This window comes from Dermacentor andersoni, chromosome 9, assembly GCF_023375885.2.
Source record: "Dermacentor andersoni chromosome 9, qqDerAnde1_hic_scaffold, whole genome shotgun sequence".
NCBI lineage: Eukaryota > Metazoa > Arthropoda > Arachnida > Ixodida > Ixodidae > Dermacentor > Dermacentor andersoni.
In genome coordinates, this window is record NC_092822.1 from 107,092,052 (window position 1) to 107,380,409 (window position 288,358).

General features: G+C 47.2%; 3 protein-coding genes, 1 long non-coding RNA gene and 1 other non-coding gene across 10 annotated transcripts; all 5 read left to right on the forward strand.

Annotated features, from left to right (window-relative positions):
* Positions 1 to 37,412: 37,412 nt before the first annotated feature.
* LOC129383941 (uncharacterized) lies at positions 37,413 to 55,211 on the forward strand. Its single transcript, XM_055068979.2, has 3 exons — positions 37,413 to 37,837; positions 45,285 to 45,677; positions 55,128 to 55,211. The coding sequence occupies exons 1-3, from the start codon at positions 37,532 to 37,534 to the stop codon at positions 55,209 to 55,211; spliced, it is 783 nt and encodes a 260-aa protein (XP_054924954.2). The 5' UTR covers positions 37,413 to 37,531.
* Positions 55,212 to 69,872: 14,661 nt separating this feature from the next.
* LOC129384505 (uncharacterized) lies at positions 69,873 to 190,452 on the forward strand. 2 transcript variants are annotated; one of them, XM_072284388.1, is made up of 4 exons: positions 69,873 to 70,211; positions 72,492 to 72,899; positions 77,966 to 78,191; positions 190,056 to 190,452. In XM_072284388.1, exons 1-4 carry the CDS (start codon positions 69,903 to 69,905, stop codon positions 190,277 to 190,279), a joined length of 1,167 nt encoding a protein of 388 aa, XP_072140489.1. In that variant the 5' UTR covers positions 69,873 to 69,902; the 3' UTR covers positions 190,280 to 190,452. The 2 variants fall into 2 exon arrangements, with proteins under 2 accessions (XP_072140489.1, XP_054926013.2); XM_055070038.2 differs by lacking the exon at positions 190,056 to 190,452 and adding an exon at positions 100,135 to 100,579.
* LOC126529812 (U4 spliceosomal RNA) lies at positions 141,426 to 141,567 on the forward strand. Its single transcript, XR_007599316.1, has one exon. It is a non-coding gene; the product is annotated as a U4 spliceosomal RNA (small nuclear RNA).
* Positions 190,453 to 210,517: 20,065 nt separating the features above from the next.
* LOC129384423 (uncharacterized) lies at positions 210,518 to 253,659 on the forward strand. 5 transcript variants are annotated; one of them, XR_011890198.1, is made up of 3 exons: positions 210,518 to 210,712; positions 214,926 to 215,026; positions 253,440 to 253,659. It is a non-coding gene; the product is annotated as an uncharacterized lncRNA (long non-coding RNA). The 5 variants fall into 5 exon arrangements; XR_011890200.1 differs by lacking the exon at positions 253,440 to 253,659 and adding an exon at positions 250,673 to 250,952; XR_011890199.1 differs by lacking the exon at positions 253,440 to 253,659 and adding an exon at positions 241,778 to 242,212.
* Positions 246,972 to 250,409, forward strand: LOC129383942 (uncharacterized). Its single transcript, XM_055068981.2, has 2 exons — positions 246,972 to 247,650; positions 249,936 to 250,409. Exons 1-2 carry the CDS (start codon positions 247,342 to 247,344, stop codon positions 250,407 to 250,409), a joined length of 783 nt encoding a protein of 260 aa, XP_054924956.2. The 5' UTR covers positions 246,972 to 247,341.
* Positions 253,660 to 288,358: the final 34,699 nt, after the last annotated feature.

The following is a 288,358-nucleotide window of genomic DNA, read 5'->3' on the forward strand; positions in this document are numbered from 1 at the left end:
TCAGCCAGCGCGCGGAACAATGTCATAAATGAATTTCGCTAGAATAGCAGCTTGGGCTTGTTCATTATCAATCCTGGTGTTAACAGCGCAAAAGCTAGACTAGACACGAGACGAGAGGGCGACACCACAAGCGCTGCCTTTCAACAACGCTTATTTGAAAGAAACACGGCTTCTTATACCATTGCCCACACGTGTCACAGACACGTGATCATACACCATGTGAAACACGCACTTTTTCTTTTTTTTTTCCTTTTTTGCACTCAAGATAGTGATTGTCCGTGCAAAAGCTCAAGTTCTTTTTTTGTCAGTAGCAAGGACGGCGTGCTAACGCATTGATCACAAAGTCTGGTAATCTCGGCTGCCTCAATTATCTCCCGGTCCAGCTGGTCGTGTTTCTTTAGCGCTTCACAGCGTCTGAATTCGGCGGTGCAAGCATTAGAGGGGCAATCCCTGACATGAATACCTCGATTCCTGCTAGCGTGCTCGACGCTATGTTTATGTTCCTTTAGTCTTTCGTTTGTGCATCTTGAAGTTTGCCCTATGTACTTTTTTCCACATTTCAAAGGTATTGAATACACCACGGCTCCTGTACACTCCACAAAACGATTCTGGTGATTTATCACCAGAATCACCAGAATCGTCTTGTGGAGTAAGATATGATGTTTTGACCAAGTTAGGTTGGAAATAGAGCATATCGTTTGAGTTGCAGTATCCAACTAGAGATCAATGCGGACGCAGAAACCCTGCCCAAGGCAATGAGATTTAGGGATAAGAAAAGAGCCTAATATTTGTGGCGAAAAATTAGGTATTATAAAAAGAAACGAAAATTCAGGCCAGCACATTTTTTCAGCGTTAAGAATTTCTCAATACAAAGGTATTCTAGTAAAGGGAGGATATGCAGATAAGAAAGGCAAACGGGACTAGCTTCATGAAATTCGGGAACGCACACAATTATTTCTCAGTGTTCATCCGATGTTTCATCTTGTGAACATACAGAAAGGCCAAACAATGTGGACGCGGGTACAGCTGTCACCGTGGCTAGCCGAACATTCAAAGCACGCCTAATGCTCATGGTATCACTTTACTTCATATCGTCATGAAGCTTCATTTTGTTCCACTTTCATTTTCTTAACTTATGATTTTTACGTTTAACTTAAAACGACAAATGATCTCTCTTATCCTTGCCTAGGCTTCGTTATCTTGTGGCTTTATGTATTTGTGATTACTCGATGTCAACACGATGCAGGGAATCGGAAGGCAGCCCATCTGCGGAAGTAAACATTTTCAGCTGCTGTCCCGGCGTACGACGATCTTGAATGCGCCTGGAAACAAACCACATCGGAACAGGTTGTGGCCGTTGTCACTGTAGCACTTAGTTTCACAAAGTGTTTACCTCATGGTTGCGACGCGTCATGATAGTTAAGCATTCCACCACCATTGTTACGTGCCCTTGCACTTCCTTTTTTTTTCAGCTCCTGTCTCCTCATTGCCCATGCAAATTTTAGAGAAAAATGTGCAGTAGAGCACAGATGAAGTGGTTCGTGTCGTGAGAGTCTTTCGCTCATACGTTAATTGGTCTTCGAAGTTGAACAAATAACAATACAAGTGCGGCGACATTTCAGGCAGCCGTCCTTTCTGTCCCGTTCTCCTTCAGGGACTTTTGGAGATACCTTAAAGAAAGCGAGAGCAACGATTGTGTGCATGCCCGATTGCACTTGACGCAACCAAACAGGTTACTAGCACGTGCTGCCTTTCTGAATTGATGCGTCGTGACCTAGAAGCGATAATCTGCATATTCGGCTTTGCCGTGGTAATCTTATTTTTATTTACAAATACTACTGAGTTCTTCAGCACTACAGCGGAGAGAGCATGCAGGGTACAGAAGACTGCAAGAAAAGCAAAAAAGAAACGCAGAATCGAAAGTGGCCACAGAAGAAAAAAAAGCAAAATAAAAAGAGTAACTCAGTGTTCGAACATTTCCCATTGAGCGCATTTAGAAAAAATAAATAAACAGCTCAAAAGAAAATAAAAATACAGCAACGGATGTACTTTCAAGTGGGGGGTATATTTGACCACAATGTTGTCATCAGCTACAGAAAGCAAGAATGACAAATATACTTTGTACCTACGTAGGTTAATGTGGTAAGAAGAAATAAGAAGATTCGCACAGATACAGAAGCGCGTCTACATGCCCGATGCATCGCCGTTGCTTTTTTTATGCACCAAAGCCTACATAATTAGTAGCCTATATAGCACGCCAACAACACAAAATGCTATTCCTGAAGTGGCAAAAATGAATGAATCGATTCGGCACTGTCTCCATGATTGGAAGAGAAGAAACGAATACGCAGATGTATTTAAGCCTTGCAGGGATGAAGGAATAAGTTTCCATATGTGCAACGAAATCAACGGTATGGATGCTTTACGGATTCGTCATTACTTATTTTTATCATAAGCGTAGGCTGTTGGGCCACTTGGTGCATCATGTAGTGTTGTTGAGCGGAAATACGGGTGAGAAGAAACGGAGTGGACAGGACAGACTCTCAACTCTAAAAAATTGTCCACATTGAATTACGAGGCGTTTTGAAAGGGCACTACCCCACGCCAATCAATTGCATCACGGATTGCTAAAAACAATTCATCGTGCGGCACAGAGTAGAAAAGTTTCTCAACATCGATACGCCGCAGTTTGCTCGAGGTAATCCTTCCACTAGGTCCTGCACGAGCAATTTCGGCTTCTTTAACTTTAAGGGGTCTACAGGTGTCAACATATGGAGGTGGCGTTGCAAGAAAGAACTGACATTGTGCTGCCAGCAGCGTTCTTTCGTGACGATGGTGCGGAAGGCACACCAATCTTTGCATGTTTTTGCGGTGAATACCTCAAAGGCATCACCTTTGCAGGATTTCACAGCTTTTCTGAGGCCTTGCAATTCCATGTCAGCGAGGAGGGCTAGTGCCCTGGACTTCACCTTAGAAGGGGCGGTGTCCTCCAACCTGAAGTTCTTCACTATGGCTGAACCTGCACTTTATTTGAACAATGACGTTGGAAGTACAGCAAAACCACCTTCTTTGTTACACTGAACTAGTTCGAGGGCTTAATTTTTTAAAGTGGTTCACTACCTTGCGAAGAACACTATGGCTATGAAGCGCGCGCGGCGATGCACGGCCTAGCACATCCACACAATCCAAAAGTCCCTTTCCTAGCTTGGCGCTTTGTCTGCCATGTTGTGGGCTGCAACCAAGAGCACATGTTTGGGGAGTGCAACTTGAAGACTAGACTTGGGACCTCTTTCTAAGACTTTTTTCTACTGCCGGCGGCACCTATACGCCCCATCCAGGAGCATAGGCGGCAAATTTCCTGAAAATATTTTGTCACGTTTCAGTAGCGCTGGCCCACAAAAACTCTGATCGCTGCAGTAGATTCCCGCAGTTCCTTAGCTGACGCTATGCCACCATCTCTGATGCCTTTCCATTCGAAACACGCAAATCTTAGCCAGTCCTCAAGAATGCAGATGTGTTTCCAAGATACTGCTTTCAATATTCTGCAAATTCTTTTCCAACGGAAGAGTGTCTGTCCTGTCCACTCCGTTTCTTCCCACCCGTATTTCCGCTCAACGACACTATATATTTTTATCATGTTCTGATAAACAAAATTATCTTATAGAGGATAACTGCGAGTCGGCCTAGTTGGAAAAGATTCATCTTAAAACTTTTTGTGCGCAAGCAAACAGGGACGAAGAACAGGGGCAACGCAAGGACGAGCGCTCGTCCTTGTGTTGCCCCTATTCTTCGTCCCTGTTTGTTTGCGCACAAAAAGTTTTAAGATGAATCTTATGGAGGTTTTCTTTTGCCGGCTGGTCAGTTGCATACGGTGTGATGTAATGCTCTTCTTTGTAGCATACTTAGAATAAAGAAAAGTAAGAGCCTTATTTTAGATATTTATTTTTAATACATCGGTCCTCTACTCCGAGTATGGATTCCAAGCTACTGCTGCGTTCTCTAAGATGAGCCGAATGAGTGGTTTCTACGAGATTAGTTTCACTTGGCGGGAAGCACTAACAAGTTATATTCTTAAGACAACTAGTTTCTTGAATGTTCGCATACAAGTTTGATCAAGGTACACATCATAGACTGCGTTAATGCGAGCCTTAAATGTTTTATTTCATTACGCGGTTCATGTGAGTACTAAATTGTCTTCAAATGAAGTGATGTCTTTCGGTGAGTTATCGTAATACTTAGCGTCTTACGAGTATCACTTTGCATTCCATAATTATTACACCAACTAAATATATACTCTAGGGATTTTCTATGCTTTGATTGATCTTCTGCCTTACTAATCGGGAGTGAAACTACACAGTCGTCTACATAGAGAGAGAGATAATAAAGGAAAAACAGGGAGTTCTACCTGGCGGAACCGTGTAGGCTACCCTGCACAGAGAAAGGGGAGGTGAAACTAAATTATCCGGAGAAAGAGGTAAGTCCACACTTTGCAATATTTACGCGCAATCAGTTAAGCGTTCGTCGTAGAATCTATCACAAATGCTCATAAATGTTAGTGCATTTCAAGAATCGCTGTGGAGCTTTGGCGGCTTTATAGATCGCTAAGATATTCTCTTCTGCAAAAGGCCGGTAATCTAACTGCCCTGGAGACGTCCAAGGCGTAGAACTTTTGTAGCGCCCACCGACGCTACTACGCGCGGACGCTGACGATCGGCGTCGGTCGGCACTGCAAGATGACGAAAGTAAAGGTGGTCGGCGCCTGCTCGCTGCTCAAGCAGGGCACCCGCTATTCTGTTCTAAAGCCTGCTACGTTAGTCCACTGGGCGGAAAGCCATGGAGAAAGCGTGAGAACTCTTTTTTTGCTATGGTTGAACGCGACTAAACCGAGTTTGTCGATCGTCAGCGCAGTTTTGCTTGCTTTGGGAAAGGACACAAACGCCGCTCGGCGCCGTCAGCAACTACTGCCTCAGCAACTGCACCGCAAGACAACGCACAAAGGCAGGTGGACGCGGCAGCAGCAGCGAACTAATTGACCATGGATGGATGGATGTTATGAGCGTCTACTTTGGAAGGGGGCGGTGGGTTGTGCCACCAAGCTCTTGCTATTATACTGCCTAATGTCCTACCTAAGTTAAACAATAAAAAAATAAAAAAGTATAAACCCTAGGAACTCCCACACCCAAATTTTCTGATTTCCTATTGCTAACTGTGCTTTTGTACATCTCCGTTTTTTGTCGTTTCCCTACTTTTCGTCCACCAATCCTCCAATCGCCTCTTACTAATGCCTACTGCGCACATGATTACTTTTGCATTGCTCTCGCTGAACCATAGGGCTTCAAGGAGGCCAGTGGTGCCTAAATTGACCGCTGGGTAGACGTCTGCACATTCTAAAAAACATGCTCCATAGTTTCCCTAGCTTTACCGCAGCAAGCACATGCTTCCTGTTCCTTCTTATATCTCGCGTTTTAGGTGCGTGTTCTAAGGCATCCCGATGCGTCCGGTGCCTGGATGGATGGAAGGTAGGAGCGTCCTCTTTGAAACGGGGTGATGGCAGTTGCCACCATGCTCAGATTTTTAATTTGCCGTTTATTTTTATTTGTGTTGTTTGTTATGGAAATTCTCGATTTTCTTTAAATACGTCTTTCTACCCTTTTAACCTTATGTCACCTCTGCTTTTGAGCCACCAATCCTCAAATCGCCTTTTGCTAATCTCCACCGCATATTTATTTACATGACCATTATTATCTCTGAACCCTAGCGCCTCAGGAAGCGTGACTGTGGCAGCATCGACATCGGGATTGATACCATCACATTTTAGTATGAGGTGTTCCATTGTTTCTACATATTTACCACACACAGTACATGTGTCTTCTTCGTTAAATTTCTTTGTATAGCTCCACGTTCTAAGACATCCTGATCTAGCTTCAAAGCGTATGGCACTGCTTCTTGAGTTATCATATAACGCTTCCTTCCTGATCTGCTGTTTCCAGTATCGATATAGTTCCACACTATGCTTCTTTTCTATTGAGTTTATCCAATTTTTACCTTCCGCGTTTTTAACCTGTCGTTTAATGCTCTGTCATTCTTCGTCCTCGTGTCTGGCATACTTACTGGTTAGCTTCCTAGTTCTTTTCTGCCATTGTGAGTCAACGCTCTTTCTGTATACGTATTTAAATACCTTAGCTGTCCACCTGTTATCGTCTAATTTCCTCAGACGTTTTTCGTATAGGATTTTACTCTGAGCTTCCCGTGCTTCGAACGATACCCAGCCCACATCTCCCTGTACTGCTTCGTTTGTGGTTTTCCCGTGAGCACCTAGTGCAAACCTTCCCACAGCTCTCTGATTTACTTCTAGTCTCGACTGAACCTCTGCCCTTGAACACAGGACCACATTCCCGAAAGTAAGCCCCGGCACCATTACTCCCTTCCAAATACCTCTCAGTACCTCATATCTGTTGTACCCCCACAATGCCCTATGTTTCATTATCCCGGCATCTCTTCGCCCTTTTGCTATGAGAGACTGTTCGTGCTCTTCCGTGTACATCTGCCCTTTGTTTATCCATACCCCGAGATATTTGTATTCGGCCGCTCGGGGTATTTCATGGCCTTGTATTGTAAGCTCCTGATCAGTTGTATCGTTGAAAAACATCCCACCGGACTTAGCTGCACTAACACTGAAACCTAAACTGTCTCCTTCGTCTCCACAGTAATTAACCAGAGTTTGCAAATCTTCCTGGCTATCTGCTAACAGTACAATATCGTCCGCATACATTAAACCCGGTATTCGTTGCTCAACAACCTTTACGCCTAAACTGTACGACAGATTATACCCTAGATTGCTTCGTTGTAACCTTCTTTCCATGCTTATCATATAAAGCATGAACAGCAGCGGTGATAGAGGACAACCTTACCTTAATCCTTTGTGTACCTCGACAGTTGTCGTACTCTTAATTTCTTCCCATGTTATTTCAACATTATTTTTTCGATATATTTCCTGTAGAAAATCAATTACCTCATGATCGATACCTTCATCTTTTTAATATATTCCACAGGAGTTCCCTGTTCACGTTGTCGTATGCACCGCTTATGTCCAGGAAGGCTAAATACAGAGGTCTATTTTCCGCCTTAGCTATTTCTATGCACTGGGTAAGCACGAACAGGCTATCATCTAAGCGCCTACCACTTCTGAACCCGTTCTGAAGTTCTCCAATTATTCTATTACTTTCTACCCATGACTGCATTTTTAATTTCACCGCCTGCATCACCAGCCTATATATAACTGATGTTATTGTAATATTTTTATTATTATTGCGATAAAGACTTGCCCTTAAGGCATAATTCTTGGTGCGTATATGTGTATTATATGTATGCTGTGAGGCCTGCGTTGTGTATGAATTGAAGCAATGTTTTGTGGAATCTGTTGTCATGTATCCAGCGGTCATAGCTGGTTGTCACACTGTAGCGGAGGCCGGCTTGCAGTAGAAGACGCGAGCGTTCCGATTTTAAACCACTACATGTGCATATTAGGTGGTATGCATCTGCTTCCATCACAGGAACGAAGCAGTATGGACACGTAGCACCCAGTGGTAAATGCGACCAGTTCCACCTGGAGATAACAGCCGGTCTAAGGGCCACCCCGGCCCGAAGCCTCCTAAGCACAACTTCCTCCGCCCTACTAAGGTGAATGGGGAGGGAGCAGACACACGGTGGGATAAGAGCGCGTGTGTCCTGCCGGAGAAAATTTTTACGGGCTCGGAGCGAGTTAAGGGGTTGAGGTGGGAGGGGAATAGGCGGAAGATCAAGATTAGGAGGTCAGTGCGCCTGCTGGTCAGCAGCAATGTTGCGAGGGTTCGCTGAATGGCCTTAAATCCAGTGTACCTTGACGCAAGTAGCTATTTTACTATTCATAGTGTGTATTGTCTCGCAGATTTCCATCGCCTTATCAACCTTCTTGAGTTCCTGAATAGCCGCTAAAGAATCAGTCAGGATATCTAGTTCCTTGATGGTAGGCAGCTTAGATGTCGCATCCTGCTCAGCGTCGTGGATGGCTTGAAGTTGCATTACTAGAGCGTTGGCTTCCGTAGATAAATAGCGCTGGTGGCCGCTGATGAAATTATGCGTAGAACTCAGGAATAATGTCCTTCCGCCGTCTGGGAGAATGGCAGCACCCGTATAGACTTTGCAGGTGTTAGCGCATGATGCATCGACGATATTGTGTTCGTCAATAATACCTGTTGTATCGCTGCGTCGTAACTTCGTTGTCTTATTAGTTGTGATGCTAGTGAATTCCCAGGGAGGCATTGGATAGGGCTGATTGTCAATCCGAGAGCCGCGTTGAAAATGAGCACGCAACGCGCCGACAGCCGGAATAAGTTGCTTTTTTTATTTCACGTGCTTTTTCACGTTGCAAAATTAGCTCAGTAATTGTGTTGAGCTGGGCATGTTCCTGTAAGGTTGGTATCGGAGTGATGCGGGGCAGTGCTGTGATTGTGCGCATAGCATCGCGATTAATCGTCTCCAACTGTGCCAGCTGTGCCAAAGTCAGTCGTTGAAATTGTGCCTGATATAAAAGTTGTGGCTGCAAGACTGCACGCACCAACCGTCGAGTTACGTCAGTACGAGCTCCAGCTGCTTTTGCTGCAATGCGACAAATAAGGTGAAGTGTTTTTGTCGAACTTTGTCTGGTTTTACGGAGCCAGTGTGCACCACAGCCAGAGTGGTGAATATCGAGATCCAGTATGCGGACCTCAGAAGCCTCAGGGATTGTCACTGCGCCGAGCCTAAATGTAAAGGGGTGCTGCGTGATTAGTGTGCGTCCTTTCTAGTTGGTCACCACAACATAGCTTGATTTTTGGGCGGAAATGTCCAGCCCTGCTTTCCGAGCGTAGAGAGAGAGAGAGAGAGAGGGGAAAGGCAGGGAGGTTAACCAGAGAAAAAGATCCGGTTGGCTACCCTACGCTGGGGAGAGAGGGGAGGGGGAGGTAAAGTGGTAAAAAAGTAGAGATAAGGAAAGGAAGGAGAATAGACACACAATCACAGTCGGTCACTGTCACTGAATACTGTCATCGCACAGCACAGTGACACTTGAAGCACTGTCAACACCTGCTCAGGCTACAGCCGCCTGTCCAATTCTGTCGCCCTCAAGAACCGCAACAGTGCACTCGTCGCCCTCTGCTGCGAAGGCTTATGATGGCGGTATTTTAAAATAAGTTCCTCTGTGAGAGGTCTTTGGTCAAAGCGCGCTATCGCGGTTGCGAGTGATTGTCTCTGTAAATTATATCGAGGACAGTCACAAAGAAGGTGTTGAAAAGTCTCCTCGTCACCACAGTCCTCACACGAGGCGTCGTCGGCCCATCCAATTCTGTAAGCGAAAGACTTGGTGAAAGCCACCCCTAGCCATAGTCGACAAAGCAGGGTAGCTTCGCGACGGCAGAGTCCAGATGGAATACAAAGGCGTAGAGAGGAGTCAAGATTGTGGAGTCGGTAGTCGTGAAAACTTCCAGCGTTCCACAAGGAGAACGTGATGTCACGGCTGATCAATCGAAGTTTTCGAGCGGCATCTGTCCTTGATAACGGTATCGGCTCCTCTTCGTCCCCTGGAAGAGCCGACCGAGCAGCGTTATCAGCGTGTTCGTTCCCTATGACTCCGCAGTGACTTGGAAGCCACTGAAATGTCACGTGGTGTCCTTTCCGAGCGTAGTTGTTCAGAACATCAAGGGCTTCTTGAAGCTGTTGAGTTTGTCTAGATATATCTTCATGCACGGTACACAAAGTGACGTCATCCGCATAAAGAACCTCACGTCTGGAATCCGATGTAGTTGCCAGGCTAGAGGTATTAGAGAAACTCTTATCACTCTTATTACTTATTATTACTCCTTATCGTAATTGGTTGGAAGGATTTTATGTTCTTCTTATCACTTTTCCCTTTATAAATCAAATTAATTTTACTCTGTTTCCAGCTCTGCGGAATCTGCTTATTTGTTATGACTGCCTCTAATGCGTTTATCAGCGTTTCCTTGCTTCTTGGGCCAAATTCATTAATTAACTTGATTGGAATTTCGTCTATCCCGGCGGACGTGCATTTTGGAACATTTGCTTCCGCCTTTTTCCAGTTAAGATTGGTCAGTTCTAAGCTGTTTTCTATTATGCTATCCTGTGTTGCTCCCTCATTTGGGGCGATTACCCTATCGTCTTTCCTAAATGACTCTGCTATAACTGAACCAATGTAGTTCACAGCGTCATCTCCCTCTAAACAATTTCCTTCGGCATCGTAAATCTGTTCCTGATTTCTGTGATTCGCTTTACCCAGCCAGCTTTTACGGTCCCAGAATTTTCTTGACACCCCCTTTAGTTGCATCGCGAACTTCAGCCAGCCAGCGATCAGAGGACTGCTTTATTTTAGCCTGGACGATGATCTGCACTTGTTTCTTTTGTCGATAATAATCCCATTTTTGGCATATTTCCTCTTTAGATAACTGCGCCCTCTTTGCTTGTCTGTGTTCCCGAGATGCCCACCGTCGTTGTTCGATGGCCTCCCTAATTTCCTTATTCCACCAAGTCCGTGGCTCCCTCTTTCCTCTCCAGCGGTTTACTCCTTTTCCTTCTTTTATTTCTGTACTAATGAGTAGTTCTAACTGATTATAATCCCACCTTTACATGGGATGTTTCTCTATTGCTTCCTCTAGGGCGGCCTCTATTTGCGCTATTTGTTCGTCATTTAATTTTGCGTACTCTTTTTGACTGCCCTGCATTTCTCTTCTGAGCAGGGCTCCCAACTGTAGACTAATACGCTTATGATATCTTCCGAGGCTGTACTTCCCCTCTTCGTCTATTTTCATTATTGCGAGCTTGCTATACAACAACTGCGACATCAAGCAGTAGTCAATGGTCGTTTGTCTGTTACGGGACTCGCACGTGATTTGTCCCTCACACTTAGTTTCTCTATTTACTATAACTAGGTTGTGTCACTCACAGAAGTCTAGCATCGACTTCCCATTAAAATCTGTGTATCCATCCAGATCCTCGATGTGGCCATTCACGTCACCCAGCAGACAAATATCGGCACCATCTCCAAACTGCTTAATATCGTCATCGAGACACTTCACTAGATCCTTCTTCTCTTGCCTGCATTTGTCCCCTGTCCCTAAATAAACTACTCCTAGCCATGTCTTTTTACCGGCAATTGTGCCTGATACCCAGACATGTTCTTTGCAAGTTAACTTTACTCTTTGCCAATTTGTTCCTTGATGTATCCGCATACCTACTCCTCCTTCCTTCCTCTCCTTTGTTGTTCTATTGCTCGCTTCCCAGACGAAGCCTTCAATAAACGGTGGGTCTTCTAGATCCCTGAGATGTGTTTGGCACAGCGCGTATACACCTACTTCTTCGTCCTTTAACTGCTGTTCTATTTCTAACCACTTCGTTCTCTTTCTATCGCCTTGCATGTTTATGTACCTGATCCTGGTGTTAAATTTTCGTTTTTGTAGTTTTCTTCCTGGACCTCCTAGTGGCCATTTTATTGGTGTCAGCCTCTCTTGTTGCACTTTCTACATTGTTTCTACCTACCCTTACGCCCTGAGCCGCAGTGGACCACCTAAAAAGCTACTGCCTGGCCTGCCATGCGCCAGCCGATTGCGGCTCCTAGCCTTCCATTAAAGTGGATGCCATTTCGTGTAAAGCCTCCGCCAAAGCCTGCTCTATGCACTTCTTTGTTTATGCCTGCCACTTCAAATCCTTTCTCCTGGCTTAGCTTTCTTATCTCACAATTAACAGCCACAACGTCCTTCTCAATGTCTCCGTTCCGTCCTTGCACCTCCGGCACTGTGCATACCACGATCTGGACTTGCTGTGCTATCGCCCTTAAATCGTCAACTGCCCCTTCGCTAATCTTTCTACTACTTTTGCGGCTTCACCATTCAAGACATCGTTTAGCCCCGCCGCTACCACTACCAAATCGCGCTCTGCAACATTCTCAGAAAGCTCGCTTTTTGTTTCTATCAGTATTGCGTCCATTGTCCTGCTTGGAAACGTCCCGACTGCTACCCGCTTATCACCCTTTGCACGCTCCATTATAGCTCTTTTGCACCTCCTCATATTTGAATCACCACCGATAAGTACTAGGGCATTCCCTCCCTCCCTCCTTACTTCCAGGTTATGCTGCCTCTTATCATTGGCTATGAGCTCATCCCTTGAAGTTAGCTTGTTCCCCTCCTCTCTTCGCGCTCGCTGGCGCCCCTGTGGCGGCAGCGTCGCCTCTTCTCGGGGCGTGTTGCGCTGCTTCACTATAACTATGCCGATTCACCGGCGGCGAGCCGACGACCTCTTGCTCTGGCTCCCTGCCTCCCACTTCGCCTGCAGGGTCTACCCTACATTCTGTGCTTTTACCACCGGCTTGCTGTCCCAACCCATCCTTCTCCCCTACCCGAGTCTCAAGCGCATCGAGCCGCATATCCAGTTCTGCTCTCCTTTCCCTCTCTGCTCCAAGCTCGGCCACAGGCCTTACTAATTGCGCGGCCTGGACCGCTTCCACCTTGACCAACTCTGCGACTTTCGCCTGCAGTGCTACCCGCTCCTCCCTCAGGTCTGCTTTCAGCCCTTCGAACTTGGCTGCTCAATTTCTTTCCAGTTTTTGGACTGCTTCCCAAGCCCCTTCGCACAGCCTGCACGTAAAGCTATACGCCTCCGCGTCTGCTAAGCTCTGGAAACTGGTCTCGTCGAGGGAACACCAGCGCAGGTGCTCGTCGCACTGCACTGGCTCCGCGACCCCCGCGGCCTTCCCTTTCTTTGGTTTCATCGCTAGGCCTACGGCCTTAGGCTCAACGAGCAAGTCCGCCAAATCACTTCGAAGGGCTAGCTGAGATAGTTAAATAAGCCTATTAAATAGGTCCCGCCTAGCACCTAGGCCTAACTGGGGGAAACCGCCAGACCTAGACAAAGCTGGTACGTTTACTACTCTTACCACGAATTCAAAATTTGCGTTCCTGCTCCATGCAAAATAAAACACCACCTAACAAAAAGAAAAGAGTACTTAGCTACGAACGAAGTCGCTGAAGCCTCGGGCACAGGAGCGTCCGCAGCATCCACCTAGCCAGAAAGTAAGATTTGTGTAAAAAGCCACTGTTTCAAAAACAATGCCGCGGAGATCGAGGGTATGACACGCTCTCGCACGCGCTCAACCACGCGGCCACGCTCTCACTTTCCTACCAAAACACGCACAGGAAAACCTCTAATAGCTATTTATCTTGCCACTTCAAAGCTACCATTTAAAGACTACGAACACTCAACGTCCCACACGGCTGCACGTGTTGGAGAACGTGACCCAAAGGACGCTCTAACCATCCTGCAAAAAAAAATGTATACGAAGCATACCCGCGCACCCCAAATATGAGACAAAAGAAAGGAAAGAAAAAGGAAACCACCGAATAACTATTTAAAGGCAAAAAATCTGCAAATAAAAAACAGAAGCAAGCTCAAAGCATGCACAAAAGCTTATGATTTCGTCTCCGCCACGGAGCCCCGAAAAGCACGTCCATTAGCCCCAAAATCCAGACAAGAACATCCAGAAGTCGGAGCGCCACCTAGCGCAAAAAGCGGGAAGGTTCTGCCTCGCCGCTTGGTTGGAAAACATCCGGGCTCCAGCCATGCTTTGGTATCGTGGCATCTAGTAGCGACGTTGTGTTTACGGAGCTTCTGTCACGTTTTGTGAAAGCGTCGACGCTCTTTGGTAGTTGCGTATGACCTGCCTTAAATAAGATTGAAGAGGACTGCATTCCCTTGCCTTTTTTTGCAAATTGGATGGACGACTGACTTTTCGTGGTGCAGCATTACGAATGGCAATGCGTGGCGTTATCTGCACGCCAACACTTCGTCCGTTCGTCAGGCACACTTCGAATGGGCCTTAAAAGAAGAAGCTTACGTTACCAACATGAAACGTAACGTGAACACCGCGGACCCTGCACTTGGCCTCATACGAGCTACGTGCACGCCATCCATGAAGTCGGGCATCTACGTGGTTACGGCGTGGTTCACTAAAGCCACTGGCGACATTGCCGGAGCGCACTGTTAATGTGTGGCCGGGTGAGTACTTTCTGCCTCTCGCATTCCCCGCACTCTCAGTTATTGCATGAAACAGCAGATGCACTCGTGCTAGCCTGCGAATTTGGTATTCGTCTCGTGCTTTTTCGCCAAACTACTGTGTTGCATGCCTCTGGTGTACGAAACTGTATCCCAAATTTCTTATGCGCTACATGTACGCGGCAGGTTATTCAGGGTGTTTTTGTGAGCGCTAAGGCCTCAAAGCATACGCCAACCTATTTTATATGTTATATTAGCTCAAATATGGGCAGCGCGAGCGTCCGCGGGCCAGTGCACTCCCACTCACTAGAGCATACTGATATCAAGGCAGATAGTTGGGCGAGTTGGTTCGAAGTCATGGTGGAAGACAGCGCAACATAACTGACACGTACAGAAGAAAGAAAGCAGTGCGCAGACTCACAAATGAAAATATATTGGAAAGGAATGATCAAATGCCCATAAAAGTATATAGACTGGCTGGCCGTCTGTTTGCGTCGTTTTTCACATTGCATTCAATCGTAGTCGCTTATGCTCAGATTGACCCAGTGACGAGTGCCTAAATCTTGTTCAGAAATGAGAGCGCATCGACGAGCGCGAAGAAAAACTGCATTCTTTATATTTTGCAGCCTCAGCGAGACCTCCCAGAACGTCGCCGGCCTTCTGCTCAGCGTTGCTGAACTGGCAGGAGATAAGGGAATGGAAGTAACCTGCACGGACCAACCATGCAAGTGGATTGTTCCCCCAGAAGGTGTGGTACAGGTGTACTGATATTGGCACCTTTTAAAATCGCTCGTTTACGGTAGCATTTTGGGGTCCCAAACATGCACTTTTTAAGATGTGCTCCATATTCACATGTACTGGATATTGACAAAACAGTTCACATGTGTAGGAAGAAGAAAGCAAGAAGTGAAAGGCAGAGCAAGGTCAACCAGGCTAAGTGTCCGGTTGGCTATTCTACAGTTCATGTGTAAGCTGTGTTTAAGTGAACGCATGGACAAGGCAAGGCTTGGGTACGGGCTAGTTGGTATTCCATTGTTTCAAACACCACTTACTGCTCATAAAGGCACAAGGGACGATGAAGACAAGCGCCGACTTCCAAATGAGTTTTATTTTGAGTAGCACATTTTGAACATATATATATTTTGACTATATAGAAACATTCTGAGTGTATATATATATATATATATATATATATATATATATATATATATATATATATATATATATATATATATATATATATATATATATATATATATATATATATATATATATATATATATTATATATATATAAACTGCTATCTTAGTCTGGCATTCTAATGAACGCACCAGAATTATTATTGAAGCAGCAGCAATTGCCGAAGGTGACTCAGTTAGTCAGCCGTCAATTGCATTAACAGATAACGAGCTCGTTTTTCTGAGGTCGCACATGCGCTCTCGTTTATCTTAGGCGGTGGTCATGGTTCATTTCCATTTTGAGTGCATACTCATGTGGGTTTGATGCTTTGGGGGGGGGGGGGGCGCTTTTGTCTTGGTGTCTCGGTGTATATGCTTGCTACTCAAAATAAAAATCAGTTGGAAGTCAGCGCTTGTCTTCGTCGTTCTTTTGGTCCCTTGTCCCTGTATGCGTTGCAAGTGATGTTTGAATCAAGAACAAGACATACTTTCACTGCACACACAATAACTTTACTCAAATGCTCAGTGTACATACAGTTTTATAGGTTGACCCCGCCAAAAGTAATTCCAATCCAGCACCGACAACTGTCACTGGAAATAAGCATGGGAAGTGTTCCCTAAAAGCTCTAAAGAAGCCACATCAAGACATGGCGGTGAGTATGGTGCTGATAGAGCGGCAACAAATAATTTTATTACGCACACACTAATGAACTTGGAGCAGAACATTGCCATCCTTTTTGTTCGGCCTTCTCTGTATGGAGAATCACGAGGTACACAATAACTTTATATCAGTAGTCATGCCGATACATTCCTTCGTATTTTCATAGAGTTAAAATTTCAGCGTTGGATACCATTCATGACCTGTTTTCTTTCAGTTTATGCAGTGCAGGCCACATATTACACCTGACCTCAATTCGAATCCATTTTTCAGAGATGTTATGCAACCTTATTGAATTTAGCATTATTTCCTATAATGGATGCCTCACTGGTGATTACATATTTCATTATTAGGATTTTGGAGGTAGTAAGACTGTCGGTCAGTAAGTTTGAAGGTGTAACAGCGCCGCTACTTCCCACCTAGAGAAAGGTCGGAGGAAAGTAGTTGAATTATGCCAAGAATGCCAACTGTATCACTATATTGACTGCTCAGCTAGGTTCGGCGTAACTACAACAGAATGTCATGTGGGCCTTCCCATGTTGCGGGTATTAGGCTAGAAAAAGTTCAAAATGTCTCACTACTAAGCCACGATTTTTTACTGTATTGCAGCCAAGAAGCCTGCGCCAAGGCTGCCTTTGGTGGAAATGTCCTTCCGGAAGTACAGAGTAAACAAACCACTGCATCAAAAAAGAAAGCGGCAATACAATCCATGTGGTCACCCGTCACCCCCTACCGAAAATAAAGTGCAGCGTTTCGAGAAAAGCCTCTCGGAATGCTACCCCAGCCTCCAAGCGGTACGCTACATGGGACAACCGGCACAACAGCATGTACCTCAGCCATCTGCACAGTTAATTGGGGATGAAGAAGACGTGTGGAGCGACAGAGTTCAAGAGCTAGTCAGTCCACACGTCATCTTTAAAGCCCATAGACAAGGATGAGCGTGAAAGAATACGTGCAAGTACGATCGGCAATCAGACAACAGAAACTGACAGGTTGCCAGAGTTGGCCGGCTCACAGCGTCCCTTTTAAGGCGGGTGTGCCGTTGCGCAAAGCTGGAAAGTTTGCTGAAGACCCTGCTCGATCCAAGCGATAGGGCAGCGTCTGCTGAAGCAATGGTATATAGAAGAGTACATGAGAAGTATGCCGTTGAGGCATATGCGCTCCTACTCAGGAGCCTAGACAGGCAGGTCACACTGGAGGAAACAGGCCTGCATGCTCACAGTGACCATCCACTGCTGGCTGCATCACCAGACAGAGTTGTGACAGCGGATAGAGTGGAAGGCATCCTGGAAGTGAAGTGCCCATTTTCTAAACAGGGACAGACTATGAAGGAAGCCTGCAAAGACAGGAAATTCTGCTTTAGGCTAGAAGATGGTGAGGCTGTGTTGAAGACAGACCATGAATAGTAATATCAAATCAAGGACAGCTGGCTATCACAGGTTACAATTGGTGTGACCTTGTTGTCTGGTTTTGGCTCAACAAGGTCCACCTTGGGCACATACACTACAACAAAGTGTTCTGGGACACCGAAATGTTTCCCAGCCAACTTCACTTTGAGGCATGCCCTGATACCAGAGATCCTCACAAGGCGCGTGAAGCGGCTCAACAGGCTCTATACAAAGGGACAGTATTTATCTTACAAAAAGCTACTGAACGGGCTTTTTGTGTGTTACCACCACGATAGCCTGGTGAAGACTATCAAGAGGATGGTGGACAAGAAAGTCATACTGGATGCACGTGCCATGTTGTGACGCCTGAACAGCCTAATCTGTATATTGTGTTCATAGCAGTGACAATGAGGCAATAAAGGAAGAATTTGGAGAAATGAAACAAACGATTTGTTATTGCACACAGGAAAACTTCCAAGAGAAAAAATGGACAATGAATGATTTGTACACAAAAACAGCTTAGTTAATTTGTACAACCAGTGGTGTGCTGTATTTGTATCAACAGAAATTCACTGCTATCACACCATGCACCTTGTGTCATGTCTCAAGATAGCAACACACATTTATTGAGTGTTTCTCCTAAGGCCCCGCTTCATCGACGTCCGCCTACCTGGCGACGCTGCCCGACCCCAGCTACAACGTTATGACAAAGAAGCTCACTTAGAAGCGACCACAACTGCCACCCTTAGTGGAAGTGGGGACCAGCGTGAAGGCCATTCTCCCGACGCTGGCAAGATGAACGTCGCGGAGAGAAAAGAACCAAATCGACGACTTTAATGGAAGGAGTATGAGCAAAGTTTCCAGACTGCCTCGTCGTCACTTAGAAGGTTGGATATCAGAGGCGGAGTTCTGTGAACAATACGACCCCTCTGATTAGCTGTACCAAGATCATCAGATTCCCTAGTCTGGTCACCTAGGGAAGAATACTGCTTTATAAGCGGGCACATTTGGGACAAAGCGTGTGTCCCGACGTGTTCCAATTTATGCCGAGACATGCCGTGGAAGCCCACTCCTAAACGGAGTGGGATTCCATAGCCATTGTAGGTATTTCAGAATAAACCCTTTTTCGCTCTCCCACTCCCGGACTTACTCATCCCTGTGGCTGGAAGGATCCTAGGCTTCAATGCTATCTTGAGCCGCAACACTTCACACCATTTACAGTGAAGGATGCATATGGCAATTTATTTTACCCTCCAGGATCCTGGTTGCGGTATAACATAAGCTGGAACGATGATCTAAGAAAAAAACTATCTGACTAATTTATACAATAACAACAATGCGTAACAAGAATTGCAAAGTAGCACTACAAAGGGTTAAAATCTGTATCAAGAAATATTTCATTAATTAAGCAAACAGGAATGGCGATAACAATAGCTTCAATTATGAAAACAAATAGAAGTACAGCGGTTCATGCGACAAACAGCAAAGAAAAATCATACTTGTAAACAAAAAGATCTACTGGAAACACTCCATTCCCAAAGTGTGTAGTGAAACTCCCGAACTATTGAAGGATTACATTCAGTGACAATTGATCCTGGTAGTATATTCTATTTTCCTATAGTACTTGACAAAAATTACGTAGTCAAGTCATTTCACTAGCCTGGAGACCATGCTACATGATAATGGAAGGTGTGCTAACAAAGCACTAATAAAGAGTAGAGAGCTACCTTAAGTAATATGGAGAAATTATGCTATGAAAAGCCACGAACACAGGCAGTAACACAAATAAAATGACCACTGCTCAGAGTGAGCTAGTAAAGCTTTGTTGCATTCTCAAGAAATATTGCTTTTCTTAAAGGCTCCAATAAACAGCACTCCGAGCAAGCAATGTTCACCATCGACAACCTTGTATGTGCACGTTTGTGGAAAACGCAGAACAGCCTTCCCAATTGCTGGCGTCAACACAACCATAACCGCAACCATCAATACAGCTGTCGCGAAATATTGACGCGTGTACTTATCTTTATCGGGCGACCACGTTTCGCCGCCTAACAAATGTAATCGCACAGCGCTGGATGCGCCTGCATGTATCCGAATTTTCTGGAAAGTTATCGATGCTTCCATCCGGCTGTCTGTTGTCGCCGAACGTTGTGTTATCTGATTTCATCGTGTGACGCGAATGGTGTAGAACTTTGTGGAAGGTACGCGGGTCCGAACGATTAGTCTGGAACATTCGACGACTGCTGTATAAAAGCCGACGCGCTTGACTCGCTGATCAGATTTCCGACGATCGCCGACCTTGTTCGCCGTTATCGTTGTGCTATAAGTGTAGCCTGTTCTTGTGGGCACAGGTTCGCCCAATAAAAGTTAATTTTTTTTGTTTTTCACGGTATCGCTACTGTGTTCTTAACGTCACCACCACGTGACATCTGGTGGAGGTGCTTTTCTTTCATGTACCGGACGCCCCCGACAAACCGTGACCCAAGCCCGGAGCGCAAAGACAGCACCAACGTAGTCCCGGACCATCGAGCAAGCCGCCGTCTTCAACAACTGCCCCCGGAGCACGGACTTTTGCCTGAAACCAGGAAGATCACCACCAAGTCCACCCCAATGGCAGCCCCAGCATCTCCCATCGTGCTGCAGCAGCCCAGGGAGCCTCCGACGTTCCGCGGTTCAACGTTCGAGGACCCGGAAAGCTGGCTTGAGACATACGAGAGGGTCGCTGCTTTTAACAAGTGGAACAGCGACGACAAACTGCGACATGTCTTCTTCGCATTGGAAGACGCTGCCAGGACGTGGTTCGAGAACCGAGAAGCCACCTTGACGACCTGGGAGCTATTCCGAAGCGGCTTCCTGCAGACATTCGCAAGCGTTGTACGCCGAGAACGAGCCCAAGCGCTATTAGAAACCCGGGTGCAACTACCAAATGAGACCACCGCGATTTTTACAGAAGAAATGAGCCGCCTATTCCGCCACGCCGACCCGGAAATGTCCGAGGAAAAGAAAGTCCGCCTACTCATGCGTGGTGTAAAGGAGGAACTTTTTGCTGGGATGGTACGAAGCCCACCGAAGACTGTCGACGAGTTTCTTCGCGAGGCCACCAGCATCGAGAAGACACTCGAGATGCGAAACCGGCAATTCGACCGCCGCACGAACTCGTCAAACTACGCCGGAGTTCAGTCACTGGCCACCGACGACCTACGCGAGACTATCCGAGCTGTCGTGAGGGAGGAGCTACAAAAGCTGTTCCCATCATCACAGCCTCAAGTGGCTACGATTGCCGACGCCGTGCGTGAGGAACTCCAACAACAACTTGGAGTAGCCCCTGAAACACCGCAGCCTGAGCCGCAAGCGATGACCTACGCCGCCGTCACACGCCGTCAAGGTCCCCCTCCGCGACCGCGCCAGGGCCCTGTCACGCCGCAATTCCGTCGTCCGCCGCCGCCGCCACCAGCACGACCACCCGTCACCCAGCGCACCTACGCGAGGAAGACGGACATTTGGCGCGCCCCTGACCACCGCCCGCTCTGCTACCACTGTGGCGAAGCCGGCCATGTGTACCGCCGATGCCCATACCGCGACCTGGGATTGCGAGGCTTCGCCGTCAACGCACAGCGCCCGAGGGAAGGTGAACGCCCTCGTGACATCGCCGACTACCTCGCCGCTACTCAGTGGAGCCCTCGACGACCGTCCCGTTCGCCGTCACCAGGCCGCTACCTGTCACCGCAGCGCCGACCATACACCGGCCCAGCCCGGGGCCGCTCTGCGAGCCCATATCCGGAAAACTAAAAGCAGCAACCGATGGAGGTGCGGTTGCTGTTCGTCGAACTGACGAAGATCCTCCGCCGCCGACGAAGACGACAAAGAAACCACCTCGACGACCTAATGACGACACGCCGCCGTCCCGACGAAGTCAGGAAGCCAAGACTACACCGACGAAAGATGGCTTGACGACGCGACGTTCCAGCTTCAGTTCACCACGACGTAGCCGTGATCCGACGCCAAGACCCAATTGCAACGCCAGACGAAGAACCACCGACCTCGACGTACTTCTCGACGGCCACGCAGTCACTGCCTTAGTCGACACAGGGGCCGATTACTCCGTAATGAGTGGACACATCGCCGCCCAGTTGAGGAAGGTTAAGACTGCATGGGAGGGCCCCCAAATTCGGACCGCTGGAGGACACCTCATTACGCCGACTGGAGTCTGCACGGCAAGAATTACCATTCATGACCGGACTTACCCTGCCACCTTCGTTATCCTGCAACAGTGTTCACGAGACGTCATCCTCGGCATGGACTTCCTGAACCAACACGGCGCAATCATCGACCTGAAGTCGCAGTCAGTAACGCTGTCGGAAGATCAAGCGATACCGTCGGAGAGCCCTCGTAGTCACCACGCCTTGAGTGTGCTCGAAGATCAAGTGAGCATCCCGCCTCGCTGCAGCATCGTTATTTCGGTCGGCACCGAAACACCCGCTGACGTAGAAGTCGTCATCGAAGGCGACCAACGTCTACTACTCGACCGTGAAATTTGCGTCGCAAGAGGGATCGCTCGACTGCACGGAGGAAACACGAAAGTGCTGCTGACAAACTTCAGCCAGGAGTTCAAGCACATCAACAAGGGCACGACGATCGCATTCATCGAGGAAATAGAGGAAACCAGCGATGCGTTTGTCCTCTCGGATTCTGTCGTATCTACCCCGACGACCGTAGTTCCCCAGCCAGACTTCGACATAAATCCAAGTCTCCCCGTGATTAAGCAGCAACAGCTCAGAAGTCTGCTTCGACGATATAAAGACTGCTTTTCGACGTCATCGAGGATTCGACAAACACCAGTCGCAAAGCATCGCATAATAACCGAAGAGTGCGCTCGACCACTCCGCCAGAGCCCTTACCGAGTTTCGACACGAGAACGCGAAGCTATAAGACAACAAGTCGAGGAAATGCTGCGCGACGACATCATCCAGCCATCGAAAAGCCCGTGGGCGTCTCCAGTTGTTTTAGTGAAGAAAAAGGACGGAACCCTACGTTTCTGCGTCGATTATCGTCGACTGAACAAAATCACGAAGAAAGACGTATACCCCCTCCCACGGATAGACGACGCATTGGATCGGCTCTGCAATGCTAAATACTTCTCATCGATGGACCTCAAGTCTGGCTACTGGCAAATAGAAGTCGACGAAAGGGATCGCGAAAAGACCGCCTTCATCACGCCAGACGGCCTCTATGAGTTCAAGGTTATGCCATTTGGACTGTGCTCGGCGCCTGCAACGTTCCAGCGAGTGATGGACACGGTTTTAGCAGGATTGAAGTGGCAGACGTGTCTTGTTTACTTGGATGACGTCGTTGTCTTCGCCGCAAATTTCGACGATCACCTTAGGCGGCTTGCGACAGTATTAGAAGCCATCAATTCATCAGGGCTCACTCTGAAGCCGGAAAAGTGCCGCTTCGCTTACGATGAGCTTTTGTTCCTAGGCCACGTCATCAGCAAATCAGGAGTACGCCCCGACCCACAGAAGACAGCTGCCATCGCAAAGTTCCCGCAGCCAACCGACAAGAAGGCAGTGCGCAGATTCCTTGGCATGTGTGCCTACTATAGGCGCTTTGTCAAGGACTTTTCACGCATCGCGGAGCCGCTAACACATCTAACCAAATGTGATGTCGCGTTCAAGTGGGAAACGCCGCAGGCCAAGGCATTTCAAGAACTCAAACGACGCATGCAGTCGCCGCCGGTACTTGCACACTTCGACGAGGACGCCGATACCGAAATACACACTGACGCCAGTAGCCTAGGCCTCGGTGCCGTCCTTGTCCAGAGGAAAAACGGAGTCGAACAGGTGATAGCTTATGCTAGCCGGTCGCTGTCAAAAGCGGAAAGCAATTATTCTACGACTGAAAAGGAATGCCTCGCCATCATTTGGGCTACAGCTAAATTCCGCCCTTACCTCTATGGCAGGCCATTCAAAGTCGTCAGCGACCATCACGCGTTGTGTTGGCTAGCTAACTTAAAGGACCCTTCCGGACGGCTGGCGCGGTGGAGCCTCAGACTGCAAGAATATGACGTCACGGTAGTATACAAGTCCGGAAGAAAACACTTCGACGCCGACTGCTTATCACGCGCCCCAATCGATCCCCCGCCGCAAGACGACGAGGACAACGACGCCTTCCTTGGGATAATAAGCGCGGAAGACTTCACTAAACAGCAACGAGCAGACCCGGAGATAAAAGGCCTCGTCGAATATTTGCAAGGGAACACCGACGTTGTCCCTAGGGCATTTAAGCGCGGGTTGTCTTCGTTCACACTACAAAAGAACCTGCTCGTGAAGAAGAACTTCTCACCAGTCCGCGCCAGCTACCTTCTTGTTGTGCCATCAGCGCTGCGTCCAGAAATACTGCACGCCCTACACGACGATCCAACCGCTGGGCACCTCGGATTCTCCCGGACGCTATCGAGAATACAGGAAAGGTATTACTGGCCGCGTCTGACCGCCGACGTCGCCCGTTACGTCAAGACATGCCGAGACTGTCAACGACGCAAGACACCACCGACAAGGCCAGCAGGATTACTACAGCCGATCGAACCTCCTCGTCGACCATTCCAGCAGATTGGGACGGATTTGTTGGGGCCGTTTCCGATGTCAACATCCGGGAATAAGTGGATCGTCGTGGCGACGGACTATCTCACCCGCTTTGCTGAAACCAAAGCTCTACCGAAAGGCAGCGCAGCCGAAGTGGCGAAATTTTTCGTCGAGAACATCCTGCTGCGACATGGTGCCCCAGATGTCCTCATCACCGACAGAGGAACGGCTTTTACAGCAGAGCTCACCCAAGCCATTCTGCAGTACAGCCAGACAAGCCACAGGAGGACAACTGCCTACCATCCGCAGACGAATGGTCTCACGGAGCGCCTGAACAAGACCCTCGCCGACATGCTAGCAATGTACGTCGACGTCGAGCACAAGACGTGGGACGCGGTCCTGCCGTATGTAACCTTCGCTTACAACACGGCGGTGCAAGAAACAACACAGATCACGCCGTTTAAGCTGGTTTACGGCAGGAACCCGACGACGACGCTCGACGCCATGCTGCCGCACGTCACGGACGAAGAGAATCTTGACGTCGCGACCTTTCTCCAGCGCGCCGAAGAAGCTCGACAACTCGCCCGCCTACGGATCAAGAACCAGCAGCGTACCGACAGCCGACATTACAACCTCCGACGACGCTTCGTCGAGTACCAGCCCGGTGACCGTGTTTGGGTTTGGACCCCTATACGCCGACGAGGACTGAGCGAGAAGCTTTTGCGTCGCTATTTTGGACCGTACAAGATCATCCGACGTGTTGGGGCACTGGACTATGAGGTCGTGCCAGACGGCATTTCGCTATCACAGCGGCGCCGCTCACGACCTGAAATAGTCCCCGTTGTGCGACTCAAGCCGTACTACCAGCGATAATGAACTTTGGCACTTCGTGTAACTGACCTTTGGACTTACTTTCTTTTCGTTGTTTTGTTACTTATGTTTAATAAGTGTCCTTTTTGCTCTCTTATATTTATAGCATCGGGACGATGCTTCTTTAAGAGGGGGGTATTGACGCGTGTACTTATCTTTATCGGGCGACCACGTTTCGCCGCCTAACAAATGTAATCGCACAGCGCTGGATGCGCCTGCATGTATCCGAATTTTCTGGAAAGTTATCGATGCTTCCATCCGGCTGTCTGTTGTCGCCGAACGTTGTGTTATCTGATTTCATCGTGTGACGCGAATGGTGTAGAACTTTGTGGAAGGTACGCGGGTCCGAACAATTAGTCTGGAACATTCGACGACTGCTGTATAAAAGCCGACGCGCTTGACTCGCTGATCAGATTTCCGACGATCGCCGACCTTGTTCGCCGCTATCATTGTGCTATAAGTGTAGCCTGTTCTTGTGGGCACAGGTTCGCCCAATAAAAGCTAATTTTTTTTTGTTTTTCACGGTATCGCTACTGTGTTCTTAACGTCACCACCACGTGACAATATGGCAATCATCTCGATTACTAGAACTTCAGACCGGCATACATGACCTTCAAGGTACATATTACGGGACCTCGTATATTATACACAATCTGCTACTCTAGCACGAACTAGCACTTCCTAAAGTGACCATCATGTCAGAACTCATGCACACTATCAAGAAGCTCGCAAGCAAGACCACAGCTTTCTGGGACCGCTCCACCATCGAAATACGAGGTCAAATGAGAAAGTTTTCACGGCTTTTTGAGAACGCACAACACCACCACCTCACACTTTCACTCGAAGCGAGACACCTTTCCTCATACGTGGGCTGCATTTCCCGGTGGATTTCGATGGGCATTCGTCTCTTGCCCTATAGAAAATGAGCCGCACTTCGTTGCTTGTACGCCATGGACGTAAGAAGCACAACTACAATCTTCAACAAATGACAGCAGCTCCATGCCAGTCCAAGGAAGGTTCACAGCTGAGAATAGATATGTTGACTTCGCATTTACAGCCATAATTCGGCTAAAACATTATGGCCGAAATTTTCGGATTCGTACTTCGAAATCATTACTTCTTCCAGATAATAATGGACCTCTACAAGTTCTTAGAAGCTGTCACTCGTCGTCTTTTATCAGCAGTGGTTTGGAATTGCAGAGGAGACAACACACTCTGCAATATCAGTCATGCTGATCGGAAACGGGTAACATAATATTTGGAATGTTTTGATGTGTCCTATCGCGCGTTTAACATGAACTCTTGCACATGCGATACGACGTGTCCGCTCAACAGCTTCAGGCTTCATCTGGGACTCGTGTTGCTCGCGAATGGGGATCGGAAAACCGTGATTTTTGGTGGTAAGTAAGGAAATGTGAACCACTTGTCTACCATTATTGCGTCTCCCTCATCCATACGATCCAAAAGCCCACTGCACTCATGAATAGTCTTATCAGACCCCGATCCTCCGCAAAGACGCGACACATACGCAATATACCCATGCGGTGTACACCCCAAAAGCACCTTATAAATATTGTAGGGCTCATAAGTCGAGAATGGTTCGCGCTGTGCACTAAGTGATGAGGGCCACTGTATACGAACTTCCGTTGGATCTAGCACCAACCTAGTGTTTTCGAACCCTCGAAAATATCGTGGCAGGTATGGCGCTATCACTTCTTTCGTCGGCGTGTGCAATCTCGCTTCCAACTCAAGCTCAAGCAAATTAATCCAGGCAACAAAATGCGGCTGACATGGCTTGCGGACATTAAAAAGTTCTTCTCCGGGCATGCCAGTTTTTAACCGCACGAGCACCATGAAAAACTCTACTTGGAGTTCACGTTCCCTTAGCCGGCCAGGGACTTTGTTTTTAACCTTTCTTTCTGCCCCCCAGTATGACATCTTGCTGGCTTGGGGCTCAACGTATTCGAAGAGGCTTCGAAACACACCATAATTAGGCAGCCCCGTATAGAAGGCGCCCTTGTTAACCGAGAGCTTAATGATATTTAAAGTGAGTATCCTTGAGTTCGCTTCATCAAGCTTCATTTCAAGCCAAATATGCCTTGCTTCTGAAGAAGCAATTTTTTTGGTGCAGCAACGCCGTTTCTCTCTGTGCGTCCCTGCTCGTCAAAGTACTTGGGTAGCTGGTGCTCGCCTGGGAACCTATGATAACGGTATATAAAGACATAATAAAACTTCTTGAGTGATGTAAGCAATCAGTTGAAAAAAGCCAGCTTTGCTAGTAAATTCGCACAGGGGGACAACAGCCAGGTTACTTTAACTTTTTATCAGTTGGACTGCTTGTGAAGTCCAATGAATGATACTGAAGCAGGGTTTGGGTATAGCCTTATGATTAAATTACTGAAGTCACTTACCAATCACTGATGTTTGTTGCGGCACAGGAGCTGTGTCTTCTTCAGCAAGATTCGTTTGCACGTCACCTTAGAAGAAATAACCTAGTTTAGGTCATTCATATCGTTGTCTTGATATTCAAATTTTATATAAAATACCAAAAACCAAATACCTCAGCGCTGTCCTTGAATTTGCATTACATACTTTGACTGCTGCCCGTGTACCATGCATTAGCTGCACTTTATAGAACACCAGGTGGTCAAAATAATTCCGAGTCCCATACTACGGCGTGCCTCAATCATATTGTGGTTTTAACGTAGAACACCAGAATTTTTTTGGCATGACTGCTCAACAAAGCACTTCCATTGGTTGCGGTTAGTTTCAGTTGCATTAAAAGATAAAACCGTGCTTGACAGCCATGTATTTCTGTTTCCCTCGTGTTTCCCAATATTTGCCTGTGTATTTTTATAAGAACTGCTTGCTGAGTGGTGGAAGGGTAAATGACTTACAGCACCATTATATTTTCCTATTAGTTGCAAGCTGGACCAAAAACACTCACACTCGACTCAGCCATGAATAAAACAACTTTAATACCAATCAGATGAGAAGAAATTCAGCTGTGCATTCAGCTGGCAGCTTTATTTCTAAAAGGCACCCCATTACCCTCACCCTATATGCTTTGGAGTGATTTCCCTGATTTACCAATCAGATGAGAAGAAATTCAGCTGTGCATTCAGATGACAGCTTTATTTCTAAAAGGCACCCCATTAGCCTCACCCTATATGCTTTGGAGTGATTTCCCTGATTTAGAATAGCCAGGCTTAATACTTGCAGTCTCTTACTTTTCTGCAAATAGCAAAATGCTTTGTTTTACAGATTTTCATACGAGTAAGCACCCTATAAATACCACGTGAAGCAAGGTGTGCTACAAGCCGGCAGCCTTCACCACTTCCTAGTGGTTTCGGTTCAGGCGTGTTGTCCGCGGGCGCGGCTGCACTACCTGAGGGTTGAATGGCCACCTCAGCTTCTGCAAATAAATGCGGAAGTCTCAGTAAAATGAAGGAACAGAAACTGCTGAATGCATGCACAGCCAAACCATACCAGTGATCACTCCTTTATTAACTATTTCTATCAGCGTGGCGCAACTTCCACCCAATTTAACATTCTGTACCGTTAAGTTAGCCATGACATGTACACATTGTACCTTAATGATACACAGCACTACACCTTTATCCCACAAAAACTGACATATCAAATATATAAACGACGTCTCTACGTATCCACATACAGTGAATATACACTTATTAGTGCACTCGAGCTTCATATTTCATAGAAAGTTCCCATTTTTATGTATTAAATATAGTCAATGAAGCATGCTCACGCTGAATGACTACAGCAGGCTGGGCGTTCCCTGGTAGAGTGCCGGGGTACACTCTGCTGCTTTCAGAAGCTATAGTAGCAGCCCCTACAGATGTCAAGCATAGACCTATCAGTGCAAAGCTTAACATATTGCAGGAGCAAGTTGAAATAAAATTTGTTATGTCAGATTAATCAATAAACGTCATTCAAAAAGCTAAGCAATAATGCGACTACTTCAGAGGAAGGATAATGTAATTGCCTGGTGTGTGTACAAATCTGCGTGTGCACCTGAGACACCGAGTTTTACTTCAGGGAGTACACGCGCAACATTCGCATGCAGTCCGGCGTTGCGTAAGCAGATCACGGCAAAATAAATCCTCCCGAACACCAACCTGCGGCCAGCTGGAGCGGTCGTTGAAGAACGCAGCTCTCCGTAGCGCAGCTTTAGTGTAGCGGCGATGAATAACCTGCTCGAATGCCCTATTTTCTAAGTGGCGTTCGGCGTCATTTCCTCCTGTTAGTCATCATTTCCTCCTTACTTTCGAATCACATTTACGCATGCACACACACGACAGCGATGCGAGGTGTGGCGAAAGCAAATGAGGAAACTTACCTTTGCTGTCCCGCCTTTGTGCAACAAGGTTGTGCCACAGAACATCGGCGTCGCTGCCAGCTTTCCTGTACGCAGACAGGCTAGGCACGTATTCCGGGTGCATAGTGGATTTCGACGGCCTGCCCGCATATATAGATGCAATAAGTACAGCCGGCCGCACGTCTGTCTAGAGCGCTCGAAAAGGCCGCTTTTTCTGCACGCGCGACGCCTACCGATAACACCCGGTTCGAGATAGCCTGCATCTGAGCATGCGCCCACACTGATTACACAGCCTGCCGCTTTATCGCCATGCCGGTTCACAGCCCCGATCGCCAACGATCACCAGTGAAGGTGCTGCTGGCCGCAATAGCAAGGTCGAGATAACACGGCAGGGAAAAATTTTTTCATCCTGGAACTTTGATGCGCAGCAGTTTCGTTCCATATTTGTCATTGTTGTTTGCGAGTTCACTTTCAGAACAGAAGTTGGCAATTCGTCGTTGTCGCAAGTGGGTGGATATTATGGATGTCACAGACTGTGCTGTTGAGCATGATCATTAAATAACCCGAAGAGCTATTGGAATTAGACACTGTGATCACTCCGATTGACTTTCACGCTCAGAGATACCATCGCACAGAACGTGCAGATATTCAGATCGCTTTATTAAAGCTATACACATGCGTGAACATGCACGAAAAACAAGAAACGAATACACAATCGCGCAAGACGCTTTCCAAAGCAAGTAACAGGTAGCATTTGTTACCCTGGAGGAAAAAGTGCGTGGCTCCTAGTAGCCGATTGCGGCTCCTCCAGACTGCTTCACACTTAAAATCCTCTTTGGGAGAGAGACATAAAATGGTTCTACTACCGTCGGATCTCTCTGAAGACGTTCCCGCTCTCCTTGAATAGCCTCCCAAAGCAGCTCAGAGTTCACTGTAGTGAGGCCGGAATCGTCCCCAAAGCCTTTTTTTCATTAACCCTCATACGTTTTCTATAATGTTTAAATCTGGACTCTTTGCCGGCCAATCCAAAGGATAAATGCCGACGCTATGGAAGCAATCTTTAAAAACATTTGCAGTGTGGACGGAAGCTCCATACTGCTGGAAATGGAAGAATCCATCCGGGAACGGCCCATCCAGCACATAGGGGACAAGGACCGTCTGTATGATGTCCACGTAGGAAGCAGCTGTCATTCTTCCTTTGATTCTATGCAGGGGCCCAAGTCCTTTGTAGCTTATTGCTCCCCAGGCGTTGACTGACGTGCGGCCGCTGGACCGCACATTCAACACATAGTCCTCACCGTACCTGCAACATAGTGGATTAAAGCGTTAATTAAAGAACCCCTAACGTTAAGAAGCAGTGCTAGAGTGGAAAAGTGCACTGGTTTTTTACAGCCTATGAAAATCCTACCGACTTATTGCGTTTACCCTTCTTAATAACTGTGGTCATTAGGGACTAAGTCTAGCTACAATAAAAAAATGTCTTACGAATATATGTCTTACCGGCATTTCACAAGGCGCCACACCCGTTGCTGCTGGTCCCAGCGGGTGCAGAAAGTAGCTTCGTCACTAAAAACTACGGACCTCCAGTTTTCGGACGTCCATTCTTCCACAACTGACGCAAACTGGAGCCGCTGTTGCTTATGCGATCCTTGAAGGCGTGTCTTCTGTGCAGCGACTCTGTTCTTTATGCCTGCTTCGTGAAGCCTGCGTCGGATGGTGTCCCTGGAAACATGCCCCGGCTGAAGTTCATCCCGAATTTTTTGGGCACTGAGAAAGGGGTCCGCAACTGCGGCTGCCACTATCCATCGGTCTTCTTCATCCGCGGTCCTCCTTGGATGTGGATTTCAGATGGCATCAGCAGGACGACCGTCTCTGTAATAGGCCTGCAGGACTCTATTCACTGTCGCCATCGGACAGTGAATAGACTCATATGGCTCTTTGAGACATCGTTCGTCCCATCAGGCAGATGGCTTTTCTTTCCTGCAGCGTCAAGCGCGAAGCCATCGTTGAAACCCATGTGCAGCATTTTCGAAACCGCACATGGCTTTTAAATGCATTGCTATATTTACCGATGCCGTCCATTACTGCAAGTGCGCAGTAATGCGTTTGCGCATCGAAAGCGCGCATGTATAGACAAATAAAATGATGTGCGTCAAAGTTCGAGCATGAAAAAATTTTCCTAGACGTGTTATCTCGACCGCGCTACTTCGGCTTGCAGCGCCTTCACCGGTGATCGTTAGCAATCGCGGTTGTGAACCGAAGCGGCGATAAAGCAGCAGGCAGTGTAACCAGTGAAACGGCGCATGCTCAGAGGCAGATATCTCGAACCGAGTGTTATCGGTAGGCGTCGCGCGGGCAGAAAAAGCAGCCCTTTCCAGCGCTCTAGACAGACATGCTAAAGACTGTGCGCAAAAGTTACACAATAAAGGCTTTATCACACTTACCTGTGATGAAATGCGCGCCATAGATCCTAGAACGCGACGTTTGCTGCCACGGCGTGCCGTCCGGGTTCAAGCGCTTTACCGCTGCCGTCCACAAACTTATATCCACATTAACCTTCGCGGATGGAAATCTAAAGAAATTACTGTTTCCCTTTCCATAGTAATAGCTCGTGCAGCTGAAAGCGACGCAGTTCGCCGGCATCTCGCGCTCGCGGCCTCGTGGGACACGTAACACTGACTGCTGACACTACCGAGGGCTGCCCGAGCTGTGCCGTTTGCTTTCCAACAACGGAGATGGCGCTCATGACGAGCCGCTCCGTCCGGTTATGGCGCATGCGCAGCCGTACTTCTGTAAGTGGTCAATTGACCTTCACGCTGCGTCTCGCTTCAACGTGAACTGAGATTCACAAACACAGTGCATACGAAGCTAGCAGCACTCACCACATTTTGTACAGATCGCAGATCGCTCGCAATATATGGGTGCCCATGTGGCGCATGTAGCAGCCGCCGGCACTGGCAGGCTAAGTCCCAGTTTGATCTTGGCTGAGCTTGAAGGCCAAAATATAAGTGTTTTCTGGGTAGCAGAGTCATTTCTATAAAAAACGTGCTTTCGCCTTCGCAGCATGTTCCGCTCTTTCCCTGTTGCGACGCTGCGACATGTGATCTGCTGCAGCGGAGGAAAATGCCCCCTCCTCGCTTCTTGTCAGGACGAGCTGTCCCTCTCACTATTGTTGTTTTGTTGCTTCACGTGGTGGCCTGCTCCCCGCTGATGCTTTTAAAAATGACTTGGTCGAACCTTTCTCTATCTAATATGGTCATTGCTGCTGATGGTGGCAATTAGGCCAAAAATGAATGAATGAATGAATGAATGAATGAATGAATGACTTTTATTTTTACCGAAAAGGGGCTGTCTGGGCGCGGCCCCGGCACGCAGGCCGAGGGGGGTCAGGGACTGCCCCGCAGACTAAGGACTAGGGAATTTGCTTCTTCACGGCCTCAGCCGCCAGGCGGAGAGCTTGCTGCCGGGCGTTAGTAGACAGGCCTGGGAAAAGCGATGACCCCGAGAACGAACTACAGGGGGGCTGCGAGTACGGCTCACGTGACGTAGGGCACGGACTCGCGCATGTCGACTGCTGCAGTTCGGGCGGTGTCCGGGCGCCTTCTGCAGTGCTTTCGTTTGTTTGCTCGCGTTCCCTCTTCTTGTATTCTTATGGCGGTCATCTCAAATATCTTTTTGCGACGTCATCGTTCGCAAAAATTCATTCAAAAAGCTTATTCCTTAGACGACAATACAGTTCTCAAAGGCAACGCTACAGTGCCAGCTGAAGGAGCGCAGACCAGCGCATTGCAGGTTTCTCATGCGCGGATCGACAACAGCAATAACATATCACATAGGAACCCAGTTATGATACCACACCTGTCGCGGTGCAACAGGTATGTCACAAACGCTGGCTACGTATGATTTCTACAATAGTTACTTTGACTTTATTCGCCTGAAACAGCTTTGCTCACGACGAGTAATTCGTAGAAAAATATCAGATGTTTGCATTTCCTAACAGAAACGCACGGCAGTAACACGAAGACTTAACACTGCAGTTTAGGTTACGCCAGAACCATTTGCTCCTTTAACTGCTTCTCAAAATTAGGTGGTTCTTCCGGTGTTTATTGCTTACTCCCGTGCTTATGCATGACTCTGCACTGTCATGCATACATTTCAGAAGTTGCTGGCTTAACACGCTAGTAACAGGGCATGAATGTAACTCATTGAGAACTAACACTTTTTAGGCGATCATGGCCCAGTGCTGGGTCAGGAAGGATTTAGTCATGACCACTCGGTTAGTGTGCTTCTACAAAATGCTTTCGTTTTACGTAGATTAGTGTTGCAGCTTTAGCAATGACAGTTGCAATGATATCGTTATATGGGTGTCAAAAAAATGAAATTCTGGGATTTTAGGTGCCAAAACCACTGTTCTGTGGCAGCGTCAAAAGCAGAAATTATGAATGCAAGTGCTACGGTTAGTACTGAAACATGTGTCCATCAAACAGAAAAAGGGGGCAAGGAAACCATACGGCAGCGAGAATGGAACGCATACACATACTGCGGTCGATGAATAATACCATAAATTGCTCAGCAGGCCACTGTTTGTATTGTCGCACGTTACAAATATGCAAGGGCCGCAACATTTTCACAATAACCAGCACTCTCGTCGATCAAACGGGCAATTAAGTATGACCGGATTGATGAAATATAACAGTACTCGCGTAGTGCCAACTCAATGCAGTCTGTAGGAAAGGCCTGTCTGAAAAACTGTCAAACATCTGAGTGCCACTCGTGAGCATACCTGCGTAAACCAACGATACTGTTCTCGCTTTTCTCAAACCTACGGTGCTACGTGTACACTGGGCCGATGCCGTCTACGAGGCCGATGGCTTGGCTCAACATGGTGATCGCTGCAGTTGCTAACAGATATGTTACACAAGAGTTTTGCTTCAGAAACGGTTCCTTGCCCAGTAATAAGTAATATCTAATGGATACTGCATAAAAAGAATGCGGTGGCTCCTTGTCAGGACGCGATTTCCGTAACACAGGTGGGCGCATGGACGACGACCAGCGATACGAAGTTCGAACATAAAGATAGCTTTTAAACGGCCTGTACCTTGTGCGACATCCTATTACATCCTATTACTAAGCGGAATCAAGAGTGGCGTCTAACTAATCGAGCAGTCGCGCAATGTGTCTACAACATAGTTAATGCTTGTCGAAGTGCACAATAAAACGGCGCACACGCTGTTACTATTGTCTAGCGTTTCTTCAACTGGTCATTTCCTGCTGAAGTTCGAGAAATACAGGGAAACTTTAGCAACAGCGTAACAGGCACCGTACCGGCAGCGTCCGGTGCGCCGATGAAGGTTGTTAGTAATCGTAGTAATTACGCCAACCAATCTGCTTACATCTACTCTCGATTATGGCTGAGCCACCATTTTCTTTAGCACCAGTTCTCTGGTTTTAACTCTTCAGTTATTCGCCGCATCGGGAACGTGCTCATTAAAAAGGGAACGTTGACACGTATACTTGTTCATCATTTCTTTTTCGGGTACCGCGTGACATCCGCTCACAACCTCAAGTGATAACTCGGTGCAGTACGCGGCTGCATGAATTGAAACTTGATCTTTGATGCTATCTGTTTTCCATGCTCTCACAGAGCTTTTTGTAATCAAATTTTATGCGCGAGGCGAATATTGTCGCACTTTCTGGAAGCCATGAGAGCGCCACCTACTATAGTGTAGCCTTCGACGAACTAGGTCTAGCGGCAGACGCGCTAGAACTGCACATCATATTTCGACGATCGACGGGTGCGCTTACTGCTGTCATGGGCAGCAGGTTCGCCCAATAAACATTTATTTTCGGGATTTGCGCTGTGCCACTGTCGGTGCCCACCGTCACTACAACGGGACAATATTATCAGGAATGTGGCCCATGAATCTGGCAGGACTCATGCTGCGAGTAAATGTGAGGCTACGGAACATGAGACTGCGCATAGCACCCAAGCTATGAGAACCCTCTGGATAAAATAAATTGCGAAGCCGTGAATTCACATCCGTGGTACGCCACTCTCGTAGGAAACTTCCAAATATTTGAACCAGCCAAGGCTCGAATAAAATAAAAATATCTATGAGCCGCTACTTCTCTCACTTCCACAAGATTTGCAACCCTTTTCACTCATGTGAGACATAAAGCAGCTAAATCGCAACCGCCGTAGCTCCATGAAATTAGGAAACCTGCGTAAAACCAAGCGGTGATAGTTACGTTGCCGCATCACGAATCAGCGTTGAATTTGCTCACAGAGCTTGCATTTATAATGTGCTAGCGCTGTCCCCCCGCCTGTTGCGTACTCCAGGGTAGCGTATCGTACTGCTGTCGAGTAGCAGCGGCGCCTGCCTATCGAAGCTCGACCGACGTTACTTAGTGGGTAGCGTGGAGTTGTTGGCGGGCTGCAGGCATCCGGTAGACCATGGCGACCAAGCAAGGGTGAGACGATTTTCTAGTGCGAAACTTGCACAGTTTATTCAAAGGTAGATGAAAGAAAATGAGAAGAGCATGAAGTTATCAAAAGTACATTTCGGAGCCCCTTAAATAGGCTATCTACAATCGTGGGCGGGATCTTGCTTCCATAGATGTACGTCACGTGACCGGCATAGAAAGAGGGCCCCTCCTCCTCTGGTTATACGGAGCCTGCTGAAGGAAGAAGTCGTCCCGCCTCCCGAAATTGTAGGCGCCTGTCCGCCTCTTCTGCACTTTGCGGTGGTGGAAGTTCTCTTCTAGGTCCCGTTCGATGAAAGGGCCTCTCTAAACTCGCACGCACGCACGCACGCAGACACACACACACACACACACACACACACACACACACACACACACACACACACACACACACACACACACACACACACACACACACACACACACACACAAAATAGAGGCTGTAGACTGCGGGGCTTCCGGTAGACAGGCACACCGAAACGGTCATAACGAATTAGAAAGTCACGCTTCATTTCGAGGAGGCCTGGTAAAAGGCCCGGTGGGAGAAAGTTCTTTGTGCGCGAGGTGCGGGACGTTAACCATCGCAGGAGAAGTCACGCCTCAATTCGACGAAGATGGCCGGTGAAATTCCCTTTGCCACGTGGTGTCAGACGCCAACCCTAACACGCCGTAGTCGTTATATGCCTTTGTTGTTCCATCGACATAGTTCCTTCTTCCGTACATCGTCATTGCGCCGGCGTCATACTACAGTTCTCGTGATACCTCCATGCTCATGTGCGAGTTCAGGAGAAATGTAATCTATTTTATTTATCTCCTGTACAATATGAATATGAAGGGCGAGCAGGATGCAGTTGACGCTGAATTGTCAAATGGAGAATAAAAATGCTGCACGCCATGAACAAGTGGAAATATAGCAGCCGAATTCAAGATAGGCATGCACTCGATAGTTGTTTCGTTGGCGTGCTGATTCAACGCACGCTTGAACAAGCACTGATAAGCTTAGTGTCCATAGTGAGTATGTGTTGACGCTTATACCATTTGCACGGTCTGTAAGGAGACATGCACCACTTATGATACTGATGATATGCTTTAAAGCTTTTCCCGCGCCGATCATGGTAGATCACCTAAAAATGAGATGGTTATACATAATTATCTTGATAATGATGATGAACCGCTATCATGGTTTGTACCCGCTAAGGGGGATAGGCCAAGAACCAGCCGGCGGCAGTAGCTAAAGCAAATCCTTATTTAAAATCATAAACCCAAGGTGAAAGAAATAAAACAAAAAAATACATTGTGATAACTAGAATAGTAAGCTGGTAAGCAGTTAAACTAAATGGAGGGTGCACTTTAAAAGAGGTTACAGGAAAGTTGAGAAAATTACCTGCATAGTATCATTTCGTCTTCTTTTCGTTAACACGTAAGACGGCTTCCATACGCTATAATTTACCTCAATTCAGTTATTGAATACTGCGAGGCAGCGAGTACCTTTTGATTTCGGCGACATTGCGCAGACTCACAGTACAGGGAAGCATAAATGATTCAATAGTCTTGAAAAGGGTATATTTTCGAAAGTATTACTCGTAAACACATGAAAGAAATCACAAACTCACCAAGTTTGTACACCCTCTACAAGTGTTCAATGTGTGCCCCTTTGGCGACACAACACACGTGCAGATGATAATGAGCTCATTCCATACATTTTGTACCATAGTCTTGTCAATTGTCTGCACTGGAGCACGGATGCGTTATTTGAGCTCGACTAAGGATTGCGGTAGTACGGTTGGGGGTACGTAAACAAGGTTCTTAACGTAGCCTCTTGCAGAATGTAGACGACTCGTCAGCTGCTTTCTTGTCCCGTGTCTCGCGCTATTCATGCCAAACATCGTGATTGAGGCAAGCCTCGTGTCGCCCGTGCCCACGAGCCATAGAAGAAGAAGTGGTCACGCAGTTCGAGAGTGATGGCGACGGTGTCCTTCCCAGGCCCCCTTCGTGCTTCTGAGCCCCGGCTATTGTGGCCCTCACCTGCAGCCGGCACCCAAAGGCCCTCGCCGCTGTCCAGAACATTCGACGGCGTTCGCGGAGCGACGCTTGTGGCGAGCCCTGCAGGTGAATGCCTCACCTGCAGTTGTGCGGAAGAGTGCCACCCCGCATCCGTCAACCCGCGGCGAGACGACACCTCGTCTCTGCTGGCGTCACGGACGCACTCTGCCGACGGCGCGCAGACGACGCTCGATTCCAGCCGCGAACACCAACCGCTGCTGCAGGTAAGGTCGCCTGCTACATCGACATTGAAAGAAAGCTCAGGATCATGCAACGTTTGCCGGAACGGAATATGATAGGTGTGGCGTCAACAGTTAGAAATGCCGCCTGGAGATAGAAAATGCAGCTAACTAATATATCGTTGAGATTTAGAGAAAGTTAAGCCTTAAAATGTAATGTGTTGCGTAGACTAGATTACGGGCATTAGAACGGGTGGCTTAAAGAAGAGGGGATGGAAAAGGGCAGAATGTCTGCTGCAGTGAGGTTCTGGAGAAATGCAGTTCAGTATTAGCTCCGCGCTGATAAAGGGGCTTCGCGTTAAGTAGGGGTTGACGACAGAGGCATTTGACCTCCACTAGACCTAAACAAAGCAGCGATGTTTCACCGTACGTTGTTCGAACTCCTTTCATTCGCATAACAGAAAATTCTTCATTATCTTATCTGCTTCTCACGAGCTGCCGCACAGAAAGATAAATGCGGCCGTTCGCTGTTCCATGAAAACCTGTGTGCCCTTCGGAGTGCACTCTCTTTCTTGGCACACTTTGAGGTCCACCGCATACTGTGAATAATTCGTCATCGCGAACGTGCCTTGTCATGATGGCGTCTTGTGAGGTATAGATTTCGACTAGACAGATACATCTCTCCATAGCTCAAGTGCTGCCGATGCGCACAGTTCCAAAATGTCGCAAATTATATACGCGTGCTGTCATGCGATATTTGTGGCCGGTGCGTTCTTGGTGATGGAATAAACGCGGGGAGGATGCCCGCAAGGTTCTGGAGGGGCTACGGTGGTGTTATATTTCGATGTGTTAGTATACTATGCGGTGACTTTGACATTTAGTCTAATTAAGAGCGTCTTTTACAAGAAGGACCTGCCAGGCCAAGTGCCCTACAATGCGTCACATATATTTTAACCGCTGGCTTTGCGAAAGTGTGGCTTTTCCATGTCTAGGCCAGCACCCCCCTTTCGTGTCTCACCAAACTTTGCAAAACGAAATTTTCTTCATTTTTTTTTGAAGGAAATAGAGAGGGCGCTGATGAATCATTGCTTGATGAAGCCTCTGCGCCCAGTATACACGGCGCAGCAGCGCGAAGAACTGACTTGTACTCGGAAAAGAGAGGCGGCACAAGCGTATCCACGCGTAGCCTTTATTCTGAGACGCGATCTATGTGATTCATTTCAGCCCCCCCCCCTCAGTGTTCTAGTCGGTTCCACTCTGCAGTGAACTGGGAGCAGCAATAAAGTATGTCAACAACAACAAAAAAGTTATAATAACTTTATTACACATGCGTTAAGAGGCATACTGTCGTAATACTTAAAGAATGAAACACGTGAGCACGTCACAAACAGCCCCGTAGGTAACATGTTGCGCGGTGCCGCTGCGACAAGCGAAAATAAAAGGTGGAGGAGGCTAAAGCTTCGCCTTTGAGAGTGGAACTCGATAGCACTCAAAGATCCCAAAGTGCTTTCTCGCGCTTCGCGGCAACTGCAGCGTAGGTAACCGTAATGTTTACCGGGAAACGCTGGTGTGGAACGGTATGCACGAAGGCGGGTTTTCTCGTAGAAACGCTCTTACGTCGGCCGATCCCGGAGATAGTGGAAGAGCGCGCCATGTAATTAAATCATTTTCAGGTTTTTCTTATTGATTCACACTTTTATGTAAATCGGAGAAGGCTTAACATAAAAGGCATGTGCTCTCGGTGTTTTGTTTCATTAAATTTGTTTGTACGCTGTCTTTCTCAATATTCCGAGCAAATTTTTTTCAATAATGTAAGACAAGGTATGTGAGAGACTTTAGTGATGGGATATTGTGGCAATATAACCCGCATATACCGCGTGTCATATAGCGAGGCGTGGCATATGCATATACCTAAATACATACGGCGATTTTCGCTCATGGACAACTCTGTCAACCTCGGATTTTCTGCAAGACGGGGCCCTTAACGTTATCGCGTTAAAAATGAAGAAACGAACACCAGTGCTTTTTATGCTTGCAGGCAAGTTACCAACGTTACTTTATCTCAGCTTTCCTTGTTACTCGTGGTCGAACAAAAAAAGGTTTCATTCGAATTTGGTATGGATTCATCATTCATATGGCAGCATCGTAAACTATCGCAGTAAGCCGTTACTCCATTTGGCGTCATGGTCGTCCATTAAAGTCAATCATTATTTTCCGCTCCTAAACCCTATCAACACAGCAAGAAGACAACTTACAGGAAGGGGTGTAAGAAGGCAGAGCAGCGGCCTCCCCCTTTATTCGCTAATGTTACGGTTCTTCCGCACAACATGCCACCGACGGGCATCTTTGCTAGGCATTTATATTTTCTTTCATTAAGATCGCTAGATCACAATTGTGAGCAAAAGAATGGCATGGCTTGCAACTATAAATCTTCCTGAACTTCCTCTCCTTAACTACTGCACCAATAACATCGCAAGCCAGGCACCAACTTGGACTACACACGTATTCTGCTAAACTGCATTTCTTCCACAATGGGGCGTCTGGCGTTATCCCTGACGAGCACCCAACCACAGGACTTAGTGCGTTTAGTTGCATCTGCCTCGTGCCACGCGAGGTTCATTGGATATTGCCTCAGTAAAGTTGTAGTGCTCCAAGACGGTCTGGCTCGTTTTGGTTTAATGCTACCATCTCCAGATCCTAGGAAGCTTGTCCATGGAGTAATATAGTAAACGATAATAGAGGACACCCCCGTAGGCTCTTGCGGCAGACTTTGGCTCTTCGCGCACCCGGCGGATTAGATGATACGCGTCCTCCTCCGTGATGGCTGCCACGCGCCTACAAGCCTCGGAAGTCACGACTTCATTTTCGTATATTTTTCCTGTTTTTTTTTCTTTGTTTTGTGACCACTGCTGTAATGTTACATGCATCATCGAGTGATTTCATGCTGGTGCTTGAGCCGCTCTTTATATATTGCGACGATGAGCGCACAAAGCTTTTGTTTCGTTTATGTCTCTTTTGTTTAAATTCACATTGTTTATCCATCAAGCTGTAACTTAGCGCAACAATAATGCCAGCTGTCCATGAGGCAATAGAACTGTATCGTTTGTGATATGATATTTCTAATAACTTACACCAAAGGGTGTATTGTAAATTGATTTGCGTTGTTATTTCAATATCAGTCACCTGGCTGAACAGCCAAGAACACGAAAATATTAGAGAAGCATTTTTTTGAAGCAATATTGTGAGAAAAGTGGGAGACGCAGGAAAACGCGAAGAAACAGCGAAATACAAGTAATAGAAAACACTGGTACATAAATATCATGATAGCAATAACCTTCACACCAGCACTACATATGTTTCAAGTATCCAGGTGAAAAATAACTATATTAACAAGTCAACATTTAATTTACTCAAAATAGGGTTGTGCTAGAAGGAAATATGATGCTGTTTCTGACACTTCTACGAAGAAGGGTCGATAAAGCTAGCAAGATTATGGAAACGGTTGCGTGCCAAAATAAATTTTGTGCATAAACCATTGATCACGCACCAGCATGATCGTCTCTAATGTGCACTCCAGTGAGTCCTTCCTTAAACAGCTGCAAGATATTGCCATCTTAGCCAATTACACACTTCGACTTCGCGGGGGTTGTTCACCTGTTGTCTTTGAAGCCATGCAATCGTCTTCTTACACTTGGAAATTTGCCCTTGAATATCCATGATGTCCTTTGGCTGCAGAGCCTATTGTCAGAAAGGAACAGTGGATATTCCTGCAATTCGTAGGATGCCAGAAGGTGAGCCATAATGGAACTTTCAAAGCTTTTGAATATAGATGCTCCTTGGAGCAATGCATATTTTTCTTACCTAGCAAAGCAAATGTCTCTGGTATTATGGCATGTCATCAAAAAGAATAGCTATTAAGGAAGGACTGTTATGAATGCTAAGAAACAAGAAGCTTCCTACTGCAAGGACTCCATACGCAATTAAAAAAGGAAAACACGTAACTTCAGCGCAATGCAAAATATTTAACGCTCGAGCGCACATATGGCAGAAAGATTTACAAAGCGCACATTATCCAAACTGCAAACATTGCACATGCGCGGCTTTAGAAATAGTATGTTTTGGAAAACTGCCGCACTCTACTGTTTCCGAAGCTGCTGAGCAGAACCGTCTTGAATAAATCAACATAAAGCTCTCTGCACCAAACGCCATGTGTCCATAGGACACATTTCTTAACGAGCGATTTCCTTTTCCTTTCTTTTCGAACTTCGTCATTGTTTCGAACGTGCATCGCATGTCAAACGCTGTCGCATCGCTGCTGTCGCTGGTGTCACCCGTCATGGCCGCGCAAGGTAAAAACAAAAAAAAAAAAGAAAGGAAAGAGCGCAAAATGTAATTCCACGTTACAAAGGGGCAGCAGCTCGTTATGACTTCAAGGCTGTCATGCCCCCTCCATCACTCGTTCATGCGACTAACGGCGACATTAATAAATACGAAGAGAATAAGTCTTCAACAACGTGTAAAAGAACTTCATGCGGCCTTACTATGAAATGGCGACAAAGCAGTAGCGTCAGACGCTGGCAAAGGAACCAAAAAACGATCCCCGGGTGCATTTTACAGAGTAAGGGCGTCGGGATGCCGGCGACAAGGTCTTACTAGGCTTCGCACGTGCTGGCTCGTGCCACCTGTCAAGCTGCTAGCTATAGTCGCAGCCGTGACAATGGCCTGAGCTACTACCTTGGGAAACACGCAGAATCATCTGCCGGAATCAGCAAACTGCATGCTCGGCTACGAATCAGCTCGAGTGCCCATTCTTATCGCTTACTATGTTGCTCTAAGAATTATGTCCAAACGCATTTGCAGCTCTTTCAATGCTTTTTCTTTCCTTTCCCAAACATCTACCGTAGAATGCTCTCAGTACATTTCTTATACTAGTTGCGGCACGTTGTTTCAGGCGCGATGTTCAAACTGCAACAAAAAAAAAAAAAAAGAAGAAGAAAACATTTCCTTCGCACCATCAGTCTGCTAGCTTTTGCTCATGACTATAAATCCAATACGCCAAGCATTACTATATGGTGTATATGAAGTTTCTCTTGTTATAATTATTGAACACTATATTTCTGCGTGATAAATAACAGCAACACAAAGAAAATCACGCAAGGCCACCGCTGTCCTGAGGAATGATATAGGACAGTATTAAACCACTTGCTACAACAAAGACTATGTGGTTCACTAGGGTTGAGGCTTCGGCGAGTTGGTATTGCACTCTAGAACTGGTACAGCGCAACACACACAGAAAGAAACAAGCCGAGCCGGCCAGATAGAGGAACAGAGCGCTGACTTCCAACCTGGCCAGCTTTATCTGGCCGGCTCGGCCTGTTTCTTCCTTTGTATGTTGCGCTGTACCAGTTACAGAAAGATTATGCGCATGCTTAAAACGGGGCGCCACTATGAAAATGCCTGATACGCACTCTTTGTGATTCTTCTGATTTATTATTTTTTTTTTTGAAGAGTACAGAAAGACTCGAACGGCCTTTCCCACAACACCGCTACTTTTACCTGCCCGGAAAGCTTCATGCACAGCCTAACAACGATGTTTTCACGTTGAATCTTTTTGGCAATTCCACCTTTTATTTTTTGGCACCAGACCACCCCTTACGTGATAGCCCCTCGGGGCAATTAATTGAAATAAAAATAAAACGTGGCAGTTAAGCCCGAAAGGGGATACGTCGATTCGGTAGGAAATTTCGCTTACTAACTAAATTAACAAGCATGGTGTCACGTGCGCACAATCAAACGTGAAACTTCTCACTCAATGACCGCAGAAACTCGCGGCCTAAACGCTGGAGTGAGGAAGCGCGGCTCCAGCAACAAGAAAATTGACCTTCGTTCTGCGTCGGTTTCAACGCAAAACTAAGGGGTGTAAACAGGGGCATACGAAGCTGTGAGCCCCCAGCGCAACGTCTTGCCATTGCAGATAGCTTTCAAGATAGGGTCCACGTGGCCGCGGAATACGCAGCAACCGCTGAAGTAGCGCTGTCCTGTGTCTCTGTTACGTCCTTGTATTTTTGAATTGGGGTATCATGAATTTTTGATGGTACGGTTTATTCATACTTACCATTATGAATAAACCCTACCAACTAGCCCAAGAATCAGCTTTGTTAAACTCCCCTTCCCTCCCCTCCCTCCGCTTCCTTTCGAACGAAGGAAGGCGGCGCCCTTCCTCACCGATCCCTCCCTTGCGCACGCGAGATGGAGCCGCCATCGTCGGCTCAACCTCGCACGCTTTCACTCACATATACAGCATACGGAGCGCGGCGACGGTGTCATCCCGCTTTGACTTTATAAGGATTATCACGGCGACGCTGATGACAGACACGCGCCTGGAGCACCCATATAATCTCGCAATGAAATGAAATGAGATACATGTAAATAAAATGTAATTGAGCCCGACACACTTCACGACGATAAAGTACTTGGTGGCTTGCCGAATTTTAGCGGAGCCATTCTGAGCTGCTATATCTAGATAAGAATTATTATGTACTATACAGGCACTAAATGATCAATTCGAGGTTTTCGTATTGCTATAATCGTCCGCAATGGTGTCATTTCGTATCGGAAGCGATATCACTGTTAAGTGTAGTGCGTAACGACAAACATTATTGCAGCGTGTGAGTTTTTCTAAGCAGTATTATAACCGTGTAACTTTGGTTTCACGGTTACTCACAAATAAGTGTCAGTTTCGCCCGAAAGTCGAAGCATCGATTCCGATTGCAAATTATTGGACAGCTATATGAATTAACAATCGGCCTTACAAACATAGGCATACGAACTAAATTGCCAGCCATGCTGTCATGCGTGTACACAGAATCATGAACACATCTTAATCGATGACAGCGGAAACTCGCTGTCAACACGCTGCACTGAGGAAACGTGGCAGCAACAATCAGTGAATTGTCCTTCGCGCGGACGCACGCATAAATACGAACTATGTTGGGAAAACAGAGCGGCCCCGTGGACTCTGGAGTCGCTGCAGATAGCTTTCAATATAAAGCGGCCCAGCTGGGCGTGCGCTGAGTAGAACGCGTCACCCCTTCCCACCCTCCCCTTGAAGCCATGTGCGCGACGGAAGGCGACACGCTTTCCCCTCGCTTTCCTCCGTTTTGTGCGCGAGATTGAGTCGCGATCGCCGGCTTACCCTCGCACGCTTTTACACGCATATAAACCATGCGGCGCGGGGACGATTTTATCACCCTTGGGCTTTATACGAAACCTCATGACCACGCTGGTGGCAGCAATTCGCCTGGAGAGTCCATATAATTGCTATCGCAACAATACCATGGCCCGGAGCTTTCCTTCGTACGCTTTTGTAGTGAATTATGGGCAACAGATGTAGTATTTCTACGCAAATACCAGATTTCATTAATTATACCATCGCCATTGAAAGTCCCTGTTCGTCCTTCACACGAATGTTGGCAACTCTACATACTCCCAGATGGAAGCCGGCGCTGAACCTACTAGGAGCACCCTATGCAGCAAGACCAGCATACTGCCCTATTCTCTCATTGGCGTCCTGTTCGCGGGTCTCGTAACTGCGGCGGTGCCAGCAATGGTCGGCGCTCCAGGCGGTCGCCTGGCTCCTCACGACCTCCTACCGGACCAGGAGCTATCGTCTGGATGGCGTCAACCGGAGCCGCTGTACAACGCCCTTCCGGATGTCTCGGACGGAGGAGCGTTGATCGAAGACCCGCGCTTCTACGACGAGCAGCCGCGCACCGTGGTCACGGCACCGTCAGGCGATGATGTTCGCGACAGACCCCTAAATTTGGCGGCAAGATCCATCGCCCGGAGCAGTGTGGCGCACAGCTCACCGGGGACAGAGCGATACGTAAGCGATTTGTTTCGCCTATCCGTGATCCAGGTGTCAGTCATCGAGGAGGGAAATAGAATGAGTCGACGTTATGTCATAAAGCCTGCATTTGCAAGCCAACTGTCCATGAAACCATTTACTCCTCTTTTTTCCCTCTTAAATTCGGCCCAACACCGGACCTCTGACGCTCAGCGTACTGGCCGATAATGTTCGGTTTCCGGTAGTTTTTACTCGATGCAGTATTTGTTCTGCTTCGCTGCCCTCTGTCGGCCTACCAGCTCTTTAATTGAGTTCCTGTTGTATGCCGTCAGTTCCAACGCACTGAGGAACGCATTAAACTCGCATCCTCTTCATTCAGACGCCAGGAGTGTCAGGAACGCAGCGCTAACCGCACTACACTGCCAAACCGCATGTATGATGAAGGCGCGAAAGAGCCTGTATACTATTGATAAAGATTGTACATTGAGGAGGACGAAAACACTAGCGAAATGTTTCACTGGTAGGTAAAAGTCTTCTTGTTTACATCGTGTTTACTTTGCGTTGCAAGAAATCTACGAATTATGCTAATCTTTTACCGGAAAAAAGAAGGCGGCAATGACACGTATGGAAACGGGCTCCACAGTAGCTAACATATGCCAATGCTATAAAAAAACAGCGTTCTACCGTAGCAGATGCCTTAATTTGGAACAAGTTTGCTCTTTGGTCGCTACACAAATAAGAAAATGAAACAAACGCTGACTTGAAGGCCAACTCGCGGAATCCTAAAGTGCGCCCTGCATAACACTCAAACGTAATTACCTGGGTTTTGCTAGTTCATATTAGAGCAGGGTTACAGCAGTGAAAAGAAAAAAAATATTACTTTCCTATTTTCGCACCGAACAATGTTGAATTAAATTATAGGATTTTATATGCAAAAACCCCTTGCTGACTGAGGTACGCCGTATTGGGGAACCCCGGTAATTTAGACCACCTGGAGTATTTTAACGTAGACCTAAATCTAAGTACATGGGTGATCTCGCATTACGCCCCCATCTAAACGCGGCCGCCGTGGCCGGAATTGGATCCCGCGACCACGTGCTTAACAGCCTAACGCCATAGCCACTAAGCAACCATGGCGGGTCCGAACGATGTTACAAACAAAGCTGCGGCAATATATAGCAACAACAAAACCAATGCCAAATACATTTGCAAGAATATGGAATTGAATACTGAGGATATTTATATAAAGCAAGGTTTGGGTACGGGCTAGTTGGTATTCCATGGTATCAATCGTCACTTAACAGCGCATACCTAGACGAGGGACAGAAAGGACGACGACAGCGCTTGTCTTCGTCGTCCTTTTTGTCCCTCGTCTACGTATGCGCTATAAGTGACGATTGATTTATATAAAGTTTCTTGTTCCGTGGCATAATGCCACAGAAAACAGTGCCGGTGAGTGGCGCTCTGTAGTCACAGTCACAGTACAGTCACAGTACATGTAATACATGTACGTCGACTTGTTATATGTGTACATTCCTGTGTTGATCAATCACTTGCGTTGACGTACTTTGTGTGAAACGAGGAGACCAGGGGATAAAACGTATTTGCGGTAAAAGGACTGATTCAAGCAAGCTGGTTGACTGTTTCTCAGCACCCTGTTTCAAAGGGGGTGCCAATAAGTCATCACCATTATCATCATCATGTTGAAAGTCTCTAGATAATCACCCAACCAGAACTCCGTTGTGAAGGCCCACTTTCCGGATGCACTGATATTCAGAACGGACCTATCGAGTTAAGGTGTTTGGAGTAGTTATTGAAAAAGAAGAGAAGAAATCCATATAACCATGGTCATTACAGGCTTAGGTGACTCTAGAACATCATCGATTGATGTTTTACCGAAGAGAGAAATGATCAAGGATATGTAGGCAAATTCCTACACTGTAATAGGTGTAATGAAAGCTGCTTGGCTAAAATACGCAAGCTAACTAGGAGAGCGAGCAGAACTGCCAGACTGCAATACATGTAACGAAACCTAATGAGCTTAAGAAGACTACGTGACTAGTTGTCACTGGCCTGCATTGAAATGAATGCAAATATAAATTAGCATTCGTCATGATTTACTCAACACTGAATTGATAGAATGTCTCTAAGCAATGTGCCTGTCGAGTGCATTGCTTTTTTGTGATCTACATATTCTGCCCAGCTGGTTTCTACGAAAAGTTTAAAGAATATACTGGAAGGAAATTCTCAAGCATGAATAGCAGAGAGGTGAAAAACCAATGCGCATTTGGTGAACTTTGGTGGTATGAACCACACATTCCAGTCGTTTGAAAATGACTATGCTTGTAAGTAGACTTGTGGGTGTACCTTTAAATTCGCGACAATCTGCGACCCCAAAGCCTTCTGAAATGCTAGGCTTTGTATTAGAACTTGTAAATTGAGAGCAATATTGTCTTTTTATGCAGAAGGGTGATGTAATGATGTATTCAATCGCAGGATGGCTTTGAAAGTTCTCACAGTGACTGTAGGCAGAGGTGCAGTTCCTGTAGGTTAGATGACTTAAAAGTCCCTTCCCAGTGACCCTGCACGAAGGGTAATTTAACTGGCGTGTCTGTTAACCTGAAACGCAGACACCCTTAAACCACTGGTCTCATTTTCTATATACAGTGCACTGCGGTGAGCAAACAAAACGTGAGTGCGCAGGAAATATGTTTATCAAACTACTAATATTATCATTTACGAAATATTCAGGGTATTCTTTTATCGTTAACAGAATTATTAACAGTCAGCCCTTTCCCTCAGATGAATAAGCCCTGAAATAGGTTACTTGCAGAGGCGGACATTATATTCACAGAAAATCAAAATGAAGATAACAAAATTTACAAATTTTCGCTAACAAACTTTCAAGCTACGTACTTTATGACAGATATTCCAATTTACCAATTGTAGCGGGTCATTTCGAAAGGGATATCCACTCGGAATGAGCTCTGAGGATGGAATCGCTTCCGACAATTGTGTTCCCAAATTTGTTGACGTAGTGCATTAATGTTCTCAGAATTTTCGAGCTTGAATACATAAAAAAAGTGTTTTGCTGAAAACTCAATGGATGCGCAGAGCGTTTTTGACGCTACTTGCACAGCGCATATATGAAAGCTGGTGCCGGATTCAAAATTACTTACAAATGAATGAGCCTTTTGAATGAACTGGATTCCTCTCGTATATTGCAATGTATTCAGAAAGTAATTAGTTTTAATCTTCATTAGTAAAACTGAGTTGGTCAATGATGCATCTTGATGAGGAGTGTAAGTAATGCTTGCCTTTGAGTAATCCCGCTGAATAAGTACATTTGTGCTATATGCCACTGGTGGAACTTAAAAATTCTGTTACCGCTAAAATAAAACACTTGATCGTTACTTCGTTAGTGGAGCAGACGCTACTGTGATTTAACTGACCGCGGAAATTCAGCTCGTACTTACGTAAATTCCAGCTTCCGCGTCCTCGCTTTCGAGCGACTTCGTGTCTCTCATTAAATATTGTTACAGATTGAATATTTCGCAAAAATATACGAGAAGATAAAAAAATGCATTCTTTGCTGCGCATCCTTAGATACGATCCAATAACAGCCATTTCACTCCATAACAATACGGCGTACATTACCGAATTTTACGCAGGTGTGGTCCGAGTGCATTCGCCACTACTACACGTACTGCACTCCCCCGGTGATGTTGTTCAACTACGACACAAAAGAGAGTGCGCGCGTTCCAGCAACAGCGGCCAGTTATGCAACCACGGCTCCAACCTGTTCGGCATCTCGCAACCGCATCTGGAGAAGTGCCTGCATCGCGACCGTGTCTACGACATGTTCTTTGAAAATGCCCTCCTGCAACCTTACGCCCGGTAAGCGAACGCAACGTTACGAATCTGCGGTGTACGCTCTTTCTGTCGGTACCAGAAAGTGTCTCAGAAACATTGTACGCGACGCTAATTTACGGCTACCAACCAAGTGACGTACTGCGCAATATATAAGGGCGGAAAGAGAGACGGGACACAGTCCCGACTTTCAACAGTTTACTGCATGAAGCGACAGAAAGCCAATATACAGACAAAACAATCATATGCCCCACCCAGAAGCGCGAAACTTCCACAGTTCTTTTGCTACCACAATAACACAAGATGTACCACACGTTTTTATATCATGAGCAAAAGAACATGCGAGTATGAGACAGGGGAAAGCTAATGACACGATCATTGTAAGCCCATCGCGCCAAACGTTAGTAAAACAATCTGAAAAGCACGGCATGGCCCATTTGGGCGGGGGAAATTCATCTCGACGAGCTCGTTGGCCACCGATGCCACTTGTGTAAGGGTCGTCGACGGCACCCACGGACCGAGATCCTCAACGAAAGCCGAACAGACACGCAGTTGGCGCTCCTCTAAATACCACAGAGCGCAGGGAGCGGAGGGAACCACCGGCGCCACATTAGCGATCGCACATACCAGCGGCGAGGGGCTTCCAGCCTTCATCGGCGTTGCCATCTTCCTGGAACCGCCGCAGTTATTCTCCTCGCGCGCAGAAATAGGGTGGGTGTGAACAGATTGAGAACATTGTGTTGCGCCGATTAGTTAAACAGGTGGCCTCTCCGAACGGGTGGCAAAAAAATCTGTTCCGCGTGTGGATTCTGTACCGGTGCTGTGGCGTGGAAGCTTCGAATGTGCGTCCTTGGGGTCTCGGCACGGCCGCTGTGAATTCCGCGATGCCGGCGTATGCGCTGCCACTATTACCTATATGTGTTGGCATTTGATATTTCATAGAGCCGCATGAGAAAGGATCGGTTTTCAGTTGGATCTCTGGCGTCTCTGGGAATGTTTTCTTTTTTTTTTTTCTTAGTGTGCTCCCGAGTCAGGGTCGATGTTTTGCTGGGAAACGGTTGTCCTGTTCACCTCCCTGCCAGGTTTACTTTAAAATAAGTTTTCGTTATTGACGCCACACGGCATTTGTCTTCTTCGTCGCTTCGCGAACGAGTTAGAGGACTGGAACCATAATTTTAACGGTTCCCTGCCTCCGCATTCTGGACTTGTGCTTGTCCTGTGCGTATTTTATTGCATAGGCTATGTTTGTGTGTCGTTTCTTCGAACTTCTGAAGAATATATGTTTCGTGGCCCCTGATACTTTCCTGTTCTATAATGTGGAAGTTTGGAGCGGATTCTGCACTGTGAACCGCGTTAAAATGTTTGAGATGATATATTGGTCGACTAAACCATTACGCAAGGAAATTCTAAGAAACACAATAATTGGTGAGTTAATTTTCTAGTCACAAATCAAACCAAGAATATTTGATTAGTAAGTAATTTGTGCGGGATATTGGGTATAAAAAAGGTGGCTCCAGTTTTCCGACCGTTCTCGTGGACCTCACTGTGGGCCGCTTAACCGAGGTAGGGTTGGTTTATGTGATGCAAACCAACACTGTAACTTTTTGTATCCCATGGAACCTTGTAACCATGCCACCTTGTAACCATGCTTTGTAAAGTATTTGCAAATACAAGTTTTCTTCGTCCATACATAAGCGTCAGCGTCCTTGTTGCCGGAGTCACCCGTTAATCCACTGGTGCAGGCTGTCTCCGACGGTGCGTTCCGGACGCCCAGAGTGGAGGAAGAACAGTGCATACAAGCATCATCAATAATTGTTTACGTCATTACAAAAACAAAGCAGAAAACCCAGCAATAGCAAGCGACAATGAAAACAACAAAGCAAAAAAGTGGGGTGATAACAATAAAAGAACGACACAAATAAAAACAAGACACACATTTTCATGAAAGCAACACGCAGGAGGAGGATCGAAAGCGTGTAAGAACTAGTGCAATAGCATCGCAAAAGGCAACTTCTTGTCTAAATGTTAAATTGAAGGCGTACTTACGCACTTAGCAATATTTCGCCAGACAAATAACGTTTCCGTAATTTCTAATTGTGCTTTAACACCTGTTCTTGTCGTGATCTCAATTTGATCTAAATGCCGTGAGCAGCGGCAGTCCGTTAATGTTTCCATAATTTCTTACTGCGATTCAGGAAAATTCCGCAGTGGGCAAGTTGGTTGGACATACTTAACACCGTTCCGCAGAACGACAAAGACTGGGGCGCTAAGGTGCGCTCATGTGTTGTGTGTTTTTTCTCGCTCATGTGCCTTTGTCGCTCTTGGCAACAGTGTTAAGAATTTCTCACTGTGCTTTATACCGTGCTCTTGTCGTAACCTTAACTTTATCTAAATAAATTGAGCAGCCGTAGTTCCGTTAAGGTTTAACAGTGAGACGGCATTCTGGTGAGCGGTCATTATTGCAATGACTGGTTTAGCGTTGTACAAGCTCCGACAAGGTAAACGAACACAGCAAACTCTATTGAGACAGATTTCATGTATATTTTTACATTCTTCTGTGCACAATGCCTTCTTTTGTTTGGATAATAGTGACTAAATTTGTCAGTACTTGCCCAGATGAGAACACGACGTTCACCCAGTTCCAGATTACTTCCTCATTCACGCTGCGGGAGAATTATTGCATGTACGGGATACCTGCATTAGCGACTTAGCTCTTTCTTTCTGCTTTGGGCTTATATTACTTGTACTTTTGTAGTAGGCCTTTAGAGGTACTCAAGACTAGCTGTAAGGGATATCTGACTGCACGCAGTCGATCCACCTAGGCCCCTATGTCTGGTGCGGAGAGGATGTTTGGAGGGCTTTTAAACGGGTAGTCAGAACAATATTCATTCTTATGAACGTAGAATCGGCACTTTCCTGTTGTAACAGGCTCTTCTTGGTCCTTGAGGTATAGATACAGAAGGCAGCTGATAAGCATCTTGGTGAAATGAAGCCTCAAATCCAAGAACTGAATTTTTGTGACAAGAAAATTATGGGCAATTTCTGGCGATTTGAATGCTTGAAGATAGCATCTAAAGCAGCCTTCACAGCACCCTTCACACTGTAATAGCGCATTATATCCAGCGTTTCGCGTGGCAATACTGTCAGGCCGTGCAGGAAAGCCACGACGCAGCGGAGCATGCGAGACCACAAACACACCCTTTCAGAACCGAACTCCAAAGTGCTTTATTTGGCACGCGCCCCGTTGCTCCTGCCCGGAAGTCACCGCTGGTGTGTGGACCACTACATCTGCCTGCTCAAGTCACAAGTTTAAGTGGTTGGGTGGAACCACACGATAGCCGCTACGAGTGCACACAATACTATCACCAGCATGACGTGAAGGAGCAGGTGCTGCCGTCGGAGAGGTTCGCTCAGGTGTTGCTACCACTTGTATTGGGTGGTGAGGTTGAAACAATGAAGTCTCTGCTCACATTAGTTCGAAAGGAACTAGATGTCTGCGATTTCGGTGCGGAATTGTTCCATGCTCTGTTTTGATTACAAATGACCTTCGACGCTGAGCGCTGCTCAAAACTGTGGCACGAACCTGATATGTACAAAGCCAGGCCTCTTCGCCCGCTTCCAGTGATGGCACGTCTGTTACCCGATGACGTCGGTCGAACTCCTAAGCAGTCTTTTTCTTTGTAAGGTTCGTCTCTAACTACTACCTTCTCCTTTACTGGTCAGGGTGGACGAAGCTGCTCGTCCATCTTTAGGAGTCGAGTTCATAATCGCCTTCCAACTTGTAGTTGAGCAATGCTAAAGCCACTCACCCCGGGTGTGTTCCTATAGCTAAAGCCATGTGAAGATCTTACGCCTTGCGGAGGAGGTCTTTAACAGTGCGCATCATCCTTTTTTCCTCCGCAATAGACGGTGGGTAGTAGGGGCTACAGGTGATGTGGTCGATGTCATAGGTGGCAGCAAATGCGGCGAATTCGCGTGAAGAGAAGGGTGGACCATCCTCCGACCTTATCCATTGCGGTATCCCGTGTCGCGGAAACAGGGTCTTCGGCAGATTAATGACCACTAGAGTCGTTGTGGTCTTCAGTGCCATGACCTTAAGAAGGTTATTTTTAAACCTTCGTAACAGCCATTAAGAAGGTTTGGTCGTTAAGGTGAAACAAGTCCAGGCACAGATGTTCCCAGGGGTGGCCAGGCAAGTTAGTAGAGAGGAATTGTTCCTCTGGATTCACTGGCGTATGGGTGCATTTTTCACAATTGGTGACGAGAGAGGTGATCTCAGCTGCCATACACGGCCACTATACAGACTCACGAGCGAGAGCCTTTGTTGCGACTTATGCCCTGATGTCCTTCGTGTAGACGCATTAAGACTGGTGGCCTCAGTGACGAATAGATAATGAGGCGAATGCCCTTGAAAAGAAGGCGATCGCAAAAGAAAGTTCATCCTTCACTGACACATACTTTGATCCGTAAGAGGCATCGTTGACTTGTTTGGCCTGCAGCGCTGGCAGAACGAAATCAGCGCGTTGCACTGTCTATCACAGCTCTGCGCTTTCCTGATATCCTGTATCTTCACAGGCAGCACATCTGGAGCAGAAGTAGCGAATTTTGTAACAAAACATTCCACAGTGTCTACTGGATTTACATTACGAGGCGTGCGAGAAAGTAAATCATCCATAGGCAACAATTTTCCTGGGACGTGCATCAGCTGAACTGACAAGGCATGGCCTTTAGCTTGAATCTTCGCACCAACGGAGGAAGCACAACTTCAATCTTGCAAAACAGTTAATGGCACTAGAGGAAGGCGATTAGTTTTTACAGTGAAGGTGATGTCTCTGATGAACTCGTCAAACCTGTGGATGACCCATGTTGTATGATCCACGCGGTATGATGATCCAGGCTATGGTGATCATTGATTTTGAGGCAAAGGCTACAGGCCTGCACTCACCACATGGTTGTGATTGCAAGAGGGCTACTCGGAGTCCAAAAGAGCTGTTAGCAGCCGAGACTGTGGTAGCATAATATGACTAGTACTAGGACAAGCAGCGGTCGTACGTCACAAGTGCCTTGACTTTTGTGAATGCTGCTTCATGTTGGTGCTGCCAAGTCCAACTAGTATTTTTGTTTAGTAGGATGGGTATCGGTGGACTGATTTCAGATACGTGGTATCAACCTCGCAAGATGATTTACCATCCCGAGTAGATGTCTGAGAGCTGCAAGGCGTGCGGCAGGTGCCTTTGCACGGACTGCTTCAACCTTGCCTGGATCTGGCTTGATGCCTTGTGGTGAGACAATGACGTCTGGGAATGAGACTTCGGAGACCCCAAAGGAACTCCTCTCCTGGTTTAAAGTGATGCCTGCAGTTTCAAGACGAGTCAGCACTTGCTCAAGCCTTGCATCATGTTCCTGCTTATCACTTTGAAACAGAAGACCATCGTCAGTCATATGAACCACACTATCCTGACCTTCGAGAATCTGTGCCATTTCTTTTGAATGTACTCCAGGACACGTGATACCGAAGTGCAGTCGTGAGAAACAGTGACCGAAAGGTGCTATGAAATTTGTCAGTTCTTGAGAGTCCGCCAACAACTTCACTTGGTGAAACCCTGCGATCGCATGCAGCTTCGAAAAAGCAGCTGCATCGCCGAGGACTTGCTCAACAGTAGGCAGAATGTGACGCTCTCTGAGAACCACCTCATTCACTAAAGGGAGGTCATCACTCAGACGATACTTCCCATCCTGCTTAGGTGCCACTACCGGACCGGTAGACAACACAGTTGACTTATCAATCCGACAAGTGACGCATTCGCATTCAAGGTTCTCGGGTTACTGTCGAACAACTTCACTCAGCGGGATAGGTATCCGTCGAAGAGCATTGAGTGAGAATACTAGAGCATCTTGCTTTAATAGAGTTGTGTACTCACGTCGCAGTGCCGAGGCCACGCAGAAGTTTGACACGAAGAGTTGACTCAGGAGTGTTCGCGGCATTAAGGAATTTGACGACCTAAAGGGCCTGCATAGCTGGTAGCAATGGTACAAAGCAATGGTACGCAAAGAGATTCAATGAGGAAAAGATGGTGAGAGCTTCTTTCCCCTTGCCAATATGGACGTTCCGGATACGAGCCCCGCGAACCGAGCGGTTGACCTGGGAGTCCCGTCAAGATTGCGTCATTGTTGTCGAGCTCGGCCAGGACTCGAAGCCAGTGACTTGGGACTGCATCAACTCCTAAGTCTACTTTGAATTTGGTTCTATATTTGTCGACTGACATCCACGAACATGGCTTTGGCAGCTGAATCTATAGCGTGCAGCTTGATGGCACCGAGTTCCGTGTGCTTAGATATTCTGGAACGACAAAGTTTAGCGAAATGACCTTTTCTGCCGCAAACATTGCAGACCGAGTTCCGTGCTGGGCACTCAGAGCGTGCATGAAACGCGCGACCGCCGAAGGGACAAATTTGAGCTTCGCGGTGGCAGCGTTCCGACTTCACGTCAATTGAGTGAGCTGTTGTGGTGTCCATACGCTGTCGCGAAGGAAATTTTCGACCTTTTGTGGCAGCAATGTTTATCGCGGCTTGAGAAGTTGCCTGCGCGAGTGAGTGTTACCTATGGGCTGCCTCGGACTCACGAGCTCGAGTCCAAGCTGCTTTGAGAGTGAGCTTCGGGCGAGCGGCACAGCTGGTCTGAGAGGCGCTTCGGCAAGTGCCAACGAACCTTTTCCAAACCAAGTGTTTTTCAAGCGCCATTGACGGGTAGTTTCATCGTTTGACTTTCATGCAGAGTTTTAGGCATTTAGGAAAGAAAACGATAGGAGAGAGCATACCGCAATGCAATTAAAGCCAAACATGTCGGCCTAACATGTGATCGCACGTCAAAGTACGCGGTTGGTTTTAGTGTTGCCGCTGGTCAGGCAGAACGACGGCAGGGCAGACGAACAAACGCGCACCGAACAAAGACTACTGGCATAGCTACTGGGAACAAAACGTTTCAGCAGATCTCAATCCTTGTTCCGTGATCTCGACGCAAGAGGTCACATGTTGGGCCACCACTGTGGCTTCAGGGAGCGTTCGCTTAACGAGGCTGGCTGCGTGACATACTGCTTCCTCCTATGTTTTCCTGCGTCCATGGTTTTAAGCACGAAATGCATTTAGCTCCCTTTGTTGGCGACCTTCAATTCAGCTTGAGCAAAAAGCCAGAGCCGTTATCCTGGTACTCGAACGAGAACATCCGGGCAAGTTGCGAGACCAAATCGTGATCATCCGGACAATTAGTCAAGACCGCATTACATACGCTAATTACTTTCCAAACAAATTACAAAAGAATATTGCTTCCAAATTTTTCCTAATGTTTGTTCACAGTATCACTCAAGCTGTAACTTCTTGAACGCTGGAGTTTTATTTGTCATTTCAGTAGGGACGTTCCAAAGGCCGACATAGGGCACTATAGTCATCTTGTGAGGATGAGACACAGTTGCCTGTGATCTTTTCAACGCCAGCGATCCTTGAGTTCCGCGACGCTTCTGGCACGCCGGCAGTGCCGGTAGCGTATGGCAGCCTCCAAGCCGCTAGCCTCCGGCGCACCGCGAATGGCTGTTTGACCGAGACGAATCTTGCAATGAGGTTCTGCCTGTGACAAGAAACAATTGCGTCCATATGGAAAAAATTTACATTATGGGGTTTTACGTGCCAAAACCACTTTCTGATTATGAGGCGCGCCGTAGTGGAGGACTCCGGAAATTTCGACCACCTGGGATTCTTTAACGTGCACCTTAATCTAAATACACCGGTGTTTTCGCATTTCGTCCCCATCGAAATGCGGCCGCCGTGGCCGGGATTCGATCCCGCGTCCTCGTGCTCAGCAGCCCAACACCATAGCCACTGAGCAACCACGGCGGGTGCCCATATGGACGAGTGTGCGGTATGGCATAGTGAGATGTGGTGCGGTGTTTTGTGGTAGGGAGTACCGTGGTGAACATGCACTACACCCATCTTAAGAATGTGCCCAGTGTCACCTCTAAGCAATTTACTTTGCCGGTATACATTTCATGCTTGCATCTATTCTCGACTACGGGAAAGCGAGAATTTTGGTCCCCACGGCTTCTAGTACCTTGCCTTACATTATTTTTTCTCGTGAAACAGCTAAGCCGCTCTTCTCATGTGAAGTCAGAACCATCATGCTTTTTTTCTTAGATTCGTTCACAACAAAACATAGAGGAGTCTTGGGAACCGGCTTCTCCATTGCAGTGCACACGAAGTAGCCAACTTCAAGCCCGGCAGCCCATTGTTGGTCTTGTTTCTTCGAAGGTAGTTAAACAAGTCGCACATGAACTAAAAGAGCTGGACGCGTGCAATATGACTGGAAGCTGCACTTCAGGCCATTCTGTAATACACGTTCAACTGCTGCAGGAAGCTTCGTGCCTCTTAAGTACTTCACTGGTTTTCCTGCCTAATGAGCTCGGGAGCTCGTTGGGAACGAAGCCCTGACCTTCTGCCACAGAAACTCGCCTATCTAAGCCGCAGTTTTTTCTTTTTTTTTTGTGCTGTGCGACATCACTTTCGCACCACCACCAAGTTCTAATGCCATCGATATCCTTAATCACGCATATTGCGTGGGCTGGCTATCAATCTATGCCTTTAACCGTTGTCCCGCCAACTTGGTTCACAGGGTAGTCCATGGTCTAATTTGTATAGCATCGGGCTGCGGTGATGAAGGAACCGGGTTCGAAACGAACCCTCCTGCCAACTTGGGTAACGAACCCTCCCTTCGAAGTTCCAGATAGCTTGCCATTTCATCGCTTGCCCAGCTGCACAAACCATCCCACAGCAGTGTACCCTCCCCCAGAGCAAACTACCACTCATCTTCACTCCTTTTTTTTGACGGCCGCACGGAACTGGAACCATCTACCTGCAATTGCCGTGCACCACTCTGATCCACATCAATTCAAGGCGGCACTGGAATACGATTTTCACTGTAATTAAAACCCATCCCTCATGTAATACCCCAAATGGGACCTTTGAGGTATAATAAATAACGTGAAATGAAATGAATATATGACATTGGCTATTAGCTGTTCGCATATGAACTTCGTACTCTAGGGTCACTGGCTATGGTGACTGGATATGTCCAACTGGGTGTTGCCGCTCTTCAATGAACGTTTTTTTTAACTTCAGCTTGGGTCGCTGGTTATGTGCCACTTGGTATGTGGCGCTTTTCAATGAGCGACGCCCAGTTGGGTTACAGGATATGTGCCGCTGTTCAATGACCATGAAAACGTTTGACATTTTATGGTGCGAGGCGGAATCAAACTCACTCATCTATAATGAGACAATAATGAGGCACTGTGAAAACATATAGCTACGCGCGCGCCTCGCACGTACTTCACGGCCTAGCTGCGAGATAGCTCCGCGTGTCCAGTGGGAAACGCGAGAGGGAAGCCCAGCTGTATACAGACCTCACATGTGGCACGTTTTGGCGGTGGCAGTAAGGGATATTGCTACAGTGCTTCAGTTTTAGTAGCATTCATTAGCATGAACACTCAGCGTACGATGACTTCTACCGGAATTTTCAGGCCGCAGCTCTTTGGCGCCCGTTCCTGCATTGAGCGATGGCGTGTCTCGGCGTCCCTCGTAACAGAGCGAACGAGCGCAGCGAAGCATGAAAGAGTGAGCGCAGCGGCAGATGAAAGAAAGGCGATAGCCAGGATAGCCCCACAAGGAAAGCTAAGCAGGAGGGTGCAGCGCTACCTTGATCAAGAAAGCGAAGGAGGAGAGTATGGCCGAAAGCTTAGGAGGATAGGAGAGAGCCGCACCAGATATGATCCGCGATGATGACCCACTGCGCATGCGATACTCCGCCACCGCCGCAACCGCTAAAGATTGAGCACCGCGCGCGCCAGGCACACCCGTATTCAGTCATTCTGAATAATGAGCCGCGCAACAAATGGAAGGCCTTCGTCTGCCGCCTCCGCTCAACAAGCTGCCTAAGGAAAGGAACAGTGCCATCGCCAGGAGAACCCACCCGTACACATTTCAAATTCTTTGCCTCAATATAACGCGACTTCGAAGCACCTGCACATGTGCGCTCAAATTTCGCGTTACAAGGTATCATAAGCGTCAATGAACTTTTTTAAATAACCTCGGTTGTTTTCTGTTGGCTTCATTGCGTTGACATTCTGCTCAAGGTAACGAAATTAAAACAAACACTCTCCAAGTGTATAATGACAATGCAAAAGCTTTGCGTTTCGAGGCCCGTACGGGTCCTTTCGCAATGCCAGCAAGTGCCATGACTCTCCATTAGGTTAGGCGAGATTGACAAGTACGTGTGCGTAGATTTCGGGCAGATTGCCACTAGTCCTGTTAATCCCTTGGCGCTTCGTCTGAATATGTAACAGAATAGGCAACTGGGCTAGTCGGTTTATTTACATCTTGAAACTAAAAGGGCACAAAGACGAGTACGAAGAGACAACACAGAATAAAGAGCTGAATATGAGTCTGAATGTGGAGTGATCCTAGTAGCAATCGCGAAGGCAATAGCTCTCCGAGGCGATAATGGACGACGATGGCCAGTCCGTCGAATGCCCTGTTTTCTCATGGCGTTCAGATAATGAGTCGGAAACAGAGCTGCCTTTCGCGACGTCGTATTTATGCTGCTTTAGGCGCCTTTTGAAGTTTCCAGCCTCGCCCACGTAGGCTGCGTCACATTCTTTTCACAGGGCTTTATACACCACACATGGGTAGTTGGATCTTTTCAAGGAGTGTTTTCCGCGCACCAGTTGACCACGTAATTTGCGGCAAGGACATGTGCCATCCAAGCGTCGCCGTCATTAAGCTCTCTGGTCAAAGCGACTCTCACGACTCGTGCATACGGAATGACAGTGCTTTTGTTTTTCTTGCGTGCTCCGTAATTGCCGCGCGCTGAAGCGTGACACTCTTGGTTCCTTAGCAGTTGGCTTAATTGACTGAATGGGCAGTAATTACAGGTCATGCCCTTCCGTACATAGATCAACTGCGCTTTCCTCCTTGGACTCGAGCAAAGCCAGAAAGAGCGGTTGAATGGGAATGAAGTAGCCGAGTGTTTTAATTCAATCGGGTGCACGGAAGAATAATTGGGGTGTATTCCAGTTCGTGTATTCTTACGATAATCCGGTGTGGCAGAGGCTGTGGCGGTTTGTTCCACGAAAACATGAAGGAATGCGATGCGGCCACTTTCTTCATGGTCCACTCTGAAGTGGATGCTCGGCTTAAATGAATTCAGGTGACCTTGCAACGTCTCTGCAGCGAATTATACAGAAACAGTCGCCCACATATCGCACGAATTTGAGGACAGGGTGGAGTGATAACGACGCTGAACCTTCCGTGGCCTACAAGGCGAGGTTGGCGCACACAATGAAAACAGAAGCACCCATGGCCGTTCGAAAGGCTTGCCTTTGGAAATCTTTGTTATAGAAGCAGGTGTTTTTTAGGCAATGTTCCAGCAGGTGGCATAGGACGTCTATTCGAATAGGCGTACGGGAGAGCACAGTGGGATCCTGTTCCAGGGCTTACAACATTGAACCACCAAGTATACAGCAACGCAGGTGAACATAAATTTCACTTTGAAAGAGGCCACGACGTGGTCCTCGTCGATAGTGCACGGTTTTAGGCAGTGCGTCACTCATTTGCTGCGTGTCGGGATCTCCCAATTAGTGAGGCAGTCGCGTGACACTTCGCCCCGTTAGCAGCCTGCCGTGCGAGACAGACTGTCCGTGCCAGTGCGGAGTCAAAACACGTATAGGGTTGTGCTCAAATTTTGTATTAGAGGGTATCGTAATCGTCAATGTCCTTTTTTTTAATTACTAGAGAACTGGGGCGCGTGGATTGTTCAGCTAGCATGGAAGTAAGGCTTAGCACGTAAATTGGTTATGTTGTGCTGGGCGCTTCAAACGTTCTTGTGGCTATATTTTATCCACTTATGCTGCATTTATTGGATTAAGGTCTGGAGCAATGCTATTTTTTCAACTGCAGCAGGCAACAAGGGTCGGTGCGCCCACGTCATCATTGAAGATGTTTGAACCTATCACGCAATATTTTGTTTAAGATGATTAATTTTCTCACTTGAAAATACGTTGGAAGTGAGAAGGACAAAATTCTAGCAAATGGTATTTATTAACGTTAATGCTCCTGCTGGCTGAAACGCCATTATTGCGGCTCCCTAATATCTATAGTGCCAGAGTTCCCATAAGTAAATTATGTAGGGAACAGCGAAAAACGAGAAGTTACTTTAGAGGGTTTGAAAAAAACCTCATCGTAAGCATAGGTCCAGTGGCACGCAAAAAACGCAAACAAAAGGCACACGAGAAAATGTGTCTGCGTGTCCTTCTTTGTGCAGATTTTGTGCGCCATGCTCGGCGTATAAATGTTCTTTTTCTTTAGAATGTGCATCTTCGCGCTGTACACCATAAACTATGTGCTCTAAGATGTTCGAGATTATACTTCAATCATCATGGCTTGTGAATTCGGCCAAGCAAAACAGGTCGATGTAAGTTAGAACCGGACACAAAGAAGCCCCGCTTCCTTTTTTTCAGGCGAGACCTCACCACCAACATGTGGTTCTTCGACTGGAGTGCGTGACAGCCCCGATTCATCTCTCGCCGAGAACAGCCCATGGACACATTGTGGCGTCTGTAAGACGTTCCACGAATTCACGCTTCGTTGGGAAGGAATCGAGTCTGGCCGCGGTCGTCGACATCAAGTGTTCCGGTGTATACTGGAAGCCGAAGCATGCCGCCGGAAACACCTGTCAAGTCCTTCTCTTTCGGGTGCACAGGCAGAAGGCAGCGCGATGTGTGTCAAAACCTTTTCCGTGACACTTTTTGCCGGCGCTGCCTCGTTGGATCCACCCCTTTCCACCAACTGGCCGCAAGCGTAGAGCCCAATAATATATTGAGTCCGAAATATTAAGGCAATATTTTGTTTAGTTTAGGAGGAAATTTTTCTCACGCGTTAATAAAAAGGCTATATCTTCAGGCACGTCCGACTCCTCCCTTCAACTTGATATACAGGTACGTTAGACGGAGGCTGCAGTATTTCTGTAGATGTACGTCCGACGATCCTGGTTGGTATTTTAAGGTTTCACGTTAGTATATGTCGGGCATATGCCTGCTAAACAGGTAAATACAAGTTTCCCCCGTGTCAGAACTTACTGTGTGTGTGTTATGGTGAAGCATGCTGGTTTGGGCGCAGCCCGTGTAGATCGATTTGCCATCATTGTGACAAGTGCCACGTCTGCTTCCGTAGCGTGCATGCACGCTTTCACAGCAAGAAAACTTCATTTGATTCTGTGTCCCTCCACGGGCTACAATGACAATGTGTGCGTATCGCAGATAGAGTAACGCTGCAGTTATCCTTCACTATTTATCCACTAAGCGATTGGTGGAAATCCGTTCCAGCTTCGGCGTTTGACAAATATGTCGAACTCGAAACTGTTATCCACAAATTAACAAAATATTTAACAAACGAAAGCAGAGAAGCGTAACTTTTGTTCCTACAGTTAACTGCATTCACGACTTAAGTCGCTTTCGGTTATCGCTCGTCAACTGGCGCGATTGACCCCACTCGTACCGCTGGCTCTTCTTCGGGAGATTTCATTAATCAAATCCCTAGGCAGACCGCTAAGCAACCATAAAAATCGGTAGCGCGATGTAGGGCGTCACATAAGTCATGTCGGTTCTGCATGCCTTTAAAAGCATTTTCGGGCATGTCACTAGAAAATACACACTATTGCGTTGGTGCTGTTTCGTCTGCTTGAAGGACTCAATGCTGTATGCACGGGTTTCTGTACAAGCAGTTAGTCTACAGTCACTTGCAGTAGCTCGCTGTGCTGGTAAATAGTGCCAACGCGGCTGATGGCTTGCTTTTAAAACGAAAAAAGCAGTGGATGTCTGTGTTCTATACGGTATACAGTAAGAATGCAAGGTGCGTAAAGAGCGCAAGAATCAGCTTTTAGAAATACCGAAATAAGAAATACCATGTACCCGCAAGCTTAGTGAACAGTTTGTAGGGAGTAGTTAAAACTATAGTACAGAAACTTTCGCAAGTCGGCTGCAGTGTTAGCGTTGCGCTAAAATATGATTACTACGCTGGATAGTTGAGCAGCATAGTAATTCAGCTTTTTTTTCTCTTCAGCAGTTCGCCTTACGTGGCAAAAGCACTTATTCCAATTGCCTCTGACAGGGCAAGAAGGCAGGAAGCAGTGGGTCATCACTGCTGCCGGACTGCCACATGCGTTAAAAAATCGCGGCAGCGCGTTTAAGTGTCTTGCGCTGTTCTTAGATGTTCTGCAGAGCACACGTAAAAAACAGCGCAGTAAACGTACTTATACGAATGATCCGACGGCGCGTTAGAAGTGGCTGTCGAGCGGCCACGAGGACGCGTTGCTTGCAGTCATTTGCAACCATCAGATTGAAGTGGCGAAATTGTTTTTCACTCGTCTAAAAGACTTTCGAAGAAACAATTTAGGAAAAACAGAAGAAAAAGTACCTGATGGGAAAAACAAGTCGCGATGGGTAATTTAGCCCGCAACTGGACCATGACGTCACATATGCGCCACCGCTATACGCCTCGCTAGTGCTGATTGCCTTCGAAAGGGGCTATGACACGTACTGCTACCTCTTCGTTGAGCGGACTCCTAGCTCACGCATCTGATGACGGCAAGGCATGACTGTTGAATAACCACCTTTGTACGTATTTTAAGCAGTGTGTTTCGAAGGCAATGCGGAATTTCGCGAAATTCGGTTGCGGAAGAGCGTTCTCCTTATGAATACTGCCAGTCGGCATTACGCAATCACGACGTCGCTGAGCGCGTCCTGATGTCCATGTGGTATGTCTCAAGCAATTCTGCTCACGCTAACGACATTTGTGACGGTATTTTGTTACTGTTTTGTAATTTCAAGCATGAAATGCTCTTAGCTCCAGTTGTCGGCAACCTTCAAGACAACTTGAACCAAAATCAAGAGCCGTTATCCGGGCACACATGACGAGAATGGGACGAGAATTGGGCGATAACGAAACGAAAACATCCGGGCAACCAGTCTAAACTGAGGAAAATGCGGTCTCCCGTCCCCAACCACATTATATGCGCTAGTTGCTGCCAAAAAGGTTAAAAAATAAAGTACTGTTTCGGATTTCTTCCTAATGGCTGTTCACGATATCACTCAATTTTTAACTTCTGGTACGCTGAAGTTTAATTTGTCATTTCCAATAGCGCCGTTCAGAAGGCAGATACAGTGCACCATACACTTGATTGTCGTCTTTTGGCGCTGACACAGGGTTTCCTGTGCACTTTTCAACGCCAGCAGTCCGCAAGTTGCGTGGCGCGGATTTTGCGCCGCCTCCTTCGAGAGATGGCGCCACACATCGTGACAGTAAAATTGATTATGAAGAACGACTGAGGAATATGGAAGAAAGTTAATGGGCTGGCAGAGTGTTGAGGTATCGGCACAGGAAAAACTGATTCACAGTGGAAGAAAAGAACTAGGAAGCTTAGCAGCAAGTATGCGGCCTGCAGGGTGGACAACACAGCAACATAGAACACCAAGCAGGGAGTCAGAGATGCTTAAATAATCTCATGGGTGGCGGCAATGGAAAAGATATCTGCCATGAGTAACTACTTAAGAGGAAAAAGCGAAATCAGGAAAGAAACAATTTAATAACTCAAATGGAAGCTCATTACTTTTCGAAGCGAGATCAGAATGCCTTAGAACACGCACCTATAGAGCACAAGAAGGAAGAATGAGCATGTGCTTGCTGCGGTAAAGCTAGGGAAACGATGGAGCATGTTTTATTAGAATGTGAAGACATCTGCCCAGCGGTCGATTTAGGCAGCACAGGCCTCCCTGAAGCCCTTGGGTTCAGCGAGAGCAGGGGAAAAGTAAACATGTCCACTATAGAGATTAGTGAGTGGCGATTGGAAGATTCGTGGATTATAAGTAGGGAGACGACAAAAAACGGAGACGTACAAAGCAAGGTTCGCAATAGAGGCTCAGAAAATGTGGTTGTAAGAGTTCAAAGCGTTTTTTTTTTCTTTTGCTTTTTCAAACTGGGTAAGACATAAGGCAGTATAATAGCGAGAGCTTGGTGGCACAACCCACCGCCCCATTCCAAAGGGGACGCTCATAACATACACCCATTCATTCAGGTCGGCAGCGTCCGGTGCGCCGAATATGGTTGTGAGTAATCGTCGTAATTACTCCGACCAATCTGCTTTGCGGGTAGACATTTCATGACTACATCTATTTTCGATTACAGCAGAGCCAGCATTTATTTTTACCACCATGGCTTTGGTTTTTAATTGTTCAGTTATTCGCAGCTCCGGGAAGGTGCTCTTTAGAAGGAGGACATTGGCACGTGTTCTCGTCTATCATATTTTCGGGGACCGCATTAAACACGCTCACAAACATCGGCAGCTTCAAGGCTGCCATTCATGAAGCCTTTTGCTAAGATGTCTTTCTTTACTTGTGATAGCTATGTCTTTCTCTCTTCTACTCTGCAAATATTTGTATTTACTACTCCTTCTTGTAATGCCTTCGGGCCTTGTAATTAAGCGAAATAAATAAACAAAGAACTAAGTGAATAAATAGGTAAACTAAAGTGATAACTCAGCGCAGCACGGTCCGCATTATTTGAAACGCACTCTTTGAGGTTATTTGTAACGTTTTATAATGAAACTGTATGTGCGAGACGAATGGTGTTGTACTTTCTGGAAGCCATTGGAACACCAGCGATTACGCTAGAACGATCCGTAAGTTATGTATTATGTAGATCATATTTCGACGATCGACCAGTGCGCTTGCAGCTGTCATTGCCCGAGTTGTTTTCCTAGGCAGAGGTTCGGCTATAATAAACAGATAGTTTCGTGATTTGCGCTGTGCCTCTGCGGTTTTTTCACCGTTGCTACAACGAGACAGTATCATTATGAATGAGGCCGATCAATCTGGCAGGACTCACGCTACGAATTATTGTGAAGCTATTGAACATGACACTGCGCGTGGCTCCCAAGCTAAAATAAATAAATTGAGATGCCGTGATCCCCACCGTGGAAGCAACTCAAGCAGGAAACGTGCAAAATATATACAGCAGCCTAGCCTCCGTGCGAGTTCAGGAGAAACGTAATCTAGCAGTTATTTCTGCACAAATTGGAAGAGAAGGGCGTGCTGGAGGCAGTGGACGCTGAATTGGCAAATCGTGAATGGAAATTGCCGCACTAGGTGAAAAAGTACATATATATAAATATATATATCAGCCGAGGTCAAGGGACGTTTTACCCTCCTACACTCCGTAGTTGTTTTCGTGGGTGTGCTGATTCGACGAACTTTTCAAATGCAGCATCAGACGATCGCGTGCTAGCGCTGAGAAGCTTGGCATCCATCGTGAGCAAGTGCAGACGCTGAGACCATTGGCGCTGTCTGTAGTGAGTCATGCACCAATTATGATAATATTAATTATGATGATGCTTTAAAACTTCTGACGTACCTACCTGGCAAAGTGACCTAAAAATGAGATGTATGTATGTAGTTATCTTGATGATGATGATGATGGTGAACCTTTTCATTGTTCGTACCCAGAAAGGGCGATAGGCCAAGAATTTGGCGACAGCAGGTAGCTAAAGAAAGTTCCTATTTAAAATGAGAAATGCAATGTAAAATAAAACAGAAGATTTGGCAATAAGTATACTTGTATGCCAGTGAGCAGTCAGACTCATTGAAAGGTGAATTGTAGAAGAACTTACCATCAAGATGAGAAAATGAACTGCACAGTATTCTTTCGTCTTCTTCGTTAGCTCGTTCGTCGGCTTCAATACGCTACAGTTCATTTAATTCATTTATTCAATACTGCTATGCAGCAAGTATCATTTTATTTTGGCTAGATTGCGCAGACCCTTAGTACTTCAACAGCTCCAGACAAGCGTGACAAGAAAGTAGACGACTAATTTACTGCTTCCTTGGCCCGTGCCTCGCGCTGTTCGAACACTATCATCATCATCATCAGCCTGGTTACGCCCACTGCAGGGCAAAGGCCTCTCCCATACTTCTCCAACTGCCCCGGTCATGTGCTAATTGTGGCCATGTTGACCCTCCAAACTTCCTAATCTCATCTGCCCACCTAACTTTCTGTCGCCCCCTGCTACGTTTCCCTTCCCTCGGAATCCAGTCCGTAACCCTTAATGACCATCGGTTATCTTCCCTCCTCATTACATGTCCTGCCCATGCCCATTTCTTTTTCTTGATTTCAACTAAGATGTCATTAACGCGCGTTTGTTCCCTCACCCAATCTGCTCTTTTCTTATCCCTTAATGTTACACCTATCATTCTTCTTTCCATAGCCCGTTGCGTCGTCCTCAATTTAAGTAGAACCCTTTTCGTAAGCCTCCAGGTTTCTGCCCCGTACGTGAGTACTGGTAAGACACAGCTGTTATAAACTTTTCTCTTGAGGGATAATGGCAACCTGCTGTTCATGATCTCAGAATGCCTGCCAAACGCACCCCAGCCCATTCTTATTCTTCTGATTATTTCACTCTCATGATCCGGATCAGCAGTCACTACCTGTCCTAAGTAGATGTATTCCCTTACCACTTCCAGTGCCTCGCTACCTATCGTAAACTGCTGTTCCCTTCCGAGACTGTTAAACATTACTTTAGTTTTCTGCAGATTAATTTTTAGTCCCACCCTTCTGCTCTGCCTCTCCAGGTCAGTGAGCATGCATTGCAGTTGGTCCCCTGAGTTACTAAGCAAGGCAATATCATCAGCGAAGCGCAAGTTACTAAGGTATTCTCCATTTACTCTTATCCCCAATTCTTCCCAATCCAGGTCTCTGAATACCTCCTGTAAACATGCTGTGAATAGCATTGGAGAGATCGCATCTCCCTGCCTGACGCCTTTCTTTATAGGGATTTTGTTGCTTTCTTTATGGAGGACTACAGTGGCTGTGGAGCCGCTATAGATATCTTTCAGTATTTTTACGTACGGCTCGTCTACACCCTGATTCCGCAATGCCTCCATGACTGCTGAGGTTTCGACTGAATCAAACGTTTTCTCATAATCAATGAAAGCTACATATAGTGGTTGGTTATATTCCGCACATTTCTCTATCACCTGATTGATAGTGTGAATATGATCTATTGTTGAGTAGCCTTTACGGAATCCTGCCTGGTCCTTTGGTTGACGGAAGTCTAAGGTGTTCCTGATTCTATTTGCGATTACCTTAGTAAATACTTTGTAGGCAACGGACAGTAAGCTGATCGGTCTATAATTTTTCAAGTCTTTGGCGTCCCCTTTCTTATGGATTAGGATTATGTTAGCGTTCTTCCAAGATTCCGGTACGCTCGAGGTCATGAGGCATTGTGTATACAGGGTGGCCAGTTTTTCTAGAACAATCTGCCCACCGTCCTTCAACAAATCTGCTGTTACCTGATCCTCCCCAGCTGCCTTCCCCCTTTGCATAGCTCCCAAGGCTTTCCTTACTTCTTCCGGCGTTACTTGTGGGATTTCGAATTCCTCTAGACTATTCTCTCTGCTATTATCATCGTGGGTTCCACTCGTACTGTATAAATCTCTATAGAACCCCTCAGCCACCTGAACTATCTCATCCATATTAGTAATGATATTGCCGGCTTTGTCTCTTAACGCATACATCTGATTCTTGCCAATTCCTAGTTTCTTCTTCTCTGCTTTTAGGCTTCCTCCGTTCCTGAGAGCTTGTTCAATTCTATCCATATTATACTTCCTTATGTCAGCTGTCTTACGCTTGTTGATTAATTTCGAAAGTTCTGCCAGTTCTATTCTGGCTGTAGGGTTAGAGGCTTTCATACATTGGCGTTTCTTGATCAGATCTTTCGTCTCCTGCGACAGCTTACTGGTATCCTGTCTAACAGAGTTACCGCCGACTTCTATTGCACATTCCTTAATGATGCCCACAAGATTGTCGTTCATTGCTTCAACACTAATTTCCTCTTCCTGAGTTAAAGCCGAATACCTGTTCTGTAGCTTGATCTGGAAGTCCTCTATTTTCCCTCTTACCGCTAACTCATTGATCGGCTTCTTATGTACCAGTTTCTTCCGTTCCCTCCTCAAGTCTAGGCTAATTCGAGTTCTTACCATCCTGTGGTCACTGCAGCGCACCTTACCGAGCACGTCCACATCTTGTATGATGCCAGGGTTAGCGCAGAGTATGAAGTCTATTTCATTTCTAGTCTCGCCGTTCGGGCTCCTCCACGTCCACTTTCGGCTATCCCGCTTGCGGAAGAAGGTATTCATTATCCGCATATTCCGAACACTATACGAACCCGCAAAATATCGTGCTTAAGGCAAGCCTAGTGTCGCACGAGCCCGCGAGGCATAGAAGAAGAAGTCACGCAGTTCGAGAGTGATGGCGACGGAGTACTTCCCAAGCCTCCTGTGCGCGTCTAAGCCCCGGCCAGTGTCGCTGTCACCTGCTACCGGCACCCGGCGGCCCGAGCCATTGTCCAGGACATTCGCCGGCCTTCCTGGGGCAGCGCTTGTGGCAAGCCCTGCTGGTGAATGGCTCCCCTGCAGAGGTGCGGAAGAGTGCCACCCCGCGTCCGTCGACGCGCGGCCAGGCGGCGCGTCCTCCCGGCTGGCGTCATGGGCGCACACTGCCGACGGCGGCGCGCAGACGACACTCGATTCCAGCCGCGAACACCAACCGCTGCTGCAGGTAAGCGCGCCTGCGACATCGACGGTGAACGAAAGCTCAGGGGCGTGCAGCGTGTGCCGCAACAGAATCTGATAGGCGTGGCGTCAACAGTTACAAATGCGACCTGGGGCCCTATAACGTAAAACTATTTCAATATGTTTTTATTCCAATCTGAGTAGAGCTTGTTGCTGGACGAGTTGGTTGTGAACTAATGAATACATTGATGCGCCAAAAAAGGAAAAATAAAGACTTGGGAGGGAGAGTACGAAACGACAGATTGAGCGCTCAAACTGTCGTTTCGTACGCTCCCTCCCAAGTCTTTATTTTTCCCTTTTTGGCGCATCAATGTATTCATTATTCCAATCTCCTGACGTCAAATTTGAATATTCGCTGACGCAAGCATTGAGCGGTGGCCCGCAGGGTTGTCTGAACACACCAATCAAACACTCTCCTCGCTTTTAGGAGATCACTTTTGTTTTCTTTAAAAACGAATAACATTGCCTACACTGAACGGCTTGTCTTATTTAATTGGCTGACAAGAAACTAGCAGTACGCTCCAGTGGAGAGGTGGTGTCGGTGTGCCAGACCGCAGCAGCAGCAGTGGAAATGTCGAAGGAAGAGGCAAAGAAAGCTTCGCTTTAAAAAAAAACAGAGTTGGAATGGACAAAATATTCAGGGTAGGGAGGTGCCTGGAAATGCAGCTCAGGATTAGATCCGTTCGGAAAAGTGGTATGGTTAAGAAGGGATGGACAGCATAGGCGCTTGACCTCGAGTAGACCTAACTAAGGTAGCGATGCCTCGAGCTATGGTGTTCGAACTTCTTTCGTTCGTCTAGCAGACAATCATCAACTTATCTCTATCTCCCGCGCTACCTCGCAGAAATATGGGTGCGGCTGTTCACTGTTAAAGTAAAACCAGTGCGCCCGTCGGAGTGCACTCTTTCATGGCGCTTTCTACTCTGGGCGGCCCAGGCCGCCGCGCGCACCGGCCGGACCGCTGTATCTTGAAAGCCACCTGCGCCTGGTACAGAGCCCGCGCCGTGCTGTGTTTTCGCGACTTAGTTCGCGCTGAGGCGAGCGGCAGCAGGAAAGTCAAAGCACTCGCTGCTGCTGCCGCGTTTCCTCACTGCAGCATTTCAACAGCGAGTTTTCGAGGTTGTCTAGTGAGATGTCTTTGTTTGCTTACGCGCGCGAGACACCATGCTTGTTCATTTAGTTAGTGTGCCTCAGTTTATAATTTTACATGGTCCATAAAATTACTATCTACACTTCGTATAGCTCTCCACTACTTGCTGTCGCAATCGAAGCTTCGCCTTTCGGGAGAAACTGCGACTTGTTTCATGCACTCAGGAAATGTCTGAATAAAAACCGAGCTTGATACATTAACAAGAACTTTACTTTTTTACTTTAAATGCAGCTGCCTTTGTTAACTTCAATGTGGTGTTCATTCAGTAAAAAAACCGCCGACGATTACGATACTCTCTAATGCGAAATTTGAGCGTAGCTCTAAACGTGTTTTCCTTTCGCGACATACCGGCTGGCTCGTACAATCTGTCTTGAGCGGCGCATTGCAAACGGAGCGAAGTGTGGCGCGGCTGCCTTGCAAATCGCGAGATCGCGAGAGGAAGCGCTTGGATAACGCGTGGGAGTGATTCAGAGGAGCGGCCACAGAGAGACCCCCGCTCATGCAGCGCTTTGTTTCTATTTATGGTGTCGGCGGAAGCACTCGCGGCATCCCCTCGACCAAGAGATGACAGCGCACTATTCTGGCGACATCTCGTAGTGGTTGTTGCCACAGAACCCGTGTTGCACGGCAGAACGCCTTTCTTCTCACGCTTTCGCCATATCCTTCTCCTACACTTTCCGCATCAAGATTCCGCGCACCCTTCTCCCTGCTTTCCTCCTCGCGGTCTCGTCACTATCGCTGTCTTTCGTCTTCCGCTGCGCTCCACGTTCGCTCTTTCATTCTTCGATGTGATTGTTGCCCCGGTTAAGCCGAGGGACGCTGACGCTTTAAGTGAACGGTTTTGATCTCTTGTAAAAGCTGAATTCTAGTGAGCTTGCTGTTAGCTACAAACTTCTAACTGACATTGGTGGCACAAGGTTCAAAATAAAAGCTCGCCCGGTATTCTTAGCTAAATAATGGGCCTTGCAACTTTCTTTCGTACGCTTTTGTAATGAATCGTCTGCAACAAGAGTAATACGTGTTCTGGAATGCCATATTTCAATAATTAAACTGTCGCCATTGAAACGCTCGGTACGCGTTCTTCCCACGACTGTTCGCAACTCTACATACTCCCAGCTGGAAGCCGGCGGTGCACCTACTCGGAGCACCCCGGGCAGCAAGACCAGCGTACTGCACCATTCTCTCATCGGCGTCCTGTTCGCGAGACTAGTAACAGCGGCAGTGCCAGCAATGGCCGGCGCTCCAGGCGGTCCCCTGGCTCCTCACGACCTCCTTCCTGAAAAGGAGCTATCGTCTAGACGGCGTCAACTGGAGCCGCTCTACAACGTCCCTCCGGATGTCCAGGAGGGAAGAGTCCTGACCGAAGACCCACGCGTTGAGGACCAGCAGCCGCGCACCGTGGCCATGGCACCGTCGGGCGACGATGCTCGTGACAGACCCTTGAATTTGGCTGCAATATACATCGCCCGGAGCAATGCGGCGCACATCTTGGCCCTGTTCGACTCGCCGGGGACAGAGCAATACGTGAGAAATCTGTTCGGTCTATCCGTGATCCAGGTGTCGGTCGTAGAGGAGGGAAATAAACCATGAGTGGACGTTATGTCACAAAGCCAACATTTGCAAGCCAGCTGTCCACGAAGTCATTCCCTTCATTTTTTTTCGCTGTAAAATTCGGCCCAACACGGGACCTCTGACGCTCAGCGTCAGGGGTCCCGCCGCGGTAACCACACCACAATGCCAAACCGCATGCATAATGAAGGCGTGAAGGAGCCTGTATACTTTAGATAAAGACTTTGAATTTAAGACGACCAAAGGTATTGCTCGCAGGTAAACGTTTTTTTTTCACAATAGATTTGCTTTGCGTTGCAAAAAGCTTATTATTTATGCTAATCTTGTATAAAAAAATGGCCACAAAGACACGTTGAGTACAGATGTAAAAGGCATGGAAATGCGCTCTACATTATATAACGTACACCGACGCCATAAAAATAAAACACAGCATTCACCCCTAGCAGGTGCTTTCATTTGGAACAACTTTGCTGATTACTCGCGACACAGATAAAAAAAAACAATATCAAATTTGAACGCCAACTCATGTAATCATAATGTGCGCCTGCATACCGTTCAAACGTAATCGCCAGAGTTTTGCTAGTTAATATTAGAGCTGCCTTACAGCAGACAGGAAAAAAAAGTAAGCCATTCCGATTTTTGACCTGGACAAAGCTACAACAGAAGCTGTGGCAATATATAGCAACGGGGGCTTTGTAGCGGCCGTACGGAGGGTGAAGCGTGAACGCCGAGTTGTTGCACGTCTACTGACCTATGTTGATAAATGTTTTGCGATGACTTACTTTCCGTGAAGCGGAAGACTATATATAGGAGACCTGGAGATAAAGCGTATTTGCGGTAAAAAGCCAACAGCATAGGGCGTGTGTCTACACCAACTGTAAATTGTTAGTGCTCAAAAGAAAAAAAATGACCCGTTCAAATAGGCAGTAGGAAACTTGAGCTGCTGTTCCAGGATTCATATTCCGGACACTGACTAGACAAGAGATTAATAGATAAGGCTTCACGGAGAGAACACGGTCGTACTAAAATCGCGTGGGTGCAGAAATATCGTCTGCTCAGCAAAGTTCTGACCTTTACGTTATAAATAACTGTTACTCAGTTTTATGTAGATTTTACACGGTAATATCCAAACATTATGCAATGTACGTGATAAAAAATAGTTACATATTTCTGATTCTCCATTTTTTTCCCTTTAAATTAAGGTGTTAATACTGTAAACCATAGAAAAATTATGGAAAGGCTAGGACCGCCTTGAATAATTTATAAAATCTTCATACAACCACCTTTCGTTTTACTTTCGGTATTGACGTCATGATGGTGAACCCTTTTTCAAAGGGGATGCCAATAAGTCGTCATCATCATCATCATCATCATTTTGATAGTCACTAGGTAATCACCTAGCATGAACTGTGTAGGGACTTCTGGAAGCACCGATATTCAGAACAGACCTATCGAAATAAGACGTTTGGAGTACTCACTGTAAAAGAAGCATTCAAGAGCTTGATAGAGCCAAGGTTGTTGCAGGCTTAGGTGACTTTATAATATAAGTAATGGATGTTTTATGGAAGAGAGGAATGATCAAGGATAGGTGGGTGAATTCCTACACTGCAATAGGTGTATTAAAACCTGTATGCATAAAACACGCAAGCTAACTAGGAGATAGAGGAAAATTGCTAGGCTGTAATGGATTTAACGAAACCTCAAGCAGACCCAAGCACCTCAAGCACACTATGTGAATACCTGTCGTCAGCACACGTTGAAAGGAATAGATGGATGAATAAACTTTGCTGTAGTCCTTTGGGGTGCGCGTTAGTGCGCAGCTGGCCGCTCCGACGTCGGGTGTCAGGATTGGGGGCTCGTGATCCCATCGCTCGTGATCCGTTGTCAAGATTGGAGTCGGGCATGAATTAGAAGGTAGCTGGCCCATGCCGTCGTCCAACTTATCCACACTGAGGACGTTGATGAAGGGAAGGACTGCTTCTCACCGAGAACGAGGAATATGGGTTTATTTACAGTATTTAAATAGTCTAACATGACTGTTTGAGAAAGTACATCAGTCTAACATCACTGCTTGAGAGAGAATGTCAGTCCAACATGACTGCTTAAGAAAAGTCTGTCGAGCATCCGCACAACAGCAGCTTTTAAACACTCGGTTCTCCCGCGATACAAGGCGGCGAACGTTCGTTTAGTCACCACAAACTAGCCGCCTCCCGCAGGACGGTCTACGCACACAAAAGCACACACGTTCGAAGGTCCGGAACCGACGTCAGAGGGCCCCGTAGAACTCGGAGCCGTTCCGGGTAGCGCGTTGGGGAGTTTGGGAACAATAGTTGGCCCGCCGAACTCGTCGCGTCACAAAGTCGATTTAGTAACGCTGTGGCTAGAAGTTGGCGGCGACGCTCCCGGCATGTTGCCGTCGTAGTCGTAAGTGGGTGGCAATCTTGCACTGCAGCTCGCCGTTCTTAGCAGCGCCGGGATGTTGCCGCCTATAGTCGTAAGTGGGTGGCAATCTTGCACTGCAGCTCGCCGTCCTTAACAGCGCCGGGATGTTGCCGCCTATAGTCGTAAGTGGGTGGCAATCTTGCATCGCAGATGGCCATTCTTAACACGGGACAGAGAGGCCGAGCCTCTCCGCCACGTTGTGGGCCCGGTGGACAGCCCATATCTGTTCTTCGAGGTTGGGGGTGCGTAGAACTGCACTCCAGCGTGAAGTGTTGCTTTCATCGCCGTGTAACGTGGGACACCGCCAGATCATGCGACCTAAATTCGTTGTCATTCCATATTACACATGTATTTGTTGTCCGAATTTTAGATAAATCCTGTGAAGAAGTAGGGGGCTTGTGTGTGCCCCGCTCTGTAGAAGCCTTAGTGTTAGAGCCCGAGGTCTATTGTGTTTAGAATGTGCTAGTGGGTAGACCCTCCGAGCCAAATGAAAGCATTTAGTAAGTTTGTTGTACGAGGAAGGAGAGTCTGGATTTTCGGTACCCCCAACATCAGGATTCCTGGTGGCTACGCGGCCGATGATCCCTCGCGCAGCATTGTAGGCCCGCCGATTGATGTTAGGCGGGGCGCCCTCAATCTGTGCCACGTGGACTGGAATCCAGATGCTTGTATGTCGCATGATCCCCTTGTGTCGATGTATCCCCAAGGCCAGGTCGGATATGGTTCCTTTGGCAAATGCCCGAACGGCTGATCTCGAGTCACTGCAGACCGTTGTCCTCTTTCGTCCAATAAGACCATCGCTATTGCAGCCTGCTCGGCGATCTCAGAGGACGTTGGAATGGAATGCCAAAAAGGAATGCCAAATAAAAGGAATGCCAAAAGAAATTATCAGTATTCCTCCTTTAGTCAACACTGAATTGATAGAAAGTCTCCTAAGAAATGGGCTTATCGAGTGCATTGCTTTTTGTGTTCTCCATATTGTTCCCAGCTAGTGTTCACGAAACGCTTCAAGAATGTGCTGTACGGAAAGTTTCCAACCTTGATACCGCAACGTATACAAGTAGAGCTCCAGAGAGGTGAAAAAGAAGTGTGTATTTACTTATATGCAGTAAATGTTGTGAGAGTAGTGCGTTTGTATGCACATATGTAGTATAAAGCACACTGTCCAGTCATTTGAAATCGACTGCGCTTGTAAGTGGATTTGTCGTCGTCCCTGGAAATTTGCGACAGTCTGTGACCACAGAGCTTTCTACAATGGCAGGGTAGGTTGTTAAAACTTGTAAACTGAGAGCAACATTGCCTATTCCTGTATAAGGGTGATGTATTCGTGTTGTCCACTTTTCTTCTCTTGTGCCCTGTCTGCACTCCTCACCTTTTTTTGCATAATGAAGGGTGATGTAATGATGCAGTCGCAGAGTGGCTTCGAAAATCTTCACAGTCACTGTAGGCAACGGTGCAGTTCCCATGGATTAGACGGCGCAAAAGTCCCTACCGTGCGACCCTGCACGAAATGTTATTTCATTACCGTGTCTGTTATCCTGAAAGCCAGACACTCTTAAACCACTCGTGCCATATTCTATGAAGTCGATTGCGGTGAACAAAGAAAACGTAAGTATTTAGAAATATGTTCGTCAACCTACTAATATTATCCCTTACCAAATATTCGGGGTATTTTTTTTCGTTAACAGAATTGTTAACAATCCGCCCTTTCACCCAGCTGAATCGACCTTGAGATAGCTTACTCACGAAGGCGGACATTATTTCCATAGAAAATCGAAAGAATTGTCTGAAAAAGAAATTATTAGTTTTTCCTAACAAACTTTCAAACTAAGTACTTCCTGGCACATGTTTCAAATTGTGAATTGTAGCCGGTCACATCGAAAGCGATATCCACTTGGAACGAGCTCTCAGGATGACACCACTTCAGGGATTTGTGTTCCTATAGTTGGCGATGAAGTGAATTGGTGTTTTAAGGATTTTCGCGCTTGAATACGCAAAAAGATGTTGTGCTGACAACTAACTAGCACCACAGAGCGCTTTTAACGCCACTTTGACAGCCCTATATCAAATTGAATGCCACATTCAAAGTTGCCTACAAATGGATGTGCCTTCTGACTCCAAGTTTCCTTTCGTGTATTGCAATGTATGCCATAAAGTAATTAGGTTAGAACTACATTAGTGAAATTTTGCTGATCAATGACGCATTTTGATTACGAATGTAACTAATCTTTGCATCTCAGTAATCCAGCTGAGTAAGTACATTTGTGCTATGTGCCACAGCTGAAATTTAAGAATTCTACTAACGTTAAAATAAAAGAATCGTTACTTCGTTAGTGAAGCACACGCTGTGATTTAACTGACCTTGCAACTTGGGCTCGTAGTCGCATAAATTCCAGCTTCCGCATCCTGGCTTTCGACCGATTTTATGTCACCCAGTAAATCTTGTTTCATATTGAATATTTCGCAAAGATTTAATAGCAGATAAAAACGTATTCTTGCTGCCCATCCTTAAATTCGATGCAATAACGACCATATTTCAATGCGGAACAAAAACGCGTCCGTTTTCGAAATTTACGCAGGTGTGGAGCGAGTGCATTCGCCACTACTACACGTACTGCACTCCCCCGGTGGTCATGTTCAACTACGACACGAAACAGAGTGCGTGCGTTCCAACAACAGCGGCCAGCTATGCAACCACGGCGCTAACCTATTCGGTAGCAAGAAACCATGACTGGGGAACTGCCTGCAGCCCGACCGTGTCTACGGCATGTTCTTTGGGAATGCCCTCTTGCAGCCCTACACCGGGTAAGCGAGCGCAACGTAGCGAATTAGCGTTGTACGCTCTTTCTATCAATACCTACAAGAATAAAAAGGGCCCCAAAAACATTGTACGCGAACCTATTGTTGGGCTACTGAACAAGTGACGCATTGCGCGAAATAAAATAGCGGGAAGAGAGACGGGGCATAGTGCAGAATTTCAACAGTTTACTGCATGAAGCGACAGAAAGCCAATATACAGGCTATCTAATCATATGCCCCACCCAGAAGCGCTAAAACTTCTATAGTCATTTTGCTACCACAATACCACAAGATGTACCACACGTTTTTATTTCATGAGCAATAGAACATGCGAGTATGTCACATGGGAGAGTTAATGACACGATGATTGTAAGCCCACCGCCCAAAACGCAAGTAAGCCAATCTGAAATGTGCGCCACGGCCCATCTGTGCGGTGGACTTTCGTCTCGACGAGCTCGTTGACCACCGGTGTAACTTGAGTAATGGTCGTCGACAGCGCCCACGAACCGGGATCTTCCACGCTCCTATAACCGCGCTCCTATAACCACCACAGAGCATTGGGAGCGGAGAAAAGCACCGCCGCCAGATTAGCGATCGCGCATAACAGCGACGCGAGCTTCAAGCCACCTTCAGCGCTGTCATCTTCCTAGAACCGCAGCAGTCATTCTCCTCGCGCCGGTAATAGTGCGGGTGTGAATAGATTGTGAACTTTATGTTGTGACGATTAGTTAAACGGGTGTCCTCCACGAACGGGTGACAAAAGACTCCGTTCTGCGTGCGACTTCTTTACCAGTGCTCTGGCGTTTAGCATTGGAATGTGCGTGCTTCGTTTCTCGGCACGTGCGCTTCGAATTCCGCGATGCCGGCGTATGCGCTGCCACCATCACTTTTATATGTGCGCCATCGCGTCCCGTGCCGGCGTGCGGTTTCATAGAGCTGCATTAGAAACGATCGGTTTTCAATCGGATCTCCGGCGCCTCGGGAAATGCTTATTATTAGTGCACTCCCGATGCGGCGTCGATGTACCCGTGCACCTCACTGACAGGTTTGCTCTCAAACCAGTGTTCGTTTATGGTGCCACATGGCATTCGGCTTCTTGGTCGCATCTGGCATGACTTCGAGGACTGGAGCCATAATTTTGACGGTTTCCTGCCTCCACGTTCTGGAGATGTGCTCATAGCCTTTGAACATTCTATTACACAGGCTGCGCTTGTATGCCGTTTCTTGGAACTTCTCACGAATATGGGATATGGGGCCCCCGTGGATTTGTTGTTGTATATTGTCCAATTTGACTGTGCATTCTGCACTGTGAACTCTGCTAAAATGTTTTCTAAGATGTTTCGTAGGTCGACTGAACAATAACACAATCAATTTTTAACAAACCTAATAATTCGTGAGTTGATTTTGCAGTCACAAAAGCAACTTGGTGAAACGAAGTCTGAAATCGAAGGACTCAATTTTGTTGTCAAGAAATTTATGGAAATTTCTGACCATTTGAATGCTTGAGGAAAGCATTTAAAACATCCTTCACAGCACCTTTTACACTGTGATCTCGCATTATATCCAGCGTTTCGCGTGGCGTTCCTGTCAGGCTGTGCAGGTAGGCAACGAGGGAGTGGAGCTTGCGAAAAGACATGCGATATTCATGAGTGAGGGCCTTTGTTCGAGATCATGTGATGCCTTGATCATACCTTGATGTCCTTCGTGTAGAATCACTAAGACTGCTGGCCTCAGTGACGAATGGATAATGAGACGAGGGCCCTTGAGAAGAAGGCGATCACAAAGGGAATGTTCATCCTTCGCCGATACATACTTTGGTAAGTGAGGAGGCACCGCTGACTTTTTTAGGAATCGTGCTAGCAGAACAAAATGAGCGCGCTGCACTCTCCACAGCTATGGTCTCTCCTGATATCCTGTATGTTCACAGGCGGTACATCTGGAGCGGAATTCACGACTTTCGTAGCAAATTGTTCCACAGTGCCTTGTGAATGCACCTTGGGAGGAGTGCGAGAGAGTTCACCAGCCGTAGACATCAATTTTCCGGCAACCTACTCCATTTGGAACTGATGGGACATTGTCTTTTGCCTGAGCCTTTGCATCCTAGGAATAAGCACATCACTTTCTAATTTCGAAACAATGAAACGGGAGGAAGGTGACCAATTTCTACAGTTAATGTGATGCCTCTGATGAACTCGTCCAACATCTGGATGACCCATGCAGTACCCAAGGCCACTTTTTTCTGTTTGCCTGTATTTTTGTTATATGGTGGTCATTGACTTTGAGGCAAAGGCTATGGGCCTGCGTTCACCACATGGTTGAGATTGCAACAGCGCTCGCCAAGTCGAAAAAGCTGGAATCAGCCGACTGTTGTGGCACAAGATTACTGGTTGTTGGCCAAGCAACGATCGGGCGTAAGAAGTTTCTTGATTTTCATGAATGCTGCTTCCCATCGATGTTCCCAAGTCTAGCTAGTATTCTTGTTTTACAGCGTGCGTATCGGTGCAGTGGTTCCCGAGACACGGGGTATTAGCCTACAATGATGATTTGCCGTCCCGAGTAGATGTATGAAACCTGCAAGGTCTGTGGGAAGTACCATTGCATGGGCTGCTCCAATCTTGCCTGGATCTGCCTTGACGCCTAGTGCTCAGACAATGACGCCTAGGAATGAGACTTCGCAGAATCCAAAGCAACATCTCTCTGTTTAAAGTGATGCGTGCAATTGCAAGACGAGTAAATACTTGCTCAAGCTTTGCATTATGTTCATGCTTATTACGTCCAAACACAAGAACAACATCAATCATGGGAACACCATCCTGGCCATCGTGAGTTCATAAGACGTGATGCAGTAGGTCAGTCGGCAGAAACGGCGGTGACCAAAAGATGCGATGAACGTTGTCAGTTCTTGAGAGTCCGCCAACAGCTTGACTTCGTGAAGACCCGCAGTCGCATCCAACTTCGAAAAACGAGCTGCATCAACGAGGAGACTAAGGACTTGTTCGACGGTAGGTATATTGTGACGCTCTCTGAGAACCACCTGGTTCCGTCGAGTGAGGCCAACACACTTCACTTTTATTACTTTTAGGCCCCCAATATCGGAGTATTACATAAGCGGTGGGTAGAGACACAAGTGATTGCATATACGAAAAATTATCGGTCAAATATGGCAATTATACAATCACAAAATATAGATGGACAAGTGGTTGCAGTGACGCACAGTCGCACACAGACGTTAATTTCTCTTGGTCTTAGTTACCACTACCAGACTGGCACGGAACGGAGTTGGCTTATCAATACGACAAATGTCGCCTTCAAATTTCTCCAGGTCTTTGTCAAACGACTTCACGCAGCGGGTAGGTATCCGTGGAAGGGCACTCAATGAGAATGGTACAGCGCCTTGCTTGAGGCGTATTGTGTACTCGTCGCGGAGTGTGCGGAGGCCGCGCAACAGTTCGGCACGGAGCGTTGGCACAGGGGTGTTCACGGCACCAAGCAGTTTGACGACCTCAAGGGCCTGAATATCCAGTAGAAAAAGTAATGGTACAAAAACGGACTCACTGATGAAAAGACGCTTAGAGCTTGTTTTCCTTCAAAATAGACAGCCAGATACGAGCCCCGTACACGAAGAGGTTGGCTTCCAGGTCTTGTCAAGACTGTACAAATGTTGTCAAGCTCATCCAGGATTCCAGGCAAGGGACTTGGGATTGCAGAAACCTCAGCTCCTCAGTCTACTTTGAATTATGTAATTGTCGACCGCGACATCCCCGAACCTAGCTTTGGCAGGTAACTCCAGAGCGTGATGCTCGATGGCACTAAGCTTGGCGTGTTTTGACTTTGTAGAACGACAAACTTCAGAAAAACAACCTTTCTTTCCGCGAGACTTCCCGACCGAGTTCCGTGCTGGGCACTCGGAGCGTGCACGAAACGCTCGACCGCAGAGGGCACAACCCGCACTTTCGTGCTGGCAGCGTTTTGACACGTTGTCGCGAAGGAAACATTCGAACTTTTGCGGCATCATTTTTCACGGTGGTTTGCGAAGTAACCTTGGCGAGTGAGCGTTTCTTATCAGCGTCCTCGGATTAACGAGTTCGCGTCGAAGTTTCTTTGAGGCTGAGCTTCGAGGGAGCGGCACAGGTGTTCTTAGAGACGCATGTCCCGCAAGCTGACAAAAAACCTGTTGCGATATAAGTGTTCTTCTACCGCCGATGACGGATAGTTGCATCTTTTTAACTATGGAGGAAGAAAAAAGATAGGAAGGAGCATACCACACGCGACTGAAGCGAAACATATCGGCCCAACACGTGGTCGCATGTTCAAGTGCGCTATTGGTTTTAGCGTTTCGGTTTTCGCGGAAGATATGCTAGGCTGCGTGTCGCTCTGAAGTCTCGGGCCAAGATGGTTTTCGCTTCGCCCGGAGAGCGCCCGCCACGCGTTGGCCACCGTCGCCATGCCAGTTTGAGCCTGGTGACACTCGGCCCTGCATCCCTCGACGAACTCCGGGCAAGGGAGGACCTGGAACTTCGTGCCACTCGTATGCTGGGCCAGTGGCTCAGTCAACGGGCCGCCACGCTCGATCTCCCTGTGGATGCCCCCCTGCCTACTACCGCTTCGAAGCCTCTCCAGGACGGGCACCCAGTACAAGAGCCCCATGCTTCGGTCCCGCTCCCCCCCTCCGACGACGAGGACATGGATATGTCCAGCTCCCGGAAACGCGCCCGCGAGAGGGAGAGCGAGGACGAGGAGCCAACCGGGCGACGTAAGCAGCCGTCGAGCTCTCCCTCCAGCCCGGAGCAGCACACGGCAGCCAGCTGCCACGTGCAGCAACCGGACCACGGCAGCGCCATTTCCCCACAATCGGGCGAAACAGCCTCCACCTCCTCTCCGCCTGCCGCCCAAGACGGAGGCCCTCCAGGAAGGGCGAGCAACACCTCTCGACATCCCGTCGAGTCTACAGCCGCCGCCTCCGCGGCCCCTCAGAGCAAGGGCGCGCCCGGAACCATCCTCAACGCGCCGTCTGCTCCTGATGGCGGCGCGTCCACTGCAGCGTCTGCTAGCGAACCAGCTACAAACGAAAGCGCTGCCGACGAGATGGAGCTGACGGACGCAACACCCACTGTTTCGTCACATCAGGGCCCTGATCACCCCGCGGCGCGGTTCCTGAAGGACCAACCATGCCAGCCTGCTTCGCGGCCGAAGCCAAAGGGGCAGAAGAAGAGGCAGAAAAAGAGGAAGGAGCCTGCCCATGTTTCCCGTTCGTCTCCCGGGGCAACGGACGACTCGCGGCGCCCACCCGCTACCCTGGTCACCTCCAGTGTGCCTACAGCCGCAGTACAGAGAGTGACACCATCCGCCCGCGAGTCCACCACGTACGACTTCACGCTGGTGCAATCAAAGAGGGACCGGCGCCGTGCACGAGCCCTGGAGACTGCTGCACTCCCGGTTGACCCCGCGGTCGTCGGTACGGTGCTCTTCCGTCCCTCGGCGCCCGGCGGAACCTTCCGAGGAGCACCGCGCCTCTCACTCGCTGCAACCCTCTCTTCGCGGCCCGGTGTTGCAGTGGTTCGCGTTCACCATAAGCGCAACATCGTGGCCGCCGATACTATCACCCGGGAGTGCCTGGAGGAGCTGCTGGCGGTCACTGAGCTGCACGGAATTCCAGTGACTGCCCGACTGCCAGCCGAGCGCGGCAAGAGCACCGGCTTCCTGCACGGGGTGGTCGGGTTACCCGCGGACACAGACCTGCTGGGAGCCATCGAGTCGAGCGTCCCCGTGCAGTCGGCAACGAGGGAGGAGAGCACCATCACCATCCGATTCGCGGGACCGGTCCCCCCTGAACACGTGCGCCTTTTCAAGCTCGGGTTCAGGGTGAGACCTGCCAGGCCCCGTCCAGTGCAATGTCGGCAGTGCGGCCGCTTCGGGCACGTGCTGGAGTCCTGCAGATGGCCGACCGACTGCATCTCCTGCGGCAAAAGCCACGCGGAGGGCGCCGCCTGCGAGAAAGTTCGCTGCAGGAACTGCGGGGGCCCCCATAGGGCCGACACTCCCGCCTGCCCCAAATGGCAGGAAGAACGGGAGGTGGCCACCATCATGGCTTCCTCCACCTCGGCATTGTCGAGGCGTGCTGTCAGGGCAGAGCCACAGCAGTCCTCATCTTCGGCGCGGTCCTATGCGAGCGTGCTGAAGGGCCCCAGTCCTGCACCTAGGCATCCGGTACCAGCCCCTCGTGCCTCTCAACGCCAGCAGACACAGGATACTGCTGCTCCACCCGCCCAAACTACTATGGATCAGCTGGTAGAAAACCTGCTGCTCACCATGCAAGCAGTCAGAACCTTGCTGCCAGCTGACCATCCGCTCCGGGCCATCTGCCTGCAGGCAGTGGCATATCAACAGCAACACAATCACCATGGCTAGTCGCACAGCAAAGCGTCGGCCGCGCATCCTGCAGTAGAACGTGCGCTCGCTGCGCCGACGACACGCCGAACTTTCCCAACACCTACTTCTGCACGAGTACGACGTGCTCGCGTTGCAAGAGACATACACGCGCGACGGGGAGTGCAACTTTCCGGGATTTGTGGGATACCACAGTGCGACCACCTGCGAGTTACGGGCTTGCGCCAACGTGCAGTGCTGTGATCCGCTCCATCCACCCGGTCGCTCCCGCGCGTCTATTTACATCCGTGCGCGTCTTGCCCAAGCCGTCGTTCGTGTGGCCGACATTGTACCCACCTCCGTAGAGTGTGTGGCTGTGACTGTGCGCGTTGGGGGGGGCGACACTTGTGTCGCCAGCGTGTACGTGCAACCCGTACGACGGTGGGATACCACCTTCATCGAGAGCCTCACCGCGCGCATCGGTGGTGACTGTCGTGTGCGGTGACTTCAACTCCCACCACACGGCGTGGGACAGCGCCCACAGTGAGCCGAACGGCAGGGACCTGCTGAGTTCCATCCATGCTTCGGGCCTGCTAATCATCAACACCGGAAGTCCCACTTTTGTGCGTCGGAGGGTACACGAGAGTGCGATAGACTTGTCGCTCGTGAGTGAGCGATGCCACTACGAGTGGGTTCGCAGCCCTGACACGCAGGGGTCGGATCACTATCCGATCTCTCTCGACCCGCTCGGCCTGAACCGCACGCGGACATGTACGCACCGCGTCACGGACTGGTCCCATTTTCGGTCCCTCTGTGCCATACCCCCTCCGGCGAATACAAACTTTCTTACGCATCTTACGAGGTGTTTGGATGCCGCTACAAAATCGTGCGCGGTGCCTGTTGGAACGCCGGTCCCCGATATCAAGCTTCTCAATCTGCGCGCTGTCCCGTCGTCGCGCCGAACGCCGTGCCATCAAGAGCGACAAGGTGGAGCATTGGACTTTATACAACCGCCTGGACGCTGCGTGTCGCCGTCACGCCAGGCAGTGCCGCAATCAGAGCTGGCAAAGTCTCTGCGTGTCATTGGAGGACACTCACGACAAGTCGCGCCCTTGGCGCATTCTCGCTTCCCTCCTCCGTCCCAAGGTCCCTCGCCATCCTGCACTCTCCATCGCGGTGGCTACGGGCTTGAGCACAGTGCAACTGGCCGAACTCTTCGCCGATGCCTTCGCTCCACCGCCACCGTCTGTGCGCCCCGTCAGTGCACCCTGCGAACTACCGCCGCACAACAAGGCTGAACTCCTCGCTCCCCTGCGCTACTTTCCTACGAGGGCAATCTTGGAGCACGTAGAGGTGCTTTGCTCGGCCGAGTTTACCCTCAGTGAGTTGCGCATTGTTTTGAACACGCGTAAACGACGCTCAGCGCCTGGTGCCAACGGACTAACTCATCAGGTCCTCAGGAACGTCGATGCAGCGCAGCTCCCTTCCATACTCGAGGCCTTCAATGGCGTCTGGCGCAGTGGCATTATTCCTGCTGACTGGAAAGAGGCGATCGTCGTCCCTATTCTCAAGCGCGGCAAAGCTGCCACGAGCGTCAGCTCCTATGGCCCAGTGCCGCTTACTTCGGTAGCCGGCAAAACTCTGGAGGCCATGGCTTTGCGCCGCCTTGAGTGGATTGCCTCCGCCCTCGACGCTTTCGCCCCAGAACAGAGTGGTTTCCGGCGACTGCGCTCAGCAGCTGACTCGCTCGCGGACGTCGTGGCTACGCTAGAGCACGCAGCAAGTCGCCAAGAAGCCGGATATCTCGTGCTGCTCGATGTGCAACGAGCATTTGATTGTCTCCCTCACACCACCATCATTCAAGCCCTCCGTGAGCTACGTGTCACCGGCCGCCTCTTTGACTACATCGCGGCCTTTCTCAGTGACCGCACGCTCAGAGTGCGAGTTGGCGACTCGCTCAGTGCCCCTCGCAGCGTGACCTCCGGGGTTCCCCAGGGCAGCGTAATCAGCCCATTTCTTTTTAACTTGGCTCTGGCAAGACTACCTAACTACATCCCCAAGATGACAGCCCACGAAGTCCGCGTGGCGATCTACGCCGATGACATTGCACTGTTCGCGTGCGGGCCCACGGCCCTCGGCTTCCAAGTGCGAGAATCCCTGCAGTCGGCGATCAACGCCGTCGATGGATATCTCGCCAGCATAGGGCTCCAGCTCTCGGCGTCAAAAACTGAGGCGTTGTTAGTACACCCCCGTGCTCGTGCGCGTTTCGAACTGCCTTGTCTCACGCTGCGCGGAAGACCCCTCCCGTGGCAGAGAAAAGTGCGCTATCTCGTACTTGACATCGACTGCCGGGTCAACTTTAACGCCGCCGTCTCCCAGCTCTGCAAGAATTCTAAGAAGGTGGCTGGCGCCGCACGCTCCCTGCTCGCCCGTGGTCGTGGTTGTACACCGCAACTTGCGCTTCGAGTTTACAACTCCGTCGCAACAACGCGAGCACTCTATGCGCTTCCCCTCACGAACGCCAGAGCCACCAACTGGAACGCCATCGACATGGAGCACCGCACCGTAATTCGTCAACTTTACGGGCTTCCTCGCAACTCGCAAGTAGGAGCAACTCTCGCCGAAGCGGGAGACTGGCCGCCCTCACTTCGCGCACGGAAGCAAGCGATGAACCACATCGAGCGCCTTCAACATTCGCCACAGGGACAACGCCTCGTTTGTCGCCTCCACACCCTCGAGGGCTCGGGCATGGGCCAGCGTGCCACGGAGTTCAGCGCACTCGTCGCGTCGACGCCGCAATTCCTACCTCTGCCGGTATCGCCGCACGCCTCCGCGCTACTCGATGTAAACACCACGGTGCCAGGCGTCAATTCCAAGCGTCGAACAGCTGTTTGTGCTATGCAGCAGGAAACGGCCGCACTGCTACACGAGCGCCTAGGGGGCCGGCTGCTCGTTTACACCGACGGCTCCGTGGCGAGTGATGGTTCTGGTGCTGCAGCCTGCACGGCGCCGGATATTTGCGCTACACGGCAGTGCCGCCTTCGTGTTGTGTGGTCGTCGACGGTGGCCGAGCTTGCGGCGATCGACCTAGCCGCTGATCTGCTTCAACAGCGCAGTGTTGTTTCTCCCGCGATCCTTTCGGACTCGCGCGCGGCACTGTGTATGCTGGCGAAGGATTACCTTGGACCTCCGTTGGAGCAGCGCGTCGGCTCAAAGCTCCGCCATCTCGTCAGCCAGGGCTGCGATTTGGCGTTGCAATGGGTTCCAGCGCACATCGGTCTGCTAGGGAACGAAGCCGCGGACGCTCTCACAAAGCAGGCTCACTCCCTGCGCTTCCCCCTCGCTACCTCGGTCAGCGGCTTCGACGTGGCCAAAGCAACCATTCTGCGAACGCTCCGTGCGCAGCATCCGGACCAGCGCGTCGCCGCGGGTGCGTCACTTCGACTCCTCCCCCGCGTGGGCTTCTCCCGGGTGGACCGCTCTTTCGTGCTTCGCCTGCGCGTCGGCTGCTACAGGACGGCTGCTAGAACGCACAGGCTGCAGGGGATCGGCGACCCCGCGTGCAGCAACTGCGCCGATTTGGAGACGCTCGACCACTTGCTACTTCGCTGCCCTGCCTTCGATGTGGAGCGCACGGACTTGTGTACAGTCTATCGGCGACTGGGACTGACTTACGATACGGCGACCGCGCTGCTATTCCCTGCAACCCACTCGTCCATCGTGAAGCACGCTCTTTCGGCACTGCTAGACTACTGTAATGCGACGCGCTTGAGAGCGCGGCTCTGAGCCCCGCACTCACATTTTTTTCCCCCTTGCCACGTTCGACCTGTCTTTCTCTCCTTCATCTTTTTCTTCCCATTCCCCCTCCCCCGTGCAGTGCTGTTGAGGTGTCCTCCTGTGAGAGACAGTTACGGCGCTGCACTCATTTCTTCCGTTTCCTTTCCTAAAATCACTTCACACACACACACGTTTTAGCGTTTCCGCTCTGCAGGCAGAGCCACGGTAGGGCAGCCGAACAAACATGCACTTAATACAAACTAGCATAGCTAGTGGGAAGCAAACGTCTCAGCAATCCTCAATTCTTGCTCCGTGATCTCGACGCAAGAGGCCACGTATTTGGCCACCACTGTGGCTTTCTGGAGCTTTTACTTGCCAAGGCTGGTTGCGTGATGTAATGCTCCCTCCAATATTTTCATTCCTCGATAGTTTCAAGCATGAAATGCTTTTAGCCTCTCGTTGTCGGCTCCTACAAGTTACCTTGAGTCAAAGGTAAGAACCGTTATCCAGGCACTCAAATGAGAACATCTGGACAACCAGTCAGGACCGCATTACACACACTAGTTACTTCGCAAACAAATTAAAAAATGTTGCTTCCGAGTTCTTCCTAATGTTTGTTCACAATATCGCTCAAGCTATTACTTGTAGCATGCTGAAGTTTTATTTGTCATTTGCAATAGGCGACGTTCAAAAGCAGATAGTCTTCTCATTATCACCTTTGGTGCTGTCACACAGTTGACTGTACGCGCTTCAACGCCAGCGGTCCGTGAGGGCAGCTCCGATAGCGTCCGGCAGGGTGCAACCCGGTAGCGTCCGGTGAAGCCCGGATGACCGAGACGAGACTTGCAATCAAGTTCTGCCTTTAAAAGCGAACAATTGCATCCATATGGACCAGTGCGCTGTATCGCGTCGTGTGGTGTGGTATGGTGCGGTGTGACGCTGCGAACATGCACTAAACCCACTTTAAAATTCTCGCTAGTATCATCTTCAACCAATCTACTTCGCCGGTAGCCAGTCCAAGCCTACATCTACTCTCGATTATGGGAGAGCAATAATTTTTGCCCGCACGGACGCTACCACGTTGCCCTAAAGTCTTCCTTCTTGGAAAACAGCAAAGCCGGCGTCCTTATTTCAGTCAGAACCATCGTGTTTTCTTTCTTAAATGTTTAGACAAGAATGCGTGAAGGTGTCGTGGGAACCGGCTTCTTCCTGACAATGCATACCATGTAGTCAATTCCATCCCTGACGGGCCATTGCTGGTCCTGTTCCTTCGCACGTAGTTAAACAGGTCACACACGGGCTAAAAGAGCAGGACACGTGGAATACAACTGGAATCCGCTCTTCGGGCATTCTCTAACACATATTTAGCTGGTGTAGTAAGCTTTGTGCTTTGTACAAAGTATTTACTAAGGTAATTGCAAATAGAATCCGGAACACCTTAGACTTCCGTCAACCAAAGGACCAGGCAGGATTCCGTAAAGGCTACTCAACAATAGATCATATTCACACTATCAATCAGGTGATAGAGAAATGTGCGGAATATAACCAACCATTATATATAGCTTTCATTGATTACGAAAAAGCGTTTGATTCAGTCGAAACCTCAGCAGTCATGGAGGCATTGCGGAATCAGGGTGTAGACGAGCCGTATGTAAAAATACTGAAAGATATCTATAGCGGCTCCACAGCCACTGTACTCCTCCATAAAGAAAGCAACAAAATCCCAATAAAGAAAGGCGTCAGGCAGGGAGATACGATCTCTCCAATGCTATTCACAGCGTGTTTACAGGAGGTATTCAGAGACCTGGATTGGGAAGAATTGGGGATAAGAGTAAATGGAGAATACCTTAGTAACTTGCGCTTCGCTGATGATATTGCCTTGCTTAGTAACTCAGGGGACCAACTGCAATGCATGCTCACTGATCTGGAGAGGCAGAGCAGAAGGGTGGGACTAAAAATGAATCTGCAGAAAACTAAAGTAATGTTTAACAGTCTCGGAAGGGAACAGCAGTTTACGATAGGTAGCGAGGCACTGGAAGTGGTAAGAGAATACATCTACTTAGGACAGGTAGTGACTGCTGATCCAGATCATGAGAGTGAAGTAATCAGAAGAATAAGAATGGGCTGGGGTGCGTTTGGCAGGCATTCGCAGATCATGAACAGCAGGTTGCCATTATCCCTCAAGAGAAAAGTGTATAACAGCTGTGTCTTACCAGTACTCACGTACGGGGCAGAAACCTGGAGGCTTACGAAAAGGGTTCTACTTAAATTGAGGACGACGCAACGAGCTATGGAAAGAAGAATGATAGGTGTAACGTTAAGGGATAAGAAAAGAGCAGATTGGGTGAGGGAACAAACGCGCGTTAATGACATCTTAGTTGAAATCAAGAAAAAGAAATGGGCATGGGCAGGACATGTAATGAGGAGGGAAGATAACCGATGGTCATTAAGGGTTACGGACTGGATTCCGAGGGAAGGGAAGCGTAGCAGGGGGCGACAGAAAGTTAGGTGGGCAGATGAGATTTGGAAGTTTGGAGGGTCAACATGGCCACAATTAGTACATGACCGGGGTAGTTGGAGAAGTATGGGAGAGGCCTTTGCCCTGCAGTGGGCGTAATCAGGCTGATGATGATGATGATGATGAAGCTTTGTGCCTCTCGAGCCAGCTCACTGGGTTTCCTGCTCAGTTGGCTCGGGGCCCCGTTGGGAATGAAGCCCTGACCATCTGCCACAGAAACAGCCATTGAAGTAACCACTTTGTTGTGCTGCGAGACTTCACTTCCACAACTATGTATGTATGTATGTTCTATGTATGTCGCTAACATTTCTCCCGATAACCTATAGTGCACCAGGTCAGGTAGCCCATGGTCTAATGGGTATAGCATCGGGCTGCCGATATGATGGAACCGGGTTTGAAAGAAACGGTGATGCGAACTTGGCTGGTCAATATATAACATTGGGTATTTGCTGTTCGTATACCAACTTCGTTCGACCATTTTTGGATCACTGGGCTTGTGGCACAGGGTACGCGCAGCTCTTAGAGGACATCTTTCGCGCCAATTTGGGTACCTGGATATGTGCAACGCAACTGGGTGTTACTGCTCTTCAATGCGACTATCTTCAACTTCACCTTGGGTCATTGGTTGGGCGCCACATGGTATGTGCCGCTTCTCAGTGAGCCTTTTTGACATCAACTTTGGTTACACGGTACGTGCCGCTCTTCAATGACCGCAGAAATGCTTTCACGTTTTCTGGTGCAAGCGGAATCGAACCCGCGTCATTTATATTTAGACAACTCAAACAAAAATATATAGTTACGCACGCGCCCCGCACGTACTTCACGGCATAGCGGCGATATAGCACCGTGTGTCCAGTGGCAAGTGCGAAAGGGAATCCAAGCTGTATACAAGCCCCATTCATGGCCCGTTTTGGCGGTAGCATTAAGATGTGCTGCTACAGTGCTTCATTATTAGCGATACTGTCACGAGTTCTCACTGACAGTATACAGGCTGTGACAGTATGAAGGTAGTCCGTCTCTGACAGTGTCTAAGACGGGCTTGCCAAAAGAGAACAGCCTTTTTTTCATGACGGCCGACACCCAAAAAACCCTGGGGCCTAACTGCGCCCTTCGTCGTCTTCTCTCTGGCGATTGGTATGTGTAGTGGGCAGCTGACTACTTGGGATCGGAACTCGTAGTGCGTCGCCTAAGACACGTCATTATTTCACACGTGAAAAGCGACCGTCCCGGTCGCTGATCGGTGGGAGTATAGGGCGACAGAGGGCGCGGGAGAAAGTCCATCAGACGGACACGTCTTCGCGGGCGTAGTACGGTTTGATCTGTGATACAGGGAAAATCTCTGCTCGAGCTCAGAGTAGTGCTCTGAGGCACTACCTCGTAGTTCAGGTCGCTGAGTCGCCTGGCGATCTTGTACGGGCCAACGTTTCGACGCAGGAATTTTTCCTACAGACCCGATGGCGGATGGCTGTCCAGACACAAACGTAGTCGCCGGGTTCATACTGGTTGTTGATTGGACCACTGTTGTAGTGGCGAGCGTCAGTACTCTGCTGGAGGTTGACGCGGTTGCAAGCAAGCTGTCGAGCTTCTTCGGCCTTCTGGACGATGTCGTCAGCATGAGTGCTTCTGTTTTCGTTGTCGACCGGGAGCATGGCGTCTTAAGGTGTTGTTACGCAGCGCCCATAAACCAGTTCAAATGGTATGAATCGGGTGGTTTCCTCAACAGCCGTATTGTATGCGAATCTCACGTACGGTAAAATTTGTTCCCAGAACTTGTGCTCTACACCAACGTACATCGAGATCATATCGACGATAGTTCTGTTGAGGCGCTGCGTACGTCCATTAGTTTGTGAGTGATAGGCCGTAGTTTTCCGATGCTCGGTGCGGGTCAGTGTGACGATCTCCTGTATTATTTCAGCAGTGAAAGCCGTGCCTCGATCGGTTATTAAGACGGAAGGGGCCCCGTGACGTAATACGATGTCATGGACAAAAAACATGGCGACTTGTGTAGATGTTCCGCATGGTATAGGTTTTGTTTCTGCGTATTGCATTAGGTAGTCCGTTGCGACGACTATTCATTTGTTGCCTGCGCACGACGTAAGGAATGGACCGAGAAGATCAATTACAACCTGTTGAAACGGTGCTGGAGGAAAGTCCACGGGTTGCAGAAGACCAGCAGGTTTCAAAGGTGGAACCTTGCGCCGCTGACAATCACGGCAGCTCCTCACGTAGCGCTGAACGGACGAGAACAGCCACGGCCAGTAACACTACTGGCTTAAGCGCGCTAACATCCTGGCGAAGCCTAAGTGTCCAGCACACGGGTCGTCATCACATACTTGCAACACTTCTTCGCGCATTGACACTGGGACGACGAGAAGTAACGTTCCTTGGCTGTTTGCGAAGTTCTTTTTGTAGAGAACGTTGTTGCGGAGGCAATAAGAAGTCAGCCCTTGTGACATCGGTCGTGGGACAACAACGTCGGTTACCCGGAGGTATAGGATGAGGGGAAGCAACGTACTATCTGCACGTTGGAGGTCAGCCATCTCGACAGTGTCTAACACACCAAGAAACGGGAATTCTCGCTCTAAATCACTTGGCATGAAAGATACAGCCGCACGTGAGCGGCAGTCGGCGTCACGGTGCCTCTGTTCGGGTCAATAAACCACGGTGACGTCATACTCTTCAAGGCGGAGGCTCCTACGAGCGAGGCGGCCTCAAGGGTCCCCAAGACTTGCAAGCCAGGACTGTGAGTGGCGATCACTTGGTACTCGAAAAGGGCGGCCCTTCAGGTAGGGTCGGAACTTGCCGATGGCCCAAACGACGGCGAGACACTCCTTTTCAGCCGTGGAATAGTTGACCTGCGTCTTTATCAGACTACGGCTCGCGTAGGCTACTACTCATTCGGCGCCGTCTTGCCACTGGACAAGTATCGCACCGAGACCCAAGTTGCTGGCGTCTGCGTGGATTTCTTTGTCAGCCTTCTTGTCGAAATGAGCGAGTACGGGGGCTGTTTGCAGTAGCTTCCACAATTCTGTAAATGCTGCTTGTTGCTCGTCCGTCCTCTCGAAGTGTACATCTCGGCGTCCTAATCTCGTTAATGGTTGAACACTCCTCAAAAATCCGGCGACAAAACGACACTAGTAAGCACAAAGGCCTAATATGCTCTGTGACAGTAGCAAACTTCCCGGGGTCTGACCGAACACCGCGGGGGCTGACTACGCGTCCGATAAACTTGAGCTCCTGAAAGCCAAAATTACATTTCTAAGGCTTGATAGCCAGGTTTGCTTTGCTGATTGCGATAAGTACGAGCTTGAGTCGTTCTAAGTGTTCATCAAACGCACTAGAAACCCCCACAACATCGTCTAAGTATACTAAGCACGTCTGTCATTTCAGTCCCGAGAGAACAGTGTCCATCATCCGCTGAAATGTGGCAGGTACGGAACACAGGCCGAATGGGGGGGGGGGGGGGGGACTCTAAATAGAAATAATCAGGCGTCACAAATGCAGTTTTTTCGCGGTTACGCTCATCTACTTCGATCTGCCAGTACCCTGACTTAAGATCCAAAGAGGTGATAAATTTGGCATGGCGTAGACGGTCCAGAGCGTCGTGGATCCGTGGCAGCGGACAAACGTCGCGTTTGGTGACACGGTTAAGACGTCGATCGTCTACACAGAAGCGTTGTGTATTGTCCTCATTTTCAACTAGTGCATCGGGGGACGCCCATGGACTTAAGGACGGCCGAACCACATGATCATTTATTATGTCATGAACCTGGCGCTTTATCACCTCCCTTTCCGTAGCCGAAACGCGTTACGGATGTTGGCAAAGGGGGTGTGCTTACTCGTCCGTAGGAATGCGATGTTTCGCAACGCAGGTGCGCCGTACTTTAGACTCCGTAGAGAAGCAGGCAGAGAAGTCATTGACAAGGTCGAGTAGTGGCTGTTTGTGACCTACCGATAAGCCCGAGTTAATCTGAATGCGATCGCTCAGGTTGACTGCTTCCAATGAATTAGGCCAAGCAGTTCCGAGCGAGGCGACATCCGTGAGGGCAGCCATTTCATGGAGGAAAGCAACAGCTGTGCCTTGGCGTAAGTGCTGATATTCGTTGCTGAAGTTGGTCCTCAGGACTAATAAGTGTCCGTTCTGTAGATGAATAAGGCCCCATGCAATGCAGATGTTCCGTTCAAACATTAACGGAATGTTTGCCTAGGCGATGCCTTCATAGCCGTCGAATGGGTCGCGCGTTACCAGGGTCAGTGGGCTGCTTCTTGGAAGTACGGTTATGCTGTAATCGATAATCCGCAAGACGTTTTGGGTGTGGTTCTCGTTGCCAGCGTCGCCTGCTATGGCTTTCGCCGTAGAGAACGTCACACTCGATTTTTCACGGTTAATTATGGCTTCATTCGCCTCTAGAAAGTCCATGCCGAATATCAAGTCTCTCGAGCACCTGGACAGAATAATCAAAACCCCAACGTACGTAAATCCGCGAATATTTACTCGAGCAGTAGATCTGCCCACGGGAATTCGTATATGACCTCCAGTAGTACGGATCTGCGATCCAATCCACTGTGTAAAACCTTTCCTTAACTTTGACGCAAGCTCTCTGCTCATAACCGAGCTGTCCGCACCAGTGTCAATTACAATTAAAGCAGTGACTTCGTCGTCTATGGTAACCACTATGTCCGACGTTACAACTTGTCTTTGATCACCGGAATGCGCCTGAACGTCTGTTCGTTTCTTCGTTCTCCTCGGGATGGAGGATATTTCATGCGCTCGGCGTCAGCGGCCTCAACTCCGTAGGTCGCTTGACTCTGTTTTCCGGTTTCTGGGCTGGGCAAACGATGCCTACGAGCGTCTCGTGGCAACACAGAACTGAGCAATCGGTATCGAGCGGGCGACAAAAACGGGGCTCGTGCCTTCGCTGCTCGAATGAATTATCATGACGTGCGATGAAGTTCTTTATCTCCATAGGGTGCTCACCAGGTCGTGGATGGGGAACACTTAGAGGGAACCCAGAGAGACCCCCGAGCAGATAGGGACACATCCTGTAGACGTGGCCACCCTCTCCGCAATGAAAGCATAGGGGCCTGAAGTTAGGAGCCCGCCAGACGTCGATTTTCCGGAGCCTCGACTTCTCGATGGATGGTGGACTGCGACGCCTGAATGCTACATCCGTTTGTTCGGTGGGGCGAATGAAGTTTGTGGGGCCGTGCAGTGACGGTCGTCGTACCGCCTCCGCATAAGTCATTCGGACTGGCTCCCGCATTTGTGGGACCTCGTAGCGCTCAGGAGCTTGGATGACTTGCCTTATCTCGTCGCGCACTATCTCTGCCACAGAAATTCAGGCTGTTGGCGCGTCGGTTACCTGTAGTTTCAGGAGCCCTTCTCGTACTACAGCCTTGATCATTTCATGCAGGTGCTCAAGCTAGTTTCCCTAAGTCATGGTAGGGGGCTGTTCAAAAGTGCCATCACATTGCGGTCGTATTGTCTGGCACGCTGTCGAATGGCCCTTTACATTGCTGTTGCTTTAGCAAGGAAATTCGCAAGTGTTGTCGGTGGATTTCGAATAAGCCCAGCAGAATCTCTTGCGTCGGTTACCTGTAGTTTCAGGAGCCCTTCTCGTACTACAGCCTTGATCATTTCATGCAGGTGATCAAGGTAGTTTCCCTAAGTCATGGTAGGGGGCTGTTCAAAAGTGCCATCACATTGCGGTCGTATTGTCTGGCACGCTGTCGAATGGCCCTTTACATTGCTGTTGCTTTAGCAAGGAAATTCGCAAGTGTTGTCGGTGGATTTCGAATAAGCCCAGCAGAATCTCTTGCGTCACACCTCGCATGAGATATCGGACCTTCGTGTCTTCGGCCATTAAGGCATCCGCTCGTCTGAAAAGCCGAGCCACGTCTACAGTATATGTGGTGAGGCTCTCGTTGGGGGCTTGGAATACTGCCTGTATTGCCAACTCCGCTCTCTCTTTCCTGTCCGTGTTGGAGTATGTGGCGCTAAGCTGTCGTCGAAATTCGCCCTATGAACACAATGCCGTTTCATTGCTATAAAACCACGTCCTCGCCGAGTCTAGGAACGCTAAGTACACGTTGCGCAGCTTGCGGTCTTCGTTCCGTCCATTGCATTCGGGGACACACTCGAAATGCTCTAGCCAATCTTCCACGTCTTCAGTAGCCCTTCCGTAGAATACAATCGGCGCCGGCGGCTGGTTGATAATGAACTGTGTTGGCAGGACAGCCGCAGCAGGAGGCGGTGGGCTCGGTTTCATCGTCTGGATAAGCTCGGTGAAAAGACCGTGCTCAGGTTGGAGCCCTTGCAGATGGCGGCTGGTACGTACGTGTACAGAGGTAACCTCTTCTGTAGACGTGTCAGGGGTACACTGCGTCTCCGGCAGTGGTAGCATGTACCCCGCCCCTCCACCAGTAAAATGTCACACAGATAACTAAGACGGGCTCGCCAAAACAGAACAGCCTTCTTTTAATGATGGCAGACACCCAAAAATCTCGGGGCACAACTGCGCCCTTCGTCGTCTTCTCTCTGGGGATCAGTGCCTGTTGGGGGCTGCTTACTTCGCGTCAATATTAGCACAGACATTCAGCGTACGATGGCTTCCACCGGAATCTTTAGAGCGCATTTCTTAGGAGCATGTTTCAGCGTTGAGCGTCGGCATGCCTCGGCGTCCCTTGTAACCGAGCGAATGAGCGCAGCGAAACATGAAACAGTGAACGCGGAGCGCAGCGGGGGATGAAAGAAAGACGAGAGGCAGGCTAATACGATGAGGAAAGCTAAGGAGGAGGATGCAACACTACCATGAGGACGAAAGCGAAGGAGGACAGTATGCTGGAAGGGTAAGGAAGAACGCTGAAAGCTGTACGAGATATGCCCCGCGGCGACGACCCACTGCGCATGCGATACTTCGCCTCCACCACCTCCGCAAGAAAATGCGCCCCGCGCGAGCCACATGCACCCGGGTTCTTTTTTTTTCTGAACATTGGGAGACGCAGCGGATGGAAGTGCCTTGTCTTCTGCCACTGCTTAACACTCTGCACTAGCAGAGGCTCAGCGTTGCTGGCCAAAGCCTTTGCCTCAGTGTAACGCGCATTCAAAACACCTGAACCGCTGCGCTCAAATTTCGCATTTGGGAGTATCCTAACCGCTGATGATTTTTTTTGAAATGGCGTTGGTTGTTTTCAGTTGGCTTTTTTGCCCTGGCATTCTGCTCAAGTAAGCAAATTAAAACAAACACTCCCCAAGTCTCTAATGAGAATGCAAAAACTTTGCGTTCCGAGGCCCGTATGCGTTCCTCCACAATGACAGTAAGCTCCATGACTCTTGTTTAAGTTTAGGCGAGATGGACAAGTGCGCGTGTGTAGATTTCGAGTAAATTTCCGCTTGTCCTGTTAATCGCTTGGCGCTTCGTTTGCATATGTAACAGAATGGACAACAGGGCTAATTGGATCCCTTGCATCTTGAAACTGTAAAAGGGCACAAGGACGAGTACGAAGAAAACACAGGGAAAGGAGCTGAATATCGGTCTGCATGTGTAATGATTCTAATAGTAATCGCGAAAGTAATAGCGTTACTTTGCAATAATGGACGCCGAGGGCCACTCTCTCGAACATCCTGTTTTCGCATGGCGTTCAAGTAATGAGTCAAACTGAGTTGCCTTTCGCGACGTGGTACTTATGCTGCTTTAGGCGCCTTTTCAGTCATGTACGCTGCGTCACATTCTTTGCACAGGGCTTTATACACGACACACGGCTAGTTGGATCTTTCTGAGGGTCCCTTTCCGCGCACCAGTTGACCGCGTATCCTCCGGCAAGGTACATGTGCCACCTAAGCGTCTCTGGCCATATCGACTCTCACGGCTCGTGCATACGGGATGACCGTGCGTTTGTTTTTCTTGCGTGCCCCGTAGTCGTTGGGCGCTGAGGCGCGACACTCTCGCTCCCTTAGCAGTTGAAGGAATTGACTGAATCTGTTGTAATGACTGGTCAGGTCCTCCCGTACCCAGATCAACTGTCCTTTGCGCCTTGAAGGACTCAAGCAAAAACGGAAAGCGCGGTCTAATAGGAATGAGATGACCGAGTGTTTGAGTTCAGTGGGGTTAACGGAAAAAAATCGGGGTACACAATCGTGCGTGTATGCTTACGATGATCCAGTGTGGCATAGGCTATGGCGGTTTGTACCATGAAAACATCAAGAAATGCGATGCGGCTACTTTCTCCTTGGTCCACTGTGAAGTAGATGATCGGCTTCAATGAATTCAGGTAACCTTGTAATGTATGTGCTGCGAATTATACAGAAGCAGTAGTCAACATATCGCGCGAAGGAACTTGGGAACAGGGTTGAATGACAACAACACTGAACGTTCTATAGCCTCCAAGGTGAAGTTGGCGCACACAACGGAAGCAGAAGCACCCATGGCAGTTTCGAAGACTTGCCTGTAGAAACGCTTGTCATAGAAGACGTATGTGTTTTTTTAGGCAAAGCTTCAACAGGCGACATAGCTTATCTACATCAATGGACGTACAGGAGAGCAGTGTCGAATTCTGTTCCAGGGCTTTCCTACAACACTGAAACGCAAAGTAGACAGGGACGCACGTGAACACACATTATTACTGCTATGACTGACCATGACCATGCATCATGCACTGCATCATGCATCATGACCATGCACTGAAACCGATATTTGCTAAAACGAATGCATTTAAACACAGTTTTTCCCTAGACAATTTCTGACTGGAACGCTCTTCCTAAAACCATGTTTGAGGAGACTGATTTTCAAACGACCATGGAAAAATTGCTGTTTTAGTTTTCTCTTTTGCTTGTTACCAAGTACGTATTGTATGTGTAGTGATGTAACCCTGTTTGATTGCTAATGGCGTGATTCATTTTTAATCCCGATTTATACTAATTATGTTTTGATTTCTCACTCCTGCTTGGGCCTGTCATGACTTGAAGTATTGTGAAATAAATAAATAAATAAAAAATAATGACCGATCGTAAGCAGAGGCCCAGCATCGCCCAAAAAACGCAAACAAGGGACACGTGAAAAAATGAAACGTGTTATCGTGTCCTATGTCCGTGCGGAATTTTAGCGCCGTACTCAGCCTGTAACGCTCTTTTTTTTTTCGTGTGCGTGTTTGCGCCGTGCACCCTAAATTATGTGCTCTAAGATGCTCGAGATTATATACTTCAATCATCATGGCTTGTGAATTTGGCCAAGCAAAGCACGTCGCTGTAAGGTATGACCGGACACATAGTAGCCCCGCTGTCTTTTGCAGGCGAGACCTCGCCCCCAACATGTGGTCCTTCGAATGGAGCATGTGACAGCCGCGTCTCGTTTCTCGCTGAGAACAGCCCATGGACCCATCGTGGAGTCTGCAAGTCGTACCACGAATTTGGAATGAGTCGAGTCTGGCCACGGTTGTCGAAACAAAGTGGGCCAGAGTGTACTGGAAGACGAAGCCGCCCCGCCTCAAGCACCTCCCACATCCCTTCTTTTTGGTTTCCCAGGCGGAAGGCAGCGCGAGGTGTGTCAACGCCTCTGCCGTGACACTGTTCGCCGGCGCTGCCTCATAGGATGCACCCCGTCCCGCCCACTGGTGGCCAGCGTAGAGCCCAATCCCGTACTTAGCCCGGTATATTCGGGCTATGTTATGTTTAGTTCATGACGGTATTTTCGCCACGCGTCAATAAAAAGGCAGTGGCTAAAGGTATGTCCGACGATTCTCGGTGGTGTTTTTATGCTTCACGTTAGCATATGTCGGGCATATGCAAGCTAAACAGCTTAATACGTGTTTACCCCACGTCAGCGCTGATTGTGTGCGTGTGTTTGGTGCAGCATGCATGTTTCGGCTCAGCCAGTGGAGATTGGTGTGCTCATCATATATAGTGACGACTGCCGCGCCTGCTTCCACAGCGTTAATGCGTGCTTTCACCGCAAGAAAAGTTCGTTTAATTCGATGCCTCACGACCGGCTACAACGACAATGTGTGCGTATCACAAATAGAGGTACGCTGCAATTAGCCTTCGCTACTGATCCACTAAGCGAGTAATGGAATGCCGTTCGAGCCGCCGTGTTTCACAAATACGGACATGTCGAGCTCGAAACTGCGATCCACAAATTAATAAAATCGTTAACTAAGGAACGCAGAGAAGCGTAACTTTTTCCCCCTATAATTGGCTCCATTTACGACTCAAGGCGCCTTCGATTTTCGCTTCTAAACTGGCGCCAGTGACCCGAATCGTACCGTTCGCTTTCTCGCTCAAAGAAGTTCTTTTTGGCTGCCCTTCGAGAGACTTATTATTCATATGGTTAGGTACACCCCTAAGAAAAGCTTAACAATTGGTCGCGCGATGTACGGTCGCATATAAGACAGGTGCTGCATGCCTTCAAAAGCATTTCCTGGCATGTCAGTACAATGTTCGCACTTATGCTTTGGTGCTTCTTCGTCTACCTAAGGTAGAGAATTTCTTTATTCATTTTATTTAAGAAAATACTGCCAGTCTGAATGCCAGCATTCATTTAGACAGGGGTGAGCGATACATTGGAATTAACACAGAAAATACGGAACAGATTGAAATGTAGAGCTAATCTTGCTCAGTAAAAGAAGAAAAAAATTGAAGAAAAGTAATAATTGTATAGAATTAGGGTCCGAATGATACAAAAATCAAAACAGTTATATAATACTACAGCAATATCTACTAAGTCCACCCAAGTACCATAGCAGTAGCAACTACCACTTATGGCTTAACAGAACGTTCTATGAGCCCAGTAGTGCATAATTGCCAAATATTTTTCAAAGCGCAAACAAGGCACACCATGGGAAAGGAAGGTCATTCACAGGACAGGCGCTACTTTTATCTCTTCATTCGACAACGGCGACAAGAAATATATATGACACAGACGTATGCGAAGATCCTATATGAAAAAATACACGATATCAATATATGAACACGAAATGCCTAATCCACAAGAGTGGCAAGGGGCGCTATAACATAAAGCTATTCCAAACTTTCCTATTCCAATTTTGCAACCAGCCCTCCGCGACTGGTCAAAAACATTTTTCGACCACGACCACTTCGCCTGTCTGTCAGGCGACATCTCGAAAACCGCGATAGCTCCCCATCTGATATGACGCATACGCAGTGATTGTGCAAGGCTAGACCGAACAAAAAAGTTATTTCTGATTCGACGCCTTTTCGCCATAAGACCTCGGCTGCAAACATTGCAAACAAGAATGCAAATATTATACTAATCCACAAAAAGGGATAAATTAAAGAATTGAAAAATTATAGGCCCGTTATCTTACTGCCAGTATTATGTACAATATTTACCAAAACAATCTCCAACTGAATAAGGGCAACACTGGACTTCACTCAACCAAGGGAACAGGCTGGCTTCAGGAAGGGATATTCCACAACGGGTCACATGCATGTCATTAATCTGGTTATTGAGAAATCCGCAGAGTACAATAAACCACTCTATATGGCTTTCATAGATTGCGAAAAAGCATTTGATTCAGTAGAGATACCAGTAGTCATAGAGGCATTGCGTAATCAAGGAGTACAGACCACTTACGTAAGTACGCTGGAAAATACCTGCAGAGATTCCACAGCCACCTTAATTCTACACAAGAAAAATAGAAAGATACCTATATAGAAAGGGGTCAGACGACGAGACACAATCTCTACAATCCTATTCACAGCGTGCTTGGAAGAAGTATTCAAGCTATTAAACTGTGAAGGTTTAGGACTAAGGATCGACGGCGAATACCTCAGAAACCTTCGGCTTGCCGATGACATTGTCCTATTCAGCAACGCTGTGAACGAGTTACAACAAATGATTGAGGATCTTAAGAGGGAGATCGTAAGAGTGGGGCTGAATATTTATATGCAGAAGAGAAAGATAATGATATATAACTGGACAAGGGAACATGAGTTCAAAATCGCAAGTCAGCCTCTAGTGTCTGGGAGAGAGTACGCTTACCTAGGTCAACTAATCACAGGGAACCGTGACCATTGGAAGAGAATTCGCAGAAGAATAAAAATATGTTGGATCGCACACGGCAGGCATCGTCAGCTCCAGACTGTGAGCTTACCGATATCATTGAAAAGGAAAGTATACAATCAGTGCATTTTACCGATGCTGACATATGGGGCAGAGACTTGGAGACTGACAAAGAAGCTTGGGAACAAGTTCAGGTCCCGCAAAGAGCGATGGAACGAAGAATGCTAGGCATAACTTTAAGAGACAGAAAGAGAACGGTTTGGATCAGAGAGCAAAAGGGTATAGAGGATGTTCTAATAGACATTAAGAAAAAAAAAATGTCGCTGAGCAGATCATGTAATGCGCAGATTAGATAACCGTTGGAGCAATAGTCTGACAAAATGGGCATTAAGAGAAGGGAAGCGCAGCTGAAGACGGCAGAACACTAGGTGGTGCGACGAAATTATAAACTTTGCGGGCGCTTGTTGAAATCGGTTGGCGCAGGACAGGGGTAGTTGGAGATCGCAGGGAGAGGCCTTCGTCCTGCAGTCTACATAAAATAGGCTGATGATGATGATGATAATGGTGATGATGATTGGTCAAAAGATTTAAGGCTGCAGCCACTTCACCTGTCTGTCACGCGGCGTCACAAAGCCGCTAAAACTCAGCGCGTCAAAGAGACATCTACGCGCTAAAGAAGCATAATTATGCCGAAAAAAAGGGCATGTTCCTCTGAATAGCCACAGGATGCCACGTTCCAAAATGAGTAAAAGATGTCTGGCGCCGATCGCTGAGACACTGGCTACTTGCGCCTGCCGAAGAGCATGGGTTTATTTGCATACAATTAAACTTCTTGCGTGTCCGTACAACGTTCTTGAGCACTTTGGGGACGTTTACGACTTCTTTGCTGAAGGTCCGTTTCAGCAGCACTCTTAACCTTCCGTTGCATGCACCGCGATTTTAGACCAGGCACCGCAAGATAAGGGCAAGCGGACCAATCGCAGCCGCTGGCAATACCCTCTTCATACGCAAGCGATTTTCAGTGCATTGGCTCGGTCCCATCGAATCCCTCTCCACTTGAGCGCGCGCGTCGCCTCTTGTCAGCTAATTAGACAAGACAAGCCGCTCAATGTAGGCAATGTTATTCGTTTCTAAAGCAAACGAAAGTAACTTTTTAAAAATCAGGAGAGCGTTTGATTGATCTCTTCAGACAATCCTGCGGGTTACCGTCCGGCGCTTGCGTCGGCGGCTATACGCAAGTTTGACGTCAGGAGATTAGAATAAAAACATATTGGGATAGTTTTACGTTATAGGGCCCTGGCAGGTATGCAATCTCTTTTGCGTACAGGCTTCAAGAAGGCTCACTGATGCAACTTTTACTCCTCTTTTCTGCGTGATGTGCTTCCAAAATCAAGCGGGCCTATTCAATCTGGCTTTTACCTAGAATCTTTGCATCCCGAGATAATGCCTCACATCCTAAGCAAGAGTTCATGTGACCCGCCAAATGCGTTCTTTCCGTCTTTTTATTGTCCAAGGCATGCTCCCTAAATCTGTCATTCACACACTTTCCTGTTTGACCGATACAGCTTTTGCCACAGGCCAAAGGATTGTCATAGACAACTCCGCTGGTGCAGTTTAGATAGGGCCAATGGTTCTTTGTTCGACCACCTCGACTTGTTTTCCCTGTTGCAGCTATCCAAGGGCCAAGGCGGTCAAGCTTGCGGGGGGCAGAAAAAAAACCAGACCAACGTCGTGCCCATTCGCGACCTTCATGAGATTATGCGAGACTTTATGAATCTGAGGAACTACTTCCAGTGCACGCTTCCTTCCCCTGAAATCGTTATTGTCTTTCTTTCCTCTTGGCTTAAACTTCTGAAATCGACCCTCAGCAACTCCGGTGATGACTGTTGGGAGGTAACCTGCTTGGGGGGGTAACGTGAAGGGGGGTTACCTGTGTCATATATATTCCATGTCGACGTTGTCGAATAAACAGTAGAAATAAGCGCCTTCCCTATGAATGACCTTCCTTTTGTGCAATGTTCCTTGTTTACGCTTTGAAAAATATTCGTCAACTACCACTTAAGTAACATAATAAAAGTTGCCGAACCGAAACACAAACGTAGGAAAACGTAATATCCAATAGGAAGTAACACAACTTCGTACAACCTCACAGACAAAAGATACTCACAGATGCAACGCGCAGTGCAGCAAATACTATCTAGAGCAATAACATAAGTAAGCGCAAGCATATTTATTACGAAAACAGCAATACGTTAGATAGGAATGAAAGCATTCACTGTGGCTGCATGGGGGTTGGAACAAAGAAAACTGTAGAAGCAAACCAAATAGAATGCTCTTTAAGACGCAGGAGACAACGCACGAACGAACGATTTCAGGTCGGCGCTTTCGAGAAGCTCGGGTGGCAAATTATTCCATTCATCAGTCGTTCTAGGGAAGAAGGAATACTTGTATATGCGCGTATGGCAGAGGTGTTCTGTAACTTTTTTAGGGTGAGACAAACACGATTGGCGGCGCAAGATTAGTTTGATGTACTTGATTTTTTTCTATTGCCAACTTGTTATTCTTTTCAAAATAGAGTAGCTTCACTCCTTCGCGATTCCGTGTCAGTTCTATAGCTACCGATTTCGCCCTTTCCAAAAGAGCTGTTTGCGATGTGCCGCGTTGGTACGCATTAAATATAAATCTTATGGCTTCCGTTTGTACTGATTCAAGATTATCTTTGTTAACATGCTTTCCAATGAAACAAGCAGTGGATGTTTATATTCAATAGGGTATACAGTAAAGACAACAATAAAAGGTGCGTAAATAGTGGAAGAATCAGTTTTTAGAAACGCCGAAATAAAAATATATATAATGTGGCCCAAACGTGAACAGTTTTTAGCCAGTGGTTAAAGTTACACGTACAGAAACTTTCGCAATTCGGCTGCGGTGTTAGCGTTGCGCTAAAATCAGTTAACTGCGTTAGGCAACTGAGTAGGATAGCAATTCAGATTTTTTTTCCCAGTTGCAGTTGGCCAGATCTGGCGAAAAATGTATTTTCTTCACTTGACTCTAACAGGGCAAGAAGGCAGGAAGCGCTCGGTTATCACTGCCGCTGGACTGCCACGTGAGTCGCGAAGTCGGGGCGACGCGTTTAGGCTTCTTGCTCTGTTCTTACATGTGCTGCAGAGCACACGTAAAAGAGAGTGGGATAAACGTACTTATACGATTGATCCGACGGCGCGTTAGAAGTGGCTGTTGAGGGCCATGACGACGCGTTGCTTGCAGTCATATAGCAATTATCAGATCGAAGTAGCGAAATCGTTTTTCACTCGTCTAAGAGGCTGTCCAAGGAACAATTTAGGAAAAAGTGCTAAAAACGTACCTGAGGAAAAAATGTCCCCATGAACAATTGAGCCCGCAACTGGCCCGTGACGTCACCTACACGCCACCGCGTAACGCCTGGCTAGCGTTGATTACCTTCGAAAGGAGCTATGGCCCGTACTCGTACCTCTTCTTTGAGCGTGGGCTGCTGAGCACGAGGTCGCGGGATCGAATCCCGGCCACGGCGGCCGCATTTCGATGGGGGCGAAATGCGAAAACACCCGTGTGCTTAGATTTAGGTGCACGTAAAAGAACCCCAGGTGGTCGAAATTTCCGGAGTCCTCCACTACGGCGTGCCTCATAATCAGAAAGTGGTTTTGGCACGTAAAACCTCAAATATTCTTATTATATTCTTCTTTGAGCGGACTGCTAGCTCGCACATCTGATGGCAGCTAGGTATAACTGGGAGAGAAGGAACATTATTGGAGGTCCGGCGAGGACGGGAACTCGTCGCGCACCCGGCTAGTCCCCCGTCGAAACCGGCAGGTCTAGCCCACTGGCCCGGTCGTGGGCACGACTGTAGAATCAGCGGTTCCGTACGTATTTGAAGCAGCGTATTTCGAAGTTAGTGCGAAGCTTCGCAAAATGCGGTTGTGGAAGAGCGTTCCCTTTATGGATCTGCCATGCCGCCACGCCTTTAAGACGTCACATTGGATTGTTCGCCTGTACGTCTGGCGTAGGTTTAGGCACTTTTAGTTCATAAATAAGCAATATAGAACCTCTATTAGGTGACTATATATATATATATATATATATATATATATATATATATATATATATATGAAAGAATAATGTGAGCAGTGGGACCCGATTTTTATTGATCCCACTATAAGAAACCAAGAAAGCTACCAAGCGCAACATAAAGGATCATATTGGAACTTACTAATTGAAACAACGAAATGATAATATAACGCAAATGAAAGAGGATTAAGAATATGCAAATCACACGCACTGTGGGAATCGATGTAATCGAAGCTTTCCGTGCTGGATGCTTTGAATGACGATAATTAGCGGTGATGTTGACGACTAAAGCTTAATTTCTTCAATGTTTAGGCTAACACCACAGTGGTGAATTGATGTTAAATTTTACATTGCGTGCGCCACTGCTGTTTGTGTGCGTAGTACACAGAACGTGCGTTTGCTTGAGGCGTTGTTGGGCGCCATATTTTAAAACCTCTGAGAGGGGTGAGCGTTGTCATTTCCTCACATCGCACATCGCATTGTGGCCGAAGTAATAAACTTGAAATGGATTGTAGGGCTGGGTACGTGCCAAGACCATACTCGGAGTATGAGGCAAGCCGTAGTGCTCAAGGCGGTGCTCAAGGAAATTCGGCCCGCAAATGAAGGGCACAGCAGCGTTCCAGACGACGACTTCCACGAAAGGCGCGAACAACATCATCGCCTGCATGTCGGCAATCGGTGTTCTGTATTGGCGAATTGTCGAAAGAGTCCATTCGATCGTATTAATGACTTTCTCGACGACGTTTCTGCCCAGGTTGACTATCAGGAGCCGGACACAAAGGCCGTCTTCATTTTCGAGAACGCTACCACTCACAAGCGCGCGGAACAGGCAAATTTGGCCAGCTCGAACCATTCCGCCATACAATCCTTTTTTGATTCCGATTGAGGAAGCCTTCTCCAAGTTCAGATGCCAAGTTAAAGAGTACCTCAGTCAGCGGTGCGACGCACTGCTGGTGACTAGGAGTCGCACAAAAGGAGTACCGGCGCTCGTTGCTTGTGAATGCTACACAACACGCAATGCCAATTGTTTAACGCGTGGCTTGCACGGCAATCGATAGGCACAACTTTTCTTTGTTTGGGCCCCGCTTAGAGGGAAGTGCATGTAGTCGTTCTCAGTTTGTTTCTGTTCTTCCATTCAGGAAATGCTCTGGTATCTTGTGAAATCAAATACCGCATCGAATAAATTATGTCTTCTCGTTCAGGAGATGCCACCTATTTTTGTACATCTGACGTCGAGCGAGATTCCTCATAAAACACATCATGACGCCATTTTACAGGTTTTTCTTCTTGCAGTCCATCCTCGAGCTTTGTGAGAAAAGAATGCGTACTCATCCCATGCATCCGAGATTCAGGTAGTCTCCAATTTCCCACGCATATTTGACGCGCCGCAATCATCAGAGTGTAAGTCTATGCAACGATATTTTCTTATGTGGTAGGCAGCATAAAAATGTTGCTGGTCATATTAGAACAATGGCTCTATTATAACCAATTCAATTAATTTGAGAGGAACAGTTGTTACTCAATTTGTATATCTCGCCCTTGAAAAATAATTCATTTCTTCATCAATGCCACCCTTACTGGTGAGTGCGTGCTAAGTATTGTTCAAGGTGACGCCATGTGAGTCACCATGGTAATAAGGATGGTGTCTGTCAATTCGCCTCTTATCTAACACAATACCTTGCGCAAGTTCCTCGGACCAGCGCCTCGTGAGTCACTAGTGATCACGTCAGGTTAAGGAGCGATAGTGAGCAGCTACCTGCCCTTTCAAAACCATTTCTTTTGATATACGTGTCGGCAGATAAGGGGAGTTGACGCTCGCGTGCGAAGGTGGTGATGTCACGTGAGTCAGTAGTGACCACCGCATTCGACTTTGTAATAATGAGCAGGTTGTTACTCTTTGAAAGCCATTTCGTTTGATATGCGTGTCGGCAGGCTATGAGAGTGCCTGGTTGGGTAGAAAGTGTGGGGACGTGACGTGATTCACTAGTGATCACATCATGGGCCTGAGATATAGTGAGCCGTTTGTTACTGCTCAATAATCAATTTCTTGATGTGCATGTCGGCAGGTCGGAATGCTGCATTCATTCTTGAGAACCATGCTGACGTCACGCAAGTCACTAGTGATCACTTTAATTGACTGTGATAGTGAGCAAGTTGATACTCTTTCAAAACAATTTTTTTTTTGTCGGCAGGTAAGGGGAGTTGGTGCTCGCATGCGACTGAGATGACGTCAAGTGAATCACTAGGGTTTACCGAATACGACTTTCTGATAAAGAGCAGGTTGTTGCTTTTTGAAAGCCATTTCGTTTGATATTCATGTCGGCAGATTAGTAGCGTGCATGGTTGGGTGAGAACCGTGGGGACGTCACGGGAGTCCCTAGTGATCATTTTATTTGACTGGGATAGAAAACAGGTTGCTCCTCTTTGAAAGCCATTTCATTTGATATGCGTGTCGGTAAATTTGCAGAGTGCGGGGCAGGGTAAAAAGCGCGGTGACGTCACGTGAGTCACTGTAGAAATAAAACCCTGCGAGTGTTAGCCAGCGCCACCACACACGAACCTTGGCGCCAAACGTGGGACATCCTTTTTGGCGCAGGCGTCACGAGTACGTGAGCGAGTGAGTGAGTGAGTGAGTGAGTGAGTGAGTGAGTGAGTGAGTCACTGAGTGAGCGAGCGTGTGAGTGAATGAGTGAGTGAGTGAATAAAGTTTTATTGGATGCAGCAACACGAGAAAAAACGCGCACCCGGCTAATGCTACGACGAAACCGACAGGTCTAGCCAGCCGGCCCGATCGCCGGCGAGCTGAACGGCCAGGATTTGGTCTTGAAAGACGACACTTCGCTGGAGCGCGTCCCACTCTTCCTTGGTGAAATTGAGGCCCAACGACCCGTTATCCCAGAGCATGTGAGACAAAGTAGCAGCCTCACCACAGACCACGCGAAGGAAAGATAACGAGTACGTGGTGTTTTGGGGGGAAGGCAACTTATCGATAAGCACACAGATGCTACCTAAAGGCGTCAGTGTTGCCGGATTCCGGGCCCTCGTTCGCACGGGTAATGCGAAGACGTGGCTTCGTATCCCACCTGCGGCCAGTAGTTTTTTAATCTATTTCCCTGTCCATTTTTTCATCATTTCTTTATTTCAATAAGTAAGTACTGCTAATTTCCCCTGTGTAGTGTTCTCGCGAAATTTCGCGTATTTCGCCTAGGCGTGCTCGTGTCAGCTACGTGGACACGGCGTCTGAAAAGGGCACTAATATTAGGCAACGACAGCCCGAAAAACCGACAGAGCGAGGCGCACACGAACCTCAACTTCTTTCTCTGTGCTGGCACAAAACTAGCGCCGAAGTGCTCCGGTACAACACTCCCCAGGTAGAAAGGAGCCAACCTGGCGACCTAGGCAGAAGACAGCACAAGCGGCTCGCAGCATGGTTTAACCCGTGCGCCATGAACTGTTTCACGGCCTCAGAAACGATTGTCGGGGCTGGCTCGACCGGCTCGATGACATAGTTCACGGGCGGCGTTTGCTCCAGGACTCTGTAAGGACCGTGGTATTTAGACAAGAGCTTGGTAGAAAGGCCGAGAGTGGTGGATGGAATACATAGCCAAACTAGCGTTCCGTGGCAATAGTGAGCAGTAGATGCAGAGGCGTCATGACGAGAATTTTGAGTACACTAGTCTTGCGTGGTAAACGAACGCGCCAGTTGACGCCACTCTTCTGCATAAGCAGCCGCTTCAGAAATAGGTTTCGCTTTAGAAACGTCAGGTCGGTATGGCCGAATTGTGTGTAGAGAAGAATAAAAGGTGAGAAACCACTGGTAGCTTAGGCGGCAGAGTTATAAGCTTAAGTTATGAATGGGAGTACCAAGCCCCAATCCGCGTGATTACCGGACAGGTACATAGCCAGCATGTCGGCAAGGGTGCGATTCAAACCTTCCGTCATGCCATTAGTTTGATCATGGTAGGCTGAGGCGGTGCGCTGTACTCTACGCCACGGTATGAAGTCGTCGTGAAGTGTGGTATGAAGGAAAAATTTATGAAATAGCGAATCATGGCGACTGCAGCGATTAGGTAGGGGAATAAGTGCTGGTTAGTTTCATTAAGGTTGTACTCGCTGTACGGTTATAATTAGAAAGAATGAAGCGGGCAGAGTTATTTTGTACTAGTTCAAGTGAAGTAATGAGACTAACGCCCCTGGGATCCCATATTGCAGAGGCATATTAAAGTTTTGAGCGTATTCGTGTCTTATAAAGGCGTAGTTTTAAAATAGGCAGTGCTTTGGAAATGTTGCACTCTAAGTACCCGAGAAGGTGAATAGAATAGTTCATGATATACTCCATATTGGTCCAATTTAAATTATTTGTAATGTGTACACCAATATATTTAGAGGACACGACGAATTCTAAGGGAACATTGTTAAGATGGCAAGTGATAGGATTAGAATTAGATCTGGATATTGCATTTTCCATGTGTTAACTACAAAAGCCTCATGTACAGTTTGCATGAAATCAGTAACTGGGCTAGCCCTGCACCGTGAGAGATGGCTAGAACAGGCAACTTCACACAAGTGACCTACTCCACACTTCTCAAACATGACAAACCAATAAAATCAATTTTTCTTTATCATAAAACAGCAGATGACATACCTGAGGACCGTGTGTTCGTGAACGAGCAAGGGAAGCCTCAGCATGGGAACTTAATTTCGTCACGGCCCTCACATATATGTTTGATTGCTGAAGCGGTGGCTACAGGCTGAGGCTTCCCTTGCTCACCTCTGTTACTCAACTGAAGTGTTCATCTCCTTGTAACCTTTTTGCATTGTTTGAACACGCAAACCTAAATGTTTCTCAAGCATAAATTTGCATTTTACAAGGATTCGTGAGCATTAGTTGGGCATACTTATATGTTTATTTAGTGCCCATGTTTATATACAATATTTGCAGAGGTCCTTGTAAGCACTGTCGTCTTCATAACGTTCCTCGCCTTCCTACGAGTACTCAACTTTTCTCAAAGCCTTTCCTGCTGCACCTGAGCACTAAATGTGTAGCAGAAATATCAGGAACACACAATATGTGATATAAAATTTAGCATAACTTTTTTCCCCTCTACAGTTCGTGGCTATCGCCATTGTGTTATGAAAATAATGCGACATTGCAGTTCAAGCCTGCCTAACTCGCAGTACATCTTTGCGAGCACTTCTTACGTTTCTTTTTTTAATCTAGCTGAAATTGTCGAAAGCAGACAACATACGTATAGTATGAAACACATCAAACAGCACTGTAGGCAACGCAAGTACGAGTGTAGCCGAGCACAATACCGTTGTCATTGCTTTAGCGGCAAGCCAAACACGATGAGAAAACTTCGCTCGATTTCAGTTTTTAATTCCGTTAAATAGATTACTATCTGTGTTTCTGTATGTTGTAAACTCAGTGATGGACAGCATTAGCTCCATCTGACCTGTACAAAAATTGTGGGAATGTACTGCTTCATTCACGATTGACAAGAAACAATGTAAGCTTATTGGTCTGACGTGTCTTTTGCCAGTTGAGGTCTATCGGTCACCTGGCGATATAATAAAGGTATCGGTAGCCACTTTACAGTACCCTACACACGAACACCGCTGCGAAAGTGGTAGCAAAACGCCCAAAACCAGCGAGCGAGCACCGCAGCGAACCCCACCTGCCGCTACTGTAGCGGCCATATTTCTCACAACGTAATGATGATGATATTAGTTTTGATTTCGCCAGCACCATCTCTCGGTTGCATGGACGGATGGATGGATGTTATGATCGTCCCCTTTGGAACGGGGCGGTGGGTTGTGCCACAAAGCTCTTGCTATTATACTGCCTAATGTCCTACCTAGGTTAAACAATGAAAAAAAAAAAACGCTATCAAATACCACGCCCAAATTTTCTGATCCCCTATTGCGAACTGTGCTTTTGTACGTCTCCGTTTTTTCTCGTTTCCCTAATTTTCTTCGACCAATCCTCCAATCGCCTATTACTAATGCTTTTGCGGACATGTTGGCTTTACCACTGCTCCCGCTGAACCCAAGGGTTTCAAGGAGGCCAGTGGTGCCTAAATCAACCGCTGGGCAGACGTCTTGACATTCTAATAAAACATGCTCTCTCGTTTCCCTAGCTTTACTGCAGCAAGAACATGCTTCTTCTTCCTTCTTATATCTCGCTTTATAGGTGCGTGTTCTAAGACATACCGATCTCGCTTCGAAAAGTAATGAGCTTCCCTTTGAGTTATCATTAATGGTTTCTTTCCTGATTTTGTTTTTTTGTTTTTTTCTTCTAAAGTAGTTACTCATGGCAGGTTTCTTTTCCACTGCCGCCACCCATGACATTATTGTAGCCTTTCCGACTTTCCGCTTGACGTTCTTTGTTGCTGTGTTGGCCACCCTACAGGCCGCATACTTGCTGGTAAGCTTCCTAGTTCTTTTCCTCAACTGTGAACCAATGTTTTTCCTGTACAGATACCTGAAAACTCTCCCAGCCCATCACTTTCTTCCATATTCCTCAGCCGTTTTTCATACTCAATTTTACTGCGAGCTTCCCTCACTTCAAAACTAGTCCCGCCCATATCACCCTGCACAGCTTCATTTGTAGTCTTCCCGTGAGCGCCCAATGCGAGGCGACCCACTGACCTTTGCTCCCGTCGAGTCCTGATTGTACCCCTGATTCAAAGTAAACAACCGCATTTCCAAAAGTAAGTCCTGGAACCATTACACCTTTCCACATACCTCGGAGGACCTCGTACCTATTGTATCCCCATAGCACTCTGTGCTTCATTAGGGCTGCATTTCTCTTCCCCTTTACTGTTATGGTTTTTTCCTGTTTTTCCATATATCTAGTGCCTTCGTTTATCCATATACCAAGGTATTTATATTCTGTTACCCGAGGTATTTCTTGGCCCTGTACCTCCACTGTCTTTTCACTGTTTTCATTGAATACCATAACACCTGATTTTCTACAATAAATTTCAAACCTAAATTGTTGCCTTCCTGTCCCCAGATATTAGCCAGACGTTGGAAATCACTTTGCTTATTAGCTAGCAACAAAAAAGTCGCCCGCATAAAATAAACCTGGGAGTTGCTGCTCTACTACTGTACCCGCCTGTTTGTATGAGAGATTAAACCCGACATTACTTCCTTCTAGCGCACTCTCCATCCTCAACATGTACATCATAAACAGCAGCGGGGATAAAGGGCACCCCTGCCTCAGTCCCTTGTTGATATGAACTAACTCCTCGCTCCTCATCCCTTCTCATTCAACGCAAACGGTATTTTCTAGATAAATCTCTATCAAAAACTGTAGACAATCATTACCCAAGCCTTCCCCTTCCAGAATATCCCACAAAATGTTGCGGTCTACGTTGTCGTAGGCTCTTGTATAGTCTAAAAAGGCCACATACAACGGTCTGCTTTCCGCTTTTGATTTTTGAATACACTTAGTATGAACGAACAAGTTAACACCCAAACGCCTACCCATTCTAAAGCCATTCCGAAGCTTTCCCAAAATGCCATTATTCTCTGCCCGGCATTTTAGCGTTACTTGCTGCACGTTTCTTTTCGTTATTTCGGTAGCCTCTAATGTGTTGCCCACACTTGGTGTACCACCTGCTCTCAATATGGACAGGCTGTTTTCCGAGAATCACCATTTTGCAGGCACTTTTGCAGGCCTTTTCACCCATATGGATATCACCTTCATACACTTCGGACCATGTAATCACGTATGATACATGGAGGTTTGTGACAGCGCACCCAAGACAAGGAAAACAGAAGCAATAAAACGACGACACGGCGCTGATGTCCTTCTGTTATCCTTGTCTTGTGTGCGCTGTTACAAACCTTACCATGAATCCCAACCAACTGGCTCAACTTGCCGTTCTGATCACGTATGATATTCTCCGTTGACGCCAAATCATGGCCGAGGAAGACCACAACCAAAATTTGCACACGGCAGCAACAGGAAAGGACGGAATGGGGAGCACCAATCACGGTGCTGTAAATACGGAGTCTATGTCGCTGTGCGGACTGCAGGAGCAGGTGCTTGCCTCGAGAGAATGTTACCCAATGCAAATAAAAAGGCTCCCACATACGAGAAACGTAACACGGTAACGGGTACCAAGTCGGACAGCAGCGAAACAAGGTTCCGCAATAGATCACTTCAATGTAGCTTGCGCAAAAACACAGGCAGTCGAGCAAGAATAACAATTCTGAATGAGACTAGGAATTAAATATGGGAATGAGAAAGCTTGCATTCAAGAAAGCCACTCTACCTTGCAAGTACTGAAAGCCAAAAACATTAAGAAATGTTGAATACTACATAGCACACACTACAAATGTTAATGCAAGACACAGGCCAATGCCGCATCAGCTATTTCAGGAGAGGAATAGCACATGGCAACGTACACTAGAAAATACTGCTACAGATAAGTTATGCTACTAGACAGTGACTGGTAATAAGTATGAGCAAAGAATTGGGTGATTTTTAATGTTTGTATGAGGAAGAGGAATGATCTTTAACAACAATGTGGAATGAAAAAGCTTGCATTGATAGAAAAAAAGTTATACTTGCCACAAATGGTAATTGACAAGGCCAGGAAGCTCATTAAAGGAGAGCAAGCTGACGGAACTCTTTTAGCCAGAGTCGTCTGTGCTTGTTCAGAGGTTGTAGGTACATCTGAAGACACAGAATTTTTGTTGTTGAGGTACCTGGATGACTCGGCCAATCTTCGTGCTGGTGTATTGATGGCAGAGGCAATTTTCACTCTTGACACAGTCGGCTGTAGATTTGATATCTCATCCAAATACTTCTGGAACGACTTCTTTGTTCGTGGTGTAAAGCCTTGCGAATTCGGCTTCAGCCGCTTCCTGCTGGTGTAGATGGGAGCTCCCGTGATGACCAAGATGTGCTTGGCACACACTCTGTTGGGACAGAACAGTGACACATGAGATACAGTAGAGATTATCCAAAGTCATGCAGTGTTCTTTTTTTATGTTTGAACCAAATATGGTGAACTGCAAATACGAGCAAACTTCATATCATCTGCTACAAACAAATTACATGTATCTCAAGAAAAGCAAGGCAATACAGCATATATCAAGCATATTTATTACCGAACCAGGTGTTCTTTACCTTGCAGTAGCAGCCAAAGTCCACACAATGAACTTGTAGCACGAAGCAACTTCTTTTTAGTGCGTGGAGTTTGTTGCTTTATACTGGTGCCGTCCTCATTACTGTATGTCTGGAACAGAAACTTTGGTTGCATCAGAAATTGAATACGCACAATTTTGCAATATGAAATTCGAAAAGGTGTGACATATACTTTGTACTCACTTTATGTCAAGGGGTAGGCATATACTTGCTTAGATCTAGGCAGATGCATGTCTTTCTTTTGCATTGAAGTTCCCAATACTTTCTAGTCTTAGGTGAAAGTACGCAGCTCAGCACAATGCATGTAATGTATACGTAAGGCTGCTTTGTTCTTTAAACCGAACCAGCAAGAAGCAGCTGTTGCCATTTTTGCACACCTTACCCTATTTTCTAACCATTCCTTGATCAAAAGTATAAAATGAATGTGTGCTTGTTCTATTGTTTCACAGGTATACATCGGTAACGGTGCATATGTTGAAAATGACCTGCTGAAGAGGCTGCGCCTGGGTGCTAACAACTCAGGCTTTCAGTTCTCGGGGGGCCTTCTTAAACATTCTTTTACAAAAAAAAAAGAGGTTGAAGGCAGGTCCTTCTTTGGGCGGCGGTCAAATGCCTGCCACAGAAGGATCCATTGGGTTTCAAGAAGAGAGAGAGAGATGCAAATGAGAGGAAGGCAGGGAGGTTAACCAGACTTAAAACGTCCGGTTTGCTACCCTGCACTAGGGGAAGGGAAAGGGGAAGTAAAGACGGAAAGAAGAGCGTGATAAAAATGAAAGCGTGAGAAAAAAAAATATGAAAAGGGACGAAATGGGGTCATTATAGTCTTTCTGATAGGCCACTGTCACGTAGAAAAGTCAACAGAGCCTTGACCGACTTTTGCTGCGACGACAATTCATGTCGGCATTCCAAAACTGACTGTTCTGAAAGTGGCCTGTGGTCAAGGCGTGCCAACGCGGTCGCTAGTGACAGCCGGTGCGCGCTGCATCGAGGACAGTGGCAAAGCACGTGTTCGATAGTCTCTTCGCCGCCGCAGTGTCTGCAAGCCGCGCTGTCGTCCATACCGACTCGGAAGGCGAAGGATCTTGTGTAGGCGACACAAAGCCACAGTCGGTAAAGTACTGCTGTTTCGAGTCGAGAGAGTCCAGGTGGGGGTCGAAGTCGAAGGGATGGGTCCAGTCGGTGTAGACGTGTATGCTTTAAGCTGGGTGTGCTCCATAAAGTTTTGATGGCTTCATTTGCAAGCACACGAATTTTCGTTGCAGCGTCTGTTCTTGAAAATGGAATGGAGTCTTGCAAGCCCTCCTCGTGTGCAGATCGTGCTGCTGCGTCGGCATGTTCATTGCCCATTATGCCACAGTGGCTTGGAATCCACTGCAACGTGATGTCGTGTCCTTGCTCGACGAGGTGGTGAAGCAGCAGTCTGATTTCCATAACTAGTTGTTCGTGGGGTCCTCGGCGTAAGGCAGAAACCAAACAATGAAGAGCAGCCTTGGAGTCAGTGAAAACGCTCCATTTCCTGGGTAGTTCTTCAGAAATTACACGAAGTGCACAACGAATAGCAGCAAGCTCCGCGGCAGTCGATGTAGTCTGGTGAGATAGTCGAATCTTTATGGTGGAAGGTTTTGCAGGAAAGATCACCGATCCGGCAGACACATTCACCGTGGTTGAAGCGTCAGTATAAAGATGATGATGCTCGTTGTACGTCTCATACAGCAAGAGCAGTGAAAGCTGCTTGAGTGCTGGAGACGAGAGTTGGGCTTTTGTTCGTATTCCTGGTACCATTAGTCGAACATTTGCTTGAGCCAAGCACCATGGTGGAAACGGAACTTTCGCTGGAGCTGTATAACCTGAAGGAAGGTATGCACGGTAAGGCAGGACTGTTTCACAAAAGGAAGCACGTGGTCGATCCTCTGGCAGTGAGGCTAGATGATGGGCAGGGGCTCGAGCAAGGTGTCTTACGTGTGCTCTGAGCGCTTCCATGACTATATGGGTCTTGGCTGGGAAATCGTGTGCAATGGCAATTGTTTCAGCCGTTGACGAACACCGCGGCAATCCAAGACACACTCTAAGTGCCTGGGCCTGGACGCTTTCGAGTGTACGGATATTACTTCTGCAGGTGTTGGTCAGCACAGGCAAGCTGTATCGCAAATACCCAAGAAAGAGCGTCCTGTACAGTTGCATCATTGCATGTACTGAAGTACCCCAGACATTTCCTCCAAGAAACTTAAACACATTAGAGATATCTGTCAGGCGCTTCTTTAGGTAGGCCACATGAGGACTCCAGCAGAGGTCACGATCAATTATTACGCCTAAGAATCGGTGCGTCCTGACATAAGGTATGCTTTGACCGTCGATAGAGACATCGTAAGTACTCATTGGCTTTCGACTAAATGCGACCAATGCGCATTTTTCTGGCGAGATCTTGAGGCCTTGTTCATTTAAGTATGCCGATGTTGGCATGGCAGCTTTTTGAAGCCTGGCGCGTACTTGCGGCCGTGTCACACCAGATGCCCAGACGCAGATGTCATCGGCATACATTGATATTTTAACTGTGTTCTGAAGTCGTTCCACGAGACCAAGGAGTACAAGGTTGAAAAGTGTGGGACTCAAGACACCGCCTTGTGGAACTCCATGGTGCGTATAGTATTGCGAGGTTGGGCCAGCTTCAGTGTTAAGAAAGACAGACCACCTATGTAAATAACTGCGAGTCCAACGATATAATGAACCGCCTAGGCCCACCGATTCCAATGCTTCAAGTATGGCGTCATGAAGAACGTTGTCGTAGGCTCCCTTTATGTCTAAGAACATTGCGACAGATAACCTCTTACACGTCTTTTGGTGTTGAACATAGGTTACCAGATCGATAACGTTGTCGATAGAACATCGGTGACGTCGAAAACCAGCCATGGCGTCCGGGTAGATTTCGTAATGTTCAAGGTACCACTCAAGTCTGACGAGAATCATTCGCTCCATTACCTTCCCAACGCAACTTGCCAGCGCAATTGGTCGGTATGAAGTAATCTCTAAGGGAGACTTGCCAGGCTTAAGAAGCGGTACCAAGCGGCTGATCTTCCAATCTTGGGGAACGTTGCCCTCCTGCCACGACTCGTTATAGATATTAAGGAGTGCTCTTCGTGCCCGTTCACCAAGGTGACATAGCATGCGGTAAGATATGCCATCCGGACCAGGCGACGACGACCGATTGCATAGGGCGAGCGCCGCGTCAAGCTCTTGCGTCGTGAAAAGCCGATCCATGCGGGAATCTCGTGAATCTGGAATACGGTTCAATGTAAGCGAACCTGTACGAGTTGGCTGGCCCGCAACCATAGCACCGAAGTCTTCCGCCACGTCAATGTCTTGTCGGCGCTGGAATAGTGCTAGGGCCTTAAACGGGAAACGCTGTTCCGGAACAGAACGTAGACCTCGCACAGTTCTCCATATTTGAGATAGCGGTTTGCGGGGACCTAGCGACGCACAAAATTTCGACCACCGCTGAGCCTCTAGTTTGTCCATGCGGCGTTGTATCTTCTTTTGCATTCGCCTGGCTGTTCTTAGATCCTGAATTGACTTAGTGCGTCGATATCTTCTTTCGGCACGACGGCGAATCGCACGAGGCCGCTCCAATTCCAGGTCGAATTCAGAATACCTTGGAGAACACGTGAGTGTGCGCGTGGCTCTCTGTGCCGTTTCCTTGATAGCTTGTTGAAGTCCACAAGAGAGGCCTTTGTGACAAGCGTCCTCAATGTGGGATTTAAAGACAGTCCAATCTATTCTTCGTATCGTGGTGGACGTATACGTGTTCGACATGCCCTTCATCTTGAGGTAAGTGGGGATGTGGTCACTTCCGTGCGTTTCAATGTCCAAAAACCACTCAACATGTGTGGCGAGGCGGTGGGAGACGAAAGTCAAATCGAGGCAGCTGCTGTACGTTATTCCCCGCAGAAATGTTGGACTCGCGTCATTCAGCAGGTAGAGACCATTGTTGGAAGCTAATGAAGCTAGTCGTCTTCCCGTCGCGTTAACCTTAGAGCTTCTCCAAATGGTATGGTGTGCGTTGAAGTCCCCGGTGATAATCCATGGACCAGGTTGTGTTTTTAAGATGTCTTCTAGCCTTTTGGTGTCAAATCGGCTTGATGGAGACAGATACACCCCCAAGAGTGCAAAGGTGACATTCCTATTTTTAACAGTCATGCACACACACTGATTGTCGTCATGAGGTTGCACCGGTTGGACGACGTAAGTAAGTTCACGGCGAATAAACACGACGACCTTGCTACTTTTGATGTCGCTTGATGAGAACCTTGTCTCGTAGCCGGATAGTCTTATTGGATGGGATAATCTTGGTTCACAGATGACAATGATTGGAAATCGGTTAGTGAGAACAAATTGACGAAAATCGGCGATGCGAGATCTTAGACCTCTCGCGTTCCACTGAAGGATCGACGCTTCTCTGACCTCCTTACGAAATGACTGGTGATTGTCAGTCATGGCTTAACTCAAGGCTTGCTAGGACGGGGCTCAGCGCGTCGAGCACTTGTAGTCCACTTCGAGCAGATGGAGTGTCAATGCTTGTCAACATGGCCCTGATGACATTCACAATGGATCGCAGCACCGGGATCATTTGGCAGTCGACTGTTGAAGCCTCACCAAAAGAAGCGGGCTTCGATGGGAACTTCAAGCGTGGAGGCTCCTTAGAAGACTGAGAGCTTGCAAGCGCCGGCCACTCTTCCACGGGGGCAGCGTTTCCCGTCTGAGGCTTCCTTGTGCTCTCGGGCGTTCTATTTGAGGATGATGGCGTTGGCGCAAGCGGCGCACGAAGTCCACCCTGTCTTGAGCGCTTTCGTCGATGACGACGTCGACGCCGGATCTTTTCTGAGGCTTCTCTATGGGTTGAGTTAATCCTGACCATTTGCTTCAGAACTTCGAACTCCTTTTTGAGTCTTGGGCATTCTTTAGATGTCGCTTCATGGGTGCCTTTACAGTTGCCACACCTAAAGTTTGTTGCACGCCAGACATCTACAGTGTGTGACTCCGCGCACCGGGCGCACATTGGGGAGTTTGCGCAGGCGCCCTTAACATGCCCGATCTATAAGCACTTGTGGCATTGAAGCGGCTTTGGGACAAACCGCCGTACGACATGTCGAAAGTGACCGACCTTTACGTGTGAAGGGATGGAATCCCCCTTGAACACAATCTTCACACAACGGCTGTTGCCGAGTCGGCATACGTGCGTGATGACCACTCCTTCGTATGCCGGTTTGATCAGAATTGGCAGGTCCGAGTTCGAAATAGCCAAGTCAACATCGTAGATCACACCTGCAGTGCAGGCCCCATCCATTGGTATGATCGGTCGTACTTTGATGTTCCCCAATTCTGTTATCTGCCGTAGCGTCTCCAGCGTGGTTCCACAAGCTGTGTCGACAGCTAGAACATTCTTTCGTGTGTTCAGCCGGACTTCCTTGATTTCGTTTGGCGCCTTTCCCTCAAGAAAAACAGAGAGAGCTTGCCTGTTCAATACTCGAAGGTTGACGGAAGAATCCACTGGCATGAAGAGGATGGTGTGCGGCCAGCGTTCACTGCCTGCCTGCATGGTTGACGTACTCGCTGGTGACGACGCCTTGATAAGCCTCCTTTTAGCCCTTCGGCTCCTCACCGACACGAAGCTGTCATCGGATGAGTCGTCACCTGCGATTGAGTAGACCTCTGTGTCTTCGCTGGTGCTGGACCAGGTGCCTCGTTTCCTTGAGGAACTTGTCGATGTAGTGATCTGGCCAGACGGGCCGGCAATAGGCTCTGCATCCATGGCCACAGGAGTACGAGTCTCTCTGGAGCGTTCACTGGTGGTTGACCAGGTGCCTTGACTCATAGAAGAGCTTGCAGTTGCAGACTTCTGGCTGCACGAGCCTGCGGAACGTTCCGCGTCCATCGCCTCAAGCCAGGACGCGGGAAGCGCTCCAGGGACTGATGAAAATTTGACGAAAAACTGGCTAGCTGGCACAGGTGCGTTCTAGCACTGAGTAACTTCGTCGTCTTTTCGGGTTCCAAGAAGGTGAACGCCATACCTGGTATGTGTGTGACAAAGAAGCATCTTGATATTCCTTGCACAGTTTTCAACAAAACTCATTTTACGACCAATTCATTGCTATCTTAGGGTAGTGCTTTCTTTTATGCTAAAACAGACATTAACCTGTTCATAATAGCATATTATAATGCAAGCTTTGCGAACATAACTAGAAAATTCTCATTACTGTTGGCTTATGTATTTTTGTGATATAGGTGCTGGTCATGTGAATGCACTGATAATATAATATCCTGTCTTGTGGAAAGCTAACATGTTTAGTAACAAGCTCACTTTGACAATATCTGCCTTCACAGCAGAGGCATTTTATAATCTTGCTGTAAAACGTCCATAATGCCTGTTCAAGCGCTTACATGTTGCTTGTATCATTTCTTGGTTCTAAAGTGCCACACGTAGGTCAACTCGTCTATGTACAAGTGCCCAAGCAAAGCTGCAACACAGTTTCGACTGGCACCTTGCCTTTCCTAACACATTTCACACGTGAAACTTCCATGTACTGGTCACGATACGAATATGGAAGCTCATTAAACTGAAGTTGATTTACACCTTTTGTTTGTAGATGACAATTGGTATAATAGAGCTTATGTGTCGTGCATCTGTTGGTGTTACGCACATCTATCACGCTCCCAGCTCTAATGCACTAGTTCAGCCATTTCATGCATTTTAGGACTTTGCGCAAAACAGGTGGAGATGTTTAGAGCTCGCAGGGTTGAAAACATGTGTCTTGTGCACTTTCTTTTTTTAAGAAACAGATGCATGGTGTGTTGCAATGTCACAGTAGCAAAACCAATATATTGCTTTTTTTTCTTCTCTTTTCTAGACTACACAACGAAACATTTCAGCGTACTTGCAGAGCAGCTGAAGTACTCGTCCTCATTACTAGGCCGGAGATATTAAATGGATGTTTTCAATCACACTTGTAAACCTGTCTTCTTCTTTTGCATGCCACGCCTAGCCACTTGGCAACCACTATTCGCCGCAGACAGGTAGTTGACAGGATGTTACTAGCAAGTTGTTAGAATGTTTAAAGATGGTTAATAAATAGTCGCTTCAAAGTTTTTAGGAAGTACATAAAAGTTTTATTCAGACACAATAAAAGGTTATTTTTGCAATAAATAATTACACAGTCTATTATCTCTGAATAAAATTTTTATATGCTTCCTAAAAACTGTGAAGCGACCATTTATTAACCACCACTATACATCCTAACAACTTGCTAGTAACATCCTGTCAACTTTCTGTCTGTGATGAATAGTCGACAGGATGTTCCTAGCAAATTGTTAGCATGTAGAAAGGTGGTTAATAAATATTCGCTTCACATTTGACACATTCTACGGACATAAGATAATAAGCAGTCGGTAAGAATTCTATCGATATTTAATATCTCTATTTTCAATTCAATATCGGTAGCCAATAGTCGGTAGGAGGTTACTAGGAAGTTGTTACGCTGTATAAAGACGGTTTATAGAATGTCGATAGGTTCTATAACATTTGTGTAAGACGGTTTATTCAAGGTTACTAGAAATTTTTGTAAGGGAGGACAGACATTTACGGTCTGTTGGCTTCTGCCTTTCCTGTCTCTCGTGCTGTTGCTCGGTTTAACTTCATACGAAGCCAACAGTTAACGAAGCCAAGCAAAGCGCAAGGGCACTAATTTGTTGTTTTATTCGAAGCGTAATAATGACGCGGCTGAATGAAATGAAAATGCGCAAGGAAAACAACATGCTGTCGTACGGAGCCGGACCGACAACCTTTGCATTACGCGTGCGCTGGCCCATCAAGTGAGTTTCAGCGGCGGCTGTTCTCAAATCCACATTCGCGAGAACTTGTGTACGGTGCAGCCTAACTACGGGAGTGTTAGTCAGCGCCACTGTTATTCTTATTACCCATGGCGGCTGATGTCCATTGTTTGTTTCTTTGCAACCTTCTATTCGATCGACCCCTGTTTCATCCTGCTAGAGCGATGTATGATAAGGAGCCACGACGCTACTCGATACCCGACTACACGGGGTCCGTTATTAGCGCCTGTGTAGGCGTCCCACGATGCCGTACGCCATTGTTCCACGCATCTGCCGAGGTCATATGCACGGGCGCGGCGCGATTATTTAGCGATGCCTGATATGGGAGTTTGCGTCGGCAGTGGCAAGCTGTGAGCCGACAATACGTGACTGGCATGCAGACGTTTGGGGCCATTCGGCTTGGGTGACTTTAGCATACAAAGTTTCTGTGCTTTTTAACTCGAAAAAAAAAATCCAGGACCTATAATATCAGTGAATTAAGCAGAAAAATGAACCGTAACAAAGTTCTGAATAAATTTTCCTCAAACCCATACAGGAGTTGTTCGGCTCAGGGTGATCTGGCAGCTAAATGAGGCTCGCATGCTGTCCGCGTATCACCTGACCTTGCCTTAGTCACACGCGTACGGACTGGGAGTCACGTAAGCTGACGCGTATACGCCTGGCGAGACGCGCTTCTTGTGCTCCATGGGGTGGGACTGAAGCCGCTAAGGGGGCTTGAGGGTTTATACAGGACGGAAACCTCACCATCACCCAGTGAGATTTCCGACTTGTCTAAACCGTCAAGCCTGTCTGGTGAGAGTCGCACCAAGGCGAGAGATGGACGCCAGTGGAGAAACAAGAGCGGGCGCTCCTCGACTATCCCGACGCAAAGCGCGACGCAAGTCAGCAAGCAGCCTCAGCAGCCTCCGGTGCCAACGCCGCATACCACCGAAGTCCTACGCGAACAGAGAGCGGGGATGAAGTACCAGCCGCCATAAGCGGCAGGAACGCGCATCAGCTAAGCCTAATGGGGTGAGCGACAGATAGAGATACGGACAGCACGCCGGTTGCCCAGAGAGAGGTAGCTCGAGGTTGACGTGGCGTCGCGGCGATGCCCTCTCTGCTATTGCAACACCTGGCGCGCTATGGCGGCAGAAGGTGTTCCCTTTCGCCCAATCTGCTTCGTCGAGTCGCACTCGTGACAGGGCGTCACAACCAATGCGAATTTGTCGAAGCACGCTCAGAGCGCGGCGTCGCAGTCAAAGGGGGTAAGGTGCTGTTCCGCTGCTACTACAGACGCCGGCTTTTTCGCTCAATGAGCCATTTGCCGGTTTCGCATATATTTAAAAAAGAAACATCGTGCGGTGAATTTGGTAGGAGCACAATGCTGATTCTAGATGTCTGGAGATATTTTATTACGTGAACACGACGCCAAGGGAAAAAGCACTTCGATATTCGTTAGATTACGATAACGTAAAATAGCTCAGATTTCAGCGAGAATTTCAAGAATATAAAGTATGGGATTTTGTTTTATTCATAAATAATTATCCTTTTATCGAAAAAATGAATCAAAAGAAAGTATCGAAAGAAGGTTTTGAAATAATACAACTCACCAGTAGTTTCTCTTTTGTGTCTGTTAAGGGGAGTCTCTTGTCATGATGTCGTCAACCCCTTTTTCATTCATTTTCCTGGCTGTATTGCTAAGTATCTCCTTTGCGCCACTTTGCCAACCAAAATACGTAACCTTTTGGCGATAGCGAATGAAGCACAAACTTGCAATGAGTCCAATATCATCATAGCTCTTATTCATAAGATTTTAGGAATCCTAGCGAAGTGTTACGTAAAGAATATTCATAAAAAAACGAGTTCACTTTATGTAAAGATCCTGGTGATGTCGGACATGGTCACAGCAAGATCCACGAAGAATTTCAGGAGTCAGCTGCCTACAGGGAATTGCGTGAGTGAGACACTCCGATGTTTCGCGCAATATCTAGCCCAGTAGCTCCGAAGTGTTCGCGAGCCAATTGCCCGTAACCGCAATGCTCACTTCGCAAAAAAACTTAATGTCATTGGAGTAGCACCATGGACAAACTTCGTTGTGCATGTGGCCCCCGTTGATCGGTTTCGGCATTCAACTCTACTACCATTGAATAACGGTGTACACTGCACATCTCAGGAAGTGCTGCCTTCTACCGGGCTCGCGGTATCTACCACGTCCAACTTCCACTACTTACTAGATCCACAGTGCAACTAGACATACCTTGTGCGAAAAATAAAATTAAATGTGCCCCAAAGTTTCTTGTACATAAAGATAGAAGCCGATCAAACGCGAATGTATCAATGTATGTGGCGTGAAGCGGGTATATAAAAGCTAGGCAACAGTGATGCTACAAGCATGTTTATTTTAGTGCGCGACATTTAACATCATGCAACGTTTTTGCTTACGAACTGCACCGTTCAAAACTTTCATGTCATGCAATTTTTATATTCGTGCACCAGACCATTCACAAGTTATTATCATCATAATCATTATCACTATTCTATCATCATCATTCTATTTTTCTGTACTGCATGATGAAGGCGGTGTTCAATTACCTCTTTAAAGCATAATTGCTGGAGCTTGTATTAGCGCAATTATGTAACGTTTACCTATTTTCCTTCACGTATACTAATAAACAAATAAAATATACCTTGTAAGCAAGGAAGACCGTCCTGTGACGTGTAGACCACGCAGAAATTTACACCAAACCTTTACGGCTGTTACTACACTGTAAACACTGACCACCACGCTTGATGTTAGCAAGGCGGCGCCAGGTGCAGGCAGTCTACAAATCATGTCAGAGCACGTTTCAACCGTCCAGGCGCCAGATGTGCCCTCGTACAATTAGGCTGACGCATACTACAGTTGGTTCATTGGCCGCACGAGCGGTTCTACACTACGCACATGAAAATAGGTTGTGATGGCCATTGAACTACTGTAGGTTTCGCAAGGATGAAGTGTACCGTTTCGTTTATCACAACACCGACCGCAAGCGAGTTCCTGTTGCGTTTCGCTTCGTCTGCGTTATAGGTGCCTTTCATGACGATGCAATTTCTACTCGATTTGTTCTCAAGGAGACGTATGAATTGATCAAGAACCATTTCTTCGGATCTGGCCTTTGCAGAACGGCCACCCAATGAACGATGCACGTGCGTCTCGAGCCGACAGCGTAAACAACCTGTGTCAGCTCGAGCACGTCCGCTTCAGACTTTTCATTGCCCCCCGCACTTGTCTAACTTCTAGGCGTCTCAAGGGTGGTTGTTTGAAAACAAGCGCCCGTATTCTAAACGTCATTCCACTCAACGCTCCACCTCGGCTCAACAAATTTGATGGCAGCGCCGCCAGCCGACCGAAGTGGTCACTGCGCTGCGTTGCCACACCGCGTCAATTCTTGAGAAGCGCGGCGTCTTCTTCAGTCGAGGAGTGGCGGTGTACTCAGTTCAGTAGAGCAGAGGAAGAGGTTTGGGTTGAGGATTGTTTGAGAATATGGAGGAAGATCTTCCGAGCTGACTGCACACGCGTTTGGTGTTCGTGGGTCTCGTGTATTCACTACCAGAAAAAAAAAAGAACAAAAGAAGAACGGCTTTCTTTCCGCCCGAAGAGCGCTGTAGCGACTAGCAAATGGTAATGAAATGTAGGTCTCAATGAAGCAAAAAGCGAGAACCAGTCGTAGAGTATGTTAATAGCGCCAAATTGTAAAAATATTAACAATGCAATATATTCCTGTAAAGGGTGCACCGCCCTTCATATAGTCATGTTGAGGCGAAGCCGCCGTACGGCATAACTTCGGGAATTGAGGGATTTCATTTAGACTAAACAGAGCTAGCCCGAGGCAATGCTATCCTGAACGCGGCTTCACCGGAGACCTCTTCACTCGCGTGGTCTCGGCGCCTTTCGTTTATCTGACGTTCGAGATCCGCGGTTTAGCAGTGGTGTCACAAGACAAAATGTCGTGCACCACCGAGTGTCCCAGGGGGCTCACTCCACCTGTTTGTCTGGCAGGCAATTCGCGCCTCCGCCCACCTTGCGGCTCGAGCCGTTAGCGGGAAGGTGGGCGCGGGTTCAAACTGTCGGACAGTTAGCGAGACGTTGCATAGGGACCTCTGGATCGACCGGCTAACAACCTCTCTCTTGCTGGCCTTAGCCAAAGCCCTCGATCCCTGCTCGGTGCGTGCAACCTTTCGTTGTTCCTGTTTGGCAGGCTACGCTGCGAACTCGCGCGTACGGATCGTACACTGCGCCGAGTGCCTCCCGGATGCCTATCGAGCTAAATAAAGGGTCATTACATTGTCATGTAATGACGATTGTCATGGTATCGCTGTTATTAACACTGTCATATATAGCTTGTAATTACATTATCATGACATCACTGTCGCTAGGAGTCGTGCAGTCATGTAGCGGCGGCATTTCCATGTTGTGCACCCTTGGCTCGCTGGGTCCTCGTCATCAGCCTGACAATCTGAAGGCTCTCAACAAACTTTTGTATGAGAGCGGACTTGACAAGAGACTTCGAAGAGTCTTAGAGCATGAAATATTTTCATCACCATCTTAATCCCCATAATCAACGTCTTCTCTATTCTTTCTGTCTACACACTCTCCCCTTCCCCCAGCGCCAAGTAGCGGGCCAAGTAGCGGTGCATCACGCGGATGGGTTATAACAGTTTGATCCCACCGGCGTCGACGACAATAAAACGCTTTCATTGTGCTTGGCGTTTTCTTCGATCTCCGCTCTCTGGTTGTGTGTGCGGGTCTTAACAAGCGTTGGCTTTGGGCGCCGTCAAATACACGCGACGGAGAAGTGGGCTCGAATCTTCGGACTTGCGCTGACCCCTTCGTGCTTAGTTCAAGATTAGTATAACTAAATGTCATAAATATTGAAATCTGACATCACACTAGTCAGTATTCGAATACGCGGCTGACAATGGAGGTTATCGGTGACAGCTGCATACCATCGACTCGCGTGCAGAGGAAGTACAGCTATCTGGAAGTACTATGAACGGCAATAGATCAGGGACGTTGAGCTAGACAGGGGGCCCGCTGCCGACTCATTTTAAACACACGCACAGAGAGAGAGAGAGATACAGCGTATTCAAGCACATCCAGCAGCACTGACAGGATCACTTGAGCTTTTAGGACCATTGCGTACACCGTGGCTCTTTTGTTGTTTATTGGGTAATTCCACGCCAAATCAAACAGTGTGTTTTCGAACATTGCAGATATAGTTGAAGAATCCAAGATGTTTGCTGAAGTTAGAGACTCAATCTACATGTTTATTTTTCTTTGCATTTTGGCGACAGTTTTCCTTCTTGCCCAGCGGAGCTAGAAGGAATCAATAAACATTTGTTTTCAAAGGCACATCGTATGAACCAGCCATTTAAGTGGTGGGTTTGGCGAGACAATGAAGCGGTGTGATGGCCTAAATAGCTAATTTATCAAATATTTGAATACTTTTGGTGCTGTTAGCACGGGCAAAAGCGAGTAAAATTGTAAAGTTTCCTTTTTTTTCCTCGGAACGCAAGAAAATCCGGAGGACATAAATTAAACAGAACGCTAGCTTGGTATACATATCATAGCTGAAAAATATTTGAAGCCTCAAAGGTTTAGGTGAATGTCCCTCCCCCTACCCCCCGTAATTAAAGCTGTAAATTTCTGAATTCCTTGCAAAAGGCTACATGTTCAAGGTAAAAAGAGAGCCATTTTGGTGTCCTGCCTAAATATAGATTTCATACCTTAGATAGCTTAACATGTCTCCTATACATGCGAGGAATATAAAAATAAATCGAATTCTTTCTTAAACACAAAAATTTATACGTCTAATTCTTGTGTCAGCCCCGCTCCTCTTCGACGTGCGCCGAAGCATCGCGTACATATTCATGTACGCGATCTTGTTTTTACTTCTATGAGAAACATGGGCCATAGAATAATACTTTTGTCGACACTGTAAACAACATCAGCAGCGTCGGCAGCGTACTGGGCATCCGCAGGATGGATCATGTAATGCTCACACAAAATTCTTTAATTTACTCGCCTCTCGCTATACTCAAACTCTGCAGTATCTAATTAATGCTACCTAATCAATTCGCCTAACCCTTAAGAAAGCACGGCGTAGCGCCATTATATGAGGGCAGCAGGGAAGGGAAAGTGGACAGGCGAAAATAGAGTATGATAGGTGGCAGACTCGACCAAACTCATAAGTAGACATATGGCAATCCTCAGCAAAGGGGCTAGCGCTTTAGCGGGTGCTCAGAAGGTGGCGATCTCCAGTTGCACTTACAAACTATCCAGAAGGTGACACATTGTTCCATACTAAATAAAGTCTTATTCCCTTTCACAGACAACGTTCACGTTGGCAACGGAAGCCCGAAGGCTGCTCTTAGCCGACTCGACTGAGCGTAGCGCTGACGGTGCGTCCACTTTGGTTCGTCGTTTTGGCAGCCAAATTGCACCCCGCGTCCCTAGAGACCCTGTAACCCTTCGCGCTCGAGCTGTACACGCGCCTAGAGTCGTATAATTGCTATCGCGATGAAATGTGCGTAATTCAAAATGTCTTTGCTACGGGGAAATTTTATAGCCATTAGCGTAGTAGTGATTGATCCCGCCTTCTAAATCTTACACGTCGTCATGCGTTGGACGTGTAGATCTGTGTTACGTCACTCCCGGCTAGTCAGTAATGGCTGTCATAAGTGACTCGTATTCCGGAGTTCACCAGTACACCTGCATGTATAGAAAGCATCAGAGTTTCGCAATAAGGGCAAAGCAATCAATAGCATTGCAACATGTTCGAAAATCACACACGAAGTGGAAAGGCGCGTAGCTGTAATGGCAGTATGAATTGCCGTAAACCTAAGCCTAGTAAGTAAACGCGCGTGGTGTGGTGTGTGTTGACACCTTCACAGAGAGGGCTCGATGGCCGCGAGAAGCATCGGTCAGAACTACGAGGTCTCGTTGGCGTTCTCGCCTTGCGTTGACGTCGCGGCGTTCCCGTAGTGCGGTGCACTCACGGCGGTCACAATATGTGCGCCCGCGTTGCGTTTTCGAACTGCCGGGCATTGTCGCCGTTGTCACTTAGCCTCGGCCTCCTGTTAGTCACAACGCCTCCTACGGGAGCTTCCAGCGTTGAGCTCCAGCGTGCGCCGCAAACACAGCAGCCAATTGTCACTGCATCAGGGCCACGATTTATGAAATGATCTGAACTAACATAGTTGCATTTGTGGGTACGCGGGCCCGCCTCACTTCGTTGCGATGAGCGTTTTTGCCGGAGCTTCTGGGCCGGCGTTCTGACAACACACGGGAGCACGTTCGTGCGATGTGAGAGACGCAGTACTTCGCTGCAGAAACCACGCACCTGCAGGGTACCATTGTAGCCACCGTATACCTTGGTCACTGCGTGTGGGGAAACAATCGCACAAGCCGACAGCTTATGCACGTTCTGCATAGTTTGCTTTTCTAGCGAGAAAATTTCGAATTATTTCTAGCGAGAAAATTTGTCTTACTTGAGGTCTTAAAGTGCGGCTGCTTCTGTGCGCCTGTCTCTGCCATTGGAACACGAACGCGCCTAGACTTCTTTCGCCGCCTGTCGTTCAAATTTGGCCGCAAAGGAAAATCGCGGAGTAAATGGGACCAATGCTCTTTAAGAAACATATATAAAACTAATGAATTCTGAATAATTGGTTGCAATTATCGATTATGTCGAAATATTGCATGGAGTGTTCATGTAACCCGCCAAGCGTTTCAACGCGCTGGCTTGCACGCGGCCAATGCCTCGCGGTAGGCCACCAGGCATGCACCCGTGGCCTAACGGTTAAGTGGTTGAGCTGTTGTGCTTATAGCTGTCCTCTGTTGGAATCCTGCCGTGGACAAGTTCCTTTATGTTTATTTAGTGAAGACAAAGTATGTCTTATCGGCTGACACCTATTTTCCTTATCGGGTATGTTTCAAACCCCTTTCGTCGTCCGATCCCGGAGATTGTGCGGCCTAAAAGAGCCGCTCCACTATAACTATACCACTTTCACCTTTGAGTTGTCATGCTGTTTTACACTTTTATTATTTAATAGTTTCAGGAAATTTAAGATAAGAGGCATTCGCTGTCAGTGTTATGTTTCGTTACATTTGTTTTTGCGCTGCCATTCTTGAAATTCTGAGGAGCAATTTGGTCAAGAATGTAAAACCTTGTATGAGCAACTTTAGTGATAAGAACAGTATGACTACGTAGCTCGCACATACAGCACATACATCTAAATATTCTTCCTGACACGCTTTCTCTGTGGCTTTCTTTTTTGTGTATTGTATGTGTATAATGTCAAAACCGGCAATAAAGAAAAAAATATGCGGAGCCTCGTGGTAACACCGACACCCTCCATGTAATGGCTATCACCTATCGATACTTAACCTGCCTGTGCTTGCAAATAGACGGAAACTATCTCGACTTGCATTGTTTTATAAGATTTATCATCATAATCATGTTCTTAGGACCCGACTGAATAAACCGCCTAATTTTGTTTCATTTCGACTTGATCACAACCACAAAGTCCATGTCCCTCACCAAAACACTGCAACATACTCGCACTCTTTCCTGCCCAAAAGCAGCCTCGACTGGAACTATCTTCCCGCCTCATTAGTTAGCATTAGCAACTGTGACCATTTTCGTGAAGCTCTTTCCAGCGCAATTTAACGCATTCCAACATTTTTTTTTTCGTTAAACGTTCTCTATGTCGGTTGGAAACTTCATTCTTTAGTGTCTTAATCGGCTGCAATAGTATTTTGTTGCCGTAATTATTGTACAAGCCTTGCATGACAGTGTAAATTTTCGTTGTTATTAGAAATTACATTCGTTCCTATTTTTGAATTTTTTTAATTGTGTATGTGCGAATAACTGTATTTATGTTGAATGATTGACCCCCTCTCCTCTATAATGCTTGTATGCCTTGAGGGTACAATAAATAAATAAATAAATATATATATAAATAAATAAACAAACAAATAAATAAATAAATAAATTGCGATCGCAACAAAGCGTAGTTGGATGTGTTACATTATGGACATCAAGGAATGTTGCCTTCATCAATTTAGCTAAATTTTTTTCCAATCCCAAAATGTTTCACTTTCAAAATAGGTAGTGTGATAAGGCTGCGAAATTTGCAGGCATGTCTTGGAATCCGCTGGCACAAGACAGGGGTTATTGTGGTCGGCGTGCCGTAACGTGGTCGGCAAAAAAGGATACATGCATCTCGAAGGTCATACTAAGAAATCGTGTTTTCGAAGTGATGCATCAATTCCAGCGAGTGGTAAAGGCAGCGTTCTTTCTTTTTCTGTAGCATGAACCATTCCTTGGGAATTTCAGGCATTTTGCGTGCGTGTATATATCTGTCTAGCCTCCTACGTTGGAGAAGCTGCCGGTGCCTACCACCTTGAGCTGCTGGGTATAAGCTCATGTTACCGTCACTGGCGTGATTGTGGCATCATCGTGATTCGAGCTCCGTCATCCGAATCTCCACCTCCGATTGTTGCATACTATCTGCACCTAGCCAGCTGACGCGCATAGGAAGATGTGGGCATGTCGGCTGTGAAATATCGTACGGTGGATTTCTCTGCATGAACAGCGATTCAAAAGCAATCTTCCCACCCAGTGCATGCCGGCCTGCTCCTGACGCTCGCAAAGAAGCTATTGGAAGACCGCAGTTTCTTCAAGAAATGCATCAACTCGGACACTGCATTCCTTTGAGATTTACTTGCGCAGCTTGAGGATGGCGTACTACAGCGGTACTACTCGGCGCAGAGGAAGGGGAATGTGTTTGCAACGATTGAGCAGCTAGGCAGGACCCCGTTCTTTCTGACCCTCAGCATGTCTGAGCTCCAGAATGAGCGCCTGCTTGAAGACGTCGAGAAAGTCAAAGAGCTATTCGAGCCATGTCAGTGCAGGGTTCTATGTCATAGCCAACTGCATACAAGATGCTTTGTCTGACTGTCTGCCACAGTAAGCGGGATCTGCATAAGTTTGTAAAGATTGGGCATCAGAAACAGCTATTTATGCTAGTTTTTCATGTTGCTTCCATTCATATTTCAAGTGTGAAATTTTGCACGCAGGCTGTATGAAATTTCATTGCAGATGGTGCTTAACAACAATTCCAAATGATGGCAAGAACCATCTACTTAATCAAAACAAACTATATTTCAACATTTTGTTTTGTAGAAAACTATTCCATAACAGTTGAGGCATGTAGTCTTAAATTTTACATCAGAATGGGTACTTGAGAAGCAGGTTTGAAAATTGTGTTGCACTCCCCGGTCTGCTCTGCTGCCTTTGAGCTCACGGTGATTTAGGGGCCCTTGTTACAGTGCTGTTTTGTTGAAAAGGTGGCCCAGAATGCTGCTGTACGCTTGACAATTTCACATGCAAACTCACCGGTTTAGGTCAATGGTGTACTTGTGGATACTTTCAAATGCCAAGCAGAACCGCATGAGGATGTCAGTGTAGTTCTCCCGCAACTCTTCATCCCGGTCCTGCAGATGCTGTCAGCATAAATGATTCACGTTATTAGAGCAAGAATTCTGGGGTTTTAAGTGCGAAAACTGCCATTTGATTATGAGGCACGTCATAGGGCTTATTTAGGCTTATCATAGGGCTTATCACCAGGGCTTATTTAAAGTGCTACCATTGCATGGGGCATGGGTTTCTTTGCGTTTTGCCCTCATCGAAAAATGGCGGCGGTGGCCAGGTTTTGATCCCACGATTGTGTGTTTAGCAGTACAACACCACAGCCGCTAAGCTACTGCGGCAGGTACCCTGTCCTTGGTGCCACACCTGAATAAACAGCTCTCAAAAACAACACAACCAGCGATGGTTTAAAAGAATAAAATTAGAAACGTTTAGCTGGTCAAGTCCAGTTTGATGGAACTATACCTGGCAACCTATCTGCGAACATTGAAAGTTCTAAAATCGGACCTAGTACAGAGGGACGGGGCAGGGGGCCTACAACGCACCATTTTTTAAAAAGCTTGCTCTCAGAGCATGCCTGTCTATACACACACACACACACACACACACACACACACACACACACACACACACACACACACACACACACACACACACACACACACACACACACACACACACACACACACACACACACACACACACACACACACACACACACACACACACACACACACAAATATATATATATATATATGCAGTTCAATAAGATGACTCATTTATAGACACATAGAACACAACCAGCAATAAATTGAAAATACCGGAAAGCAACACGTTTTTAGATCACAGTAACCTTTTCAGCTACATTGGTGTTTCCAATTTCACCTGTTTCAGGAAGTTGTCTGTATATATACACTCGAAAAAGATACTCCCCTTGCATCCTTTCACCATCTGAAGAATTATAAAGGGAGGTTTGGGGACTGACATGCAATGTTCTTTATTTGTGAACAGAATTATTTTTTTCGTAAAAGCCAACACCACATCCATTTCTTTGCACGTTTACCAGAAGTGCATTTCTGTGAGCAATATATATGGGTTTTATTTAAGATAATTTACTAATAATTTAAGATAATTTAAGATAATATTCTACGCGTGAAGCGATGTAACGATTAGTTTTCGAGCTACAGTTGTCATTTGTCTTGTTGCAATGATTGCCAATCTTGTTACAATGTTACATTCACCTGAAGTTCCTAATGTGGCCCGCTGAGTGCGATACACGGCGCACTGGACCCTTTACCTCGTATCACACGAGGTACGTGTTGTATCCGGGCGTCTTTCCTAAGGCATGAAACATCGTGCCGCACCGAGTGAGCGTACCAATGCCGACACGTTATCGTTCTCAACATAACTGATGCGAATTTGCGGCTTCGTTCATGACATGACTATGGCATTTTACTGTGAAATTAAGCAGTGAAGGCAGGTTATTCAAAGACGACGAGCGACCCAAACACTCCACCCCCCGCACTCAGGCGCATGTGGTTTTGAAAAGTAAAAAAAAAAATTAAATTACGGGGTCTTACGTGCCAAAACCACTTTCTGATAATGAGGCACGCCGTAGTGGAGGACAGCGGAAATTTCGACCACCTGGGGTTCTTTAACGTGCACCTAATAAGTACACATCGCTTCTCGGCCTTTTGGCTAAGATCAAAGTGTAGTACGCTTTGGTTTTGAAGCGGTAAAACTCTCGTACTCGGACATCCCTGCTGCCCCTGGAAACCCCGGACCATTGGAAGGATTTGCTGCCTGCTGATTGAGTAAGTGTCAACATTGCCTGATTCACCGCTTGCTTTCTTTAACTTTCTCTCGCCTTTTCTCTGTAGTGCTTGTATTCTTTTTTCTTCTCTCTCTCTCTGGCTCGTTTGTAAACTTAACGTTTTCTGCATGCCCTAACTTCTAGAACAGTCGTAGTTCCCCCTTTTTTTCTCTCGCTCGGCGGCCCCAGCGCCGCGAGCCCTTGACCATGTCTTTGTGTGCACGCCTTTGCATGTAGCATATCCGTTGGTTCCACGTGGGCCGCGGTGAGCAATAAGCTCACGTGCGGTTCACAGGCCCACTGGTAAGATATGTTTTTTTCCCTCGCTTTAGGTACACGTTCTTGCATGTAGTGAACATTCAGGCCCCAAGTAGGCTTCCGTGAGCTATACGCCCACGAGCGGCTCACAAGCCTGATTGCCTACTCCGCTTGCTTTTTTTTTTTTTTTTCCTCCTGCTTTTTCACGCCGCGATTCATCTGTCATTTTTTTTTTCAGCTAGCGTCCTTGATTCTGTACGCAAACTCTTGCATGCACTAAAACCTTGTCTTTGCGTGGGTTGCTCTGAGCAACACGCTCACGTGACGCCTTTCTTCTTTTTACTTCCCCGCTGTCGAACGAGATGGCGCCACCTCTCAGCCCCCCAGACGCCAGACCACCAAGCCGGATCCCAGTTCGCTCGCCACCCGCTAGACGGCCGCAACCTGATTTCAACCACGCCAGTCCCGGCGCACAGCCGATACGCCACGAGCAGGAACTAATACTGTTCTTTCCTCTCCCCAGTTGCTTCAGATGTACAGAGGAAGGCTGCTCAACGAGCTACTCACCAGCAGTCTGGACATCTCGGCGGCAATCCCTTCAGCGGCACCTCGAGCAACAACATGGCACCAGGATCCTAACAACCACACATTTTTGCACTCTTTGCAGAAAAATACTAGGATCCCGGCCGACTTCGCATGGATGCCTCGCTGGCGGCCAGCACGACCTCGCAACGCGGATTCAACACCCGCACAAATGCACTGAGTGCCCCTCTTCCTTTCCTTCCAGGAAGGGTCTCGATAATCACCAGCAGGCACACAGGAAAAGAGCGGCAGCGCGGCAAGCCTCGTCCACAACCCGGCCGACTTCAGTAGCAGGCAGCGATTCTAACACTGACGCCCTACTTCTAGAGACGACACCGACTCCGGTCCCCTCAAGGGAGACCACACCTGCACCGAGGCCAGCTGCTTCAGCAAGCAACAGCCCCTCGGCTATGCCCTCCCCATCGACCTTGACGATAGAGGCATCTCCCTCTTTTTCAGACGAAAGCATCGAACCTGCTCCGGCGCTGACCTCCTCTCCCCCCTCTCAGCAGGCGTACAACAATGAGGCAGCACATGATAGCACGACGAGCAGCGCGGCCACCCCCTCTCCTGGTGCACCGCTGTCGCCGGCAGCCACCGAGAACGACGACGCCTCCCAGGAAATTGACCCAATTTCTCTTGCAGGCCCGATAGAGGATCACGGCGTGCTAGCCAAGCACGCCGAACAGCTGAGGCAGCTGCAACACGAGCCAATATCGGACGCTGGATGGGAACAGTTCACCGGAATCCTGGACGACGCCATACAGGTAGTATGCGAGACGGTAAAGCTTCCTGTAGCTTCCGCTAACAGGAAGCCGCGCCGCCCTCTGAATCCTGAGAATGCTCAGCAGATTCAGACACTGTACCGACGCAATCGCCGACGTGCAGTGAGGCTGATCGTGGAGGGTGAGTCCCAACTCTGCCCGATCCCTCTTGACGAGCTGGAGGAACACTTCAGCGAGGCTTGGGGGCCGCGTGAAGCCGACACCGCTCTGCTTCTGAGCAAGGTGAAGCGAAGCGACATGGCTGAAGTCAGCCTTGCGCAGTTCACTGACGGCGAGGTAGTTTCCCGTCTTCGCAAGAGCGAGAACACCGCCCCCGGAAGTGACCGCCTCACCTACCAACACTGGCGCTCCACTGATCCCGAAGCTCTTTTTCTCACCGCAGTGTTCAACGTGTGCCTGAAATACCAGAGGGTACCTGCTGCCTGGAAAGAGTCACGGACTGTACTCATCCACAAGAAGGGAGACCTCGGGGATGCTGCGAACTGGCGCCCCATTACCCTTGGGAGCACGATTTCGAAACTGTACGCGGGCTGCTTGGCGGCTCGCTTACAGGAATGGATCGCCTCCCAAGAAGTGCTCTCCCGTTGTCAGAAGGGGTTCCTGCCGTATGATGGTGTGTACGAACACAACTTCGTACTGCAGGAGCGCCTGGACGCGGCGAGAGCTGGCCGTGGGGACCTGTGCGCGGCATTCCTCGACTTCGCCAACGCGTTTGGATCTGTTCCCCACAACGCCCTCATTGATGCACTGCATGGCGCTGGTGCGGGTGATAACTTCTGTGCTATTATTGCTGATATTTACAGAGACAACAGGACCAGCGTCATCGCAGAAGCCGGGATCACCTCACCGATAGAAATCTCTGCCGGCATACGTCAGGGTTGCCCACTGAGCGGCCTCCTGTTCAACCTGGTGCTCGACCCAGTCGTGCGTGCGCTTCAGGGAGGCGACAGGCAGCACAATGTGCTTGCCTACGCCGACGATCTAACGCCGCTAGCTGACGAGCCAGGTACACTACAGAGCCGCATTAACGTAGTGGCAACCCTGTCGAGCCAGCTCGGGCTACGTCTGAACCCCGCGAAGTGCAAGTCACTGCACCTCTCCGGAAAGACACCCGTGGGGACAAGACCTACGACCTTCACGGTCTACGGCACCCCAATCCCATCAATCGGTGACTTCGAGGCCCACACCTTCCTCGGGCGACCAGTCGGGTTCTCGGTACTACCGGACCAGGCAACCGTGGACGAAGCCATCAACGTGGGTCGCCGCCTGCTTACCTCGATGCTCGCCCCGTGGCAGAGATTGGACGCCGTTAAAACATTTGTATTTCCGGCGCTCAACTTTGCCATGCGGTGTGGCTCCCTTGGTAAGGCAGAGTGGTCTCGCCTGGACACAACGATTCGCCCACTCATCAAGCGGACCCTCTACCTGCCTGCCAACGCTGCTAACGACTACCTATACGGTAGCTCCGCAGCGGGTGCCATTGGCATTCCTGTGGCGGCAGATATCAGTGACATCTGCAGAGTTGACAATGCCTTCAAACTTCTCTCCTCTGCAGACACTGAGGTACAGGACCTGGCACTGACAGCACTGATGGCTGTGACATGCAGGAGATTGAGACGCATTCCAGAACCTGGGGACATGCCCGCCTACCTGAGCGGCGAGACAGAGGGTGACTTCCGGGCCACGGCGACGCAGCTCCAGTCCGTGTGGACGGAGGCCCGCAAGGCTTCTCGGCGTCTTGGTGTCACCTGGGAATTCGAACAAGACGGCCCCCGTATCTCCAGGGGTGACATAACACTTGGCCCGAGGAAGCGTACTAAGGTGGTGAAGACACTCCGGACGGCACTGGCAAACGCACGAGATCACGATCTCCACCAAAAACCCAGTCAGGGGAAAGTGATGGAGTGCGTTGCCGCCGACCGGAGCAGTTCCCACTTTGTACGTACCGGCCAATTCACGAGGTTTGCCGACTGGCGTTTCGTTCACCGGGCCCGACTCAACGTCGTTCCCCTGAACGCAGCGAGGCCATGGGCTACGGCCGTGGACCAAAGGTGTAGGATTTGTGGCGGTCAACCAGAGACCTTGCCACATGTCCTGTGTCACTGCATGACTCACAGTCAAGCATACACCAACCGCCACAACCAGATTGTGAACCGAGTGAAAGCCGCTGCCTCCGCCAAGTTCACTGTCACCCACGAGAACCGACCAGTAGGTAATACTAATCTCCGTCCTGACCTTGTGCTTTGCAGGGGCGAGGAGGCGATCATCATCGATGTAACCTGCCCGTTCGAGAACCGGCCTGCAGCCCTGAACGCGGCCCGCCAGGGGAAGGAGGAGAAGTACCAGCCAGTCCGCGAGTACCTGCTGCGGAAATTCCAGAAAGTGACCGTGGAGGCCATCATCGTCGGAGCGCTTGGATCGTGGGATCCCCGAAACGACCGGATCATGCGCCGCTTCTGCAGCCGCAAATACCTGCGGCTGTTCAAGAAACTCGCCGTGAGCGAGACAATCGCTGCATCACGAGACATCTATGCAGCGCACATCGCAGCCAAGTGAAGAACAGCACTAGGTAGACACACACTACACCAACACACACTTCTATGCCAGCACAAAAACCTCCAAAATACCCAACAAACACTAAACAAACACACACCTCTATGCCTGCCCAAAAACTAAACACCAAAACTCTAGTAAATTCACATCAATGAAACCGTCCTTCATTGGGAAAATGTAACAAGCATTTTTTCAAAAACCTCCTAAATCTAAGTACACGGGTGTTTTCGCATTTCGCCCCCATCGAAATGCGGCCGCCGTGGCCGGGATTCGATCCCGCGACCTCGTGCTCAGCAGCCTAACACCATAGCCACTGAGCAACCATGGCGGGTGTTTCGAAAAGTAATCGACTGTAAACTGCAAAGCCACAGTGAACTGACGACACACAGTTACGAACGGCATTGCTGAGGCCCTTTCGGAAGCGGTGGACCATTCATGCGCTAATTTGTCTCTGCACAACATCGCAAGCACGTACATGAAAACTAAAGCTTGACCCTCGTTCAGTGGTCCGAGACCGTCAAGTTAACGACCTCCGCGTTCTTGGCCGGTGAATGTGGCTAAACAGGAGCTAAATGATTCAACGTGTGAGGAAACCAGGGCCTTTCCTAAATATTCAGCTCAATTTACTGTAGTGGCCGAACATTACCACACGCCGATTTATCCAGCTGTTACCAGCAACCGGTGGTGTTAGGAGCCACCTGGCGCCACCTATGAAGGCATGTTGAATTCTTTTTTCTACAGAACTGCAAACTGCTTTCATGCAACTACTATAACAAGTTTCGACTAATATATAAAGGCAATCGTTCCAATTGAATAAAAGAAGTGGTTTTATTTATTAGCCTTAGTGAAAAAATCTCAAATTTTCTAAATTGTCTGAGCAATTACTGAGAAAACACAATGTTTACCTGCACAAAACCTGCAAATGTAATGGGGCCTCTTGCAATAGGGCTATATCAAAACAGTGAGCCTGTCCGCTTTGCGCAGAGGCGGTGTCGTACCCAATGAAGTGATAACTGAGGGGCGACTATTGCTAGTTGAAAACTTTTCCCAATACCCCGCCGGGACGACGTGAAATACCGTCGGCCGTGGCAATTTTTGGCAGGCCCTACGGGGCTTCTTAATAAATCAAAAATCATATCTTACGGATAACGGTCTGTGGAATTGGGAAAATTTCGCCGCCGTAGTTACACAATGCGTTGGTGTCGGTACTTACGTCTTGATGCTCTCATCGTCGTTTCGTCAACTTGGTAGGCACCCCGCACACTGCTTCGCATAACATCAACAGTTCTCTGTCCTTAAATCACATGCTAGAAAAACACAGACCGTACATTACTTGAAACCTTGCCCGCATATAGAACTTGTTCATCAGAAAATTGGCTATACTGCGCACTCCGCCAATTCTATATTCGACCTCGGTTGTGTTCACAGTTCTTCCAGGAAGCGACATCATTACCACGTTGTTCATAACATGACCCTTAAAGCTCTGGATTGCTGGCATGCGCAATTTATCGCAAATGTATTAATTAGTCTGCACACTTTCAGCACAGTATACCCCTTATTAAATAAACAAGGTGCCTTGTTTGTTTTATTTAACAGAGGACAGTGGAGAAACTAACTACGAACGTTGCATGACGCATAAAAAAGGGAAAATAAAAAAAAATAAGAGGCTTCAATATTTATTGGCCGCGCTCCCATTCATCATGGCACAAACGTGCAAATTTTGTCACAGATTGCGCATACCATCAATTTTGGTGCAGCTAAATGAATTATTGAGATGCGATTTTGAAGATTTCATGATTTGGGGTTGCGTTAAAATGTGACTGCCTCCAGATTTCGCACTTAAACAACAGCCCCTGTTTTCAAATAAAAAGGTGTTTTGATGATTTCTGCTGCTACTCACGTTATGCTGCAAAATATGTCCGTCTCGCCGAAGAACTAATCAGCAAAAACACCACGCTAAGAGTTTTTTAAAAAAAATTGCATGTTTTTTTTTTTTAAACATGGTCACCCTTATTTAACGCGGGTTCCATTCCGCTCAGCATAAGATGAGTTCTCAAAAACTTTTTTTCTTTGAGAAGCAGCACATACCTGCGGGCCGCAGTGACCCAAGTTTCGGTCAGAAAGATGCATCGAAGAGCAGCCCATTTCATTTTAATTAGTTGTTTGATACTGCGAAGCACCACGGGTTTCTTTGAAGAGTGTCATGTACTCACTGACCCAAATTGGTCCGTCGGTTGATTTCGAACGAGGCTCTCTCAGCACAGCAACCCGAGGCTCTACCCATTCGACAGCAATTAGGCTGTGATGCAATTTGGCGGTCAAATGGTTAGAACACAGAAGCAAAGCAGAAAGTGTGTCCTCAGAATGAGAACCCAGAGCACAACATCGACAGTAGACATGCTCGAGCCAAAGCACTCATCCGTCAGGCAGGCGCCTCCGGGAAAGCACGCTGCTTCACGAACGCAGCCAAATATCCTGGTAAACGAGCCTATGCAGCAGCGGTGGTCAAGAAGAAAGGCAGAGTCATCAACGCGTGCACGGTTCGCACTGATAGTCCCGAGGTGCCCGGGCAGGCGTCCATCTGCCTTGCACTCCCAGAAGACGAAAAAAGCTTGGTATACTTCGATTCCAAGAGGGCAATTCAGCCCTTCGTAACAGGGAGCATATCCCCTACCATATGCAGAATACTTGGTACTCATCACCTCACCCCACACTACATCAATTGGTTACTGGCGCACATGGACCATTGGAGGGGCCGTTCTCTAAGCCCAACGAGACGGCACACGAGGCCACACGAGACCTAACTCACCGTGTGAGCCCGGACTCCCTCTTGGCAGGATGGGTGAGCGAGCGCGACCCCCTCGTCACTTATGACGATCTCACCCAGCATTATGGGTTAGTCAAGAGAACCATGCCGCTACCGCACAAAGCACTCAATAAAGCAGAAGAAGTCACGTAGAGGCGGCTTCAGACGGGCACATACCCATGCCCGCCTTCCTGCACAAAATTTTTGCGGACGCGCACCCTCACAACGCGTGCCTCTACTGTAAGGACATAGGTAGCCTTGCTCACATGCTCTGGGGTCGCCACCTGACTCCGGGGGCTAGGACCACCAAAGAAGAGTGGGAGCGAGCATTACGCAGCTCGGACCTAGAAGCACAGCTCTGGGCTGTCCATAGAGTCCACGAGGCGGCGGAGAGGCATGGCCTCTCTGTCCCGACGTGGGGGCGGCCCGCTGCGCAATAATCGCGCGCACCCACAGGCCTCAAGAAAGTTATCCATCCATCCATCCACCAATCCGTCCATCCATCCATCCATCCATCCATCCATCCATCCATCCATCCATCCATCCATCCATCCATCCATCCATCCATCCATCCATCCATCCATCCACCCATCCATCCATCCATCCATCCATCCATTCATCCATCCATCCATCCATCCATCCATCCATCCATCCATCCATCCATCCATCCATGAGGCCCTCTGGACGTATTTTGTTCCCTCGCCACACGCTGTAAGCTCCCCCGTTCTCTCCTCATATGCGAAGTGTCCCATGTCTGATCGACGCGTTCTATTAAATACTTTCGATTAAATTACCAGTTTTCAAAAGCCATGCCAAATCAGTTCGTATAGGGATTGAAGTTTTTTCCGTGCCGAATGGTCCAGCTCGAAACATTTATTTATCTGCTTATACAGTCTTTTAGAGCATTTTTGAGAGCGTATCGCACAGAACTAGCTTTTTCTTAGGCCTTCCATAATTCACCTTCCTCTTGAAAACGTCCCCACAGACTCTGAGCAACGCTGTCGTAGTTTTGACAAATTTCCATCCGTTGCAACGTGCCCTTTTTAAACGGTGCTATCGATTAAGCCCCTTCATGACTTTTGCCAGGCGCTCCATGCAAATATTAAAATGTTTCTTTTACTTACCGCAACGTTCCCAAACCCCAAACTTTGACATACACTTTCAATATACATTGAAGTACACTTTCAAGTATAATTTGCACTATACCCACTCTATTTCTGCTGCGTTTACTTCCGATATAGTTTTAGTGCAATCGTTTCAAATGTCCCGGCGGTAGTGATTTACGGTAAGCAATGTAGCACCTTGCTATAACCATGATTGGCGGCGGACTCACCCCGGCAGCATCCGCCCTGCATATAAGACAATGTTCATGGAGGAACTGTGTTTTCGGCACGCATTAGCCAAATGCGAGCAACATTGCATTAGAAAACTCACTTTCGCTTTCGAATGACACCAGTAGAACATCATTGCAGTGAACGTACCTAACAGAAATCAAAGCATTAGTGGCAAAAACACGAAGTTTTTTGTTGTACTAGCCTCAGTTGTACTGCGTTTACGTAAAAACTATTAAACATAACAAAATTCGGTTTGTGTCACCTTTAGATGAAATGTCATACAGCGTTTCCATGGAGAGATATTACGTGTAAAGCGATTCGAAATTTATTTAGGCTCCAATAAATACAGGCAAAACAGTAAATGCTTATAAAGGAATATCTTTCTTTTTTTTTCTTCTCAGTGCCAAACAATCTTTAGTGATATTCAGGCTACATTCTACTTGTCATGTGTGTGAGGTTTTTCTGTGTTTTGATAATTGGTTCATGAGTAATTATTATTGCAAAGAAGCAATTTCTGGGAACACTTGGTCACGCCTTCACGAAATAGGGACAATACAATTCAAGCAGGAAGCTCTTCTCTCCATATATATGAAGAGAAAGTTGTCTTAACTGTAATAGGGAATCTACACGGGAGCAGTGAATTTACCTAATTTTTCTAGTGGGCAGGTCCGTGCAAATTTACATTTCTTTCAATGTGCATGCTGATTTACTAAAAGTGTTGCAGATTACAAACAGTGTCCTGTTATCACTGACACTCACGACTTTTACTAAACAGTGCTTGAAACAAAAGCTTTTCAATTAAGAATGAATCCTAGAGCCACTTTGTGGCGGTGGCCACATCTGTGCGAAATAAAAAAAAGATATCAAGCTGCTAAAAATCCCGCCACTAAACATTACAAAGAGGTCAAAGCACGGATGGATTCTTTCTCGAGACGTTAGTGCTAGGCTCAGACTCGCGCGTAGCCTACATTCCTTCAAGCACACATGTCTGCAACCACGCCTTCAAACAACAGATGGTGTTGCTTCAAGATAGACCTACCCGTGTAGCTTGATTTATTGTGGCCGCTTGAAGAAAGAATGAGCGCACAGAGGACGGCTGACAACTGAACAACTGCTGGAACTCTAAAGGGCTTCTCAAAGGGAAGGTTCATAGGGGAAAGTAGCTTAGGGGACGAAGTCAATGATTTATTGACATCCCCTTTGAAACGGAGCGGTGGTTGGGTTAATGACGCATGTTATAGCTGCTTTTCATTGCACCATTATTTGTGTACGTCTCCCTAATCATTTTTCTAATCCTCAAAACTCATCTGCCTGGTTACGATACCCACGCCTGTAACGGATTCGATAGTATAAACATCTTCCCTGCTTTTTTCAGCCAATATTCTAAGCGTCTCTTGTTTATCTCGACTGCTGACCGGTGCATGCTTCCGCCCACTCTACGTCCAAGTGCTTCTGGAAGGTGTACGTTGCGTACCGGTTTCAATGAGCGAACCCCTTTGCATTCCATTAAGGTGAGCTTAGTGGTCTCAGGATATTTCTGCAGCCCACTTGCCCCACCTTGTTGCGAATATTTACCATGGTATGTTTTTTTCCTTAGGCAAGCATCTCGAGTGCTAAATAGCAAACTACTGCCCATTCCGTTATCGTACAGATTTACCATTCTTGTCTTTTTCTTGCCACTGTTGAAAACCTCCAAATTTTTGTATCCCCATTGTTTTCATCTAGTTTACTCTCTGTTTCCCTCGCTTTCCTTTTGATAACTCCTAGTTGTCCATTTACACTTTCAATTACCCTCAACTTTGTTGCCAACTTTCTTGACCTCTTCCTACATTCGGTAATCGCAGTTTCGATGTACAGATACTTGTGCACTTTAGCCGCCCATTTATCAAGCCGAAGCTTCATTTGCCTCTTCCTCGGCTTTCCCAGTGCTGCTGCTGCTGTCTGGCACATCGCGTCGAGGGAGGGCTTAGAGCGTGTGTATAGATGAATGGAGCGAGACAGAGGGTAACGACTACGCGAGAAACTCGTTTGGACTTCTGCACAGCGTCGAATGTGCACAATTTCCTCTGGAGCTCGCCACAGGCCCAACCTGAAGCGATGACCTAAGCCGCTATCGCCCGCCGTCAAAATAACACCCTGCGCCCGCGCCAGAGCGCTGTAACAACGGAGTTCCGCCGCCGCCGCCACCGCCAGCTCACCCACCCGTCGACTAGCGAAGCTAGCCAAGGAAGACAGACGGCTAGCGCGCCCATGACCACCACCCGCTCTGTTACCACTGCGTAGAAGCAGGTCACGTCTACCGCCGATGCCAATACAAGGAGATGGGACTGTGATGATTCGCCTTAACGCGCCGCGACCACAGATTAGCGAACTACCTCGCGATATCGCCGACTACCTCGCCGCCACTCAGTAGAGCCCTCGACGACCGTCCCGTTCACCGTCTCCAGGCCGCTACTTGTCGCCGCAGCGCAGACCATACACTGACCCAGCCCGGCGCCGGTCTGCGAGCCTATATCCGGAAAACTAAAAGCAGCAACCGATGGCGCTGCGGTTGCTGTTCGTTGTACTGACGAAGATCCTCCGCCGCCGACGAAGACGCCGAAGAGACGATATCGGCGACATAATAACGACAAGCCGCCATCCCGAAAAAGTCTGGAAGCAAAGAATACGTCGACGAAAGACGACCTGACGACGCCACATACCAGGCACAGTTCAACGCGACGCAGCTGTGATCCGACGCCAAGACCTAACTGTAACGCAAGACAAAGAACCACCGATCTCGACGTGCTTCTCGACGGCCACGCAGTCACCGCCTTAGTGGACACAGGGGCCGATTACTACGTAATCAGTGGACACATCGATGCCCAGTTGAAGAAAGTTAAAACTGCATGGGAAGGCCCTCAAATTCCGAAGCCTGCAGGACACCTCATTACACCGACTGGAATCTGCATGGCAAGAATTACCGTTCATGACCAGACTTACCCTGCCACCTTCGTTATCCTCCAACAGTGTTCACGAGACGTGTTCACGAGACGTCAAGCACTACTTTGCGCACAGCCATCGTTGTGCATTGAGTATTCTCTTCCTTTTTTTATATATCTTTTCTTTTTTTTTACCAGCGCAAGCTCGCCTTATGATGAGTTACATTCGTGAGTAACCCTTTTAGAGCTGCCTTGTCCTTCGCATAACTACAACGTGACAGTATAGACGTGCTACATTTTCATTGAGTCAATACTGGGCAATGGTCTTGGACTTAGTTTTTTCGTGTGTGTTTACACATTTAACGCTATTGACACGTGTACATGTTTATCTTTCTCGGGTCACCAGGTTTCACCGCTTAACAGTTGTTATCACGCAGCGCAGGGCGCGCCTGCATCTACAGGAAATTTCTGGAACGTTATCGATGGTTCCATCCGCTGTCTGTCACCGAACCTTACGTAATCTGATTGCATGTACGCGCGACGCAATAGTGTAGAACTTTGTCGAAGACACGCGGGTCCCAGTGATTAGTCTGTGACATTCGGCGATTGATGTACAAAAGCCGACGCGCTTGACCCGTTGATCAGACTTTCGACGATTGCCAAGAGTGTTCGGCACTATAGTTGTTACTTGAGTCTACCCTGCTTTCGAGGGCACAAGTTCGCCCAATAAAATGCTAGCTTCGTTAATCACAGTTTTGCTGCCTTCTTCACCGTCACTACTACGCGACACTACAATCTATTATTCATAACTTACTTTTTAATTTAGGAGTTTATAAAAAGCAGCAACCTTATATTAACAGGTATTCAGTATTTTTAGTCAGTTTATTAGTCAGCTTTCACCTCATGGCATTGAAGGAAATTGTAATAGAAATATCCTTATGACAATAAAAACCTATCCGCTTGAAAACGTTTCACCTAAGTTCCCACTTTGCAAGCTGATGCCGAATTGAAGGCGGTTTGCATCGTGGACCCTTGACATATGTACAACTCGTAGCACAAAGGGTTATTCCGAATATTTCATTTCGGGGAGGCGTGTTACCCCCCTGTCCTTCCCTCCGGTTCACAACTACGCATAAGACGAAAGTACTGCGTAAAGAGCGTCGTTAGCACGACGTAGAGGGATCGAATCCCGGCCACGACGGCCGCGTTTTGAAGGGGGCGAAATGCGAAAACACCCGTGTAGCTAGATTCAAGTGCACGTTAAAGTACCTCAGGGGGTCCGAATTTGCAGAGTCCGCCATTACGGCGTGCCTCATAATCCGATTGCGGTTTTGGCACGTACAGCCCCATGATTCTGCCAACACTTCTACCGCGATGCGATGTGCCATGTGAGGCAATGACAAAGCTCAACCTTCTCATAGGTTATAAACAATGGCGCACAACAACGCCTCAAGCAAACACGTCTCCCTGTATGTTCTGTGTACTACGCAGACCAACAGCAGTGGTACATGCAAGGTAACATTTACCATCAGCTCACTACTCCCGTTTTGCACCAAACGCTGATGAAATGAAACGTTCGTTGTCACCATCACCGCCAAATATTGCCAATCAAAGCAAACAGCAGAGAGAGAGAGAGCTTACATTGATTCCCACAGTGTATGCGATCCGCATAATTTTCTAGACTGTGCAGTTATGTGCTTAACGATCGCGCTCATTAATGGAATAGTCATGTTCGAAGTGGGAAGAAGCGGCTGTCGTGTCCACGCTAAATCTGATATAAAAAGCTTCAATCCAATGGTGGTTATGTGATTCCGTGGGAATATAGTCTTCAATATGGGCTACAACTGATAGTGAACTCAGAAAGTTGATTAACGGCAAGAAGCAAGAAGCTTGCAGACGTCCTCAGGAAAATAAAATGTTTTTTTTTTGGGGGGGGGGGGGGGGGGGCAGCATGGTCAGGAGGCCGTGTTATGGTTTCAACGTCTATAAAAAATCCCCTAGATATGAACAGAGGCCGGCAAGAATGTGGGCATCCTAAAACAGATGAAACCGATGGAAATCTCAGAACAGCACTAACTTAAATATAAAGCTAACATAAAAATAAAAACACCATAGCGTACGTTGGCAGACTGGCTCAATTTCGGAACAAATAAACTGGCTGTCGAAGGAGTTTAGCTGAGACCCGATGGTAAAAAATAAGGTGAAATTGTCTGCAATTGTTGAAGAGAGGTCCAGGAGGCCCTATAGCTGATGCCAGCGCCCAGCAACTATCGGATGACTACACATATATGCCGGATGATTAGTTGTCAGTCTTACAGGGTGAGTGCTTATAAGGTGAGGCATGGGTCTGAAATTTTCGATGCGGACCCTATCACATTAACTACAACGCACTGTACGGTATCATTCCTCGAAAGCTGATGCCGATTTTCGCGTAGTGAAGATGTGAGCAAATTGTCTCATGTACTGACTGTCACCTTCTTCGAACTGCTAACATTCCTTAATAATGTATTCGACAGACGCACAACTCTTGAATGCAAGTAAGTGTGAGCAGTTGTGCGCAAAGCCTTTGAGTGCGTGGGCAGCCTTTGCTTGCCTTCGATACCTGCAAGTGTGCATGGCGGCTCTGTTACATGGCAGAACTGCAACATGGCAGACAATATGGAGAACACACAAATTCTGCAAGTGTTACTGCACAATAATCTTAAACGGTGGCCATCTTACCGCACGGGAATAACCGTGACAGGGCAGTGCTTTGACAACTAAATGCAAGTACTGTGTATGTAATGCCCGAAGGTGTATTCAGTAAATGTGACGTAATATTGTCATCAACTTCGGCCATATAGCATGCTAATGGACAACGGCAAAGAAATCGTTCGCGCAGTTATTGCGTCATACCTTTTGCCCCTGGGTGCAAAACCAAATTGTTCATGCGTCCATCCTAATACATGAGCACATTTTTTCCTCGATTTGCAGCTGCTGCGGAAGCCCATCAGTGCGGAAAGCGAAATTGATAGGGAAATAATAGGGCGGGGGGGATACCTTAACAAAAGCGGTAGGTGACAATCAAAAGCTGTCCACCACGGCGTCTCTCGTAGACGCTGCGCGACGTTGAGAAAGCTTCATCTCGGGCCTCATATCTACATATATAGAAATTTAAAAATTCTTTTTTCTCGCCAATCACAGCACCAAATTTGATGAGGTTTGTTGCACTTAAAAGAAAAATGTAAGACATAGCTACTGTTGGTTGCGAATTTTTTATTTAGGTGATACGTTTCTATATAAAGATTTGCAAAAATCGCATATTTTCAGGAAACGAAGCTATCTCGAACTCAGCAATCATGAATGATATTACAGTTTCGTCAATGGTGCCTAAGAGTACATCTAAAGCGGACAAAATTGAGATATTATACATGATTCTCGAAAATATCACTAATTTGTGCGTAGAACACTTCCGAAACCCTTATGAACAATGTAGCAACTTCACGTACGATATTAATCGACATATCAAATTTGTCCGATCTGGATGCTCTCATGCATTCAGTTTACACAACTGTCATATCTATTATAGGTGCAGAGCTGTGAATTTGTAAGTTTCGTGCTGCTATTGTTTTCAGGATTACCAATTTTCGAGAATTCCTGTTAAAAGATTCACAATTAATTCGAAATCCCGCTTCCAAAATTCATTAGAATTCAACTTCCTCTTTCAAATACAAAAAATTTCATCAAAATAGGCCAACTGTTTATCTCAGAAAAGCGTTTCTGCGTTTCACACGTATTTGATTAGGCGACATCGGAATTAGGCCCGAGCTAAAGCGGCCGTGAAGTGCATCCGACAATTATCCTAGCCCGTTGATTTCGCAGCATTGAAAACAAAACAAAGGACTGTGGCTGCCATTCGGGAAGTCTCTGAAAAGGCCGGAATCAATTACCGCTGGGTTTGTCTCGTCGCGACTAAACGTTCCTAAGATGACAAGTAATTTCCAAGTAAGAACACTGATAACGCCGGCGGGGCAAGCTTTGCCGTGAAGTACAATACGCCCGGACAGCTTTTAGTTCTTTTGTTTTTACTTCGTTGACGTCATCCTTACGTCACTGCGGGAACTTTGAAAAGTTTAAGGTCAGTACGTACGCCACATGGTGGCACTCCGGCAAACTAAACACTGATGCCCAGAAAAGCTGGATACGCTTAGCTTCGTCTATTGCAGGACCAAGCACTGTTGCACCAAAACATGGCCGATGCCCAAATCCCCATTCATGTTCATGGAGTTTGTTAGCAACGCATGAAAAAAGCGGCGCCTCTTCACAAACGACAGCTCACTTCGGATCCTTGAGGATGGTGCTTTAGTTCGCTACAAGCAAAGCCTTTTCCTCGCGCATGTTTATAAAAAGCAACCTTTTGGGCGCACTTCAAGGGGAGCCATGGAACGGCTCTGCGCATTCTTAGCACCGAAGTAATTGAAACGAGCTTGCTCGGGGGCTTCTGAACGTAAGGATACGGCCACCGGGTCACGTGGCGCATGCGGTCGAAACAAAACTGGTGTCCGCGGTGCGTACAACTCTAACGTCTATGCACGTGCACGTAGTCCAGAGTAGCTCACAAAAGCGCTTCGAGCAGTCGGGCCTCGCCACCCCGTGTTCCACGTGACCTAACAGTGCCGGTGGCAACCTTTTTCGAGGATGTCACTCCAAAAACGAACTTTCCTTTTTTTTTCTTTTTACTTAGCCGCTCTGTTGTATCTCATTTTTACTCTATACTCTCTAATTACCTTTACGCCTGCTCTTTTATTCTCCCCCCCCCTCCTGCGCTGCTGACCACTGGTGAGGGGTCAGCAGACGGCGCAAGACAGTCACTGCGGTCAATAGCACCTGCTTTCATTTTCTATCTGTTTACAGGCAAAAAGCTACACTAACCATTTCAAGCCTAGAACGTTCCTTTAGCGGGCCCGTACTTTGTAGAATGCTAAAAAAGAAAGAGAAGTATAGGTAGTAGAAAGGAAAAGAAACAAAACCAGTTGATGATCAACATCACTCAAGGTTACGTCCGTTTCACTCTCAATGTGTCTTTATTATAAGTATTGCGTTCCGACGAAGTAGTGAGCACCGCAGCCAGCAGGCCATCTACCGAGACAGTTTTCGAAGCAGCGGTTGGCCCTCACGTGACAGCCACGTCAAAAGTGACAGTGACTAACCACTTATCACTATCAGTGGTAATGACCATTTCACATATAGAAAGGTTGGACCAAGTCATTGCTGAACGGGTCAGCGGGGAGAGGGCCATGACACGCAGAAACAAAACAACGATGGTGCCAGGCGCCACAAGTTATATAATGAAGGGGAAGGGGAGAATTTTCATCAACTAAGCAGATCACCTGTGGCAACGTTGCAACACAGAGAGACAGACCGCCGCAATGCGGCGACGGCGAAGCGCAGATTTTTTCCCCTTTTTCCAAACGTGACTAAGTAGCGTCGCGTGGTCGGTGAATAAGAACTTCATGCAAGATGGCGGCGGTGATACCTTCACCTTAATCTTCTTTAAAACGTATCTATCTACCTTGCAAAGCTACATGTGTCTAAAGGATACGAACGTATCAATCTCGTCCCTGCTTTTTGCCATTAACACTCGAAAAGTATCTTGCTTATCTCGGCTGCTGACTAGTTGATGCCTCCGTCCACTTTAAGTCGAAGCGCTTCTGGAAGGTGTACGTTAACCTACGAGTCTCACTGGGTGAATCCATTCGCATTCTTTTAGGATATGCTGAGGGGTCTCCGGGATTCCTCTATAGAGACAGGTATCGTTTTATTGAGAATATTTGCTCCGGTATGCTTTTGTCCTTAGGTAAGCAGCTCGAGTGCCAAATACCAAAGTACTGTCCTTTCTGTTTTCGTGCAGATTTTTCCTTTTAATTACTTCCTTTGCATGCTTGAAAATCTGGATGGTCTTTTTGTTCCCAATATTTGCATCCAACTTACCCTGCGTTTCTCTTACTTTGTTTTTGATGTTTCCTGGTTCTCTATTAACATTTTCAATAACACTATACTAGTTGTTGCCAACTTTCTTGGCCTCTTCCTCCACTCTGTGTCCGCGGTTTGAGGTACGGATACTTGTGCACATTAGCCACCAATTTATTTTGATTCAGGCTCCTAAGTCTTTCGTCAAACCAATTTTCCTCTGGGCTTATCTGACTTGTAAAAAGTCCAATCCCATGTCACCATGTACTGTCTGTATTGTGTATTTAGCGTGGATTCCCAAGGCCAACCGATCTTTGGTTAACTTGAAACCCCAACATGATGTCCGATATTAAGCGCATAGTGACATTCGTGAACGTTAGCGCTGTCACCATCAGTCCAGTCCAGATTCCACGCACCACCTCAGATTTATTGTGTCAGGAAAGTGATTGTAGCTGCATTCCGCTTCCTCTTTATTTTTATATTATTTTAGTGAGCACTCCACTAAGTGCTTCCTCCGTTTAGGTATACGCCTGTGTAATTATGTCGCTTGCCTTAGGTAAGACTTGCTGTTTAAATGACACCACTTAATTACTCGTCTCTTCAATAAAGATAATGATTACCAATTTCCCTGGCCTAACTTAAGGTTTAGATTGACGCCTGTCGCCGCATTGCCCCGCCTACATTCGCAAGGCTCTCTAAATCTCCTGCATTGTCCTCTAGTAGCACTATGTCGTACGCATACATTACGCATGACGGATCAATCAGAACCGAATTCACTGTTTTCCGGTTGTCTTTCTATGCCCTTAACATAAAGCATCAACAACGATAGAGCCAGAGGGCATTCCTCCTCTATCCCTTTGTAAATTTCCGCCACTATACATTACGTTTCCCGCCTTTGCATACAGTTTGTACTTAGCTGTGTCTATATGTATACGCCGCAGCAGTTATATTGCTGGTCTGTAACGATTGTTAGCCCCCCCGGTTTTCTCGACACATTTGGCCGATATCTGGAAAGTCGAGATCTGGCCGCGACTTGTGGTAGCAAAATTCTTCTGTAAGAGCCTTCCTTTTCATAAATTTCGTTTTGCTCTTGCAATCCCCGTAACCGACGCTATTCAAACCGTAATATAGCCAACATTTTCTCATGAGATGAACTACGTTTCATTCTTTCAAAACAGCTGCAAACTTTAAGAACGCAGCAAGCCAGGTATGTTTACAGCTTGTATATAATTGCTACAAAAGGGAAGGAAACGAGACTGCGGCAACTTTCAGCCGGTGCCTATTATACCGATATACATTATTACTGCTAAGCCCACCAGCCGTGACCATCCGCGACATTCCTCAAGAACGTTCGTGCTTAAAATTTTCCTCTTCCAACACTGGTTACACACACGTATAGCGCATGTGAGCACTTCGAGCAGCATTAACATTTTAAGCAGAAACAACCTACTGCACAATCTTTCGTGTTATATGCAACAGCAAACTCACTTCACGCTCGTGTTCACGCCGTATCAGGCTGATCACAACCACGTGCAATCATCACTCAAAGACTGCGTGAAATGAAATAACATTATTTATTCACAGATTGCGATTGTAAAAGTACAAGTGTTCTTCCTGGATGTTGCGGCGTGCACTTGTGGTTGGTAACGTCCATACGTCTTTGGCATTCGCCTATGAAATGGCAAACAGCGCCTCGAATGCTGCCGAGTGTCACACGCCAGGATATAGTCCTGTCCACAATGGCGGCACACCTTACGTGGGATGCAGCAGTCAGTCAAGCAGTGGCCCTTAATGTGCCTCAGCTCGGCTTGGAAAGCACAGCCAAAGTGTCTGTTAACGCAGAAGGCGCGATGATGGTGCACCTGAACCAGGGGGAAGGTCAGGACATTCACCTCGAATTCGGCAAAAGCAGGTCCCGTCCACGAGACACAGGCCTGGCGTTTTGGTGCCGCTGTGCTGGCGGACGAACGAAGGCGTCGTACTCGCATATTTCGCACAAGCTGTGGCCGCAGAGAAGGTGCACGGCCCTGGCGCGCACGCGGACGCTTGGTAAAGGTTGCACGAGCGTGATTGACCTCATGTTCAAGAAGTTGCAGTCATACCCTTGGAGGACTTAGGTAAACGAGCCGCGGTTCCCTTTGGCCAGGTGGCGCTGCTAAATGGACCGCGGAGGCCCGCGTAAGAGATGGTTCTCGCTATAGTGTACTAGAATAATGTCATTATTCTAGTACACTATACCGTGGAGTATAGACCGTTTCATAGGGCGAGGAGGATAGGGCGCGCGGAGAGCCTTTCCTCCTCTCTGGCTTGGGGGATCCGGCGCGGCGCAGTTTGAAAGTATTGCTGTCGCGTGCTGCGGAACGATTTCGAGATGTTTTAGTTGGTACTTTGCGAAATTTACGCCATATCCGTTCATATAAGGTCGTCATAGAAGCCTTTCGGTGCATCGATAACTACAGTAGGCGGAAATATTTCTTGGGGGCGCAAAAATGTGACGCGTTTTATCAGCCGCGGTGTACGCACATTATCAGTCGCGGTGTGTGTATGTGTTGTGAACTATTTTGCTTATATCGGTCTTAATTCAACAAAGAAAACCGGTGTCTCTGCATTAGCAGCATGAAATAGGAAATCTGCTCACTATCTGATCGCTTGGCGTTGGGAGTAAAACATGAAGCATAAGAGCGCATGCTCGTGCACTACCAACCTAAGGCAACCGCGAAACATCTAAGCGGCAGGCGCTATCAAATATTTGTGATGCACCGGCATCGTTCTCGCGCATTTCATGTCTAGTAGGCTTCAAATTACCATATGTCTACGCAAGCCTTGCTGCATGAGGCCGATGGCGCTGCTCAACACAGCGATCACTGCGGTTGGTGAACCAGCACGATACACATGTAGGCTGTGCGCTTCGGCATTGCCTTTTTGGCCTGCATACAGCCGTATTATATGAGAGGGATCGCATATAAGAATGCGATGCCTATTTTTGAGGACGAAATTCCTGTAATACGTGTGAGTGCGTCGTAGAGAACAGAACGAACACAACCGAAAAAAAAATTTGGTTATTATCATTTTTCTGAAAAAAGCAAGAGAAAACGGGCTAACGCCGCAATAGGACCTCGCATTGTCACGCCGCACAACGTTTATAAATATATAACCGCTGATGCCGTATGCTTGGACCATGCGGTATATAGAACAAATATATATGTAATCCAGCACCTACCACTGCTTAGGACGCTCGTGCAGTTCGTAAACAGTCCCTTTGCTGGACAAGCTTAATTCAGACTGTAAGGTACGCTGCTATTACTTCCCAAAACTATTTTATTCAGGGGCAGAAACTTCATCCACCGAACCAAGTAGTCACGCAATGTAACCTGCAGCGAACAGTTTGAACGCTTGTCAAAGTATAACATCACAGCTCCTATCGTAGCAGAACGATACCTACACTGTTACGATCGTCGCTTATGCTTCATGGCACCTAAACCGCAGCTTAAAAGTAGGGGATAATACTGCAATAAGGTCACATTAATGATTGGAACATTCAGAAATACACAAATGGTCTCCGAGGCTGATTGTAGGCACAAATATGCACGCACACATCGCGCTGCGTGTTCCGTCCACCTCAACGCCAGCAGAAATTTCGGCCATGACGCCTTAAACCACTTCAGCACGTCTCACAGAACCGTTTACCGCGTAGAATACGCACGTCATACTAAACAGACCGCACGACCGCGAAAACAAACGTCAGAAGCTACCGCCGAGAGTATACCTGCCATGCAAAAGACTGCTTTCACCCAAGCCAGTATGGCGCTGCTCATAGGCGGCGCCTACGAAAAAACGGTCTGAGTAGATGCGTCTATCGCCTCCCACCCCCGCGGGTACCGCAAGTCTTTATTCCTGTCAAATAAAACATTAATTCATTCTTTGTCGACGATCCGTTTTAGCTAGCTTCATAACCTTCCGTTGCACGCCGCCGCGATTTTCCACCAGCCACCGCAAGCTAAAGGCAAACGGGCCAATTCCTCATCCGGGTATCTATTTTCACTGCGCTGGCTTGGCCCCGTAGAAACCCTCTCCACTTGAGTGTGCTCCTCACCTGTTGTCAGCAAATTAAGAAAACAGCTGAATGTAGGCAGTGTTATTCATTTTGAAAGCATACAAAAATCACCTATAAACGGCGAGAGCGTTTAATTGGGTTGCACAGGCAACGCTTCTGCTCACCGACCGATGACTACGTCGGTGGTTGCGTAAATTTGACAGTGCAAATCCACGGCGCTGACTATTTCGAAGCGTTGGCGTTTAGACACAGCTGAGGCAAAATAGACTTTAAGCGAGTAAAAATAACGAAACGGATGTTGTCTGATTGGTGGCTGAAACTAAGGCAAGAGTGATATTTCACCTTCCACTAAATATATCTCTAGTCACGGCTAGGTGGCGTGCGCCTCCGCCAAATTTCAAGGATTCAGTCATATTCATTTATTTCATCCACGAAAACGAAATGGTCCTTGCCGATGCAACACAGACGTTACATTTTGTAATAGGCGACCTGCCTTGGTAGCAAAAAACCATGCCTCTCCCTTGTGCCCCACACACCCACATAACTTTCGCGATGACTGCTGCATGGAACGAATTGTCGTGTTGCTTCAAACTGTTTGGTTACGAACACAACGGAGCAATAATAGGACAAATTCCTTCTCACCGTGAGGCTCACTACAGCTCGCTGTCGCAACGCAAGCCGATTAGAGTCTACTTAGGAATCAAAGTTTCATGAATGGTCACGACATAAAAAAAAAGCACCACCGTCTGTCTACCTGATAAATCCGAGACAATGAGACAATGAGTCGGTGTCCAGTCTTCTTTTCGGCTTTTCCTACCTTTGCGGTCGTCTTCTTGACCGTCGCGACGCATTTACCGCGAGTGGGGGACAAGACACTGATTTTCATCGTGGTTGTGAGCACAAAAGTCAAAGGGAAATAATGCTGGCCTGACCATGCGGATGGCTGAGAGCTGAACATCAGATAGCGGGAGCATTTCTTCAACAGTACAAAGGAGCGAAAGCGATTGAGCAACAAGGGGGCTGTTTACATTATTTCAATTTTTCAAAAACGGCGTGCAAAGTCACGCAATCGTCTTGCTGCCTTCGCCAAGTGTTCCAATACGGACCTACGTACCGGCAGGTGTAAAGACACCACTCCTCCAGATAGGTGCGAAGGCTCTGACGAGCCGCATGGACAGAGTTGTTTGCGGTAGTAACTAGGCACACCCCCGCATTGCGTGGCCAGAAATGTCTTGGACACAAGCTATGACGTGAGCTCTCGTCTGCTCTTCATCAGTGGCTGCTGTCTTCGTGCACGTTGAAAATGTTAAAGTTAAGAAGGCGCACTCTTGTAGAACATATTTCGCTCTTTGGTTTTCAGTTAATTTTGCACATCAACTCCATCAAAATGCGGCCTGGTATCGAAAGCCTAACCCTGTTATCAACAGCGCAGTTTTTCCTCGTATCAGCACTGTCGTTTATCTTTCATGTTGTCTGACGAGAAGCGTCACACGAGTCCGTAAAATTAATTTTCTCAAAAAAGATGCGAAACATGTCCTGTTGCACACATGCTTACATACGTGCTGCCATTTTCTCTGTGTTAATCGAGGATGGTCCCCTCCTTTCGACCATGCTCTGCGAACGAACAGTTTTGCGTTCGGTGAAGAAAGCCGGCGTCGAAAAAGAGACCTAAGAAAAACACTGCCGGTACGGGTCAACGTTCTCACTTTTTCTCAAGCGAATGAGCCCTTTTGTTAAACAGGGTTAGGGGATAACTGCGAAATCTGAAGTCATGGCTCAGGTCATGCGTTATTTACACACGTATCGCGGTCGATGCACTTGAGCGATGGACTGAGCTCTCTTGCTTTCGAGAATGCACAACAGTGTCGTCGCACGCGTAATCTGATTCGACAGGCATTTCGCTACAAGAAGGAATGACAACAATCAAATACTGTACAACATGGCTCCATGTTTTTGCTATGTATCGACAATTCAGCCTCAAGATACTGCCACTGCCAACTAATCCATCGGGTGACGCTAACAAATTCAATATTGTTGATGTACAAATAAGTCAGATTATTACACGCGAATTCCCATCTCTTCTTCGTACAACCGCACTGCGACTTTATCTTGCTGCTTATCATGCTCAGGAGCGGCACTAGTGAAACTATTTTTGTAAAGCAGGGTTTTAACGAGTGCGTCACACGGCGTCGACCCTCTTCGACACACTCCGTAAGCATTGGACGTAGTTAGACGCATCTGTCTTTCTACACGCCACGTTGAATTCTGTGCTTGTCCTCCATTGTTTCACTTACTTTGAAGCCTCCACATTTTTGTCAACTTGCAAGCTTTTAAAAATATTTGTTTTTTTTTACGGAGAATCGTTCAAGCGGCATGTCGGGTTTCTAACAGTGCGGGTCGTAATGACGCATTGAGTCTTTCATCGTGGACAAGATGCGCCGACGTGTCATAGTGTATTACACTAACAAATCGTCATAGCTTCAAGTGGCTGAGCTACGAGTCCTGAGATTATGGTACGATTTGAAAACTGTCTCGACTTCATCGATGTTACCAACAAAAAAAAAAATGTTAAAATTCAGAAGTTCCGTTTCCCGTTTCTGTTCGCTTCATTTGAAAAGCAACACGTTTGGGATTTTGAATTCGGGCTTCTAATTTCACTCATTAAAAGAAACGCAGCTTACTAGCCTGAGGACCTTAACAAAACATGGGTCCAAGTGGGAGCAGAATTCTGGATGCTGCATTATTTCGTTCGTATCAATAGGAAAACTAATAAAGGCCTAAATCAAAATTTAACGAGATATAATGTCTCCAATATTTAGCTTCTTTTACCGTATATTTGCCGCAAGCAGAAGTTGATATATATGTCCATATTCAAAATCAAATTTGCCAGAAGGTAAAAACTCCACATTATTTTGCTACATCCAGGCAACAGATAAATATGTCCTAAAGCTAGAGCAAGCTGCAATGCAGTAAGTGGCGGAGTTTCATCTAAATATGGTCACAACGGAGACAGCGAAAACCGCGTCTGTTGCTTGTTCTTGGACATTTATTTGCAGACCATATAAGTCCACTCGTTTATGATGCGTATATTTTGAATCTGCAAGAAATAAACTCTTTAATTCTATATAGTGCAACGTTATACTACAAGTAAAACAGCCGCCACGGTTGCTCCAAAAGTGCTGACAACCGAGAGCTCGTGCGGCCGCGGAATGGGACCGCCAATTTAACAGTCGGTTGTTGCGATGTATTTGGCAATTTCTTGATATAGACCCGTAGGCCCTCTTCGACACACTGCGTAAGCAATGGAAGCAGTTAGACGCATTCGTCAACTAGCGCAGAATTTTTATTTATATTCTAAACTTCGAATATTCGCCTTAGAAGGACAGAAAGCTGAGCTAGTTGGTAGGGATTCATATTGCAAAAAAAAAAAAGGATGAGGAACGCTCGCGCTGTATATCAGATTGCATTGCTAGCATTAAACAATCAAATTCTCATTTTAAGACGTCTGAACCTGTCCGACCGTTAGTTAATTACCTTGTGGACCATAAACTTGGACCAGTAATATCTGACAAGGAAGGTCATTTCATAATTATGCCAGATAACATGTTCTCAGAAAAAGCGATTTCAGCCACAGAAAAGAATTTACGGCCAGTAAAACTCAAGCTATAGGCAGTTAAGCAATGTGTGGTTGACCTCCTGCCAAAACATAATCTTGATAAGGTTTTCTCTAATGTCAAAAAAGCAAAATCCCTCACCTAGAACTGTTTTTCTCGGCGAAGACCCATAAGCAAGAAATTCCTTTTCGTGCTATAGTGTCAGAGAAAGAGACGTGACAGGTCTGTGTCGCTAGTTACCTACAGAACTGCTTAGCTTCACTAGTTTTTTCAGACCCCTTTTGCTTGTGTAATTCTCAGGCACTAGTTCAGTATTTCAGAGACGAAAATCCTGGTGATTGTACAGCTTTTAGTATGGATATCGAAAACCTGTATTATTCCTTGCCGCATGACGGGTTGCTAAACTCCGTAAATGAGTGCGTTAAAGAACAAAGTGCGAGAGTCGGCTTTTACTGACAGATGCGGTGTTCCACGGGAGCTTTTCTAGAAATTCTTTCAACGTACCTCAAGTCGACGCTGATTGGGTGGAGAGATGGCGTTTTTCTGCAGAAATCAGGTATTTGTACTGGCTCAAAAGTTGCCCCTATTCTTAGCAATATTTACCTGAGTAAGGTTGACAGCTGCTTAGAGAAAGCCATAGGTGATAGCGTTATCAAGATATTTCGTTACGTTGATGATTACTTCATTTTCTGCAATAGGGAAGAATTCGATTCCGCTGCTACATCAGTAAGTGAGCAATTTAAACTTTATGGAGGAGGATTAAAATTTACCAAGAAATTTCCTCAGCGACGCGTAATTCAGTTTTTTGACATTTCCTTTGTCTCTGAACGAGATCACGTTTGTTGGCAGTACTCCCCAAGATCTTCGAAGCCGTTGCTAAACTTTCCATCCAAGCATTCCAAAGTAGTAAAAAACGGAATTGCCATGTCGTGCCTTAAGTCTGCCCTCACCAGACCCTGCATGCACAAAATGAGCGCACGTTTTAATGCGCAGGTCCGGCGCCTATTAGAAGCAGGTTATCATAGTGTAGCAGTGGCCACTGTGGCTGAGCACCTAAACAAGTCGGTTTAGAGGGGGACGGACGTGATTACAGAAACAAGTAATGGCAAAAAAAGAGTAGTGCCTATTCCGTTCATTCATTCAGTGTCGCACAGGCTCAGTGTCGCACAGGCACAGTGTCGTACAGAGGAAAAAGGAGCAGGTAAAAGGCAAGAAAAGAACAGATATTTGTCCAGTGAAGCGCAGTAAGAACAACAGATTTACTGACTGTCGTATGGGTGTGGTTTATAAAATTCCCCTTAGCTGTGGCCAGTTCTACGGAGGCCAAACGGGACGGTGTGTCAATCAGAGGCTAATGGAACATAAAAGGTCCTTAAAATTAACCGTTGGATCGCCTTCTTATCTTTCCCTACATTGCCAAGATTGTAACTGCACGCCAGAGTTAGATGAATGCGCGATAATGTACAGACATAAGAATGAAGATACGCGTGTATGGTAGAGGCATGGCATATGTATAATGGTGGAAGTGCATGCGTGAGTCAGCCTTCGATTACATTACATAAGGAAGAGAATAAGTGCCTTAACAGTTATCTCCCACGTAGACCGGCACATGTACCCGACTGACACGTGGTGATACCATTCCTGAGCTTGCGCAGATGAGTTTTGTGTCTTCTTTCTTTTTTCGCCGCAGTGCTCCCTTCAGTTCTCGGCGTTCGTGTTGTCCACTTCTCTACTCTTGTGTCGTGTCTGCACGCCTCACCTCTTTTTTGCATTATGAATCTTCACCGATCCCCAAAAATGATATTTCCCTTAAGAGGAAGCTTTAGCTCGAGTGCTCCTATCTAAATACATGTAAAAGGAGAATTCATTTTTCTCGGCAACCACAGCACCAAATTTGACGGGGTTTGTTGCATTTAAAAGAAAAACTTAAAATCTAGTGACTGTTGGTTTCGAATTTTTGATTTAGGTCGTCAATTTTTTGTAAAAAATTGGCAAAAATCGCCAATTTTCAGAAAACGAAACTATCAAGTTTACAACTCTGTAACTCAGCAAGAATAGGTGATATCGCAATTCTGTGAATTGTACCTAATAGCACATCTAAAGCGGACAAATTTGACATTTTATACATGAATCTCGAAATATTTATTAATATGTAATTACAACTTTTGCAGAACCCTCGTAAACAACGTAACAAACTCACGTAAGATGTAAAATGACATATGAAATTTGTCCGCTTTGAATGATCTAATGGATGCCGTTTACAGAACCGCGATATCTGTTCTTGATGCCGAGCTATTAGTTTGTAAACTTCGTGCTTCTATTTTTTTCAAACTTCTGAAATTTTGTAAATTTCTTTAACATAATTGAAGCCCTAAATCAAAATTCCGCTTCCAACAGTCACTAGAATTTATCTTTCTCTCTCAAATGCAACAAATTTCATTAAAATCGGTCCAGGGGTTATCTCAGAAAAACGTTTTTGCGTTTTTACATGTATTTGAATAGGCCGCGTCGGAGTTGGGCCCGAGCTAAAGCTTCCTCTTAAGAGGAAGCTTTAGATGTGCTATCAGGTACAATTCACAGAATTGCGATATCATTTTTTCTTGCTGAGTTACGGAGTTGTAAACTTGATAGTTTCGTTTTCTGAAAATTTGCAATGTTTGCCAAGTTTTTATAAAAATTTGACGACCTACATCGAAAATTCGAAACCAACAGTCACTAGATTTTAAGCTTTTCTTTTAAATGCAGCAAACCCCGTCAAATTTGGTGCAGTGGTTGCCGAGAAAAACGAATTCTCCTTTTACATGTATTTAGACAGGAGCACCCGAGCTAAAGCTTCCTCTTAATCCGCCCTGCCAGGTCTGGCCAATTTGTGCTGACAAGCGCAAAGCGTACACTGCGCCATAACGATCGTGTCTGCAAAGTATTTGATCGATACGCTCCGCGGGAAGGCCTGAAATTCCAAACCGAATGCCGTTTCCCATTTTACCTCTCGGCCACCGCACTCCAAGCCGGAGGATGAGGTACATGTGCTAATGTGTCTACGTACGCGTGTTTGCACTCTGACGGGGCTCGAGGTGACACGTGATTTCGATAATTCATAAAAGAATCTGTTATTTGTGTAATATGTGGCTTGAGTAGGCGAATTAAAGCTTAGAGAAATTACACAAACCGCATGTCTGCATGTTTTTTGTTTTGATTCGCACAGCAACAAGAGAGATGCACTTCCCTTTCGTCTGCTTGTTCCCGTGTCGTGCAGTCATGTGCGCAGACATTGAAACTATGTCGTTTTCTACCGCGTTCCAACGTAGGATCATGCTCTGTGATCCGCTTGTGTTTGCCTCAGTATTCGTGAAACATTGATTTATGCCTCTAATCTGGTGTCCTCGTGCACATTGCGTAAAATCGTGCACTGCGCGACACAAAACAATCACCACGGCTCGCACGTGAGACTTTCAGCGAAAACGCGCCGCAACAACAAAAACAAAAAGAACGAGAAAAAAAAATTATGCATATCCCACGCACTGTGGGAATCGATGGAACCGAAGCTATCTGTGCTGGTTGCTTTTATTGACGATAATTAGAGCTGATGTTGATGTCGAAAGCTTAATATCAAGGTTTAGTGTACAAACGGGTGTGGTCAGTTGATGTTAAACGTCACCTTTTGTCCACCACTGGTGTTTGATTGCGTAGTACAGAGAAAACACATGGAGAGGTGTTTTTGTTGCGGCGTTGTTGTGCGCCAGATTTGATGACCTCTGAGAGGGTTGGGCATTGTCATTGCATCACACTGCACATCGCATCGTTGCAGACGCATTCAACTTGGATTGGATTATGGGACTGTACGTCGCAAACCAGAAGCAGATTATTGGGGACGCCCTAGTGGCGGACTCCGGATTAATTTTTACACCATGATGTTCTTTGCGTGTCCGAAAGACGAAGTGAACGTGCTTTCCTAGTTCACCCACGTCGAAATGCGGATGTCGCGGTCCGGATAAAATCCGCGACCTATAGCGATGTCGTAGCCGCAAAGCTACCTCGGCAGGCACTGAAGGGTTGATCCGGTTGTCGACCGCTTCTGTAGTGTGACTAGGCTCTTCGGTGCACTGTAAATTATGCGGCTCTGCTTCCGCACGCCCACCGTAATTTTCCGCTTGACATATTTGCATGGCGTTTATTTTTCAGAAATAGTAGGAATGTAGTGTACCGTGCCTTGGAACTTAAGCTTATCCACCTTACCCCTCCCCCTACCTTGCATGCGAACTGCCACTTCGCCCTACAGCTCTATTTACGTCCCCTTGGACTGGCGCGTTCGTGGAAAAGGAAACGATGCAGTTTCTCCAATGCTTTTGAGGAGGGTCACGGATAATTACAGTTGTCAAGAAGCCAATGCGGCGAAGCTCAGGGAGCTCCAGAGGGCATTGTGCGCATTCGACGCGGTAGGGTGCAAGCGAGTTCGCCGCCTGAATTTTCCTCTCTGATTGCCCCTGAACCCACTCCCCTACCCCCCCCCCCCCACCCCCGACGTGGTATGCAGATATCAGCAGCAGCAATGGGAAATTCGAAGGAACAAGCAAAGGAAGCTTCCCTTGAAAAATGTAGGCGATGCCCGTGACGTATGCATCACGTGATTCTCGAGGTCAGGTATGGGAGAACTCAAGAGGAAGGACTTTTTTAGCCTTGTATAGTAGCTCATAACAAGCAAAAAAGGAAGGTGGAAGGGGTAATGAAAAGGGACGGAGAAAAGGGTGAGCGCTAACTTCCAACTGATGGTTTATTTTGTGACTCAGATGGCTACTCATACACTTCGCTAACCATGTGACATGATGAGACAACACAAAACCAAGCGACAAAACAAAAGTAAAAATGTGAAAAAACATTCAGACAGCCTGTGGCGGCACTCTCGTACTGCCGCCGCAGGCTTCCCGAAAAACGCACTGTTTACCATAGACTTCTTAATTTGTCAAGGTGGGGTCCGTGTCCCCGGTGGTTCATGCGGCCAAACCACTCCACGCTTGTCGTTGCTAAAAGCCTTTCCGGTTTTTTGGCAGGGATGCTTGATCACCCGAGGAATGGAGAACCTATGCTGGACAACTTTCTGATCGCACGGCTTGTTTGTTGCGTGACTCTTGCGGCCAAAGACTGCACGCTCCAACATACTGCCGCCATTTTCTTTATCACGCCCAGACCATAGTAGACATTTTCTTAAATAGGCAAGCACCTATGGCAGGAATCGCCACGTCTTCCGCGTTAACGTATGGTCAACTCATTAAATCTGCACTGTGACTTCAACAATAAGTATCACCAGTTCGGGCAAGATATTGTTCCAGTATGTCTCCCTCGCTCAAAAAATGACACGAAGAGCAATATGGCGCGGCTGCCCTGATGATTACGCCGACGTCTCGCGGATAGAGCTTATTGCATTCATTGTGCATGCAGCGTATTAAAGGAAAACAAAAATAAAAATGCATTCACTGCACAGCAAGTGATGACAAAGTAAGACTGCACTTACCCGACCTCGTGAAAACGGTAGTACGTAAAAGATGACAATGATGAGGAAATGGTCTTCACGGGTACTCCACAATCACAGATGGAAAACGTTCAGGACTGTCAAAGGCGAGCTACATGGCTTCATTCCCGGTTTGCATCGTTTGCACTCATAGGCAACATGAGTCGATCGGCACCGCCGAACACGACGACCTGCTAAGGCATGAGCTGGTGAGCGAGAAAATATGCAGAAATAGTGCCTAACCGCGAGAAGGCGCGTGGGTGATTTTTTATTGTGGCGCCATCTCGCGAAAGCAAGCAAAAGCAGCCACCGGAAGCGACATTACCTTCGACATTCGCACAAAATAGATGTTGAACAAACACTGGGAAACAGTCTCCATTCGATTGTGGCCTCTAAGGTAACCTTCCGGCAGGCTGTGTACTAGCGTTGGTGCCATCCGTCAGAGATGTGTATGGGGAAGGAATGGCTGTAAGCATGAATTTTCTTATATTTGATAGCACGCGGTGGACAGTCCGAGCATTAAGTGCGCGCGGCAGATGATGTGTTACTTCAAAATATCCTTCGCCAATGCAACGCAAAATGAGCAGCTGATACATCAGAGGCAGAAAGCTGCATAAGCCAGCTCTCACACCCTACCTAACTAATAGGAGCCTATTTGCCGCATTTCGTTAGGGCTGCTTCATAATCCAAGGTGCGTGCGCGTTCTGACCAACATGCGAGCCATACTGCCTTGTTCGCTGAAGCCCCAGCAGCCGTACAACTTCCTAGCTGACCAACAATATGGAGCCGGTACAACACGATATCAGACACATGAACTTTCGGATTATTTGTCTTGTGGTCATCAGTTAAGCATGTCACCAAGATTGACGTACCTAGTTAATGCGGCACTTAGAATTATTCAGTAGAAATAAGCTTGCATTGCTGTTTTTCGTATATTGGCCAAAAGGTTTCTTGCTGTGTACAAATTTTATCGGGTAATACGTAAATTTTCCTGTGTCCAGCTTTGTGGTGGGTGAAACTGTATAATTTAGAGATCTTGATTTTTATTCTTGTATGCTGAACTAATTTCGTCTTGTATTTTTGCAAACTTACGTATTTTTCTGCAAGCCAGGTTTTGGCTCTGAACTGCGAAGCCTTGTAACATGAGGGGGCAGAGCATGTTTCAAGCTGCATTTCCAGCTTGGTTCTTTCTTCGCTTGTCAGAAATAAATCGCACTTCAAGCACCTCGAGAGCCCGGTCGAAGAACCATGCACTTCTGACAACCGTGTCATCAGATGCTGAACGTAGATCAGCGCAGCCGAAGTTTGTGGAACCACCCGGACATCTTTTGTGGTTTCGACGAGGGTGTTCATGACGAATTCCTTGTGTCGCCTAAGGCCCGTCCGCATTCCATGAGGGTGGATTACGTCTGCTCTGCCCTATCTGCCCAGCCTGAAATGTCTGCCCAGCCCATCTGCCCATCTCTACCCAGCCGTGAAACGTGTGCCGGTAAAGCAGTTTTTCAGTCGTTGCGTTCTTTCGGCCTCTCTAACCATATGCGCAGAGTTTCCTTTTCCCATGAACAAATCCTGCAGTGATCATAGTCGGATACAACTTAAGTTTGCAGTGAAGACCCACCCGCGCCCTCATTACCGCCTGAAACACCTCCTCCTCGATGCTGCAAATACGCCGTACACCAAACTTTCCCTATTACCTAAATTAGGCATTAACTGTAAAAAGAGTTATATTCCAGTAAATTTATATGTTTTCATCCGTGTATTATAGTGTAGCCGTGAAAACCTGAATCTTGCAAAACACTTGTAGCGCAAAATCCCAGCGTGTGCCGCAGATCTCCACAAGAAAGAAAAGCCACAACTTGTGGAAGTTTAGTAAAAGACTGCAAATACTGTTACGTTTGACAATAGACGTTTATATCGAATGGTTGTTATTATGTTTTACGTCCCATTGCAAAATAAAATTTGCCTGCACAAAACTAATCGCGGCTTAGACATACTCCTGTTTCCAACGTGGACGTCTCTCCTGCGGAAGCGTTTCTCGCTGAGCGCGATTATGCATCTGCCGTTCCTGCTTCATCGAGCTCGCCTCTATCGACTGCGCCGTCATCATCTACGCCTCAGGCGTGCCAAGCTACTCCGACAACGCCCAGCCATTGTTCAAATCAAGTGGCAGAGTGGATGCCCTCTGCAGTGGCGCTCAGCAGATCCTGCTCAATGTCAAGATCATCTCCGCAAAAGTTAAAAACCTACTACATTATCATTTCTTTAACAGAGCGCATAGCTTTCTATGACCCATTCCATTCTCTTTCGTAATCTGAGTATCATGGCCTCAACACCACGCCTGATTTTCTCCTGCTAACATCAGTATTTCTCGCCTTCTTAGAACTGCGTTTATCGCCGAGTTGATGCCATTTGCCCAAGGACACTCGGGTGCAGTTGCTATATGCATTGTCCTGTGTACGCGTTGAATCATGCATTATTGCCACTAAAGTCCAGAGAAAAAAAACAACCATGGCTTCGAAATAGTACAGAAATTAAACCTTTGTGCCGCTGCACAGCGCAACAGCATTCGCCTCCGTCAAATGCAAATCAGGATGTGTTGTTGCTTTCTTAAATTCTTCCCAGAAGGCTCGACTCACTAAGAGGAGGCGATCAAAATCTGCGTCTCTGAAGGCGCCAATACACTTCGACGTGACCCGGCGTGCGTGCCCGCGGTGGTTGTGCTACGTCACGCCAGGTCGGCTACGCCGCGTCAGGCAAATCCGTCCCTCTACAGTACAACGCCGCGCACCTGCCACAGCTGGAGTAGCGCATGCGCAGAACACCGCGCCGCTCCGTGCCGCCTGTCGTGGAACATCGAAACAAATATTTTCGCGCGCTTTCGCTGTCGGTAGCGATTGCCACCGCGGACCGGACTCATCGCGGACTGTGGCTCGGCGATGGCACGGACGCAGACACATTCCGCAAGACGAAACATTAAGCAGGAAACACACGGTACGATTCGGCGTCCGATCCGACGTGTGGCGGCATGCGGCATATGACGGTTCGGGGCACGGTGCGTGCATCCGAAAGATTGAGTGGCGCGTAAGCTCCGCCCAGATCCAGCCCCCCACCTCGACTTCATAGCCACGTCGAGAAACGCAATATAAACAACTCTGCACAACACTGCTTCGCTTTACGCGAACACTGTCAATAAAATCATGCCCCTGCAAGTGACCGAACACTTCACGACGGCGCGTTGTCCACTGACGACTCCGCTAACAGCCAGCGATAGGGCCGGTAGGCCTAGCTAGGCAGACGGCGCTTAAGATCCAACCCGAGCTCGTCGAAGAGCGCTTATGTTTGCCAAAACAATTAACACTGTACACTTAGGTCGCCCGTAATTAAATACAATTCGTTTACTGGACGCAGTCGTTGCGAAGGGCAAACGTGCAAGCGAGGCGAGCAGCGTCGCTCAGACGGTCGGTGTGGGATGTCTGCCCGCGAAACGCTCACGCGTCGCGGCTCCCCATCTCGCCAGTAGCTTAGTGCTAGTGTACTAGGCGCTGCTGTGCATAACAGGCACATGTTCGAGATAATTTACTGAACTGGTAACTATTTCTTGTCGGAAACAAACTGCAGCAGGCAAGGAAAACAAAAAAAACACTCCGAGAAACCGGCCAGCCAGCGCCGCCTCCGTGGAGGGAACGTCGGAGAACGTCACATACCAGCCGCGCTGTCATTGGCTGCCGCCAGAAGACGGTGCGATTGCCGGTCGCGTCGGAAGATGAAAATCTGCACGGTTTGCCACACGCCGGACGTCCGATCCGGCGCTTCGGCACGGCAAAACGCCTAGATTCCGGCTGCCGTTCCGGCGCGTCGGACGCCGGATCGGACACCGAATCGCACCGTGTGTCTCCCACTTTATTCTCGCTTTGTTGGTGCGTCGTCTGCGTCGCAAGAGGAACAGGTCTCTCTACATAACACAGACACGTAGCCGCTGCCACTCCTTTTTGTTGCTTCAATAGCTTTCAGTTCACGAGTGTAGCAATCCCTCAGCCGCTTCCATAGTTTCAGGCACTCTTCGACTGAAACAGGGAAAACAATACAAACAAACAGGCGCTGAGCGCATAGCATGTCCGGAGACGTATACACACACGTGCGTAGCATTGACGCTCCTGTTGAGAGGCTGGAGTGCATGCTTATCTGCTCCCACGCGTTGTTTTCCCGCTCCGCATCCCAGTAGTCCATTCTTTTGGTGTCGTAGACACAAGGGTGTTGCTGGACGGCGTCCAGAAACTTTTCGATTTCGAAGCCGCACAGGTCGAGCACGCTTTCTTGCGAAGAGGCTATCTCAGCCTGCCGAGTAGCGAGTTTCTTCCTCGACGAGAGAGGGCGCTAGGCGCTAACTTGCTCGGCGCGGTCGGCGCGAAATGCAGTCGGTTGCATTCGGCGCCGGACGACGTCCGAGCGCGCTGAATGCCGCCGGTCACGTCGGCGCTAGATGCCGCCTGACTGTAGAGGGTCGTGTTTTCGCCAACGTAACGTCGCCATGACGAGCGCGCGCGCGCGTGCGCGTTACGTCGGAGTGTATTGCCCCCTTGATGCCTGCGGCTTTATCCGAAGTGCATCTTGACATGACATGACACTTAATTCAGAAGGTGCTTACTTTTAGTATTCAAAAAGAAAATATCATCGCGCGGTTAATGCTTCAGCGGCTTGTGAGAGGCCAAGAAGTATGGGATTGATTATGGAACACACAATATCCTTCTATAGTCGGATACAACTTTAGAAAAAAGGGGAGGCCCGCCGAGGCCCCGCCCAGATGACCGAAGCGCGACGTCCTTGCCTCCGTGACTAAAATAATCCCTCTCAAAAAATCGTGCTTCTGAAACGGGCAATTCTCGATATAAATAAAGACTCTTGTATTTTGATGACTGGTTTAGTAGAGCTCTCATGTGCTACAGCACATGCCCGATCGCGACAGAAAAATAACCCCGTGCCTTCCACAACGCTGCCCGTCGTCTGCTCTTTAGCTTCATTGCAAGTGACGAAAGTTGAAAGGGCAGCTCTGCATGGCTTTTGCGCTTGTTTACATGTACACGGCAAATATACTACTCCTATTCCGAGCTTCAAATGAATCAGTTGATATTGAACAAGTACTTATATAAAACAATGCATTTATCATAACCATTACAAACTCAACATGCTCGGTGTCAGCGAAAGCACAGTGTTCAAGGTGAGGAGGGAGGTCAAAGCTTCGCATATTTCGGGTGGCAAACTGTTGTTACGTTTCGCCTACGACGCGCGGTATAGCCGGCGCGGATGCAACGGACGCCGGGGCTTCGTTCAAAGCGGCGGACATTTTGGCCCGTTCAGCGCCGCCGATACGCCTCCCCGCCAAGCGCGTCCAGGCGTGTTTCAGTGTCACGTGTCTTCGTGTGTGCGTGTGTGTGTGTGTGCCACGCTTGTCAAAGCGCAGCAGCCGGGGAGAGGAGCTCCCCAAGTGTGAAGCGAGGAGGTCTGATCGGCGCCCCACTGGCGGATGCGTCACTACACTCGTCTCAACATGTCTCTCAGCGTGTCCGTGCCCCGTCACGTGCGCCTCTATCGAGGCGTTCCCTCTTGCCCTCGACTCCGAGACTATAAAAGCAGCTGCCCCCGGACGCCGGGAGAGAGGCTCCGATTTCTTCTGTCGAGTTACGTGCTCTCCCGTCTCTCACTTCGGTCGACCTGACCGCCCGCTCTTTTGCGATGTTAGAATAAACAAGTTGTTCTGTTACCAGTGGACTCATGCTTTGCCAGGACCTTCGGATGCTTCCAGTTGTGCCCCAGGCCGCCAGGCCAACGCTACCCTTGGGGCTTGCGACCCGATTGCAACAACGGGTGTCAGCGCTGAGTTTGCAACAACTCGTGCCAGCGGTGCGATTCAAACAGCTGGCTGCCAGCGGTGAGATCGCGACAACGGAGGCCAGCAGCGAAGATATGCAGTTGACTGTATGCTGAGCAGCACAACGACCATCCGGGAGCAGTGCAACGAGCCCTGTGTGATGACTGGTTGCCTGCAGCGGAACGACTGCGCTGAGTTCTTGGCTGCGAGGTTTGGTGAGTGCGGGACTTTCTTCTTCTGAGTTTTGCCAGGCTTTTGTTAGTGTCAGAAACAGAGCTGGTAATTGTGGTTGTCGTTGCTGCCGGGTTAGTTTGCGGCAAGACAATAGAAGGCAGTAGAGAAAGCAGCATTCATAGCAGCCATGGATTTGAAGTCGTTGCGCAAACCGAAATTGCTGGAGCTTGCAAGAGAGTTGGGTCTGGATGTCTCAGACAAACTCAGAAAACCAGAACTGCTAAGGGCTATTCTTGAGTTAGAGGCTGAGGATGACGAGCTGTCGGAATGCCTTGAGACCATTGAGGAGAGGGAGACGGCAAAAAGACAGGAGCGCGAACTTCAAGAGCAAAAAGAGAAACAGGAGCGCGAACTTAAAGAACAGAAAGAGAAAGATGAGCGCGAACGAAAAGAACAAAAAGAGAAAGAAAAGGAAGAGCGCGACCGTCAACACGCTTTGGAAATGAAGCGTCTCGAGGTAGAGATGGAACGCGCTCGTAATGGAAGTCAGGCACACGGTGCAGGAGAACGAGTATCGTTCAAAATGACTGACCTGATGCGGCCGTTTAAGCTTGGAGAGGACATTGGTTTGTTCCTGGTTAACTTTGAGCGAACGTGCGAGAAGCAGGGGTTCTCTCGGGAAACGTGGCCACAGCGCTTGCTCACTTTGTTACCCGGCGAGGCGGCCGACGTAGTCGCTCGCTTGAATAGAGAGGAGGCAGAGGATTTCGACAAAGTGAAATCGAGTCTGCTATAAAAGTACAGGCTGTCAGCGGAGGCGTTCCGTCGGAAGTTTCGGGAAAATGAGAAAGGCAGAAGTGAGTCATATACAGAGTTTGCCTACAGGCTTATGTCAAACATGCAGGAGTGGCTCAAAGAAGAGGAAGCGTTTGGTGACCACGAGAAAGTTCTGCCGTGTTTCGGGCTGGAACAGTTTTATAGTCGGTTACCTGAGAACGTGCGGTACTGGGTCTTGGATAGGCCAGACGTTAGTACGGTGGCTAAAGCCGCCGAGCTAGCCGAGGAGTTTGTGACGCGTCGGGCTCGCGGAGCTAAGGACGGTCAAAAGGGTGAATTTGGCTCCAAGTTTGAGAGGCCGAAGTTCACACCCATGAGAGCAAAGGGGGACACACGTAGTTCGGATGCGAGTGAAAGCAGTCCGACCGAACGTAAGGAGACGGCGGCAGCCGAAGCCGAACGCAGAAAACGGTTCGAGACGAGGCAAGCGCGCGTTTGTTATACGTGCCAGAAGCCGGGTCACTTTTCGGCGCAGTGTCCAGAAACAAAAACAAAAGTCGTGTTTTTGTCATTATGCAGCACTGACGAGAACATGAAGCTTCTCGAGCCTTACATGCGAGACCTCCTCGTGAACGGGAAAGAGTGCCGAGTGCTTCGCGATTCCGCAGCTACGATGGATGTAGTTCACCCCTCTTACGTAGAACCCGATATGTTCACGGGTGAGTGCGCATGGATCAAGCAAGCCGTGGAAGCTCATAGCGTGTGTCTGCCCGTAGCAAAAGTGCTGATTGAAGGACCTTTCGGAGCGCTTGAGACGGAGGCGGCAGTGTCATCTATGCTGCCCCCCCAGTACCCGTACCTATTTTCGAACAGGTCCGATCACCTCCTGCGCGAGAAGGGGCTTTTGTTTGGTGAGGCTAGCGTTCAGGCCTTAACCAGATCGAAAGTTCGGGAGCTCGCTGCAAAGGCGGTAGTTGCGGGACCGACGTTGTCGAACGATGAGAAAGGGTCAGAGGCGCAGCAAGCTGATATTCAGAGCACGCCCGAACTGAATAAGATTGAGCCTGTAGCGTTAAAGGCACCAGATACTGGAGAGGAAATGCCCGACACGGGAAAGTTAGAAGAGCTATCTGCAGATTTGCTCATCGCGCCTACGTCAGACGGACTTAATAGGTTGCTAAAAGTCAGCCGGGCGGCTTTGATAGCCGAGCAAAAGAAGGATGGCAGCCTAGAAAACATACGCTGCATTGTCAAGGAAGGTACCGCCAAGAAAAATGCTCGCTTTGTGGAAAGAGGTGGCGTCCTGTACCGGAAGTATCTAGACCGCAGGGGAGTGGAGTTCGATCAGCTGATCGTGCCTCAATGCTATCGTCAGGATCTGTTGCGCTTGTCGCATGGGGGTTCGTGGTCCGGACACCTAGGAGTTAAGAAAACTAAGGACCGTCTCTTGCAAGAGTACTATTGGCCAGGGTGTTTTCGGGACACAGACCACTTTGTGAAGACATGCGACACTTGTCAGCGGGTAGGCAAACCAGGGGACAAATCGAGGGCGCCGTTGAAGTTGGTACCTATCATTACGGAGCCTTTTAGACGGCTCGTTATTGATACAGTGGGACCTCTGCCGGTAACAACCACGGGGTACAGACACATTTTGACTGTGATCTGCCCAGCGACAAAGTTCCCTGAAGCAGTACCGCTTAAGGAACTCAGCTCAGTTGAGATAGTCAATGCACTACTGTCCATATTTGCGCGAGTTGGTTTTCCTGCGGAAATCCAATCAGATCAGGGCACAGTGTTTACTAGCGCTTTGACAACAGCCTTTCTCGAAAGGTGCGGGGTAAAGCTGTTACACAGCTCAGTGTGCCACCCACAGTCGAATTCCGTTGAGAAGCTCCACTCCGTCATGAAGCGCGTGTTGAGAGAATTGTGGTTTGCACAACAAACTGACTGGGAGCTGTGTCTGCCTGGGGTGACGTTGGCATTAAAGACCGCGCCGCATGCGGCTACGGGGTTTTCGCCAGCTGAGCTAGTGTACGGTCGCTCGCTGCGATCTCCGCTTCGCATGCTTCGAGACGGATCACTGCCCTCTCCAATGGCTGCAGACTATCTCTTCCACAAATGGCCGCCTCCTGCGCTGGAGCCTCGCTCTGCAACAACATTCCTTTGAGGTGCGTTACAAAAAGGGGAGTCTCAACGGTAACGCCGATGGCTTAAGTCGAAGCCCCTAACGTGGGAATCAGCCTCAAAATTGTTTGTTACTGATGTTTTTCTTCCTGAGGCAGGATTTTTAGCATATTGCTTTTGTGTAGTGTTTCAAAGTGATGATGTGCTTTCTAGTGCAATTTTCCGATTTGTGGACGCGTTCTGAGTGCTGCTAAACTACTGTAAGGAACTAGGCAGTAGTATAAAAGGGGAAAGAGCCTGGCAGGGCTTAGTGAGGGTTGTGCCGTGCTTGCTGACTGAGCGGTTGAGTTTCGGCGTAGTTCTAACGCTTGCCGGGAACGAGAACAAAAATGTCAACTCTCCCGAAGTCACTTTGCAGTGTCCTGTGTGAACCTGAACGAGAGAACGAGGCCTTCTCTGTGCGCTGCGCTTAAGAAACGCCGAAGGACGACCGACTTCGGTTATGAGCATCATCAAGCGACATCCCTCCGGACAGCGGATGCAGTCCCCTGACCATCGGGATCTCCTTCCCCCGGCGGGGCGGTCTGTTACGTTTCGCCTACGACGCGCGGTATAGCCGGCGCGGATGCAACGGACGCCGGGGCTTCGTTCAAAGCGGCGGACATTTTGGCCCGTTCAGCGCCGCCGATACGCCTCCCCGCCAAGCGCGTCCAGGCGTGTTTCAGTGCCACGTGTCTTCGTGTGTGCGTGTGTGTGTGTGTGCCACGCTTGTCAAAGCGCAGCAGCCGGGGAGAGGAGCTCCCCAAGTGTGAAGCGAGGAGGTCTGATCGGCGCCCCACTGGCGGATGCGTCACTACACTCGTCTCAACATGTCTCTCAGCGTGTCCGTGCCCCGTCACGTGCGCCTCTATCGAGGCGTTCCCTCTTGCCCTCGACTCCGAGACTATAAAAACAGCTGCCCCCGGACGCCGGGAGAGAGGCTCCGATTTCTTCTGTCGAGTTACGTGCTCTCCCGTCTCTCACTTCGGTCGACCTGACCGCCCGCTCTTTTGCGATGTTAGAATAAACAAGTTGTTCTGTTACCAGTGGACTCATGCTTTGCCAGGACCTTCGGATGCTTCCAGTTGTGCCCCAGGCCGCCAGGCCAACGCTACCCTTGGGGCTTGCGACCCAGATTCTAACACTGTCGACGCCGTCGCGAAAGCGCCCACGAAATGCGGAGAAAAGACGCAGCACGAAGTATTACACCTTGTGCTCGCGGAGGTCGTGTGCACGATTTCTTTCGCCGCAACGAGACACCGACGGTCGTGAAGATCACTAACGAGTTCTCGAAGCGTATATGGTGTTATGTTTGTGTGCTGGGATTTGCCTGACGGAAGGCCAGTGCTATGGTGTGTCTACCGTGGAGGCAGCATTCATCCCCGCATGGTGCCTGCTTCGGGCACACGACTACGTGCACGGCTCGGGTTTCCTCGCGGCTGCGCGGCGTCCACGACTAACGCGGCCACCAGATCACGGAGTGCTATTCGGCCCCTCCCCGTGCCGGCAGCAATGCAGCTCCCCCCTTCCTTTGTCCGGCGGCGCCCGCAACACGAACGACTCCCGCTGTGTTTGGGACGGTTTCCAAAGGAGGGCTGTGTTTCTACCCCGTGCCTTGCAGTTGGTTCCCTTTGTCCCATGCGGGCTATAAAACTTCCCCGGCGCACCATTCTGACCGACCGCCAGATCGGCCCGACGCCGCAGCGCGGTTCGAGGAAGCACCGAGAGCGGCGTTAGGACCACGAAGGCAGCCCGGACCCTCTCTCTCGACCTTTTTTCGTCCTTAGGGACTGTCTGAGGAATCTGGGACTGAGGGGTGTTATTTAAGCAGCTTGCAGCTGCTCTGTTGGTCTCTCTCCTGATAACAACCACAACATGTAAACATTGTATAAAGAATTCTTCGCCGAGAAAGCTCTGCTCGTTTCTGACTCTGCGTGAAGTGGGGTCCAGACCTCCTGCCGGCCACACATACCTCGGCACACGCAAAAATGGATCTCCCATCACTGAAGCGGTGAACTGTGCGTCGCCTGCTTGTCGAGATCTGATTCAAGCATGAGAAGAGGAGCCACAATTCCCTGCTTATCGACCGGGATGACATCGCTGAATGGTGGAATCGCTACCTTCTTGACGTGGAGCGCTACAGGCAGAAGGCCGAAAGATCTTTTTCCTGGACCAGACATGGGTGACGGCGGGACACACAGGGTCGATCATGTGGACAGGCATCGTGGTGCAGAAGTGCGGACACCTGTACGCTCGAGCAAATGGCCTTTCGACGGGTCGGAAACAACCTTCTGGAAAAGGCCAGCGCCTGATTGTGACGCACATCGGCAGCGAGGATGGCTTCATCGACGGCTGCTTAGATAGATTCCGTGGCCAAAAAACAGGCAACTACCACAATGTAATGGACGGCAATCGCTTCGCGGGATGGTTTAATGACGTTCTGCACAAGCTGCCTGCTGGTAGCGTCATTGTTTTGGACAATGCACCTTATTATTCCCGGAGAGAAGAGAAATTGCCGATGACAGCTTGGAAGAAGGAAAAAATACAGGAGTGGCTCAAAAGCAAAACCATCATCTACAGCGAAAGGATAATTAGAAAGCAGCTGCTTGAGTTGTCCACGCTTTCTGAGCTACATCGTAGACAATGCAGCGGAAAGGGCTGGATGCATTGTACTCAGGCTGCCACCGTACCACTGCGAATTTAATCCTATCGAGCTCGTGTGGGCAAAGGTGAAAAATGGCATCGCAGTGGGCAACGGAGACTTCAAGCTGTCCACAGTCGAAGACGTCTTGAGAGAAAAAATCAAGCACGTGACGGCAGAAGACTGGAGGAAGAACATTCACCACGTAATGAACCTGGAGGTAAAGTTCAGGCTTGATACGTCTGGAAGTGACCGTATCCAACCCATCATCATCCAAGTGGGTGAAGATGAGAGTGAAGAAAGCGACTCCGACTGCGAGCTGTCCGGCATTGAGCCACTCGATGAAACATAACAGCTTCTTATTAACAAAAGAACAGCCCTTATTAGGGCTACCAAAATTTTGCCGGTGGGTTCGCAGCAGCCAAGCATTCTCCCGTGATCTCTCAAATAAATAAGCAGTTGATTTGGTGACATATTTCTTTTAATCGAAGCCCTATTCTGAAAAAGCATCGTCCTGCACAGATCATGCTCAATATAAGATTTGGCATGGAAACGAGCTGAAATGCTGGAAAATCTGAATGCAAATACAGTTATTAACTCTGAATAACTATGTGGGGCCCAAAATGCTCATTCGGGCAGCCACTGTCCACCTTCACACGAAAAAGCAGTAGTCAACGTGAAAGTGACAGCCACTCTTAGCAGCCTGCACGCCAAAGCATATTGTGCTTTGCGTGCAGTTGTGCTGCCCCTAATGTTTTTTCCAGCCCGTTGAGATGAATAATGCCAATGTCAGAAGGCCCAAAATACTCTATTGGGCAGCCAGCTATGAGCATGACGGGCCCTGTGATGAAATAACAGTCGTCGGGGCACGCTTGAAAGGCACCTTTAGTATCTGCAGTTCAGAGCGCAACCATGTCGTAGCCATTTTAGGTGAAGCAGCAGTAGTCAATGCGAAATTGACCGCCACTTTTAGCAGTTTGCATGCAAAAGCACATTCATGTGGTCGCAATTCATTTTGGTTACCTGGCCTAGGCATGTTTTGCGAATAGGAACAATTATCAAACTTCATTAGCTTAGTTAGTCCCAGGAAACTAATTTGGGTAGCTATTAATAGCAGTAGTCGAGGGCACGCTTGAAAGGCACCATTAGCAGTCTGCACGTCAAAGCGCAGTCAAGCTGTCACCACTGCTGGTGAAACAGCAGCAATCAACACGAAAATGACAGCCACTGTTGGCAGCTTGCATGCAAAAACACATTCATGTGGTGGCATTGCTTATTTTGGTTACCTGGCCCAGGCAAGTTTTGCGAATAAGAACAATTATCAAACATCATTAGCTTAGTTAGGCCCAGAAAACTAATTTGGGTAGCTATTAGTAGCAGTATTCGAGGGCACACTTGAAAGGCACCATTAGCATTCTGCACGTCAAATCACAGTCATGCCGCAGCCATTGTTGTATTTGTTTATCTGACCGGGCAAGTAACCCCAATGTAAGCACAATTATTCACCCTGAATAGCTCTGCTAGCATTGTTTGCAGTAAAAAATGCTGAGTGAAGTTGAATATGGTTTATTGAGGCAATTATTTAATTCACAAGCCATCGGCATAGCGACGGACAGCAAGGTTCAGACAATGACATTTGTGAAGTAATAAATGGTGGAAGTTGCAAAAGCTCTCAGTGCACTGCTTCGCTGGGCTCCATTCACTGAAAGATGTCGTTGCAACGATGAAAGCGTCAGACAGGAAATGACTCCCCACTGCACAAAGTTATTCGTGTTGATAACTTTTACCATCATATGTGATGGGCAGCGAAACCTTCTGTTTACTAAGACTGAATGCATGAAAAATGCAACAGCGCAGAAAGATGTTGCTTCGCAATATGCAGCCTTTCATGTGCACTTCTGGCGAGCTGCCACATGTACTGATGCATAAACATGAACAGAGGTAAGAGGCAAAGTTGCTGTGCAACCCACATGACGCTTTTAAGAAAATGTATCTCTAAACCTTTCTGTTTTCATAGGCGATCAAAATTTGTTTTGAGCAAGTTGGTTAATCACACTGAAGCAACAACACAAGAAGCAAGGACAGAAAACACAGCGAGTAGGCAGATTGATAAGACAAGGTAGACCATTGAGAAAGGTTTTAATGAGATGAAAGAGGCCAGCCCTGCAGTGTACAGGAGTTAGTGCTTTCAATGAGATTCGTTAATGAAAATGTGTAAAGACTTTGCTGAAAGAAAACTGGCAAAAACCGATGCTAATATAAAATAAAAGGACAGAAATAAGAGTATGCGCAAACATGCATGGAATCAGGCACACAAACCCGAAAACTAAGAACAACTCAAATATAAACAAATGTGGAAAATAAAAAAAAAATTTACAAACGCAAGAAAACATACACACATTTACAAAGAGACCTGGGTAGAGGTATTATAGGAGCGGGTTCACAAGCTGCTGCGTCTACCTTCGCGTATGTTTTTTTTTTTACCGTTCTCTTAACACTCTCGGGAATTTTAATTGCAACATATCACAAGAATCGAAAACCAGCGCGAAGCTATGTTGTGGTAAACCATATCGAGCGCTGGCAACACAACTTATGCGCGACTGTGCCACAGCACGCATTCTACAGCTTGCGCGTGCAGTGAGCACTGGTGAAAAGCAATCAATCGACGGTGCCACACAACGCACGAGCACCGCCGTTAGACGTTCGGCCATCTCAGTGCTGAAAACGATCGTTCACGCTAAGTTGACGGCGACAGATCTTTGCGTTGGAGGCTTCTTTTGCAAATATTTTCTGTTGAGACGCTCGTAGGTTTGTTTTACGCACGCACGCTTTTCTGTTTCCTCCTGAGAATGGTTTTGCTCCATCACTTCATCTCGTCCGACGAGAAACGCAGTGACACAGTACACGAACACACCCGCCGCTGACAGTAGGCACCAGACTTTGACAAACGTTTCTCGTCGTAACTTCACGCGGGAGCGAAATAAAACAGACATGGAACAAACAGGCAGGATCTGTGTTTGCAGCGGTCGCCGTGGGATGCTGTTTTCAGGCAAAGAGTAGTGCAGAGTCAGCGATGCTTGCTGCAATGTTTCTTCGCCGGATCACGGCTTGGAATAAACGCACGCGGCGCAAATGCTGCATCGTAAGCTCGCAGTAATATTTCCGGCATGATAGAGAATCACAAACAGTTTGGGAATTCACTGTGACGAGGCGTTGACGCGCACAGCTGACGCGACTTGGCCCAGTTCGAAGCCCGGGCGGCCATCTTCTCCGACGGCGGGGTCACCGGCCATCCGACGCATGACGTCTGTCCAGAGTGCGCGCCCATTGGTGGATGTACATGTGCATCCGCCTCGGAGGAGTAAACGCCCCCTTTTTTCTAAAGTTGTATCCGATGTTAGAATCTGGGTCGCAAGCCCCAAGGGTAGCGTCGGCCTAGCGGCCTGGGCACAACTGGAAGCATCCGAAGGTCCCGGCAAAGCATGAGTCGACTGGTAAGAGAACAACTTGTTTATTCTAACATCGCAAAAGAGCGGGCGGTCAGGTCGACCGAAGTGGAGAGACGGGAGAGCACGTTACTCAACAGAAGAAATCGGAGCCTCTCTCGGCGTCCGGGGGGCAGCTGCTTTTATAGTCTCGCAGCTGAGGGCAAGGAGGAACGTCTCGTCAGATGCGCACGTGACTGGGCACGGACACGCTGAGAGACAGGTTGAGACGAGTGTAGTGACGCATCCGCCAACCCGGCGCCGATCAGACCTCCTCGCTTCACACTTGGGGAGCTCCTCTCCCCGGCTGCCGCGCTTTGACACGCGTGGGCACACACACACACACGAAGACACGTGGCACTGAAACACGCCTGCACGCGCTTGGCGGGGAGGCTTTGCGGGAGCTCCGAACGGGCCAAATTGTCCGCCGCGTTGAACGAAGCCCCGGCGTCCGTTGCATCCGCGCCGGCTATACCGCGCGCCGTAGGCGAAACGTAACAGACCGCCCCGCCGGGGGAAGGAGATCCCGATGGTCAGGGGACTGCATCCGCTGTCCGGAGGGATGTCGCTTGATGATGCTCATAACCGAAGTCGGTCGTCCTTCGGCGTTTCTTGAGCGCAGCGCACAGAGAAGGCCTCGTTCTCTCGTTCAGGTTCACACAGGACACTGCAAAGTGACTTCGGGAGAGTTGACATTTTTGTTCTCGTTCCCGGCAAGCGTTAGAACTACGCCGAAACTCAACCGCTCAGTCAGCAAGCACGGCACAACCCTCACTAAGCCCTGCCAAGCTCTTTCCCCTTTTATACTACTGCCTAGTTCCTTACAGTAGTTTAGCAGCACTCAGAACGCGTCCACAAATCGGAAAATTGCACTAGAAAGCACGTCATCACTTTGAAACACTACACAAAAGCAACATGTTAAAAAAATCCTGCCTCAGGAAGAAAAACATCAGTAACAAATAACTTTGAGGCTGATTCTTACGTTAGGGGCTTCGACTTAAGCCATCGGCGTTACCGTTGAGACTCCCCTTTTTGTAACGCACCTCAAAGGAATGTTGTTGCAATGCGAGGCTCCAGCGCAGGAGGCGGCCATTTGTGGAAGAGATAGTCTGCAGCCATTGGAGAGGGCAGTGATCCGTCTCGAAGCATGCGAAGCGGAGATCGCAGCGAGCGAAAACCCGTAGCCGCATGCGGCGCGGTCCTTAATGCAAACATCACCCCAGGCAGACACAGCTCCCAGTCAGTTTGTTGTGCAAACCACAATGCTCTCAACACGCGCTTCATGACGGAGTGGAGCTTCTCAACGGAATTCGACTGTGGGTGGTACACTGAGCTGTCTAACAGCTTTACCCCACACCTTTCGAGAAAGGCTGTCGTCAAAGGGCTAGTAAACACTGTGTCCTGATCTGATTGGATTTCCGCAGGAAAACCAACTCGCGCAAATATGGACAGTAGTGCATTGACTATCTCAACTGAGCTGAGTTCTTTAAGCGGCACTGCTTCAGGGAACTTTGTCGCTGGGCAGATCACAGTCAAAATGTGTCTGTACCCCGTGGCTGTTACCGGCAGAGGTCCCACTGTATCAATAACGAGCCGTCTAAAAGGCTCCGTAATGATAGGTACCAACTTCAACGGCGCCCTCGATTTGTCCCCTGGTTTGCCCACCCGCTGACAGGTGTCGCATGTCTTCACAAAGTGGTCTGCGTCCCGAAAACACCCTGGCCAATAGTACTCTTGCAAGAGACGGTCCTTAGTTTTCTTAACGCCTAGGTGTCCGGACCACGAACCCCCATGCGACAAGCGCAACAGATCCTGACGGTAGCACTGAGGCACGATCAGCTGATCGAACTCCACTCCCCTGCGGTCTAGATACTTCCGGTATAGGACCCCACCTCTTTCCACAAAGCGAGCATTTTTCTTGGCGATGCCTTCCTTGACAATGCAGCGTATGTTTTCTAGGCTGCCATCCTTCTTTTGCTCGGCTATCAAAGCCGACCGGCTGACTTTTAGCAACCTATTAAGTCCGTCTGACGTAGGCGCGATGAGCAAATCTGCAGATAGCTCTTCTAACTTTCCCGCATCGGGAATTTCCTCTCCAGTATCTGGTGCCTTTAACGCTACAGGCTCAATTTTATTCAGTTCGGGCGTGCTCTGAATACCAGCTTGCTGCGCTTCTGACTCTTTCTCATTGTTCGACAACGTCGGCCCCGCAACTACTGCCTTTGCAGCGAGCTCCCGAACCTTCGATCTGGTTAAGGCCTGAACGCTAGCCTCACCAAACAAAAGTCCCTTCTCGCGCAGGAGGTGATCGGACCTGTCCGAAAATAGGTACGGGTACTGGGGGGGCAGCATAGATGACACTGCGGCCTCCGTCTCAAGCGCTCCGAAAGGTCCTTCAATAAGCACTTTTGCTACGGGCAGACACACGCTATGAGCTTCCACGGCTTGCTTGATCCATGCGCATTCGCCCGTGAACATATCGGGTTCTACGTAAGAGGGGTGAACTACATCCATTGTAGCTGCGGAATCGCGAAGCACTCGGCACTCTTTCCCGTTCACGAGGAGGTCTCGCATGTAAGGCTCGAGAAGCTTCATGTTCTCGTCAGTGCTGCATAAAGACAAAAACACGACTTTTGTTTTTGTTTCTGGACACTGCGCCGAAAAGTGACCCGGCTTCTGGCACGTATAACAAACGCGCGCTTGCCTCGTCTCGAACCGCTTTCTGCGTTCGGCTTCGGTTGCCGCCGTCTACTTACGTTCGGTCGGACTGCTTTCACTCGCATCCGCACTACGTGTGTCCCCCTTTGCTCTCATGGGCGTGAACTTTGGCCTCTCAAACTTGGAGCCAAATTCACCCTTTTGACCGTCCTTAGCTCCGCGAGCCCGACGCGTCACAAACTCCTCGGCTAGCTCAGCGGCTCGAGCCACCGTACTAACGTCTGGCCTATCCAAGACCCAGTACCGCACGTTCTCAGGTAACCGACTATAAAACTGTTCCAGCCCGAAACACTGCAGAACTTTCTCGTGGTCACCAAACGCTTTCTCTTCTTTGAGCCACTCCTGCATGTTTGACATTAGCCTGTAGGCAAACTCTGTATATGACTCACTTTTGCCTTTCTCATTTTCCCGAAACTTCCGACGGAACGCCTCCGCTGACAGCCTGTACTTTTTTAGCAGACTCGATTTCACTTTGTCGAAATCCTCTGCCTCCTCTCTATTCAAGCGAGCGACTACGTCGGCCGCCTCGCCGGGTAACAAAGTGAGCAAGCGCTGTGGCCACGTTTCCCGAGGGAACCCCTGCTTCTCGCACGTTCGCTCAAAGTTAACCAGGAACAAACCAATGTCCTCTCCAAGCTTAAACGGCCGCATCAGGTCAGTCATTTTGAACGATACTCGTTCTCCTGCACCGTGTGCCTGACTTCCATTACGAGCGCGTTCCATCTCTAACTAGAGACGCTTCATTTCCAAAGCGTGTTGACGGTCGCGCTCTTCTTTTTCTTTCTCTTTTTGTTCTTTTAGTTCGCGCTCCTGTCTTTTTGCCCGCTCCTCAATGGTCTCAAGGCATTCCGACAGCTCGTCATCCTCAGCTTCTAACTCAAGAATAGCCCTCAGCAGTTCTGGTTTTCTGAGTTTGTCTGAGACATCCAGACCCAACTCTCTTGCAAGCTCCAGCAATTTCGGTTTGCGCAACGACTTCAAATCCATGGCTGCTCTGAATGCTGCTTTCTCTACTGCCTACTATTGTCTTGCCGCAAACTAACCCGGCAGCAACGACAACCACAATTACCAGCTCTGTTTCTGACACTAACAAAAGCCTGGCAAAACTCAGAAGAAGAAAGTCCCGCACTCACCAAACCTCGCAGCCAAGAATTCAGCGCAGTCGTTCCGCTGCAGGCAACCAGTCATCACACAGGGCTCGTTGCACTGCTCCCGGATGGTCGTTGTGCTGCTCAGCATACAGTCAACCGCATATCTTCGCTGCTGGCCTCCGTTGTCGCGATCTCACCGCTGGCAACCAGCTGTTAGAATCTGGGTCGCAAGCCCCAAGGGTAGCGTTGGCCTGGCGGCCTGGGCACAACTGGAAGCATCCGAAGGTCCCGGCAAAGCATGAGTCGACTGGTAACAGAACAACTTGTTTATTCTAACATCGCAAAAGAGCGGGCGGTCAGGTCGACCGAAGTGGAGAGACGGGAGAGCACGTTACTCAACAGAAGAAATCGGAGCCTCTCTCGGCGTCCGGGGGGCAGCTACTTTTATAGTCTCGCAGCTGAGGGCAAGGAGGAACGTCTCGTCAGATGCGCACGTGACTGGGCACGGACACGCTGAGAGACAGGTTGAGACGAGTGTAGTGACGCATCCGCCAACCCGGCGCCGATCAGACCTCCTCGCTTCACACTTGGGGAGCTCCTCTCCCCGGCTGCCGCGCTTTGACACGCGTGGGCACACACACACACACGCACACACGAAGACACGTGGCACTGAAACACGCCTGGACGCGCTTGGCGGGGAGGCTTTGCGGGAGCTCCGAACGGGCCAAAATGTCCGCCGCGTTGAACGAAGCCCCGGCGTCCGTTGCATCCGCGCCGGCTATACCGCGCGCCGTAGGCGAAACGTAACACCGACTATAGTTGCTGTTCACATGCCGTCTCCTTTCCCATTAAACGCTTTGGCAATTTCCTGCACCTTCTACGTCGGATTCTGCACTTGGGGGCAAAGGGAGGGCTAAAATTTCGGGGAATTAGTCTGTCATATAAAGCCAACACAGACTGACACCAAGCGCAACATAGGGGTATTTACTTGTGCTTGCCAAATGAAGTAAAAGAGCGAAAAATTTATGGAAATGAACACTTAGCGTTTTTTTTATTTCAGTGCTTAAGCACAAGTAATTTTCGCACGTTGTTCTTGGTGTCAGTGTTTCTTGGCCTCTGTTGGCCTCAGTGTTGTTGGCGCTGACTACAGGGGTCTAGGCTCTCAAAAGGCGATTGCCTTGAAGAGACACTAAAAAGTACAAATATTTGCGTTGTGACAGCTTATTACCCATCTACAACACTATAACACCCACGGTTAGGACAAGAAGTGGTTTGGTAAGCCTGAAAAAAGGCACAACGTCGAAAATCGGGGATAGGTGCAGCTTTCAACTTCGCGCTCCAACTCACTATGACGTCACGGTTTGCGACGGTGTCTGCTCAGCAGATCTGCTTAACTTCTTTATCGCTGATGATGGTCAACGTTCAGTCTAATAAAAAATCCGGCCCCTCGGTGAACCCCCTTTCTTCCAATTTATTACATAACGAGGGTCTCGAATTCCGCAACATTGATGCCTTCAGGTGGCATGTGTGGGTTTATTGACAGGTTGCTTTTATCCCAAGATTACGTTCTCGTGGCGCCTGCGGTAGGAAGGATGTTCCACAACCGCCGCCAAGGTTTGTGAGTGACGGCGCTGGCTAACACTCAGAGGGTTCTACTATGAAACATAAATATCCAGGAAAGTGGAGGGGGAAACGGCGCCGCGGTAGCTAAAATGGTTGACCATGGCACGCGAAATGCGAAGGTTGTGGGATAGTTCCCCACCTGCGGCAAGTGGTTTTTACATCCACTTTCACTTTCATTAATTTCTGGTTTCTTTCTTTCATTTATTAAGCATAAATAATTTCCCCTATATTGCCTTGGTGTCAGTGTTTGTTGGCTTCTCATGATACGATTAATAAAAATCAGGCCCCTCAGGTAACCCCCTTTCTTCTCGTTTAGGGAATTATTTTAGAGTTTCATAAGGTGCCCTTATATAATGCGGAGTGTATTTCAACAGGCCGAATTATACGAACAGCTCGTATTATGTGCAGAAAACATCTAGAGACACTTCTTGCATGGTTGTTTGCCATAAGAATAGAATTATTAGATAATGTAATAAGGTGTTGTGATCAGATTTTAAAAATGGTGCATCAAAATGCGAGTCTTTAGAAAGAAGGGGTACTTCAATTTGGTGAGGGGGGGCGGTGTCAGCGTTGTATTATGGCGTATTCTTTTCCACATCGCGAATACAATAAAAAGAAAGCTGTTAGACAGCTGCACTACTCTTAGCTTGTGCCAAAACAGCATCTGCTATATTGTTTTTGAATTCCTCACCTGTTGCGTGTCAACTATCATGACCGGTGTCAGGGATGTTCAAACGTATGCATGTAGATATGCATAAAAATCGGGAGCTCACTTGACGAAAGTGAAACACGGTGATAGACAATCCGACGGAGCGACGAATAACCCATCAGCCCTGCACACTACATACGCAAATAACCGTACTCGCCGTGGGATGCCAGATGGAACTGATGCGACTAGGCTGGTGCATTCCAAGAAGCAAGCATAAAGATGCCAGAAAGGAAGGATTGCAATGAGGAAGACTTCTCGGCCAAGAAGTCCACGCGGACGGCAGGAACAGCAGTGTAGTTGTTGAGTTCAAGTGCCGCGTCTCAACTATGCTTAAAGAAGGCGACGCAGCAAGACAATGATCAAAACTTTCTGAAGGTACGACGCCCTTGTGCCTGGAATATTATGTTCCTAAGACTAGAAAGTATCGCAGCTAGGCAGAAACTAAAAGAATCTGTGCGAATTATTTCAGAATGCAGAGTATTCAAGTGGGAGAATGTGGAAGACGGCGCTGACTACAGGGGTCTAGGTTCTCAAAAGGCGATTGCCTTGAAGAGACACTAAAAAGTAGAAATATTTGCGTTGTGACAGCTTATTACCCATCTACAACACTATATAACCCACGGTTAGGACGAGAAGTGGTTTGGTAAGCCTGCAAAAAGGCACAACGTCGAAAATCGGGGATAGGTGCAGCTTTCAACTTCGCGCTCCAACTCACTATGACGTCACGGTTTGCGACGGTGTCTGCTCAGCAGATCTGCTTAACTTCTTTATCGCTGATGATGGTCAACGTTCAGTTGCGAGAGAGTCACACACTGAACTCGCAAGTTGCAAGAACTTCTACGGAGCCTTAACGACCGCAGCCGAATTAAATTAAGGAAAACACTTCGAAATCTGTGTCACCAATGTACCTACGATGGGAGTGGCAGCGCGAAATTGTAAAAGTAAAGAAATATACTTAACCTCAATTGATTTTCGCGATACCTTAATCGCTATGGCGTTGGCTTCTTAGCTTGAGGTCATGGGTTCCATCCCGTTTTCGTCGGCCTCATTTCAGTGGGACCTGAATGCATTTATGGTCCTGTACACTAAGACTTATTTGCATGGGAAAGAGCCCCAGGAGGTCTAAATTAATCCAGAATCTCACAGCATGGTGTACCTGATAATAAGATTGTGGTTTTAACTGGCATGCAAACACCCATTGACGAAAACAGTAACGAAAATGTTTTGAAGAAGTAACGAAAATTGTTTTGAAACCACTTATTGTCAGATCAAGATAAAATAGCGTTTCTTTTTAGCCTGCTCAAAACGTCTGTGGACCTCAACGCGGGACAAGGTTAACTGTGGGGCGGACGTATTACGTATCACGACACCGTCTGGAGGAATAAGCAAGGAAATTAAATGAAGCACTGGTAAGGTGCCTCTGTCCCACCAAGTCATCTCACGCCCACTGAGCAGTTAAGGCATACTACATATTAGGTGTCATGGGAACATCTGTAAATAGTGGTAAATGTCAACACTCGCTCAAATGATGATTTGTGTTGTTTTATGGCCCAAGGGCCAATCGTGGCCAAAGAGCGCGAAGCAATGTTGTAATGCAGTCAATGATGTAATTAATGACAAATGGCATCGGGGTAGGCTATAACAATGAAATGTGGCTATATAGGGGCCAAGAAAGAGAAGTAAAATAAATGTATATATATTAAAATAGTCGCAATGAGTTTCGGATGTACTAAGAACCTAAAATATATGCTCTGATGGGATGAGATACAAAAATACAAAAATGCCAATAGCACTAGTGCCTCAGCGAGGCCCTTATATGGAAGGGCCTGTAAGCCCGTGCTCTCACTCGTTAAAACGGTGACTATGAATCTTGTTGCTCGTGTTGCCGTCCTATGTGTTTCAACCATTCCAGGAGAGCCTTTCAATATTCGAGGAATTCCAGGCAGTCGAGTGTTATTACGTCAGTTCATCGTTATCTTGCCCGAACGAATACGCTGGTGGCAAACACGGTAAGTCCATCAACGTGTGGTGACATATTATGACCATCTGGGATTGAGAATTAGAGTTTCCGTGCTGAAGGTTAATTAATGCAACTTCACAAGCCTGCACACACGCTTGGTGGCACAACGGCGATGCAGCTACCTTACGCGCGCAATCTGCCTTTTGTGCAGGGGCTTACCTTGGGGATCCCGCAGTCGTCCATTGGAGACCGTTCTTTGAACGTGCTATACGTCCAGCGGCGTCCCGAGGCTTGGCCCCGCCGCGAATTTTTTGGACCCTCCCAAACTGCCACAACAGTCGACACCACAAAGAAGAAATCAAACACGTCAGCCGAGTTTCTGCCCTGGAAAACCTGAATCAGGGCAAATCCTGCACCCACCATTGTCGTATTTGAACCAAGAGCTACAATATTGGCACAGATATCACCTTGATGTCTCTATAAAAGAGACACTAAATTCTGAACTCTCTTAAGTGCGTTTGGTAGCACAACCACGATCACACTTCATTATGCGTGGCATTTGCTTTTAGTTTATTTAAATAAACAGGACCCCTTGCTCGGTAAACATACGCGCTACGCTGCTCTCTTTGTTCTATAGCGCCCGCGCATCATCATTGCCATATTGCAAATGAATGTACGCACATGGTGCAAAACCTTCTAGTTCATACCTGTGATATTGAAGTGAACCCAGGCCCCCAAACGTCTTCCCTTAGGAGGCAAACGACGTGGAAAGATTTAGCAGCCCTCGATGATATTCGCAATCGTTAGGCATCTCTGTTTTTTGAAACTAAGACAATTCGTAATAAGATGTTACAAAAGGGAAATTGTTCGAAAGAATGAAAAAAGAAAGCGGGTTGGATAAAATTGATAACATGTCCAATATCATCGAGTAGAATCCACGCGCGCACTTGCCGAAATAAATGCAGCGGATAGAGTCAGTGCAAAAGCAGGAATACACGACATGGAAGATAAGGCCCGCCTTAGTAACCGCGTGCATGTTGGGCTACCTGATGGCGATCGTGAAACACGGGGACAGTCGGAACAGTGGATAATGGAACGCTGCAGTTCAAAATTAACCATAGATATCCAACCTAGGAATGTCGAACTCGCGCTTCGGTTTCACGAATTTTAGCAAAGCTAGAACAGGAAATTATAGAATTCTCACATTTAAAAGTCAATAGTAGGTACTTTCTAATGCAAAAAAAAAAGAAAGCTTAAAGGGACCGACTTTCGAGTACGAGACGATTACTCTCCAAATGCTCGCTTTGCCCGCCGACACCTAAAATAATTTCGAACAGCACAAGGCGAGGTCGTTACATTGCATCATAAGAAGCTAATAAGCTGTTTTTTTTTATCGATAGCAACTGGAATAAATGTGTTACTTTAACGTTGCCTTCTTATCGATAGATGCATAAATTATCTCCCTAAGTTCCCTACGAAGCGATCATGGGTAAAGTTCTGCATGATCAGGCGTCACTGACCAACGCCGCCCTTCTTCAAACACGCCGCCCTTATATCCGCACCGTTTGTTTTCAGTCCTGCATTTCAACCTTGAACAGTTATCCAATCTCTATAGGCATCGGGCGGCCGTCGTCAGGAGGCACCACCGCCTCAGAGAGGTGCTTGCAAACAGCGCCGCAAGTTGCAGAAGTCGGAGCACCGGAATGTGAAGCAGACGACGGGACGAAGGTGGTCGCACTGCTTCCCAGTAATTTCGCACTTCCGTTTTTATGGCTTGACGTACAGGAAAACGCGTTTGTGTGTTTCTGTTTTTGAGAAAGGTCACCACTTGTGCGAGGCAGGCCACATTCATGGCACCACGTAATATATAAAGTAGCAATTTAGGGCAAATTACGATGCAAAGGCCCACGTCATCATAACTTACCGTGGTAAGCTAAGACGTGGACTGCCAGCATTTATATTCCAAATGTTAGCTTGCTGTAACGGCAACATTGCTGCATATTGATTCATGTAAGCAGGGGAACATTAAATATAGCATTTCACCGAGGACGTATGCAAAATATAAAATACATGCCGCATGGTATGCAACAATGGGACCGCGGGGTGTTTACCACTGGGCATGTGCCCCACGGGCCAACGGGCATCTGCCGCTGTTATATAAACCGATTTTGACATCCACTTAGGTCACTGCAAGTATCAAATCATGCCTACACAGCGACATTCGCGTAATTTGGTTTTCTTTTATTGCAAATGGGCGCTCGCGTAGATGTTACCTTTTTTTTCGGCTCTCAAAAATTGCGTTCTTCCCAAATGCGAACTTCAACATCACGTTGGGGTTCTTGAAGGGCTTTCACTGGGCGATATCGAACGAAGAGCCTTTCGGTGCTACCGAAATGGCTCAATAACACTGCTCTCATTTTCTCGCTAATCATAAAACGACGAAGCATTCGTTAGAAGACTCATAAGATTGCCGGAGTAACAGCGGTGGTTATGACCGATAACATGGACGCCTGCGCGTCTATAATTTGGCTCCAATAGCGAACCCGCATAGCGGGCACGTTGCGTGAGATAAGGGATTGAATCAAATTCCTAACGCAGCAGGCATAGCAACACGATGCCCAAATTGTATGAATGTTTCTCTCATGCCGACGCCAACTACAGTGCAGCACCTCTCAACGAACGTCTCTTGTACGGAATGACCTATATAACGAACGAATCATTCTGTCCCTGTTGTGTGAGCTGTGTGCTGAGCGACCTTTACAATGAAGTGACCGGTATAACGCAGGATTCCTGAGGCCCCAAGCACTACGTTATAAAGCCCACCGACTTCATTATATTTCTTTGGCATGACTGGCACGTATACGTCAAGTCCCACATAGTACAAGCTAGAGCACTTGTGTGCGCTCCCTTGCTCTCGACCACAAGAATTAACTACTTGCTTTCTTGCGTCACGAGCGAGAGCGCATCAGTTTGTCCCATTGTCGCCTTGTGGCAGCGAACGATTTGGGACGCTGTGTTAAACTGCACCCCGTCTTCGGGGTCGGCTCTCATTCCCCAGGCGTTCCCTCGTAGTAGAACGCTAGCAATCCTCTGCGAGTCATTCTACCGCCTTTGGCATCGGCTCAGGATGTAGCGTTTCTTTCTGGAGTAAGAAATCCAACGACGATTACTACATTGCCTAAAGCGAAATCTGGACCCGTTTTCATTTCGCGATTTATTGGCTGGCCTGGACAATCTGTATCGTGTAGCACATTGCAAAAAGAGCGAAGTGTGAGGTGACTACCTCGCTAATCGGGAGATCGCGAGAGGCAGCGCCTGGGTGACACATGCGCGCGATTCACAGCGCCTGCCGCACACAGACCTCCGCACATGCACCGCTTTGTTTCCATATATCCTAACGGTGAGCGCGCTATCCGCATGCCATAGCTGAAAACACGATGGCGCGCTACTCTGGCGCCATATTGTAGCGCTCGGCGCCGCAAAGCCCGTCTTGCGCGGCACACGCTTTTCATCTCACGCCGGTTTCGCCATACCCTCCTCCATCGCTTTCCGCCTCATGGTTTAGCAGGTTCAGCTGCATCCTCCTCCTCCGCTTTCCTCCTCGCGTTCTATTCGCTATCGCCGTCTTTCTTGCCCCGCTGCTTTTCGTGTACGCTCTTTCTTCCTTTGCTGTTCTCGTTCGCTCAGTTACGCTCAAGTTCAACGCAAGAGCGGGCACCGAAGAGGTGCGCACTAACGTTACGGATGAAGACAGGAGACGTACGCCTCTCTATTTTTCTTTCTTCAGCTGCTTCGCCGATAGCAAAGGTGCCCGTTCTCCGTTCTTTATAATTGCTTTTGTCGTTGCAATGTTTCGACATTCCTGAAGTCATAGACACTAGCCAACTCTTCATTCATGGTTCCTTTCACACAGCTTAGCGCGACAAGAGTCGTCGATGGCAGCAAGCGTTAACATGCCGGCGCGTTTGAGATCGCCGTCGATGCACAGCAAACAGTCATGTGCCCGGACGCAAGTAGAGCTGGAAAGCGCGAGGAAGGAAAATATGCCGTAAAAGGAAGACTGGTGCATTGATAAGACGGCAAAATTGTGAGTACAGGTCTGAGTGTTCGCATGCGTAGCCAAGGCTTCGGATCCGTTACAGCTGTGGAGGGGAAGACAGGCAATTCGCATTTGACACAAAGCTCTTGCATATGAATGGCTCCTTTTTTAATCTTAGAAGTGCTAGACCATAGCAAAGCAGTGTCGGAAATGTGCAGTGCTTTGCGATTTTAACGCAGTACACGAAGCACACAGCTGCCACTGTCCCTTCTTTTTTTTTTTGTGCCACAGCTGAGCACTAGCTGATCGCCGTCGGAGCAACTGTAGTCGCAATGCGTCATAAAAGTTCTCGCTTTCACTGCGTACCACGATGCATCACCTCGGTGTCCCCGGCGCTTACAGTCGGCGCAAAAAGTACCGGCGACCATGCGCTTCGACAATGGCGTTTCAATTTCTGAGCACTGTACGTATGTTGCCTACAGAGCCGGGCGTTTCTAGTCTTTCCGCCGTTCCACCTGGTGAGGCGGCGATGAAGAAGGATTGAGAGGAATGGCGTAAGTAGCTACAGTCATGTTTCAGTAACTGTTCGTGGACCCAGAACGCGGCTGAGCAAATATACTTTGCTATTGTATCACGATACGACACAAGATACTCGGGCAACAAGTATTTGAGATACAGATTGAAGAGACTACCGCAATTATTGTAGCCGATACGATAGTTTCGATTTGTATCTTAAGAGACTTCGATACATTGCCCACTTTCCTATTACAGATGTATGCAATGTAGCAGCAAACGCGCATACACAGAAATGTTTTCTTCGAAATTTCTTAACTCCAACCAGCCTTGTTTCACATGAACGAAATGTCTGTTATTAGATCGAAATCTTTGTCTTTCCGGCAAAAAGTATAATATTTTCATTCTGAAACAATTTATTGGGATTAAAGTATAATATTTTCATTCCGAAACAATTTATTGGGATTTCCTTAGCACTTTCACAAGAAAGCTCTTCGTACGCTGCGGTATCATCGGATTTTGCTTGTCGATTTGTAATAGACGGGAATCGCTGCTCTGCTTTCCAAACAGCTTCCGGGACACCATCAAATTAAAAGAACACCAATAAGAAGCCTCTGCACTACGGCCCAAATACTAGTGTGCAGTTTTATGTTGTGCATAAACGTATTGCCCTTTATGCATGTAACGTTGTCCGAAAAATTGTTTTTGGTGCTCGCGATCAACAACCACGTACAGAAAATAGCCGCTTAACCACAAGTCTTCCCGAAGCAGCGCCATATCCACACCTCGATTCACAGCAGTGAGCTTACATCAACGAGATCCTTGAAATCGCTGACGTGCGAAAGCCACTAGACGCAAGGCAACTTCATTCTTGCATTCTTCAGACTTTGAAACAAAGCACCACGAATGATAAACTTCGATGACGCCAATCAATGGCTCCATCACAATTTGCGTGAGAGGAGCCGCAAGCCTTGGGGTAGGCAGATAGTAGGGCGGCTACGACGAAGTGTCGCGGCACCGACGCAACTAAAAGATAACATTAAGGAAACAAGAGGTCGCTGGCGCGCCAACGTTTGGGCGCTAGTGTTTGTCGAGAACGCGCATGCGCCACCACGTGACTCTGCTTCGCCAATAGCGACGCGCAGACCTCGTCGCCTGCCGCCGCTGGAGGGCCCTGGCGAAAAGAGAAAAGAATATTGCTGCCCTTAATCTTATTCAGGTGGCTTACTAGCAGTCGTGTCAGCTTGAGAAGCGGATTTCAGCTAACGTTTATGGTTTCGCACGGTAATGCTGGGATAGCCACCGTCTTGTATCTTAAGATACACGATACGTTCTTTCATGTACCGGAAATACAGATACTGATACACGTCTTGTCAGACGTATCATGAGACCGACACTAGACGCCCAAAGAGTGTCTATGATAGTATCTAAGATACATGAGAAGAAAGCGGTTAATCGAAGGGCACGATTTTTATTAGTCATATCGTTAGAAGCCAATTACCACGGACACCAAGGACAAGATAGGGGAAATTACTCTTGCTTGTTAAATGAAAGAAGGAAACGATAAACAATGGAAACTAAAGTGGATGAAGAAACATCTCTCCGCAGGTGGGGAACGAAGGTTGTGGGAAGTTGCGGCAAGTTGTTTTTTCAACCACTTTCATTGCGATTAATTGAACGTTTTTTTATTACATTATTTGAGCACAAGTAATTTGCCCTATATTGTCCTTCGTGTCAGTGTTTGCTGGCTTCTTAGGATATGACGCATGTATCTTATGTCATCTTCGATACTGTCCAGCACTGGCCCAGACATGGGATATGTTTGACCTGATTTAATTTCACTTGGTACTTAATTTCGGCAACGCAAAACAGAAAGAACGACGGAACACCTTAAATCAACGTAGCTGAACCCTGCCCGGCCATCATATGCCGTCACATTCGTTGCACCGCCGCATGAAGGCGCCACCGGTCCAAACTCACCTGCGCAAGGTGCCGATAGCCTATTGGACGTGCGCTCACAATTAAGTACAGTGTACCGAATAAAACTGTTTCATTTTTATTTTTAGGCAGGTCATCTTTCTGCTTCTTTAGGGAGCACGACAATAATTAAACAAGTGCTGACCGCGTAATCGAGCAATTTTCTCAGAGCTCTTGCCTCCTGGCGACCATGCTTGCTGAGGAGAAGTTATGTAAATATTTCGTCTCTTTCTATAATAGCATAAGACATGCATTTTAAGAAATTCATCTATTATATCGTGCAATAAAAACAGTTAATTGAGTGCCGGTGCATTTGTTTTCTTTTTTTTGCATTGCATAATTCAGCACTCAATCCTTCCTGTTTAAGCAACATATATAAAAGTACAGCTGGTTCAGGAGCATTATTAATGTACTAACGTTAATGCATAAGTGAAGATGAAAAGCAACAAATGCACATGCATAAATACATTCAGAATTTTTTGCTACCGCATGTCACCAAAAATTTAGACTAACTTTTTGATAGCAGATAGCTATGGACTTATGGCCTTATACACGCTTTGTAAATTTGTCTATAAAATGGCTGTTTCTATAGACTCTCTATAGATTAATGAAAATTCATGTTTATTGACAAATGTCTGCAGAATTTCACAGAAAAAAGTGTATAAAAAGTGTCATAAAAAAAGTGCACGGCGTGTAATCTGTATGGACATGTCATTGAGTGTACGTGTTCACAAAAGTAGGGTCTCGGTATCATTAGTGGATAAGTTTATCGACATATTACTTAATGCAGCTTGCTTAATTATGCCATTTAAGGCAATTTTTATACAACTTTATTCCACTTGCTGCTTATTTGTGTTTGCAGACTTTATGCACACATTATTTTGCTCAGTTAAAACTACACCTCACATGTCCTGACGTTTAGTATTTTTCTCGCATCAATCGCTTGGCTACAAGTTCAATTTTATTTTCGCTTATTACACAGTATATTTTATTTTTATTTTGGTTTTATTTGTTTGCAACTGTTTCCTACGCTGTAGCATATATTTCCATATTTTCCGTTCTGCTTATACTACACATGCGCACTTTTTGTCCATGTAAAAATTTGAAGTGTAGTGTGCCATATATGTCACAGGTCTAAGCACGCAGTGTGCATACCATTGTTGAACACTGATATTTACAATTATTTCTGTCTTGTTCTCTGAGTAACTGACACTGGCAAATACACATTTGATGAGCTCGAATTTCATGAAATGAAATAGGAAGGCTAGTATTCATTGCGCTGCAGTTATTTAAGTAGTGAGGTGTTCTCTGGTAAGCTTGCTGTATTTTCTCTCACTTTCTTCATATTCTTTGCAAGCTGCCCCCATTCATGCTAGTAGGCATTGTAGCAGTTGTGAGTGTGTCTACTGCAACAATGTCGCAGCTAGTTTGCAAACGCTACAGGCTGCCAACAGATACCCATTAATGTGTTTGTGCATTTCTGAGAACCAGCCGTGTCCACTCGGCGAAACTTGTAGTGCCCATTTGAATTTGCCGGTCAGTTCATGTAACTTTTCAGGATAAAATTTACGCAGCGAAGGAAAGGAGACCATACAACATGACCTCGGCTAACAAGTGACTGTTTTAGTTGATGGAAGGATTAACAAAAATAGCACTGGATGTGCGCTTGTGTTGTGCACAAGATAATTTTAGAACGAAGGCATAAGTTGTAATACAAAGGCATCAAATCGCGATAAACAGTGTTTGGATAAAAAAGTAAGTAAATAGGCACATACTAATTTATGTCCCTTGTAATCTAGAAAGGATGCCTTTCTTCATGTGTTGGTAATGAGTGCTGGCTCACACTTATTGTTATTTATGCGGTTTGCCTGACTGATTTTTCTTGCCAATTTTCAACCATGGGTGAAAACAGATAAACAATCCAAATCCGGCCTGAAGCCGCATTGCGGATATGTGTGGCCAATTCTGACGAGCACACTGGTCTTTTGAGTGATATGTGGTGATCTCATAGGTACACATTTAGGCACCAGCCAGTCTGTCCTATGTACATTTGACCACATGTGAAAGGAATACAGTACACTGCCTCTGGCACGTACTGGACAAATTTGGTGCAATCATTAACCAAGCAAGCCTCGCTCGCCTCCTTGCCTTTCTCGATTCAGTTGTGAACTGTTGTGCACATGCTGCCTACTTTATTTTTTGCTGGAAATATATGTGCATAGCAGTCCACAAGTGAATTGACAAAGGCACCCAGACATTGAAGGCTTGCTTAGTTAAAGATACCCAAAATTTGTCTCGTATCTGTCAGGGGTAGTGTAGTCTATTCTTTCGATCACGTGCATGTTTGGCCCATTGTATACCGGGCATGCAGACTAGCCGGTGCCTCAGCATGCGCCTAGGAGAGCACCATAATTCACTCAAAGGACCAGTGTGCTCGTCCCATTTGACCATGCATTGACGCGACAAGCTGTGCACTGGATTTAGATTGTTCATCTGTTTTGTTCCTCTATGGCAACCGATTGATACAACACATCAGTGAAGAAAACCACATCTAAAAATGGGACGTGTGTCATTCACCGCTTATGATTGCATGAAAAAGAGAAATACTCTCTAATGACATGGAATACCGATCACCATGCTTAATTAGTAAATTCTTTTTATGCAAGCTTGTTTACCATGCTTCTATGCATTTGCTGTTCAACTTGTGCCCTCCCTCTGAAAGAGCGCTTGGGTGTAAACTATAAAAAAAAAGCAGACATGGTGTGGCGTATTTCTAAATTGGGATATATGCCACCATACTGGCGGCCAGCACAGGTATGACGGTAGGCTTGAAATGTACGAGGACTATGCCAGTAGCTGATGCAAATATTCTATAACAACTGGCACTTGGATGTCTCAAGGATGCTTTTGATTGCCCGTACACAAGCACTCCTATGCTCATTTCCATCCCAAGTAATCAGACAGTGAGAAGATTTTTCAATTCACGCTAGCAGTCCACACACTGGTGTCCTTTGCGAAGTAGAAACCAATACAACCGAAGTAGTTCACAACATGTACACACGCCACAGCTGATCCACGTTGCACGTTGCCACAGCCAAGAGCGATTTCTGCTTACTGTAGTTACTGCTGCACCCATAGGCCACACATTGGTTCCTGAACAACTTTGTGTGAACCGACATGACATAAATTTTTCGCAGAACTATCTATAACATCTCCAGATCGTTCTGCAGCAAGTGATACAGCGTGTATTACTGTGGTTGATTGCCAAGTTTTGTTAACTTTCTGTTCTTTCTACCATGCAGGGTACACGTGCACTCACTTCAAGACGACGATCTTCGCCCTCAAGAACAGCCTCTCCTCAATGATAAGTAGCGAGATTAAATGACAGGAAAATATCACATCTGTAACCAGACTGATACTGTGTTTTCCTATAATTTAACCTCCTTCTGCATGCAAGGAAGCGCTCATATGCCCAATAAATGCTTTTGCTAAATTTCTTTCGTTGAGCAATGTCTAACATGCACCAATTGTACGGGCACACCTACATGTTTTCAAAAGTGCTGCATCTTCGCTGGACATACATACACGCATACAGGCTGCATGTACCAAGCACCAAAGACAGTCAAGCACAGTTAACATCTATAAATAAGGTCTGACTGCCATTGGTACACATCAGGAAATGTTACAACACGTGGTGACCAATTTTGTTACAGCAGTGCTATGAGCACCAGCAGTCTAATGTATAAGCTCCTTAGAGATTCATTAGGAAGACATGAGAAAGTCACCAGAGAACTGCTTTGAAGCGCACATTAGGAAGACATTTCATGCTCACAAGAAAAACGCTCATCAAGAATTGAACAGAAAGACGGTGGCCAATATGTTTTAGAATGACATTAGGAATACATCAGAAAATTACAAAGAAACTCATCAGAACGTCTAATGGCTGTGACGTCAAAACTCATAAGACTTTCATATGAAACTCGTATCATATTTTCTTAACGGCAGGCAGACACCGCACACGGCTACAAGCGTTTACGTGCCTGGCGCACTCGTTGAGAATTCAAATTGACGCGGACAGATGGCGCACCACCGCGCATGCGCAAGAGCTCCGCGCATGCGCAAGAGCTCCGCGCGCCGGGCGTGCGTGCTCCGAGGAGTCTGAGCGTCTTTTCCTTTTTCTTTTTTTGTCTCTCTCTCTCTCTCTCTGCGCACCATGCGCACCGCAACGGGTTGCTTTTCTTTTCCATTTTTCATCTTTTTTCATGGACGAAGGAAATGCGCTGGCAGGTTGTAATACAAACGCTGTGGGCTATCGTGTGGATGGTTGAATGCGCTGTTTGTAAAAGTCGTTACAGGGCCCTTCAGACGCTTCAGACGCATTATCGCCAGCGACGATGAGTAATACAGTCCATTTGTAGCATATATTCTAGCGTACCGCCAAATGTGATGCCCGCACGTATGTTAGTGCTAATTTCCCGTTCGGATCATAGGTCAAAGCAATCAGTACAGCATAGAGGCACCCATATGCGTGGCTGCGCAGGAATAGCGCCGCCGAAATAATGAGTGAGCTCAGAGAATTTGGCACATATTTTAAGTGAGTGAGAAACTGATGAGTTTATAGTGTGGGATATCAGTAAAAAAAACCGCCCGATGTTAGTGATGCAGCCGAGATATGAAGACAATGTAAAGATATCTGAGAATCAGACGACACAGAACGCGCACCCCACATGCCCGTCATCGGTTCATCGCACACTCACAATGTCCGGGTTGTCAGCTACAAACATTACGAGTCTCTGCGCTGTTAGCTTGATGCCTGTTCGGAATCCACTCGTAGCTGAAGTTGGCGTTCATAACATGTATTATCATAATTGGATCGGCATTTTGCTCTCTTTATCCTACTGCCGCGAAAGTGAAGCTATGACAACTGTGAAGACTGTCTTGGGATTGCCGAGAGCGACTACGCAGATCGTATCATGTGGTCAACAAATGCGGAGGTATACACTACGTCTATACTAAAGTCGACAAATAGGCTCTACAGCAATCTCAGCTGTATACAACTTCAGTGGCTTATATCAAACGCAGCTCCGTATTATCCACCGGTACCTGTAGGCGCTTGGTTACAGCGTACGTGGGTTGGGCCCAGATTAACGATGTTTGTCTATTGTCAATCTATAGACGCCTTGTAAACCTGAAGCAATAAGAATTTTACAGTATCGGCTGTTTTGTACTTCATCTCACGCCTTACCACAATCGGTATACGGGCTGTTCACGCAAGTTAACATGACCTCTGGTGACATCCCACCCTATGGCCTTTACCGGCGGTGATATAGGAAACCGCGCAAAATAATTCGAATTGCAAAGAAGTATGCGGGATGTTTCACTTAATTTGGGCCAGACTTTAACACATGCAAATGCTACGTAGCTGGAGAGAACCAAGGTAATGTTGTTTGTCATCGCGTGGCGATACTCGGATTATTTTTTTGCATTCCCCTGATTAGATAATTAGCGTTAATTTCTCAATTATGTCAATTAGCTGAATACTTTCAATGATAAAATGGTAGAGCAACATTAAAGAACTCCCGATACAGCTTTCTGTTGCCCAATACGAGCTCCATAGTAGTGTTTGTCCGAGCGTGAAGAAGCCCGTAATTATACGCAATGTGACTCGAGCCGCCGGTCGCGCACCAATATATATATATATATATATATATATACATATATATATATATATATATATATATATATATATATATATATATATATATATATATATATATATATATATATATATATATACGTACGTTGTTGGGCACAGATGGCGTGCCGGCAACATATATATATATATATATAGATATATATATATATATATATATATATACATATATTTGTATGTGTGTGTGTGGAGGGCGTATACGTGAATGTGTACATGTGCGTGGTTGTGAAGAACTAGGTAGGGTGGGAATCGACAAGAAGACATATGCAATCTTGTCGACCGTCGTCTATACACAGTCCAAAGATGAAGAGCGAACATTAAATAGAGAGTGTATCGACTTTTGCCTATAGGTAGTCTCTGGAGGGGAAGTAGGTAAAAAAGGAACAAACACTTTATTGACTTTTTTTCTATAGACCGTCTATAGACTGCGAATAGACAAAAATAAATAGAAATCTTATCGACTTTCGTCTATAGAAAGGGTATAGACAAATACCAGAGAAAAATAAATAGAGGCTGCATCGACTTTCGCTTACAGGTAGTCTATAGAGAGGCAGTAGACAAAGAAAAAACACCTTATCAACTTTTTTCTATAGACCGTCTATAGACTGCAAATAGACAAAAAGAAATAGAAATCTTATAGAGTTTCGTCTATAGAAAGTCTATAGATAAATATCAGAGAAAAATAAATAGAGCCTGTATCGACTTTTGTCTATAGGTAGTCAACAGAGGGGAAGCAGACAAAAAAGGAAAGAACACCATATCGACTTTTTTCTATAGACCGTCTATGGACTGCGAATAGACAAAAAGAAATAGCAACTTTACCGACTTTCGTCTATAGACAGCCGAAAGACTTTGTATCAAGAAAAGTTCAAATCTATAGAAAGGCAAGGCCGTCTTTAAAAAGTCTATAGACTTTCTACAGACACTCTAAAGTCATTTTTGGAAGGGCAGACCCCTGTTAGCAAACAGAAGAAACCGAAAAGCGGAGGAGAAAACTCTCCCCCCCCAAAAAAGAAGAACATAGGAAACTGTCAAACCTGGCGTCAACTCTTGTTTCGCAACAACAGCCGTAGGGGCGCCTGTATTCATTCCCGTTTCTGCTCTCCAAACACACCGCCCCTTATATCCACACCCTTTGTTTTCATCCTGCATTTTAACGTTGAACAGTTATTCAATTTCTATAGGCTCCGGACGGCCGTCATATGACGTGCGCTTGCGAACAGCACCGGAAGTGGCAGAAGTCAGAACACCGGAATGTGAAGCAGACGACGGGACGAAGGCGCTCGCACTGCTTCCACCGATTTCGCACTGCGGGTTTTGAGGCCTGACGTACCGGAAAACGAGCTTTCGTGCTTCGGTTTTTTGAGAAAGATCGCCACTTGTGCAAGGCAGGCCACATTTATGGCACCAGGGAATACATAAAATAGCAATTTAGTGCAAATTGCGATGCAAATGCGCCCCGCAAACACAGATCACAGCAGTAAGTTAAGCCGTCAACCACCACCATTTGTATTCCAAATGTTATCTCGTTGTGCACGGTAACAGTTTGGAGTGTTAATACATGTGCAAGGGAAGATTAAAAAAAAAAACATCTCACCGTCGATGTATGAAAAATATGTAGAATACATCCTACTGAGTATGTATCCATCTGACCGCTGGGTGTGTGCCGCCAAGTATGTGCCCCAGGTGTCAACGAGCATCTGCCACTTTTATAGAGACCTTTTTTTTTATTCAACTTAGGTCACTGCATGTATCACATCACACCTACACGGCCTCATTCACTAAATGCGTTTTTCCTTTCTTTTTTTTTTGCGAATGGGTGGTGGCGTTATCTCTTTCTTTTTCGGCTCTTAAAAAGCGCTTTTTGACAAATGTGTCCTTCCACATCAGGTTGGTGCTCCTTAACGGCTTTGACTGGGCAATATTGACCTAAGAGGCTTCCGCTGATAACGAAGCGGTTCAAGAGCACTGCTCTGATTTTCGGCCTAATCATAAAAGGACGAAGTATTTGTTAGAAGATTACTCAGTTTGCCAGAGACACCGAGGTGGTTACCACCGATGACAGGTACGGGTGCGCGTCTATTATTCGGCTCCAATAACAGTGCCGGTCGCACATTACATCCGTACACAAGTGACTGCATCAAATTACTGACGCAGCAGGCATAACAACACGATGTTAAAATTGTTCGCATGTTGCTGTCATGCCGACGCCAACTACCATCGATCACCTCTAGAACGGACGTCTCTTGAACAGAATGACCTGTATAACGAAAGAATAAATATGTCCCTGTCCTTGTGTGAGCTGTGTGCTGCGCGACCTTTCCAATGAAGCGAGCTGTACAACGAAGGATTCAGGAAGCCCGAAGCACTACTTTCTAAAGCCTTTCGACTTCGTTATACTTCTTTGTCATGACTGGCACGTATACGTCATGTGCTACATAGGACAAGCTTGAGCACGTTTGTGCGCTCTAGCTTACTATTGGCCACTAGAATTAATTACTTGATTTCTCGCGCCACGAGCGAGAGCGTGCCAGTGTGTCCCCTTCTCATCTCTTGGTGGCAGTAAAAGCATTGGGGCGTTATGTTAAACTGAATCCCGCCTTCGGAGTCGGCTCTCATTACCCAGTCATTCCCTAGTAGCAGGACGCTACGAACCCGCTGCGAGACATTGTACCGCCTTTGGGATCGGCTCAGGTTGAGCCATTTCTTTCTGTAGTAATAATTTCACCGATCATTACTCTACTCCATAACGCGACATCTATACGCGTTTTCATTTCGCGATCTATTGGCTGGCACGGACAATCTGTCTCGTGTGGCACATTGCAAACAGAGCGAAGTGTGGCGTGACTACCTCGCTAATCGGGAGATTAGTAATGTAGTCGCCGCAGACAGACCTTCGCTCATGTAGCGCTTTGCTTCCATATAACGTATTGGCGGACACTCTCTCCGCATGCCATCGCTGAACAGACTACGGAGTGCTACTCTGGCCCAATCACTTAGCCATCGTCGCCACAGAGCCCGTCTTACGCGGCACTACGCTTTTCTCCTCACGCCGCTTTCGCCATACCCTCCTGCATCGCTTTCCACCTCATGGTGTCACAGCACCCTCCTCCTCCACTTTCCTCCTCGCCCTCTATTCGCTATAGCCGTCTTTTATGCCACACTGCACTTCGTGTTCGTTCCTTCATCTTTCGCTGTGCTCGTTCCCTCGGTGACGCTGACGCTCAACATAGGAACGGACGCCTAAATGCTGCGCACTAATGTTATGGACAAATATATGAGACGTACGTCTCCCTCCTTTTCTGCCAGCTCCTTCGCCGATCGCACAAATTTCCGTTCTCTGTTCGTCGTAATTGCTTTTGTCTTTGCAATGCTCCGTCATTCCCAAAGTCATAGAAACTAGCCAAATCTTCAGTAATTGTTCATTTCAAACAGCTTAGCGCGACCAAAGCCGTCCGTGGCGGGAAGTGTGAACATGCCGGTGCGTATGCGTTCGCGATCGACGCACAGCAATGAGCGATGTGCCGGACGCGACTAGAGCTGGAAAGTGCGAGGAAGGAAAATATGCCCTAAAATGAAGACTGATGCACAAATAAGACGGCCAAATGGCGACCACAGATCTGAGCGTTCACCTTCGTAACCCAACCTTCGGATTCGTTACAGCTGCTGAGGCGAAGACAGAAAATTCCCATGTGGCACGAAGCTCTTCAGTATGAAGGGCTCCTTAGTCAATGTTAGAAGAGCGAGATCTTAGGATAGCAGCGTCAGAAATATGCAACGCTTCGCGATTTAAACACAATGCACGGAGCGCACCGGCTGCCACCGTCTCTTTTTGCTTTGCGACACAGGTGAACACTAGCTGAACGGAAAGCCGCACTGCTCTAGCCATAGTGAACGGCCCTCGCAATGCCTCGTTTTAATTGGAGAATCGGATTGCCCCAGTCCATGCCAGTTGAAGCACACCGGACAGTGCAAAGCCACACTGCTTTAGCCGCACCCGAAGGGACCCATAGTCACTCCCGTCGTTTACCCATGCCTTCCTGCATTTCTTTACGTTGGCATTTAGAGCACTGGGCAGAAATCACATTGCGTCTCCATCATCAACGGCCAACGCAATGTTTTTTTTTTTTAATTAGACAGTTGGATTCCCCCGGTCCATGCCAGTTGAAGCATACCGGAGAGCACAAAGCCGCACTGCTCTAGCCATAGTCAACGGCCCTACAATCATCATCATCATCATCAGCCTGGTTACGCCCACTGCAGGGCAAAGGCCTCTCCCATACTTCTCCAACAACCCCGGTCATCTACTAATTGCGGCCATGCTGTCCCTGCAAACATCTTAGTCTCATCCGCCCACCTAACTTTCTGCCGCCCCCTGCTACGCTTCCCTTCCCTTGGGATCCAGTCCGTAACCCTTAATGACCATCGGTTATCATCCCTCCTCATTACATGTCCTGCCCATGCCCATTTCTTTTTCTTGATTTCAACTAAGATGTCATTAACTCGCGTTTGTTCCCTCATCCAATCTGCTCTTTTCTTATCCCTTAACGTTACACCTATCATTCTTCTTTCCATAGCTCGTTGCGTCGTCCTCAATTTGAGTAGAACCCTTTGCGATAGTTTACTGGTATCCTGCCTAACCGAGTTACCACTGACTTCCATTGCACACTCCTTAATGATGCCCACAAGATTGTCGTTCATTGCTTCAACACTAAGATCCTCTTCGTGACTTAAAGCCGAATACCTGTTCTGTAGCTTGATCTGGAATTCCTCTATTTTCCCTCTTACCGCTAACTCATTGATCGGCTTCTTATGTACCAGTTTCTTCCGTTCCCTCCTCAGGTCTAGGCTAATTCGAGTTCTTACCATCCTGTGGTCACTGCAGCGCACCTTGCCTAGCACGTCCACATCTTGTATGATGCCAGGGTTAGCGCAGAGTATGAGGTCTATTTCATTTCTAGTCTCGCCGTTCGGGCTCCTCCACGTCCACTTTCGGCTATCCCGCTTGCGGAAGAAAGTATTCATTATCCTCATATTATTCTGTTCCGCAAGCTCTACTAATTACTCCCGCCTGCTATTCCTAGTGCCCATGCCATATTCCCCCACTGCCTTGTCTCCAGCCTGCTTCTTGCCTACCTTGGCATTAAGGTCGCCCATTAATATAGTGTATTTGGTTTTCACTCTACCCATCGCCGATTCCACATCTTCATAGAAGCTTTCGACTTCCTGGTCATCATGACTGGATGTAGGGGCGTAGACCTGTACAATCTTCATTTTGTACCTCTTATTAAAGTTAACTACAAGACCTGCCACCCTCTCGTTAATGCTATAGGATTCCTGTATGTTACCAGCTATGTTCTTATTAATCAGGAATCCGACTCCTAGTTCTCTTCTTTCCGCTAAGCCCCGGTAGCACAGGACGTGCCCGCTCTTTAGCACTGTATATGCTTCTTTTGGCCTCCTAACTTCACTGAGCCCTATTATATCCCATTTACTGCCCTCTAATTCCTCCAATAGCACTGCTAGACTCGCCTCACTAGATAACGTTCTAGCGTTAAACGTTGCCAGGTTCATATTCCAATGGCGGCCTGTCCGGAGCCAGTGATTCTTAGCACCCTCTGCAGCGTCGCAGGTCTGACCGCCGCCGTGGTCAGTTGCTTCGCAGCTGCTGGGGACTGAGGGCCGGGGTTTGATTGTTGTGTTCATATAGGAGGTTGTGGCCAAGTACTGCACCAGGGTGGCCAATCCTGCTCTGGTGAGGCAGTGCGTTACCGGTTCTGGTCACCGGGATCAGGCCACACTCCAGGCCTGTTTGTGCAATTTTATCAACAAGCGGATTTTTTTTTTAATCCGGTGGAAAATTGCCGGCACCGGGATTCGAACCACGGACCTCTTGCATGTGAGGCGGGTGTTCTACCTCTACGCCACCGCTGCAACTCTGGCCCTACAATGCTTTGATTTAATTGGAGAGTCGGATTCCTCTGGTCCATGTCAGTTGAAGCACGCCGGACAGTGCAAAGCCGCACGGCTCTTGCCGCACCTCAAGGGAGTCATAGTCACCCCTGTCGCTTACCCGTACCTTGTTGCATTTCCTCACGTTGACATTTATAGCACTGGGCAGAAATCACATTGCGTCAGCATGATCAACGGGCAACGCAATGCTCTTTTTTTATTTAGACAGTCGGACTCCCCCGGTTCAGGCCAGTAGAACCACACCGGGGAGCGCAAAGCCACACTGTTCTAGCCGCACTGTTCTAGCCGTACCTAAAGGGAGTCATAGTCACTCCTGTCGTTTACCCGTACCTTGTGGCATTTCCTCACATACATACATACATACATACATACATACATACATACATACATACATACATACATACATACATACATACATACATACATACGTACATACATCTTTATTTCAGCAGCTCACAACTTATTACACATATCGTGCCAGCATAAGCGCAAGTCGCTTGTGGGCGGGTCACGGCAGACGTGAGGTGCTAGTTTGGTGCTAGCAAAAGAAGTGTGACGTATATGTTACCTATCGTAACAGCTTGAATAGAACACTGAACTGGAATATTTTACTGTGTTAGTAGCATGAGATAAAAACTAATTTGAAAAATAAAATTTCCCTATATATTTTGGGAAAAGGTAAAGAACACATAAATAAAAAAGATCACAATGTTTTTGTTTACACGACAGTAGTGCAAATAATGATAGGAACTGTTTAAAAAACATAAGCACACAATACCTGTAAAGTATTTTGACGATGAAGTAAGCATGCTTTAATTTGTTGTTTGGCTTCTTTTTGGGAATGCTGATCTTCCCAGATATGTCATAATCCAGCGACACTTGCAAAGATCCGTGTGCAGAAATGCTAATTGACATATATAACTTAAAGCTAACAATCTGTGACCCAAAGAAGCCCCGGGAAGAAATGCCGACATTGGTGCACATCGCTGGCTACTGTGTCTATAGTGCTTTGAAGCACCAGCCTTGCAATGACTGCTGTGATTTATTCACAATTACTGAGAGAGAATTCGAACCTAGAGAGCATGTGCTGATTGATAATATGAGCGGAGGCGGCTTGACATTTTCACAGCCATGTGTCGTTCATGTGGTGCTGTGCACCGAGATTGTGCTAGACCATATTACAGGCAAAGAAAATGAGAACATGCTTCATGCAGAGAGTAATCAGAGAGCTGTACTTCGAAGTGTGATGAAGTATTTGCTCTGTGACAGTGAAGGCTTCGACACTGGTGAAACTGGTCACAGTCAAGAGTTAATGTTAAAGAACATCCTTAATCCAGCAGTAAACACTCTGCTGAAGAATTACGCAGCCTTCAAGAACGACCAGAAAAATTAGGAAAGAATTAATCGGAAAAAGAGAAACTTGATTACCCTCATGTGAAAACGATGTGCGCTGTTTTCGCGAATGTGTATGCTGCAATACATGCAATATATGAACTGTGTGTTATGCTGTCTTGACTTCTCTGGAAACGTTTTTAAAATATTCAGCATTGTGAAGTTCAGCAGATTTTTCTTATTAAGCTAGTGGGATTGGTGTATATCATATTTTATTGATTTGAGTGTTGTGTGTTCGAATGTCGTTATGTGATAGTGGAAACCAATGGCAAATAAAATTTGTTTTATGAATTGTAAAGCTGTCGGTGACAGACTGAAAAAAGAAAGATGTTTTTCCGGCGCATCGTCTTTCTAGACCCAAATTCTGTAGTGCGTCTTGTTGTATGGGGGCCATTGTCAGCTTTGCTGCAAACGCCGAAGTTGACGTGGAAAGAACTAGTTCCTTAAATCACGTCAGTGCTCAATTTATAATGGAAGCAAATAAATTCCGGAGGTATACCCTCGAATATGCTGCAGTGTTGTGCTTTTCTATTTCTTTCGATGGCACCTCAAGCCGAGGCGCACGTGCTGAGTGTGGTGACGTCGCGGGAGGAGTGCCGAGGCCTTCTCCTAGTCTGGGTGGTTCTGGCCTACCTCGCTTGTACGCGCGAGATTGAGCTGCGTTTGCCGGCTCACCCTCCGACGCTTAAACCAACATATGAAACATACGACGCGCGGCAATGATTTTATCGCCTTTGGACTTTATGCGGAACCTCACGGCGACAGCTTCGGCAACGGCTACGGCAGAAATGCGCCTGCAGTGTCCATATAATACCTACTGCAATAATATCTTTCAATATATTGACGGAGTGCTTCTTTTTCTAGATATCGTAACATTTACCCTAAGTCTTAGCACTGGCAGTGAAACAAAATTACCGGTACAGCTATAGAATCATCGCAAAATTATTGCGCACGCCTGCTCTGCGTGCACTAGCCTTATAAATAAAGGGTGTGCTATGCAATAAAGAAAGTATAAACGAATGGCGGCGCCTCGTAAATTTGGGCTGTCGACGATTGTGCTGCAATACAAAGAAGGCTGTGCGCAGAGTGCAGTCGTCCTAGATAACAGGACCGCTCAGCCAGAGAAGAAACCAATCTCCACTGCGCAGCAGGCAAAGCAGGCATTATGAATTTTGAACAAGTTACGCCAAAAATTTCATTGGCCGCTTTACGCGCTTTAAATGAATTCAACAACAAGCATGGTATTCATATAATCTACAATGTGAGTATTCTGTTAGATTCTGAAGGATGATAAAGAATTGATACTTTCGTGGTGTAAATTTAATTAACTGCTACTGAAGTACTAAAGTGCCAAACACACGACACAAGATCATCTGTTTCTGTCAATAAAGTATCAGTTGTTTGTAAGCGCTCGTACCTGTCTCTTCTTGTGTCGTCTGTTTGGCACTTTAGTACTTCATTAGCATGCACCAACTAGCCTAACAAAAAGTTCTGCTTAAACAATCAACTGCGCTGTTTTATGTTGGTGCTTATTCTCCACGAAGAACTATTGTTAGTATGTTCCTTGCCTTTTCACCACATGTTAACTGATCCTGTCTGCAATGGATAGCTAAACTTAAATTGCGCTGTCAATGTCCAGACGCGGGTTGGCATTCATGTTTACAATAAGCAACGGCACTCCACGAAGATATAGAAACAAATGACCTGCAAGTATTGGCACTATTACTGTCATCGTCTTTTTTATCATTCTCATCCTACTATGTGTCAACTGCAGAACAGATGTCTAATTACGCAATATCGGTTGTCCTGCCATTATAAGCTTGCTTCATTTTATGCACGGTAATTACTGAACCTCATCGCACGATTTAATCACGTGCCATACTTGACAGCTCCTTCATACCATTCGTATTAATCTGACAGACGGCATACTATGAACTCTACATATTAAACGAACTACCGCCCTCATCTTCGTACTCCAAGTCTCGGTGAGTGTACGCCTTACACTTCCTTGCTTTCTAATTCGCACTCATATTTACATGTTTGTGACTCGCCCACCGTTCCTTCAGTGTAGTTGTCACGTGCAACACAAGTATATTGCCACAGATCGCGACAACCCTTGAAACCATTCGCACAGAAGGATACGCAAACAGTAAAAAAAAAATCACCGGCCAAGCACTCCGTACAGATGGTTAACCAGCGAAGCTGAAGCATGCGGCCCCGGTGTTTATCACTGGGTTGCTCCCAACGGTTCACTTAAGTACGGCTTGGTAGGCTGCCAGATACTCACTACGCAGTTGCTGCTTGCGATCGGCTGCACGAGCATGTACTTGTGCCAAGGCTGCAGCGTCGGCACGGCGTAGAAGAGCTGGTTCCCGTTTCTGCTCGCAGCTTTGCTGATCTAAAGCTGCCTGCTCCTCAGGATCACATATGATGCGTGGCTTAATCATTTCGGAGCCGGAGAGAAGCTGCTACGCGCGCGCTCGGCTCGGTGCTGCCAGGTCTGACTAGGTGGCGTAGCCCAAAGCTAGAGAAGTTGTAGTCCAAACGTAGCCGAATACAAAAAATAGGAAAAAAATTGTAGGAAAATATAGCCATTTGTATTTGTCCTTTTAAGTGCACATGCATTTTCGCATTCGACTAGGGCAATCTTTTTTTTTTTTTTTTGCTCAACCCGTAGTAACAAAATGTACGTGTCGCCGTGATGATCGGCCCTTCACATCAACTGTAGCTACACGATGCTTGCCCACAAAACACCTTCTCGTTGGCCCTGCAAAATCTTAAGTTCCAGGGAATCGCTGCAGAGGGCGAAAAAAATTGACCCAGCCATGATAACAGCTACCTCCAATACTCAGGCCTGACGTCGTGAGCGCACAATTACCCACTAGAGGCGCGTAGCAAGCAGAAATTTAGCCACCAATAAACTTTCTGTCAGGCCTATCACAGTGTTTTTATTATATGACAGATAGTACGTAATTATTATGTTTAGTTATATACAATAATATTAACTAAGAAACCTGTTTTTTATTTCATCATTATGCGCCTAGGGTAGCCTAGTGCTGTTTATTTTCTAACAATGGTGGAAGCTGCTGTTCCTCTTTTCTGGGCTTGCATTGCATTCATTGATCGTACATCGGGGCACTGTGAAATCTGGAGAGGAAGCGGTTATCTGGCTGTAATTTTTCGCGGCACCCATACGTCCAAGGTTTTTTCTAATGTTCGTGTTGCCAGCCTATTTCTGTAATCGGTCCTAGTCGCAGAGACAAGGCAGCGTTCGACCAGGCTACAGCAGCATTCGACAGAGGCAAGCGAAAGTGATTGCACAAATTTGGAGAACGCTTAAACTTTGCTTTTAGGAGTGGAAGGCGATAGATTTCAAAAATAACTGACTGCTTGTCTCTCTTCCCGGCAACCACAGCTTTCTTGCGCATGCGCGGAGCCGCGCGAGACAGTGTTGTTGGAAGGAACCGAGCGGGCCGCGCCGCTCGGAAAAGGGGTATGGGTTTGATGTTCAGAGTAACAGAATTATGTTTTTTCTGGTATACCCAAATTAAACTCCGACGCGATCATGTCTGTAGGTTGCGTTTAGGTTGTACTTTAACATTTTGTTGATGTATTTTACTTTGAGCTTACTGAATTAGTTCAGTAATGCCTCTGCATCATACAGTGGGCCTGCGTCGTTGTGGTCACCACCTTACCCACCTTCCAATAATCTGGTAAAGTGGTAGCCGGTAAAGACTGTGAATATAATTCAGCAATTATAATGGAAGAGTAAATTTTTGTATTTTTTAGGAACTTTGGATTTATTTTATCATTACCTGCCAGAGCTAGACAACTTTAAATCTTCTATTAGACGGTACACCCCAGCTGAATCTGCAGGGATGAAATCCATTGCAACAAAGCCAGAGTCGGCGATTGTTGGCATAGAAAAGGCTATTAAGCTAGAAAAGCAAGAAACAATATCATCGCCTAACACATTGCAGAAATCACCATTAGGAACAGTATCACCATTGCTGTCGAGCAAGTGAATCGTGTTATACTTGCTGCCACGAACTACATTCCAAATGTGCCGAGGGTTGTCTTTAAGCAGAGTGGGCAAGGTACAGTTGTGGAACACGTCTTTGCCTGCGCAGTGCCATTCTTGTACTCGCGTTCAGCACAGTTGTACGTGTGCCATTGTTCGGGTGTCATCGCCACTTTCGCTCGGTGGAATATCCGTTTCATTTTGTTTAACAAGCGCTTCTGATAGACGTTAAACCAAGGAGCTTTGGAAGAAGAAACAATGAATTTTATAGGAATGTAGCTGTCGATCAAGTAGCCAAGTTCTTGTTTAAAGAGAGACCAATTTCCTTGAACAGTGTGGCTGTAAAAGCTCGGCGTAAAGTCAGTGATAAATTAAAGTTCGCTTTCTATGGCAGAGAAATTCGAGTTTTATAATCTTTAACAAATTTGGCCTGCCTCTTGTGAGGCGTACAGGCCTGAATACTGCGGTTAATAAGGCAATGATCGCTCCGGCCAGGCGAAAAACTAGGGGTAGACATCCAGCACACAAGCTTTTCCCGCGAAAGCAGCAGTCACCGATTCTATAGCTGACTTCTTGTTCTTGATAATTTGCCTACATCCCTATACAAAAACAGCGCCATTAGCTGCTAAGAAGTCCAATACTTCTGAGGGATTCAGGCTCGCGTTTATCGCACGGGCTGAACCGCTCAAGCAAGCGAGGCGCGATGAAAGAAACGGGCTCACCGGATTCGATGCAGACTCGGAAAAGTTGACTAGGTCTCGAACGCACTCCAAAACTGAGGAACAGCAAATAATATCACTGCGAACAAATTGGCGTATTTCGGTGGTTGTCTAGCAAAAGGGAAGTGGCATTTAGAAGCTGCACTGAATGACTTGCGGGTTCTTCATCTGTATCGTATGTATTGACAGGTATGATAGGTAAACCTAACCTGGCTGCCCAGCTCAGCACACAAGCGGCAACGCTTATGTAGGCTGGAACACGTTGTATGAATTGAAGTGAATAAAAATATATTATTATTATTATTTATTTATTATTATTATTATTATTAACATTATTATTATTATTATTATAAAGGGACACTATTGATGCCACTGCGCAAACTTGAGCCAATCGGCCATTAGCGGGCAGGCATAGAGCTAGCCAAGGGGAATGCACTTTACCAGTAGAAGAAAGAGCCATCAGGTTAGTCTTACCAGCTTGAACTCGCCATACAATAAAAAGCAAGGTGAATAAAACAAAACAAGACACAAACCAAAAAATTAGAAATGCTAAACGAAAAGCCGGATACCTCTGCACAATAACTGACCACACCAACCAGTTCGAACGACCAAGTCTTCGTTCTTTCTTCCCCTGCTTCCTCAGAAGAATTCTTGCAGTTTACTTTTAAGTAAACCTTTTCTTTTGCTCTATTTGTTGGTTTTATTAAAATAGTGCATATTTTTACTTTCAACAGGCGGAAAGAACCGTGAACAACAAAGAAGAAAAAACCGGTATAAAGCCTTTTCCAGGATACAACATACAGCACTTGGTGCGCTTCGTGAAACCTCAGAAAAGGTAAGAACTTGTATTAAGGTATTTATCACAAAATAAATATGTTCAAAACTATTTTTTATTTAGGGGAAATTCGAGATATATTGCGGGTGATGTGAAGGAATATCGTGATGTTTCAGACTACTTAGGGGCTAAATAAAGCTTGCTAAACCCTTGGTTCTCCGTTCCTAAATGCTTTTTTACGATACGCGTACAAAATTTCCCCATTGTCATAGGAGAACGAAATGAGGTAGAAATGGTGTACTTGCAGAGAATAGGGGTCATGTAATTTGTTCAATTTAATGTGTGGAAGATAGTTACAGCCTTTGTAGAAAATTACTTGAACATGCGTTCCAGAGGGTTACGCATGAAGGAACTGCGCAGGAAGTTTTACCAGAGTCTTTGAATTACTCCGTACGCCACAAAACTGACATTTTTAGGGAACAAGGCGCGGGTGACCTTATGCATGATGAGGGAACACAATCTTGAGTTCATGAAATAATGCGAACGATGAAAAATATGGCGGTATGCTTGCGCATACCCATACAACACCAGTGAGTTCCTGCATTGTTTTAAACTTTGTAGTTTTGTCCGTCTGGTGGCATTGGTTTTATTTGAGAAGTAATACACTTACATATACAAAACCACCAATGTTATTTCCGAGTGAAAGGCTAACTACTACGATTTGTCCAGCTGTTTAGGGGACGTATTCTGTAACAGTTCGCTTTGAAACCGGTTCGCTCTCACGAACGCCATTTGTCAGCACTCCTCTGTCGTCGTCCCTGGCGGGCGAGACTACAAATTTTGTTGTAGTCCCACTGGTTGTCAATCATTTGGAATGCGAGCCTGTCGTCTGCTACGAGCGTAACCGCGCAGAAGTCGTTCGCTCGATCGTGGCGTGCGGTCACGATCATGATATCGAGAGTTGCTAAGGCAACTGTGGCCATCTGCTTGTCTTGCGCTGGCCGGCGTGGCGAGAGAGCCGCCGATGACAACTGCCTTAGTGTTCTGGAGGCATTTTAGGTTCTCCAAAAGCACGGTTCGATAGATTTGCGACGAGCCGCAATATCTCGGACCACAATATGTAGTAGCGTTGACACTACGACGGAAATGTTGTGTGCGCAGCGTTTTCCTTTTCTTTGCCACGGTATATTTCAGCAGTGTGCCATGGAATGTTGAAGCCACTGGGTTGTTGGAACCGTCATCCTATGGCATCATTACCGTCGTTGTTAGGGCCATTAAAGTTCAGTGCAAACAAAAAGAGCTGTGAAATTTCTCTGCAGGGCGCAGGGGAAACCTGCAGTCGAGGACGCTTCCTTGACCGCGGCAAAAATCGCATTTATGGGATGTGTGGACGGAGCTCTCTTCGCAATCGTCCGCCCTATGAAGTTCAACTCTGGCGAAACTAAATCCTATTACAACCGCGGCCGACACTCAGATAAACGCTTTGATTGCTTAACGTATGGCGCACCGCCTATCAATAAAAATAAAATAACGCCGATGAAATTGAGCTACCGGCTGGCTGCGTCGAAAGCTCACTGGAAATAGCTGTGCAAATCTTGTGCTGAAACAAATATTCTTTTTATCGAACTAGCTACATCCTTCAATTGCTGTATCTTCCCCAAAGTACAAACAAAAATGATGACGTAACCTTGTGGCAGAAGGCCGCTCGTTGATTGGTCTCCCTCGCGCCACGACGTTCCTCTCTTCCTACATGAGACGTAACTCACACGTAACAACCACAGTGAACCCGTTCCAAAGCGAACCGGTAAAGAATACGGCCTCGGAATGTCAAAACGAACAAAAAGGATATATGTAAATTTAGGACTTGGGAGTGCGCTTATTACGTAAAGAAAATGTGCGTTTAACTGTGCCTACGTTCTGCAGGATATGCCTACTCAGCACTGTTTTTACCTTGCTATATAACCGGATATCTTGTTCCTGAAATTGACCCAAAAATTATAACGTCAGACATAAGGAAGGAACGATGACTACTTCTCTTTCTTCACAAAAATTCGGTTGCGAACGAAATCGCTTAACGTGTAGAAAGTTATCTTTGGAGCATCAACGAAATATAATATGTGCATTCGAATACCTCCTTCAAGAATAATGTGAAGCATGAAGGTTACTTTCACTCGAAAAGATCGTGGAGTGCACAGAAAACTCAGCTAGAAGAAAGATGCGAGGCGCCTGGTTCGGTTAATAACTTCGTTCTTTCCACAGACAAATATTTGAAGGGTAAAATGTACTAGCAAACATAAGACATCGTCGTTAATATAGAAGATTTATGTATTTGACTTCGATCGTCTTTAGATATTGACACGTGTACTTCTTTAGCTTTATCGGGCGACCACTTCTCACCGCCTAACAAATGTTATCGCACAGCGCAGGACGCGCCAGCATGTAAGACAAGTTTCTGGAATGCTATCGATGGTTCCGTTCACTGTCTTTCACCGCAACTTGTGTTATCTGATTGCATGTGTGCGCGACGCGAATAATGTGGAACTTTGTGGAAGGCACGCGGGTCCCAGCGATTGCTCTGGAACATTCGACGGCTGATGTGTAAAAGCCGACGCGCTTGACCCGCTCATCACATTTTCGACGACCACCGATTGTGTTCGCCGCTACTATCCTACTTTGAGTGTATCCTGTTTTTGAGGGCACGAGTTCGCCCAATAAAACGCTCGTTTCGTTAATCACAGTTTTGCTGCCTTCTGAACCGTCACTACCACGTGACAATATCCATGTACGCTATATTTTGGTGCAAGAACACAAGGGAGCGCACATTTTCCGGTAGATTGCAACTTCTTTTGACAGTGATTATATTTCCGGCAGTTGAACTCTGAACCTGGGGATAAGGCTGAGATGCACATGTATTTTTTGGCAAGTTCCACCACTAGGGGAAATTTGGGCTCATTGTCCTTCCAACATTTAAGTGCGTCCATGTTGTGCCCCAGCTGAGGCTCGGAGAGGTATGCGTCAAATTGAGCAAACGGGTCACTGACGCGCGGCTGTTCATTAAACAGTATGCCGAGTGCAGTTGCTTCGGTCTGGGTAGTACCCATCCCGCGTTCACCAGCCGAAGGCGGCAAGAGATTTAACATTTCTCTAAAATTGCTACGGATTGCCTCTCGGGCATCTGGCTCCTCATACTGGAGGCATTTGAACCTTGGATCGAGAAAAGAATCTCTCTGGCGTGGAGACACCGACCTCTGCCCGGCGTCGCAGTCCAAGGAAAATCGCCGAGATATCTCCATCCGAACTACTTTGAAATTCTCGACTTGGAAGTCACCGTGCTCTGAAGCTCTAGTTTCTTCACTACTGCTTTCGCCACTGGCCGAACCATGGAGACAGGGGACACCGTGTCGCTGCCGAGAATGGTAGATGCAAGATTAAGAGGCTCAGGGACCTCACAAAGTTCACTGATTACATTCCATTCTTGCTGACTGATCTCTAGGTTCTGCGCTTTTTTTTTGCTGTGACAATTCTTCGGTCAGCAAGAACACTTTGTATAGCAGACCGATGCTTGATAAGCTTTGTAAGCATCTGGTAAATCGAGCTCCATCTTGTCGGACAGCTTTGCATGAGGCGCTGTGTGGGTAAGCCGAGTAGCTCCTGCCGCCTAGTCAACTCGTCGCTGGCGATGGCTGAATGTCTAAAGTGAGCAACCAATCTTCCGCTTTTCTGGCAGAGGCCATCAATCTCCGTGTTAGACAGAGCTTTTTTGATGCTCAGGTGGAGACTGTGCGTTGAACAGGTAACGTCATTTGGCTCCAATATGCCTTGCAGCGCATTCACAGCATTAATGTCATTAGATGCATTATCAGTGACAACAGGCTTTACCTTGCCGTCCAACTTCCATGCCGAAATTACTTCTTGCATTCGCTGCATGATGTTTTCTCCGGTGTGGCGCTCTTGCATCTCCTCCGTTGCTAAAGTGAATGCTTGCGACTTCCACTCACTGTTCAGAGTGTGCGCAGTCACTGTAATATATAAATCCTGCGCCCTCGACGTCCCACAGTCTGAGGTGAGGGCAACAGTTGTGGCTGCGTCGATTTGAGACGCTATCTTGTCTCGCAACTGATTATGCAGAAGTTTTATTCAATTTTTCAGCTTAGCAACTGCATGTGGCCTATAACTTCGCTCCACTACACCCATAAAATGCCTAAATCCGGCACTGGCTGTGAATGCCAAAAGCAACTGGTTAACAGCGAGTATTTTTGCTAGCGCCTGGTCAATCTCCTCCTGTTTCTCAGTGCACATCTTCCGTCGTTTTCGTGGCTGAGGCGCCGAGTCCGGCCCAGTATCAGTTGCACGACTGATAGCTTCGTTACCATCAGCCGGATCATCACCAAAAACGTCATCAATATCGCTGACAAATTACTCATTTTTGTGCAAATACATGGCATTAGGCTTTTCGCGTGACGGGACTGGGGTACTAGCCAAAGAATGCTTACGAAATAAGTATATAACCATAGGGCTGTAAGCCTTCGAGCGCGTTCGCACTGTGTTAACGTTACTGATCAGATATATGGTCATTTTACATGACTATAGTCATAGCATACTGACGTGGTTACTTTCACGTGCATTACTGAACAATGACCCATTACAACATGTCACTGCTGCCACAAGTATTGTCAGAGATGTGCACGGCGTTGCAAGAGCAGGTCGACGATAAATTGAAGGGAAGCTTTGAGGCTCAATGGTTACCCAGAAACATCGGAAATATAGTTCGAGATTTCTATTTTGGAGATGCTGTTTTTACATCCTACGACCTTGCCAGGCACGAATGTTCGGAGATTTCTAGCTCATATAACTAATGGCCGCCTAACGACGAAGTCCTCTCTGAAAATATAGTCTGACGAGAATTGCGATCGGCCTTGTCGTTAATAATCCCTTACTTCTGGCAAAACACGAGCGAATAAAACAAGACATGAGCTGTAATATGTCCTTCGTTCGTGTTTAGGTTAGTTTGCGCTATCAAAAATTATAGAAAAATAATGTAGTTGTCCTTTTTCCAATTTCAAGGGAAACATAATGCACAAAGCGAAGCACAAGGAAAGCCACTGGCAAATTTTTGAGCTGTCTCATAAACAACGCAATCTTATGGAAGCTGAAAGAATCAGCTGCGCATATGGCACGGGGATACATGCAATAGAACTGAGAATTTGACTAAAAACCTATTAGTGACTCCAAATATTCATGTCCAAATATTATAATATCCGGCTAGCCAATTAATCAAACCGGTTGTCCTGATTATCGGTGTCTTGAAATCCGTATAACCGGATAACTGGTTTTCGAGACCGAATTCACTTCCCGTATCCGTCACACCGGATAGCCGGTTGAAACGATATTTGCAAGAAGTTAGGTACCACCGCATAGCTTTTGTGAATCCCGTTCGTTCGATATCCATTTCGGCATGGTTGACGATTACTCATGGTCTCGGTAAAGTTACGTGATGTCCGGTAGCTCTCATCCACGTGGTCTGCAGTGCGCGAAATGCACACAATCGCAGACCTTGTTCGAAGCCCGATCGTTTGATATTCATGTCAGTATGGTTGGGAAGCGCGCATTGGGTGGCGAAGGACACGTGAGGTCACGTGACACCCTTTCCCACGTGATTTGACATTCAGGTCTTGAGTACCGTGGCATAGCTTTTGCGAATCCCGCTCGTTTGTTATCCATGTCGGCATGGTTAATTACCCATGTTCTGGCTAAACTTACATGATGTCACGTGACTCTCGTTCAAATGGTCTGAAGTGCGCGAAATACGTACCATCGCAGAGCTTGTTCAAAGACCGATCGTTTGATATCCATCTCAGTATGGTTGGGAATCGGCATGGGCTAGCGAAATGTAGTTGAGGTCACGTGACACCCTTACCACGAGATTTGACGTTAGCTACGTGTACACCATCGCATAGCTTTTCATTTCTTCGTTTGTTCGATATCCTTGTCGGCATGGATGGCAATTGCTCAAGGTTTGTCTAAAGTTACCTGATGTCACGTGACTTTTTTTCATGTGGTCTGAGGTACGCGAAGTGCATACAATCGGAAACCTTATTCGAAGCCCGATCGTTTCATATCCCTGTCAGTATGGCTGGGAATCACGCATTGGCCGGCGAAAGGTACGTGAGGCCACGTGACACCCTTAGCCACGTGATTTGACCTTAACTATGTGTACCACATCGCATAGCTTTTGATTTCCCCGTTCGTTCGATATCCATGTCGGTATGGTTGGCAATTGGTCATTGGCTGGCTAAAGTTACGTGATGTCACGTGACTCTTTTCCACGTTGTCTGAAGTACGCAAAGTGCGTACCACCGCAGACCTTGTTCGAAGCCCGACTGTTTCATATTCATGTCAGTATGGCTGGCAATCACGCATTGGCCGGCGAAAGATAGGTGAGGTGACGTGACACCCTTTACCACATGATTTGACGCTACCTACGTGTACACCAGCGGATAGCTTTTGATTTCCCTGTTCGTTTGATATCCATGTCGGCATGGTTTGCAATTACCCATGGCCTGGCTAAAGTTGCGTTATTTCACGTGACTTTTTTCCACGTGGTCTGAAGTACGCGAAGTGCGTACCATCGCAAGCTTTGTTCGAAGCCCGATCGTGTGATATCCATGTCAGTATGGTTGGGGATCATGCATGGGCTAGCAAAAGGTGCGTGAGGTTACGTTACGCCCTTTCCTACGTGTTTGCACGTTAACTACGTGTACACCATCGCATAGCTTTTGATTTCCCCGTTCGTTTGATATCCATGTCGGCATGGTTGGTAATTGCCCATGGTCTGGCTGAAGTTACGTGATGTCACGTGACTCTTTTTCACGAGGTATTACGTACACGGAGAACGTGCCATCGCAGACCTTGTTCGAAGCCCACTCATTTTATATCCACATCAGTGTGATTGGGAATCACGCAACGGTCAGCGAATGTACGTGAGGTCACGGGACAGCGCCTATCACGTGATTAGACGTTCTCTACGTGCGCAGCATCGCATAGTGCTTGCGGTTCCCCTTCGTTTGACACTCATCTGAGTGTGTTTGTGAATCACATGTTGGCTTCCCAAAGTTACGCAAGGCCACGTGACATCATTCACCACGTGGTCTAGCGTACCTTTCGCGGGTACTATCACAGAGCTGCTTCGAAGCCCGATCGTTTGATATCCATGTCAATATGGATAACAATCAGGAATATGCCGGCGAATATTACGTGATATCCTGTAACACCCTCTTCCACGTCATCTCAGATTCATTGCGTGGTTATAATCGCAAAGTGTGTAGGAGCTCGTTCATTTGATATCCATGTCAACGGGCCTTGTAAAAAACAAAACAAAATAATGAGAGGTCACGTGATGCTCTTTTCAGCCTGTTTTTATGAGTTTAGGAATCACCGGTTTGTTGCTGGATGCCCCTTTCTTTCAATGCATGCCAGCAAAGTCATCGAGAGCTACGTTTTGCATGAGCCTGTTAACGGTAGTTAAATAATGTCCATATCACTGCGACATTTCCATGATATATCGCGCAGGAAAGGCATTTCGTTAGTCCCACGACAATGTTCTACAAGAAAGCGCCTCACTTTTACTTGGTCGGCGCAAAATTACAAGATTTCGCTATTATTTCAAACTGCTATAACACTTCCGCAAATGCATCTTTGGATTAAATTCACTGACATTAGGATTAAAATACGTGGCGCGTAGAATAAATTATATGGCGATGTGATTAAATTAGCTTACGCTTAGAATAAAATAGCTGGCGCTTGGAATAAGTTCAGTGGGAAAACCTCTGGTACTATTTTAGAGAGCACAGCAATTCGGAAAGATAAATTAAAAGAATGAATGGTAAGGAGGTTAACGAGATAGGATATCTGGCTCGCGCGAGTGGCTGCGAAAATAACTACAACAGACTAGTAGAAGAGAGAAAAACGTTTTTGGGCAGACGTACAAGATGCATAAATACCAGGGTATTCGAATATCCGCATATCCGAATATCCGGTTACAATTAACCGGATAACCACCCGAATAACCAATCACTCCGGTTATGCGGTTTTCAAATTCGAAAAACCGGATGACCGGTTTTGCCGCAAAACCGGTTTGGTGTTGCTGCACTACTCCTCCGGCGCAACCACCTGCCCATAGGTAAAAAAAAAAGACAAAAAGAGAGGCGCGTGATTGGCCGATGCCACCTAGATGGTACAATGCTTGCTTACACCAATCGATGATGTCACACTACCTGGCTCGATATTTCCACTGTAAGGCTGGCGTGATCAACGCGGTGATGTCAAAATCACTGTTGCCTACTAGCGAGCATCCCCATCACATTCTATGGCAGTCGGGCCAGGTAACGCATCGGAGTGAAAAGGCCTTGTCATCGATATGGTGTTGGGTTAGCTGCGCCAGTAATGACGTCGTTGCTCTCAGATTCTCTCCGGCTCCGAAATCTGTAGGCAACGCATCATACGTGCTCCTGAAGAGCGGGCAGCTTTCGATCAGCGACGCCGCGAGCAGAACCGAAAACGGGCTCGTCTACGCCGTGCCGATACTGCAGCCCGGGCACAAGAAGAGGCTCGTGCAGCCAAGCACAAGCAGCAGCTGCGTACCGAAGGTCCGGCAGCCTACTCAGACGTCTTTTATTGAACCATCGGGATTAACCCAGTGATACACACCGCGGCCGCCTGTTTCAGCTTCGCTGCTTAACCATCTATACTTAGTGCTCGGACGGTGATTTTTTTCTTTTTACATCTTATTTTTAATGGATTGTTCTTCGACACATGTTAAAGACGTTCATATGCGATTGTGATAAGTGCATAATGTCTGAAAAAATATTGTTGATATCAATGTATTGTACTACGTAATAATCACGATTACAAATTATGATTACAATGTAAATACATGTTCATATATCATTTAATATTTAGTTATTACAATGTTAGATATCATTATATGTTTCATGTATATCACATATGTCTTCCACTACCAAATACAATCAGGGCCGTAGCCCTTGTGATGCTGCTAGCATCTTTTTGCTGCAGTCCTGGCATTTTGCCTTCTTTGTAAGGCCTGAATGCCAAATAAACTCTCTGTCTGTGAAAGTAAGGGCGATGATTCGCCAAGACATCAGGTCACAATGTCACCTGAAAACACCCATCTGTATCTGTAGGCCTCATTCTATAAAGGCACACATAACACTGGGGAGCATTGACAGTTTTCCGTGAATGCATAGCAACCGGTTCACCGACATATTGAACTAAGTCCCATATGCGTACGTCCCTCGCACCAAGACACATCTGTTATTTCGGTGTTAGGATAAAATCAACATTACATTGAACTAATTCACAAGAACCACACATTATTCTTCACTGCTACAGCACGCATGCCGCATGTACTCTAGTACTGCAGACATATTTAAATCTAATATATAGTGAAAATGCCGTTAAAAAGTAAGGTTACTGATCAAACCACGTGAATTTACATCATATGCAGGATGTACCATGTAACTTGAGGCAAGGCTTTATAAATGAAAGGTGCGTCGGAAACGAATTGAACCGAACGCATGCTATTCGCACTGGGCTGTAGTAACTCAGGCAATTTTCCCCCAATAATTCATCCATTCCTTAAGTTTAATGACCCAACCTTTTATTTACTGGCCAAGAACCCCAAGTATGATACGCAGGTTTGTAGAGAACCTTCAGTCATGCTTCATTGTCTCTGTTAGATTGCGAATTTCAGTACCTTCGCAATACGTGTACTAATCTGAAGTAATTTTTTTCTTTGACTTCGATACCCCCTGATGTGTTAAACTGATGCTTTTTACCTTGTCATGTTCTTTTGTTACGGTTTTTGCAATCACCTATATATATGTTCTTCGTTTTAATAAAAATTTAGTTGTGAGTTAGCGCTCATCCTGTCTGCTCCTTTCTGTGTCCGTGTTTCACTTCGCGCTAGAAGCCAAAATAATGTTACCGTACCAACTCGCCCAACTGTCTATTCGTTTGCATTCCCATTCTGCTTAGGTGCCACTACCAGACCGGTAGACAACAGAGTTGACTCATGAATTCGACAAGTGACGCCTTCGCATTCAAGGTTTTCCGGTTATTATCTAACAACTTTACGCACCGGGATAAGTATGCGTCGAAGAACATTGAGTGAGAATACCAGAGCATCTTGCTTTAAGTGAATTGTGTTCTTACCTCGCAGTGCCGAGGCCACGCAGCAGTTCTGCAGGCAGTGTTGGCTCAGGAGTGTTCACGGCATTAAGGAATTTGACGTCCTAAAGGGCCTGAATAGCTGGTAGACAAAACAATGGTACGCAAAGAGATTTAATGATGAAAAGATGCTGAAATCTTCTTTTCCCTTGCCAATATAGAAGTGCTCGATACGAGCCCCGCGCACCGAGCGGTTGACTTGCGAGTCCTGTCAAGACTGCGTCATTGTTGTTAAGCTCGGCCTGGACTCGAGGCCAGTAACTTGGGATGCATCCACTCCTAAGTCTACTTTGAATTTGGTTCTGTGTTTGTCGACTGACATCCACGAACACTGCTTTGGCAGGTGACTCCATACCGTGCAGCTTGATGGCCCTGAGTTCGGTGTGCTCAGACGTTCTGGAACGACAAAATTTAACAAAATGACCTTTTCTGCCGCAAAAATTGCAGACCGAGTTCAGTGCTGGGTACTCAGAACGTGCATAAAACGCGCGACCACGAAAGGGACACATTTCAGCTTCAGGCTGCCAGCGTTCCGACTTCACGCCCATTGAACGAGCTGTTCTGGTTTCCACACGCTGTCGCGAAGGAAATTTTCGACCTTTTGTGGCAGTAGTGTTGATCGCGGCTTGAGAAGTAGCCTGCGTGAGTGTGTTACCTATCAGCTTCCTCGGACTCACTAGCTCGAGTCCAAGCTTCTTTGAGAGTGAGCTTCCGGGGAGCGGCACAGCTGGTCTGAGAGGAGTCTCCGGCAAGCCGACAACGAAGCTTGCTCGAGCCAAGCGTTTTTCTACCGCTGATAACGGGCAGTTGCATCGTTTTACTTTGTTGCAGAGTTTCAGGCATGGAGGAAAGGGAAAGGTAAGAGGAAGCATACCGCAATGCGATTAAAGCCAAACATGTCGGCTTAACACGTGATCGCACGTGAAATGGCGCGGTTCGTTTTAGTGTCACTGCTCGGCAGGCAGAACCACGGCAGGGCAGCCGAACAAACGCGTACCGAACAAAAACTATTGGCATAGCTACTGGGAAGAAAACGTCTCAGCAGATCTCAATTCTTGTCCCGTCATCTGGACGCAGGATGTCACGTGTTGAGCCCCCACTGTGGCTTAACCACTGGTTCGCGTACGGAGGCTGGCTGCGTGACCTAATGCTTCCTCCTATGTTTTCCTGTCTTCGTGGTTTTAAGCATGAAATGCTTTTAGCTCCCGTTGTTGGCGACCTTCAAGTCACCTTGAGCCAAAAGCCAAAGCCGTTATCCGGTTGCTCGATCGCGAAGGTCCGGGCAATTTGCGGGATCAAATTGAGATAATAAGGACAACCACTCAAGACCGCGTTACATACGCTAATTATTTTCGAAACAAGTTAATAAAAATATTGCTTCCGAGTTCTTCTTAATGTTTGTTCACAGTATCACTCACGCTGTAACATCTTGCACGCTGAAATTTTTGTCATTTCAAGTAGGGGGGGGGGGGACGTTCCAAAGGCAGACATGGGGCACTATACTCTTGATCTTGATAGTTATCTTCTGACCCTGAGACACAGTTGCCTGTGCTCGTTTTAACGCCAGCGATCCGTGAATTCTGCGGCGCTTCTGGCGCGCTGGCCGTGCCGCTAGTGTCCGGCGCACCGTGGATGGCTGTTTGACCGAGACGAATTTTGCGAAGTTCTGCCTGTGACAAACTATTGCGTTCATATGGACGAGTGCGCAGTATGTCATAGTGCGATGTGGTGCGGTGTTTTGTGGTAGTGCGTACCGTAGTGACATGCACTACACCCATTTTAAGATTGTGGCTAGTGTCATCTCCAACCAGTCTATTTTGCCCGCATATATTTCATGCGCATATCTATTCTCGATTACGGGAAAGCCAGAAATTTGTCCGCACGTGTTCTCGCACATTGCCCTACAACCTTCCTTCTCCTAAAACAGCAAAGCCGCCCGCCTCATCTGAAGTCAGAACCGTCATGCTTTCTTTCTTAGATGCGTTGACAACAAAGCATAAAGGAGTCTTGGGAACCGGCTTCTCCCTTGCAGTGCACATAAAGTAGCCTACTTCATCCCCGATAGCCCATTGTTGGTCTTGTTACTCTGAACGTAGTTAAACAAGTAGCACGTGAACTAAAAGAGCTGGACGCGTGGAATATGGCTGGAAACTGCACTTCGGGCCCTTCTCTAAGACACGTTCGACTGCTGCAGGAAGCTTCGTGCCTCTTAAGTATTTCACCGGGTTTCCTGCTTAATGAACTTGGGGCCTCGTTGTGAACGAAGCCCTGAACTTCTGCCATAGAAACTCACCTATCTAAGCTACTTTTTTTTATGCTGCGCGACTTCACTTTCACACAACCACCAATTTCTAATGCCATCGATATCCTTATTCACGCATTTTGCATGGGCTGGCTATCTATCTATATCTTTAACCGTTGTCCTGCCAACTTAGGTCACAGGCTAGTCCGTGGTCTAATGTGAATAGGATTGGGCTGCGGTGATGAGGGAACCGGTTTCAAAGCGAACCGTCCTGCCAACTTGGGTAATGAATCCTCCCTTCGAAGTTCCCGATAACTTGCCATTTTATCGCTTGTCCAGCTGCACAAACCGTCCCACAGCAGTGTACCCTCCGCCAGATCAAACTACCACTCCTCTTCACTCCTTTTTTCTGACGGCCGCATGGGACTGGAACAATTTACCTGCAATTGCCGTGCACCACTCTGATCCACATCAATTCAAGGCGGCACTGGGATCAGATTGTCACTATAATTAAAATCCATCCCTCATGTAATACGCCAAATGTGTCCTTTGAGGTATAATAAATGAAGTTAAATGAAATTAATATATGACATTGGCTATTAGCTGTTCGTATATGAACTTCGTAGTCTTCGGTCACTGGGCATGTGCAACTGGGTATGGTGACTGGATATGTCCAGCTGGCTATTACCGCTCTTCAGTGAAGCTTTAACTTCAGCTTGGGTCGCTGTTTATGTGCCACTTGGTATGTGCCACTTTTCAATGAGCGACGCCAAATTGGGTTACTGGATATGTGCCGCTGTTCAGTGACAATGAAAACGCTTTGACATTTTACGGTGCGAGGCGGAATCAAACTCACTCATTTACAATGAGACAATAATGAGACACTGTGAAAATATATAGCTAGGCACACGCCTCGCACGTACTTCACGGCTTAGCTGCGAGATAGCTCCGCGTGTCCAGTGGGAAACGCGAGAGGGAAGCCCAGCTGTATACAGGCATCACATATGGCACGTTTTGGCGGTGGCAGTAAGGGATATTGCTACAGTGCTTCAGTGTGAATAGCATTAGCATGAACACTCAGCGTACGATGACTTCTACGAGAATCTTCAGGCCACAGCTCTGGCTCCCGTTAATGCATTGAGCGACAGCGTGTCTCGGCGCCCCTCGTAACAGAGCGAACGGGCGCAGCGAAGCATGAAAGAGTGAGCGCAGTGGGGGATGAAAGAAAGGCGATAGCCAGGATAGCACCACGAGGAAAGCAAAGGAGGAGGGTGCAGCGCTATCATGATGAAGAAAGCGAAAGAGGAGAGTATGGCCGAAGGCTTAGGAGGATAAGAGAGAGCCGCACGAAATATGATCCGCGATGGCGACTCACTGCGCATGCGATACTTCGCCACCGCCGCAACCGCTAAAGATTGAGCACCACGTGCGCCAGGCACACCCGTATTCAGTCTTTCTGAATAATGAGCCGCACAACAAATGGAAGGCCTTCGTCTGCCGCCTCCGCTCAACAAGCTGCCTAAGCAGAGGATCAGTGCCGTCCCCAGGAGAACCCACCCGTACAGATTTCAAATTCTTTGCCTCAATATAACGCGGCTTCAAAACACCTGCACATGTGCGCTCAAATCTTGCGTAGAATTTTTTTAAATGATGTCGGTTGTTTTCTGTTGGCTTCATTGCGCTGACATTCTGCTCAAAGTAACGAAATTAAAACAAACACTCGCCAAGTGTATAACGACAATGCAAAAGCTTTGCGTTTCGATGCCCGTACGGGTCCTTTCGCAATGACAGTAAGCGCCATGACTATCCATTAGGTTAGGCAAGATTGAGAAGTGCGTGTGCGTAGATTTCGGGAAGATTGCCACTGGCCCTGTTAATCCCTTGGCGCTTTGTCATAATATGTAACAGAATGGACAACTGGTCTAGTTGGTTTACATGCATCACGAAACTGTAAAAGGGCACAAAGATGAGTACGAAGAGACAGCACAGAATAAAGAGCTGAATACGGGTCTGAATGTGGAGTGATTGTAGTAGCAATCGCGAAGGTAATAGCTCTCCGAGGCGATAACGGACGACGACTGCCAGTCCATCGAATGCCCTGTTTTCTCATGGCGTTCAGATAATGATTCGGAAACAGAGCTGCCTTTCGCGACGTCGTATTTATGCTGCTTTAGGCGCCTTTTGAAGTTTCCAGCCTCGCGCACGTAGGCTGCGTCACATTCTTTTCTCAGGGCTTTATACACTACACACGGGTAGTTGGATCTTTTCAAGGAGTCCTTTCCGCGCACCAGTTGACCACGTAACTTGCAGCAAGGACATGTGCCATCCAAGCGTCGCAGTCATTAAGCTCTCTGGTCAAAGCGACTCTCATGACTCGTGCATACGTAATGACAGTGCTTTTGCTTTTCTTGCGTGCTCCGTAATTGTCGGGCACTGAAGCGCGACACTATTGGTCCCTTAGCAATTGACTTAATTGACTGAATCGGTCATGTCCTTCCGTACATAGATCAACTGTGCTTTCCTCCTTGAAGGACTCGAGCAAATCCGGAAAGCACGGTTGAATGGGTATGAAGTAGCCGAGTGTTTGAATCCAATCGGGTGCACGGAAGAATAATTGGGGTGTATTCCAGTTCCTGTATTCTTACGATAGTCCGGTGTGGCAGTTCGTTCCACGAAAACATCAAGGAATTCGATGCGACCACTTTCTCCATGGTCCACTCTGAAGTGGATGCTCGGCTTGAATGAATTCAGGTGACCTTGCAACGTCTCTGCAGCGAATTATACAAAAACAGTCGCCAGCATATCGCACGAACTTGAGGACAGGGTGGAGTGACAACGACGCTCAACTTTCTGTGGCCTACAAGGCGAGGTTGGCGCACACATTGAAAACAGAAGCACCCATGGTCGTTCGAAAGACTTGCCTTTGGAAATATCCTAAGACGCCAACAAACACTGACACGAAGGACAACATAGGGGAAATTATGTGTGCCTAATAAATGAAATTAAGAAACGATAACTTAATGGAAATTAAAGTGGATTAAAAAAAAAAGAAACTTGCCGCAGGTGGGAAGCGAACCCACAACCTTCCCATTTCGCGTGCGATGCTCTACCATTTGAGCTACCGCGGCGCGGTTTCCCCATCCCGTTTCTTGGGTATTTATGTGCCCTAGTAGAACCCTGGGAGCGTTAGCCAGCACCACCATCCTCAGACCTTGGCGGCGGACGTGGAACGTCCTTCTTGCCGCAGGCGTCACGAGAACGTGATCTTTTCGGGTGAAGGAAACTGGCCAATAAACCTACATATGCTACCTGAAGGCATCAATATTGCCGGATTCGAGACCCTCGTTATGTAATAAACGAGAAGAAAGGTTAACCGAGGGGCCCGATTTTTATTAGTCATATCATAAGAAGCCAACAAACCCTGACACCAAGGACAACATAGGGGAAATTACTTGCGCTTAATAAATGAAATTAAGAAACTATAACTTAATGGAAATTAAAGTGATGAAAAAAAAAACTTGCCGCAGGTGGGAACCGAACCCACAACCTTCCCATTTCGCGTGCGATGCTCTACCATTTGAGCTACCGCGGCGCGGTTTCCCCATCCCGTTTCTTGGGTATTTATGTGCCCTAGTAGAACCCTGGGAGTGTTAGCCAGCACCACCACTCTCAGACCTTGGCGGCGGACGTGGAACGTCCTTCTTGCCGCAGGCGTCACGACAGCGTGATCTTTTCGGTTGAAGGCAACTGCTCAATGCGGCAAGTGGCAATGCGACAACTGGCTTTGCGGCAAGTTGTTTTTTCATCCACTTTAATTTCCATTAGGTTATCGTTTCTTAATTTCATTTATTAAGCACAAGCAATTTCCCCTATGTTTTCCTTGGTGTCAGTGTTTGTTGGCTTCTTAAGATATGACTAATAAAAATCGGGCCCCTCGGTTAACTCCCTTTCTTCTCGTTTATTCCATAACGAGGGTCTCGAATCCGGTAATATTGATGCCTCCTGGTAGCATATGTGGGTTTATTGGCCAGTTTCCTTCACCCGAAAAGATCACGTTCTCGTGACGCCTGCGGCAAGAAGGACGTTCCACGTCCGCCGCAAAGGTCTGTGAGTGGTGGCGCTGGCTAACACTAACCGCGCCGCGGTAGCTCAATTGGTAGAGCATCGCACGCGAACTGCGAAGGTTGTGGGTTCGGTTCCCATCTGCGGCAAGTTTTTTTTCATCCACTTGAATTTCCATTAAGTTATCGTTTCTTAATTTCATTTATTAAGCACAAGTAATTTCCCCTAAGTTGTCCTTGGTGTCAGTGTTTGTTGGCTCCTTATGATATGACTAATCGAAATCGGGCCCCTCGGTTAACCCCCTTTCTTCTCGTTTATTGCCTTTGAAAATGTTTGTTATAAAAGTACGTGTTTTTTAGGCAAAGTACCAGCAGGCAGCATAGGACGTGTATACGAATAGGCGTACAGGAGAGCACAGTGGGACCCTGTTCCAGGGCTTACTTACAACATTGAACCATCAAGTATACAGCAACGCAGGTGAACATAAATTGTACGTTGAAAGAGGCCATGACGTGGTCCTCGTCGATAGTGCGCGGTTTTAGGCAGCGCGTCACCCGTTTGCTGCGTGTCGTGATCTCCCAGTTAGTGAGGCAGTCGCGTGACACTTCGCTCCGTTTGCACCCTGCCGTGCGAGACAGACTGTCTGTGCCAGTCAGTATAGTTGCAGAGTCAAAACACGTATAGGGTTGCGCTCAAATTTTGTATTAGGGAGTATCGTAATCGTCAATGTCTTTTTTCTTAATTACTAGAGAACTCGGGCGCGGGGATCGTTCAGCTAGCATGCGAGTAAGGCTTAGCACGTAAATTGGTTATCTTGTGCTCGGCACTTCAAACGTTCTTTTGGCTATATTTTATACACTTGTGCTGCCTTTATTGGACTAAGATGTGGAGCAATGCTATATTTTTTTACTGCAGCAGGCAACAAGGGTCGGTGCGCCCACGTCATCATTGAAGATGTTTGAACCTATCACGCAATATTTTGTTTAAGATGATTAATTTCTCAATTGCAAATTCGTTGGAAGTGAGAAGGACGAAATTCTAGCAAATGCTATTTATTGACGTTAAGACTCCTACTGGCTGAAACGCCATTATTGCTGCTCCCTAATACCCATAGTGCTAGAGTTTCCATAGGTAAGTTATGTAGGGAACTTTATGGCGGCTACTACCTAAATCGCTCGCATATGGCCCGAATGTTTTAGCTCATTTACAAAACAAATGTAATAAGTCGTTGTCATACACCCCGTGAAAGAGGTGGCAACGGGGGGCCCAATTATAATGCCGTCATATCACCTTCCGAAAATAACTCTACCAAAGCACGGAAACTTAATAATAGGCCTTCTGTAGCGCCAGCAAATGCCGGTTGTGGTCCAAGGATCAAGTCAGAGGCCAAAGTTGTCGAAACTCAAGGAAATATATTCTTCAAATAAGATCATTACATTCAAACCTGCACACCTCGACTATAGGCACATCGCAATGCAATTCAGTAGGGTGTTCACAAAACCATAGCAAATAATGAACGGCAAGCACTGAGAGTTCAACACGTACAATACAGAATGAAGAGGAGTAGCAAGTGTTTCCTCGTATTCATCCGTGCTAGTCTTGAGCTAGACGTCCTCGGCGTAACTCGAGACAGATCTCGAAGAAGGGACTTCCAGAATTGCAGACGCCTGATGAGCTCGTCGGTTAGCTTGCCGGGGAATCTTCTTCTGTAGACGGTCGGCCTTCGCGTTACATCTTTTCACCGGTGTTGTCTAATCTCCACTGATTCCAGCATGGTGCTTTTATCGCCTTTGCCTGCTTTTCTGGAAATTTCTGACGGAGTCGTACTCCCAAAGCATGAACAAAGCCTGCGAATCCTTCTAGACATTTCTCGTGTTTTCGGCCGCGACCTCTGAAATGTCTTCGAGAAGGGGGCTGACATCCGTTGGCTCACGCAGGGGCTGTCACCTCCTCCTTTTGCTTTGCTCGCCGTCTGTCGAGGTCTATGAGGGTGTTTCGACGCGCTCGTTCTCTCTCTATCCTCTCTGTCTCGAGATCGTAAGTATCGCGTATCTTGTCAAAGCTTCTATTCTCCGTTGACTGATCGCTTCAGCTGTCTTTGGCGCATGGGCTGTCTCCCTCTCTCGAAGCTGCCGCGAGCCAACGTACTGCTTTGCTGGCTTGGGTGATACGCTGCGCATGCTTTGATTATGCGCACTTTTGTGGCACTGGTGCAACCTCTTTCACGTTTACTATCAACGGTAATGCGTATAGCATTAAATTAATATGGAGCCACTACATATTTATTTATTTATTTATTTTATTTATTTATTTATTTATACATACTGCAGACCACATAACGTGGTCCAAGCAGGACGGGCATTTTCAACAAATCACATTGAATATATGGGTGCACATACATCATGTTTTACATCCAGATACAAATAAATAGCAAAAATGAACACAATAGCTAAATGTATACAATGCTACACGATGGCAAGACGATCGCGCTCTGGTAGAGAATTCCATTGAGACACTGTGTGCGGGAAAAAGGAAAATTTATAAGCATCTGTTTTTGCGAAATATGGCGTTAAAGATCTTGGTTGTTGATGTCGTGTATGTCTTGTGGATAGGGGGGATAAATACAAGGAAGGATCAATAGCGAATTGCTGGTTAAGGAGAGAATTCAGAAAGCCCAAGTGAAATTGCCTTCTTCTGTACTGAAGGTGGGGTATGCTATTGGCTGTCATTAGTTCCGACGGAGAGTCCACACGACGAAATTTAGAAAAGATAAATCGAACAGCCTTTCTTTGAATTCTTTCGAGTTTATCAATGTTATGTTTTGTGTAGGGGTCCCGTACTATGCTTGCATATTCTAGCTTTGGTCTGATGTATGATTGATAGCATAGAAGTTTTACATTTGGTGGTGAACTACGAAGCTTGTGTCTTAGGAAACACAACTTTCTGAAAGCAGAGGAACAAATGTTATCAACGTGTGAATTCCAGGAGAGGTTAGCAGTGAACGTTACACCTAAATATTTGTAGTTATCGACATGATTAACTGTAGATGAACCTAGGGAGTAAGCATACTGAAAAGGGGATTTTCTTTTAGGTATAGAAAATGGAAACTGTTTTTTGTGCATTTATGACCATGCCCCACTGGTTGCACCATTGGTATACGTAATCTAGATTTTTGTTTAGTTCTTTTTGATCATGTATGCTGCAAATTTCACGGAATAATATACAGTCATCTGCGAACAACCCAATTTGAACCGTTGGATCAATTATATCTACGATATCATTTATATAGCACTTTATATAGCATTTATATATCATTTATATAGCAACGGCCCTAGCACACTGCCTTGGGGCACACCCGACGTGACTGGTAGAAGGCGCGAATTTTGATCCTCGACTGTGACAAACTGCACCCGATTTCTCAAATATTCAGCCACCCAAGCGACCAACACCTTCGGAAGACCAATGTTGTTTAGTTTATAGATTAGTTTGTCATGAGGAACTTTATCAAAGGCCTTACAGAAATCTAAAAAAATTGCGTCTATCTGAATATTATTATCAAGACCTTTGGCAAACTCATGCGTAACAGTGACGAGTTGCGTCACTGTCGAATACTTTTTTCTAAAACCGTGCTGAAAACTTGTTAATATGGAGTGTTTGTCAAGGAATTCTGTAATTTGAGTGGCTATAATATGTTCTATAGGTTTACAACATGAGGAAATTAAAGATATCGGTCTGTAGTTAGATAGTAATAATCTGTCACCTTTTTTGAAGATAGGGATTACTCGGGCCGTCTTCCAGTCACGCGGCAAGGTTGCTGTTGACAAGGAACTATTAAAAATAATAAAAAGGAACTTGGCAACGCATTCGGCATATCGTCGAAGAAACACATTTGGAAGATCGTCAGGACCGCAACATTTTTTCGTGTTTAAGTTTAAAAGCATAGAAACCAAACCAGGATATGAAATAAAATTGACTTCGTATGGCTGAAAGGACATCGCGCTAAGCGTACATGGTCTGGATACTGAAAACACGCTATGAAAATAGGCATTAAAATGATTTGCTATATCTTCATAATTTGTGACTATGCTACCGTCAACTGATATCTTTGAAACTGCTTTCTTGGTTTCACTAAGATAATTCCAGAACTTAGAAGGATCATTCTTTATAAAATTGGGCATTACAGTTTTAAAGTAGTAATCCTTTGCGTGATGCATCGCTTGTGCAAGGATTCTTTGGTGATCGCCGATAACACTGCACTGCGCATGCTGCTTTCTTAGCCGTTTAACTTTTCTCTTCAATTTAATGATTTCACGAGTCATCCAGGGTGTACGCCTATGTGTTTGTTTGCGTTTGCTGGGTATAAAGTTGCTCATACAATAATGACACGTCTCAACAAACTTGTCCCAAAGAGCGCCCGTGTTTGGGGCGCCGTCATCAAAGTCAGCAAGTACGGTTTCCATGTATTCAAGCACACGAGCATCGTCAGCTCGGGAATAATCCTTAAAATACCGAATGGGAGATTTTTGGTAGCTACTGCATCTAAGAAGAGGAATTGACACGCTTACAAGTTCATGATCGGACAGCCCTTGTTCCACTAGAATGGTATGTTCTGAAAAAGCCCTATTTACAAATACCAAATCTAGAACCGAGCTTGCATGTCCTTGTACGCGTGTGGGTTGTTTGATTATTTGAGTTAGGTCGTGAGCGAGCATGATATCAAAAATTTTGTTAGCGTTTTTACTGGCCTGGGAACAGGACAGTCCCTCCCAGTCCACACTTGGTAAATTAAGGTCACCGACCACGAAAATTTTCTTATTATGATACTGTGACATATGTTCTTTGAGCACAGTTAAATACTCCGGGGTGCAGCGGTGGCGTAGAGGTAGAACACCCGCCTCGCGTGCAAGAGGTCCGTGGTTCGAATCCCGGTGCCGGCAATTTTCCACCGGATTAAAAAAAAAAAAAAAATCCGCGTGTTGATAAAATTGCACAAACAGGCCTGGAGTGTGGCCTGATCCCGGTGACCAGAACCGGTAACGCACTCCCTCACCAGAGCAGGATTGGCCACCCTGGTGCAGTACTTGGCCACAACCTCCTATATGAACACAACAATCAAACCCCGGCCCTCAGTCCCCAGCAGCTGCGAAGCTACTGACCACGGCGGCGGTCAGACGTGCGACGCTGCAGAGGGTGCTAAGAATCACTGGCTCCGGACAGGCCGCCATTGGAATATGAACCTGGCAACGTTTAACGCTAGAACGTTATCTAGTGAGGCGAGTCTAGCAGTGCTATTGGAGGAATTAGAGGGCAGTAAATGGGATATAATAGGGCTCAGTGAAGTTAGGAGGCCAAAAGAAGCATATACAGTGCTAAAAAGCGGGCACGTCCTGTGCTACCGCGGCCTAGAGGAAAGAAGAAAACTAGGAGTCGGATTCCTGATTAATAAGAATATAGCTGGTAACATACAGGAACTCTATAGCATTAACGAGAGGGTGGCAGGTCTTGTTGTTAAACTTAATAAGAGGTACAAAATGAAGATTGTACAGGTCTACGCCGCTACATCAAGTCATGATGACCAGGAAGTCGAATGCTTCTATGAAGACGTGGAATCGGCGATGGGTAGAGTGAAAACCAAATACACTATACTAATGGGCGACTTTAATGCCAAGGTAGGCAAGAAGCAGGCTGGAGACAAGGCAGTGGGGGAATATGGCATAGGCACTAGGAATAGCAGGGGGGAGTTATTAGTCGAGTTTGCGGAACAGAATAATATGAGGATAATGAATGCTTTCTTCCGCAAGCGGGATAGCCGAAAGTGGACGTGGAGGAGCCCGAACGGCGAGACTAGAAATGAAATAGACTTCATACTCTGCGCTAACCCTGGCATCATACAAGATGTGGACGTGCTCGGCAAGGTGCGCTGCAGTGACCACAGGATGGTAAGAACTCGAATTAGCCTAGACCTGAGGAGGGAACGGAAGAAACTGGTACATAAGAAGCCGATCAATGAGTTAGAGGTAAGAGGGAAAATAGAGGAATTCCAGATCAAGCTACAGAACAGGTATTCGGCTTTAACTCAGGAAGAGGACCTTAGTGTTGAAGCAATGAACGACAATCTTGTGGGCATCATTAAGAAGTGTGCAATGGAAGTCGGTGGTAACTCGATTAGGCAGGATACCAGTAAACTATCGCAGGCGACGAAAGATCTGATCAAGAAACGCCAATGTATGAAAGCCTGTAACCCTACAGCTAGAATAGAACTGGCAGAACTTTCGAAGTTAATCAACAAGCGTAAGACAGCTGACATAAGGAAGTATAATATGGATAGAATTGAACATGCTCTCAGGAACGGCGGAAGCCTAAAAACAGTGAAGAAGAAACTAGGAATTGGCAAGAATCAGATGTATGCGTTAAAAGACAAAGCCGGCAATATCATTACTAATATGGATGAGATAGTTCAAGTGGCTGAGGAGTTCTATAGAGATTTATACAGTACCAGTGCCACCCACGACGATAATGGAAGAGAAAATAGTCTAGAGGAATTCGAAGTCCCAAAGGTAACGCCGGAAGAAGTAAAGAAAGCCTTGGGAGAAATGCAAAGGGGGAAGGCAGCTGGGGAGGATCAGGTAACAGCAGATTTGTTGAAGGATGGTGGGCAGATTGTTCTAGAGAAACTGGCCACCCTGTATACGCAATGCCTCATGACGTCGAGCGTACCGGAATCTTGGAAGAACGCTAACATAATCCTAATCCATAAGCAAGGGGACGCCAAAGACTTGAAAAATTATAGACCGATCAGCTTACTGTCCGTTGCCTACAAAATATTTACTAAGGTAATCGCAAATAGAATCAGGAACACCTTAGACTTCTGTCAAGCAAAGGACCAGGCAGGATTCCGTAAAGGCTACTCAACAATAGATCATATTCACACTATCAATCAGGTGATAGAGAAATGTGCGGAATATAACCAACCCTTATATATAGCTTTCATTGATTATGAGAAAGCGTTTGATTCTGTCGAAACCTCGGCAGTCATGGAGGCATTAAGGAATCAGGGTGTAGACGAGCCGTATGTAAAAATAATGAAAAATATCTATAGCGGCTCCACAGCCACCGTAGTCCTCCATAAAGAAAGCAACAAAATCCCAATAAAGAAAGGCGTCAGGCAGGGAGATACGATCTCTCCAATGCTATTCACAGCGTGTTTACAGGAGGTATTCAGAGACCTGGATTGGGAAGAATTGGGGATAAAAATTAATGGAGAATACCTTAGTAACTTGCGATTCGCTGATGATATTGCCTTGCTTAGTAACTCAGGGGACCAATTGCAATGCATGCTCACTGACCTGGAGAGGCAAAGCAGAAGAGTGGGTCTAAAAATTAATCTGCAGAAAACTAAAGTAATGTTTAACAGTCTCGGAAGAGAACAGCAATTTACAATAGGCAGCGAGGCACTGGAAGTCGTAAGGGAATACATCTACTTAGGGCAGGTAGTGACGGCGGATCCGGATCATGAGACGGAAATAATCAGAAGAATAAGAATGGGCTGGGGTGCGTTTGGCAGGCATTCTCAGATCATGAACAGCAGGTTGCCATTATCCCTCAAGAGAAAAGTGTATAATAGCTGTGTCTTACCAGTACTCACCTACGGGGCAGAAACCTGGAGGCTTACGAAAAGGGTTCTACTCAAATTGAGGACGACGCAACGAGCTATGGAAAGAAGAATGATAGGTGTAACGTTAAGGGATAAGAAAAGAGCAGATTGGGTGAGGGAACAAACGCGAGTTAATGACATCTTAGTTGAAATCAAGAAAAAGAAATGGGCATGGGCAGGACATGTAATGAGGAGGGAAGATAACCGATGGTCATTACGGGTTACGGACTGGATCCCAAGGGAAGGGAAGCGTAGCAGGGGGCGGCAGAAAGTTAGGTGGGCGGATGAGATTAAGAAGTTTGCAGGGACGGCATGGCCGCAATTAGTACATGACCGGGGTTGTTGGAGAAGTATGGGAGAGGCCTTTGCCCTGCAGTGGGCGTAACCAGGCTGATGATGATGAAATACTCCGGGCATGCGTCCGGCGACCTGTAACATGCATATAAGATGAAGCTATGTCCCCAACAGGATAACTGTACGCACAAGCATTCAGGAATGCCAACATCACTTGTAATCGTAGCTTTTAGTGCGGGTTTAACAAGGATAGCTACTCCCCCACCTCTAGTAGTTTTATCTTTTCGATATATGTTGTAACATGAGGGAAAGATTTCATCGTCACTAATTTCCTTTCTCAGCCACGTCTCTGTTATCACCGCGATGTGAGGATCATGCTGCATAAGTATGGTTTCTAACTTATCTATTTTATTAGTGACACTGCGCGCATTTATGTTAAGTAGCCTCAGTTCTTTCCGTTTGGTTACATCTCCGGCTTTTTTGGAGGACCTAGCGATTTTTACTTTGGATGTGCTTTCCAGACGAGGGATCTGGTCGCATTGCTCAGTTATGTCTGCGGCAATGGCGCTTGGCTTCGAGTATTTTGCCGTCGGGTTTCGCTTGCCGCCGTGCGTCGCTTTTTGCTTCCGTTTTTTTGAGCAGGTACTTTTTCATTTTTGCTTTCGTCCCAAGCGTACGCCTTTTTATTGATATATAACTTATCGTATACCAGCGAGGCTTTCTCACCGTTCTCTCGATTCATTTTGCAGCTTTGCCAAAGCTTTCTTCTGATTTCCCGCACTCTAACCGAAAAATCCTCGCCAATAGAGTAATTCGTGCCTTTAAGTTTGCTTCCCTGCTTTAGAATTGTAATTTTGTCTCTTGAATCTAGGAGCTTGAGAATAACAGGCCTAACCTTGCCAGGCGATGGCCGTCCCAACCTGTGAATACGTTCTATAGCCACTGGTTCTAGCTCAAGAATACCTTTTATTATCTCATTGTTCACAGCACCCTCTAGCGATTCGGTTTTCTCTTCTTCAGCTTCAGGTAGTCCGTAAACAATGATATTAGACCTTCTGCTTCGGTTCTCCAGGTCATCAATTCTTGCTTCAAGGTAAGCAATTTGCTCCTGGCACGACGTAACCTTAATTTCTAGACTGGCCAAGGTATCTAATTTTTTGTCAATATCAGTAAGGCGTTTTTCTTTAATTTCCCTAATGTCGATTGTAATCTCACTAAGTTGTTTTGCTATTTGTGCGAGGGCAGGGCCGGGGTTAGTTTCGATGTCGCCACAAAGCAGTAGTAACCATCGAACACATGAAGCAGTATCGAACAATGCGCAACATATTCCGGAGCCGAACAACCGTGGGCACGGCAACACCACCAAAAATGGATCGTCAAAACGAAAGCACTTTCCGTATCGTTTGCTTACCTGTACCAAATACAGGAAGGGATTAGATGCGACCCACATCGTGGTGATGCCGCCGTGCCCAGTGCCAGGCAAGTCCGCTGGAAAGCCTTTTATAGCGGAATCCGTCCATGTCGTCATCCACTCTCTGGTCACGTGGTAGCGCTGTAACGTTTCCGTTGGGTGAGAGGGTAGCCTTGCCCATGATGGTGCTTGTAGATTATCCGGTGCTTCGTGGTGATGGAAATTCTGCTCTTGCACCGCTACGACGTTCGCAGGTTCCACGCGCGTGTTGTTGGCAGTGATCAGCAGGCCAAAGATCTGTACCAAATACAGGAAGGGATTAGATGCGACCCACATCGTGGTGATGCCGCCGTGCCCAGATTGCCACTGTCGAAGCGAGTTAGCTAGTACGCGTGTACTGTAAAGGGATTTCTCTTTCGCGCTTCTCGATGAACACTCGGCGCCTTCTAGCGCAGCCACTGCGAATCGGGCGCGTGGCCTGCGAAATGCATGGCGCGTAGGGTACGTGCGAACGCTGAGAAACGCTACATTCGCCAACCGGGCTCCTCTCCCGAGCTTCTTTTTTATAACGTGCGAACAGCGAAAAACGAGAAGTTACTTTAGAGGGTTTGAAAAAAACCTCATCGTAAGCATAGGTCCAGTGGCACGCAAAAAACGCAAACAAAAGGCACACGAGAAAATGTGTTTGCGTGTCCTTTCTCTGTGCAGATTTTGTGCGCCATGCTCGGCGTATAAATGTTCTTTTTCTTTAGAATGTGCATCTTCGCGCTGTACACCATAAACTATGTGCTCTAAGATGTTCGAGATTATACTTCAATCATCATGGCTTGTGAATTCGGCCAAGCAAAACAGGTCGATGTAAGTTAGAACCGGACACAAAGAAGCCCCGCTTCCTTTTTTCAGGCGAGACCTCACCACCAACATGTGGTTCTTCGACTGGAGCGCGTGACAGCCCCGATTCATCTCTCGCCGAGAACAGCCCATGGACACATTGTGGCGTCTGTAAGACGTTCCACGAATTCGCACTTCGTTGGGAAGGAATCGAGTCTGGCCGCGGTCCTCGACATCAAGTGTTCAGGAGTATACTGGAAGCCGAAGCATGCCGCCGGAAGCACCTGCCAAGTCTTTTTCTTTTGGGTGCACAGGCAGAGGGTAGGGCGAGGTGTGTCAACACCTTTTCCGTGACACTTTTTGCCGGCGCTACCTCGTTGGATCCACCCCTTTCCGTCCACTGGCGGCCAGCGTAGAGGCCAATGATGTATTGAGTCCGAAATGTTAGGGCAATATTCTGTTTAGTTTAGGACGAAATTTTTCACCCGCGTTAATAAAAAGGCTATCTCTTCAGGTATGTCCGACTCCTCCCTTCAACTTGATATACAGGTACGTTATACGGGGGCTGCAATATTTCTGTAGAAGTACGTTCGACGATCCTGGTTGGTATTTTTAGGTTTCACGTTAGCATATGTCGGGCATATGCATACTGAACAGGTCAATACATTTTTCCCCCGCGTCAGGACTTACTGTGTGTCTGTTATGGTGCAGCATGCTTGTTTGAGCGCAGCCCGTGTAGATCGGTGTGCTTGTCTTTGTGACAAGTGTTACGTCTGCATCCTTTGCGTGATTGCACGCTTTCACAGCAAGAAAACTTCATTTATTCCTGTGTCCCTCCACGGGCTACAATGACAATGTGTGCGTATCGCAGATAGAGTAACGCTGCAGTTAGCCTTCGCTATTTATCCACTAAGCGATTGGTGGAAATCCGTTCGGTGCTTCGGCGTTTGACAAATATGTCGAACTCGAAACTATTATCCACAAATTAACAAAATGTTTAACAAACGAAAGCAGAGAAGCGTAACTTTTCCTACAGTTAACTCCGTTGACGACTTATGTCGCCTTCGGTTATCGCTCGTCAACTGGGGCGAGTGACCCCACTCGTACCGCTGGCTTTGCCTCTTGAGGTTTTTTTTTTACTCTTCTTCGGGAGATTTCATTAATCATATCGCTAGGCAGACTGCTAAGACAACATAAAAATCGGTAGGGCGATGTAGGGCGTCACATAAGTCGTGTAGGTTTTGCATGCCCTTAAAAGCATTTTCGGGCATGTCACACGAAAATACACACTATTGCTTTGGTGCTGTTTCGTCTGCTTGAAAGACTCAATGCTGTATGCACGGGGTTGTGCACAAGTAGTCAGTCTACAGTCACTTGCAGTAGCTCGCTGTGGTGGTAAACAGTGCCAACACGGCCGATGGCTTGCTTTTCCAACGAAACAAGCAGTGCATGTTTATGTTCTATACGGTATACAGTAAAAATTAAAATGAAAGGTGCGTAAATAGCGCAAGAATCAGCTTTTAGAAAGGCCGAAGTAAACAATACCATGTGGCCGCAAGCTTAGTGAACAGTTTGTAGAGAGTGGTTAAAACTAGAAGTAGAGAAACTTTCGCAAGTCGGCTGCAATGTTAGCGTTGCGCTAAAATCTGAATACTATGCTGGATAGTTGAGCCGCATAGTAATTCAGCTTTTTTTTTCTCTTCAGCAGTTCGCCTGACGTGGAAAAAGCCCTTATTCCACTTACCTCTGACAGGGCAAGAAGGCAGGAAGCAGTGGGTCATCACTGCTGCCGGACTGCCACATGGGTTAAAAATTCGCGGCAGCGCGTTAAGTTTCTTGCGCTGTTCTTAGATGTGCTGCAGAGCGCACGTAAAAAAACAGTGCAGTAGAAATACTTATACGAATGATCCGACAGCGCGTTAGAAGTGGATGTCGAGCGGTTATGAGGACGCGTTGATTGCAGTCAGATTGAAGTGGCGAAATTGTTTTTCGCTCATCTAAAAGACTTTCGAAGAAACAATTTAGGAAAAACAAGAAAAAGTACCTGATGGGGAACGCGAGTCGCGATGGGTAATTTAGCCCGCAACTGGACCATGACGCCACATATGCGCCACCGCTATACGCCTCGCTAGCGCTGATTGCCTTCGAAAGGGGCTATCGCACGTACTGCTACCTCTTCTTTGAGCGGACTCCTACCTCACGCATCTGATGACGGCAAGGCATGGCTGTTGAATAACCAGCTTTGTACGTATTCTAAGCAGTATGATTCGAAGGCAATGCGAAATTTCGCAAAATTCGGTTGCGGAAGCGCGTTCTCCTTATGAATACTGCCAGTCGGAATTACGCAATCACGACGTCGCTGAGCGCGTCCTGATGTCCATGTGGTACGTCTCAAGCAATTCTGCGCATGCTAACGACATTTGCAACTGTATTTTGTTACTGCTTTGTAATTTCAAGCATGAAATGCTCTCAGCTCCAGTCGTCGGCAACCTTCAAGACAACTAGAGCCGAAATCGAGAGCCGTTATCCGGGCACTCATGACGAGAATGGGACGAGAATTGGGGGGTGAGAATGAAACGACAACATCCGGGCAACCAGTCTAAACTTAGGGAAATGCGGTCTCCCGTCCCCAACCACTTGTACAGGACCGCATTACATACGCTAGTTACTGCCAAAAAGGTTAAAAAAGCAAGTACTGTTTCCTAAATCTTCCTAATGGCTCTTCACAATATCGCGCAATTTGTAACTTCTTGTACGCTGAAGTTTAATTTGTCATTTCCAATAGCGCCCTTCAGAAGGCAGATACAGTGCACCATACACTTGATTGTCGTCTTTTGGCGCTGACACAGGGTTTCCTGTGCACTTTTCAACGCCAGCAGTCCGCATGTTGCGTGGCGCGGATTTTGCGCCGCCTCCTTCGAGAGATGGCGCCACACATCGTGACAGTAAAATTGATTATGAAGAACGACTGAGGAATATGGAAGAAAGTGATGGGCTGGCAGAGTGTTGAGGTATCGGCACAGGAAAAACTGATTCACAGTGGAAGAAAAGAACTAGGAAGCTTAGCAGCAAGTATGCGGCCTGCAGAGTGGACAACACAGCAACATAGAACACCAATCAGGGAGTCAGAGATGCTTAAATAATCTCATGGGTGGCGGCAATGGAAAAGGTATCTGCCATGAGTAACTACTTAAGAGGAAAAAGCGAAATCAGGAAAGAAACAATATAATAACTCAAATGGAAGCTCATTACTTTTCGAAGCGAGATCAGAATGCCTTAGAACACGCACCTATAGAGCACAAGAAGGAAGAAGAAGCATGTGCTTGCTGCGGTAAAGCTAGGGAAACGATGGAGCATGTTTTATTAGAATGTGAAGACATCTGCCCAGCGGTCGATTTAGGCACCACTGGCCTCCTTGAAGCCCTTGGGTTCAGCGAGAGCAGGGGAAAAGTAAACATGTCCACTATAGAGATTAGTAAGTGGCGATTGGAAGACTCGTGGATTAAAAGTAGGGAAACGACAAAAAACGGAGGCGTACAAAGCAAGGTTCGCAATAGAGGCTGAGAAAATGTGGTTGTAAGAGTTCACAGCGTTTTTTTTTTCTTTTGCTTTTTCAAATTGGGTAGGACATAAGGCAGTATAATAGCGAGAGCTTGGTGGCACAACCCACCGCCCCATTCCAAAGGGGACGCTCATAACATCCATCCATTCATTCAGGCCGGCAGCGTCCGGTGCGCCGAGTATGGTTGTGAGTAATCGTCGTAATTACTCCGACCAATCTGCTTTGCGGGTAGACATTTCATGACTACATCTACTTTCGATTACAGCAGAGCCAGCATTTGTTTTTACCACCATGGCTTTGGTTTTTAATTCTTCAGTTATTCGCAACTCCGGGAAGGCGCTCTTTAGAAGGAGGACATTGGCACGTGTGCTCGTCTATCATTTTTTCGGGGACCGCATTATACAGGCTCACAAACATCGGCAGCTTCAAGGCTGCCATTCATGAAGCCTTTTGCTAAGATGTCTTTCTTTACTTGTGATAGCTATATCTTCCTCTCTTCTACTCTGTAAATATTTGTATTTACTACTCCTTCTTGTAATGCCTTCGGGCCTTGTAATTAAGCGAAATAAATAAACAAAGAACTAAGTGAATAAATAGGAAACTAAAGTGATAACTCAGCGCAGTACGGTCCGCATTATTTGAAACTCACTCTTTGAGGTTATTTGTAACGTTTTATAATGAAACTGTATGTGCGAGGCGAATGGTGTTGTACTTTCTGGAAGCCATTGGAACACCAGCGATTACGCTAGAACGATCCGTGAGTTATGTATGATGTAGATCATATTTCGACGATCGACCAGTGTGCTTGCCGCTGTCATTGCCCGAGTTGTTTTCCTACGCAGAGGTTCGGCTATAATAAACAGATAGTTTCGTGATTTGCGCTGTGCCTCTGCGGTTTTTTCGCCGTTGCTACAACGAGACAGTATCATTATGAATGAGGCCGATCAATCTGGCAGGACTCACGCTACGAATTATTGTGAAGCTATTGAACATGACACTGCGCGTGGCTCCCAAGCTAAAATAAATAAATTGAGATGCCGTGATCGCCACCGTGGAAGCAACTCAAGTAGGAAACGTGCAAAATATATACAGCAGCCTAGCCTCCGTGCGAGTTCAGGAGAAACGTAATCTAGCAGTTATTTCTGCACAAATTGAAAGAGAAGGGCGTGCTGGAGGCAGTGCACGCTGAATTGGCAAATCGTGAATGGAAATTGCTGCACTCGGTGAAAAAGTACATTTATATAAATATACATATCAGCCGAGGTCAAGGGACGCTTTACCCTCCTACACTCCGTAGTTCTTTTCGTGGGTGTGCTGATTCAACGAACTTTTCAAATGCAGCATCAGACGATCGCGTGCTAGCGCTGAGAAGCTTGGCATCCATCGTGAGCAAGTGCAGACGCTGAGACCATTGGCGCTGTCTGTAGTGAGACATGCACCAATTGCGATAATGATAATGATGATGATGCTTTAAAACTTCTGACGTACCTACCATGCAAAGTGACCTAAATATGAGATGGATGTATGTAGTTATCTTGATGATGATGATGATGGTGAACCTCTTCATTGTTCGTACCCAGAAAGGGGGATAGGCCAAGAATTTGGCGACAGCAGGTAGCTAAAGAAAATTACTATTTAAAATGAGAAACGCAATGTAAAATAAAACAGAAGATTTGGCAATAACTATACTTGTATGGCAGTGAGCAGTCAGACTCATTGAAAGGTGAATTGTAGACTTACCATCAAGATGAGAAAATGAACTGCACAGTATTCTTTCGTCTTCTTCGTTAGCTCGTTCGTCGACTTCAATACGCTACAGTTCATTTAATTCATTTATTCAATACTGCTATGCAGCAAGTATCATTTTATTTTGGCTAGATTGCGCAGACTCTTAGTACTTCAACAGCTCCAGACAAGCGTGACAAGAAAGTAGACGACTAATTTACTGCTTCCTTGGCCCGTGCCTCGCGCTGTTCGAACACTATACGAACCCGCAAAATATCGTGCTTAAGGCAAGCCTAGTGTCGCACGAGCCCGCGAGGCATAGAAGAAGAAGTCACGCAGTTCGAGAGTGATGGCGACAGAGTACTTCCCAAGCCTCCTGCGTGCGTCTAAGCCCCGGCCAGTGTCGGTGTCACCTGCTACCGGCACCCGGCGGCCCGAACCACTGTCCAGGACATTCGCCGGCCTTCCTGGGGCAGCGCTTGTGGCGAGCCCTGCTGGTGAATGGCTCCCCTGCAGAGGTGCGGAAGAGTGCCACCCCGCATCCGTCGAAGCACGGCCAGGCGGCGCGTCCTCCCGGCTCGCGTCATGGGCGCACACTACCGACGGCGGCGCGCAGACGACACTCGATTCCAGCCGCGAATACCAACCGCTGCTGCAGGTAAGCGCGCCTGCGACATCGACGTTGAACGAAAGCTCAGGGGCGTGCAGCGTGTGCCGCAACAGAATATGATAGGCGTGGCGTCAACAGTTACAAATGCGACCTGGCGCCCTATAACGTAAAACTATTTCAATATGTCTTTATTCCAATCTGAGTAGAGCTTGTTGCTGGACGAGTTGGTTGTGATCTAATGAATACATTGATGGGCCAAAAACGGAAAAAAATAAAGACTTGGGAGGGACAGTACGAAACAACAGATTGAGCGCTCAAACTGTCGTTTCGTACGCTCCCTCCCAAGCCTTTATTTTTCCCCTTTTGGCGCATCAATGTATTCATTATTCCAATCATCTGACGTCTAATTTGAATATTCGCCGACGCAAGCATTGAGCGGTGGCCCGCAGGGTTGTCTGAACACACCAATCAAACGCTCTCCTCGCTTATAGGAGATCGCTTTTGTTTTCTTTAAAAACGAATAACATTGCCTACACTGAACGGCTTGTCTTATTTAATTGGCTGACAAGAAACTAGCAGTACGCTCCAGTGGAGAGGCGGTGTCGGTGTGCCAGACCGCAGGAGCAGCAGCAGTGGGAATGTCGAAGGAAGAGGCAAAGAAAGCTTCGCTTTAAATAATCCAGAGTTGGAATGGACAAAATATTCGGGGTAGGGAGGTGCCCGGAAATGCAGCTCAGGATTAGATCCCTTCTGAATAGTGGGACGGTTAAGTAGGGATGGACAGCATAGGCGCTTGACCTCCAGTAGACCTAAATAAGGTAGCGATGCCTCGAGCTATGGTGTTCCAACTTCTTTCGTTCGTCTAGCAGACAATCATCAACTTATCTCTATCTCACGAGCTACCTCGCAGAAAGATGGGTGCGGCTGTTCACTGTTACAATAAAACCAGTGCGCCCGTCGGAGTGCACTCGTTCATGGCGCTTTCTACTCTGGGCGGCCCAGGCGGCCGCACGCACCGGCCGGACCGCTGTATCTTGAAAGCCACCTGCGCCTGGTACAGAGCCCGCGCCGTGCTGTGTTTTCGCGACTTAGTTCGCGCCGACGCGAGCGGAAGCAGGAAAGTCAAAGCACTCGCTGCTGCTGCCGCGTTTCCTCACTGCAGCATTTCAGCAGCGAGTTTTCGAGGTTGTCTAGTGAGATGTCTTTGTTTGCTTACGCGCGCGAGACACCATGCTTGTTCATTGAGTTAGTATGCCTCAGTTTATAATTTTACATGGTCCATAAAATTACTATCTCCACTTCGTATATCTCCCCACTACTTGCTGTCGCAATCGAAGCTTCGCCTTTCGGGCGAAACTGCGACTTGTTTCATGCACTCAGGAAATGTCTGAATAAAAACCGAGCTTGCTACATTAACAAGAACTTTACTTTTTTTACTTTAAATGCAGCTGCCTTTGTTAACTTCAGTGTGGTGTTCATTCAGTAAAAAATTCGCCGACGATTACGATACTCTCTAATGCGAAATTTGAGCGTAGCTCTATACGTGTTTTCATTTCGTGAAATACCGGCTGGCTCATACAATCTGTCTTGAGCGGCGCATTGCAAACGCAGCGAGGTGTGGCGCGGCTGCCTTGCAAATCGGGAGATCGCGAGAGGAAGCGCTTGGCTAACGCGTGGGAGTGATTCAGAGGAGCTGCCACAGAGAGACCCCCGCTCATGCGGCGCTTTGTTTCCATTTACGGTGTCGGCGGAAGCACTCGCGGCATCCCATCGACCAACAGATGACAGCGCGCTATTCTGGCGACACCTCATAGTGGTTGTTGCCACAGAACCCGTGTTGCACGGCAGAACGCCTTTCTTCTCACGCTTTCGCCATATCCTCCTCCTACACTTTCCGCATCAAGATTCCGCGCACCCTTCTCCCTGCTTTCCTCCTCGCAGTCTCGTCACTATCGCTGTCTTTCGTCTTCCGCTGCGCTCCACGTTCGCTCTTTCATTCTTCGATGTGATTGTTGCCCCGGTTAAGCCGAGGGACGCTGACGCTTGAAGTGAACGGTTTTGATCTCTTGTAAAAGCTGAATTGTAGGGAGCTTGCTGTTAGCTACAAACTTTTGACTGACATTGGTGGCACAAGGTTCAAAATGAAAGCTAACCCGGTATACTTAGTTAAATAATGAGCCTTGCAACTTTCTTTCGTACGCTTTTGTAATGAATCGTCTGCAACAAAAGTAATATGTGTTCTGGAATGCCATATTTCAATAATTAAACTGTCGCCATTGAAACACTCGGTACGCGTTCTTCCCACGACTGTTCGCAACTCTACATACTCCCAGCTGGAAGCCGGCGGTACACCTACTCGGAGCACCCCGGGCAGCAAGACCAGCATACTGCACTATTCTCTCATCGGCGTACTGTTCGCGAGATTCGTAACTGCGGCTGTGCGAGCAATGGCCGGCGCTCCAGGCGGTCCCCTGGCTCCTCACGAACTCCTTCCTGAAAAGGAGCTATCGTGTAGACGGCGTCAACCGGAGCCGCTCTACAACGTCCCTCCGGATGTCCAGGAGGGAGGAGTCCTGACCGAAGACCCACGCGTTGAGGACCAGCAGCCGCGCACCGTGGCCATGGTACCGTCGGGCGACGATGCTCGCGACGGACCCTTGAATTTGGCTGCAATATACATCGCCCGGAGCAATGCGGCGCACAGCTTGGCCCTGTTCGACTCGCTGGGGACAGAGCAATACGTGAGGAATCTGTTCGGTCTATCCGTGATCCAGGTGTCGGTCATAGAGGAGGGAAATAAACCATGAGTGGACGTTATGTTACAAAGCCAGCATTTGCAAGCCAGCTGTCCACGAAGTCATTCCCTTCATTTTTTTTTTTCGCTGTAAAATTCGGCCCAACACGGGACCTCTGACGCTCAGCGTCAGGGGTCCCGCCGCGGTAACCACACCACAATGCCAAACCGCATGCATAATGAAGGCGTGAAGGAGCCTGTATACTTTAGATAAAGACTCCGAATTTAAGACGACCAAAGGTATTGCTCACAGGTAAACGTCTTTGTTTACATTAGATTTGCTATGCGTTGCAAAACGCTTATTATTTATGCTAATCTCGTATAAAAAAATGGCCACAATGACACGTTGAGTACAGATGTAAAAGGCATGGAAATGCGCTCTACATTATATAACGTACACCGACGCCATAAAAATAAAACACAGCATTCACCCCTAGCAGGTGCTTTCATTTGGAACAACTTTGCTGATTACTCGCGACATAAATAAAAAAAAACAATATCAAATTTGAACGCCAACTCATGTAATCATAATGTGCGCCTGCATACCGTTCAAACGTAATCGCCTGAGTTTTGCTAGTTCATATTAGAGCTGCCTTACAGCAGACAGGACGAAAAAGTAAGCCATTCCAGTTTTTGAACTGGACAAAGCTACAACAGAAGATGTGGCGATATATAGCAACGGACGCTTTGTAGCGGCCGTACGGAGGGCGAAGCGTGTACGCCGAGTCGTTGCACGTCTACTGACCTATGTTGATAAATGTTTTGCAATGACTTACTTTCCGTGAAACGGAAGACTATATATAGAAGACCTGGAGATAAAGCGTATTTGCGGTAAAAAGCCAACAGCACAGGGCGTGTGTCTACACCAACTGTAAATTGTTAGTGCTCAAAAGAAAAACAAATGACACGTTCAAATAGGCAGTAGGAAACTTGAGCTGCTGTTCCAGGATTCATATTCCGGACACTGAGTAGACAAGAGATTAATAGATAAGGCTTCACGGAGAGAACACGGTCGTCCTAAAATCGCGTGGGTGCAGAAATATCGTCTGCTCAGCAAAGTTCTGACCTCTACGTTATAAGTAATTGTTACTCAGTTTTATGTAGATTTTACACAGCAATATCCAAACATTATGCAATGTACGTGATAAAAAATAGTTACATATTTCTGATTCTCCATTTTTTCCCTTTAAAATACTGTACACTATAGAAAAATTATGGAAAGGCTTAGACGGCTTTCAATAATTTATCAAATCTTCATACAACCACCTTTTGTTTTACTTTCAGTTTTGACGTCGTGATGGTGAACCCTTTTTCAAAGGGGATGCCAATAAGTCGTCACCATCATCATCATCATTTTGATAGTCATTAGATAATCACCTAGCATGAACTGTGTAGGAACTTCCGGAAGCACTGATATTCAGAACAGAGCTATCGAAATAAGACGGTTGGAGTACTCACTGTAAAAGAACCATTCAAGAGCTTGATAGAGCCAAGGTTGTTGCAGGCTTAGGTGACTTTATACTATAAGTGATGGATGTTTTATGGAAGAGAGGAATGATCAAGGATAGGTGGGTGAATTCCTACACTGCAATAGGTGTACTAAAACCTGTTTGCATAAAACACGCAAGCTAACTAGGAGATAGAGGAAAATTGCTAGGCTGCAGTGGATTTAACGAAACCTCAAGCAGACCCAAGCACCTCAAGCACACTATGTGAATACCTGTCGTCAGCACAGATTTAAAGCAATGGATGGATGAATAAACTTTGTTGTAGTCCTTTGGGGTGCGCGTTAGCGCGCAGCGGGCCGCTCCGACGTCGGGACAGAGAGGCCGAGCCTCTCCGCCACGTCGTGGGCCCGTTGGACAGCCCATATCTGTTCTTCGAGTTTGGGAGTGCGTAGAACTGAACTCCAGCGTGAAGTGTTGCTTTCATCGCCGTGTAATTTGGGGCACCGCCAGAGCATGCGATGTGAATTCGTTAAGTCATTCCATATTACACATGAATTTGTTGTCCGAATTTTGGATAAATCCTGTGAAGAAGTAGGCGGCTTGTGTATAGGCGGCGCAAAAGTTCCTACCGTGCTACCCAGCACGAAATGTTATTTGATTGGCGCGTGAGTTAACCTGAAAGCCAGACACTCTTAAACCACTCGTGCCATATTCTATGAAGTCGATTGCGGTGAACAAATAAAACGTAAGTATTTAGAAATATGTTCGTCAACCCACTAATATTATCCCTTACCAAATATTCGGGGTATTCTTTTTTCGTTAACAGAATTGTTAACAATCCGCGCTTTCAACCAGCTGAATCGACCTTGAGATAGCTTACTCAAGGAGGTGGACATTATATATCCACTTGGAACGAGCTCTCAGGATGACACCACTTCAGGAAATTGTGTTCCTATACTTGGCGACGAATTGAATTGGTGTTTTAAGGATTTTCGCACTTGTATATGCAAAAAGGTGTTGTGCTGACAACTAACTAGCACCACAGAGCACTTTTAACGCCACTTTGACAGCCCCTATATCAAAGCAGATGCCACATTCAAAGTTGCCTACAAATGGATGTGCCTTCTGGCTCCATTGGTTTCCTTTCGTGTATTGCAATGTATGCCGTAAAGTAATTAGGTTAGAACTACATTAGTGAAATTTTGCTGATCAATGACGCATTTTGATTACGAATGTAACTAATCTTTGCATTTCAGTATTCCAGCTGAGTAAGTACATTTGTGCTATGTGCCACAGCTGAAATTTAAGAATTCTACTAACGTTAAAATAAAACAATCGTTACTTTGTTAGTGAAGCACACGCTGTGATTTAACTGACCTTGCCACTTGGGCTCGTAGTTGCGTAAATTCCAGCTTCCGCATTCTCACTTTCGACCGATTTTGTGTCACTCAGTAAATCTTCTTTCAGATTGAATATTTCGCAAAGATGTAATAGCAGATAAAAACGTATTGTTGCTGCTCATCCTTAGATTTGATGCAATAACGACCATATTTCAATGCGGAACAAAAACGCGTCCGTTTTCGAAATTTACGCAGGTGTGGAGCGAGTGCATTCGCCACTACTACACGTGCTGCACTCCCCCGGTGGTCATCTTCAACTACGACACAAAAGAGAGTGCGTGCGTTCCAACAACAGCGGCCAGCTATGCAACCACGGCGCCACCCTATTCGGTAGCAAGCAACCGTGGCTCGGGAACTGCCTGCAGCTCGACCGTGTCTACGGCATGTTCTTCGGGAAGGCCTTCTTGCAGCCGTGCACCGGGTAAGCACACGCAACGTAGCGAATTCGCGGTGTACGCTCTCTCTATCAATACCTACAAGAATAAAAAATGGCCCCAGAAAGATTGTACGCGAAGCTAATGTTGGGCTACTGAACAAGTGACGCACTGCGCAAAATATAATAGCGGGAAGAGAGACGGGGCATAGTGCAGAATTTCAACAGTTCACTGCATGAAGCGACAGAAAGCCAATATACAGGCTAACTAATCATATGCCCCGCCCACAAGCGCAAAAGCTTCTATAGTCATTTTGCTACCACAATACCACAAGATGTACCACACGTTTTTATTTCATAAGCAATAGAACATGCGAGAATGTCACATGGGAGAGTTAATGACACGATGATTGTAAGCCCACCGCCTAAAACGCAATTAAATCAATTTGAAATGTGCGCCACGGCCCATCTGTCCGGGGGATTTTCGTCTCGACGAGCTCGTTGACCACCGGTGTAACTTGAGTAATGGTCGTCGACAGCGCCCACGAACCGGGATCTTCCACGCAAGCCGAATAAACATTCGGTTGGTGCTCCTATAACCACCACAGAGCACTGGGAGCGGAGAAAAGCACCGCCGCCAGATTAAAGATCGCGCATAGCAGCGACGCGAGCTTCAAGCCACCTTCAGCGCTGTCATCTCCTTACAACCGCCGCAGTCATTCTCCTCGCGCCGGCAATAGTGCGGGTGCGAATAGATTGTGAACTTTATGTTGTGACGATTAGTTAAACGGGTGGCCTCCACGAACGGGTGACAAAAGACTCCGTTCTGCGTGGGACTTCTTTACCAGTGCTCTGGCGTGTAGCATTGGAATGTGCGTGGTTCATTTCTCGGCACGTGCGCTTCGAATTCCGCGATGCCGGTGTATGCGCTGCCACCATCACTTCTATATGTGCGCCATCGCGTCCCGTGCCGGCGTGCGGTTTCATAGAGCTGCATTAGAAACGATCGGTTTTGAATCGGATCTCCGGCGCCTCGGGAAATGCTTATTATTAGTGCCCTCCCGATGCGGCGTCGATGTACCCGTGCACCTCACTGACAGGTTTGCTCTCAAACCAGTGTTCGTTTATGGTGCCACATGGCATTCGGCTTCTTGGTCGCATCGGGCATGACTTCGAGGACTGGAGCCATAGTTTTGACGGTTTCCTGCCTCGACGTTCTGGACATGTGCTCATAGCGTTTGAACATTCTATTACACAGGCTGCGCTTGTATGCCGTTTCTTGGAACTTCTCACGAATATGGGATTTCGGGCCCCCGCGGATTTGTTGTTGTATATTGTTCAATTTGACTGTGCAGTCTGCACTGTGAACTCTGTTAAAATGTTTTCTAAGATGTTTCGTTGGTCGACTGAACAATAACACAATAAATTTTTAACAAACCTAATAACAGGTGAGTTGATGTTGCAGTCACACAATCAACTTGGTGACACGAAGCCTGAAATCGAAGGACTGAATTTTGTTGTCAAGAAATTTATGGGCATTTTCTGACCATTTGAATGCTTCAGGAAAGCATTTAAAGCATCCTTCACAGCACCTTTTACACTGTGATCTCGCATTATATCCAGCGTTTCACGTGGCGTTCCTGTCAGGCTGTGCAGGTAGGCAATGAGGGAGTGGAGCTTGCAAAAAGACATGCGATATTCATGAGTGAGGGCCTTTGTGCGAGATCATGTGATGCCTTGATCATGCCTTGATGTCCTTCGTGTAGAATGACTAAGACTGCTGGCCTCAGTGACGAATGGATAATGAGATGAGTGCCCTTGAGAAGAAGGCGATCACAAAGGGAAAGTTCATCCTTCGCCGATACATACTTTGGTAGGTGAGGAGGCATCGCTGACTTTTTTAGGAATAGTGCTGGCAGAACAAAATGAGCGCGTTGCACTCTCCACAGCTATGGGCTCTCCTGATAGTCTGTATGTTCACAGACGGTACACTTGGAGCGGAAGTCACGACTTTCGTAGCAAATTGTTCCACAGTGCCTCGTGAATGCACCTTGGGAGGAGTGCGAGGCAGTTCACCAGCCGTAGACATCAATTTTCCGGCCACCTACTCCATCTGGAACTGATAGGGCATTGTCTTTTGCCTGAGCCTTTGCACCCTAGGAATAAGCACATCACTTTCTAATTGCAAAACAATGAAACGGGAGGAAGGTGACCAGTTTCTACAGTTAATGTGATGCCTCTGATGAACTGGTAAAACATCTGGATGACCCATGCAGCACCCAAGGCCACTTTTTTCTGTTTGGCTGTACTTTTGTTATATGGTGGTCCTTGGCTTTGAGGCAAAGGCTACGGGCCTGCGTTCACCACATGGTTGAGATTGCAACAGTACACGCCAAGTCGAAAAAGCTGGAATCAGCCTACTGTTGTGGCACAAGATTGCTGGTTCTTGGCCAAGCAACGATCAGGCGTAAGAGGTTTCTTGATTTTCATGAATGCTGCTTCCCGTCGATGTTCCCAAGTCTAGCTAGTATTCTTGTTTTACAGCGTGCGTATCGGTGCAGTGGTTCCCCAGACACGGGGTATTAGCCTACAATGTTGATTTGCCGTCCGGAGTAGATGTATGAAACCTGCAAGGTCTGTGGGAAGTGCGATTGCATGGACTGCTCCAGTCTTGCCTGGATCTGCCTTGACGCCTAGTGCTAAGACAATGACGCCTAGGAATGAGACTTCGCAGAATCCAAAGCAGCACCTCTCTGTTTAAAGTGATGCCTGCAATTGCAATACGAGTGAATACTTGCTCAAGCTTTGCGTCATGTTCATGCTTATTACGTCCAAACACAAGAACATCAATCATGGGAACACCATCCTGGCCATTGTGAGTTCATAAGACGTGATGCAGTAGGTCAGTCGGCAGAAACGGCGGTGACCAAAAGATGCGATGAACGTTGTCAGTTCTTGAGAGTCCGCCAACAGCTTGGCTTCGTGACGACCCGCAGTCGCATCCAACTTCGAAAAACGAGCTGCATCACCGAGGAGACTAAGGACTTGTTCGATGGTAGGTATATTGTGACGCTCTCTGAGAACCACCTGGTTCCGTCGAGTGAGGCCAACACACTTCACTTTATTACTTTTAGGCCCCCAATATCGTAGTATTACATAGGCGGTGGGTAGAGGCACAAGTGATTGCATATACTAAAAATGATCGGTCAAATATGGCAATTATACAATCACAAAATATAGATGGACAAGTGCTTGCAGTGACGCACAGTCGCACACAGACGTTAATTTGTCTTGGTCTTAGTTACCACTACGAGACTGGCACGGAACGGAGTTGGCTTATCAATACGACAAATGTCGCCGTCGCCTTCAAGTTTCTCCAGTTTTTGTCAAAACGATTTCACGCAGCGGGTAGGTATCCGTGGAAGGGCACTCATTGAGAATGGTGCAGCGTCTTGCTTGAGGCGTATTGTGTACTCATCCCGGAGTGTGCGGAGGCCGCGCAACAGTTCGGCATGGAGCGTTGGCTGATGAAAAGACGCTTGGAGCTTGTTTTCCTTCAAAATAGACAGCGAGATAGGAGCCCCGTACACGGAGCGGTTGGCTTCCAGGTCTTGTCAAGACTGTACAAATGTTGTCAAGCTCATCCAGGATTCCAGGCAAGGGATGTGGGATTGCAGAAACCTCAGCTCCTCTGTCTACTTTGAATTATGTAATTGTCGACTGCGACATCCCCGAACTTGGCTTTGGCAGGCAACTCCAGAGCGTGATGCTCGATGGCACTGAGTTTGGCGTGTTTTGACTTTGTAGAACGACAAACTCCAGAAAAACAACCTTTCTTTCCGCGAGAATTCTCGACCGAGTTCTGTGCTGGGCACTCGGAGCGTGCATGAAACGCTCGACCGCAGAGGGCAGAACCCGCTATTTCGCGGTGGCAGCGTTTCGACACGTTGTCGCGAAGGAAACATTCGAACTTTTGCGGCATCATTTTTCACGGTGGCTTGCGAAGTAACCTTGGCGAGTGAGCGTTTCTTATCAGCGTCCTCGGATTAACGAGTTCGCGTCCAAGTTTCTTTGAGGCTGAGCTTCGAGGGAGCGGCACAGGTGTACTTAGAGACGCATGTCCCGCAAGCTGACAACAAACCTGTTGCGAACCAAGTGTTCTTCTACCGCCGATGACGGATAGTTGCATCCTTTTAACTATGGAGGAAGAAAACAGATAAGGAGCATACCACACGCGACTGAAGCGAAGCATATCGCCCCAACACGTGGTCGCATGTCCAAGTGCGCTATTGGTTTTAGCGTTTCCGCTCTGCAGGCAGAGCCACGGTAGGGCAGTCGAACAAACATGTACTTAATACAAACAACTAGCATAGCTAGTGGGAAGCAAACGTCTCAGCAATCCTCAATTCTTGCTCCGTGATCTCGACACAAGAGGCCACGTATTTGGCCGCCACTGTGGCTTTCTGGAGCTTTTACTTGCCAAGGCTGGTTGCGTGACGTAATGCTCCCTCCTATTTTTCATTTATCGATAGTTTCAAGCATGAAATGCTTTTAGCCTCTCGTTGTCGGGTCCTACAAGTTACCTTGAGCCAAAGGTAAGAACCATTATCCAGGCACTCAAATGAGAACATCTGGACAACCAGTCAGGACCACATTACACACACTAGTTATTTCGCAAACAAGTTAAAAAATATTGCTTCCGAGTTCTTCCTAATGTTTGTTCACAATATCGCTCAAGCTATTACTTGTAGCACGCTGAAGTTTTATTTGTCATTTGCAATAGGCGACGTTCAAAAGCAGATAGTCTTCTTATTATCACCTTTGGTGCTGTGACACAGTTGACTGTACGCGCTTCAACGCCAGCGGTCCGTGAGGGCAGCTCCGATAGCGTCCGGCAGGGTGCAACCCGGTAGCGTCCGGTGAAGCCCGGATGACCGAGACGAGACTTGCAATCAAGTTCTGCCTTTAAAAGCGAACAATTGCATCCATATGGACCAGTGCGCTGTATCGCGTCGTGTGGTGTGGTATGGTGCGGTGTGCCGCTGCGAACATGCACTAAACCCACTTTAAGATTCTCGCTAGTATCATCTTCAACCAATCTACTTTGCCGGTAGCCAGTCCAAGCTTACATCTACTCTCGATTATGGGAGAGCAATAATTTTGGCCCGCACGGACGCTACCACGTTGCCCTAAAGTCTTCCTTCTTGGAAAACAGCAAAGCCGGCGTCCTTATTTCAGTCAGAACCATTCTTAAATGTTTAGACAAGAATGCGTGAAGGTGTCGTGGGAACCGGTTTCTTCCTGACAATGCATACCATGTAGTGAATTCCATCCCTGACGGGCCATTGCTGGTCCTGTTCCTTCGCACGTAGTTAAACAGGTCACACACGAGCTAAAAGAGCAGGACACGTGGAATACAAATGGAATCCGCTCTTCGGGCACTTCTGTAACACATATTTAACTGGTGTAGTAAGCTTTGTGCCTCTCGAGCCAGCTCACTGGGTTTCCTGCTCAGTTGGCTCGGGACCCTGTTGGGAATGAAGCCCTGACCATCTGCCACAGAAACAGCCATTGAAGTAACCACTTTCTTGTGCTGCGAGACTTCACTTCCACAACTATGTATGTATGTATGTTCTATGCATGTCGCTAACCTTTCTCCCGATAATCTATAGTGCACCAGGTCAGGTAGTCCATGGTCTAATGGGTATAGCATCGGGCTGCCGATGTGATGGAACCGGGTTTGAAAGAAATCGTGATGCGAACTTGGCTGGTCAATATATAACATTGGGTATTTACTGTTCGTATACCAACTTCGTTCGACCATTTTTGGATCACTGGGCTTGTGGCACAGGGTACGCGCAGCTCTTAGAGGACATCTTTCGCCCCAAGTTGGGTAGCTGGATATGTGCAACGCAACTGGGTATTACTGCTCTTCAATGCGACTATCTTCAACTTCAGCTTGGGTCATTGGTTGGGCGCCACATGGTATGTGCCGCTTCTCAGTGAGCCTTTTTGACATCAACTTTGGTTTCACGGTATGTGCCGCTCTTCAATGACCGCAGAAATTCTTTCACGTTTTCCGGTGCAAGCGGAATCGAACCCGCGTCATTTATATTTAGACAACTCAGAAAAAATATATATAGTTACGCAAGCGCCCCGCACGTACTTCACGGCATAGCTGTGATATAGCACCGTGTGTCCAGTGGGAAGTGCGAGAGGGAATCCAAGCTGTATACAAGCCCCATTCATGGCCCGTTTTGGCGGTAGCATTAAGGTGTGCTGCTACAGTGCTTCATTATTAGCCATACTGTCACGAGTTCTCACTTACAGTATACAGGCTGTGACAGTATGAAGGCAGTCCGTCTCAGACTGTGTCTAAGACGTGCTTGCCAAAAGAGAACAGCCTTTTTTTCATGACGGCCGACACCCAAAAAACCCTGGGGCCTAACTGCGCCCTTCGTCGTCTTCTCTCTGGCGATTGGTACGTGCAGTGGACAGCTGACTACTTGGGATCGGAACTCGTAGTGGGTAGCCTAAGACACGTCATTATTTCACACGTGAAAAGCGACCGTCCCGGTCGCTGATCGGTGGGAGTATAGGGCGACAGAGGGCGCGGGAGAAAGTCCATCAGACGGACACGTCTTCGCGGGCGTAGTTTGATCTGTGCCACAGGGAAAATCTCGGCTCGAGCTCACAGTAGTGCTCTGAGGCACTACCTCGTAGTTCACGTCGCTGAGTCGCCTGGCGATCTTGTACGGGCCAACGTTTCCACGCAAGAATTTTTCCTACAGACCCGATGACGGATGGCTGTCCAGACACAAACGTAGTCGCCGGGTTCATACTGGTTGTTGATTGGTCCACTGTTGTAGTGGCGAGCGTCAGTACTCTGCTGGAGGTTGATGCGTTTGCAAGCAAGCTGTCGAGCTTCTTCGGCCTTCTGGACGATGTCGTCAGCATGATTGCTTCTGTTTTCGTTGTCGACCGGGAGCATGGCGTCTTAAGGTGTTGTTACGCAGCGCCCATAAACCAGTTCAAATGGTGTGAATCGGGTGGTTTCCTCAACAGCCGTATTGTATGCGAATCTCACGTACGGTAAAACTTGTTCCCAGAACTTGTGCTCTACGCCAACGTACATCGAGATCATATCGACGATAGTTCTATTGAGGCGCTGCGTACGTCCATTAGTTTGTGGGTGATAGGCCGTAGTTTTCCGATGCTTGGTGCGGGTCAGTGTGACGATCTCCTATATTATTTCAGCAGTGAAAGCCGTCCCTCGATCGGTTATTAAGACGGAAGGGGCCCCGTGACGTATTACGATGTCATGGACAAAGAACATGGCAACTTGTGTAGATGTTCCGCATGGTATAGGTTTTGTTTCTGCGTGTTGCATTAGGTAGTCCGTTGCGACGACTATTCATTTGTTGCCTGCGCACGACATAAGGAATGGACCGAGATCAATTGCAACCTGTTGAAACGGTGCTGGAGGAAAGTCCAGGGGTTGTAGAAGACCAGCAGGTTGCAAAGGTGGAACCTTGCGCCGCTGACAATCACGGCAGCTCCTCACGTAGCGCTGAACGGTCGAGAACAGCCACGGCCAGTAACATTACTGGCTTAAGCGCGCTAACATCCTGGCCAAGCCTAAGTGTCCAGCACATGGGTCGTCATCACATACTTGCGACACTTCTTCGCGCATTGACACTGGGACGACGAGAAGTAACATTCCTTGGCTGTTTGCGAAGTTCTTTGTGTAGAGAACGTTGTTGCGGAAGCAATAAGAAGTCAGCCCTTGTGACATCGGTCGTGGGACAACAACGTCGGTTACCCGGAGGTATAGGATGAGGGGAAGCAACGTACTATCTGCACGTTGGAGGTCAGCCATCTCGACAGTGTCTAACACACCAAGAAACGGGAATTCTTGCTCTAAATCACTTGACATGAAAGATACAGCCGTACGTGAGCGGCAGTCGGCGTCACGGTGCCTCTGTTCGGATCAATAAACCACGGTGACGTCATACTCTTCAAGGCGGAGGCTCCTACGAGCGAGGCGGCCTCAAGGGTCCCTAAGACTTGCAAGCCAGGACTGTGAGTGGCGATCACTTGGTACTCGAAAAGGGCGGCCCTTCAGGTAGGGTCGGAACTTGCCGATGGCCCAAACGACGGCGAGACACTCCTTTTCAGTCATGGAATAGTTGACCTGCGTCTTTATCAGACTACGGCTCGCGTAGGCTACTACTCATTCAGCGCCGTCTTGCCACTGGACAAGTATCGCACCGAGACGCAAGTTGCTGGCGTCTGTGTGGATTTCTTTGTCAGCCTTCTTGTCGAAATGAGCGAGTACGGGGGCTGTTTGCAGTAGCTTCCACAATTCTGTAAATGCTGCTTGTTGCTCGTCCGTCCTCTCGAAGTGTACATCTCGGCGTCCTAATCTCGTTAATGGTTGAACACTCCTCGAAAATCCGGCGACAAAACGACACTAGTAAGCACAAAGGCCTAATAATCTCTGTGACAGTAGCAAGCTTCCCGGGGTCTGACCGAACACCGCGGGGGCTGACTACGTGTCCGATAAACTTGAGCTCCTGAAAGCCAAAATTACATTTCTAAGACTTGATAGCCAGATTTGCTTTGCTGATTGCGATAAGTACGAGCTTGAGTCGTTCTAAGTGTTCATCAAACGCCCTAGAAACCACCACAACATCGTCTAAGTAGACTAAGCACGTCTGTCATTTCAGTCCCGAGAGAACAGTGTCCATCATCCGCTGAAATGTGGCAGGTACGGAACACAGGCCGAATGGGGGGGGGGGGGACTCTAAATTGAAATAATCTATCAGGCGTCAGAAATGCAGTTTTTTCGCGGTTGCGCTCATCTACTTCGATCTGCCAGTACCCTGACTTAAGATCCAAAGAGGTGATAAATTTGGCATGGCGTAGACGGTCCAGAGCGTCGTGGATCCGTGGCAGCGGACAAACGTCGCGTTTGATGACACGGTTAAGACGTCGATAGTCTACACAGAAGCGTTGTGTATTGTCCTCATTTTCAACTAGTGCATTGGGGGACGCCCATGGACTTAAGGACGGCCGAACCACATGATCATTTATTATGTCTTGAACCTGGCGCTTTATCACCTCCCTTTCCGTAGGCGAAACGCGTTACGGATGTTGGCAAAGGGGGTGTGCTTACTCGTCCGTAGGAATGCGATGTTTCGCAACGCAGGTGCGCCGTACTTTAGACTCCGTAGAGAAGCAGGCAGAGAAGTCATTGACAAGGTCGAATAGTGGCTGTTTGTGACCTACCGATAAGCCCGAGTTAATCTGAATGCGATCGCTCAGGTTGACTGCGTCCAATGAATTAGGCCAAGCAGTTCCGAGCGAGGCGACATCCGTGAGGGCAGCCATTTCATGGAGGAAAGCAACAGCGGTGCCTTGCCGTAAGTGCTGATATTCGTTGCTGAAGTTGGTCCTCAGGACTAATAAGTGTCCGTTCTGTAGATGAATAAGGCCCCGTGCAATGCAGATGTTCCGTTCAAACATTAACGGAATGTTTGCCTAGGCGATGCCTTCATAGCCGTCAAATGGGTCGCACGTTACCAGGGTCAGTGGGCTGCTTCTTGGAAGTACGGTTATGCTGTAATCGATGATTCGCAAGACGTTTTGGGTGTGGTTCTCGTTGCCAGTGTCGCCTGCTATGGCTTTCGCCGTAGAGAACGTCACACTCGATTTTTCCAGGTTAATTATGGCTCCATTCGCCTCTAGAAAGTCCATGCCGAATATCAAGTCTCTCGAGCAACTGGACAGAATAATGAAAACCCCAACGTACGTAAATCCGCGAATATTTACTCGAGCAGTAGATCTGCCCACGGGAATTAGTATATGACCTCCAGTAGTACGGATGATCCAATCCACTGTGTAAAAACTTTCCTTAACTTTGACGCAAGCTCTCTGCTCATAACCGAGCTGTCCGCACCAATGTCAATTAAAATTAAAGCAGTGACTTCGTCGTCTATGGTAACCACTATGTCCGACGTTACAACTTGTCTTTGATCACCGGAATGCGCCTGAACGTCTGTTCCTTTCTTCGTTCTCCTCGGGATGGAGGATATTTCATGCGCTCGGGGTCAGCGGCCTCAACTCCGGAGGTCGCTTGACTCTGTTTTCCGGTTTGTAGGGCTGGGCAAACGATGCCTACGAGCGTCTCGTGGCAACACAGAACTGAGCAATCGGTATCGAGCGGGCGATAAAGAACGGGGCTCGTGCCTTCGCTGCTCGAATGAATTATCAAGACGTGCGATGAAGTTCTTTATCTCCATAGGGTGCTCACCAGGTCGTGGATGGGGAACACTTAGAGGGAACCCAGAGAGACCCCCGAGCAGATAGGGACACATCCTGTAGACGTGGCCACCCTCTCCGCAATGAAAGCATAGGGGCCTGAAGTTAGGAGCCGGCCAGACGTCGATTTTCCGGAGCCTCGACTTCTCGATGGATGGTGGACTGCGACGCCTGAATGCTACATCCGTTTGTTCGGTGGGGCGAATGAAGTTTGTGGGGCCGTGCAGCGACGGTCGTCGTACCGCCTCCGCATAAGTCATTCGGACTGGCTCCCGCCACTGTGGGACCTCGTAGCGTTCAGGAGCTTGGATGACTTGCCTTATCTCGTCGCGCACTATCTCTGCCACAGAAATTCAGGCTGTTGGCGCGTCGGTTACCTGTAGTTTCAGGAGCCCTTCTCGTACCACAGCCTTGATCATTTCATGCAGGTGCTCGAGGTAGTTTCCCGAAGTCATGGTAGGGGGCTGTTCAAAAGTGCCATCACATTGCGGTCGTATTGTCTGGCACGCTGTCGAATGGCCCTTTACATTGCTGTTGCTTTAGCAAGGAAATTCGCAAGTGTTGTCGGTGGATTTCGAATAAGCCCAGCAGAATCTCTTGCGTCACACCTCGCATGAGATATCGGACCTTCGTGTCTTCGGTCATTAAGGCATCCGCACGTCTGAAAAGCCAAGCCACGTCTACAGTATATGTGGTGAGGCTCTCGTTGGGGGCTTGGAATACTGCCTGTATTGCCAACTCCGCTCTCTTTTTCCTGTCCGTGTTGGAGTATGTGGCGCTAAGCTGTCGTCGAAATTCGCCCCATGAACACAATGCCGTTTCATGGTTAGGAAAACACGTCCTCGCAGAGTCGAGGAGCGCTAAGTACACGTTGCGCAGCTTGCGGTCTTCGTTCCGTCCATTGCACTCGGGGACACACTCGAAATGCTCTAGCCAATCTTCCACGTCTTCAGTAGCCCCTCCGTAGAATACAATCGGCGCCGGCGGCTGGTTGATAATGAACTGTGTTGGCAGGACAGCCGCAGCAGAAGGCGGTCGGCTCGGGTTCATCGTCTGGATAAGCTCGGTGAAAAGACCGCGCTCAGGTTGGAGCCCTTGCAGATGGCGGCTGGTACGTACGTGTACAGAGGTAACCTCTTCTGTAGACGTGTCAGGGGTACACTGCGTCTCCGGCAGTGGTAGCATGTACCCCGCACCTCCACCAGTAAAATGTCACGCAGATAACTAAGACGGGCTCGACAAAACAGAACAGCCTTCTTTTAATGATGGCAGACACCCAAAAATACTCGGGGCACAACTGCGCCCTTCGTCGTCTTCTCTCTGGGGATCAGTGCCTGTTGGGGGCTGCTTACTTCGCGTCAATATTAGCACAGACATTCAGCGTACGATGGCTTCCACCGGAATCTTTAGAGCGCATTTCTTAAGAGCATGTTTCAGCGTTGAGCGTCGGCATGCCTCGGCGTCCCTTGTAACCGAGCGAATGAGCGCAGCGAAGCATGAAAGAGTGAACGCGGAGCGCAGCGGGGGATGAAAGAAAGACGAGAGGCAGGCTAATACGATGAGGAAAGCTAAGGAGGAGGATGCAACACTACCAAGAGGAGGAAAGCGAAGGAGGATAGTATGGTGGAAGGGTAAGGAAGGAGGAGGAAAGCTGTACGAGATATGCCCCGCGGCGACGACCCACTGCGCATGCGATACTTCGCCTCCACCACCTCCGCAAGAAAATGCGCCCCGCGCGAGCCACACGCACCCGGGTTCTTTTTTTGTCTGAACAATGGGAGACGCAACGGATGGAAGTGCCTTGTCTTCTGCCGCTGCTTAACACTCTGCACTAGCAGAGGCTCAGCGCTTCTGGCCAAAGCCTTCGCCTCAGTGTAACGCGCATTCAAAACACCTGAACCGCTGCGCTCAAATTTTGCATTTGGGAGTATCCTAACCGCTGATGATTTTTTTTTTTTTTTGAAGTGAAGTCGGTTGTTTTTAGTTGGCTTTTTTGCCCTGGCATTCTGCTCAAGGTAACGAAATTAAAACAAACACTCCCCAAGTCTCTAATGAGAATGCAAAAACTTTGCGTTCCGAGGCCCGTATGCGTTCCTCCGCAATGACAGCAAGCTCCATGACTCTTGTTTAAGTTTAGGTGAGATGGACAAGTGCGCGTGTGTAGATTTCGGGTAAATTTCCGCTTGTCCTGTTAATCGCTTGGCGCTTCGTTTGCATATGTAACAGAATGGACAACAGGGCTGATTGGATCCCTTGCATCTTGAAACTGTAAAAGGGCACAAAGACGAGTACGAAGAAAACACAGGGAAAGGAGCTGAATATCGGTCTGCATGTGTAATGATTCTAATAGTAATCGCGAAAGTAATAGCGTTACTTTGCAATTATGGACGCCGAGGGCCACTCCCTCGAACATCCTGTTTTCTCATGGCGTTCAAGTAATGAGTCAGAAACTGAGTTGCCTTTCGCGACGTGGTACTTATGCTGCTTTAGGCGCCTTTTCAGTCACGTACGCTGCGTCACATTCTTTGCACAGGGCTTTATACACGACACACGGCTAGTTGGATGTTTCTGAGGGTCCCTTTCCGCGCACCACTTGACCGCGTATCTTCCGGCAAGGTACATGTGCCACCTAAGCGTCTCTGGCCATATCGACTCTCACGGCGCGTGCGTACGGGATGACCGTGCGTTTGTTTTTCTTGCGTGCCCCGTAATCGTTGGGCGCTGAGTCGCGACACTTTCGCTCCCTTAGCAGTTGACTGAATTGACTGAATCTGTTGTAATGACTGGTCAGGTCCTCCCGTACCCAGATCAACTGTCCTGTGCGCCTTGAAGGACTCGAGCAAAAACGGAAAGCGCGGTCTAATAGGAATGAGATGACCGACTGTTTGAGTTCAGTGGGGTTAACGGAAAAAAATCGGGGTACACAATCGTGCGTGTATGCTTACGATGATCTAGTGTGGCATAGGCTTTGGCGGTTTGTACCATGAAAACATCTAGAAATGCGATGCGGCTACTTTCTCCTTGGTCCACTGTGAAGTAGATGATCGGCTTCAAACAATTCAAGTAACCTTGTAGTGTCTGTGCTGCGAATTATACCGAAGCAGTCACCAACATATCGCGCGAAGGAACTTGGGAACAGGGTTGAAAGACAACAATACTGAACCTTCTATAACCTCCAAGGTGAAGTTGGCGCACACAATGGAAGCAGAAGCACCCATGGCAGTTCCGAAGACTTGCCTGTAGAAACGCTTGTCATAGAAGATGTATGGATTTCTTCAGGCAAAACTTCAACAGGCGACATAGCTTATATACATCAATGGACTTACAGGAGAGCAGTGTCGAATTCTGTTCCAGGGCTTTCCTACAACACTGAAACGCAAAGTAGATAGAAACGCACGTGAACACACATTATTACTGCTATGACTGACCATGACCATGCATCATGCACTGCATCATGTATCATGACCATGCACTGAAACCGATATTTGCTAAAACGAATGCATTTAAACATAGTTTTTCCCCAGACAATTTCTGACTGGAACGCTCTTCCTAAAACCATTTTTGAGGAGGCTGATTTTCAAACGGCAGTGGAAAAATTGTTATTTTAGTTTTCTCTTTTGCTTGTTACCAAGTACATATTGTATGTGTAGTGATGTAACCCTGTTTGATTCCTAATGGCGTGATTCATTTTTAATACCGATTTATACTAATTATGTTTTGATTTCTCACTCCTGCTTGGGCCTGTCATGACTTGAAGTGTTGTGAAATAAATAAATAAATAAATAAAAATAATAACCCATCGTAAGCAGAGGCCCAGCATCGCCCAAAAAACGCAAACAAGGGGCACGGGAAAAAATTAAACGTGTTATCGTGTCCTATGTCCGTGCGGAATTTTAGCGCCGTACTCAGCCTGTAACGCTCTTTTTTTTTTTTCGTGTGCGTGTTTGCGCCGTGCACCCTAAACTATGTGCTCTAAGATGCTCGAGATTATACTTCAATCATCATGGCTTGTGAATTTGGCCAAGCAAAGCACGTCGCTGTAAGGTATGACCGGACACATAGAAGCCCCGCTCTCTTTTGCAGGCGAGACCTCGCCCCCAACATGTGGTCCTTCGAATAGAGCATGTGACAGCCGCGTTTCGTTTCTCGCCGAGAACAGCCCATGGACCCATCGTGGAGTCTCCAAGTCGTACCACGAATTTGGAAGGAGTCGAGTCTGGCCACGGTTGTCGAAACAAGGCGGGCCAGAGTGTACTGGAAGACGAAGCACGCCGCCTGAAGCACCTCATGCATCCCTTTTTTTGGTTTCCCAGGCGGAAGGCAGCGCAAGGTAACGCCTCTGCCGTGACACTGTTCGCCAGGGCTGCCTCGTTCGAATCACCCCGTTCCGCCCGCTGGCGGCCAGCGTAGATCCCAATCCCGTACTTAGCCCGGCATATTCGGGCTATGTTATGTTTAGTTCATGATGATATTTTCACTACGCGTCAATAAAAAGGCTGTGGCTAAAGGTATGTGCGACGATTCTCGGTGGTTTTTTTATGCTTCACGTTAGTATATGTATGGCATATGCAAGCTAAACAGCTATATACGTGTTTACCCCGCGTCAGCGCTTACTGTGTGCGTGTGTTTGGTGCAGCATGCCTGTTTCGGCTCAGCCAGTGCAGATTGGTGTGCTCATCATATATAGTGGTGACTGCCGCGCCTGCTTCCACAGCGTTGATGCGTGCTTTCACCGCAAGAAAACTTCGTTTAATTCAATGCCTCACGACCGGCTACAACGACAATGTGTGCGTATCACAAATAGAGGTACGCTGCAATTAGCCTTCGCTACTGATCCACTAAGCGAGTAATGAAAATCCGTTCGAGCCGCCGTGTTTCACAAATACGGAGATGTCGAGCTCGAAACTGCAATCCACAAATTAATAAAATCGGTAACAAAGCAACGCAGAGAAGCGTAACTTTTTTTCCCCTAAAGTTAGCTCCGTTGACGACTCAAGGCGCCTTCGATTTTCGCTTGTAAATTGGCGCCAGTGACCCCAATCGTACCGTTCGCTTTGTCTCTCAAAGACGTTTTTTGGCTGCCCTTCGGGAGACTTCATTATTTATATTGTTAGGGTCTCATATAAGACAGGGGCTGCATGCCTTCAAAAGCATTTCTTGGCATGTCAGTACAATGTTCGCACTTATACTTTGGTGCTTCTTCGTCTGCCTTAGGTAGAGCATTTTATTCATTTTATTTATTTAAGGAAATACTGCCAGTCTGAATGCCAGAATTTATTTAAACAGGGGTGAGCGATACATTGGAATTAACAGTGAAAATACGGAAGATTGAAATCTAGAGCTAATCTTACTCAGAAAAAGAAGAAAAAAAAGGAGAAAAGTAATAATTGCATAGAATTAGGGCCCGAATGGGGATACAAAAATCAAAACAAAGTTATATAATACTACAGCAATATCTACTAAGGCTACCCAAGTACCATAGGAGTAGCAATTACCACTTATGGCTTGAAAGAACTTTCAATGAGCATAGTAGTGCATAATTGACAAATATTTTTCGACGCGCAAACAAGGAACACCACGGAAAAGGAATGTCATTCACAGGACAGGCGCTACATTTAACTCTTCATTCGACAACGTCGACAAGAAATATATATATGACACAAACGTATGCGCAGATCCTTTATGCAAAAATACACGATATCAATATATGAATAAGAAACGCCTAATCCACAAGAGTGGCAAGGGGCGCTATACCATAAAGCTATTCCAAACTTTCCTATTCCAATTCTGCAACTAGCCTTCCGCGACTGGTCAAAAACATTTTTAGACCACGCCCACTTTGCCTGTCTGTCACGCGACATCGCGAAAACCGCGATAGCTCCCCACCTGATATGACGCATACGCAGTGATTGTGCAAGGCTAGACCGAACAAAAAAAGTTATTTCTGATTCGACGCCTTTTCGCCATAAGACCTCGGCTGCAAACATTGCAAACAAGAATGCAAATATCATACTAATCCACAAAAAGGCAGAAATTAAATAACTGAAAAATTATAGGCCCGTTAGCTTACTGCCAGTATTATATACAATATTTACCAAAACAATCTCCGATAGAATAAGGGCAACACTGGACTTCACTCAACCAAGGGAACAGGCTGGCTTCAGGAAGGGAATTTCCACGATTGGTCACATGCATGTCATTAATCAGGTTATTGAGAAATATGAAGAGTACAATAAACCTCTCTATATGGCTTTCATAGATGGCGAAAAAGCATTTGAATCAGTAGAGATACCAGTAGTCATAGTGGCATTGCGTAATCAATACCCTGGAAAATACCTGCAGAGATTCCACAGCCACCTTAATTCTACACATGAAAAATAGGAAGATACCTATATGGAAAGGTGTCAGACGAGGAGACACAATCTCTCGAATCCTCCTCACAGCGTGCTTGGAAGAAGTCTTCAAGCTATTAAACTGGGAAGGTTTAGGACTAAGGATCGACGGCGAATACCTCAGCAATCTTCGGTTTGCCGATGACATCGTCCTATTCGGCATCGCTGCGAACGAGAGACAACAAATGATTGAGGATCTTAAGAGGGAGAGCGTAAGAGTGGGGCTGAATATTAATATGCAGAAGAGAAAGATAATGATATATAACTGGACAAGGGAACATTAGTTCAAGATCGCAAGTCAGCGTCTAGAGTCTGGGAAGGAGTACGCTTACCTAGGTCAACTAATCACAGGGAACCGTGACCATTAGAAGAGAATTTGCAGAAGAATAAAAATATATTGGATCGCACACGGCAGGCATCGCCAGCTCCTGACTGGGAGCTTACCGATATCATTGAAAGGGAAAGTATACAATCAGTGCATTTTACCGGTGCTGACATATGGGGCAGAGACTTGGAGACTGACAAAGAAGCTTGGGAACAAGTTCAGGTCCCGCAAAGAGCGATGGAACGAAGAATGCTAGCCATAACTTTAAGAGACAGAAAGAGAACGGTTTGGATCAGAGAGCAAAAGGGTATAGAGGATATTCTAATAGACATTAAGAGAAAGAAAATGTCGCTGAGCAGATCATGTATTGCGCATATTGGATAACCGTTGGAGCAATAGTCTGACAAAATGGGCACCAAGAGAAGGGAAGCGCAGCTGAAGACGGCAGAAGACTAGGTGGTGCGACGAAATGAGAAAATTTGCGGGCGCTTGTTGAAATCGGTTGGCGCAGGACAGGGGTAGTTGGAGATCGCAGGGAGAAACCTTCGTCCTGCAGTCTACATAAAATAGGCTGATGATGATGATGATAATGGTGATGATGACTGGTCAAAAGATTTAAGGCTGCAGCCATTTCATCTGTCTGTCACGCGGCGTCACAAAGCCGCTAAAACTTAGCGCGTCAAAGTGACATGTACGCGTTAAAGAAGCATTATTATGCCGAAAAAAAGTGAATTTTTTTCTGAATAGACACAGGATGCCACGTTCCAAAATGAATAAAAGATGTCTGGCGCCGATCACTCTGACACTGACTACTTGCGCCTGCTGAAGAGCATGGATTTATTTGCATACAATTAAACTTTTTGCGTGTCCGTACAACGTTTCTGAGCACTTTCGGGACGTTTACGACTTCTGCTGAGGGTCCGTTTCAGCAGCACTCTTAACCTTCCGTTGCATGCCACCGCGATTTTAGACCAGGCACCGCAAGATAAGCAAGGGCAAGCGGACCAATCGCAGCCGCTGGCTACACCCTCTTCATACGCAAGCGATTTTCAGTGCATTGGCTCGGCCCCATCGAATCCCTCTCCACTTGAGCGCGCTCGTCGCCTCTTGTCAGCTAATTAGATAAGACAAGCCGCTCAGTGTAGGCAATGTTATTTGTTTCTAAAGCAAACGAAAGTAACTTCCTATAAATGAGGAGAGCGTTTGGTTGATCTCTTCAGACAATCCTGCGGGTTACCGTCCAGCGCTTGCGTCGGCGGCTACGCAAGTTTGACGTCAGAAGATTAGAATAAAAGCATATTGGAATAGTTTTACGTTATAGGGCCCTGGCAGGTATGCAAACTCTTTTGCTTACAAGCTTCACGAAGGCTCACTGATGCAACTTTCACTCCTCTTTTCTGCGTGATGTGCTTCCAAAATCAAGCGGGCCTATTCAATCTGGCTTTTACCTAGAATCTTTGTATCCCGAAATAATGCCTCACATCCTTAGCAAAAGTTCATGCGATCCGCCAAATGCGTTCTTTCCGTCTTTTTATTGTCCAAGGTGTGCTCCCTAAATCTGTCATTCACACACTTTCCTGTTTGACCGATATAGCTTTTCCCACAGGCCAAAGGATTGTCATAGACAGCTCCGCTGGTGCAGTTTAGATAGGGCGAATGGTTGTTCGTTCGACCACCTCGACTTGTTTTCCCTAGTTGAAGCTATCGAAGGGCCAAGGCGGCCAAGTTTGTTGGGGGCAGAAAAAAACCAGACCAATGTCGTGCCCATTCGCGGCCTTCTTGAGAATATGCGAGACTTTATATATCTGAGGAACTACTTCCAGCGCACGCTTCCTTCCCCTGAAATCGTTATTGTCTTTCTTTGCTCTTGGCTTAAACTTCTGAAACGGACCCTCAGCAACCCCGGTGATGATTGTTGGGAGGTAACCTGTTTGGGGGGTAACCTGTGTCATATATAATCCATGTCGACATTGTCGAATAAACAGTAGAAATTAGCGCCTTCCATGTGAATAACCTTCCTTTTGTGCCATGTTCCTTGTTTACGCTTTAAAAAATATTCGTAAACTACCACTTCAGTGACATAATAAAAGTTGCCGAAGCGAAACACAAACCGTAGGAAAACGTAATATCCAATAACAAGTAAAAACACTTCGTACAACCTCACAGACAAAAGATACTCACAGATGCAACGCACAGTGCAGGAAATACTGTCTAGAGCAATAATATAAGTAAGCGTGAGCATGTTTATTACGAAAGCGACAACACGTTAGATAGGAATGAAAGCATTCACTGTGGCTGCATGGGGGTTAGAACAAAGAAAACTAGAAGTAACCCAAATAGAATGCTCCTAAAGACGCTGGAGACAACGCACGAACGAACGATTTCAGGTCGGCGCTTTCGAGAAGCTCGGGTGGCAAATTATTCCACTCATTAGTCGTTCTAGGAAAGAAGGAATACTTGTATATGTGGGTATGGCAGAGGTGTTCCGTAACTTTTCGAGGGTGAGACAAACACGTTTGGCGGCGCAAGATTAGTTTGCTGTACTTGATTTTTTCTATTGCCAACTTGTTATTCTATTCAAGATAGAGCAGCTTCACTCCTTCGCGATTCCGTCTCTCTTCCATAGCTTCCGATTTCGCCCTTTCCAAAAGAGGGTTTTGCGATGTGCCGCCTTGGTACGCATTAAATATAAATCTTATGGCTTCCGTTTGTACTGATTCAAGATTGTCTTTGTCAACATGCTTTCCAATGAAACAAGCATTGGATGTTTATATTCAATAGGGTATACAGTAAAGACAACAATAAAAGGTGCGTAAATAGTGGAAGAATCAGTTTTTAGAAACGCCGAAATAAAAATATATATAATGTGGCCCAAACGTGAACAGTTTTTAGCCAGTGGTTAAAGTTACAGGTACAGAAACTTTCGCAATTCGGCTGCAGTGTTAGCGTTGCGCTAAAATCAGTTAACTGCGTTAGGCAACTGAGTAGGATAGCAATTCAGATTTTTTTTCCCAGTTGCAGTTGGCCAGATCTGGCGAAAAATGTATTTTCTTCACTTGACTATAACAGGGCAAGAAGGCAGGAAGCGCTCGGTTATCACTGCCGCTGGACTGCCACGTGAGTCGCGAAGTCGGGGCGACGCGTTTAGGCTTCTTGCTCTGTTCTTACATGTGCTGCAGAGCACACGTAAAAGAGAGTGGGATAAACGTACTTATACGATTGATCCGACGGCGCGTTAGAAGTGGCTGTTGAGGGCCATGACGACGCGTTGCTTGCAGTCATATAGCAATTATCAGATCGAAGTGGCGAAATCGTTTTTCACTCGTCTAAGAGGCTGTCCAAGGAACAATTTAGGAAAAAGTGCTAAAAACGTACCTGAGGAAAAAATGTCCTCATGAACAATTGAGCCCGCAACTGGCCCGTGACGTCACCTACACGCCACCGCGTAACGCCTGGCTAGCGTTGATTACCTTCGAAAGGAGCTATGACCCGTACTCGTACCTCTTCTTTGAGCGTGGGCTGCTGAGCACGAGGTCGCGGGATCGAATCCCGGCCACGGCGGCCGCATTTCGATGGGGGCGAAATGCGAAAACACCCGTGTGCTTAGATTTAGGTGCACGTAAAAGAACCCCAGGTGGTCAAAATTTCCGGAGTCCTCCACTACGGCGTGCCTCATAATCAGAAAGTGGTTTTGGCACGTAAAACCTCAAATATTCTTATTATATTCTTCTTTGAGCGGACTGCTAGCTCGCACATCTGATGGCAGCTAGGTATAACTGGGAGAGAAGGAACATTATTGGAGGTCCGGCGAGGGCGGGAACTCGTCGCGCACCCGGCTAGTCCCCCGTCGAAACCGGCAGGTCTAGCCCACTGGCCCGGTCGTGGGCACGACTGTAGAATCAGCGGTTCCGTACGTATTTGAAGCAGCGTATTTCGAAGTTAGTGTGAAGCTTCGCAAAGTGCGGTTGTGGAAGAGCGTTCCCTTTATGGATCTGCCATGCCGCCACGCCTTTAAGACGTCACATTGGATTGTTCGCCTGTACGTCTGGCGTAGGTTTAGGCGCTTTTAGTTCATAAATAAGCAATATAGAACCTCTATTAGGTGACTATATATATATATATATATATATATATATATATATATATATATATATATATATATATATATATATATATGTATGAAAGAATAATGTGAGCAGTGGGACCCGATTTTTATTGATCCCACTTTAAGAAACCAAGAAAGCTACCAAGCACAACATAAAGGATCATATTGGAACTTACTAATTGAAACAACGAAATGATAATATAACGCAAATGAAAGAGGATTAAGAATATGCAAATCACACGCACTGTGGGAATCGATGTAATCGAAGCTTTCCGTGCTGGATGCTTTGAATTTGAATGACGATAATTAGCGGTGATGTTGACGACTAAAGCTTAATTTCTTCAATGTTTAGGCTAACACCACAGTGGTGAATTGATGTTAAATTTTACATTGCGTGCGCCACTGCTGTTTGTGTGCGTAGTACACAGAACGTGCGTTTGCTTGAGGCGTTGTTGGGCGCCATATTTTAAAACCTCTGAGAGGGGTGAGCGTTGTCATTTCCTCACATCGCACATCGCATTGTGGCCGAAGTAATAAACTTGAAATGGATTGTAGGGCTGGGTACGTGCGAAGACCATACTCGGAGTATGAGGCAAGCCGTAGTGCTCAAGGCGGTGCTCAAGGAAATTCGGCCCGCAAATGAAGGGCACAGCAGCGTTCCAGACGACGACTTCCACGAAAGGCGCGAACAACATCATCGCCTGCATGTCGGCAATCGGTGTGCTGTATTGGCGAATTGTCGAAAGAGTCCATTCGATCGTATTAATGACTTTCTCGACGACGTTTCTGCCCAGGTTGACTATCAGGAGCCGGACACAAAGGCCGTCTTCATTTTCGACAACGCTACCACTCACAAGCGCGCGGAACAGGCAAATGTGGCCAGCTCGAACCATTCCGCCATACAATCCTTTTTTGATTCCGATTGAGGAAGCCTTCTCCAAGTTCAGATGCCAAGTTAAAGAGTACCTCAGTCAGCGGTGCGACGCACTGCTGGTGACTAGGAGTCGCACAAAAGGAGCACCGGCGCTCGTTGCTTGTGAATGCTGCACAACACGCAATGCCAATTGTTTAACGCGTGGCTCGCACGGCAATCGATAGGCACAACTTTTCTTTGTTTGGGCCCCGCTTAGAGGGAAGTGCATGTAGTCGTTCTCAGTTTGTTTCTGTTCTTCCATTCAGGAAATGCTCTGGTATCTTGTGAAATCAAATACCGCATCGAATAAATTATGTCTTCTCGTTCAGGAGATGCCACCTATTTTTGTACGATCTGACGTCGAGCGAGATTCCTCATAAAACACATCATGACGCCATTTTACAGGTTTTTCTTCTTGCAGTCCATCCTCGAGCTTTGTGAGAAAAGAATGCGTACTCATCCCATGCATCCGAGATTCAGGTAGTCTCCAATTTCCCACGCATATTTGACGCGCCGCAATCATCAGAGTGTAAGTCTATGCAACGATATTTTCTTATGTGGTAGGCAGCATAAAAATGTTGCTGGCCATATTAGAACAATGGCTCTATTATAACCAATTCAATTAATTTGAGAGGAACAGTTGTTACTCAATTTGTATATCTCGCCCTTGAAAAATAATTCATTTCTACATCAATGCCACCCTTACTGGTGAGTGCGTGCTAAGTATTGTTCAAGGTGACGTCATGTGAGTCACCATGGTAATAAGGATGGTGTCTGTCAATTCGCCTCTTATCTAACACAATACCTTGCGCAAGTTCCTCGGACCAGCGCCTCGTGAGTCACTAGTGATCACGTCAGGTTAAGGAGCGATAGTGAGCAGCTACCTGCCCTTTCAAAACCATTTCTTTTGATATACGTGTCGGCAGATAAGGGGAGTTGACGCTCGCATGCGAAGGTGGTGATGTCACGTGAGTCAGTAGTGACCACCGCATTCGACTTTGTAATAATGAGCAGGTTGTTACTCTTTGAAAGCCATTTCGTTTGATATGCGTGTCGGCAGGCTATGAGAGTGCCTGGTTGGGTAGAAAGTGTGGGGACGTGACGTGATTCACTAGTGATCACATCATGGGCCTGAGATATAGTGAGCCGTTTGTTACTGCTCAATAATCAATTTCTTGATGTGCATGTCGGCAGGTCGGAATGCTGCATTCATTCTTGAGAACCATGCTGACGTCACGCAAGTCACTAGTGATCACTTTAATTGACTGTGATAGTGAGCAAGTTGATACTCTTTCAAAACAATTTTTTTTTTGTCGGCAGGTAAGGGGAGTTGATGCTCGCGTGCGACTGAGATGACGTCAAGTGAATCACTAGGGTTTACCGAATACGACTTTCTGATAAAGAGCAGATTGTTGCTTTTTGAAAGCCATTTCGTTTGATATTCATGTCGGCAGATTAGTAGCGTGCATGGTTGGGTGAGAACCGTGGGGACGTCACGGGAGTCCCTAGTGATCATTTTATTTGACTGGGATAGAAAACAGGTTGCTCCTCTTTGAAAGCCATTTCATTTGATATGCGTGTTGGTAAATTTGCAGAGTGCGGGGCAGGGTAAAAAGCGCGGTGACGTCACGTGAGTCACTGTAGAAATAAAACCCTGCGAGTGTTAGCCAGCGCCACCACACACGAACCTTGGCGCCAAACGTGGGACATCCTTTTTGGCGCAGGCGTCACGAGTACGTGAGCGAGTGAGTGAGTGAGTGAGTGAGTGAGTGAGTGAGTGAGTGAGTGAGTGAGTGAGTGAGTGAGTGAGTGAGTGAGTCACTGAGTGAGCGAGCGTGTGAGTGAATGAGTGAGTGAGTGAATAAAGTTTTATTGGATGCAGCAACACGAGAAAAAACGCGCACCCGGCTAATGCTACGACGAAACCGACAGGTCTAGCCAGCCGGCCCGATCGCCGGCAAGCTGAACGGCCAGGGTTTGGTCTTGAAAGACGACACTTCGCTGGAGCGCGTCCCACTCTTCCTTGGTGAAATTGAGGCCCAACGACCCGTTATCCCAGAGCATGTGAGACAAAGTAGCAGCCTCACCACAGACCGCGCGAAGGAAAGATCACGAGTACGTGGTGTTTTTTTGGGGGAAGGCAACTTGTCGATAATCACACAGATGCTACCTGAATGCGTCAGTGTTGCCGGATTCCGGGCCCTCGTTCGCACGGGTAATGCGAAGACGTGGCTTCGTATCCCACCTGCGGCCAGTTGTTTCTTAATCTATTTCCCTGTCCATTAATTTATCATTTCTTTAATTCAATTAGTAAGTACAGCTAATTTCCCCTGTGTTGTGTTCTCGCGAAATTTCGCCTATTTCGCCTAGGCGTGCTCGTGTCAGCAACGCGGGCACGGCATCTGAAAAGGGCCACTAATACTGGGCAACGACAGCCCGAAAAACCGACAGAGCGAGGCGCACACCAACGTCAACTTCTTTCTCGGTGCTGGCACAGAACTAGCGCCGAAGTGCTCCGTTAAAACACTGCCCGGGTAGAAAGGAGCCACACTGGCGACCTAGGCAGAAGACAGCACAAGCGGCTCGCAGAACGGTTTAACCCGTGCGCCATGAACTGATTCACGGCCTCGGAAACGATTGTCGGGGGCTGGCTCAACCGGCTCGATGACATAGTTCACGGGCGGCGTTTGCTCTAGGACTCTGCAAGGACCGTGGTATTTGGACAAGAGCTTGGTAGAAAGGCCGAGAGTGGTGGATGGAATACATAGCCAAACTAGCGTTCCGTGGCAATAGTGGGCAGTAGATGCAGAGGCGCCATGACGAGATTTTTGAGTACACTAGACTTGCGTGGTAAACGAACTCGCCAGTTGACGCCATTCTTGTGCATAAGCAGCCGCTTCAGAAATAGGTTTCGCTTTAGAAACGTCAGGTGGTTATGGCCGAATTGTGTGTATGCAGTATGATGGCTGACATCCATAGAGAAGAAAAAAAGGTGAGATACCACTGGTAGCTTAGGCGGCAGAGTTATAAGCTTAAGTTATGAATGGGAGTACCAAGTCCCAATCCGCGTGATTATCGGACAGGTACATAGCCAGCATGTCGGCGAGGGTACGATTGAAACGTTCCGTCATGCCATTAGCTTGAGCATGGTAGGCTGAGGCGGTGCGATGTACTGGACGCCATGGTATGAAGTCGTCATGAAGTGTGGTATGAAGGAACATTTTATGAAATAGCGAAACATGGCGACTGCGGCGATTAGGCAGGGGAATAAGTGCTGGTTAGTTTCATTAAGGTTGTACTCGCTGTACGGTTATAATTAGAAAGAATGAAACTGGCAGAGTTATTTTGTACTAGTTGAAGTGAAGTAATAAGACTAACGCAGCTGGGATCCCATATTGCAGAGGCATCTTCAAGCTTTGAGCGTATTAGAGTCTTTTAAAGGTGTAGTTTTAAAGTAGACAGTGCTTTGGAAAAGTTGCACTCTAAGTACCCGAGAAGGTGAATAGAATTGTTCATGAAATACTCCATATTGGTGCAATTTAAATTATTTCTAATGTGTACACCAATATATTTAGAGGACAGGACGAATTCTAACGGTACATTGTTAAGATGGCAAGTGATAGGATTATAATTAGATCTGGATATTGCATTTTTCATTTGTTAACTACAAAAGCCTCATGTACAGTTTGCATGAAATCAGTAACTAGGCTAGCCATGAACCGTAAGAGATGGCTGGAACAGGCAACTTCACACAAGTGACCTACTCCCCACTTCTCAAACATGACAAACCAAGAAAATCAATTTTTCTTTCTCGTAAAACAGCCGATGACATACCTGAGGACAGTGTGTTCCCAAAAAGTTCTTGATATATACTCGTAGTTTGGCTTAACAGTCAGCCAATCAGCAGTGAACGAGCAAGGGAAGCCTCAGCATGGGAACTTAACTTCTTCACGGCCCTCACATATATGTTTGATTGCTGAAGCGGTGGCTACAGGCTGAGGCTTCCCTTGCTCACCTCTGTAACTCAACTGAAGTGTTCATCTCCTTGTAACCTTTTTGCATTGTTTGAACATGCAAACCGAGATGTTTCTCCAACATAAATTTGCATTTTACAAGGATTCGGGAGCATTAGTTGGGCATACTTATATGTTTATTTAGTGCCCTAGTTTATACACAATACTTGCAGAGGTCCTTGTAAGCACTGTCGTCTCCATAACGTTCCTCGCCTTCCTACGAGTAATCAACTTGTGTCAAAGCCTTTACTGCTGCACCTGAACAATAAATGTGTAGCAGAAATATCAGGAACACACAATATGTGATTTAAACTTTAGCATGACTTTTTTCCCCTCTACAGTTCGTGCCTATCGCCAATGTGTTATGAAAATAATGCGACATTGCAGTTCGAGCTTCCCTTACTGACAGTACATCTTTGCCGAGCACTTCTTATGTTTCTTTTTTTAATCTAACTGAAATTGTCGAAAGCAGACAACATACGTATAGTATGAAACACGTCAAACAGCACTGTAGGAAACACAAGTACGAGTGTAGCCGAGCACAATACCGTTGTCATTGCTTTAGCGGCACGCCAAACACGATGAGAAAACTTCGCTCGATTTCAGTTTTTAATTCCGTTAAAGGGATTACTATCTGTGTTTCTGTATGTTGGAAACACAGTGATTGACAGCATTAGCTCCACCTGACCTGTACAAAAATTGCGGGAATGTACTGCTTAAATCTCGATTGACAATAAACAGTGTAAGCTTATTGGTCTGACGTGTTTTTTGCCAGTTGAGGCCTCTCGGTCATCTGGCGATATAATAAAGGTATCGGTAGACACTTTAGAGTACCGTACACACGAGCACCGCTCCGAAAGCGGTAGCGAAACGCCCAAAACCAGCGAGCAAGCAGCGCAGCGAACCCCATCAGCCGCTACTGTAGCGGCCATATTTCTCACTACGTAATGATGATGATATTCGTTTTGATTTTCCCAGTGCCATCTCTCGATTGTATGGATGGATGCATGGATGAATAGATGTTATGAGCGTCCCCTTTGGAACGGGGCGGTGGGTTGTGCCACCAAGCTCTTGCTATTATACTGCTTAATGTCCTACCTAGGTTAAACAAGGAAAAAAAAAGAAAAAAAGACACTATGAACTACCACGCCCAAATTTTTTGATCCCCTATTGCGAACTGTGCTTTTGTGCGTCTCATACGTATTCATAGGTATTTGTGCGACTCAAAGGGTATTCATAGAAAAAACGAGTTCACCTTATGTAAAGAACCTGGTGATGTCGGACATCGTCACAGCATGATCCACGAAGAATTTCAGGAGTCAGCTGCCTACAGGAAATTTCATGAGTGAGTTCCTCCGATGTTTTCCGCAATATCTGCCCAGTAGCTCCGAAGTGCTGGCTAGCCAATTGCCCGTAACCACAATGCTCACTTCGCAAAAAACGTAATGACATTGGAGTAACACCATGGACAAACTTCGTTGTGCATGTGGCCCCCGTTGATCGGTTTCGGCATTCAACTCTACTACCATTGATTAACAGTGTACACTGCACATCTCAGGAAGTGCTGCCCTCTACCGGACTCGCGGTATCTACCACGTCCAACTTCCACTACTTACTAGATCCACAGTGCTACTAGACATGCCTTGTGCGAAAAAAGAAAATAATGTGACTCAAAGTTTTTTCGTACATAAAGATAGAAGCCGATCAAACGCGAATGTATCAGTGTATGTGGCAGGCAGCGGGCAATTAAAAGCTAGGCAACAGTGATGCTACAACCATATTAATTTTAGTCCTACGCAACATTTAACATCATGCAACGGTTTTGTTTACGAACTGCACCATTCATAACTTTGATGTCAAGCAATTTTTATATTCATGCACCAGACCATTCACAAGATATTATAATCATCATCATTATCACCATAATCATCATCATCCTATTTTTTGTGGTGCACGAGGAAGGCGATGTACAATTACCTTCTTAAAGCACGTTTGCTGGAGCTTGCATTAGCCCCAATTAGGTAACGTTTACCTACTTTCCTTCACGTATACTAATAAACAAATAAAATATACCTTGTAAGCAAGGAAGAGCGTCCTGTAACGTGCAGACCACGCAGAAATTTACACCAAGCTTTTATGGCTGTTACTTCACTGTAAACACTGACCACCACGCTTGATGTTAGCAAGGCGGCGGCAGGTGCATGCAGCCTACCTATCATGCCAGAGTAGATTTCAACCGGCCGGGCGCCAGATATGCCCTCGTACAATTAAGCTGACGCATACTATAGTTGGTTTATTGGCCGCACGAGCGCTTCTACACTACGCACACGAAAATAGGTTTCGATGGCAATTGAACTACTGTAAGCTTCGCAAGGATGAAGTGCACCGTTGCGTTTATCACAACACCGATCGCGAGTTCCTGTTGCGTCTCGCTTCGTCTGCGTTATAGGTGCATTTCATGACGACGCAATTTCTACTCGACTTGTTCTCAAGGAGACGTACGAATTCATCAAGAACCATTTCTTCGGATCTGGCATTTGCACAGCGGCCACCCAATGAACGCAGCACGTGCGTCTTGAGCCGACAGCGTAAACGCCCTGTGTCAGATCCAGCACGTCCGCTTCAGACTTTTCATTGCCTCCCGCACTTGTCTAACTTCTGTGCGTGTCACGGGTAGTTGTTTGAAAACAAGCGCCCGTATTCTGGAACGTCATTCCACTCAACGCCCCACCTCGACTCAACAAAGTTGATGGCAGCGCCGCCAGCCGACCGAAGTGGTCACTGCGCTGCGTTGCCACACCGCGTCAATTTTTGAGAAGCACGGCGTCTTCTTCAGTCGACGGGTGGCGGTGTACTCAGTTAAGTAGAGCAGAGGAAGAGGTTTGGGTTGAGGATTGTTTGAGAATATGGAAGAAGATCTTCCGAGCTGACTGCACACGCGTTTGTTGTTCGTGGGTTTCGTGTATTCACTACCAGAAAAAAAAAAGAAAAGAACAAAAAAAGAACGGCTTTCTTTCCGCCCGAAGAGCACTGTAGCGAGTAGCAAATGGTAATGAAATGTAGCTCTCAACGAAGCGAAAAGCGAGAACCAGTCGTAGAGTATGTTAAGACAACGGTACGAGTGTAATAGCGCCAAATTGTAAAAATATTAACAATGCATTATATTCCTGTAAAGGGTGCACCGCCCTTCATATAGTCATGTTGAGGCGAAGCCACCGTACGGCATAACTTCGGGAATTGAGGGATTTCATTTAGACTAAACAGAGCTAGCCCGAGGCAATGTTATCCTGAACGCGGCTTCACCGGAGACCTCTTCACTCGCGTGGTCTCGGCGCCTTTCGTTTATCTGACGTTCGAGAGCCACGGTTTAGCAGTGGTGTCAGAAGACAATATGTCGTGCACCACCGAGTGTCCCAGGGGGCTCACTCCATCTGTTTGTCTGGCAGGCAATTCGCGCCTCCGCCCACCTTGCGGCTCGAGCCGTTAGCGGGAAGGTGGGCGCGGGTTCAAACTGTCGGACAGTTAGCGAGACGTTGCATAGGGACCTCTGGATCGACAGGCCAACAATCTCTCTCTTGCTGGCCTTAGACAAAGCCCTCGATCCCTGCTAGGTGCCTGCAACCTTTCGTTGTTCCTGTTTGGCAGGCTATGCTGTGAACGCGCGCGTACGGATCGTACACTGCGCCGAGTGCCTCCCGGATGGCTATCGAGCTAAATAAAGGGTCATTACACTGACATGTAATGACCATTGTCATGGTATCGCTGTAATTATCACTGTCATATATCGCTTGTAATTACATTGTCGTGGTATCACTGTCGCTAGGAGTCATCCAGCTATACAGCGGCGGCATTTCCATGTTATGCACCCTTGCCTCGCAGGGTCCTCGTCATCAGCCTGATAATCTGAAGGCTCTCAACAAAGGTTTGTATAAGAGCGGACTTGACAAGAGACTTCGAAGAGTCTCGGAGCATGAAAGATTTTCATCACCATCTTAATCCCCATAATCAACGTCTTCTCTATTCTTTCTGTCTACACACTTTTCCCTTCCCCCAACGCCAAGTAGCGGGTTATAACGTTGATCAACCTCTCAGCTTTTCTATCATAATAAATACTTCTCTTTGGCTCGCTGGAGCTTCCGTTCACGTGCATCACGCGGATGGGTTATAACACTTTGATCACACAGACGTCGACGACAATAAAACGCTTTCATTGTGCTTGGCGTTTTCTTCGATCTCCGCTTAACAAGCGTTGTCTTCGGGCGCAGTCAAATACACGCGACGGAGAATATGGGCCCCAGTGGGCTCAAATCTTCGGACTTCCGTTGACCCCTCCGTGCTTAGTTCAAGATCAGTATAATTAGATGTCATAAATATTGAAATCTGACATCACACTAGTCAGTATTCGAATACGCGGCTGACAATGGAGGTTATCGGTGACAGCTGCATACCATCGACTCGCGTGCAGAGGAAGCACAGCTATCTGGAAGTACTATGAACGGCAATAGGTCAGGGACGTTGAGCAAGACAGGGGGCCCGCTGCCGACTCATTTTAAACACACACACACGCACACACACACACACACACACACAGATACAGCGTATTCAAGCACATCCAGCAGCACTGACAGGATCACTTGAACTTTGAGGACGATTTCGTACACCGTGGCTCTTTTGTTGTTTATTGGGTCATTCCACGCCAAATCAAACAGCGTGTTTTCGAACATTGCAGATATAGTTAAAAAATCCAAGATGTTTGCTGAAGTTAGAGACTCAATCTACATGATTATTTTTCTTCCCCAAAATTTTATAGCATTTTGGCGACAGTTTTCCTTCTTGCCCAGAGGAGCTAGAAGGAATCAATGAACATTTGTTTTCAAAGGCACATCGTAAGAACCAGCCCTTTAAGTGCTGGGTTTGGCGAGACAATGAAGCGGTGTGATGGCCAAAATAGCTAATTTATCAAATATTTGAATACTTTGGGTGCTGTTAGCACGGGCAAAAGCGAGTAAAATTGTAAAGTTTCCTTTTTTTTTTTCCGCGGAACGCAAGAAACTCCGGAGGACAGAAATTAAAAAGAACGCTAGCTTGGTATACATATGATAGCTGAAAAATATCTGAAGCCTCAAAGGTTTAGGTGAATGTCCCTTCCCTCCCCCCCCCCCCCCCCCCCGTAATTAAAGCTGTAAATTTCTGAATTCCTTGCAAAAGGCTACATGTTCAAGGTAAAAAGAGAGCCACTTTGGTGTCCTGCTTAAATATAGATTTGATACATTAGATAGCTTAACATGTATCCTGTACTTGCGAGGAATATAAAAAAAACGAACTCTTTCTTAAACACAACAATTTATACGTCTAATTCTTGTGTCAGCACCGGCTCCTCTTCGACGTGCGCCCAAGCATCGCGTACATATTCATGTACGCGATCTTGTCCTCACTTCTATGAGAAACATGGGCCATAGAATAATACTTTTGTCGACACTGTAAACAACATCAGCAGCGTCGGTAGCGTACTGGGCATGCGCAGCCTGGATCATGTAATGCTAACACTAAATTCTTTATTTTACTGCCATCTCGCTATACTCAAGCTCTGCAGTATCTAATTAATGCTGCTTAATCAATTCGCCTAACCCTTAAGAAAGCACGGCGCAGTGCCATTATATGAGGGCAGCAGGGAAGGGAAAGTGGATAGGCGAAAATAGAGTATGATAGGTGGCAGACTCGACCAAACTCATAACTAGACAGATGGCAATCCTCAGCAAAGGGGCTAGCGTTTTAGCGGGTGCTCACAAGCTGGCGATCCCCAGTTGCACTTACAAACTATCCAGAAGGTGACACATTGTTCGATACTAAGTAAAGTCTTATTCCCTTTCACAGACAACGTTCACGTTGGCAACGGAAGTCCGAAGGCTGTTCTTAGCCGACTCGACTGAGCGTAGCGCTGACGGTGCGTCCACTTTGGTTCGTAGTTTTGGCAGCCAAATTGCACCCCGCGTCCCTAGAGACCCTGTAACCCTTCGCGCTCGAGCTGTACACGCGCCTAGAGTCGTATAATTGCTATCGCGATGAAATGTGCGTAATTCAAAATGTCTTTCCTACGGGGAAATTTTATAGCCATTAGCGTAGTAGTGATTGATCCCGCCTTCTAAATCTTACACGTCGTCATGCGTTGGACGTGTAGATCTGTGTTACGTCACACCCGGCTAGTCAGTAAAGGCTGTCATAACTGACTCGTATTCCGGCGTTCACCAGTACACTTGCATGTATAGAAAGCATCGCGGTTTCGCAATAAGGGCAAAGCAATCAATAGCATTGCAACATGTTCGAACATCACACACGAAGTGGAAAGGCGCGTAGCTGTAATGGCAGTATGAATTGCCGTAAACCTAAGCCTAGTAAGTAAACGCGCGTAGTGTGGTGTGTGTTGACACCTTCACGGAGAGGGCTCGATGGCCGCGAGAAGCATCGGTCAGAACTACGAGGTCTCGTTGGCGTTCTCGCCTTGCGTTGACGTCGCGGCGTTCCCGTAGTGCGGCGTACTCACGGCGGTCACAATATGTGCGCCCGCGTTGCGCTTTCGAACTGCCGGGCTTTGTCGCCGTTGTCACTTAGCCTGGGCCTCCTGTTAGCCACAACGCCTCCTACGGGAGCTTCCAGCGTTGAGCTCCAGCGTGCGCCGCAAACACAGCAGCCAATTGTCACTGCATCTGGGCCACGATTTATGAAATGATCTGAACTAACATAGTTGCATTTGTGGGTACGCGGGCCCGCCTCACTTCGTTGCGATGAGCGTTTTTGCCGGAGCTTCTGGGCCGGCGTTCTGACAACACACGGGAGCACGTTCGTGCGATGTGAGAGACGCAGTACTTCGCTGCAGAAACCATGCACCTGCAGGGTACCATTGTAGCCACCGTATACCTTGGTCACTGCGTGTGGGGAAACAATCGCACAAGCCGACAGCGTATGCACGTTCTGCATAGCTTGCGTTTCTAGCGAGAAAATTTCGAATTATTTCTAGCGAGAAAATTTGTCTTACTTGAGGTCTTAAAGTGCGGCTGCTTCTGTGCGCCTGTCTCTGCCATTGGAACACGAACGCGCCTAGACTTCTTTCGCCGCCTGTCGTTCAAATTTGGACGCAAAGGAAAATCGCGGAGTAAATGGGACTAATGCTCTTTAAGAAACATATATAAAACTAACGAATTCAGAATAATTGGTTGCAATTATCGATTATGTCGAAATATTGCATGGAGTGTTCCTGTATTCCGTCAAGCGTTTCAACGCGCTGGCTTGCACGCGGCCAATGCCTCGCGGTAGGCCACCAGGCATGCACCCGTGGCCTAACGGTTAAGTGGTTGAGCTGTTGTGCTTATAGCTGTCCTCTGTTGGAATCCTGCCGTGGACAAGTTCCTTTATGTTTATTTAGTGAAGACAAAGTATGTCTTATCGGCTGACGCCTATTTTCCTTATCGGGTATGTTTCAAACCCCTTTCGTGGTCCGATCCCGGAGATTGTGTGGCCTAAAAGAGCCGCTCCACTATAATTATACCACTTTCACCTTTGAGTTCTCATGCTGTTTTACACTTTTATTATCTAATAGTTTCAGAAAATTTAAGATAAAAGGCATTCGCTGTCAGTGTTATGTTTCGTTACATTTGTTTTTGCGCTGCCATTCTTCAAATTCTGAGGAGCAATTTGGTCAAGAATGTAAAACCTGGTATGAGCAACTTTAGTGATAAGAACAGTATGACTACGTAGCTCGTACATACAGCACATACATCTAAATATTCTTCCTGACACGCTTTCTCTGTGGCTTTCTTTTTTGTGTATTGTTTGTGTATAATGTCAAAACCGGCAATAAAGAAAAAAATATGCGGAGCCTCGTGGTAACACCGACACCCTCCATGTAATGGCTATCACCTATCGATATTTAACCTGCCTGCGCTTGCAAATAGACGGAAACTATCTCGACTTGCATTCTTTTATAAGATTTATCATCATAATCATGTTCTTAGGACCCGACTGATTAAACCGCCTAATTTTGTTTCATCTCGACTTGATCACAACCACAAAGTCCATGTCCCTCAACAAAACACTGCAACATACTCGCACTCTTTCCTGCCCAAAACCAGCCTCGACTGGAACTATCTTCCCGCCTCATTAGTTAGCATTAGCAACTGTGACCATTTTCTTGAAGCTCTTTCCAGCGCAATTTAACGCATTCCAACATTTTTTTTTCGTTAAACGTTCTCTATGTCGGTTGGAAACTTCATTCTTTAGTGTCTTAATCGGCTGCAATAGTATTTTGTTGCCGTAATTATTGTACAAGCCTTGCATGACAGTGTGAATTTTCGTTGTTATTAGAAATTACATTCGTTCCCATTTTTGAAAATATTTATTTGTGTATGTGCCAATAACTGTATTTATGTTGAATGATTGACCCCCTCCCCTCTATAATGCTTGTATGCCTTGAGGGTACAATAAATAAATAAATAAATAAATAAATAAATTGCGATCGCAACAAAGCGTAGTTGGATGTGTTACATTATGGACATCAAGGAATGTTGCCTTCATCAATTTAGCTAAATTTTTTTCCAATCCCAAAATGTTTCACTTTCAAAATAGGTAGTGTGATAAGGCTGCGAAATTTGCAGGCATGTCTTGGAATCAGCTAGC

Bases quoted from the DNA above. Each gene is read 5' to 3' on its own strand.
- LOC129383941 (XM_055068979.2), top strand. From the start codon at position 37,532: ATGGCGACGGTGTCCTTCCCAGGCCCCCTTCGTGCTTCTGAGCCCCGG. The intron at 37,838-45,284 runs GTAAGGTCGCCT...ACATACTCCCAG, and splicing joins AACACCAACCGCTGCTGCAG to ATGGAAGCCGGCGCTGAACC. The intron at 45,678-55,127 runs GTAAGCGATTTG...GATCGCATGCAG, and splicing joins CACCGGGGACAGAGCGATAC to CTTCGAAAAAGCAGCTGCAT.
- LOC129383942 (XM_055068981.2), top strand. From the start codon at position 247,342: ATGGCGACAGAGTACTTCCCAAGCCTCCTGCGTGCGTCTAAGCCCCGG. The intron at 247,651-249,935 runs GTAAGCGCGCCT...ACATACTCCCAG, and splicing joins AATACCAACCGCTGCTGCAG to CTGGAAGCCGGCGGTACACC.
- LOC129384505 (XM_055070038.2), top strand. From the start codon at position 69,903: ATGGCGACGGAGTACTTCCCAAGCCTCCTGTGCGCGTCTAAGCCCCGG. The intron at 70,212-72,491 runs GTAAGCGCGCCT...ACATACTCCCAG, and splicing joins AACACCAACCGCTGCTGCAG to CTGGAAGCCGGCGGTGCACC. The intron at 72,900-77,965 runs GTGAGAAATCTG...AAATTTACGCAG, and splicing joins CGCCGGGGACAGAGCAATAC to GTGTGGAGCGAGTGCATTCG.